This window comes from Lontra canadensis, unplaced genomic scaffold (assembly GCF_010015895.1).
Source record: "Lontra canadensis isolate GAN:19392208 unplaced genomic scaffold, GSC_riverotter_1.0 scaffold10, whole genome shotgun sequence".
Lineage (NCBI taxonomy): Eukaryota > Metazoa > Chordata > Mammalia > Carnivora > Mustelidae > Lontra > Lontra canadensis.
In genome coordinates, this window is record NW_022631004.1 from 12,544,377 (window position 1) to 12,832,734 (window position 288,358).

The window sequence follows — 288,358 nt, forward strand, 5'->3', positions numbered from 1 at the left end:
ATATCAACGTATCATAAACACTGGACTTTGCTTGACACAGCAACAACTCCACATTTTGGAAAAGTAAGCAGTGTAAGTAATACTTTAGAAATCACCATTATAAATAAAAATCTCAATTATATGTGGGCAGACGACAAATGACAGAAATTTTAGAAGAAATCTATCTAAGGGAAAGAGATAATGTCCTAAGGGGGGGAAATCAAATAAATGGAAAGAAAAGACCACTTAAGGATTATAAAAGTTATATTTATTCACGATGCTACATTTATTGCATTCCCTTAGAAAAATGGAGAACTGTTTATGTACCCAATTTGCACATATAAAACTTTATACAAATTATGTGTAGCACATAAAGGCCTCTGGTACAGCTAAAATCCTGACACTACAATTTGGGTAATCCTGCTTCAAGGTCTCCAGTTTATCAAGTCTGTTCATAGAAAATAAAAACTGGTTATTATACTCAATCTTGCCGTTCACACTTAAAAATTATTTTAAAATATAAAAATTTCAATTACTCTAAAAACTCAAAAAAGGTAAACTGGAAGGGGACACACATTCTGTTACCAATTTCAGTTTAACAGTATGACAAATCCATACCTTATTTTGGCTGAGTCTTTTTAAAAAACAAAAACCACCTTAGTTTTGACATTATCTTTCTAAGCTGTGGCTGCTTCGAGAAGGTAATTTGTCAAAACATTTACCAAACAATTAAAAATAATATTCCTTTTACAAAATAGTACAGTAACACTTTACGGAACCAGAAAATACTAAATGTCTTTGGCTATATAACTAAAAGGCCAGTCTTCCAACAGAAAAGGGCATATTCACACCTCAGAACCAACTACAGAAACAAAGCATTAACAGAAATATGCATAGAATTTAATGATAATTTGTCTTGCCTTTTGTTCCATCCTACCCATATAATAATCAAGGAGAATGCAATTTACATAATCTTCCCAGATGAGACTCTATATAGCACTACGAAGATACCCAAATTTCTGCAAAGGCAAAGTGAATTAAAACAATTACACAACTAAGTGAAGACCAAAGGGACAAATGTTATTTGCAATTTTTTTTTAGCTGTTGGCTTGTTTTTTAAGCTTTGAGTGTAGAAATTATAGCTGATAAACAAAGTCACAATCTTCACAAATGGAACTATAATAGAAAAATAAATCAAATGAAACATTTATTAATAAATGAAGCCTGTTTTATTACTTCAAGTGTTAATGATAAAAAAAAAATTTCAACACAGCTGCTGCATTTAAAAAAGTGGAACTACGTACTATGTTTCTAAGCTCAGTAAACAGATGAACCTGATGTCTTTGAATGACATAACAATTGAGCATTGTACAGTACATCTTATGAAGACCCGTAAATTAAAGAACTACTGGTTTAAAGTTAGTGATTATGGAACATATATATATTCATAGTTTCAGCTTCTTTTTTCTTCCTCGACCATCAGGTGCTCCATCCATTTTACGTTTCTGTGTCTACAAATGAACAGAAGGATTCCTTTTCGTCACAAGACTAATATTAAAGGTAAAATACATCGGCTCTTTACTAATAACTGCTACATAGTGACAAATATTAGACCTTCCTACCCAGAATAATCTTAATTCTCCAAGTTCTTATCTACTCCTTTTACAAACACAAAAAATTTTAATACCAATGAAATAATCTGCAATAGTAAATCAATACACCAAACAAGTATAACAGACCCTGATACCAAAAAAAAAAAAAACTATTAATTATTCTGAAGTTTCACATAAATACCAAACATTACGCAGGTATTCATTTATTCATGACTTTCTAAATTATTACTAAATAAAAAGAGATGACTTCTTCTTCCTCTTAAGATAACTGTTTTTACATTCCTAAGATACCACTGGGACAATAAACTAAATTTTAAAAGTTAGTAAAGGTTGTAAAGCCACTGCTTTCCTAGTATTTCTTTACATATTCTAAAATTATACCTTGCACTCCCAAGGTAAAATGTAGGGTCCTGGCATTCACAAGACATACCTTGCCAGATTTTCTTGAATCGCCAAAATTATGGAATACCATCCCATTATGTGATATTCCCCACATAATGCTGTCAAATATAATTTATACTTTTAAAAGCAACTCAAGGCTATATTTATAAAAAAGACTAACATGTCAATGATAGCCAAGTAATGTTCAAATTCTTACAAAGAAAAGTCTTCCAAGAAAATATTTACACTTTCATGAATACTTACTGAAGGTTTTGGTCCTCTCTTCTTTTTCTCTGCCTTCTCCTTTTCTTCTAGTTCCATGTTTTCTCTTTCAATCAAGGTAATTAAGGTGTTACACCTCCTCTGGAGCTCCTGAATTGTAAACATAAATTTATATGGTAAACATGTATTTTCCATCGACAAGTTTTCATGATACCTAGGTTTTAAAATTGTAACATTTTAACAGCGTACTACATAATTATACATTCCCCCAGATAAAATCTAAAACAGCCAAAAGAACTGATTTTCATATATAATCCATGCTATGAAGATAAAGATATCAATGTTTTTACTTCATTATTTAAAGTGATACTGTTATTTCTCTTAAATCCTTCCTTCCCTTAGAAATTCAAGCAGTAAAAATAATATATGCTATACTGCTACTTAATATCTATGCCTGAGAACTAGAATACATATCTAAAACTTTAAGTGCACCTATTTCAGGGTCAAAATCAACCAGAACTTAAGTGTACATCCTCTTTCCCTTAAAGGTACAGTTACTAGAATTATGGCAATCAGTGTATCAAATGCCAGCTTTCCCAATTTTGGAAAATTAGCCATAGAAGTCTATGATATCTACATCTCTCTCTAGCAATCTAAAATCCTTTGTGGAGGTTGTATAAAGTGTAGTGTAACTACTATATAACCCTGAAGAAAATGGAAGTCTATTTTCATTACTGCTGACTACTAGTAAGCAAAATGGTTTTCCTGTAAAAAGTGATACTACATAAACCACAACAAAATCATTTAAAAATATTAGCTTATAGAATATACAAGTTTTAGAAATATTTGCAATATAATCTAGAGACATAAGGTAATAAACTACATTAAAGTTCTGTATTTAACAGGTGAACTGTGGCACACATGACAGAATGTGGTACAGATGAGCTAAGGTCTCAGTACTCTTGGCTCTAAGGCAAGAGTATTTATCAGAAGGGTCCATACACATAGAATCATTTCTTATGTGTGCTCTAACATGAAACATGTTTGGAAATAAGTTTAAGACTATGGTATTATACTGATAAATCAACATGATACTGTATTTGTTTCACTCACTAAAAAAATCATTATTAACTATAAAAATTGTTCCCACTTAAAGACAGAAGACAGAGCTGTAAGCAACTGAATCAGTCTTTCCCCAAATTTTATTCATAATGCATTTTATAGTGCAACATTTCCCAAACAAGGATACAGAAATAGTAGTCAGCTGATATTTAGTGAAAAATAATCCTCCTGTGGTGAAACATGAAAAGACTGTGCACTGTCTCCTGTCTTGAAGACTGGTAATATACTTTAAATACACTGAGCGAAATCTCACTACATAAAATGTTTAAACTTTGCTTACACCAGTATATCCCAAACTTAAGACTACAGAGCATTTTGGGTATTATCATCCTAAAGAACACAAGATGGAAGTTACAAGCTTCAAAATGGCTAAATGCATAATAAAAAGGGCAATTTACTAAAGCTAAACTTTCCTGAATTATAACTTTAGGTCATTAGGAATCAACTTGCTTATGAGAAATACTCTAGTATTGAAAATAAAAGTGTTTTACTACCTTAAGCTATATTAAAATAATCCAGACAGGCAGACGCCTGAATGAGAGTTCCTTCCTCACAGAAATGTGTTCATTTATAAAACCAAAATTATCTGAAAAATACAAGTTTTAAATTAGGATCATCAAATTCAGAAGGTGAAATTGATGGTGGTATTTCCGTCTATTTAGAACCTGATTAAAATATAAAAAACTCCCTATCCTATGTAATGATGTTAAAAGGTATGTGATATTAAGAGGATGGAACCAAGAAATTTTTTAAGTTATCCATGATATTAGATTGTTAACTGTAGATGAGAACTATTTTCTAAGGAACTGATTTAACCCACGGTACTTACAGTATTGTAACAAAAATGTACTCCAAAGATGGGGTGAAACCACAATTTTCTCTTAGTTACCTTACCTTAAAGAATATTAATCAATACTTAATCTGAACTGTTTGCTACATTACACAGAAAGGCCCAGGGACTCACCATTGCAGTTCTGGACTTAAGAAACCAGTCAAATCTGAACTGAGGAGAGTTGCGAATACACTGTCGTAATTCATCATAAACGTTTTCTTTGTCAAATCCAAGTTTGTGAAGCATACAGATTAGGAAGCGATCCTCTTCTTCAGTGTAGTTTTTTCCTTTGTTAGTACCATATGATATTCTCAGCTGATGAAAAGGTGCTTTGTACCGTCCAATCTATCAAAGTCAAATTTTATATAAATCCTACATAATCTGTATTTCAAAATTAGCTTTAGTAAGATTAGCTAAAAATGTTCCATTCCAAATCAGAATTTTCTACCCAAAGCACTCAACTGCATTATACAACCTCTGCTATAAAACAACTTCAGAGTCTTTATTATTCTAAAGAGAAATACAGGATCAGACTTTGTAGGAAAAAGCTAATCACAGGGACTCTAACCCAGATGTATCAACTGAAGTACTAAGATAAACTCCTTTAAGAATATCTATAGCATGTGAATATTGTTCTTTGAAGAAAATCTTCATTTTAAACCACCATTTCATTTCATTATTAACATATAACATATTATTTGTTTCAGGGGTACAGCTCTGACTCATCAGTCTTACACAATACACAACGCTCATTTCCTTTTAAAAAGTTACTTTACCTCGCATATTCTCAACTAAGAGTTATATCACTAAGTACCATATTTATTAATACACAAAGTACCTTCGTATCAAGTGCTTTTTTGATACTAATTCTTCTTTGAATTCTTGCCTCTCCCCTTTCAATCTGAGCCATAATCTTCTCTATGTCCTGGAGTTCATTGCATCTTTCCCAGAATACAGCTGGTAAAACAGTAAACGGACAGATGGGACAGGTGCAGGAAGGGGGAAAATAGAAGTAATTTATCATAAATAATTTGCTAAGGATTAAGAAATGTGTTTCCATTTTTCTCACATCTAGTACTATAAATAAGTCAATTATTTGTTTCCTTAACTGTAAAAAAAAAATGAGATGAAATAGGCGATACAAGTATCTCCCAACTCTTAAATTTCTATTCTTGAATTCTAAGCACACTCACAGCACCACAACTGCACCTCCTCGCTTGAGAATCCAAGTGATTTTTTTTTTTTTATTTTATTTATTTGACAGAGATCACAAGCAGACAGAGAGGCAGGCAGGCGGGGTGGGGGTGAAGCAGGCTCCCCACTGAGCAGACTGCCTGATGCGGGGCTTGATTCCAGGACCCTGAGACCAAGACCTGAGCCGAAGGCAGAGGCTTAACCCACTGAGCCACCCAGGCGCCCTCAGAATCCAAGTGATTTAAGGAAACACAGGCACATAGTGCTTGAGAAGCATAAAATGAAAGCACATTACTCAGTAACCTATTCTTATTTTCTCAGCAGTACCCAGTTAGCTAGGGTAAAAAAGTAACTATGCCATTTTTAAAAAGAGGACATTTTCCAACTCAGTTTTTTAAAAACACAAAAAAAATAAGGCCCTAAAAGTGGGGGCAAAATTTAGCTTATCAAAACATAATTCAGAATTACAAAATCTGAACTCAATAGCTATCCAGAAATCTGAGAACATTCTTATATTAAAATATTTAAATTACCTGAGTACTCAATAACTTCTTCCGGAGTTTTTCCTTCTACTTCTCTTGCAATATTTTCAATATCATCACGACCCCACTTCTCATTAGCTTTGATAAACTGGTTAAAATCTCTCTTATTCCAATTGGTAAAGCCCTTCAAGGCAATGGAAACAAAACATTTAACAACAGCACACTGAACATGGACAAGATACTACTATACGTACCAACATTTCTAAAGTACTAAAACATTTTCAATTACTCCTAGGTTTTAAGTTCTTTTAAAGTGGTTAACTTTTCATACACTCAGCCATGCATTTTCAGCAATACATCACATACTGCTTACATAACCAAGGAATTAAATCTCAGTGAAAGAAAGGAAGGAATGCTGCATGAAAAAGTAACATTTTTTGCTGGACTCTGAAGGATTAGCAGGAGTCTGTAAACAGCAGTAAACATAGACTAAAGAGCTAAGATGTATAAAGTGAGAAAATGGAAGAAAAATCTTCAAAAATAGGTGAAGGCCAAATTCTAAAAGACCCTAATTAAACCATAAAGACTGTTAAACAAAAGAGTACCAAATAGAGACATGTAGTAGAGAACGGTAACTTAGTACTGTTCCAATGCAGAAGAGTCACAGAAAAGAAAATACAAAAGAAAGGTAATCAAAAGAGTATCTACTCTACCAAGGCTGGTGCAAATCTATAATCTTCTCAACTACCTCAACAACTATCAAAATGACAATCAAAGTGACAATCAAAATGTAGCATACATCCATATGCTCTTGCTTTATCATTTCCAATTATTCCATTTTTGGAAGAAAAAGCTTGTACTTCTCTGTATACCCCAACATGACCTAAGCACGGTACCGTACAAAGTGATGGTTACTAAATTTTATGTTGAATAAAGACTATATATATATATACCTGTGTTAGAAGCTTCTCCTTTTCCTCTAACTCTTCATCATTAAGGGGTTCAGCTTCATCAATTTTAAGCTGTTCTTCTTTTTGTGCCTGTGCTGCATTTGGTAGGTCAGGATTTCGAGGCACCTAAAAAAAATACTTTCTTAGGTCATCAGTCAGTAGATTTTAGAAAGTATGTGATGAACTAAATTCTTAGCCAACCAAATATTTTTTATGTTTTAATCCAACCATGAAAAAAAATACTGACATGTCCTCCATTTATTAAATTAAAAACAAACCAGATTAGTTTAGGAATAGTGTTATTTCCATTACCTTGTACCCAATAGTTTTTCTGTAATACAAAATTTCTTTTTCCAGTAACTCAAATAAACGTGGAGGAAAAAACTGGAAATCCTGAACATTAGGCTGTTTTGGAGGCCGAGGAGCCTAGAGAAAAAAGAGTATCATCCATAAAAAAAATTATTTTGCTTTAAATTAATTGTAATCTTCCTTTTTCCTGAAGTTATGATGGCCAATTCTCTAAGCAACTGAATCTATCATTAATAGTGAACTTTAAAAACTTTAAATGCATACATTTACAACTAATTTTTAGAGGAGTTAAGGAAATATACTATAAGAAGCCACAAAAGATTCTAATTCTCAATCTGATTTAACTGTAAGAATATAAGAAAAAAAGGGATGCCTGGGTGGCTCAGTTGGTTAAGTGTCTGCCTTCAGCACAGGTCATGATCCCAGGGTCCTGGCATTGAGTCCCATATCAGGCTCCTTGCTCAGGAGGGAGCCTGCTTCTCCCCCCTACTTACGCGCTTGCTCTCTCCCCCACCGACAAATAAGTTAAAAAAATAAAATACTTTAGAAAAAATTGTAAAAATTACATTTCCAATATTTTTGGATATTTTACTGCTCTATCAACTCACCTTGGGTGCTTTAGGTTCACTGACACGAAGAGCTTCCCTAAAATAGGCATCGACAGCATAGTTGGCTTTTCTTTCTCGTTTAGGTGGTTCAATCCACTCTGTGAATGCAATCTAGCATATGGGAAACAATTCGTATCACCAACTTTATTTACAGTCGCAAATCTCAGTTGAACACAACTCATACTGTGAACATCATTACAACTACTGTTTGTAAATAGTAAGATAGTCGTAAAATCCTGAACAATAAGCTTTACGAGAATAGGACTATGCTACTTTGCTCAAAACTATGTAATTAATTAATATAAAGAACAGTGTCTGGTGAATAGTATGGATATACAGTAAGTATTTCTTGCCCAAATGGAGAACATTCTAACCAGTGAGAGGGTAGGTAGGGAACCTACAGAATGTATGCTATAACTCAAACTAGGAGAAAAACGTAGATATGTATTTAGCTTAGAAAAAATTCAGAGGATATACAAGCCTAAATGTTAACAGAAAAAACACTGAGTAGAACTATTTTTTTTCTTCCAACTTGTAGGTATTTTCTAATTTCTGTACAAACTGACAAATATTACTTAAGAAATTAGGACTTTTTTCCCTTCATTACCAGTTAATTCTGTTAAAAAAAAAATCTAGTAAGGGTGTAACAATTTCATATTACATATAAAAATGTAAAAATGTATAAAAATATAAAAATGAAAATAATTTAGATATGAATATACAGAAATGACTGCTTTGAAACAAATTTACAAAGCATTACACCTAACACTTAAAATTCCAAGTTTCAAGTAAAATGAAGTCTTCAAGTAACCAAAATGTCTTTCAAAAATTACCTTTTGTTTTTCTCTATAATCCTCTCCTTCAAAGTTATAAACACTTGACTCTGTATCCATTGTAAAGTTTCTAAGTGAGCTTTCACCCATCTTGGAGAGCTTTTCATTCATCTCTGCAGTCTGCAGGGGACAAAAACAGCTTATCAGATTGAGAATAAAAAAAAAATTTTTCAGCATTATAGTTAAAAATAAGTTGGGCTTTACAGTACACAAAAGCTTCTTTTTCTGGTTCACATAACAAGTGTTTCCTCGGTTCTGATTTAAAACATTTTATATATTAAAAACATTATCATTTAACCTATTCCTCACCTTCTTTGCGCCTCTTTCCAAAATACCATCAATATCCTCATCAGTAATCTCACTTTCTTTTGAAGCAAATACATGTGTTGCCCCATGTCTAATCATTTGAAGCATTTCATCTTTCCCAATTTTGTTCAGATTCTGATCCACAAGCCTTCCTAGAAAAAAAAAATGTGTTGTATACTATTAATTGAACAAAGTTTGTTTTACTGAAAACTTGGAATTTTAAATGTTAGATGTAATATCATGTATTTTGCCTCAAGCATCAATTATTTCTTTTTATTTACTTCTGAGAATTTTCATTTTCACATAAAACAATGCCAGAATCTTAGCTGTAACCTTCGAAGTATTCTAAAGTTAATCTATTACATAATGAAGCCTAATGTATACCATCTCAAAAAAATGTATTATTATATGGGCTGAATAATATATTTGGGATATTTGAAAATAAAAATTAGCAAGATTTTTTTTAAAGATTATGATGAGATTTTTTAATCTTGCTAAAGATTATGATGAGATCATAAAGATAAGAAGTTTCTAATAAGCAGAAAGACATTAATACTAATACTCCATCCAGCTTTTTCTTAGGAAAGTATAAAAAAAAAATGAAGTACAAAAAACCCTTCATATTACCAAGCTTTAGCTAAAGACTAAAATATACAGCAATTTCTGAAAATTTCCAAAGCTAATTTTCATCAAAGAAGACATTCAACCTAAGAAAACTAAGATCATGATCTTCAATTGGGAGGAATTTGGCCAACCCTGTAATTTGTGTTTTTAAAAATACAGGAATCAAAACAAACCAAAATACCATACCATAAAGAATTATTTCTACCCTAAAGGGCCATTCACATACACTTACATAAAACTTCAATTTTTCTATTCTAACCAACTTGTAACAAATGAGTGGATAGAGACCCAAGTTGTTCTCTTGGATCGTCAATGCTTTTGTATCATGGCTTTGGATCCCTAACAGAATCCACTAACACCTGTGACTTTCAAAGTTAGGATTTATCTTTAGAACATGTTTCTTTGGTTTGAAAGCCATCTCACTGCTATCAAAATGTTCTCAGTCTTACTGAAACTACTTCCCCATTGGAGAGAGGGGAAGCTATTCAGACATAAAGAAGTTCTACGATTTCTCATTATTTTAATTACATCCCTTACACTACGAAGACACTAATACAAAGGTATACGCCTAAAGCTTGCTATTTGACTAATACAAAGCTACTAGCACAAAACTTTGCTCTAAAATTTGCCCCTCCAAAACCAAAAAACTAAGTAAAAAAACTCAGCTTTTCTAAGTTGGTTATAAATTAATTTTCCTTCTTTTTTAAAAAAGTGTTTCACAGATGAGAATAATTAAAAATACTACAAAGCAAATGTTTTTCTAAAAACATGGATGAAGAATGTGACGGGGAAAAGAACTAGCCATTACATTACCATGAGAAACCTTACTGTTTTGGCAGGCTCCAGAGACTTTCATAAGTAAATACTTCACTCTAATAGTTAATATAGCTCTTGGTGTTAGATGAGTCACTTCCTAGCTACATGAACGGTAAACAAGTGACCTGCCTCTACTTCCCATGCCAACCTTAAGCTGGCTAAAGGAAATAATGGATGCAAAGTATATAGCACATTGCTTGGCATGAAGTAAGCACTTGATAATAAAAACTAGTAAGCCTTCATTTACTGTTTTCATATATTCAGAGACGTGGCTAACACTACAGTTGGCATTAATAGAATATGAAAAAATATAACACTCCTTTACTTGGAAATTAAAAGCAGTTAACAAAATGAAGTCATATAATATGGAATCATCAGTGAACAATATTAACAGTGTTATCCCTCTATCTCTATATAACAGATAAAAAGCACATGCTCATAATGCAAATTTGAGAATGAAAGAAACCAGTATGAGCCTGAGGTTACTGAGGATTCCTACCCTCACCCTCTAGTCCTATTTACATAAATGTTTATTTTGATTCTCCCTCTTACTAAATTATAACTCCATGAGAGTAAGAACATTTGTTGCTTTCTTTCACCACTGTATTCTCAGCACTAAGAGCAATATCTGGCATCTGGTAGCTGTTCAGTAAACAGCTGCAGACTAGAAAAAAACAACAACATCAGATTCTCTGAGTTTCATTTTTACTTCTTCATTTTACCCCAGCATAATTAACAGAGTGTTTTTTAACAGGTAAATTATACTCACCACAGTTCTATTTAATATCTACCACACTGAATGCTGGGTATTTTATATATATTTTCCCCTTTAATCCTTAAAAATAAACTTTAATTCTCTTTATCCCCATTTAACAGATGAGGGGACAGGCTTAGATAGTATAAAAGAACTGCTAATTGGCAAAACAAATATGCAAACTTCAACCTTCGTGAGCCCATACCTATCCTCTTATTAAAACTAAAGCTTACTATTTTCTGGAATATAAATACTTGTTCAGGCTGCCAGCTTGATTCCATAGATCCTCAATAACAAGAACCTAATAAATCTAAGAAAAAAACATTTGTTTATCCAACCCAGTAAATTTCTTAGAAGTTCTAAGGCTCACCTTGCTGAATGACTATTGAATCCAATCTGAGTTTCATCTCAGCACGTTCCACTATTCTTTCTTCCACAGTGTTATCGGTTATAAAGCGGAACACTCTAACAGTCTTGGTTTGTCCAATTCTATGTGCTCGGTCCTAGGCAAATAACCATGTCATTTTGTTACAGTTAAAAATTACATAAACAGCATTTGACTGTGTATACTGAAAAGTAAAATTAAAATATTCTCAAGTGTAAAAGTTTTTAATATAACAAAACTATTCTAAAAATGAGTTTGTTAAAAAAAAATAAATGTTATTAGATTAATATTTCTTAGATTCTCAAAGTTTCTCCATGTCAATCAAATTAATTATCTCACAAGTAAAACTTTCAGGAGGTATGGAACACAACAGATGGCTGAATCCGTGAGAAACTATCCGGTTACTTTTACTAGGTAATACTGATACTGAATCCGTGAGAAACTATCCGGTTACTTTTACTAGGTAATATTGATACTTTTACTAGGTAAAATTCCATGTCTCCGGGGGCACCTGAGTGGCTCCGTTGAGCATCTAACTCTTGATTTCCACTCAGGTCATGATCTCAAGGTCCTGAGACCTTGAGTCAGACTCCACATGTGGAGTCTGCCTGTCCCTCTGTCTGCTGCTCCTCCCCTGCCCCCCATTCTCCCTCAGGTAAGTAAAATCTTGAAAATAAGTAAATAATAAATAAAATTCACATCTCCAAATAAGACAGACAAAATTATGATTAAGTTGGTTGATAACTTTTTTTCCTAAATCTGTTTTACTTAGGTTTAAATTCAAATTGTTTTTCTACCTAAATCATATATAAATTTTCACTGCTATCAGGGAAAAAAGTGACAAAAATAAAATAACTCCACATATATAAAAATCCTAGTCTTTACATGTCACCCACATAACTACATACAAATAGTCAATTAATCTGAATTCCATTTCTGTTTAACTTCTGTTAAGTTCACAAAACATATTCTTACAAAACATCCCTATTTCTAACTGATCAATTTTCCTCAACCACACTTTTAATATAGGATAGAAACAACCAACACCAGAGTTATAATCACCAATACCATGGGTCAAGTCATTAATAGTATCAAACTTAAGAATTTGTAAGTTTTCATATTAATCTACAGATCATACATTTTCTCAACCTAAGAATGATCTTCCTCTTCTAGCCAAAGAACTCCCACACAGGGGCATACATTTTAAGCATCCAACATGATAGGCAGGTTGGTAGCTCACCAACCTATCTCCCTTTTCTAAGGCACAACTATGCTGTAATTTACCAATTTCCTTGCACCCAGTTATGCTATGTGATTTGAGTGCTGGTCAATGACTGTGGGGACACTTTCAGATCTGACCCATAAAAAATTTCCTAGATAATCCTCAACTCTATCCCCCTTCTGCCATCAGAATACACAGGATATAGCTAGACTCCAAGGTCTTAAGATATGGCAAAGCTGTGAGATACAGATATCCTGCTTTGAATGAGAGATCACCTACAAAACACCTTCTCTGAATTATTACGTTCGGAGAAAAAATTCTGCTGGGTTAAGTCACTGATATTTGCACACCACTAGCTTGCTCTAATGAAAATATCAAGCTCTAAGAAAATATTAGAATATATTTACTGTTATCTCTTACCATAGCCTGGAGATCTACTTGGGGATTCCAATCTGAATCATACAAAATTACTACATCAGCAGTAGCAAGATTAATCCCAAGACCACCAGCACGTGTACTTAACATGAAAACAAACTTTGTGCTGTTTGGTTCATTGTATGCATTGATGGACTCCTACAGATATAAAATAAAACAAAATGTCAGGAAATTATTTTATCTGGTAATTTTTTTACCTTCCCTCCCTGGATTTTACTTACTTGTCTCTCATCGTGGGGTGTCTGCCCATCCAATCTACAGTATTCATAATTTCTCCACATGCAATAATCTTCCAAAATATCCAATACCCTTGTCATTTGACTGAAGATTAGGACTCGTGAACCTGTTAGCAAATAGAACAGCTCATTTTCAGAAGCTTCAAAAGTAAAAAAACTATTTAAAAATTTAAGGTTAATCAAAACTAAGAATAACCAGTTACCCCTTAATTCCAAGTTACCTAGTTGGTTGTAAGAAAAAAACTACACATTATTTATTTATCCTAGTCAGTTATTCTCCCCATTTTTCTCATCATGGCACAAACAAAAAAGGGTAGTATCTGTACAACACACTAAGATAAATGGAAAAGGGGATTTGTTCTGCCTAGGTCTGTCCCAAGGCTGAGAGAATTAGTCTTTTTATTCCAAATGCATTTAAAAATAACCTGCCTCCACCCCACCACAATTCTCCCATGTGCATGGCCCTGAACATCCCGTAACACATACCCAAAACCCATCTCATTGTGGTTCTGAAGACCCAATTCCAGACTGAAATATAACAACATAGATGTGGCCTCACATCTACATGGTCATCTTTCACTGATGCCATGATCCAAGTTATTCAACTGCCTTCCATTTCTTCAGCCAGCTGCACGATGTCTTCACAGCAGAATGTATGAAGACCAAGGAGTCATTATAAAAAAATAAAAATTGTGAAATTATCTCTTCTTGGAAGCTGAGGCTGATAATATGCTGTGTCTTACCTTCTTGTAACCAAGATGCCTAAGGATGCTCAACAGTCCCCATTTTCCTTGCAGAGTTTAATATAGCTTTCATTAATATCTCTGAGTATTTCTACCAAGTTCTTGCTATTCCCTTTACTACTTAGCTTTCAAGAAAAGCATTTTAGAAAATGTATTTCCACAAAAAGGTGTAAAAGCAAGAACCTTCTCTTAGAACCTTCTCTTAGAAGGCTGATCATCAATATCCTAAAGGTACAAGTCATTCTTACTAAAACACACAAGAGAAACGCAAATGGAAAAATCTGAAATCTAACTGTATTATTTCACATTACAGAATTAATAATTTGTGTATGAAAAGCTTTGATGTCTGGGACTTACTTCAAATTAATCTGGGAGAAGGAAAGCAGGTACGGTATAGATGTCAACAAGTTTTGCCATGAGTCTGTAATTATTGAAGCTGGCATCACACTAAATACATTCTACATTCATATATTTTAAACACATCTCTACACGTACTACATACTCACTTTCACGTAAGAAATCAGCATGTTATAAACAAAACTGCTTTGGGTCCATGGACATATTTAATAATTAAATTATTGCTTAATTTTATTGCTCAAATTTAAGTAATTTATCATTTAAATAAGTCCACATAAATAACTAAAAACAATACTACGAACACAACACTGTCTACCAAAGCATCTGGGAACTGTGTATGTGTGGAAAAAGCATTCACGGCACTTTATAACAAAAAGCTGACATATTCTGAGAAAGCATATATAAAATGAGAACTCTCCCCCAAAATCCAGGAGTGTATCAGCCCTAACTACTGATCCCTAAGAAGATTTATAACCTAAAATTTGGGGGAGAAATGAAGCTCAGATAACAGAAGTTTTTAAATGCCCCACACTTCAACTTTATAAAAGTGCCATGATTAGTAATTTCAAATTGTAGTGGTCCCTTATTTTACATCAGAATTTTACAAGTTTTCATCACTTCTCAATTTGTTACCAGTAACATAATTACCTTGTTCTTTTAATTTCGGGAGCAGCTTGTCTAACACCACCATTTTGCCACTGTTGGTAACTAGATGCATATCTGTTGTATAAGGTGGACCAGGTTCAGCTCCATCAAAGAGATATGGATGATTACAGCATTTCCTCAACTGCATCAGGATGTTCAATAACCTCATTTTGTCCATCTTCCCTGCAGAGTTTAGTATATCTATATCCTTCATTAAAATCCGAGTATACCTATTGAGAAGAAAAATATTTTAAAAGGGTTGATTGTGCCCTGACAAATCCCTGTTACTTTCCATCCTTAATTTCCTCCCCTACTCAACCCAAAAATACCTGTAAAGAACCCATTAACTTCTAAGATGTGGTTAGAAGTTTACCATGTATTGTAACATCTTTCTCTTTCCTTGTTTTTCTTTATTGCCCCCACTGTTCTAATGTTCACAATTATACTTTGGGCCTCCAGGTCCAAAACAGTATGTCTCCTTGGGATGAATTAAAGCAGTATAACATAACATTTTTAAATAATTAAGCAAAACTTAAAATATAAGTTTTATTTTTTTATTTTTAAGTAATCCCTACACACAACAAAGGGCTTGAACTTACAACCTCAAGATCAAGACCCACATGCTCTACTGACTGAGCCAGCCAGGCACCCCAAAACGTTAAGTTTTAAACATAATTTTAATTTGTAGTCTTTTTCAATGGAAGAATGTTACTATTCAATGTAGCTAGTATAGCATTTGGGTGAGAACAGGAAGACCTAAGGAAGAAGAATCCTGATAGAATAAGGCATGATGATGAAAATAAAATGCAATCAATGTAATTTAAATATAAATAAAAGTATATGGGGGTAGGGGGAGACAGGGCAGTAAAACTATGTATACGTGTGTGTCTCTATACAGACACACACACACATATATATAGGCACACGTGTGTGTGTGTGTGTGTGTGTGTGTGCGTGCGTGTGTGTATATAATAATTATATGTAGTAAAACCATAGCCACAGGCTGAAGATGGATTGTGAAAAGCCTTAAATGCGTTATCAAGAATGTAAACATCCTACAGGAAAGTGTAATCTATCTAAATACCAAAGTTTCAAGACCTTGAATCCTCTGAACAAAATAACTTCAATAACCTAAGCAATATATACATAACTCCAGTAATAAGGCATAAAGTATTATTCAAGGCAAACTTTCCATACAATTCTGACAAAAGTTCACCAATGTTAACCTAGAAGAGATTTCTCTTCCCTTAACACTGACTCACGACACAGCTCTGTTAACTTAGAGCCATACAACTGCTGCCTTATAAAAGCCTTCCAAAAGTTTTAAGGACACTTAGGATGGACCAGCATCTACAGAGGTCATCTCTTTCCTAGATAATGTGCCCATTTCTTTACATTCTATCCTTTCTGTCTTTTCACCAACAACTCTAGCCCCTTGCATATACTTATCAAGTATGGAATTAAATACACTGAAATGCAATATAACCAGTGAAGATTAAGTATGGCTATTTATTCTCTTTTTCGAACACTACACTTATGTTAATATATGCTAAGGTAACAATATCGTTTTCTACAGACATTTCACATTGTTGATTCATGATGACCTTTCTATCTATAAAAAAATTTAATACTAAGTGGTTTCTAGCCTTTTTGGATTTCATATACCCATAAAACCTTAAGAAAAAAAAGAAGAAACTTACAGTGTTTTCCACATTTTTATTATGCCCTAGAGAGGTATTTAAATCTATCTTGTATTACCACCATAAATTCACAAAGGGAATCCTGTCTAAAATAAAACATTCACTCAGAATGGAGTCTTTAAAATTAAATATATGCAAAAGCTTTATGGGCTAAAAGAAAGCACCTAAATTTTCTCATATCTCTACCATCTCCAACTTCATCAGATTAGCCCTAATCCACAATCCAGTATTTATGAACCACCAAGTTAACTGTATGTCTGCATCTGTGCCACCAGTTCCTTTTTAAAAAACCCAAGTAGAGAGGTTTATATATATATCCCTGTTTAATTAAATGCCAACTTTAAACCTTGGATTCATACACTTCCCATCCTGATTATAAGCTGTAAGTTTTATGACTCTGTATGATAAACTGGATTAGCAAGTCCTAAATTACATGATCAGAAAACTTTTTTTTTTTAAGTTTTTTTATTTATTTATTTGACAGATCACAAGTAGGCAGAGAGGCAGGCAGAGAGAGAAGGGGAAGCAGGCTCCCCGCTGAGCAGAGAGCCCAATGCGGGGCTTGATCCCAGGACCCTGAGATCATGACCTGAGCCAAAGGCAGAGGCTTAACCCACTGAGCCACCCAGGCGCCCCAGAAAACTCTTAAGGTTGAGTTCAGCAAAGCAAATGGCAATTCCTTGCAGACACAATTAAGGAAAACAATATAAATGAAAGTTGATTAGGAATCAATAGTGATTTTAAAATGTCCAAGAACACATACCATTCCCTTTGCATTTTGCTGAGACCCACATAGATTTTAACTTCCTTCTTTGGAGGCAAACTCTTTTCAACATCAGCTTTAATTCGACGAAGGAGAAATGGACGCAAAACCTTAATGATCAAAAAGAAACAGAAATGATCTTATCTATATTATTTCAGGATCTCAAATTGTTTAATAAATACATTGAAATTTATCTGTTTTTAGAATTTCACCCTTCCAAATATAACTTATTATTACTGAATTCCTGAAGGGTAATACAAGATCATTGCTTATTCAATACATGTAATGAATATACACTTGCTATACTGTTATAAGATACTAGAATTTTTTTTTTTTTAAGATTTTATTTATTTATTTGAAAGAGTGGAGGGTGGTCAGAAAGAGCAACAGATTCCCCACTGAGTGGGGAGCCTGATTGGGAGTTCAATCCCAGGACTCTAGGATCAGGACCTGAGCTGAAGGCAGCCACTTAACCGACTGAGCCACCCAGGCGCCCCTAAAAACAGTAAGTTTTGATGCTTTCAACATTCACTGTCTTTCCATTTAAAACTAGCTATCGCCCTTCCTTATCATATGGATTCAGTGACCTGCATCAACCAGAGTCTAGAAGCAGATGATCCTCCTCCTAATGTATCACAAGGTCAAGAGCAAACTAACATTCTTCATAATACCTACGTCACTGACTTCGCTTCATCTCATTGTGTAGGCATTTTATCATCTCACATAATCATAAGGGGGAGTACAGTATAATAAGATATGCTGAGAGACCATATTTATATAACTTATGTTATAAAACATTACAATCATTCTATTTTATAATTATTGCTGTTAATCTCTTACCTTGCCTAATTTATAAATTAAACTACCATAGATATGTATGTATAAGAAAAAAAGCGTATACAGAGTTCAGTATTATCCGTGATTTCTGGTTACCCACTGGCAATCTTGGAATGTTTCACCTGCAGAGAAGGGGCCAGGGGGCTAGGTGGGGGGGGGGTGCTACTGTGCTTTCATGTAGATTGTCCAACAGTACTTAAAGCTAGGTCCACATTAAAATGTTTTTATGGTTAGTTTTTAAATTTACTACTCTTTTGGTGGGTGGGGGGGATGAATGAAATGGGTGATGAGGATTAAGGGGCACACTTGTGATGAGCACAAGGTGATATATGGAACTGTTCAATCACTGATACAACACTGTATGGTAACTATATTGAAATTAATAAATAAAAAGAAAACTTAATGAAAATAAAAACAATAAAAATTTTACTACCCTTTTCTTATGGAAGTAGAACAAATCCCGACTATACAGTTCAATAAATTTCAATCAAGTAAACATGCCCACGTAATCAACTATCACCTAGATAAAAACAGAATACTGCAGAAACCCATCTTGGAACCTTCCTAGCCACCAACCACCCTTAAATTTTAACATCATAGATTAGTTCTGCCTATTATTTTTAACTTTACATAATAGAATTATACAATATACACCCATTTTATCTCATTTCTTTTATTCAACATGTTTGTAAAACCTACCCATGTAGTACGTAGTTCATTCCCATTAAATTTTAGAGTATCTACAAAACTAGAGATTCTCTATTTTTATCTCCCTATGTTTTATTTACACTAGCTTATAAAAATACGATCACAAAGAAATTTAAAAACTGGTGAGAAAAACAATCAGCAACACTTCTCTAATGTCATCACGTAAGGAAGCTAGCTAGTATGGATAATCTTAGCTGACAGCCAGCATCCACTGCCAGATATGTTACCAAAGACCTTCAGGTCTACTGGCCCTCTTCCAGAATTGTCCAGGTAAATGTAGCTGGATAAATCCCGGTAAAACCAGCAAAGAAACCACCCAGCCAATCCGTAAATTCTAGGATTACTAAAAATAGATACTATTAAGGGTTTTTGGTGGGAGAGGGGAGTATTTTGCAATAACAGATAACTGATATATTAAGTAAAAATGATCTCATTCCTAAGTATACCGATGGTAATTCTGAATACCCTTTTTCATCATGAAACCACAGGGAGGTAAGGTGGGAATTTCAAGACAGATACAGAAAGGTAACTACCAGACCTCTTCTCCCCGATTTGATAATCATTTTCATACTACTCTGAACAAAATAAAGGGCGATGCCAGAAGTGGCTGATTCTCTTATGTGGATTGTTTTAGTTTGCTTTACATACATGTACCTATTTAATAAAGCAAAGTCTACATACACACTCTATACTCTAAATCTAAATTGAATGCTTACATGCCTAAATGCCACCTAATTTGAAACAAAGATATCTAAGAGATTATCAGCTTCAAAGATTTAAAACAATAAAATTTCAGTACATGAGAATTTTAAAGTAGGTTATAATTAATTTACACAGAAACCAGTATTTAAACATTCAGGCTTAACTTTTCCCCTGTTCAAAGACCCACTATGAACCAGGCATTGTGCTAGAGATACAAATGTCTAAGACCAGTTTCCTGCCTTTGTGTTTACAACACAGCAGGAAAAAATCTGTAAATTAAACATTTCAACACCCAGTGCAAAGTCCTATGTTAGACTGCCTTGATAATTAAAAATGGGATACAAAGAAGCTTCTAAGTTGGATCCACCCAGTATATTCAGTGGAAAAGGTGACATTACCTATACCTATACCTATACCTAGTGTTGGACTAGGTATCAGTGAAGAGCAGGAAAGGGGATACCAGATGTGGCAGAAAGGATCAGCACAAAGACACTGAAATTAGTTCAATGTTTACAGAAAATTAATAGGGTCAGAAATTCTAATAAATTATATTGATATAAGAAGTGAAACAGAAGTTAGAGAATGTCAGAAAAGTTAAATCATGGGGGTTAGGGAAGAGACTGACACCCCAGTGGACAACTGCAATGCCCAGCAACATATCTGGTTGTCACGAACGGGACATATTACTGGCATGTAGTGGGTAGAGGTGTCAAGAATGCTGCTAAAAAGGAAAACCACCTTCCCTGTGCCCTTTAAAATTACCTAAACCGAAATGTCAAAAGTTAAGAACCTTTGCGTTAGGTCATGAAAAGCCTTATATGCCATGCTTACAAGAAGATCTGGATTTATTCTGCTAGTCAGACTGTCATATTCTGGATTCTGTTTGGGAATTATCTACCAACCAACTTTCACTTGTGAATCTTCATTAAGAAGTAAAAAAAGCTACGCATCACAGCAAGAACTTAGCAACTCTGCTCACAATGCACTACTACCAGTTGCTTATACACAGCTGCAGGATTTAAAAACAAAAAATGGACCTCTTTAGCCTTTGAGAACCAAATCTCTTAGATTTAGATTACTTTTTCCACTCGCTAAGTTAGGATTTCATCCTAGGTTCTAATACTAAAATCACACTCCACAACCCCTCAGCCCCCAATATAAGATTAATAATTAAGTAACAGGATTCAAAGAGATCTAATTCTAGTCAATGTTTTTTTTTATAACAGAAAAATAATTCACTAATTTAACCCTCTATCATTTTTCCCATTAGAAATATGTTTTAATCTTTTTTTTTTTTTTAAGATTTTATTTATTTGTCAGAGAGACAGCACAAGCAGGGGGAGCGTCAGGCAGAGGGAGAAGCAGGCTCCCCGCTGAGCAAGGAGCCTGATGTGGGACTTGATCCCAGAACCCTGGGATCATGACCCGAGCCAAAGGCAGACGCTTAACTGACTGAGCCACCCAGGGGTTCCTGCTTTAACCTTATTCAAAAACACTTACCATATGAAGCCTCTCAACTAGTTTTTGATCCCCAAGGCAATTGTTTGTATCAAACCATGAATCAAAGTCCTAGTTAAAAAAACAAGAAATAAAGATCAGAAATATTAACTACAGGCATTAAACATAAAAACCCTATTTATGTTAGATGTAACAATGAATTCTAGAATTAATATTTGAGCTGTGAACTTCAAAAATCATTTGATTCAATTCTTTATTTTTCATGTCATTGTTAAAAATTCATTAGAACTACCTTGAAAATTAGATTAAAAACATCAAGATGACAAGTTTCATAATGAATAGTTGGAAAGTTGTTCTATAGAATTTGAAAATTAATATTCTTGAAAAATCTTATTTTAGAAGAGCTGCAAAATTAAAATCACTTTAGTTTGTTCTCCAAGGCTACTCAGATTACTCAAACATGAAATTTCCAGAGCAGTGTCAATTTTAATTAAACTTACTAAATTACCAGCATTTCATTAGTATTTGGTAGGATCTGAACAAGGATAACTTCCATATACTTACCTCCTCAGCACATCTGGTTTGTATTTGTGCTTTGTTAGTAAACATAATCTTAGAATTATGTTAACTACAACAAAGCTTTCACAGATCACTAAACAAATTAGAGTGACAATGCAGTAAAAAAAAAAAAAAATCTCTAAAACAAAAACACTAAAATACACAAAAGCAGAACTAAAGTATTTTCCTGAGATTGACTGAATGTCTTCCAAAAACGCAAATTTCTCTATTCTTTTACAATGATTCTTAACACAACAACCCAAAATTAACCCTTTTGGAACTTACTGAGCTCTTCAAAAGCCACACACATGCACAGGCTCTTAAGTCTCTCTCTCTCTCCACCCATGGAAACAAAGTTCAAAAATGAACTCTGGTTCAGCAAAAAATTGTCATTACTGATAACAGACTTTAATATATATATTACGTGCTTAGGTATAACCAATAGTTTGAATATCTATTCAACCATTTTTATCAGGGCAAATAATCTATTAAAAGGTAAAGATTAGATTCTATGTTTGTTAGGCCATTAAAAAAATATGGCTAGACAGACGTTAGCAAATTTGAAGACCATCCTGGGGAAACACAGGCTATGTGAAGTTCACAACAAAGTCACTTGGGAAATAACTTGAGCAATACCTTAAGGACACAAGCAATCCACGTACAACTGCTGAAATTCAAGCCAATGTGACTACCTATTTGGTATGTGAATCTATGACATTCCAGAGACAGAAAACAACTGATTCATAAAATGATATTGAAATCAAAAGGCAAAAAAGTGAACTCTCAGGATACATAAAGAACTTGGCACATTACACCAGGATACTTATAGTAAAAAATTAACAATTATCTCAAGCGGTGCTAAAATTAACAATTATCTCAAGCAGTGCTGAAAGACCAATTTTATTACAAAAATGTATAGCATTAAACAAAAACATTAATATTCCAACCAGAAAACAGTAAGACATACTTACATCTGCTGAATTAAAGACATCTGGCAACAAAAAATTAAGAAGTGACCAGAGCTCATGCAAGTTGTTTTGAAGAGGTGTTCCAGTTAATAATAGTCGATTTGTAGTCTTGAATTCCCTCACTATTTCTGACAACTAAAAGAACCAAATTCATCATTAGAATATTCTACATAATGATCAAATTCTAAATGGAGGCACAAATTATTTTTACTTCCAAATACCAAATTACCTTCGATTTTTCATTTTTGATCCTGTGAGCTTCATCTATAACTAAGTACCTCCAATTAAATTTTTTGAAAACAGACTTCTCTTTTATAAGCATTTCATAAGATGTTACACATACATCCCATTCTCCTGGTAATAAAACATCTCTGACAAAAGCAGCCTGTGTAGGTAGCAAGAGAAAAAAATTACATCGTGCAGAAACGAATTACACATTAAACATTATTGATGACAAGTAATCTAACACAAGAAAGGGGATAGAAAATATTAAAAAGGGATACTCTTCTATACTATGTAAGCATCTAGAACCAACTCAAACTAATTTCATCAATCATTTCTAAGTGTCAAAGCCACTTAATAAAAAATAACCGACAAAACAGTGTACAGTTCAGTAAACTATCTCTTAAAGGTCTTCTCTTCATTTCTACCAGGTGCTGAAATTCTTAGGAACCAGGTTTAGAAAGAGAGGGTGGTTTCTGCCATAGAGTGAAAACTCAAAGATGGTTTGCAGTTAAGCATTTTCATTCCTTTCATGTTTACATATCAAACTTTGTTATTATTACTCTTAATTTACAAGTAAAGAAACTAAAGCAAAAAGTGGTTTAAATTGGGCTCAAAAACATAAAAAGCAACTTAGTAACTTAAAATACACAAATTATAAAAGGGGAAAAGCAATGAAACTAAATAAAAAAACAAAATTAAATACATTATTCTTCAATATAGTACACTTTAAAATCTGAACTTTGTATTTTCAATAGTATTATTATTTTTATTATTTCCTTCCCAAAAATGTCATGACCATCATTTTAATTTATTTCAATAAATACCATACCAACTCACCAAAATATTGTAACTGACCCAGTCCATCTTTAAAAATTACACTATTAATTAGCATTATGCAACATCAATCTAAAAAAATCTGGCTCCTCAATTTTCCAACCAATTCACACACTCAAAACTTCTTTTAAGAACAAAAATGCTGCTTCTAGAATGAGAATATAGCCTTTTGAGTTTATACAACCAATTCCAAAGTAAAAGAAACAAACTATACACTCATATGGCATCCTACAGTCTACAACTCCTTTCTCCAGAAGGATTCTTCACCACTAAGACAATATTACATTTGTAAATTACTAATATTTGTGAAAACAAAGTTTATTACTGGACTCCTCTTTTATCCCTCCTTAGCTGTCCCCCCCAAACCTAAATTCAAATTATTTAATATCAAAAATGTAACAAAACACGAAAAGCTTACTCTTTGTTCTTTATCTCCTATCAAACAAACAGATCTAAGTGTTGGTACCCATCTCTTGAATTCACTCATCCAGTTGTGTAATGTAGACTTAGGAACCAAAACCATATGAGGACCAGGAATGTTTCTATAGTGTTTCATGTACCCAAGAAGAGAAATTGTTTGAAGAGTCTTTCCCAGGCCCTGAAAGAAGAATCACAAAGCAATGAAAATCAAAACAAAATAGACACCCATATTTGTGTTTCCTCCTGATACATAAAAATATTTAAAAAAAAACACCTACATGGTTTATGATAGCTAACAAATGGCAAAAACTTGGTATGTTTCAAGTTTAGCTGTGTTATGCTTTTTAATCTTCCCAAGTCTACAAAGAGGTACTACTAACCACATCCATAAGGCCCAGAAGTTTGAATGTCCCAAAGTCATGCAGCAGAGCTACAATTAAGACCCATTTCTTTTGACTCTGTACTTTTTTCAAGCAACTAAGTATTTTAGCACTTCAGCTATATCGAAATTTGGAACACTGACTACATATCTATTGAATAGTAAACAAAGATAAGTATTTTGAGACAGAACTATAATCACTGATGAAAATCCATTAACCTCCCATCTTTTATAAAAGTGAAGGGAAATGGCCAAAACAGTGTATTATGAGAGTCTACCAAAAGTATGTTTCTCAAAATGTATTTACTTTTAAATTTATCACACTTTCATAAATAATAATTCCTCACAACTGAAGTACAGATTCTGCTTCCGTAACTAAACCAGGTTTGACAGAGGATTAGTTTGCTAACAGTTCTGGATTATAATCAAATCTTAACTTTTATAAATTTCATTGTACAAAATACTTTAAACTACAAAATATGGCCTTCTAAAAAACTACTAAACATACCATTTCATCTGCCAGGATACCATTGATGCCATTCTCATATAAAGAAATGAGCCAATTTAATCCTCGGACCTGATAATCTCTCAGTTTACCCCATTTAACATCTAAGAATAAAAGAGAAAACACAATGCACATTTTAAAGACATAAGAAATACAGAAAGGCAGTCCCCTTCGTTTGATAATTAGAGTTTTAACTTGGACCTACACAGGTTTACTCTGACTTTTCTGTCTTCAATTTCCAAGTCATTAGAGGCAACTACTGTGATCTGGAGCAGGGAAGGAGTGAACGGATAGGGACAATAACCAAGTGGAAGGGCAGGGGAAACCCACAATTATAAAGCATCAGACTACCCACCCCAATCACTCAGTTCCTATGTTACCTGTACACTGGTCCTAGAGACTCACCTCTTTATATCCTTTATTAATGTTATCACAAGTTTCTTTTTAAGACTGTAATTTACTGAGAGAGAGAATGAGAGCAGGAGCAGGGCAGAGGGAGAGAGAGTAGACTCGCCACTGAGCAGGGAGCCCAACATGGGGCTTCATCCCAGGACCCTGGGAGAATGACCTGAGCCAAAGGCAAACGCTTAACTGAGCCACCCAGCACCCCACAGGTGGTTCTAAACCAATTGTTTCCACCTTCCATGATAATCCAAAAAGACATTCTCTGGGGATTTAGTCTTCCTCCTAACAAAGGGGAAATAAGACAGGATATATAGAGACTGTTTTTCCATTACCTTCTCTAAGTTACTAAGAACTTGGTAGAACTAGAACTTACTGTTCTAAGTTCAACAGGTCCTGTAAAGAGAAACAGTATCTCTTTTGGGGTTTACTACACACTTCCCACCTCAGAATAATTACTAAGTATATACATCACAATCACCATATTTTTTTAACATGCACCCCTGTACCCCATCACCTTTCAAAAAACACTGCTTTAAAATGAAAAGGTAACCAATACCTGGAAAACTAGTTACAATGTAGGAAGGTGAGAAAGAGGTAATACAAACAATTCAAACTTCCTTCCTCCCTTGTACCACATACCTGGCTTTAGTCTCTAACTTCATGAAGAAAATGGAAAATGGGTATTCCATAACCAAAAAACATCTGAAGATAAATACTTTAAACTGCTGAATTTCTAACCAAGATACTGTCTTGCCTGAAGTTCAACTTGTTAAGAGTTAAAGTTAACAGTTAATTAAACAAGTCGAAATTATATGTCCTATATTGACCTTTCTAAATTTCTGTTGTTCACAACCACTTCGATCACACAAATCAATTACCAATTAAGAAAGAAAAAGATCAGGAAAAAAATGCTAGGCTGCAGTAAAGACAAATGTGCCGCCAGACTATCAAGATTATACAGAAGTAAAACTCAAAAACCTGGTTACCCAAGTTTTCCTTTGGAAAACCATTAATAACAAATATTTCAGAAAAAAAATTTAAAACAAACTAATACAAAATCTTGACATCAGTTAACAGAAGTCTTCATGCAGTGCTTTTTTTAAACATTACGTTTTTTTAATCAGGGGCAAATATAAGGCAGAAACTATTACTAGTTTTACATATACATTCAGGCAACAATAGAAACACAAAGGCATTTTATGCCCCTTTGAAATACAGCACCGCTATCATACAAATATACTACCATTTCCATAAAAAAAATCTGGTTTCACAATCAATAAATTTCAAAAGATTACTAAAAATTCCCTTTATAAATTACAGCCAAGACAAATAAAACTTTAACCAAAGGATGTCTCAAAAGGGCATCTTTAAAAAATCAAGTAGTTATAAATATGTATACAACATACATGATGGAGAATCTTCAAATCGAGTGCAAACATTGGTTGCTTTAGAGCTTTCTGTTAATAGTTCTTCATCTTCCTCTTGCTCTGTTCTACGATGTCGGTAGCTGTCAAGTTCAAAATGAAATCAATTGATTAGCACTTTAAACTTTAACTACAGTTACTATTTCAACAAAATAGTTAAGTGGCTGACCAAGATTCCACAATAATTTTTTTTTAAGATTTTATTTTTATTTTTATTTTTTTATTTTTTTTATAATTTTATTTTTTATAAACATATATATATATATTTTCCCCCAGGGGTACAGGTCTGTGAATCTCCACGTTTACAAACTTCACAGCACTCACCATAGCACATACCCTACCCAATGTCCATAACCCCCCCCCAACCCCCCTCTGCCCAGCAACCCTCAGTTTGTTTTGTGAGATTTCCACAATAATTTTTAAGAGGCATTTAAATTAAAGCTAGAAAAGTGGAACAGTACGAATTATTAATAAACTTAAACCTGAAACATTTTACATGGCTAAGATATACATACAATTGTTAAAAAAGAGTAACACCTGAGGTAATGGAATAACCTCATTTCAAGGAACTACAGTTAGAAAAATCTCATAATCTCTAATTTAAAGTCACCTTTTTAAGTATTTCTGCCAGAAAATAGCTCCAAAAATCACATTTTAAAAACCGAAACCTTTTTTTTATTTGAGAGCGAGTGAGTGCAGAGTGTAGGGGCAAAGGGAGAGAGAAGAAAAAAAGCAGACTCTACATTGAGCTCAGAGTCCAATGCAGGGCTCCATCTAAAAACCCTGAGATCACACTTGAACTGAAACACAAGAACAGGACACTCAACCCACTGCGCCACCTAGGCAACTCTTAAGAACTACAACTTTAAGAAGGATGAGACTGTGCCACTGGAGACAACATGGATGGACCTAGAGAGTATTACGCTAAGTGAAATAAGTCAGAATGAGAATGACAAATATATGACTTCACTCATATATGAAATGTAAAATAAAAAAGGAATTAACAAAAAGCAAAATCAGAACTATAAACACAGATAGCTGATGATTACGGTGGGGGGGGAAGACAGGTGGCGGAGGAGGGGGTAGGCACTGAGCAAATGGGGAGAGAGAGATACAACCCTCCAGTTATGGAATGAATAAGTCACAGGAATAAAAAGCAGAACACAGGAATACAATAATAATGTTGTAACAGCAATGTACTAGAACAGATGGTAGCTACACTTGTGATGAACATAGCAGAATGTATAAACTTGTAAAATCACACTAAGCTGTACACCTAAAACTAATGTAACACTTCACATCAACTATACTCAAAAATTAAAAAAAAAAAAAACTTTCACTATGATAAACATATAGCATAATATATAGAACTGTGGAATCACTGTTGTACCCCTGAAACTAATGTAACATTGAGTGTCAACCATGTTTCTATTAAGAATGTATTGTGTTTTAAAATGAGTAAAAACTACAACTTTCACCAAAAGCTGCAGAACATGCAAAATACTTAGTGCTCAAGCAATGACTCTTTTTTGTTTGTTTTGTTTTGTTTCGTTTTTAAGATTTTATTTGAGAGAGAGAGCATGAGCTGGGAAGAGAAGGAGAAGCAGGCTTCCCACAAGCAGGGAGCCCAATGTGGGGCTCCATCCCAGGACCCTGGAATCATGACCTGAGCCAAAAGTAGACGCTTAACTGATTGAGCCATCCAGGCGCCCCAAGAAATCAATTTACAAGCATCCTCAGATGTAGTTACCACAGACTTCCTAGGGCAGAATTTATTCCTTCAGGGAGTTTAGGCAGGATACTTTCTTAAGGGGCAGAAAATCCACTCAAGTCAGCTTACAGTTACATAAGAGGGGATGTATTGGTTCATGTTACTGGAAAGTCTAGGAATTCATAGCTTCAGGCACGGCTAGATCCAGGTGCTTAAACATGCTGCCCAGCTCCCCTACCTCAGATGTCCTCTGGACTGCTCTTCCTACAGAATGGCAGGACTGTCATCTTCAACCAATGACTCTTAAGCCAGAGATATATCAGAATTACTCAAAGCTTTTTGGAAATGCTCAGATTCTTCATCCCAAGAGAGCTGCTACATTCCCCCTTAAAAACTAATTTTCTGCAGTTCTAATATTGCCAAATTTCTTAATTTCTAAAGGGCTCAGGTTAGTAAAAAGTACTTACTCTCTAATTCTGAAGCTTCCAATTTTGTACCTTCATTACTTTCAACAAATATTTTCATTTAAATTAGAAAAGAGTACGTCTAATTTATAGCTTGATTTCTACCAAAACTACATGCTTGATGGAAGAGGATAATCAGTCTTCTCAAAAAAAGCATTCCTCAGAAACTCAGACCAAGACAGTAAATAAATGCAAGAATATTCTTGCTTGTTTTATATGCTTCAAATTAGAATGTCTTAGTATGTTATTTCTCATACTTCTCTACATTCTAACCATATGAAACTTAGTATAAACATGACCCTCAATTCTAATTTATTCTCCCCAAACTAGGAAAGAACTTTAACTTTTTTTAAAAATAAAATCTCACAGGCTATTATCAAGGTGGTATTATTATGGTTATAAAACTGAAGATAAAGGCTGGAGTGAGCTTATTGTTTCAAATTGAGGGTTCACTGAATGATAGAAGGAACAGAAAAACATATAGTTCTTATACTTAAGGACAGTACCATCACCCTAATTACTTTGCATAAGCTAACTTTCCACTTCAGATGGCTTGAAGGATAGAGAAAAAAATCTGTTAACCAAGACTCCTTTTCCCCCAATAACACCAGTAAGAACAAGCTGAACAATTTATTATATATTTACTACAGAATACCTTTATCTTACATAATCTTAAAGCTGTTTCTCCCCATGGAAACCTATTAACTACCTGTATAATAAAAATATCCACTATAGTACTTGGCATTTCTAGAGCAGGAGACCAGATGCCATTTAAATACCTGCAAGGGGTGCCCGGTGGCTCAGCTGACGCGATTTTGGTTCAGGTCATGATCTCGGGGTCTTGAGATAAGAGCCTTGCATCCAGCTCCCTACTGGGCATGGAACCTGATTGAGATTCTCTCTCTCTCCCTCCCTCTGCCCCTCCCCCTACTTCCACTCTCTCTCAAAAAAATTTTTAAATTTTTAAGTAAAAAATAAAAATACAAATAAATAGCGCCAAACTTCTCAAGTCTGAACAATTTAAATACATCTGAAGTGCAAATGTCCCTTTTAGGAATTCTCTAAGTATTAAAACAAAAGCACTCCGGTTATACACAATGGATAAGAGGTAAAATATATGAGTGGAATACCCCATATAAGATTACAGTATTATGGGACGCCTGAGTAGCTCAGTCAGTTAAGTGTCTACCTTCAGCTCAGGTCAGGATCCCAGGGTCCTGGGATAGAGTCCACATGGGACTCCCTGCTCAGCAGGGAGTCTGCTTCTCCCTCTGCCTGACACTACCCATTTGTGCTCTCTCTGACAAGTAAATAAAATCTTAAAAAAAAAAAAAAAAAAAATTAAGGTATGTTCATGCTTTCTGATGAAAACCCCTTCAAGGTATAGCTCGTGCCTCTGTGTTACCATAAACTGTATAGTAAATTTAACGTTGTTGAGAGCAGTTTGTAATAACCTCTTTTAGATAATCTAGCGGATTTAATTACTGATTATTTTCCATTTTTCGCTTTGGGAATTACATGGTCATTCCAGGGAATTGAAATTACCCTACAGCTATTAATATCAAATCTTTCAGTTATAACTAAACATCTTAATTACCCAACCAGCACAAAAATTCCAAAAAAGTATTTATAAACTGAACATGTAAGACTTATTTTATGTTTTAAACAACCACCTAAGGGCAGCATACAACTTGACACTTCAATTTGTAGAAGAACAATTAAGTAATAAAAATTTTAGGGACGCCTGGGTGGCTCAGTCGTTAAGCAGCTGCCTTCAGCTCAGGTCATGATCCCAGGGTCCTGGGATCCAGCCCCACTTCGGGCTCCCTGCTCGGCTGGAAGCCTGCTTCTCCTTCTCCCAAGCCCCCTCCTTGTGTTCCTTCCCTCACTGTGTCTCTGTGTCAAAGAAACAAAATCTTTTAAAAAAAATTTTAAACAAACTGCCATGGCATAAATCATTACAACATTCCATACACAAGCAGACTTCAGATAAAAGCAATCCCCTTGATGCATATTATGTGGTTTATGCCTACAGCATACCCCAAATCAGACCTGAAGTCAAGCTTGGATTATTCTGATTACTTCTGTGTGATATTAAACAGGCTGCTTCACCTCTACATTTGTTTCCTCTCCAAGGAATAGATAACACCTGAATTCCATAAACAGGATAATGCCATAAAGCTTAAGCATTACACATTATTCTTATTTATACACGTATGGCTACATCCTGTTAAGCCAACTGGGGCCAAATAAGTAACACCCCTAAAACGATATTTTTTAAGATTTTATTTATTTATTTGACAGACAGAGATCACAAGTAGGCAGAGAAGCAGGCAGAGAGAGAGGAAGGGAAGCAGGCTCCCTGCTTAGCAGAGAGCCCGATGAGGGGCTCAATCCAGGATCTTAGGATCATGACGTGAACCTAAGGCAGAGGCTTTAACTCACTGAGCCACCCAGGCGCCCCTAAAACGATTTTTTTAATGAAGTGATTTTATGCCTCTAATGAAGATTATCAAAAATAAATGTTTCAACTAGGAAGTATAAACTATTACTCACTCGCCAACCGATAACAAGTTTTGTTTTTCATCCTTTTTTATTCGTGGGCGCCCTGGTTTCATCTTCAAAGGTGAGGTTGGAGTCTTCTGAGCAGCAGGCTGGATGAAATGTGCAAACAGCTCTGTCTGCTTTAATAAATATTCAAATCTGTTTGCTCGGTCAGTTTGCTGCAAAAAAAGTTTTAAGACATGTTTTATCAGAATATTAATATAACTTCAGAAATCAAAGTTTCAACATGCCTCTATACAATGAACTCAGCAATAAAAAGGAACAAAATTACTGAGACATGCAACAACACAGATGAGCTGCAATAGCATTATACAAAAACAACAACACAGCATCATACTAAGTTAAAGAAGCCAGAGAAAGACTACATACTATGATTCCACTACACAAAATTATAGCTAGTGATAGAAAGCAGATCTGAAGTGTCAAGGGGATAAAAACAAGAGCAAACATTTTAGGGAATAACAGAACTGTCCTACATCATGACTGTAAGGTGGCTGACGGCATGAATCTGCCAAAACTCACTGTTTTAAAGTTGAAACTGTCATATGTCAATTATACATCAATATAGTGGGCCATAAAATATCAAAAAATTAAGACATTGTTCAATACAAGTGAAGTTATTCAGAAATGGGGAAATTGCACTGATCATTTATCAGTTCAGCTGTGCCAAATATTAAAAAGGTATCAAGTTAAAAAACATTTATTAAGGGGTACCTGGATGGCTCAGTGGTACAGCACATGACTCTCAATCTCAGAGCTGTGGAGTTCAAGATCCACATCAGACACTGGGCTTACTTTAAAAAAAGGGTGGGGGGGTCACCTGGGTGGCTCAGTTGGTTAAGCAACTGCCTTCGGCTCAGGTCATGATATCAGGGTCCTGGGACTGAGCCCCACATCAGAGTCTACTTCTACCTCTCCCTCCCCTCGTGCTTTCTCTAATAATAAAATCTTTAAAAAAATCTATTAAGTTCATGAAATATTCATTAACCCAATGCAGATAATACTATTCCTTCCTTTCACGTCTAACATCTGCCACTTTGAAATGTTCCCTATTATCACACTAAAAGAATGGAATATGAATCAAAAAAACCTTAAGATCCTTGAAATCAGCATGCTTCTCCACGATAATTTCCTGAAGACATGCTTCAGTTTTTTGTTTTTGAAGATTACAAACTTTTTAAAGTATTAAGATTACCTACGTGTATTTTGCAGTATTTGGTTTCTTAATGCATATATAATAAAAAAGCCAAGAACATACAACTGTAAGATATTGGGGCTGAAAAAGTCTATTCAATTATTATAATTATGTTTGGAATCAAAATAAGTAAGCTAGAAATTAACTCAGACAAGTCAGAGCTAGACATTTTAAGGCAAAACCTATTCTGCAGTATCAAAATTCACTAAGTATTCTTCACTTCTTTCAAAAGTTTCAATAAATATCTTCTTAAATAGCTGTTTAATTCAACAACTACTTTTGTGTACCTATCAGAAAAGGCACATTTTTTTCTATTATAGTCCAGTATCAAAAATAAACCTTAGGGATTATCTGAGATTGTGTCAAAGGTAATAAATGCTCAGAAGATAAAGCAGAGTAAAAGGAACTGGAATGGCACTAAAATTTTAATAGGGATGACCAGGAAAATCCCAAGACATGATGTTTCAACAGAAAAGGGGTGCCCCCCGGCCCCCATTGTTAGATCTTATCACATGTCTCTAATTTTCAAAAACCTTTAATGGCTCTTGATGTTCTAGGATTTTCAAACTGTGCTTCATGACCCATCAGAACAAAATATCCAAGACCTTCTACACAATTAAGTTTTGAACTACTGCCTTAAGGAATTAAGTATAATTTCACCACAGTTCTACACAACTGTCAATGATTTCAAAATTCTCACCAATGGTTCATCCAAGTGGTAGTGGGATTATAAACTAGTTGCAAAGAACCAAGGAGTTCAGAACATTTAAAGAATAAGCTTTCAGCAGAATTATGGCAAAGGTTGAAGAAAAAACAGGCAAAGCCCTGGTTTAGAATAAGAATATTAAAATAAAAATGATCTGAGATCTTAAAGAGAAAGGAGAAAACTAACAGACCCTTAAAAAGGAGAAACAACAGAATAAGATTAGGAACCTGAAGGACATAAATCATAAAATCAAATGAAAGATTAAAATCAATAGCTTAAAACCAGCTTCTTTCTCTGAGACAGGAGAAAATGACACAGGCCTGGTATAGGCCATACATATTCGGAAATAAGAAATAAAGTGAAGATAGGCCTATAATTATTTGTGGAAGAAGACTGAAAATAAGGGTGGCAGAAATGGAATAACAAGTTCATCCAGAGCAGTAACGTTTTTAAACAGCTAAATGGACTGTTGCAAAATAAATACTGAAAGCCTAAAAGAGTATAAAAACCATAAATTTATTCTGGTACCGATCAGCACTATTATTTAGTTTTCTCAAGTAGTACTCCGCATCCTTGGTTTAAGAATGAAGAGTGGATACTGAGACTTACCTATGGTTTGAAACTGGCAGATGATAAGGGAACTTGCTTAAAAGAAATCAAGATCATGACTGGTGAAAAAGGAAATAACTAGGAAACTGGAAAACTTGGAAGAGATATATGAAGAGATTTGGAAGAGGCCAGATCATTAAAAAGGAAACAAATATAGAAGCCAACAAAATAACCCATGCAATTAAAGAATACTGAATAGGGCAATGGGGGGCAGTGGGGGGAAGGAAGTATTTATGAGGTTGAACTTGCAAGACTACTACTATTATGAAGTAACATCATGGACAGCTCGGGTATATATTAACAATGACTGAGATAACACTAAGTACATATGTGAAGTAGAGAAAATAAATTCAATTTTGGATATTCCTAAGAAATACCAAAAGGACTTAAATGTACACCAAACAAATGTTAATAATACAATGGCTGGAAGCATCTGGGCTAGAGATAAATACTGAGAAGGCTTCAGTTTAAAGAAAACCAATGACAGAGTCACCTGGCTGGTTCAGCCAGTGGAGCATATGACTCTTGATCTTGGGGTTGAATCTGAGCCCCATGTTACTTAAAAATAAAATCTTTAAAAAAAAAAAAAAAGGAAAAAGAAAGCCAATGACAAGGATTGAACTATCTGAGAAGAAATGTTTAGGATATGATGAAGGAGAACAAAGGAACAGTCAAGTAAATAAGGTACCATCAAAGAAAAAAAGATCTCTCAAGGAAAGTGAAAATTCTGAGGAGTGGTCGACAATATTAGACACAAGTGAGATGAAGAATGAAAGTAAAATTAAGCTATAAATTGGAAATTAGATCTACTAATACAGTGTTAACAACAGAACATAAATTGTGAAGGGTATGAGGAAATGATGGGAAAAGTGGAGCTGGCAAATACATCTTTTTCTTAAGTCTGAGAGCAAAGAAAAGATATAGGACAATTACAGATATACACATATATAAAATATAACAGAAATCCTATATAATATCATTTAATGAAATCTTGCCATTCACAACATGGATGGGATCTAGAAAGTGTAATGCTAAGTGAAATAAATCCGTCAGAGAAAGACAAATACCCTATGATTTCACTTGTATGCAAATTTAAGAAACACAACAAAAGAAAAAAACAGACTCTTAAATATACAGAACTGGTGGTTACCAGAGGGAGTGAAATAGGTGATAAGAACTAAGTAACATACAGAATTAGTGAGTAACTGTATTGTACACCTGAAGCTAATATAACACTATACAGTAATTACACTGGAATTAAAATAAAAAATAAAAATAGTGACATTTATATTTTACGTATTACCATGTTTATCAGGCACATTACGTATGCATATACATATGTTCAAAAATGCATATATTTTTAGGATTTTGCAACTATGTAAGAGATTCAAAAATATCTACTGATCTTGAAGAGAAGATCAAAGGTTGAAGAGAAAGCAAGTTTCAAAAAATACTGGATAAAATATATTACATATCAGATATTGATCTAGATAAAGATACATAAAGACACTTTTTACTCTTAAAGAGCACAGCAGCTATATTGCATAGTGATATTATTATTTAACATGTTATTTTAACTTTTTAAGATTTCAGTACAATTAAATGAGTTTAATGCACATAAAGCACTCACAAAAGGGCCTAGTACACAGTAAGCATTTGCTATTAGCCATAATGATTACTGAATCTGATTTTAAGTTTACAGCTCTTCGTAGGTTATGGTTAAGTCATGCTAAAAAAAAGCTTCCTAAGGTATGAAATGTGAGCTGGGTCTTTGAGGATTTAAGTATAACACCATCATATGCTTTTTTTGAAAAGATCTCACCCATATTGTAAAAAAGCTGTGGGCAAGGAGCATATATTATTGTCTTTGTACCCAGTGGAATAGAAGAACAGAGGCAGAATACAACTTGAATAACTACCTCTGCGGTCTTTTACTCTCCTCACTCCCTGACACTAAATCTTAAAATAAAGGGGAGTAACATATCCCATACATTTCTATAATACTATTAGGTATGTTCATGTAATATTTCTCTATTTGCTTTACACAGGCAAGTAACAAAAATTATAGTATCCCATGTTACACATATTTCCGTTGGATATCTGTGACTCAACTATAAAAATTAAATGCAGAAGTTTGGTCCATTCAATCACCTAAATAAAAGTTATTACAGACTCTATTTATACCTAGAGCATACCATTTTTTCTTCATAGGTAGGATCTGGTTCTTGAATTTCTTTTTGCTTTCCAGGAGATGCGTCATCAAATACTTCCTGGTAGAAGGGAAAAATCATGGATTGTTCTTCAAAAGTAGTTAACACGCCATTATTAAACTAGCTTCTGCTCAAACCACATTCTAAGTAATGCATTTCTATCCCAAACTTGCTAGATACTTAAATGGCTATAATCTAATCTGACAGAGTATTTTGATAAAACTAAATGCCATGGTAACAACCTATTTAACCCAAATATATAAACTGCATGGCTTTGGCCAAGAGTAAAACACAAGACTATTATCTACATCATCCTAGAATAGAATAACTTTCAACAAATCTGTTTCTTTTTCTATTCAATAAATATTATGAAACCAAATTAAACAGTATATAATGTGAAAAAATCATGTTTCCTTTTAACTTCAGTATCTGCTGTGCTTCTACATAAATATACACCTAGAAATCACCATCATTAGTCACCCTGATTTCCATCTTCTGGAACAATACAAAAAATTTATCATGCGTCCTAAATCTAGTACTTCTTAACTACAAATTAGTAACAAATATCCTTTCTTGCAAATTTATTCACTCTGACATTCAAAATGCCACAAACGAAAACAGCAACAACTACTCCGCTAATTTCTATTCATCTGTAAAAAAAACAACTAAAGAACAGTTGGTAAAAGTTTAATTTTCATTAACAATGTACAAATCCATGCTTGGGCAATATGTACTATTAAAAAGTTATCTGAGATTTAAAAATTGGGGGACTGGAGTTGGTACAGTACCAGAACTGAGAGGTCAAATTACCTAAATTCTAATCTAACTTCATTGCTAAGATCTTTAGGCACCTGTGTCACCTTCGAGCTCATCGCGAATCTCTGGCGTTCACAAATAAAAATGATAAAGCCACCTACTAGCTTACTTCACAAAATGGTACCAGGTACCATAAAAGGTCAAAATATGCCATAATAAACAACAGTAGCCATTATTTCTTTCATAGTTAAAAAAAAAAAAGGATTTGGACTCCAGGACAGAGGTCCTATGATTATCTTGTATAGTGTGCCTATCAGTCTACTCTGTTGGCATATAGTCACCTATTAGTCTAATCAACAGTGAAAGACAAAAATTCAGGTTCCATCCACGTTGCTAAAAAAATCATAATAAACAAAAAATGAAATTACTCCCTTATCAGTACCAAGGAAAAAGGAAAATTTAACCAAATACATAGGAAAGCTAGCTAGTATCTCTGGGACAGTCTGCCCTGTCAGAAACAATTTGTGAATGCAGCTTTCATTTATTTTCTAATTTTCAAAATACCCAACTTAAATTCTACTTTCAAACAAGAAAATGAAAATTTAGCTGAACACATAGGAAAACTAACTAATATCTCTGGGAAGGTCTGTCCTGTCAGAAACAATTTGTGAATGCAAGCTTTCATTTATTTTCTAATTTTCAAAATACCTAACTCAAATTCAACTTTCAAACAAGAAAAAAGCATTTAAGATTGCCAGATATATTACATATACACTCTTAAACCTAGTATTTATCAATGAACCTCAATGATTTCCCAATTCAGTTACGAAAAAAGACTAAATGTACATTTACCTTAAAAATTTTTTTAAATCAACTAAAACATGAAGAAAAAACAATCGAAACGAAAACTGGTCAGTGAAGAAATTGATAAAAGATGAAATTACTCATGTTCCTATACCAAAAAGGTATAACTAAGTCATTCTTCAAGAAATAAAATTGTCAAACATCCTTCTTCTAAGTATATGACACGGTAGAAATGTGGGAAATGGGTCAGTTTCAGAGACAGACCTGGATCCTATCACAGATTCTACTTACCAAAAGACTCCATTTCTTCATCTGGCAAATAAATATGGCCCGAACTTCATTTGGTACTCGTTATTACATCAACATCCATACTTAAACTTTAATTCCACTTATATTTAAAAATAGCAACTGAAAGCCAGCTTAGGCTTTACTCTCTGATATTTAAATAACATCTCTACTGAGACAGTGGTTATTATTCCAAAATTTGAATGACAGACCCTTTTAAGAAGCTGATAAAAACTATGGACGGCATTTCGCAGAGAACTGTCCATTTACGCACAATTGCTTTCAGTGCCAAAGATTTTCAAAGCCCCTTAAACCAGGGAGCAGGAATCCAAGTTAAATAGCCCTGGTAATCCAAAAGAACCATTTAAAACCTTAAGAAAAATAGGCAACACTAGAGAAGAATGTGAAACAAAATCAGTACTGTTAAGTGTAACAGTACGGAATATCAATGTCCTATTGCACTAAAACCTACCATCACCAAAAAATTCTCTTATAAACTATTAGCATAATGTTAGGTCACGCTAGGTTAGACCTCTGGTGTCCAAGTAAAACTTTGGTGCGACAAACGCTTCAATGTTAAACTGCACTTCCATTTACTTATTGTGTTAATTCTGCATCAAGAATCCTTTTTTAGAGCAGTATTACCTTCACCCCTTCTAGCTAAGGATGGAAAAATCCCAGAAGTCTTTGGGCTGCGACTATAAAATATCTCAAAACAGATCGAAGGCCAAGAATAAAATTTGGAAGGAGCAAGCAATCACTTTGTTCCCAGACCTCGCAAAGTCTTGGAGCACACCCAAGAGACCCGCCTGGCAGCTCCCCAAACTTTCCACCCCCGCATCACTGTCACCATCCTCTGGCCAACCCCAGCCCTTGAAGGCAGGCTCGGCAAGCGAGCAGTACCAATTCTCACAAAAAAAAAAAAAAAAAAAAAAAAAAAAAAAAAAAGGCCAAGGCCCAAAAAGAGGAATTGCGCTAGACTTAAAGTCAACCGCCCCAGACTCACTAATTCATCCATTCACTCATCCATCCCCCTACCCAGATTAGATAGGGGCCCAAGACTAGACAGCTGCTGCTGCGTTGGTCGCTTTCCTCCCTAAGGAACAGTGCCTGGGAGGAGCCTCCTCTCCCTTCACAGGAGCAGCTGCGCCCCGCTTATCCCCACTGCGCATTCGGCCATCCAGCTCTAGCCATTGTTTCTGCCCAGAACAGATACCGCCCCCGCAAAGACGTGGATGAAGAAAAGGAGGCCCGAGTCCTCCGACGCGCAGCTTTTAAACGCCCTCCCCACCCCGCGCATCCTTCCCTCCCTACTAAGGGGCATCTCCTTCTCCCTTCCCTCAAGTTTAGTGGAAACTAAAAGCTAGATTCAGAGATGGGTGAAGGAATTATGGGAGTCTACCAGACACACACACACACACGCACACACACAAAACCGGGCCGGTCCCGCTCGGCCTCGGTAATCAATAGCATCTGTTTAATAACAGCGTTGGAAGATTTGGCAAGATTCGCCGAAGAGACAAATAATGTAAATGTGAAGTGCCAGAAATCCATGGGAGTCGGCGTGGGTAGGGATAAGCACAAGGGCGCAAGAGTGAATCATTCCGGATCCTAAGGGTCTGAGGCCGAGTTTGGATGCTGGAGGGGTAGAGTAGGGCTCTGCGTCTGAGCACTAAAATCCGGGCGAGGGAACCAGCTCCTCCTCCCCACTGCGCTCTCTGCCCGCGCCATAAGCCACCCTCACCTCCATCTCGGAGTCCGCGGGGCCGGAGCCAGCCGCAGAGGAAGCCGCCTGGGCCGCGACGCCCTCCGGGCCGCCTTTGTTGCTGCTGCTGCTCACGCTGCTGGCGGCCGAGGCTGCGGGCTTGGAAGGCGCGCTCTCGGGAGGCGGGGGTGGCGGAGGCTCGGCCGCGGACGACATGATGTTCCGTCTGCGTCACCCGCTGCTGCCTGAGGCCCGGCTCGGCAGAGATGAGGAGGCCTAGGCCTCGGTGGTTACGTCGCCACGAGCTGACGGAGGAGCGAGAGGACCACCCGAATGCCCCCCTGCGCTGCGGCTCCGCTACGAGCCTAAGCCGGGCCCAGCAGCCTCCCCCTTTCGTCAGCCTCCTCTTCCGCCGGGCTCGGGATTCGACCGGCGCTTACCTCACGGCGGGAATCACGTCGACGAGAGTGGGCGGGGCCACCTGGGTCACTGAGGTCAGGGAAGGCGGGTTGATTTACGGGAGGGCGGAGAGTTGGAGTTAGGGGAAAGGAAAGCGAAAGAGAGACCGACGCCGGGAACCAGCTTCGCCGCCTCCTTTTCTTCCTCTGGGAGAAATCACCTATCTCGCCAGCATCCAGGACAACCACCTACGCCACCGACTTTCAACCCTCGCGAGATTAATAGTTGGCTAATTGACTAGGTTCTGGTGCGCTTGCGCGTTCTCCTTGCCTCGCCCTTGGCCACGCCCCCCGGGCCCCCAGCGGGCTCTGGGGCGAGGAGTGGGCGGGGCCTCAGGGGAGTGCTTGGGAACGTAGTTTTGCGCGTCCGCTCTCAGGCGTGATGCGACCGCGGTTCCTAACGGCTGTGGTTGTTGGTCCTGTCTTCTGGGCCCGGAGGGTGTCGGTGGCACCACCTGGAAACTCGCCCAGGTTTTGCGCCGTCTACTGAAATATGGAGGCCTATGCTGACCTTAACACTTTACCGCCTCTGCTTATAGGGGTGATGCCATCAAGCTTTGACGTTATGGTTAGCCCAAGTGGCGTCTTTTTTTGGTCTTCTCAGGACAAGTTTCCGTTAGTGTGATTTTTTTTTTCTTTTGTCTTCCCATGTTAGCTGTATTAGTCGTTTCTAAATTTTTCTACTTCGATACAAAGCTAGACTGTATTTCTTCCAGATTAATACACTAAAAGTAAGCAAACTGCATCCGGCCATGGGAGTGAGAAACATGAGTAATCAAGGAAGAGACACGGTGGGTTGTATCTTTTCTCAACCACCAAATATCAAATAAAAAGTACTTTTCTCCGTAAGATATGTGGCAAGCAATCACTGTCTTGTACATTGCCTGGGGCTTTCTTCAACGCAGCCTAAGGGTCACGCGCATCCGTTTACTGCAGAATTTAAGCATATTGTTTTCTATTTGATAACAAATCTGAATATTACAGTCAGTTGTTATCTGCACTGCACAAGCTCTTATGCATCTTTGCATCCAGTGTCAGGTATTCTATCAATGTTTATTCAATAAAGGAGACACACTTTTCAAGAGCTAAGGTTTGAGCTAACTGGTTAATTACCTGCAATGACATTAACATGGTCTTCACATGTAACTCGAAAAGCTACCAATGGGCTGTAGCCAACATTGAGCTGTGATTTTAAAATTATTATACACCCACAAAATGAACTATTATTAACCCCTTAACAACCATTAATATAGAAGAATGTTAATTACATAGTGTTAATTGAAAAAATGTAACAGTTCAAAAATATACATAAAATTTGGAAGGATATTGGGGCGCCTGGGTAGCTCAGTCGGTGAAGCGTCTGCCTTCTGCTCAATCCTGGGATCAAGTCCCGGATTCCTCTTTCTCTGCCTGTTGCTCTGCGTGCTTGTGCTCTCTCTCTAGCTCTCTGTCAAATAAATAAGTAAAATCTTAAAAATCTTAAGAAAAAAATTGGAAGGATTCATAAAAGTATTGAAAGCCTTGCTAGTGTTTGTTCCCTAATTCTTTTTGTCTGTATTTTTAATTTTTCTAAAATGAATTTGTATATTATTATATGATAAAACTTATTTTTAATATTAAAAATATTATTTTACCTAAAAAATGTTTGGGTGGAAGGGTAAAAGGTAGTGTCTAGAGTGGTGTCTGACATATAGACACTCCAATAGTTATTTGATAAAAATTTATTTAATATTGACATTGTTAAATAGTATATAACATTTATTTAATATTCAGAATAATTCACCACTTTATAGTGATGGGTCCTGGTTTGGAAACCCTAAAAATATATGTAAGTATAGAAATGGAAAGGTCTTAAGTCTGAGAACTGTTTAAGGAAAGCAATAAATAGCAAAAGAAGCAAGAAATAAAATTGTCTTTAAAATGGCAATTGTCTCAACATATGCATTTATACTGTGAGTTTCTCATGTGAGTATATGAAACCTGTATGAGAATCTTAAAAATTGTAGAGGGAAGATACTTAGAAGAAAGGAGGAAGAGAAGATAGAATGTTTGAATCCTCTCATTGACATTAAGGATAGAAAAATTTTGATCAGGGTCTAGAAGCAGAGAGAAAGAGGAGAAACTACAGAAAACACAGGGTGCCTGGCAACTGAACTATAGGGATAGTAGCTAAGTTAGGCATATAAATACTTACGTGGTGGCCAGATCACAAAGACCTATTTTTCTTTAAAGACTAATAGGTTATAATAATAACTAGTTCTGGAATTGATAGTATAATTAGGATTAGTGTAGTTGTAGGAGAGTAACCCGAGATTCAGGCAAACATAGATTCCAGAGAAGGCTCAAGAACTTCTTTGAAATCCATTTTCTTGTCTTTTTATTATTATCTCAATTTTATTTTGGGCTAATATTCTTACAATGACATCAAAAAATCAAGGAGATGGGATGCCTGGGTGGCTCAGTTGGTTAAGCAGCTGCCTTCAGCTCGGGTCAAGATCCCGGTATCCTGGGATCGAGTCCCACATCGGGCTCCTTGCTTGGCAGGGAGCCTGCTTCTCCCTCTGCCTCTGCCTGCCACTCTGTCTGCCTGTGCTCACTCTCGCTCTTCTCTCTCTGACAAATAAATAAATAAAATCTTAAAAAAAAAATCAAGGAGATAATGCATGTAGTGTGTTTAATATAGTGTCTGACATGGAGTGAGCTCTGGGTTCAAGTATTAGGTATTCTATTCCTAAAGAATCATAAACCAGTTGGAGGAAGGATAATCAGTCCAGTTGGAGGAAGGATAATCTAATTTGTTGTTTTAATAAGGAGGAAGGTAAGGAGAATCATGTCAAGAAAATGCTAGAAAATGTATTAACCATGTTCCCAGAAATAGAATGTTACAAAGTAAAAACGTATTAGTATTCTATCTCAAATATGCAAATACATATTGGTTACACTTAAAATTTCCTGTTAGGTGTAGTGTGCCACAACAGCATATGCTGTGCTAGAGAGCAGATGGAACAGACATGGCCAGAGGTTGCCAGAGGACAAAAGTTGCCCAAGAGCAAGAACTCACAGCATTTTGGCCTGGAATGATAAGAGAAGGGAGTTAATTAAGTTTATCAAGAACATAGGAGGAATGTGGAGTCTCTCTTCATCACATATTTATTTTATTTTGTGAAAGCCTAGGAAAATAGTCTGTAACTGCATGACAATAATACAAAAGTATAGAGTTCGTAAGTATATGTGAATGGAGATTTCCAACAGTAGATACCAGTGATCACATCTTGTATGTATCATTTTCAGAATTCTCCTACATGGGTCATTTGCCATATAAGAGCACTCCGAGTAAACAAAATCATTAACCAAGCTCTTAATAAAAAAGAGGTTTAAAAATATTCCCCCTTATATTTGGTCACCAACTCACATCAGCATGTGACTTTGCATCTATTGGGTGTTTTGGGTTTTTTTAAGATTTTATTTATTTATTTGACAGAGATCACAAGTAGGCAGAGAGGCAGGCAGAGAGAGAGGAGGAAGCAGGCTTCCTGCTGAGCAGAGAGCCCGATGTGGGGCTTGATCCCAGGACACTGGGATCACGACCTGAGCCGAAGGCAGAGGCTTTAACCCCCTGAGCCACCCAGGCGCCCCATCTATTGGGTGTTTATACATGTTTTTATGTAATCATTTAAAGTTGCCTTTTCTTTAATATACACAAGTCAAAAATTCAAATTCTCTGTGCCTTTCCTTCCCACTCCTGAAAAACATTTTCTTCTTTATTGAATTGGTTCTAGGTAAAATACTCCTAGGAACCCAAACATTATAATCCAAATTTAAATTTTAACTACCACCACTCCTGGAATACTTTCAAAAGAGTTAGTTATGGCCAAAGCTATGGTGAAGAAATTTGGGGTTTCTTTGCTCAAGAGATTGAAAGTAAGAAGATGGAAAAATATATGCCTCAAACATAATTCAAAAGAAAGCAGGAGTGGCTCTGTCATTATCAGGGAAAGTAGACTTCAGAGTAAAAAAAATTACAAAGAGAGCATGTCAATTTACCAAGAAATGTCAATCTACCAAGAACAACCACTTACTTGGTAAAGAACATTGACAGTACTACAGCTAACATTACACTTAACGAGACAATGTTTTCCCTCTAAGATCAGAAATAGGCAAGAATTCTCACATCACTGATATTGGAGCTGGAAAGGAAAATAAAACTGTCCCTATTTGCAGATATCATGATTATTTACATAGAAAATCCCAAGAAATCTACATAAAACATCTTAATGCTTAATACGTGAATTATGCAAGGTTTAAGATACAAAATAAACATTCAAAAATCAACTGTATTTCTATAAATTAAGAATGAACTTGTGGACTCAATGCAAACAGGCTTTTCAACAAATGGTTCTGGAGAAACATGTATAGGCAAAAAAACAAAAACAAACAAGAAAAACAAAAAACCTTGAAGGAGGTTTTACAATTTGTACAAAAACCAGCTCAAAATGGATAATAAATTCAATGTAAAACAGAAAACTGTTAAACTTTTAGAAAAAAAATAGGTGAAAAATGTTAAGGATATAGAATGAAGCATAGAGTTCCTGACCTTTGAAACCAAACCATGATCAGTGAAAGGAAAAACTGACCAACTGAATCACAAAATTAAAAATATCTGCTCTTGTGAAAAACTGTGAAGAAGATGAGAAGACAGGCCACATAGTAGAAGAACGTATTTGCAAAACACATATCAGACAAAGGATGAGTATCTACAATATATAAAGAACTCTTAAAATTCAACAAGTAAAAATGCAGAGTCTATTTAGAACACAAGGGAAAAAATGAAGAGACAGTTCACTGAAAAAGATTGGCAAATCAGCACATGAGAAGATATTCAACATCATTGGGCACTAGAAAAATGCAAATTAAAACCACAGTGAGATATCACTTCACACCCAACAGAATGGCTAAAATAAAAAATAATGACAACGCCAAATGCTGGTGAGGATAGAGAGACACTGAATCAGACATCGCTGGTGGAAATGTATTACAGAGTTTATAGATTAAAAAACACTGAGAATGGCTGTTTTCAAAAAAGACTACACTTTTCCTCAAAAAGCAAAAGCATGTGCACAATTTTATTTCTCTGAAACTATTGCTCCTAAATATAGTATCAGTCATTTGTATTAATTGTAACCTTTAACCAAAGTAAATTTTATGTCACATAAAACTAGAGGGCAAGTAATTGTAAACTACATGTCATACACTGCCATTTTAGCAGACTAGCAAAACTCATCAATACACATAACACAATGTTTTACAGCCGAACACATCCTTTATATGATTTCTCAAAATAGTGAAAATAAGCACGTTTATTAATAGGCCCACAGTGATAGCCTCTTTGTAGCATTTAAAATACAAAATAAAAGCCTACAATCTGAAAATTATACTTAGTAATCAATGTTGCAGCACCATATCATACTTAGAAATGATTTCAACATCCAATGAATATCTGGAAATTAATTTAATGTAAGTTCAAGGTCACCTAAAGAAATTATCTTCAAGCCAACATACTGTAAAATGTAACTACTATTGAAAATGAAACTGATTCAATGAGGGTAAACACAAACTAATATTTTTAATAATTTTAAACATTAACTGGAAGTAATGTTAATTTATTTGATTAATAAACTAGTGTAAATTTAGGAAGAACATTCCCAACCAGAATAAGATATAAGCTTTCGTTACACTTAACACTGATAAAACAGACAAGACATAGCTAGTCTTATTAAACCAATAATATTGAACTAGTCTTGTTTGCTAAAGATTCACTTAAATGTTCTGAATTTGTCTTCAAAAGTTACCTGTTAGTTTTGCTAAGAATATTTTTCTTTCCTTTTAGATTCTAGCACATTGAAAGTATTAGTTCATTGTTTTCTGGGGATTTTAGGAATATTCAATCCAGGTTAGTGCTTATTTACCCTATCAGCCAATCAGAACAGGACTGCTTAAGAGTTTATAATCTAATATGACAGTAGCATCCTGAGATGGGAAAGAGCATTACATACTCACCCAATGAAAAGTAAAGATCTTTCTGAATTATAAATGTAAATAGAGAGCCCTTACAGTTTCAATTCTAAAATTTCAAGACAAGGAAAAGCAAGAGTAAACACAACATAAAAGTAAGTCTCTGGTCCAGATATCAAAGAACTATTTTTCCTACAGTAAATTCTTAATTGATTTGAGCTCAAAATAGATAAATGAACACTACAGATAAAATCCACTGTTTTATAGACAAAAATACAATAACAAAACTAATATTCTGTTGTCTTTCACCCAGCAGAGACTAGGTCTCTATAAAACCCTAATTCTTTAAGAGAAATCATCACATGATCAGACTATAAAACCAAATGGTCAGTCATTGCTGCCACCAATGGAAAATAACTGATCGGTATAGAAGAACCAAAAACAAAGCACAAAATTAATAGAGAGGAAAATTTAAAATAGAAAAAAACAACATCACAAATTTGCTGCTTTGGATTCACCTCTAGGGGCCAAGAAAAGATATATGGGCTTCAACTACCTATGACATGCACTTCTCTGGTTCTATTCTGTTCCATTAGACATCTGGGTGGAAAACTTCTGAAACTGTTAAAAACATTTAAAAATAAATAAAATCATGAACTCTCATGTAAAAGAATTTATGTTAGATGCATGCTTTGTTTAACTCATCAGTGAACAAATTAATAAGGTGTTTGAACCAGTTCATAGGAGAAGTCAAGAAAGCACAAATTTATATGGAGTAAAATAATGTTGAAAGGAACGTGCAAATGGAGTTTCCACAGTAGGGAAGGGAAGTCCGTTTACTCTCTACTGAATAGGACAACATTTGCATTTCTATAGACAAGAATTATTTCGTACTTGTATCAGTTATTTGTAATTTAGAATTGCAAATCAGTATACCAGAGTGGTGTGCTCTATGCTCTAGATAATTTCTAATTTGCACTGAAGCACATTTTCCCTACACACCATTGCCCTAGATTATTACAAATAATTTTCACTTGGACTATTAAGTAGCCTCCTTACTGGTTAATTCTTCTTTATTTTGCACTAAGTGGAAGAACTGAAATCCAAATCCATGCTGGTAACCACTCTAGTGTATATATTTTTTGTCATTCTTCATGTCTGTCTAGAATAGCTTTCTCTACTTTCTCTTGATTTCTCTGTCCCCAGTTAAAGTGCATTGTGTTTGGTCAACCCCAATTCCAACTGGTTATGCATTATAGTACCTCACAAATTACTATCCCTATTTGAATTTCAAATTCCTAGTGTTAGGATACAGATTAGTCCAGTTCAGAACAATGCCCATCTTAGATTCATAGGTGTTAAGATGGGGCAGGACCACTGGGTACAAACCTCTTGACCAGGAGCCAGGATGGTAAGCAATTTCTCTTAAAAAGAAGACTGGTGGACACAAAGCATTGACTAAACATATATTGACTAAATATATGTTTATGGTCAAAGCCACAGAAAGTAAATTATTTTTTATAGAAAAATCTATTAATTTTCCCAGCCTTGTAATCTTTTTTTTTACATAAACTCTTATTTATTTATTTTTCTTTTTTTTAGTTGAAGTATAATTAACACACAGTGTTGTATCAGTTTCAGGGGTACAATATAACAATTCAACAATTCTATACAGTACTCAGTGCTCATCATGATAAGTGTACTCTTTTATTTTTTTTTTAATTTATTTGACAGACAGAGGTCACAAGTAGGCAGAGAAGCAGGCAGAGAGAGAGGAGGAAGCAGGCTCCCCGCAGAGCAGAGAGCCAGATTCGGGGCTCAATCCCAGGACCCCGGGATCATGACCTGAGCCAAAGGCAGAGGCTTTAACCCACTGAGCCACCCAGGTGCCCGATAAGTGTACTCTTAATCTCCATCCCCCACCTGCCCCCCACCGACTCACCTCCCCTGTAGCAAACACCAGTTCGCTCTCTGTATTTAAGAATGTGTTTTTCTGTTTGTCTTTTTTTTTTTCTGTTTGTTATTTTGTTTTGTTCCCTAAATTCCACATATGAGTGAAATCATATGGTATTTGTCTTTCTCTGACTGACTTATTTCACTTGACATAATATCCTCTAGGTCCACCCATGTTGCTGCAAATGGCAAGATCTTATTTTTTTTTTATGGTTTAGTAATATTTCTGTGTGTGTGTGTGTGTGTGTGTGTGTGTACACTACATAGCACTTTTTAATTTTTATTCACAGTTTAAATTTCATCAAAAGTATCAATTCTAAGCTCAATTATACTTGAAATACATTCAGCTAAATTGTATTTGAAATACATTTTTGTGAGAGCTAGAGAGGATAATTTCACTCATTTGAAAATTTGATTCTTACCTTCTTCGGTATGAAGTTATTATTCTATAATAACTCATTATGAAAGAAGATAAGAACTTAGTATATTGTAAATTCTAAAAAAAAATCTGTCTGGTTTTTGACCCATCTCAAAATAAAAGCTCTTCGGGATGTCTAGGTGACTCAATCAGTTAAAGCATCTGCCTTTGGCTCTGGTCATGACCCCGGAGACCTGGGATCAAGTCCCACATCTCAGGCTCCTTGCTCAGCAGGGAACCTGTTTTCCCCCTCTGCCTCCTGCTCCCCCAGTTCATCTCTCTCTCTTTGATAAATAAATAAATAAAATCTTTACCAAAAAAAAAAAATAGAAGCTCTTCATAAGTGTTGAACTTCATCTTCTGTCTATAGTAAATGTTCCAGAACGCATGTAAGTGGAAATATTCTGTAAGTCTCTGTTATCAGCCAGGAGACCCACTGAGTTGCATTCTTAAGAAAATAGCACAACTTTAGGTCCTCCCCTAAGAAGATGGGGCCACCTCAGAGCCTAGCTAGTGGAAGGAAGTGCAGATTGTGTAAGTCCCACATTCAGAAATAAAAGAGAAGGAGGGAAGTCAAAGGAGGCTTCCACTGACTGTTTTGCAAGAGAGTCGGGAATTATAGAACAGGGACCTTGGCAGTAAGAACTTTGTAACTCTTTGTAATCTTTGTAGGATGCTCCTGCTTGTTACTTTAGTCACTCCTTTTGATGACCATTTAAAATCTAAATTCTTTTACCATTGACTTTTCTTCTCCCATATTCAGTACTCTGAACTGATGAGTCAGTATATTTGGAAATAGACTGAAGTTTAATTCTGGATTTTAGTTAAACTCACAAGAAAGTAGTTATTTATGATGCTGTAATTTCCTACTCTAAACCTACTCTAGGCATTTAGATTCCAAATCAGAATCTTAAGGTGGAAAGTGTGATAGCGATGGTATCTTATAGCTGGTTAGCATTTTGTTTACATATTGTGTCCATGTCCTCACAGAAGCAGATACCAGGACAGGGTCAAAAAAGCAAAAGATTTTTTGGTGAGGAAAAGCCTGCTAAGGATAACAGAAGGAAGTGGGAGCAGGCAGAGAGCTCCTTCAAGAGGAGATGTAGAGCTCCTCCTGAAGAGGAGGATAAAGAGGGTAAAGATGGAGGGCTGGGGGCTCCTGTGGGGCTCAGTTGGTTGTGCCTCCGACTCTTGGTATTGGCTCAGGTCATGATCTCAGGGTCTTGGGATCGAGCCCCACCTTGGGCTCTGTGCTCCGCATAGTCTGCTTCAGATTCTCTCTCCCTCTCCTTCCCCTTCTTCCCCTCCCCCTACTCCTGTGTGCACCCACACACACTCTCTCTCTCTCCACACACTCTCTCTCTCTCTGTAAAATAAGTAAATAAAAATAAAATCTTAAAAAAAAGAAAAGATGAAGGGCTGGGAAGGAGGAATTCCAATTTACAGCAGAGCTCTAAAAAAGCTATATACCTATGTGGAGACCTCCAGCCATTGTCTCCTGCAGATAAGTCCCTTGTCCTATGGTAATGTTCCTGTTCCGGTACCACTGTCTGCTGGGACACCCCAGAAGAAGTGTGCCCTAAGAAGAACACAGGGGAACACAGGAGTGATGTTCTTTTTTTTGGAGGGGAGCTGATGGTGAGCCAAGGATGGAGGGGTTGCAGATGGATCCACAGGGGCAGAGGCTGGAGTTACCATAGCAGAGCTGAGGTCACAGATTCATGGTGGTTTAGGGGGCCAGAATCTGTCACTCTGAAATATGCCACTTTGCCCTGAGGATTATTTTGAGCTAAAGGTAAATATGACCCAAGAGATGCAGAAAAAAGCCACTCTGGGGCTTCTCTTGTCTGACTAAAGCAGAAACTTCTGAAAAATGAGGAGTGCCACAAATCTCCTCTCCCAGGGAAAGTTTTCTGAATATAAATAAAACTGAAAGTCAGCGTCCAGATGCATCTGCACAAAACCTTCCTCCACTGATTTCCCCTGTATATTAACCTTCTCACAACTTACCACCCTTAAGGGCCTAAAAACCTTTTTCTTTGTCTTGTCACTTTCCACAAATACATTGTTCTTTTGTTAAGATGCTATATAAGCCCAAGTTCTAGCCACCCCTTCGAGTTACTCTTCATTGGGTTTCTCCTGCACTACGTGCACCATGCGTGTTGATAAATTATTTGGTTTTCTCTTGTCAATCTCTCTTTTGCAAGGCTCTATCCAGAGAACGTGGGAAATAGAAGGAAAAAGAACTTCTTCCTCCCTACAGTCACCAACAAATATATATGACATGTTTTGGAAAGGAAACAATATGTACTTTTAGTAAATTTGTCTCCCAATTTAGTGGACCTATTTCAACTGATTTTGTACACACACATACTACATATACACTACACACACACACTACACAATCTTCAGGGACCAAAAGTAAAACATAAACTTATCATTGAATCTGTATTTGGATTCATAAAGACCCAACATACTCAGAGTAAGAAAAAATTAAATGAAACAAGATTTGGACTTTGATGACGATGACGGGATGATGATGATAACAAACATAGCGCTCTGGGTGTTTTACATGCACTGGCTTATTTGGCCCTCACATTAATCCTTGTGAAATGGATAATATTTGTCACCATATTGCAGAAAGAGAAAGAGACAGAAGGTAGAGTGGCTTGCAGAGCATTATACCACCAGTGGTACAATGTGTGATATGGTATATTAATTGGACCAAATTTCATAAGAGAAAAAGATGAAACCTGTTGCTCAGGGCTGGTAGCTTATTATGAATGGGGACATAAATGAAGGCTGCCCAGATGAGAACCCCCGGAAGCTATCTATTCAGAGCTCACTCTACCAAGGGAGTTAGGTACCATCACTTGCTCTTGGCATGGTGGAAAATTGGCAGAGTGGGGAGTGGGAAAGCTTTACAATGGTATGTTTTGATCAGAAACTGTCGGTGTGGCAAAGCTGGAGGTGGACTAACTAGAAGCAGGACATCTTATATGATTGGTTTGGAGAGAATATTTGGTTTTCTCTGGTTGGTCCTGAGTTTGAGGCAAAAAAATAGGGAAGTTGTCAGTCATGGACCAAGTCCTGACCGTTCTGGGCAGATTGCTGTAGAAGTTGTGGTTTAGCTTCTCCAGCTGGTTGCTATAGACCTTGTGGGTCAGAATCCCAGTGTCGTATTTTATCAGTTTGTATACTTAGTCTCTTAAGAGGAAAAAGATGTCACCCAATTTATCTTAGTTCTGCTAATAGTAGTGCGCTTCTGTTTAATGGTAATGCTGACAAAATGTTATTTAGGTTATCATCCCATATATGTACAGCATGAGGTTTCTTGTAGTAAAAAGTGAAATAAATAGTATGAAAGATATTTTTTTTTCACAAGGGAAGGTTAATTCTAAGAGAAATGAAAAGGTTAGTACCTCTACTAGTTCCTATATTATTTTGACCTGAGAAAGTTCATTTCAAAATGTGTAGTTGAGAAAGACTCAGAATTTTCTCTAAAAACCATTCTCCAGTACTCTTATTTTAGCTGCTTATATGGTCATGCTAAGTGAAGACAGTATTTCCCATCCTCCCTTGCAGCCAGGGGTGGCCATGTAAATGAGCAATGAGTGCAGTTTTTCATGCTTCACTTACATAAGAGAGAAATAAACTTCTGTCTTGTGTAAGCCACTGTTATTTTGAGACCATGTTACACTCCACTAATCTATACTCAATAATACAATGTTTAATTTTTCTCTTGTGTAGAATTCTGGCCTTGAAACTATGGGTTTTTTTGGAAACTGTGATTTTTTTTAAACTAATTGAGATCAAGCAGAAAAATGTTACTTAGAGATAAATACTAAAAAATGAGTTTTCTCCATGGAGCTGATGGTGAGCATCATGGAAAATGGAAAACAAAAGGTACTTTTCAAATGTCCAAAATTCTTCTAAAAATTTATATATAAATATGTGCATGTCACCTGTCCAGAGAAAAGGGTAAATGTTTGGTGAAAATACTTCATAATTTTAAGTTTCACACATTCCCAGGGTGAGCCAGAGATCTTAAGTATATTGAAATAAAATTTTATTAAGATGCTATATCAAAATATTACATTATTTACTTTCTATATCAGATATGATTTTGTGTAAGTAAGGATTACTTTCGTAGGCAGAGAGAAACAGGAGCTAAGCACGTGGCTGGAAACCTCCAACCACCAAATTTTTAAATATCGCTTTAAAAAAAAGAAAATGAAAAAGGGGCACCTGGGTGGTTCACTGGGTTAAGCCTCTGCCTTCGGTTCAGGTCATGATCCCAGGGTCCTGGGATCGAGCCCCACATCAGGCTCTCTGCTCCGCAGGGAGCTTGCTTCCTCCTCTCTCTTTCTCTCTCTCTGCCTGCCTCCCTGCCTCTCTGCCTACTTGTGATCTCTATCAAGTAAATAAATAAAATCTTTTAAAAAAATAAATAAATAAAAGGAAAGGGGAAAAAAAAAAAAGCCTGTGAGCTTGCCCTGAGTCTGTGGCTTCTGTGGTTGCAGGGATAGGGAAGACTGATGGGTTAGAATTTGGGGCTGTCCCCTGACACCTCTTCAGTGAAAGAAGGATATTAAATGACTACTACTGAAGATGAAAAACCTTTTCCAGTTCCTCAACAAGCTGTTAGGAGCTCTCTTGTTGGCAGAAGAATGGGCCTCTGGAGCAAGCATGGGCTGCCCCACTGGAAAAGAGAGGTCTAATAAGGCTGAATGGTCCACGGCCCCAGCTCCACAGATTTAGAAAGAACTGATGAGGGGTGCCTGAGTGGCTCAGTCAGTTAAGCATCCAGTTCTTGGTTTCATCTCAGGTCATGAAGTCAGGGTCATGAGATCAAGTCCCGCATCAGGCTCTGCTCAGTGTAGAGTCTGCTTGAGTTTCTCTCTCCCTCTCTGCCCCTCCTGCTCGTGCTCTCTCTCAAATAAATTAATTAATAAATCTTAAAAAAAAATAAAAAAGAACTGATGAAGGAGAAGCTGTGTTCCCAGTACTGTGATAAGGAAAAAATTCAAGCACAAGAATAAGGAGGGGAAAAATATAGGTTCAGAAGAGAAATTCTCAAAACCAAGCATATCCCCCAAGGACATGTTGACTCTGCTCCAAGGAAGATATTAAGAAAGAGACTAAATATTCCAGTTAAAAAAAAAAGAGCATCAGGCTGGATAAAACAACAAAACTAGTCTATATGCTGCTTGTAAGAGATAAACCTTAAATATAAGGATACTCAAAGGTTGAAAATGAAGAGAAAAAGATAGTTCTTGCAAATATTGTCCAAAAGAAAATTGGTATCATTATAATAACAAGAAGCATTACTAGAGATAAAAAGGAACACTTCATAATGATAAGAGGGTCAATTTACCAGGAAAATATAAAAATTCTAAGTTGATATGTATCTAATAACAAAGCCTCAAAATATAAGGACCAAAAATTTACAGAATTATAAGGAGAACTAGGAAAATCTACAATCAAGTGGGATATTTCACATTATTTTCTTAGAAGCTGGTAGAACAAGCAGTTAAAAAAATATCAGTATGGAGCACCTGGGTGGCTCAGTTGGTTAAGTGACTGTCTTCTGGCTCAGGTCATGATCCTGGAGTCCTGGGATAGAGTCCCGCATTGGGCTGCATGCTTGGCAGGGAATCTACAACTCCCTTTGACCCTCCCCCTTCTTATGATCTCCCTTTCACTCACTCTCTGTCTCTCTCAAATAAATAAATAAAATCTTTTAAAAAGAATCAGTACAGATATGTAAGTGAATATGATTAACAAACTTGACCTAATTAATATATGAAGAAAATGGCATCTACCAACTGCAGATACACATTCTTTTCGAGAGCCATGAACATTTACCAAATTTAAAGCTATGCTGAGTCATTAAGCAAAGGTTAACAAATCTTTTTTTTTTTAAATAATTGAAACGAGACCATTTTTTCCAATCATAGAGAAATTGAGCTAGAAATCAGTAGCTAAGAAGTTACTATATATTTTTCATGTTTGGAAATTAATCAATACAACTGTGAAGAAATCAAAATGGAAATTAGAAAATATTTCAAACTAAATGATAATAAAAATATGACATTTCAAAATTGTGGGATATAGCTAAAGCTAAAATCAATAACCTAAGCATTCACCTCTATAAGTTATGAAAGGAACAACAAATTAAAGTCAACTAAAAGGAAGGGTATTATGAAGATAATATTAGGAATTAATGAAAGAGAAAAGATTGTTCAGTACATGTCAACACTACTAGAAGTTGGTTCTTTGAAGATTAATAAAATAGATAAATCCTCAGGAAGCCTGGGTGGCTCAGAGAGTTAAGTCTGCCTTCAGCTCAAGTCATGATCCCGCAGTCCTGGGATCGAGCCTTTATCAGACTCCCTGCTCAGTAGGAAGTCTGCTTCTCCCCTGCCTCTCCACTTGCTTGTGCTCTCTCTCTCTCTCTCTCTCTCTCTAACAAATGAATAAGTAAAATCTTTTAAAAAAATAGATAAATCCTTGAAAAGGTCAATCAAGAAAAGAAAAGAGGCACAAATAAAATATCAGGAATGAAAAAAGAACATCACTACAGAGCCACATGGCATTAAAATGATTAAAGCATATTATGAACATTTGACAATAAATTTGAAATTTTATTTGAAATGGACAAATTCTCAAAAAAATATGAAATCCAAAACCAACAAAAGGAGAGAAATAGAAGTAGAAATGTTGAATAAGTTTATGTGTATGTGAAGTCTCCCTGCTCCTACTGAAGTCTACTTGGGCTCTGGATTCCAACTGTAGCCATTTCAAGGAGGTTGTTCTGCTCCTACAGTTATTCTTCCTTTTTCCAATATCATAGATATCTTCCCCCTTTTTTGCTGGACCATTGCTATCAGCATGCAAACATGGGCTCATGTTAACAATTTTATCCTTTAGTCTTTTGTTTTACAGCTAGCACTTTTTTTTTTAAAGACTTCATTTTTAAGTAATTAAGTCCCAACATGGGGCTCAAACTCACAACCGCAAGATTAGGAGTCCCATGTTCTACCAGCTGAGCCAGCCACGTGCCCCTATGCCTAGCACTTCATGAGTTCTCTTGAAGCTATAAAAGCTCTCTGATATAGCATAGTCATTTTTCACCTGAGCAAATTAAGATTAACTTTCTAAAGTTATATGGGAAGTTACTGATCCACTCATCCTTTCAACCTTTTGGATTCCAAGTCTAGTGCTCTTCTCAAGAACACTATTATTTCCCTCCTCAAATATATTAATATAGATTTTTTTAAACTTCATTGGAAAATCACTAAAATTCTCCTATAGTGTCGCCAACATGAGTTGTGCTTATTTTTTGATGTTATTTAGTACAGTCAAAATGATTCATGTTCTACTAAGTATCATGTCTGACTTTATGGGGTTTGGGAATCACAAGGAAAATCTCATTGCGTAACTATAGAACAAGGGTAATGATAGTACAATATCACAGCTAGGATCTTGACATTGATATAGTCAGGGTATAGAAGGTTTCCATCACCACAGAGTCATCTGGTGTCTTTTTATATCCACACCCACTCTGTCCTCCCCCCCCCAACCTTACTGATGCCCTGGCAACCATGAATCTCTTCATTTCTGTACTTTGTTATTTTAAGAATGTTGTATTAAATGGAATCATACAGCATTTGGGGCTGAGTTATTTCACTCAGCATAATCCTCTGGAGAGTCATTCAGGTTATTATATGTACCAATAATTTGCTTTTTGTTTGTTTGTTTTCTTTGGGTAAATATCCAGTAATGGAATGACTAGATCATAGGGTAGTTCTATCTTTAAGTCCTTGAGGAAACTCCAAACTGTTTTCTGCAGTGTCTGTACCAGTTTACATTCCCACCAACAGTGTATGAGGGTTTTTATTCTCTCCACATCCTCACCAACACTTTTTCTTATGTTTTTGATCTTCACCATTCTGACGGGTGTGAGATGATATCTCAATGTGGTTTTAAGTTACATTTCCCTGATAATGACATTGAGCATCTTTTCATCAGTCCATTGGCTACCTGTATTGAAAAATGTCTGGTCAGGGGTGCCTGGGTGGCTCAGTGGGTTGAAGCCTCTGCCTTCAGCTTGGGTCATGATCTCAGGGTCCTAGGATCGAGTCCCGCATCGGGCTCTCTGCTCAGCGGGGAGCCTGCTTCCCCCTCTCTCTGCCTGCCTCTCTGCCTATTTGTGATCTCTCTCTCTCTGTCAAATAAATAAATAAAATCCTTTAAAAAAAAAGTCTGGTCAAGTCCTCTGTCCATTTTTAATAAGATTATTAGGTGGTTTTTTTTTTTTTTTTTGGTTTTGAGTTGTATAAGTTCTCTATATATTTTGGGTATTAACCCTTTGTCTGATATATCATTTGCAAATACATGCTCCCATCCAGTAGATTGTTTTTCTATTTTACTGATGGTTTCCTTTGCTATGCAAAAGGTTTTTATTTTGTTGTAGTCCCAGTAGTTTAATTTTGCTTTTGTTTCCCTTGCCTGAGGAGACATATCTAGAAAAATGTTTCTACAGCTGATGTCAAAGAAATTACTGCCCTTATGTTCTCTTCTAGGATTTTTATGGTTTCATGTCTCACATTTAGGTCTTTAATCCCTTTTGAGTTTATTTTTGTGTATGGTGTAAGAAAGTGGTCCTGTTTTCCCAGAGCCGTTTGTGAAGAGACCATCTTTTCCCCATTGTATATTCTTGCCTCCTTTGTCATACATTAATTTATCATTTAAGCCTAGGTTAATTTTTGGGCTCTCTATTCTGTCCTGTTAATCTGTGTGTCTACATTTGTACCGATGCCTACAGTTTGGTAGTAATTTGCTTTTTATTGCTAAGAACTCTCCTAATTATTTTGACATTGTAGGAACAGTGACAATTATCAATAGGTGTCACACTTGAAGGAATCACACAGCAGTGATTTAACAATACCATTTTTAACTTCTGTTTCATGTAAGTCTGAAAAGCAGTGTTGAAAAGTCATTTAGATTAAATTGAGATCACCTCCGTAGTGGAGGTGCACAACAGCAATGGAATCCCCTTGGTAACAGTCAGTTTATAATACTCCATATACAGGGTGCCTGGGTGGCTCAGTGGAGTAAGCCTCTGCCTTCAGCTCAGATCATGGTCTCAGAGTACTGGGATCGAGTCCCACATCAGGTTCTCTGCTCAGTGGGGAGCCTGCTTCCCCCTCTCTCTCTGTAAGCTGCTCTGCCTACTTGTGATCTCTCTCTCTCTGTCAAATAAATAAATAAAATCTTTAGAAAAAATAATGCTCCATATACATTTACAAAGTGGTAAATTTTAGAAAATACAGTTTTTATTTGATATAATTGTCTCATAATCTGAAAGCCCTCATAACCATAACAATTACCAAACACCCAGGCTCACTTGAAAGTCTGAGCTCTTGCAGTAGCCATGATGACATGGAGTGTTCTGCTGAGGAGATACATTGACTGTCATGTCTTCTAATCCCTTGGAGATTGTCTGCTTGCTCTTTTTTAAAATTCTTTATTTAAACTGAGTTTAGTTAACATATCCTGCATTATTAGTTTCGGGGTAAAATTTAGTAATTCATCAGTTGCAGATAACACCCAGTGCCCATTACGTCAAGTGTTCTCCTTCATGCCCATCACCTAATTATCACATCCTCCTTCCCCACCTCCACTCCAGTGACCTTCAGTTTGTTTCCTATAGTTAAGAGCCTCTATGGTTTGCTTCCCTCTCTATTTTCATCTTATTTTACTTTTCCTTCCCTTCCCCTACAGTCATCTATGCTGTTTCTTAAATTCCACATATGAGTGAAATCATATGGTATTTATCTTTCTCTGACTGACTTATTTCACTTAGCCTAATACACTCTAGCTCCATCCATGTCATTGCAAATGGCAAGATTTCATTCTTTTTGATGGCTGAGTAATATTCTACTGTATATTTATACTATATCTTCTTTATCCATTCATCTGTCAATGGACATCTGGGCTCTTTCCATAGTTTGACTGAGAATTGTATCCTGGAATTCTCTGGCTGCCTCAGATGCATATTTGGGGGCATTTCTTCTGTTTCTCTATGTGGTCTAAATCCCAGCCTCTAGACCAGGGTTTGGATGGGCATAGAATTCTTAGGACAGGAACAGCCTAGAGTTCTTTCCAGGAAGGGCCGAATAGCCCTAGATGGCCAGAAAAGCCAGGGACACCTGGCACTGTATTAAAGTAGAGGAAGAGAGAGGGACAAAAGCTTTTGGAGACATAAAAGAGAATGAGGGCAGAGAGTAAATATATACTTGCTTTCTATCGCTGCATAAAAAAATTACCACAAATTTATGGGCTTAAAACAGCATGTATTTATCGTCTCACAATTTTCATGAGTCAGGATTGTCGACAAAAATGAACAAACCTTTTGAAAAATTTTAAAGAAAATGGGAAAGAGTTTTATTGGAGCCCAAGTCAGGACAGCTGTCAAAGTTACACAATCATCACAAAGAAGAGAGCACTCCAAGGAAGGGACATTTGGTTCAGGCTTATATATGTTTTTCTATATAAAGAGTTACAAATTATCATGATGAAGAACGTTCCAGAAAGTTACAGACTTTCTCTTATGTTTTCAGTTATACAAGGCTGTATCACTTTAATCTGATGGGAACCATGGGAAACATATCTTTATATTCAGAATGCTCTTTTTTGGTTATTATGTATTTATTTTTTTAGCAAAGCAGATAAACAATGTGTGCTTGGGGAAGAAATAGAGCTCATGCTTTGAGGTTTTGCTGAGTCATTTTGACCTTGGTAAATGTTAAAGCATAGCTTCCCTGGAAGCCCAGGAGCAGGGCCCACAAATATTAAAAGTTGAAAATTTCCTTTAGCATTTTCCCCTTTTGATCAATAATCTTTCCTCAGAAAGAATGAATGATCAACTTTATGTTTTTATGTCCCTTTGTGCCAAGGTGACCTGCTTGTCTGTCCTGGATCCATCAAGCTCTCTTTGCTAGATATGAATATATATATATATATATTTTACCTAAGGGTTCTCTTATCATAACATAAATGGTGGGAAGCTTAAAGGTGATATATGTTCTCTATTAACATATTGACAAGCAAACATAGAATGTGTGCTTGACTTAGATTATCTGGTTTTTAATTTGGCAAAGCATTTTTATTTTTTATTTTTATTTATTTATTTTTTAAAAAGATTTTATTTATTTATTTGACAGATCACACATAGGCAGAGAGGCAGGCAGAAGGGTGGGGGAAGCAGGCTCTCTGCTGAGCAGAAAGCCCCATGCAGGGCTCAATCCCAGGACCCTGAGATCATGACCTGAGCAGAAGGTAGGCTCCCCTGGCAAAGCATTTTTAACAAAACACATGGATAGCAAAAGAATTTGAATAAGTACAATTTGAAGGAACCAATGCAATATTGGAATAGACTTGAATAGACAGGAGAAAAAAAAATCTAAAGAATTCTTTATATACATCTTGGTAAAGCGGTAGGGAAATTTATGATTATTTATGAGGAAAGATGGAACATATGCATCGAGCAAACACATAGGTAAAATATAAAATAAAATATAAAATATATAAAATATAAAATAAAATAGGGTTGAGACTTAACACCAGAGCAGGAGAAAATTCAGTCCCTGACGTCAGGAGGTTACCTTAGGTCAAGGAGAAGGGGCTATGCACATACTCCAACAGCTAGTATGACCGGGATGGGGTCTTAGGCTTGTCTCTGGAAAGGAATTGAGGACCTTGCTTGTTGCTAGGTTGGAACCTGGAGTCCAGGCTTCTGCAGAGACAGCTAATGAGTTTGTTACTGGAGTCTGAAAAGACACAATAGCTGATTGGGAGAGACAGTTCTCTGAAAAACAAGCTCTAGACTTTCTGCTAATTTAATCTCATTAACCCTATAGGGCACTGTTTCAATCCCCCCCTGAGTTATGGTCATTTTTCAGTCTTGAAGAATCAGAATGATGACCTCTCTGGCTACTTCTTTATCTCCTCAGATAAGCAAGTTTTGAGTGAAGAGCATTTTTTGTAAATCTTATCTGTAATGTGCCTATATGCCAAATTATTAAAAAGAAGACTGCATTTAGACTCTGAATTTCTGGGAAGTCTATTAAAATATAAAAATGAAAATTAAATTAAATTATAAATATAAATATATAAGCACCCTTATATATAGGGGCCTGTGACTAAGTTGGTTAAGCCTCCAACACTTGATTTGGGCTCAAGTCATGGTCTCAAGATCGTGAGATGGAGCTGTGTTGGGTTCTGTGCTGGGCGTGGAGCCTACTTAACATTCTCTCTCTCCCTCGGCCCCTCTCCCCTCTCTCCCTCTCTCATTCCCTCTCTCTTCCTCAATATATGTTTCATGGCACATGCCTAAATAGGACCACAGATTGTTATAAAACTTAAGAATTAATTATCTGTTTAACCAAGGTAGCCATAAGAGATTCTATAAAAGGATATACAGTTGTTAACAAAACAGCTCCTTTAATATTAGGAGTTTTAGTTTTCTTAAGTAATTAGAGACCTGATAAAAACAAATATAGAAATTTTGTTTTTCTGGGCAGATGGGGAAAAAAACTTTGTTTATAATTTCTTTTCTTTTTTTTTTTTTAAGATTTTATTTATTTATTTATTTATTTGACAGAAAGACATCACAAGTAGGCAGAAAGGCAGGCAGAGTGAGAGGGGGGAAGGAGGATCCCCGCTGAGCAGAGAGCCCGATGTGGGGCTCGATCCCAGGACCCTGGGATCATGACCTGAGCCGAAGGCAGAGGCTTTAATCCACTGAGCCACCCAGGCGCCCCTATAATTTCTCTTTGAGAGCAGATGAACAATCCAAAAAAATCTTATCTTTCTAACAGGGAAAAAAGCCAAATCTCAAACCTGTGTACTTTTATTTTTTTAAAGATTTTATTTTTAAGTAATCTTTACCTGTGGGGCTCAAACTCAATCCTGAGATCCAGTCGTATGTTCCACCAATCTGAGCCAACCAGGTGCCCCGATGCCAGTGTACTTTTAAAACTCTTTTATTCCAATCTTAGTCCTGACGGTGCGTAAAATTATTTTCCAAAGTTTCCCCTTCACAAACTTTCTACAGCCTTTTTTTTTTTTTAATACTGACTTTGTCCTAAGTTTTCACTTCCTAAATAAACAGTCTTATTTCAGGACAAAATTACTTTCTTCTCTCTTAACAAAAAATGTATTCCCATTCTTTACACCTTTCTTACATGTCTACTTTCCTACATACAGAGTTGTTTTCCTTATCATTTTCCAGCAGTCTTAATTATATTTAGCAGAATTTTAACTCTTACAAACCTGTCTCCAGTGAAAAGTGATAGTAACCAAATGTACCATTTTGAGACCAGAATTCTTTACATTGGCAAATTTATGAATATAGACCATCATTTTTTAGAAGCCTGTTTTTTTAATAGTGCAATTTTTAAGAATGCATAAAATATGTTTACTAACAGACCCAAATATCCTTAGTTTTTCTGATACAAGATAGAAAAATCTTATGGTTTAGTAATTAATGTTTCAGTGTTTAATCTTATTTTGAAAAGACTTAGATATTCAATGAATTCAACCCAATTTATCATTTAATTTAGCAAAACTTCAAAATTTGGGGTTACTAAAGATTTTGAAAGCTATTTTAAAGTTTATCAGTAAACCTTTTTATTTATTTAACCTATTGGCTCTTAACAATTACTCATGAAAACTTTATGAGACAGACAAAAATCAACCATCCTTTTAAGTCATTTTTTCTTGACAAATTACAATGGAGATAACACAAGCTTCTCTGGCTTGAATAAAACTTGGTAGTATAAAAATTTTATATTTAATGAGGGTAAGTCCAAAGACATGTCTATTTTATATTTTTAGAAACATGTCTGTTTTAATTGAGCAACGTCGGGTTCGCTTCGGTACTGAAAACGCTGCACCGCGCCCACGAAGTCATTCTGTAACGCACCGCCAGTTTTCCCTGGGGCTCCCGTGGGGAAATCCCAAGTGAGCGGTTTAGGTCGGGGCGGAGGTGGGGCACTAGGGCCCCTGCCTGCTGATTTGGGAGATGCTTCCGTTTGAACCTCATGAGGAGGTGGCCCAACATTTTGGGGTGCTCTTGGCTCCTTGGTAGTGAGGGTGGGATGAGCAGGAGCCCAGGGCGTGGAGGGGCTGAGGCCGGTACAGGGGCGGCTGTGCAAGCCACCGGAGACACGGTGCAGAAACAGAGGAAGGGAACGAGAGGCAGCAGGGGTGCTACTGGGCAAGACTGGAGGCAGATTTTAACTTTTGAACAGATATTCCCTATTTTTTAATCTCCATCTCCTGTCTTCTCCTCCTGCAAAACGGGCTTTTTCTCTGGTTGCGGTTCAGCGCTCTGGAAGAGGGTGCAGCGCGTTGGGCATTTGTTCTGGGACTTGTGCTTGGAGATGGGGTGCATTTGGGCTTTCTAGTGTCCGCCTATCTTCCTCCCTGTCTTCCTCATTACTCTGAGTATTGGGAAGGGAATGAGGTGTCTACAATTTTTGTTCATCTTTATCTCTTTTGAGCATCAGTTGGGTTTCTTCCTGGGATGTGTCTTTATTTCATTTAAAAAAAAAAAAAAAAGATTTTGTTTATTTGTTTGACAGAGAGAGAAAGAGAGCACAAGCCAGGGAAGCAGCAGGCAGAGGCAGAGGGCGAAGCAGACTCCTCACTGAGCGGGGAGCTGGACTCCAGGCTGGATCCCAGGATTCTGGACTCATGATGTGAGTCTAAGGCAGATGCTTAACCGACTGAGCCACCCAGGTGTGCCTTGTGATGAATCTTTGTTATGGAGTAACATAAAGACCTGAATGTAGAGAATTTTATCCCAGATCATGTGAACCTGAAAACATTTGGGTTAGTTTTTATCTCCTTGAGTTTTAGAATCCCCAATTTTAAAATGCACATGCTTTTAAATCCATTAAATAGAGCTCCATTCCAAATCAGTTTTAGCAGTACGTCTGGAGGTACAGAATATATCTCACATTTGTAACACACACAGACACATGGACACAGATAAGATGCAAACAAAATTTAGCCTTTGTTTCACTAACATTTGTGCAGAGGACATTCAAGACCCAATTTCCAACTAGCCCCCTTTTATTAAAGTAAAATGAATTATAAGACAGCATTATAATTTGTGGATCCATGAATTCATTATTTTGCATGACCGGTTTCGTGCAAAGATTCCACAAGCTGCGGCAACAGACAAAGCACATGAAGCCCAAAGCACCTCTCTTTGGGAAACCAAAGCTGGTCTCCCCACAGAAGGTGGCGGCTTTACGGACTGAACCAAATGGCTTCTTAGTTTCTGGTTACTTAATCTCGTAACCGGGTTTCTCTCACTGTGCATACCAGAAAACTAATAGAGACGTGTCGAAAGAGCCTGATTTGGGCCATCTGAGATACAGGTCATCCTGACATTTTCTCATTTAAATAAGCATTTGCAAGTATAGCTCCCTTGTATTGTACATTTAACCTGCTGGAATTTTCCATGGGTGGTTGTTGGTTTTCTGGGGGTAGTTCCAGCTTTTGAAGCACAGTTCCCCATTCCTTTCAGTTTCAGCTTTATTTTTAGAATAAGGCTTTAATAAAATCTAAGGATATGAAGTGCATTGGGTCCAGAGGGTACTGCTTGTGACAGTCACCTCCAAAGGGTCTTGATATATCTTTTTATGTGTCTCAGTTTCTCTCAGTGAGGTCTAAGACCATCTAGGGGGCTTAGAGCACTGGATGGTCAATCTTTTTGTGGGTATCCTCAGATGAGCCAATCATTAATTACCTTATGAGATGGGAAATTCCTGTGGGACAACTACTCTTTTCCAGGAATATCCTCAGACGCCTTCACTAGGCTTTCAGTCACCCAGAAGCACCGTTTGGCTGAAAGGAGCAAGTTTCCCTGCTCTTTGGAGCTGAGTGATTTAGTCGCTCATATTTCTAGCCAGAAAATTTATGCAAGCTTTATATTAATAACATTGGTATAATGCCAAAACAGAACAACCAACCCATCCACTCCAACCCCTCTAGTTATTCCCACCTTCGGAATATCACTGGTAACCCTCAATAGCTCAAAAAAAAGTCAGGATCATCAACTCAAATTGAAGAGGCACAGATAGCAGGAGACCTCACCTGGTATACCTGTGAGGAGCTCAGACATTGGACGGGCACAGAGTCTGTGCTGGTACCGAACACTGGGCTCCAGAGGACCTGCTGGGTGATCTCAGGAGACTTCCTCCGATTTCCTGGCTACTACACCAGGAAATGTTGACACAAAATAAGTCCTTTTTTTAAAATTTTAAGATTTTATTTATCTATCTATTTATTTAAGAGAGAATGAGAGGGAGGGAGAGAGAGAGAGAGAGCCTGAGATGGGGGAGGGTCAGGGGGAGAAGCAGGGGGCTTGATCCTGGGAGTCCAGGATCATGACCTGAGCTGAAGGCAGTCACTTAACCAACTTAGACACCCAGGCACCCAACACAAAACAAGTTTTATTTGAGGCCAAGTTAGGACAGCTACCGGGGATATACAATTTTCACAAAGAAGAGAATGTTGTAATTTTTACTCTTGTATAACTTCAGTAGAAAACGAAGAAGCAAATAAGTTAGAATTTATAAAGTTGCCAATTTAAATTCTTATCATGTGGGGTACTTGGGTGGCTCAGTGGGTTAAAGCCTCTGCCTTTGGCTCAGGTCGTGATCGCAGGGTCCTGGGATCGAGCCCCGCATCCAGCTCTCTGCCTAGCAGGGAACCTGCTTCCCTTCCTCTCTCTCTCTGCCTGCCTCTCTGCCTACCTGTGATCTCTGTCTGTCAAATAAATAAATAAAATCTTTAAAAAAAAATTCTTATCATGTGGAAACACATAAAACCACATAAAGCTGAATTCAAGAATCTATTGTACACATAAATATTCGATTTATGTGGCAGTCTCACTTTTGTGTTTATTAACTCAATCATGAGAGATCTCAAAATCCATGGGCCAGGGGACATACATATAGTACTTGTTGTCCACAGCCCTTTGTAGAACTGAAAAATCTTTTTTCACTGATTTCTGTTCTTATGTGATCTATCAGATTGCCTACAAGACAGACAAATTCCTTATCATTATTATTCCCTGTCAGTATTATGCCATATAATTTATGGTATATATCAGGATGCTTATGAGGGACAGAAAGCTTTTTAAAATTAGTCCATTTAAACAAGTATAAACCAGAAGGTAGACATCATCCTATGAAGAGATGTAGCCTGAATGTCATCTTAATCAGAGATGCAGGTAGAATTGATGGTTTTAGAAGACTTATTTAAGGGTAACTTTAAAATTATTCATTATTAAAGAAAATGAGGAGAAAAACTTTCTGATTGAGTGAAGTAGAAAGTCAAAAAGGGAAAATGGAGGAGAACTTAAAAAGAAAAAATATAAAGAAGAAACAAGATATATTAGAACCAAGAGGAAATAAATACAAATATTTATGAAGTCCATCTACTATATTATAAGATACAGAATCAGAAAAAGAACACATTAGGATAGGATAATATAGGGAAAAATATACAAATTAAATGAAAAAAAGTTAAGAAGAAAAACTTCAAAAGTTAGGAAGAAATTTTACTTATCAAACTAGTTTATTGCTCAGAGAGATAGAAAATGTCTTCTTTAAAAACACTGTATATTGTTTAATGTGACTGCTTATGGCTGACATGCATGGTTGTTCAAGTTGTACACTACACAAAGGTCCTACATCTGAATGAGTGCTGTTTATGTCATAGATATTGTGGTAGCCAGCATCTAAGATGGCCTCCAATAATCCTAGCCTGCTGGTACCTGTCCATGTGCAGTCTCCTCTACACTAAATGGGAATGACTGTAACTGATAGGATTTTGTGAAATTGATGGTGTGTGACTTCAGGAAATGAGTCTGAAACACATTGAGGCATACACCTTCTTCCTCAAATCACTTGCTTTGGGAGAAGCTAGATGTCAGGATCTTAGCATGCTCAAAAAGACCTACAGAGAGGGGTCCTGTGTGAGGAATTGGAACCTCCTGCGAGGGAGTCATGTTGGAAGCAAATTTTCCAGCTTCAGTGAAGGCTTTAGGTCCCTATAGCCTTGGCTGACATCTTGACTGTAATCCCAGACAGAATGAGACCTCCAGACAGAATGAGCCACCCAAAATGCTTTCAAGTTCCTGGTCCACAGAAACTGTGTGAGATGATAAATGTACATTGTTGCCTAAGGTCACTAAATTTTCAGGTAATTTGTTAGGCAGCAATAGATAACAAATGTAGATAACTTTATTACTTTGGATGAGTTGTGTAATTATAGTGATACTTGTCTAACCGACGGCACTGATGTATCTTATTCTAACAAAACCAGTGTATTATAATTTTCCAACAGATGAGATTAGGGGTCAATTACTTGCAGATTAGGGGTCAATTACTAACTTGACTGATATTTTGTGTTTCATTTTATGAAAAAGATAAGAATTTGATAACTGAAAAATCTTACTGATTTAATATCTAAAATAATATGTGCTTATAATAAAAAGTTGCTTTTCTGGCTGATATAATGATTATTATATATCTTGAAAATTTTAAAGAGAGCGAAAACTCCTGTTGGTACTGGTACACTGGCTAAATTTGACAATTTATGTGGCAGCTCAGATATTCTTCTATTTGTTTACTGTACCAAGTGTTATTGGTGATTCTCAATTTAAATCAACAAATATTTTCTTTATTTTAACATCTTAATTTTATTTTAATTTTTTCAGTGTTCCGAGATTCATTGTTTATGCACCACACCCAGTGCTCCATGCAAATATTTTCATTATATAACAAATCATCATTAATGAATAAAAAATCAACTGTAATAAAAATATGTATTTGTAATATAAATATTTTAACAATATATATTATATAGTTATCATATATATGTAGATAATTTTTTGTGTGAATATATAGTATACAGTGTGATTCTTTATTAATGTAAACTTACATAAATATAAAATTATACTATAAAATATACTATATGCTATATGTAGTATGTATATTATTCTTTCTAATCATACACTGTATTACATAAAATATTATATATAATATATGTATAATGTACTTATGTATTAACACATCTCATAAAAATAGATATTATAAAAATATATTTACAACATAGATATATATAACAAATAAATATTTGTATTTATAGATATATGGCATAAATACATATTGTATTACATAAATGTTTATAATATAAATACTTACTTAAAATGATAAAATATTTTCATAAATAAATATATTAGGGCACCTGGGTGGCTCAGTTGGTTGAGCAGCCACTGGGGTTCAGCTCAGGTAGTGATTTCAGGGTCATGGGATCAAGGCCCCAGATGGGCTCAGTGCTCAGCAGGGAGTCTGCTTGAGATTCTCTCCCTCTGCTCCTCCCCTACTTGTGTGCTCTTTCTCAAATAAATAAATACATCTTAAAAAAAAAAACTAATTCAGTTATTACACAGATATATTACTGTAAATAAATAACATAAAGATAGAAAGGAAAGATTGGTAACTAATTGTAAAAAGTGGGGTTTTTTGTCTTTATGAACATTTCTTCAATAAAAAATTAATTGCTATTAAAATTTCACTCGTATATTTTTATATATTATATTAAAATGCCATAATTCTAAGTTAAAATATTAAAATATGATATTACATTTCCATGATGTCAGAAGGAATTTTTTCAAATATACATACATACCAGAAAAGGAAAAACATACAGTCACTAGAAAAGACACTGAAAGACAATTATGTGTTTCATCAATTCTAAGAGACTTAGAATTGTCTCTTAGAATTTTTTAGAGTATTTATTCATGTGCTCATTGTTCATGGGCTCAGTCCTGCAACACTGTCCCCACCTCAGATGCCAGTTGCAAGTCCCAGGTTGTCATTCATACTTCGGACCAACCAGGTAGAAATCTATACATTGACGCTTCCCACAACCTTCTCCTCAGGGTTGGTAATTTGCTAACTGGCTCACAGAACTCAGGGAAACATATTTACTGGTTTATTATAAATGACATAATCAAAGGTAAAAATGGGGCATCTGGGTGGCTCAGTTGGTTAAGCAACTGCCTTCAGCTCAGGTCAGGATTCTGGAGTCCTGGGATTGAGTCCCACATCAGTCTCCCTGCTCAGTGGGGAGTCTGCTCCTCCCTCTGACCTCTCCCCTCTCATGCTCTCTCATTCTCTCTCTTTTTCTCAAATAAATAAATAAAATCTAAAAAAAAAAAAAAGACCTTCATGGTGAGCTAGAGGAAGAAATTAAATTAAAAAAAAAAAAAAAAAGGATACTGATGAACAGCCAGGTGAAGGTGTTCGTAAGCTGAGGTCTGGAAGGGACCCCAATACAGGCGCTTTTGTCCCCATGGAGTTGGGAGGCACCACCTTCCTCGCATGTGTATGTGATCCCCAGCCTGGAAGCTCTCCAAACCTCATAGTTTAGTTAGGGATTTTAGTTTAGTTTAGGGATTTTTATGATGCCTTCAATTATTAACTCTGTCTCCAGCCCCTCTCCGGTCCTGTGTGGATGGGGGTGGGGTGGAAAGATCCACACTTCTAATCAGGGCTTGGTGTTTCTGGTGTGATCATGTCAGGTGCATAACACAGATGATGCAGTTCATGGCAAGGCCATGTTTAGCATTCAGAGGATCAGCCAATAGATGTTGGAGTAAGATAATGAGAATTTTTTTTCATATCACAAACCACAGTAAAAATTAATAACATTATGGTATATATTTATGCAGAATACCGACACTGACAATGAATACAACACAATATATAGAGGGTGAAATACAAAAATAATTTAAATGATAGCAACTGTGAGTCACAGCATCACTATGAACAAAGTAAGACATGCTATTACCTAATTACTTTTCAGTTGTAATGAATGTAAATCATGTGAAATAGTTTCAAGTTATTGTTAGATTCATGGATTTCAAAGTGCCAATATTTCTATCTTGGATAGTTTTGAGGAATTTGTCCAGTAGAAGTTATAACTAAAGAAAGATTATACATATTTTTAGTAGCCTATTTAAACAAATTTCAATCTTGTCAAAAATAAATTGGGAGCTCAGGGATATGACAATGCCATACATCTGAGGCAAATATTAACACATTGAAAAAACATGCCCTCAAAAAACAGTCTAGGGCATTATGATCCTTGTTCTATTTACTCTTTAAACTTGGTAATGAATGAAGCAACAGAAGAATGTCTTTTACACGCTGATTTTTTAAAAATATCATCCACTAAATTTATAACTACTTTTTTCATTTCAACAACACATTGAAATGTACCCAAAATACATTTACTAAAGAGAAATTTGAAACTATTGTCAATACACTATGGAAAATTGAGATGATACCACCAGGCCATTAAAAACTCAATTATAGCATGCAATCCTTTTGTAAAATTTATTGATGTCATTAATAAAGATGTAGATTCTATAACTTGAGCTATAGGCATAAACTGAAAATCTCCACCTTAAATTTGTTTTCTTAGAATGAACTTGACATAATATTTTAAGTAAAAATAATAGTATAGTCAAAATGATATATGACTAAGCACAATGTAAATAATGACCTTGAAAACATCAAGGGAATTAATAAGTTCTACAAAGATTCCAAGCTGAGCACAAGTTCCCTGGGGCTCTCGATCCCACAACCATGAGATCACAACCTGTGCTGAAACCAAGGGTTGGCGCTCAACCAATTGTGCCATCCAGGCACCCCAATAAATTATTATTTTTTAAAACTGATTGTTACTCCATAGTTATTTAGAGTTCCTGATTGTTAAAATTAATTTTCTTTTTTTTTAAGTTTTCATGTACTTATTTATTTTAGAGAGAGAGAGAAAGCATGTGGCAGCAGTGAGTGGTTGGGGAGAAACAGAGGGGGAGGGAGAAGGATGGGGAAGGAATCTCAAGCAGACTCTGTGCTGGGCATGGAGCCCGATATGGGGCTCCATCCCATGACCCTGAGATCAGGACCTGAGCCAAAACCAAGAGTGGGACGCTCAACTGACTGAGCCATTCAGGTGCCCCCGATGATTAATTTTAAAAATCCTGATAATTTCATGATGACTCTGAGTTCTCAGTTATTTTAATTTCAATTTTAAATTTCTTTTAATTTCATGTTGAAATTTGATACATAAGTTTATTCAGATTTTGTATTGACTTTACAGATGACTCTTCTGTAATTGCTATTACTGAGAAGTGAATAATATACCACTTTAATTTTTACTCATAGTTTACAATAGCAGCTTTTACACCTGAGTGTAAGGGGTGAGGGAACCAGTGGTGAGCTGGACTTTATTCTGAAGTAGAGGGGCCCCCTGAGGGACATTAGGCCAGGAGTGATGTGATCAAATTGGAGATAAGAAAGATCCATTTAGCAGTAGGGCGGCGGTTCAGGTGAGAAAAGATGCAGGAGAAATCTACGGCAGTAGCAGGAGAAGAGAATAGATTTGAGAAAGAACTATTTATTATTTGAGCAGAGACAAAGGACTGAGGGTTGTAAAAATACAGTGATGAGAATTCTTCACAATTAAAATAGATCACAAAATGTGCGTTGATAAGCATGAATGTACTGGTAGTATATTTCTTTTCCTGAGAATATTTCCTGTCACCACAGTCCCTTGGGCCATCAGTCTCCATGGGTTGCCCAGCCCCCTCGCCAACTTTTCTCTATCTTCTTTCTGTTCCAGCCACAAAAATAGGGAGATAGAGCAGACTCTTTCCACCGTGGCCTTTGAGCTGTCATTTCAGCTTAGAAGTCTTCCATCTTTGCACCTGTAAAAGGAAAACAATTGAATGTTTGCAGCAGCACTATTCATAACAGTCGAAGAGTGGAAATAATCCAAATGTCCTTCGACTGACAAATGGATCATTAAAACTTGGTGCATCCCTGACATGGAATATTATTCAACTTTAAAAAGAATGAAGTGGGGATACATGCTTCGACACAGATGAACCTTGTACACATTAAGCTAAGTGAAAAAAGAAAGTAACAAAAAAACTACACAGCATATTGTTTGATTCCACGTATAGTAAATATCCAGGAAAGGGAAATCAACAAAGACAAAGTTACTAGCGGTTGCTTAGGGCTGGGTGGTAGGTTCAGGGAAATGGGTAGTAGCTGCTAATGGGTATGGAGTTTCTCTTTGGGGTGAAGAAAATATTCTAGAATTATCTATGTTATGATGATGGTTGCATAACTGAATATACTAAAAGACGTTAAATGGGTGAATTTTATGGTATGTGAATTACACATCAGTAGAAATTATTCCTGTTTTAGTCAAACAAAATATGGTTGGGAGAATACTTTGAAGACCAAAATACTTTGGCGCTAAATATGTATGAAATCACTAAATCAAGCACGGGGACACCCTCTTTGAGGGCTTAAAGAAAAGGTCTAATATTTTGAAGCTGGCCATAACTGAGTAAATGATGGTGTGGTGACACAGCATATGACTTCAAGGAACTTCTACAACTGTGAAAGAATTTCAAGTTTAGTCTTTTTTGTCAGGACTTGACATGCAGATTCAGTTTTATACACAAGAGGGCACTGTCCACCAAATGACAAACTCAAGGCTGCAGGAAAGTAAGCAAATACAATCTCAGGGAAAAAACAAAATATAAAAACAACTGATATTTACAAGTCCCATTAATATATACATGAGTTTGCTTATAAGTGCACAATAACTAGAAGGGCAAATAACATGGACATGGGTGGGAGGGGACTTTGGGGACTTTTAATTTTTATTACCTAAGTATAGTTGACATAAATGCTGTATTAGTTTCAGGTGCACAACCAACTGTTTTGACAATTCCATGCAACTCACCACAGTAAGTGTAATTACCATCTGTCACCATACAACTCCTATTACAATATTATTGACTATATCCCTATGCTGTAATTTTCAGCTCCTGACATTATTCATTTTTGGTTGGTTGTTCATTGCTTTTTAGATTCCACATATAAAAGTGAAATCATACAATATTTGTCTTTGCCTGTCTGGTTTATTTCACTTATTTCATAATATCCTCTATGTCCATCCATGTTGTCACAAATGGCAAGATCTCATTCCTTTTTTTTTTTTTTAAGATTTTATTTATTTATTTGACAGATCACAAGTAGGCAGAGAGGCAGGCAGAGTGAGAGGGGGGAAGCAGGCTCACCGCTGAGCAGAGAGCCCGATGTGGGGCTCAATCCCAGGACCCTGGGATCATGACCTGAGTCGAAGGCAGAGGCCTTAACCCACTGAGCCACCCAGGCGCCCCTCTCATTCCATTTTTAATGGCTGAGTAATATTCCATTGTATGTGTACTACATCTTTCTCTGTTCATCTGTTGATAGACATTCAGGCTGCTTCCATATCTTGGCTACTGGAAATAATGCTACATTGAACTCAGGGGCACATCTACCTTTTCAAGTTAGTGTTTTTTGCTCTCTTTGGGTAAATATCCGGTAGTGGAATTACTGGATCATAGGGTATTTCTATTCTTAATTTTTTGGCAATCCTCCATACTATTTTCCACAGAGACCACACCAGTTTGCATTCCCACCAACATTGCACAAGGGTTTACATTTCTTCTCCTGAGAAGATACTTTTTGTTGAATAATATTTTATGCTTTTTGTGTTCTGAACTACGTGATTGTATTGTTTATGCAAAATGTTATATAGATAAAATACTTTATAAAGAAAAATATTTTGTTCTTATTTAGACTATATGAATCTGATAAAAAAAGATGTGGAGAATATATACAAAATATAGAGATCATTTTAAAATGTTTTAATAAATGATTGCCAATTTATACTAATAGTTTTCTTTTTAAAATCCTTCTAATGAACTCAAGAATCTTCCCTTGTGTTATTTATTATTACCATTCTGTTTTCTTTCTTTCCCCTTCTTTCTTTCCTTCTTCCTTTTTTCTCTTTCTTTCTTTCTTTCAATATATAGGGAAGATCATTTAATTGTTTAATTATTTTTCAATTTTCTTCTACCAAACACTTCAATAGAAAGTTAAAAAAATATTACAGTAAGTACTCACCATTTTGACAATAATTTTTTGTATCATTCATTTGTTTTATTTCATTTGTTTAAATCTGTTTCTCTACATTTATGTGTAATGTGAGCATTTTTTCCCAGATTTTTTTCAAGTTTTATTTTCAGATGCTCTTAATACCTTAAGTATTTCAGTATGCAGCTATTTGATGAAAGATATTCAACTACATTGCCATAATACCATTATCACACGTGAGAAAATTAAGGGTAGTTTTTAATATAATTTATTATCCAGTCCATTTAAAATTTTCTATTTTGCCTAAAATGTCTTATATAGCTTCCCCCTGCCCCACCACATCAAAGTTTACACACAATATTGTGATTGTAATTCCTCTTCAGGCTCTTTTGTTTTAGAGCATTCCCTCATTTTTTAAATTAACATATAATGTACTATTTGCCCCAGGGTACAATTTGTTTGTGAATCATCAGGCTTACAAAATTCACAGCACTCACCATAGCAATACCCTCCCCAATATCTATATCCCAACCTTCCTATCCCGACCCCCCTACCCCTTGACAACCCTCAGTTTGTTTCATGAGATTAAGAGTCTCTTATGGTTTACCTCCCTCCCAGTCCCATCTTGTTTCATTTCCCCCCCATCCCCCATGACCCCCATCCCTGCCTTTCAAATTTCTAATATCAGAGAGATCACATGATAATTGTCTTTCTCTGATTGACCTATTTCACTTAGCATCCACTTAGGTGGAACCCTCTAGTTCCATTCATGTCATTGCAAATGGCAAGGTTTCATTTCTTTTGATGGTTGCATAGTATTCTATTGTATATATATATATACCACCTCTTCTTTATCCATTCATCTGTTGATGGACATTTAGGTTCTTTCCATAGTTTGGCTATTGTAGACATTGCTGCCATTAACATTTGGGTGCACGTGCCCCTTTGGATCACTACATTTGTACCTTTAGGGTAAAAACCCAGTAGTGCAATTGCTGGGTCATAGGGTAGCTCTATTTTCAACTTTTTGAGGAACCTCCATGCTGTTTTCCAGAGTGGTTGCACCAGCTGGCATTCCCACCAACAGAGTAGGAGGGTTCCCCTTTCTCCTCCCCAGCATCTGTTGTTTCCTGTCCTTGGGTCTAAAATGAGTTTCTAGTAGAGAGCATATCGATGGGTCTTGTTTTTTTTAATCCATTCTGATACTCTATGTCCTTTGATTGGGGCATTTAGTCCATTTACATTCAGTGTAACTATTGAAAGATAGGAATTTAGTACCATTGTCTTGACTATAAGGTGACGGTTACCTTATAGTGTCTCTGTTCCTTTCTGGTCTATGTTACTTTTAGGCCCTCTCTTTTATTAGAGGACCTCTTTCAATATTTCCTGTAGAGCTGATTTGATGTTCGCAAATTCTTTTAGTTTTTGTTTGTCCTGGAAGCTTTTTATCTCTCCTTCTATTTTCAGTGACAGCCTAGCAGGATATAGTATTCTTGGCTGCATATTTTTCTCGTTTAGTGCTCTGAATATATCATGCCAGTCCTTTCTGGCCTGCCAGGTCTTTGTGGATAGGTCTGCTGCCATTCTAACATTTCTACCATTGTATGTTACAGACTTATTGTCCCAAGCTGCTTTCAGGATTTTCTCTTTGTCACTAAGACTTGTAAGTTTTACTATTAGATGACAGGGTGTGGACCTATTCTTACTGATTTTGACGGGGGTTCTCTGTGCCTGTGGACTCTGATGCTTGTTCCCTTCACCTAATTATGAAAATTCTCTACTATAGTTTACTCCAATATACCTTCTGCCCCCCTCTCTCTTTCTTCTTCTTCTAAAATCCCAATTATTCTAATATTGTTTTGTTTTATGGTATCACTTATCTCTCGAATTCTCCCCTTGTGGTCCAGTAGTTGTTTGTCTCTCTTTTGCTCAGCTTCTTTATCTCTGTCATTTGATCTTCTGTATCACCAATTCTCTCTTCTGCCTCATTTATCCTAGCAGTAAGAGCCTCCATTTTTTATTGCACCTCATTAATAGCTTTTTAATTTCAACTTGATTAGATTTTAGTTCTTTTATTTCCTTGCAGGTCCAGAGACCACACTGTCCCCGCAAGGGTTCCACCCCCTGCTTATTCTCTGGAGCATCGTCCCTCCTGGGAGCAGACTTCTAAAAGTTCTGATTTTGTGCTCTGCTGCTCTCTTACTTGATGGGAGCCAGCCCCTCCCACCATGGTCTATCTTCCCATATGTTGCCTCAGATTCACTTCTCCCCACATCCTACCTTCTGGAAAGTCATTGATTTTCTATTCCTAGAATTGTTGCTCTTCTTCTCTTCTATCTCCTGTTGAGTTTGTAGGTATTCTGAATGGTTTGATAACTATCTAGCTGAACTCCTGGGACTTGATGATATCTTAGTCTTCTACTCCTCCACCATCTTGCTCCTCCTCCCCCTCATTTTTTTTAAATTAATGACTTTTTGTAAAGACCAGGCAAATTATGTTATATTCAATGTTTTACATTTGTCTGATTGTTTCCTAGTGGTATCATTTAAATTTTTCCTCTGTTATCTGAAAGTTAGAGTCTGGCAAAATTTTTTTGACAAGTTTATTTTTAACATTTTTATTGCACAAAAAAAAAAAACAAAACAAAAGCAGCATCATGAATTATTACAAAACACACTTTTACAGATGCTATCCAGACCAATAAATAGAACATTGTCAGCACTCCAGAAACCCCTATGTACCCGTTCGTAACTCTTTAACTCTCTCTCACCATCTAATATGATCACTATTTTAAATGATTTTATTTATTTGAAAGCGAGAGAATGAGAGGGAGAGAGAGCATGAGGAGCAGGGAGGAAAGGGAGAAGCAGACTCCCTGCTGAGCAGGGAGCCTGACTGTGGGACTCTATCCCAGGACTCCAGGATCATGATCTGAGTCAAAGGCAGTCACTTAACCAACTGAGCCACCCAGGCACCCAATCACTATTCTTTTTATGTAAACCGAGTCCTTACTTTCTTTATAATTTTACCATCCAGGCATGTATGATATGCCATGGTATAGTTTTCCCTGTTTTTGAATTTTATGAGTAATATCATAAAATAAGTATTCTTTCGTGTCTAGCTTTTTTAAGTCCATGTTGTCTTTGTGAGATCATCTGTGTGCATGTGAATAGCTGTAGTTAATTCACTTACGTAGCTTCATTGTAAGAATATGTCTTTTCCACTACTCATGGACATTCAGGTTATTTCTCATACTTACTTTTATAAATAAAGCTACCATGAACACTCTTGCATCTGTCTCTTGGTATACACGTGCTTGCATTTCATTGGACCTATACTCAGGAATATAATGATGGGACCAAATTTCATAAAAATGACAGTCTTCAGGGCACCTGAGTGGCTCAGTCAGTTAAGTGTCTGCCTTTGGCTCAGGTCATGATCCCAGGGTCCTGACCCTGGGATCGAGCCCTATTGGGCTCTGGCTCATTGGGGAAGCTTGTTTCTCCCTATCCCTTTGCCTGCTGCTGCCCCTGCATGTACTCTCTCTCTCTCCATCAAATAAATAAATAAATAAATAAATAAATAAATAAATAAAATCTTTTGAAAAATGACTTTCTTTAAAGTAGTTGTACCAGTTTGAACCCATTGACATTGTATGAGAATAACTGTTGCTGTACATCCTTGCTAACACTTGGTATTGGCAGGTTTTTTGTTGTTGTTGCTGTTGTTGTTTTAAGATTTTATTTATTTGACAGACAGAGATCACAAGTAGGCAGAGAGGCAGGCAGAGAGAGAGAGGAAGGGAAGCAGGCTCCCTGCTGAGCAGAGAGCACGACGCGGGGCTCAATCCCTGGACCCTGAGACCATGACCCGAGCTGAAGGCAGGGGCTTAACCCACTGAGCAACCCAGGCGCCCCGGTATTGGCAGTTTTAATTTTAATCACTCTGGTGGAGGTACAGTAATATGACATCCTAGTTTTAATTGCTTTTTCTCATTATTAGGAAGGTTGAACCATTCATGCTTGAGTCTTTTATAGTTTTTGTGAAAATTCTGTTTATTTCCCTTATCTTCTCCCTTCTCTTTTTGGATTACTGTATTTCTCTCACTGCTCTATAACTTAAATATATTTGGGTTATGAGTCCTTTGGTAATTATGTGGGTTACAAATACAATCCATAGTGTGTTTTGCCTTTGATTATCTTCATGGTGCGTATTGATGTTCTTAATTTTGATATAATCCAATTTATCAATCTTTTCTTTTTTGGTTATTCTTTTTTGTATTCTTTAAGAAATCTAAGCCACAATAAAATCATCCTCTATGAACTTTGCTATTGTTTTGCCTCTCACAATTTCTGTGGTTTGCTAGGAATTTGTTTATGATGTGAGTTACAAGTCAGTGTTCTTTTTTTTATATGGATATCCAATTTGTCCACCACAAGTTATTGAAAATAACATTATTTTTCCACTGCTCTGCAGAGTATCTCATCATAAATCAAGTATCCATTTTTTTGTGTTCTTCTGTTTTTGTGCTCTCTCGAGTTTTATTGATATATTTTTCTTCCTTGTACCAATATTATACTGTATTAATTGCTATGTCTTTATAATGACTCTCAAATTTTGGGTTGTATGTCTTTCACATTGTTTTTTTCCAGTGTTTTGGCTATTCTTTGTTTTTTGCACTTCTATAAATATTGAAGAATCAGGTTCTCATGTTCATTAAAAAACAAGCAAACAAACAAAATATCTCCTGGGATTTTGAATGAGGATGCTTTGAATTTAAAGATGAAATTTGTGGGACAACTGACATCTTTACAGTAATGATTGCTCAATTACCCAATAATCCATACACACAGCATACTCCTTCATTTGCTTTCATTTATCCTTAACCATGTTTTACAGTAGAGGTTTTGTACATTCTACTTTAAATGTATTTGTAAGTATTATTTTTTATGCTACCATAATCTTCATCTTTTACAAAAATTTTATTTTTGAATTGTTTGTTGTAGGTGCTACGAAAATAAAGTGAATTTTTACATATTGGCCTTGCCTTTAGCAGTCTTCAATCTGTGGGTATCTATTGGATTTTCTGCCTGCACAATCATACCATCTCTGAACAATAGCAGTTTTATTTACTATGTCCAAATCATATACTTTTCACTGGCTGGGCCCCTCAGTACAATAATGAAGGAGTCATGGTAACGGTGAACATCCTAGTCCTGTTTTGGGCTCAAAGATAAAGTTGTCAACATTTTATCGTTAAGTAAGTGTGAGGTTCACTGACGGATTTTTAAAAGCACATTCTTTTCTTTATAACAAATTTCCCTTTTACTTCATGCTGCTAAGAATTTTGTTTTTTACAAATCATGCATAGATGTTCAAATTTATCATTGTCTTTCTGCACCAACTGAGATGATTGTGTAACTCTTCCCCCTTTATTTTATTGATTTGATGTATTACCTTGCTTTCTTGAACTTGTGTATGGCTGGCATTATTTCTTAACTATTTGGTAAAATTCATTTTATTTCATGAGCCTGATTCAATTTGTCAAAAAAGTATTTAATAACAAATTCATTTTAGTTGATACAGAACTATTTAAATTTTCTTTTCTTTTTTTAAATTTTAGTAATTTGGTTTTTTTCCTAGTAATTTGTTCATTTTATATGATTTCCAAATTTATTAGCCTCAGGTTGTCCATCTTTTTTATCTTTTTAATGTCCATAGCATCTTCAGTAATATCCTGATGTTTTAATCTGACTAGTTACATGCAAACATAGGATTTACTATATTTAGCTATATAGCTTTAATTTTTACACAGCAATATATCTTGAAAAACCATTAATGACATCAAATATTTTTTCATTGCAACACCTTGAACTTTTTCATGCCATGGAACCAATTTTTCAAATAAAATCTTATTTTTATCTTTCAATGTAGAAACAGAAAAAGTGGAGGTACTCTGTTTAAAAGCAAAGTGAAGGGGGCGAGGTTTGGATCTCCCAAATACTTGGTCTCCCTTTTGTTTGAGGTCTTCCAAACTGAGAATTATTTGCTATATTATATGGTTACATATTTATGTATGTGCAATTTTACCCACCCTCTACTGTTTGATGCTACCAACCCCTTAAAGATAAATTTTTATGCACACCTTTTTTTTAAACTTAATTTTTATTTTTCTAGTGGTTTAAAAAAATGAACGTTCATTTAGCTAACAATTTTACAGATCATAATTTTTTTTATTATGTTCAATTAGCCAACATATAGTACATCATTCGTTTTTGATGTAGTGCTCAGTGACTCATTAGTTGCGTATACCATTCAACTGGGTAGGCTCCGTGTCCTCCCTGGGCTCAGGGCTCTCAGGTTGCAAGTGGGTGACAGCAGCAGCAAATGCCCACCCCCCACCATCCCTCTACCACGTGTGGTGGGCAAGATAGTGTGGAGGTGGGGGGAGACTCCAGACCCAGCGGGTGTGCCCTGGGAATGGTGGGTAGCCAGAAGACTAGAGGGGAGTGAGTACCCACCGCCTTGTCCTCGCCATGCTCTTCCCGTGCTCCAACTCACCTTGTGCACATTTTAGATTAGTGCTTTGGGGCTAATTTCTTGAAATGCAATTGCTGGGCAAAAGATTACGTGCAGTTTTAAGACTTTAAGACTGTATTGATCAAGTGCTGTTTAAAAATGTACCAACTTACGATCCTAGAGGTAGTATTGGGAGTGTTCTATTCTCCACACCCGTGTCTACATTGGATATTATTATTGAATATTTGAAAATATTGGAAGGAATATTATTCAGTCTCTCAAGATGATGATTCAGGTCCTTCACACCTGCAAAAATACTTATGACAGCAGTCAATGCAAAAAACCCCAGGGGCGCCTGGGTGGCTCAGTGGGTTAAAGCCTCTACCTTCAGCTCAGGTCATGATCCCAGGGTCCCGGGATCGAGCCCCGCATCGGGCTCTCTGCTCGGTAGGGAGCATGTTTCCTCCTCCTCTCTCTCTGCCTGCCTCTCTGCCTACTTGTGATCTGTGTCAAGTAAATGAATAAAATCTTTAAAAAAAAAACAAAACAAAACCCAGAGCCCAACCGAACATTCAGGCAAAGATAGTGAAGTAACATAGTTTGGGGCCATTTTTCCTGTTTCTCCCCCCAAATTTTCTTTAACTACACAGCTTTACAATGTGAAGGTAAGAGAAAAAAAATCCAGAATGCAAGAGTACTAGCTCCTGTGTCACTTTTCAACAGACTTAAATCACTCTAATAATTTTAAACAAAAAAGAATTCAAGATAGTGAATTAAGAGTTTACAATTGCTGCCAGGTGAAGGGTCTTTAGGGGTGATTCTTGGAACAATGCCACAGAACCACCAGATGTGTGAACCCTCAGGAATCTGGGTTTAGGAAACTACTGCCCCAACTTTTGAAATCCAGATCCCATAGCCAGAGTGCCATGAAGGTGCAGAATGGCCCACCTTAGCTGTGAACCAAAGATCAGGAACTCTGCTTATTTACTAGATGCAAGCTGCTAGATTTAATGATATTGAGGCCCCACCAAGTTCTGGCTGCCTCTGCACTGATTGAGTTTCTGAATTTAAGTGATTGTGACTAGCAGGGAGGTCAGAGATGGGCAAAACTCTAGCTGCAAGGAAGTCTGGGAAATGTACTTTTTATCTGTACAGATACTGAAGTATGGGATGGCACTCAAAAAAGAGGTTGGATAGCTATTAAGCAAGCCAGTCTTCTACAGACCCTTTATTTCCTTGATGATACGATGCAGTAATAATTATGAATATTGTTAAGGATTTTCTGTGCCCTGTCTGATCATGCCCTCTTCCCTTATCTGCCTTGACATGTGCCATGGGAGTTTGGCCCTTATATTCATCTCTTCGATTATTTCTGGCTGCTAGTCAGTTTTATCCATTGGCAAGTCAGAAGAGGCAACCTGACTCCCATCCTTCTTGTCTGCTTTTGGTAGTGGTTGGTGTTCTCCTACCTAAGATGAAAGCTTCTGCTGGTGCATAGCTCTTGCTGGACGTCAGTTAGAGTACCCTCCACTTGCCTTCTTAGTTCTAGAAATATTAATGACTTCTTACTGTTGCTAAGCATTTTTAACCACCCCTTGTTGGTTCCCTTAACCTCACCCACAGATTTGGAGTAGTTCCTTCACTTGACTCTCTTCAATTACTTCTTTGAATGTGCCATCTTTTCCTGCCAGGAATGTCACTGACATAATGATGAAGAAGACACAGTTTTTATTCCAAGCTGCTTTTGGCCAGGTAGATGAGATAAATATGGCCGTCTGTTAGGCAATGAACTCTGCCCCCCACCCCCAAATTAATGTTCATGTGCTAACCCTGAATACCTTTGAGTATGATTGCTTTCAGGGATAGGGCCTTTAAAGAGGCAATTAAGGTTGATTGATTAGGTGATAAAGTTGATTGATAAAGGTTGATTAAGGGTGATCCTACACTCTATTAACCATAACTTCTAATCCAGTGTCACTAGTGTCGTAAGAAGAGAAAGACACAAGAGCTTGCATGAATAGAGGATAGGTAGAGAGATGGCCATCTACAAGCCAAGGATAGAGGCCTCAGAAGAAGGAAAACCTGCCGATACCTTGATAATTGGACTTCCAGCCTCCAGAAAATAAGTTTCTGGTTTTAAATCCCCCAGTCTCTGATGACAGCCCTAGCAGACTAATAACACCATCATAAAAGCCAAATAAAAATCTATTAAGAGTTAAAAGTTGTATTACTCTCAGAGGAAGGAGCCATTACTTTTAGGGAGGAGAGGTGAGGGAAATACTAAGTTGTCTCAAACAGAACTTGAAAGTTGGAGAGAATAGTAGTACTTATCTCACAGTAATATGGGGATAAGAATAAATATAAAACACAATGTCTCAATAACTGTTGAATAGCTTTGGATGTTATGAGAACACACAGCTAAACTCCTAGACCTGGGTTTGGAATGGTTTCTTGATGTCCTTTGGCCTACCCTTTCTTATTTATTTATTTATTTATTTAAAATTTTTTAACTTTTTTTTTCAGTTATTATTTTTTAAATTTTTATTTAGTTTTTAAATTTCTTTTCAGTGTTCCAGAATTCATTGTTTATGCACCACACCCAGTGCTCCATGCAATATGTGTCCTCCATAATACCCACCACCAGGCTTACCCAACCTCCCACTCCCTGCCCCTTCAAAACCCTCAGATTGTTTTTCAGAGTCCACAGTCTCTCATGGTTCATCTTCCCCTCTAATTTCCCCCAACTCCTTTCTCCTCTCCATCTCCCCATGTCCTCTGTGTTATTCCTTATGCTCCACAAATAAGCGAAACCATATGATCATTGACTCTCTCTGTTTGACTTATTTTACTCAGCATAATCTCTTCCAGTCCCATCCATGTTGACACAAAAGTTGGGTATTCATCCTTTCTGATGGAGGCATAATACTCCGTAGTGTATATGGAGACCATATCCTCCTTATCCATTTGTCCGTTGAAGTGCATCTTGGTTCTTTCCACAGTTTGGCGACTGTGGCCATTGCTGCTATGAACACTGGGGTACGGGTAGCCCTTCTTTTCACTACATCTGTATGTTTGGGGTAAATACCGAGTAGTGCAATTGCAGGGTCATAGGGAAGCTCTATTTTTAATTTCTTAAGGACTCTCCACACTGTTTTCCAAAGTGGCTGCACCAACTTTCATTCCCACCCACAGTGTAATAGGGTTTCCCTTTCTCTACATCCTCGCCAACACATGTTGTTTACTGTCTTGTTAGTTTTGGCCATTCTAACTGGTGTAAGGTGCCATCTCAATGAGGTTTTGATTTGAATCTCCCTGATGGCTAGTGAGGATGAACACTTTTTCACGTGTCTGTTAGCCATTTTATGTCTTCACTGGAGAAGTGTCTGTTCATGTCTTCTGCCCATTTTTGACAATGCCCAAACAGTATCTGACCTGCCCTTTCAATGCTTGGGTTTGTTCTGATGTTTTAAAGTCCCAAATTCCCAATGCTCTTGAATTCCATTTGATTCTCAAGATCTCCCACCCTTGGCCTCATCTCTTAACACCCAACTCTGCCCTTGTGATAGCTAGCCTCTAAGAGGCTTGCAGCAATCCTTACTTCCAGGTACTCATGTCTTTGTAATTCTTTTTTAACAAGGAGTCCGCATGGACTGTTACAACCCAATGAAGTACAACAGAGAGGGCAGTGTGTGGCTTCCGAGCCCAGGTCATAAAAGACACTGAAGCCTATGGTGTTGGGGATCATTAGCTTTGGGGGAAGCCAGCCACCATGCCGTGAAGATACTCAAGGAGCTCTGTGAAGAAACTCACGTGAAGAGGGACACAGGCCTCCTACCAATTTACCAGTCACGTGTGTGAGCTGCCTCAGAAACAGATCCTTCAGCCCCAAGATGACTAGTCTCAGCTGACTTGACTGTCATCTTATTAAAGACCCTGAGCCAGAACTGCCCAGCCAAGACAATCCTAAATTTCTGATCACGGAATCCAAGAATAAATGACTTTTTTAAATGCCTGTAAGCCATTACATTTTGGTTTGTTATAGCATTAGATAACCATTATAGTATGTCTAACCTTCAACCTGATACACAGCTCTCCATATTTTGTCTCTTCTGACATTTTTACACTCCTCTTCTCAGAAAGCAATAGCAAACTAATAATAAATTGTTCATATTGTTGTCTTTTCAGATGCGCTTTTTCCTCCTTGCCAATCCTATAAGACCTAGCACAATCTCCATCTCTTTGAAGGTTTTCTTGATTACGATACTTTGAGTCTTCTTCAGTTTCTCATCATTGTGCCACAGAAGTAATTTGCTGTCTCATATAATTTGTTATTTCACACATTTGTAAAGATAAAGATGATGTAAATTTGTTTCCCACATCACCTAGCATAATGCCACACATGTAGAAGCTACTCCAGTGAAATGATTTTTTAATAAGCCACCATCCAGTAGAACTGAAATGTGAGACAACAGTACTTTCTTCTTAGTCTGAATTCCAGAATTATTGTTTTGTTTAAGGATTGGAGTGAGCAGCTTTTGGTCTCATTGTTTTTACAAAGTTTTTTACAGAACTACTGAAAAGTAGTTTAAGAGGTATGTAGGATATGTGCCTCACACACACAAGGGAAATTTAAAGCAGGGATAATTTAATAAACGTGTTAAGGTCCTAACATGTGACAACAGTCAAGATGACAGCCTGAGGATAGCAAATGTAATTCTGTTAATAAGATATATGCCTCACCCAGCAAGAATCTAATAAAATCTTTGTTTCTTTTAGCATACGGTCTCCCCCTCATGCCAATTTAATGGTTCCTGAAAGACAAAAGTTATGGCTAGCATAAGTAGAAACATGTTTCACTGTTAGTGAATGGCTTCAGAAATCCATCAACACTTTAATTTTATAAGAGAAGATAGTTTTGGAGTAGATACTGCCAATATATTTCAAGTTAAACCTCAAAATCATTGCTTGGTGTGTGTGTAACAGGCACTCAGATTAATGAATTAATACTGACATCAGTCGGGGTTTACCAAACAGACCAACAGAATCGACTGATCGTCTACCTGCTCATCCAACCATCTATCCACCTGTCTGCAGGAGAGATTTATTTTAAGGAATTGGGTCACACAATTGTGGGCACTGGCAAGTCTGAAATTTGTAGGTCAGGCTGGTAAGCTGGAAATCCAGGCAGGAATTCTATGCTACAGTCTTGAGGCAGGAATCCTTCTGTGGGAAACCTCAGCTTTTGCTCTTAAAACCTTCAGTACACTGGATGAGGCCTAGCCACATTACAGAGAGTGATATGCTTTAATCACATTTATGACATACTTCACAGCAACATCTAGACTAGTGTTTGAACAAACACATGGGCACCACAGCCTTGCCAACTTGATACAGCCACCACAATACTGTACTTGAGAAAGTGGGCCTTTTTGGGGATTTGCTTTGTTTTCTTTTCTGAACACTGTACATCCCTCACATTGAGTATTCCAAATGTTCTGGGCATCACATAGAATGCAAAATCAGAGAACAAGATGCTAAGAGTTAATCACCAACATAATCACTGTAATAGTAATAAAACCCTGTTCTCATGAAGTATAGAAACACATCTTAGAAACTTAGTTTCCTATACATGTTCACTTATTTTATTACAAAAATATTTTTTAATATTGAAAAAGGGAAATAAGGGAGGAATGTTACCCATCACAAGTTAATAAAATGCCTCCCATCACTGACAGCTTTTAAGTAAGCAATAACATATCCACAGAATTGCCAAGTTATTCTCTATAAAACTCTCCTAATAAAACTGTAACTCAAAAGTGTTTATCAGAGACAGCAGCTTTTTTCCCAAAGAAATAATATGCAAATAGAAGTGTCACCATCTACAAGGTGGCAGGAACACAGATGAGGAGTGAATGATCTCAAAAAAGATAACCTTACATTCCCCAAACGGCCCGAATATGATCTAATGAGTCAGTTGCAAAACGCTGGCATGAGTAGGCCAAAGGACGGAGATGGTCCTTAGCATTTGTGAAGTACTGGAGATGTCTGAAAACTCTCAACAGAAATGGAAAAGCCCAGCCAGTTACCACTTCCCAAGTCATGTTTTATATATTAAAAAGTATTTTCTGATGGAAAAAGCTGCATGCAGACCCTTCTTTATTGGCCTTTCTACTCAACAAAAGGCTGGAAGTACTTGGGCTAAATGAAGGCCTAACAAGGGCCTATGCACATGGTAACCATCTCAGAGGTTTTTCTTATTGAGTTAGAGTGTGATGACTGTATTTCAGCATGATCTAATGAGATCTTGGTGGCAGAAAAGGAGTGACCCTCTGGAAGTAGGGCTGGGAAAGTACAGCTGACCCTTGAACAAGACTTAGGGATGCTGACCCCTTCCTTGCACAATTAAAAGCCTACATTAACTTTTGATTTCCCTAACACTTAACTACTAGTAATCTGTGTTTTTAAAAAAAAATTTCATTTATTTATTTGTTAGAGAGAGAGAGAGAGGGAAAGCACATAAACAAGGGGAGTTGCAGGCAGAGGGAGAAGCAGGCTCCCAGCTGAGCAAGAAGCCCGATGTGGAACTCGATCCCAAGACCCTGAGATCATGATTTGAGCCAAAGGCAGACACTAACCGCATGATCCACCCAGGTGTCCCTAATCTACTGTTGACCAAATGCCTTACTGATCATATAAACCGTCAATTAACTCGTATTTGGTGTTATGTGCATTATATACTGTATTCTTACAATAAATAAAGCTAGAAAAATGCTATTAAGAAAATCATAAGGGGGGCACCTGGGTGGCTCAGTGGGTTAAAGCCTCTGCCTTCCACTGAGGTCATGTTCTCAGGGTCCTGGGATAGAGCCCCGCATCAGGCTCTCTGCTCAGCGGGGTGCCTGCTTCCCCCCACCCTTTCTCTGCCTGCCTCTCTACTTGTGATCTCTGCCTGTCAAATAAATAAAATCTTTAAAAAAAAACCCAAAATCATAAGGAAAATAGAGTACTGTTCCTATTTACTAAAAAGAATTTGTAAGTGGACCCACACAGGTCAAACCTATGTTGTTCAAGGGACAACGAATAGTAAATGGCAGAATTGTTTTTTTATTTTATTTAGGTAGACTCTAAAGAAGGGTTACAAATATACATTTATAGGTCTTCCTTAGTTCACAGTCTTGGTATCCAAACTGACTAGTTACAGTCTTGAAGCCAAATTGTTTGAAACGTTTTATTTGGTAGCAGAAAATACCTACAATTGGATCTTTACAAAAAAATTTGTGCGAAGGGGGGGGAAATAAACATACATAAGATTTTGCTGTCGAAATTTGGGATGATTACCAACAACTGATGCAGGTTACAACAACTTCCACAAAGCCACGTCTTTTTAGGGAAAGAAAGTAGAAGCCACGTTAATCCCTTGACTAAACAGTTTGTTCAAACTCGTAACAGACATTATAATGAACCTAAAGAAAGTTAAGTTTATGGAAAAGAAGACAAGCTAAATTATTTCAAGCTGTAGGAATACAGAAACATATTTAGTCAGAGTGAAAACCAATTATCTCCACAACCTGGCAATCAGCTTCTCATGCTATCAAGTCTATAAGGTCAACATTATTCATTTACACCATGGCTTTTCATTTCAGAGCTGTCAGTGTTTTAAATTATATACAGATTTACATATAACATGTCAGATGTTATTGACAGTCTTACCCTAAGGTATGTATGTATGTATGTATGTATGTATATATATATGGCTCTCTCCCTGTAGCCACTTGATTTGGTCATATGTACAATCCCTGCTATGGACCCAACTGCTTATTTGACAATAAAGGACAAGACCCACCAGAATGACCCAAAGACAGAGTTAGGAGAGACTTTGTTGTCTCTGAATTTCTAGAGGTTTTGTATTCATTCAAAATACTAAAACCAATACTTTCAGTGGACCAAAGAAAGAGGCACTAAGAGCGTTTGAAAGCATCCGAGAATTGAGATCACTGTCTATGGTACAGTGTACAGGCATAAAGTAGCTACTGTTTTAAAAAATATCAAAAATACTGTTTTCATTAAAAGGGGGTAAGCAGACAACTTCCTACTAGCAGAAAAAGAAATACAAACACTGTGTTCAATTTCCAGTTTAAATGCATTTATGAATATGAAGATTGTGACCCCCATTAGAGTCCACAAGAAATTGACTTATGACCTTAATGTGCAAGTATAGCAGTGTTTCTCTATCAAATTTAGTCTATGATTAAATACAACGCTATATACACACACACATTCATAGCAGTACCTTATGGAATTCTCTAAAATGCTCACAGTAGCTTATCTGGTATTGATGAAGATGTACAGAGTGTAGATAAAAACCATCTTTTATAGCTTACTAAGTGATACCTTCCATGGGTTAAGTAGCTTAAATTATTCAAGTTTAAATTTCAATTCTTAATAGCAGAACTGTGCTTTGGTATTCAAAACCTCATAAAATGTTACTGTTTTTCAAAGTAAGAAATAAAAAATACACAACATCAAACATGTGGGAGAAAAAGACTTCTGACTTATAACTCACATGATTAACCAGTGGTTTCCAAAGCTTGCCTGGCTAAAACTCAGCTTTTTGGAGGTGATTAGGGTTTAAAAAATTTTTGTTTTTATGAATGTGTATTTTTAAAACAATAAAAATGCACATTCTAATGTGTTACATACCCCCCGCTTTTTTTTAACCATACTGAAGACTGTGTATGTATTAACTTCCACTACAAGAATGGTTTTTTTAAACCGTGGAATACAACTTCAGCTATCTCTAATTAAAGAACATTCTGAGATGTGTGCTTAAACCTGCTATTATTTACTTACTTAAGTTTGTGTGAATCAAATCTTTCTTGATAATATGCAAATAAAACAAATTGGCTGCTGAAGTTTTTGGTCAACTCTATAATGTCAATTACACATTTGTGTTACTCGCAAATTTTATTCCTAGTAATGGATTAAGATAAATAAACTTAAATGTGAACCCAAAATATTTACATTGATAAAACGAACTTTTCAGACTTTATGTGTTGGCATTACACAAAATTTTATTGAAGATTCCACTGCTAAAAAATGTTTGGAAAATGATGCTCCATAAGAAACTGTCTTTTAATTTGTTAATACAATGTTTTAACGTGATTATGTTTTCTAAAACTAACTGCCCAATACATTTCAATTCTTAAATTATTCTGCACAGTGGGAAAACTTCTACAAATTAGAGTGCTGCAGGTCTTCAAAAATGATAACTTGTAAAAAATGGAGAACCTACACTAAAAAAGTCAGTCTATTTGCCTTAGACTCTTGATAGGCAGCTTTAAACAACATTTCCACCTTTGAATTGATAATATACTTATTGAATATATTTACTGTTGTGTTCTAAATCTGAAAATGCATTCATCTTCCATGTAACACAATTTAGCAATTTTACACATCAAGTGTGCTGTGTATTTTAATAGTTTAGGCACATTTCAGTAATTTTGGATTTTATTTTGTGGTTTTATTACAAAACAGCTTACGCACACCAAATTCAAACAGTCTTTTTATTTAAAGATCCACCTGAAAATTCACTCCTGGGTTTTAGTTTTCATTTAAAAAGACGCAAACATTTAAAAGCATCAAATGTTACTAGTCTACAATTCATCTTGTTATGAACATTTTTTAGTTCATGAATTGGGGAAATAAACCCATTACATTGATTAGGCACAGTACTATGGCCAAGAGACCAGATATCAGGGTACATCTATGTACTTAGGCAACAGTTAGAGGTTTGAATGGAAGGAATCATGCCTCAGCTGTGGGCACGCCTATCTCCGCCCCCTCCAAAAACTGTTAGTAAGTCTCAAATCAGTAAAAGATTGTATGTAACTTAGTTAAAAAAACAAGCAAACAACTATACCTGCTTTCTAAATTACACTGCAAAGCCAAAACAGATAAATACAACTATAGCCTCACTATAAAAAATTTGTGGTTTTGATATCCATGTCACAGGACCATGTTATAGGTGAGAAAGAATTATATAATTCCTTAGGTCGTTTCAGATATCTGGTTGGAAGAGGTCCATGACTTAAGATTTCACATTATAGCAATGCTTCAATATTTCTTGAATTAGGGCAGTGAATAGAAATCACAGTACAAAATCCTTAATTCTTTTACTGGAAAAGCAATAAGTGCTACATATGAGAATCACTTATACAACATCTATTTTTTTAAAATGTAGATATAAAATATTAATTGCATAGGGATTTAAATATAAGGCCAAGAAGAATATAAAGTAAAGTTAAAAAAATCATAGGGCACTACGGTGTCAAAAGATAGAATTTCATTCTTAAGAGTAATAAATCTGAATTACTGTCTAATTAAAAAAATCACAGTATGATGCTATAACTAACAGTGAATGTTTCATTAGGTCCAAACTGGAAACCAATATTAGGACTTACAAGAACACAACTAAAGCTCATTGTCTAAACCTGATCAGTGTATTAGCACATCGGTGCCTGGTACGTACCTGATTAGTTACATAACCTACATTTTGCAAATAATGTAAAGTTTAATACACGTTAACAAGTGTGAGAGCACATCATCACTGCATGCTGTAAGTGATCTACAGTCTTACTTGACAGTGTAATTATTCAGTCTTTCCAAGGTGCAAGACCCCACCTGGCAGAATCTTCACTCAATGAATCAAAAACACTGTAATAAACAAAATATAATAAAGTTCCACCACTGAAAACTAAACATACATGAACCAGAGAATTAGCTCCTGACACCAGTACATGATTATCTGCAGCATTCTGGAAGGCAGTGAATGATGAGTCCAACTGTACTCCGTAATTTAAGCTAATGGTTATCACCTGAAGTTTCGGGTAGAAAGGTAAATTGTGGATCTACTTCTCATTTTAATGTTGTTAGAGTGCACTTTAAAGAGCAATTTCCAAATCTAAAAGTAGCTTAGTTAACTTAGTATTGTTATATAGAGTAGTGTGAGGAAAAACAAGAACTCCCAAAGGAATTATGTTAAGGAACATTTTGGAATACCCAAACCAATGTTTTAAATGAAAAAGTACATAAATACAGTAATACTACTAGTGAGTTAACTATGGAAAAAATGTTTCTCTGGGAGCTAAACAACACTATTTTCCCATATTATTTACATGTTATGAATTGTTCAGATACCACAAAGCACCATTTACAGTTTAAATTGTTTGATTATGTCTGAAAGGTCCTTTGACTTCAATTCTACTCAGTTGAGGATCTATCTAGAAGTGTCAAGTCTTCTTCAGTTAAACAGGATTTATCTCTACAATTCAGTTCTCTTTTGTTCAGAATCAGCAAAGCAGTATTTTCATTTCACAATCTTGGCTGGTGTTTCCGATTCTGTGGACTGTCTCCCGTCTGTCCAGGCTTCCCGGGTGCTCTTTAGAGCCAAGGTCTTCTGTTGGTCAACCACAACATAATCTACTCTCTCATCAGCCACACTGCTGCCCGAGCCACTGCTCTTTTGCTAAAAAGCAAAGAACACCAAAAAGCCCCACATATAAAAGAGTTCTGAGTGAAATTTAGTCTTAAAATGCAAGACAGTCACATGCTGTGAATAACTCTTGAAATTCTATTGGGTCACACACACACATACACACAAAGTAACATTACCTCAATCTAAAAATGTTGTTTTTTTCCTAATTGTACATTGTTTTCCCCTTAAATTTAAAATTACTATATATAATAACACAGACTAATGCTCGCAACACAGATGGAACTCTTAGAAAACAGGGATTGCAGACCCCTGTTTCATGTTAAGATACACAGCTTACTTCTCCCTCTAGCTGAAGCTTCACTTTTTCAAGTCCTTAGAACATGTATCAGTGTTTACTTTTGGAGCTAAGAAATGTTTTTTGAAAAGCAGTATCTCAAGAATGGCAAACTACATGGGCTGACAGGATCTCTTACTTTTTTTTTAAAAGGTTTTATTTATTTATTTGAGGGAGAGAGAGACTGCACACAAGTAGGGTGAGTGGCAGAGGGAGAGGGAGAAGCAGGATGCCCGCTGAGCAGGGAGCAAGACCCTGGATCATGACCTGAACCCGAAGGTAGATGCTTAACTGACTAAGATACCCAGGTGCCCCAGGACCTTTTATTTCTAAAATACAACTAAATACTAACTAACTTAAGACACATACAATTTTTAATGCAGTGCTGGGCTCTCTGGAAAGTAACAGAAATACCCAAGGTGTGAGGGAAACAGAGAGGACAAAGAGCTGCTCACGGTAAACTTTACAGTTGTCTTTAGGATGAATGTCAATCTCAGCAATGCAATTAGGAGGCCCTGGATGGGATGGCATGCCCAATCTGAGACCATCCTGTTAAGCTAGGGACCCCTAAAGGGAACTGAAGTTGTCCCACAGTGCTTCCCAACAGAAGAAAATGCAAATCTATTTTGAAGGAAATTTAGGTCTGCAGGATTCCCACAGATATACTCAGGAAAATGAATTTGCAAAAAAAAAAAGGAATAAAACATGTAAGGAAATAAGATCAAGAGTGAGCAGAAAGAATAAACACAGATTTAGATGTCCAAGGTCTGATACGGAAATGACAATAAACAGTATAAAATATATATGCACAAAATCTTTAAAGGAATCAAGAAAACTAAATAAAAGGCATAAGAAACTATTCAAAACAGCTAGGTATATTTTAAAAAAACAAGCAAAATTTCATTTTAGAAATAAAAATAAAATAACTGAAATTAAAAATTAAACAATGGGTTAAACAGGATAATTGTGATAGTGAACTTAGTGACAGATCAAAAAAAATTATCCAGAGAAGCACAAAGAGATGAATAGAAAGAAAATATGAAAAGGTGAAGATGTATGGAAAATAGAGTAAGTTCTAACTAATCTGTAATAAGAAACCTCAAGTGAGAGGATAAGAGGAATAGCTGAAAAGCTGTATTTAAAGAAGTAATTACTGGAAAAAAAGAAAAGAGAAAATGACTAGGACTTTTCCAGAATTGATTAAAAAAATACAAACCCAGACATAAAAACAGTACAACTTCCATCAAGCATGATAAATAAAAAGGAATCTATGTCTAGATACATTAGAGTAAATCTGTAGAATACTAAAGATACAGAAAAGATCTTAACATCAGCCAGACAAAAAAGACAAATTATCTACAAAGGAACTATAGTTAGAATGACAGCATATTTTTCAACAGGAACAATGGAAGCCAGATGATAGTGAACAGTATCTTCTATGTGTTGAAAGAAATCTATTGCCAATCAAGAACTGTGAACTCAAAAAAACTTTTTCAAGAACGAGGACAAGAGGAACTTCTAAAAGATGAATTTCAGGAGGAAAAAAAATGATTAACCAGGGTTAAGCATCCAACTCTTCATTTCAGTTCAGGTCATGATCTCAAGGTTGTGAGATTGAGCTCTGAGTTGGGCTCTGTGCTGGGTGTGGAGCCTGCTTAAGATTCTCTTTCCTTCTCTCTCTGTTCTTCTCTTCACATGCCCTCCCCGCCCCTCCCCAGTCTACCTCTCTCAAGAAAAACAGAAAACAAGAAAGAAAAAATGAATATGGGAGGAAGGGCTAAAATACAACAAGAAATGGTAAGAAAGAGAAGTTTGCAAATATGAGGAAAATGTAAGTAAACACTGTCTATATTATAAGAATACTACTACTACTACTACTACTACTACTACTACTACTGTGTAATTTGTGGATTTAAGAAATGGAAAAAACCAAAACTCTGGTCAAAAATAGCTCATATGTCAGAAGGGGAGTAATGTGAGCTAACAATGGAAAGAGTATGAAGATAATGAATAACTTCAGATTTAGCTAAGCAAGCACTTCAAAAGTAACCACTAAAATAGAAATATATCATTTCTATAACATTAAAAAGGAAAAAAAGCAACTTATCTCCATAACTTTGTTAATTGTGATTTATGAAACAATATTAAATAACAGACTTTATTAAGTTTAAATTAAACATACTAATAAAATTTCCCCAGAGGAAACATGATTCTGTGGGTTTAAAAAAGGTGAGCAATAATTGTTTTTATAGAATGAGATTTCACTTACCTTACGTGGTGGTGTGGATTTCCCAGAATCTAAATCTAGATCTAGGTATTCCACTTGTTTGTCTCCTTTGGGCTTGACCATAGGACTGCTTCTTCCATCAAGACTATTACTGCCAAAAAGATTCTGAAAAGGGTAATACAACAAATCAACTGTTGGGCATCCATGAGACATACTGCTTATCTTGTTCGTCGTCATCTACTAAAGCCAAAGTATTTATTTCAAGAGGATATGGTTTAAAACAATGTCTGCTTAGAAAGTTAAATAACCTTTTAGGATTGGAGGAAAATAAGTAATATTAAGAAAATTAGTTACAACTTAGCTTAGAGCAAGTTAAACGTAGTTTCAAAAGTCAAACTGTTCAAACTAAGACTGAAACATCAAGCTACAGGTGCGAGAATGCCACCTGAACATTATTAAAATGGTATCTTTACTCAATTACATTTTTAAACTACCAGATCCTTTCACTCCTTGCTTCCTAATTAAAGTCTTTAAAAAGTCCTATATTTTACTGAAAAGCTTTCATGTTGGGGCACTTGGGTGGCTCAGTCAGTTGAGCGACTGACTCTTGGTTTCAGCTCAGGTCATGATGTCAGGGTCATGCAATCGGCTCTGTGCTCAGCAGGGAGTCTGCTGGAGTCTCCCTCTACCTCTGTCCCTCCTCCTGCTTGCCTGCGCTCTCTCTCTCTCTCTCTCTCTCTCGATCAAATAAATAAATTGGTAAATCTTAAAAAAAAAAAAAGCTCTCACACTGAAATTAGTTTAGCATATGTATATTAACTAAAGACTATAAACAATTATTGCACTGGCAAAGTCTGTTTTGTTTTAATCATCTGGAATTTTTACTTCATTTCTTCTGTCTTCTCTTTAGCCTTATTTCTTCTGTCCTAATAGGAATTGTACAATTGAAGAGCTACTCTCTAAAAAAAGATAAAGGAGAAAGAAGATAGAGGACACCAATAAATGATAAAAATTAAAAAGCCTGAGACAGCAAAATGCAAAAGAAACAAGCTGTTAGGAACCTGACGATCAATGCTGAACAGGAAGGAAAGGATGACATGAATTTATGCCCCAACATATACCCTCTATGCTAATTACAATAGTTCCAAATGTGTGCCAATAAATGCCTTGTTTCTCTGCCTTGCTGCTTCCAACCTCACCTAGAAATATTCTGGACTTCTTGTAGTCAAGACATTAGCAGCTTCCATCCTTGTGTCTTCTATCACGTACATACGAATATTCATATATTATTTTATACTTCTGAAGAAAACCATAATGATGTAATATATTTAAAAGTTATACTTGTTATAATAAACAAAGCAATTTGGAAACTCCATAAATCTAGTTTTGCTTTTTTTTTTTTATTTAAGAGAACACACACACCAGCAGGGGTGGGGTGGAGAGAGGGAAAGAGAGAATCTTAACCAGGCTCCACGTCCAGCCCACAGCCCCAGGCAGGGCTTGATCTCAGGACTCTGAGTTCATCACCTGAGCTGAAATTGAAATCAAGAGTTGGATGCTTGACCAAGCTACCCAGGTGCCCCCTCTTGATCCTTTTATATTGCTACTCCTTTTCTTCTAGCTCAAGTTAAACAGAGTAAACTGTGGTTCAGGCAAAGGAAATTGCTAGAAAAACACTGAATTCATTTCCTCTTTTGAAGCAGGGGTGCTAATAGCCCATGTGAAACATTTTTGTGAATTAGAGAAGGTACTCCTGTCTGTGGGTCTACACAGATCTGTGCCAGGGTCCATGGCCTGGTGAGCAGGACATGATCTGAACTGCATGTACCCACAGACGCAATACTGTGCAGTCTACCGTGTATATTACATACTGGACACAGTATACTTACGCAGGAGCAGCTGCATGACTGAATGTGAGGCCTCTATTTGTAGGAACAGATCTTTTGACCAAATCTATGAACTACGACTGATAAAGCATTAAAAAAATATTGAGAGTAACATGTAAGGCACTAAAACGTGTAAGCAAGTTTTGCCGCTCAATTATAGGTATTTCCCTCTCCCTTTTTTTCCTAATTCATAAAAAAATTGAATTTTTTTTCTGAATAACTCCATATTTCATTCGCACATAAAAAATCAAGCAGAAGTGTGTGTGTATAAAATTCTGTATTCAAATGTGACTCATGAAAGAACCCATACCCGGAATTCCCCTAGCTGGAAATACCTACAGTTGTTCATAGTATGGAAAGACTATCAAAGGAGCCTATGAGCTTATATGATGTACACATTTAAACTCAACAAGTTGTTCCTAAAGAGAATTTCTCAGAATTGCTAGTTAAACTGTTTTCTGTCTAGTTATTATTAGAATTGGAAATTTTTTCATCCCTGCAAGGTAGTCCATTTAGTCTTGTTCTAATCTCAACCGGGAACAGCCTGTCTCTGCTTTCTAGTCCTTAACCCACTGTTTTCCCAAAACAGTTTAGAAAAACCCTAAGATTCTAGGAGTGATCATAATGTTCTGTGAATTAAAAAACAAAAAACAAAAAACAGTAGTGCTTTGATTTTCTAAAGTTCTTTTTAAAGTATGGAAAATTGTTGAACATATTTTTGTTGTTATTGTTATGTAACAATATTTATATCTTTAGTAGTGATATACAGTCACACAAATTTCAAGTGTCATATTAAGGGTTCACTTCATGAATGCCTAACTTTGGATCTCTGTATAAATTAACAGGCAGCATCATGGTTTCATTAAACACCACCTGCTCTATGATCACCGTATGGAAATGTATCATGCTTTGAATCTTCAATGTACAGAATTTAATCTTCATTGTAGGCATAAGACAGATTTGATCTGATCTGATTTGATCTGATCCTGTCTCAGCTTCTCCAAGACAATCTTTTACTGACTTCATCTGTCCTAGCATAATGAGATCTTGTGAATTTCTATGGTATTCCATTAATGCACTAACTCCCAAGAGGTACGGAAAACACTGCTGTAACTATATCACATTCTTTTCTAAGGAAGAATTGTCCGGACTATGATGAACTCTTGCAGCTGGCAGCATGAGTAAATGGAAATGGTGGTTGGCTTTTCTTTTGTGAAGGTCAAGGGGCGTGTGTGTGTGTGTTTTCACCAGGAATATTTTTGCTTATTTCTAACACTTAGGACCTAAGTACTTTAGAAAATCATTGGCTGGCAGGCAAAAGTATCTTTCTGGCTTAATGTCACAAGCTATAAAAGAATAATTTTATTTTCTTTGACTTTCTGAATGTAATGTTTTTCTTTCTCATGTTTTCCTTTCACCTAACACTAAGTCATGACAAATCACATTTCCAAACTTGCCTATTACACGTCCTTTCTAAGATTTTTATGGTAATTTACTATTTTGGGCAAAAGGAAACTCTTAGTATCTCAGAAAATAATTGCTTTTGTAATTAAAAAAAAATCCATTCAACCAGGTAAAGATAAAAATTGATGACAGTATGTACTCTGATACTGCACTGAGGATTTATGTAGACTTTTACCAGTCTATTTACTATGATGAGAAAAAAATAAGTTAATAAAAGTAAAACCCCACTTATCAAATTAAAAAATTGTAAATGTAAAAGCAGAAACCAATTAGTAAAAACTGCCTTAAAAATCAGTGAAAGGATTATTGATATAGCTAGTTTGTATTCTAATCCAGGACTGATGTAAATATTTTAAATTATCTTATTCATTTTGAACATCGTATACATTTGATATTTTAAAGTTAATTAAAGCACCACATCAAGCTTTTCAAATCATTTCATTTTTATGAGGAACCTGTTTTTGCCTAAAGTACATTAAAGATGTAAAACAAATTTGTTGCTAGAAATGGACTTTTCTATTTGAACCTCTAGAGTATCACTCTAAAGAAAATAAAGCCACTAAAATATTACCCATTCCAAATTTTGATATGACATGTTTGCTTACCTTGGCAGATACTACCTGGTTGTGCCCTAGCTGCTGCCTTTCTTTCTCTCATGTGAATGGGTTTTTAGCCAGGCCCACTGTCCCTCAGAAGAAAGGATGTTTCCCAGCCCCTTTCATATTTATGTGGCCACATGGTGTGTACAGCAGTTTCTGGGAACCTTCTTTATAAGCAGATAGGCTGTGCTCTATCCTGAAGCTTAGAATGTGAACTGCTGGTGCAGCACGACCTTGTTCTATGAGCTTGTGAGCCACACCCAGAAGATGGCGGATGGGAGAGCTGGAAGGGGTCAGAGTCCCCGAGGACTCTGTAGAACAGGGCTCTGCCAGAACAACCATGGCTTGACTCTCTCTGGACTCTTACATGAGGAGAAATAAATGTGTTTTAAATCACTATTATTTGTTTATTTTTTGTTACTCAGAGGTGAATCTAATCATAACTGATATATTCATCTACTAAAATACAAGTAACAGAGCAAGGACTGAATCTGATTTGAGGGAAAATAAAAGTAAAATATTTTTAAACATTAAAATCAGATTTTATTCTTAAATATCTGAAGTATTTTCTGGCAACTTAAAATTTCTGCAGAACACAAGCTTGCTACAGTTATAAAATTCTTGTGCCTTACAGTAATACAGCCATTCTGAAACAAATCAGGTTTGTACAGCCAATCTGAAACAAATCAGGTCTGTAATCTTTAAGCCACACCTAAGGATATATTATTGAAAGATTGTCAAAGACCTCCTATATAAGATCATTTCACTCTAAGGGTACAGTGGGCCTGGAGAACTGCATTGTGCAATACTCCACTATATTTTTTTGAATAGTTTCAAAAATTAAATATATCTTAAAATAAATATAACTATAAAATTTTATGATTTTTAACTCATTCTAATCTACTTTATAGATGCTGATATTACACACTGACACTTTATTGATTTTAAACTTTATCATATTATTAAGAAGCTTATTATTTAAGAAGCATTTATTATTTAAGAAGCACTTTAAAAAAGTTGTCTTCTATCCTTTGTCCTTAAGTATATAAAGAAGGATGTAAGGGTAAGATGTAGAGATGGGAAGAAATGTCCTGGCCTGCAGGACCTGGAAGGGCTGCTTATAAAGACTTTACGTACTGAGTCCTCACTGGACAGGTTTGGGTTCATGGGAACATAATTCTCTTCACTGTCGTGGGAGTCACTGCTTGAAGTTGTGCTGTGCACTGAGTCCGGTCGGGGAGACAAGGGAAACCTAGAGGAGCTAATTACAGAAACCACTGTTACAAACCTAAACCAGGACAATTTCTAAAATCACTTCCAAAATAAAAATGAGTGATAGTTTACATTCTTTCAGAAATATTCACTGAAGTTTACAATCATTTATAATACACATTTATTTTAATGAAATTTATTGCATACATTCAAATGTACATAGTATATCTTCAGGCATCAAGTTCCTTGTGAAGAACAAAAAAATTACTGTTAGTGATTTGGGGGATAAGTAGAAAGTCACAGATACGAAAAGAAATATTGAAGAGTTCCTAGTTAAAAAGAACTAGCTATATGAACACATAAAACTCTAACACATATTTAATGCAGGTTTGTAACTTCACATATTCGTTCATTTCCCTACACATATTTTAAAAAATCTTGATTAAATAACCCCCACAAGAAACTGCCATATTTTCCAGATCAGTGGGTCTCAGAAATTTATAGTCTCATGAACCATTTACACCCTTAAGAATTATTGAGAACCCCAAAGAACATTTGTTTATTTGGGTTACACCTATTTACCATATTACAGATAATAGAACATTTTTTAAAAACACAAGAGTAATAGTCCAAGATAGCAGAGGAGTTGGAGACCTTAATTTTGTCTGGTCCCAGGAATTTAGCTAGATAGCTATCAAATAATTCTGAACACCTGAGAACTCAACTGGAGAGCTAAGAAAAGAATAGCTGCAACTCTACAAATAGAAAAGCAACCACTTTCTGCAAGAATGACAAGATGGAAAAACTCACCTCAAAAAAGAGAACAAGAGGCAGAACTCACTGCCAGAAACCTAATCAGGATGAACATAAGTTAAGATGTGGGAACTACAGTTCAGAATGACGATTATAAAGATACTAGCTGGGATTGAATACAAACATAGACTACACTAGAAAATCCCTTTCTGGAGAAATAAAAGAACTAAAATCTGACCAAGTTGAAATAAAAAAGGCTATTAATGAGATGGAATAAAAACAGAGGGTCTAACTGCTAGGATACGTGAGACAGAAGAGAGAATCAGTGATACAGAAGGTCAAATGATGGAGAACAAAGAAGCTGAGAAAAAGAGAAAGAAACAACTACTGGAACACAAGGGGAGAATTTGAGAGATAAGTGATATCATAAGACCAAACAATATTAGAATAATTGGGATCCCAGAAGAAGAAAGAGAGAGGGAGGCAGAAGATAGACTGGAACAAATTATAGCGGAGAACTTCCCTAATTTGTGGACGAAAACAGGCATCAAAATCCAGGAAGCACAGAGAACCCCCCTCAAAATCAATAAAATTTGGCAACACCTCAACATATAATAGTGAGACTTGCAAATCTCAGCAACAAAGAGAAAATGCTGAAAGTGACTTGGGACAAGAGGTCTATAACCTAAAAGGGCAGAACATTAGACTGGCAGCAGACCTATCCACAGACACCTAGAAGGCCAGAAAGGACTTGGCATGCTACATTCCAGGCACTAAACAAGAAAAATATGTAGCCAAGAATACTACAACCAGCTAGGCTGTCATTGAAAACAGAAGGAGAGATAAAAAGCTTCCAGGACAAACAAAAACTAAAAGAATTTGCAAACACCAAACCAGCCCTACAGGAAATACTGAAAGGGGTCCTCTAAGCAAAGAGAAAACCTAAAGGTAACATAGACCAGAAAGCAACAGAGACAATATTCAGAAGCAGTCACTTTACAAGCAATAGAGTGACACTAAATTCATATCTTTCAATAGTTACCCTGCAGGTAAATAGGCTAAATGCCCCCAATCAAAAGACACAGGGTATCAAACTGGATAAAAAAGCAAGAACTGTGGATATCTATCTGTAAAGACTCATTTTAGACCTGAAGACATCCCCAGATTGAAAGTGAAGGGGCTGAAAACCATTTATCATGCTAATGGACATCAAAAGAAAAATGGAGTAGCAATCCTTGTATCAGACAAATTAGATTTTAAACTAAAGACTGTAATAAAAGATGAAGAAAGGCACTATATCATAATTAAAGAGTCTATCCAACAAGAATATCTAAAAATTATAAATATGTATGCCCCTAACCTGGGAGCAGTCAATTATATAAACCAATTAATAACAAATTAAAGAAAAAGGTTGATAATTATAAAATAATATTGGGGACTTTAACTCCCTACTCACTGATATGGACAGATCATCTAAGCAAAAGATCAACAAGGAAATAAAGACTTTAAATGACACACTGGACCAGATGGACATCACAGATATATTCACAACATTCCATCCCAAAGCAACAGAACACACATTCTTCTCTAGTACACATGGAACATTCTCCAGAATAGATCATATCCTGGGTCAAAAATCAGGTCTCAATCAGTACCAAAAGACTGGGATCATTCCCTGCATATTTTCAAACCACAATGCTCTGAAACTAGAACTCAATCACAAGAGGAAAGTTGGAAAGAACTCAAATTCATGGAGGCTAAAGAGCATACTACTAAAGAATAAATGAGTCAATCAGGGAATTAAAGAAGAATTTGAAAAATGCATGGAAACAAATGAAAATGAAAACACAGCTGTTCAAAATCTCTGGGACACAGCAAAGGTGGTCCTAAGAGGAAAGTATATAGTAATACAAGCCTTTCTCAAGAAACAAGAAAGGTCTCAAATATACAACCTAACCTTACACCTAAGGAGCTGGAGAAAGAACAGCAAAAAAACCGTAAACCCAGCAGGAGAAGAGAAATCATAAAGAGCAAAGCAGAAATCAATGAAATAGAAACCAAAGAACAGTAGAACAAATCAACGAAACTAGGAGTTGGTTCTTTGAAAGAATTAATAAGATTGATAAATCCCTGGCCAGACTTACCAGAAAGAAAAGAGAAAGGACCCAAATAAATACAATCATGAGTGAAAGAGGAGAGATTACAGTCAACACTGAAGAAATAGAAACAATTATAAGAACACATTATGACCAATTATATGCCAACAAATCAGGCAATTCTGGAAGAAATGGATGTACTCCTCGAGATGTATAAACTACCAAAACTGAGCCAGGAAGAAATAGAAAACCTGAACAGACCAGTAACCAGCAAGGAAACTGAATAATAAAAAATCTCCCAACAAACAAGAGCCCAGGGCCAGATGGCTTCTCAGGGGAATTCTACCAAACACCAAAAGAAGAATTAATACTTATTCTGAAGTTGTTTCAAAAAAATAGTAATGGAAGGAAAGCTCCCAAACTCTTTTTATGAGGCCAGCATTATCTTGATCCCAAAACCAGACAAAGACCCCACCAAAAAGGAGAATTACAAACCAATATTACGGAAGAACATGGATGCAAAAATTATCACCAAAATACTAGCCAATAGGTCCAACAGTACATTAAAAGGATTATTCACTACGACCAAGTGGAATTTATTCCTGGGACGCAATGGTGGTTCAACATTCACAAATAAATCACTGTGATACACTACATTAATAAAAGAAGGGGCAAGAATCACATGACTCTCTCAACAGATGCAGAAAAAGCATTTGACAAAGTACAGCATTTTTTCTTGATCAAAACTCTCCACAGTGTAGGGATAGAGGGTACACACCTCAATATCATAAAACCTATCTATGAAAAACTCACAGCGAATATCATTCTCAATGCGGAAAAACTGAGAGCTTTCCCCCTAAAGTCAGGTACATGCTAGGGATGTCCACTCTCACCACTGTTGTTCAACATAGTATTAGAAGTTCTAACCCCAGCAAACACACAACAACAAGAAATAAAAGGCATCCAAATTGGCAAGGAAGTCAAACTCTCACTCTTTGCAGATGATGTGATACTCTATGTGGAAAACCCAAAAGACTCCACCCCAAAATTGCTAGAACTCATACAAGAATTCAGCAAAGTGGCAGGAAATAAAATCAATGCACAGAAATCGGTTGCATTTCTATACACTAGCAATGAGACAGAAGAAAGAGAAATTAAGGAGCTGATCCCATTTACAATTGCACCAAAACCCATAAGATACCTAGGAATGAACCTAACCAAAGAAGCAAAGATCTACAGAAAACTCTACAGAAAAACTCTGAAAACTATAGACCACTCATGGAAGAAATTGAGGACAACACAAAGAAATGGAAAAACATTCCGAGTCGTGAACTGGAAGAACAAATATTGTTAAAATGTCTACGCTACCTAGAGCAATTCATTGTAACCCCCTTCAAAATATCAACTTTTTTCACAGAATTGAACAAATAACCCTAAAATGTGTTAAGGAACCAGAAAAGACCCCAAATAGCCAAAGGAATGTTGAAAAAGAAAACCAAAGCTGGTAGCATCATACTCCCGGAATTCAAGCTCTATTACAAAGCTGTAATCATCAAGACAGTATGGTACTGGCACAAAAACAGACACATAGATCAATGCAACAGAATGGAGAGCCCAGATATGGACCCTCAATTCTTGGTCAACTAATCTTCGACAAAGGAGGAAAGAATGTCCAGTGGAAAAAAAGACAGTCTCTTCAACAAATGGTGTTCCAGACACTGGACAGCCACATGCAGAGCAATGAAACTTGACCACTTTATACCACCATATACACAAAAATAGACTCAAAATGGATGAAAGACCTAAATGTGAGACAGGACTCCATCAAATTCTTAGAGAACACTGGCAGCAACCTCTTCATCCTCAGACATAGCAAGTTCTTGCTAGACATATCTTCAAAGGCAAAAATGAACTACTGGGACTTTATCAAGACAAAAGCTTTTGCACAACAAAGGAAACAGGAAAAAAAAAACAAAAACCCCAAAAGACAACAGACAGAATGGGAGAAGATATTTGCAAATGTCTTATTAGATAAAGGGCTAGTACCCAAAATCTATAAAGAACTTCTCAAATTCAACACCCAAAGAACAAATCATCCAATCAAGAAATGGGCAGAAGACATGAACAGACATTTCTGCAAAAAAGACACCCAAATGGACAACAGGCACATGAAAAAGTGCTCCACATCTCTTGGCATCAGGGAAATACAAATCAAAACCTTAATGAGATACCACCTCACACCAGTCAGAATGGCTAAAATTAACAAGTCAGGAAATGACAGATGTTGGAGAGGATGTAGAGAGAGGCAAACCCTTTTACACTGCTGGTGGGAATGCAAGCTGGTACAGCCAGTCTGGAAAACAGTATGGAGGATCCTCAAAAATTTGAAAATAGAGCTACCCTATGACCCAGCAATTGCACTACTGGGTATTTACCCCAAAGATACAAATGTAGTGATCTGAAGGGGCAAGTGCACCTGGAATATTTATAGCAGCACTGTCCACAAGTCCACAATAGCCAAACTATGGAAAGAGGCTAGATGTCCATCAACAGATGAATGGATAAAGAAGATGTGGTATATATGTATATACAATGGAATATTACTCCACCATCCAAAAAAAAAAAAAATGAAATCTTGCCATTTGCTAGGATGTGGACAGAACTCAAACTAAGCTAAATAAGTCAATCAGAGACAGAATTATCATATGATCTCACTCATATGTAAAATTTACAGAGGATCATAGGGAAGAGAAGAAAAAATCATACAAGATGAAACCGGAGAGGGAGACAAACCATAAGAAACTCTTAATCATAGGTAACAAACTGAAGGCTGCTGAAGGGAAGGGAGGTGGGGGGATGGGGTAACTGGGTGGATGGACATTAAGGAAGGAATGTGATGTAATGAGCATTGGGTAACATATAAGACTGATGAATCACTGACCTCTACCTCTGAAACTAGTAAGACATTATATGTTAATTAACTGAATTTAAAAAAGACTTATACATAAAAACAAACAAAAAATACCACAAGAGTATACAAATATTTTCTATTTATTATCTGTCCCAGGGATATGACTAAACACTATGTAGCCTTTGGAAAACTCTGGCAAATACTCGTGAAAGAAAAAGAGTGGAAAAGGCAAAAGACATCGTGGCATCTTAATGAGAATTTGACTTCACAGAACCCCAAAAAGGCAGGTTTTCCAGACCATATTTTGGGAACCACTGTTCCAGTTATTTTCCATTACAGTGACCAATCAAGGTACATATTTTAAACAAACACTTACTCTCGAGCAAAACTCCTAGTGATGGGAGATCTAACTGGGGCTTGTAGCTCTTCCCATTCCGGCAAAGGTTTTATTTCTAAAGGTGCTGGCTTGACTGAAATGAAAGAGAGAAAAAGAGGCTTCAGTACACAGAAATTTGGAAAACAAAACAAGATCCTCACTCTATCGCTCTACTTATATGTTATAGCCAGAGTACACCTAAGACCAGCTGGTTTCACACATGAAATGAGCTGATGTTACAGGATTTGCCCAAGGTGACACCGCTAAATAATTAGCGACAAAAGCTAAATTCAATAATGTTTCATGGTTGTTGACTCACAGTCTAAAGCTCTATCATAACACGTTACTTCTTAATTTAATATTTTATGAAAATAAACTAAATGAGAAGAAAGGGTAATGTGACCCAATTCCTTTAGTTACTTGATGTATACATTTCATATTTCCTTTTTTTAAAAAAAGTATTTTGATCCCCAAGTATGGAGCTTTCATCTTCTATGTAAGAACATTTCTATTCTCCAACACTGAAGCATCAGTTATACAACTATATACATAAAATGATGTATCGAAGGTATTAAATACCAAACTCTGCTAAAATCAAAAATTGAAAAAAGAAGTGACCAACTCTTTTAAACTAATTCAAGCCCAGTCTGAAAACAAATAAAAGAAAGCAATAATATTATTTTGAGACTCAAACTCAGCTCTGAGAGACCATTATTAAAAATTACCTTGAATTTTTAGCTTATTTAACCAACAATATTCTTTACCAAATTAAATAATAATAAACACTAATATTCTTATTGGCTTCATTTATAAGTGGTCTTTGCTTATTTACCTCATTATTACAACAGATAATTACCATGCTAGTAAATACCACAGAGCTCTCAGCCCTTAAAGAATAAAACATTTTTCAGAAATTAACTAAATGAACTAAATAACTAAAACTATCTGTTAATATGAATTATATTTTGGGAGACTATTTAAACATATTAGGTAAATACTTTACCTTTCATCATGCCACTCCAAAGAAAAAAAATTCACTTTTCTAGGTTTTCTTCTTCTAGTTTTTGTCCATATATGGACATACTTTTTCTCACCTCATACTTTTAACCAACTATGTTATAACTACCATCAAACTATAAAATAGGTGGTCATTTAAAAGGACTATGTAGATTCACTGGGCTTAGAGTATTTTTGTCTATTTAAAACAAAAAACTCAATGTGATTTTTCTGAAGACTAGATTAAGTCTGAGTTTAAATTTTGCTCACCTATACACTTAAAATAGACATGCACAGAATACTGTGCTTAGTGAATGTAATTCTTTAACTCTTATGTTTCACTTTTTTTGAAACCCAAAGGCTACTGGCAATTTACCTGTCAAATTCTAAGTAATGGCATAAAGAATTAATCCATGGGAAGTGATTCTGTATTTTGTCTCAGGACAGAATACACAGCACGTTACATATAAATAAAGGAGGCATTTGGAACTCACAAGTAGATCACAAGCTTAAAGCAAACAATGTATTGATGTCCAAAAGGTTAAGAGAATAATGCAAAAGGACAAGACTAAATATTATCAAATTTAACATGCTGCTGTTAATGGCATAACAAGTAGACTTGTGTCTATGAAAAGACACAATAGGAAGACACACATTACAAGAAGCATTCACTTTAGAAATAACGTGCTAAGAAGCTTTATTCACAACAGCAGTCGTACTTAAGGCTCTTCTCCTTAACTTTTTTAAGAAAAAACCACCACAAAATAAATTCCCAATGCCCCATCCAGCATGCGGTGCTAATGTACATACCCTTTCTCCTTGTAGCAAAGTCACCTATGGTTTGTGAATCAGTTCGCTCTAAACCATGGGGTTTGGGTCTTAAAATTTTAGGACTTTGACCTAATTGGTAAAAAGAAGACTCTCTTAATATGTTATTTTTTAATTGGAAAATGGATTCTGTAAAAAAGCAACAGAGCCCTGAGCAGAAATGTTACATCTCAAAAGCATATACAAAAGATTGTTTGTGGAGAATATTTCAATCTTGCTACATATCAATCATGCTCAGTACAATGGAAAGGAAGAAGCTTCATGCAACAGTGTGACAAGCCAAGTGTTATAAAGGATGCTAAAGTTTTAGTGGGATAACCAGACTGTTTAGTGGTTACCTTTATTTGGAGGAAGGGAGGAAAGACATGTGCCATGTTAGTTATTCTTCTAACATGCCTTAGAAAACTGGATCAAACAAAAAATTATAAAATATCTCAGTCATACCTCAAAGTACATCTTTTCATTGAAGTCTGATAAGAAAGTACCAAGGCCTACTTCCCTATAATATTTCTTGCTTAATTTAATGGAGGTATTTAAAAAACCTTAATCTGACTACTCCTTGACCTCCTGACCAAAAGCCCTCCTAGGGAAGCAGGTTGGTGGTACAATGTTTGCTAATCCAAGATCAAAACCAAGACCACTGTTTGTTTCCCCTGGATACTGGTAGCTACCCAGGGATGTCATTTTGCAAGGATTAGATGTCTTAATTCTGGAACTACTGATTGTCTAGCCTTGATGTAAGTATTTGAAAACATAAATTCAGTTGCCTTCATTTTCTTTTCATTTATTCTCTGCCACAAAGAAGTGCTGCTGAAAAAAAGCCTTATGAAAAGTAAGGGGTTAACATCCAGCAGTGGCCTCCCTTTTTCCCACAGGAGCCTGGAAGCCAGAGTAGCAATATCATCTAAACCAGTAATTTAAGTTGCTCTTTTCTCAATGGCACCAAATTTTCATCATTTTTGGCATTTACAAAACTGAATCGACATCTATTAGATGGCAAGATTAGAATTTGCTGAATAAGTGCTAATATCTAGTACCTTATCTACCGAAGGTGTGAAGTTTCTTAAAATATGAATCTCTAGGTTATAACATGTGAGAATTCTCTAATGAACCAATTTTCTAAGTTAGGCAATTAATACATTGAGTTTATTGAGAAATGAGGCAGGTCTAGTTTAAAATGTGAGTGATAAGATTTGGGGCTGTAATCCTACCCCTAATGCTGAATACCTATCCTGGGCCCACGCTGGCAGGGCACTTTCCTAAAAACAACGGAGGTCAGCTTTTTTATAAAGTCCCCAATACAATGTACTTCCCTTCAAAAAGAGTAAGAGGCAGAAGGTAAGGGTTGCTACAGAAAAATACACTTATTTTACAGCTAAAAGGCTTTTACAGATCAAATCCAGCTTCTTCATTTTATGGATGAGATACCCCGAAGAACAAAAAAGGTTAAGTAATTTGCTTGGGTCACAGCATTGATTATAGAGGCCAAATGAAGGCTCCCCTAGACTCGCACCTGCTGGTGTATGCTCCTGTGCTGTCCACACTGTTTTATCTCTCTAGCTTTTTGGACAATCAAATATCCTAGGAAACCAGTGTTTAGAGGACAGTTTTGAACTGTTCAGTTCAGTTTGAGATCTTACATCTACTTGAATGCCACAGGTAGTTGATCCGTGAGTGACGTGAAGTTTAATAATTGCTTTTCTGGGTGACTTCTGGTTCGCTGGTATTCCCTCAATGTGTCTTCTGCCCTCCTCCTTTTCTGAAAGACCCACGTTCATTAACTCTGGGCTTCCTTCCGATTTATCACTGTTCTTCTCCCCCAGCAGTCACCCTCCACACTTCTCAGCTTTGTATACCTGGTATCTTCATCTTTGTTGGTGATTAAATACTCAAGATCCTGTGACTGCTAACTCCACCTGCCTGTGAACTAGTTCCATTCTTCCCTTGTCCCACAGCTCCCCACAGAGATCCTTTTACTACCTGACCCTGAACCGACCATCTTTTCTCTAAACCACTTCCATCTGTCAGGCACTCCCGAGGGTACTCCTTGGTTTTCCTAATAGAAAAATACTGTATCAAATGAGGTTTTAAAAGTGTTTTTACAAAATTTATATGTATTTTCCATTCCATGCAAGGCTCAAGGTTGGTTTTGGGATGAAAATCGAAATTTAGAAGTGTGGCACTGAATCATACTGAGTCAACTCAGACATTTTGTCAGCTTTATTTCTTTATATCCCTCCAAACTCAGTTTGACACTGATGTTCCAGATAGAAATGTAAGTTGTACCCAAATGATGGCTTGGTATTACTTGTGAGAGAAAAAAGGTGGAAAAAAGGCCCCAGGTGTTAGGACGCCTGTCTTGGGCCTGTCTTCCTCTCTACTATCTAATAGCAAATATTTGAATGTTTTCCTGACCAAGAAAAGGGTGAAAATAAAGAGTAAGAAATAAGCATAAGAAAGTAAAGGCAAAAATAAACCAACTCTGGGGATACACAGATTCTCAAATTCTGAGAGTAAACAGAGTAACTCATTTGAGCCTCAACTTTTAAATTCAAAGCAGATTACAACTTGGCTTTAGCTAGACTACCTTTGAACAAAGAAAAACATTACGTCATTTAGCAGAGAGCACTGACTAGGGGCGAAACTCCCCCTATGTTTTAATCCTTATGGGGGGGGCGCAATCTCTGGCTCAGTGACTTGCTCCCTAACATGGAGTACAAGTTGACACATCTTCATCCTGGTTCAGATCTTCCTCTGGAAATCTTAAGCTACACATTTACACAACCAACCTCTCTGGCTGTTCTGCAGGTGCTCACAATGCATGTTCAAAATGCAATTTCTCCTCTGACTCACCACAGACCTGCTGTTTCCTCGATTACTAGTTGCCACTGCAGATCTCTTAGAAGTCCTTCTAAATTCTACTTTCTCTAATCTTTATTTTATAAACTTTAATTTATATTTATAATGACAATATAATAGTCTGTTTTCATTTACCTAAGAAAATGAAAAATCTGCAAGTCTCAAGTCCTTTCTTAAAACTTTCCTGCTTCTAATGTGTACCTCACTTACCTGGTTTGTTTTTCTCAAAGTGAGGAGCTCACACTGTACGGCTAAATAACTGCCAGCTGTCCTCCAAATGCCTTCAGACCTTTAAAATCACTGTAAATCCCCAAGTTGAGGGACCAAATAAGAGCCAGGAAAGGGGCTCTGTTACGCCTTTCCTTATTTGATCATTTCTAAACCAAGGCTTTAAGAACCCTGGATTTGGAAAACCAAGCAAAGCACTCTTTGAGGAAGATGCTGAAAAAAAATGTGATTTTTTTTTAACATTTTACATAAGAGAACAGTCTTTTTTCCTATCAACTTAAATTTTATCCTACCCATCTTGTCCTATCTTAAATTTTAGAATGAGCTTTCTAGGGGCCAACCTGATTATGTTACTTGCCTGCATAAAACCCTTTAATGGTGTACTCAGAATAAAGCCCCAACTCATTAGCATGGCCTATAACACCCTCAGGATCAGGCACCTGCAAGGCATTTGGCATTCCTTCCTCCATTCATACTTTGCTCCCCTCCTCCCTCCCTATCTTATTCCCTCCCTCCCACTCACAACCCAGCCAGTCCCATCTGCCCTCTTTTAAAGGATCTGGGTATGCTGTTTATTCTGACTAAAAGGTCCTTTGCCATCCTCTCCTCCTCTACCATCATTTAATTGCCATTCACTCTCTCAGACTTTCCTCAGGGGAGCTTAGATAACAGTGCCAAAAGCTTACCTCAACCACAGCTCCTTCCACGCCAGTTATGATAATGTGTTTACTTTCTACCTCCTCCACTAGACAGTGAGCTTCTTCAGGGAAGCCACCTTTTCTTCCTGTGTTTGGAGACCAAGGACTAGCAAAGGATAGATCCTATAACTGGTAGGCACTTAAATCTATGTTGATGAACTGCAGGTCTCTTAAAGCTGGTGGTGTTTAATCTGATCAATATCATAATTTTTTGCTGGTCCTTTAAGTGGGAAAAAAGAGAGCAACTGAATGTGGTTTCAAAAGTTGATAATCCCAAGTATGCTCAAGGCAATCACATGAGGTCATGTTTCAAATAAGCAGATGCAATCTTTTTTGCAAAGTCCATACACTATCAAGTATTATTTTCATAGGTACTGCTTACATAAATTCAACACAAAGTGGAAAGTTTATGTTCTGTATTACTACAGGTTTAACTTAGCCTGAATTATTTACTCTTCCACAGTTTTATAGATTATACTATTTCCATTGAGCATCTCAAAAATCAAGAAAGAAGAACGATAATTCACAACATTAATATCCTCTGATAATTCCAAATACTAATCCAGGTAGTATATTGAAAAACTTTTACATTTGTTGTAATGGTCTGACTATATGAAGAACATAATAATGATACTTATATATTGGAAGGTAAAGAGTATTTAGGAGAAACAATCTGCATGTAAAGGCTATGATATAAAAATACACTCCATTCTGTTTTTTCAAAGTTTTTATTTATTTAAGTAATCTCTACACCCAACGTGGGCCTCAAACTCAAGACCCAGAGATCAAGAGTCACATGCTCCTCTGACTAAGCCAGACAGGCACCCCAAAAATGTATCCCATTTGTATTTCCTTTAAACTGCAACACCAAACCACAAATCTGACTTGAGATTCAAACTTAATACTTGTTTATTAAAATCTAGTTATATTTACTAGTGTCACTCATCCATCTCCCAAACACTTATTACAGTATAAAAGTAGTTTTTAAAAAGCATATTAATTTAAAAAAAGGAACAAAAAGCATGTTTATTTTTAATCACATTCAAAAACTTCAGAAGATCTCTCAAAAAAACGTCTAGAGCAAATAGGTCAACTTCGTCAAAAGGACCTATCTAGGGAAGCTTGTCCAGACTGGTCTTCTGGATGCTTCCTATACTGAAAGTGAAGATCATACCCAAAGATACTTTAAGCCAACTAATGTACAAAAACACCAGCAGTAAACCTGTACGGCTTTTCCACACTGCTTTTCACTGCTTTGTCACGATATAATTACTGCAGAAAGCCATGCTTGGACAAAGCTAAACAAAACAAAGTATGAAGATCGTGTCTGAGGCTCCAATGGCTGCCACATCATGTTAGAAGACTGGATGGGGGTAGAGGGCCTAGATAAGTGCAGCGGTTAAATATGGTAGATTCAGGTAATGACTTACTTTAAGAGAAGCCACTATAGATATCTTACAGAAGTTTCCAAAACTTTATAAACTTACTCTTCAATTAAAATGTAACTTTCGGCTGAAGCAATCAAAACATAATTTGTCCTGCATTTACAATGACTTATCTGCTTTCCTATATTTAATATATGCAAATTAAGCTTTTCTCCTCTATTAATATTACACAAAACTTGGTTTGTAACAAATACTGTTGTGACAGAAATAGTAGGGGTGAAAATATAGCTACCACAAGTTGGGTGATGGGGAAAAAGGTCCATGAAAATACATTAAACATAAGGGTTTAGAACATCTATGCATTTCTGAAGCTTCAATTACCCAAAAGTATTTGAAAAACTTATCTGTACTGCTAACTACAGCAGCTGACATCTATAATTGGGGGTATAAATAAGACTAGAATGTCACTCATTTATTGTAGACTCTTTCAAAGAAGACAATCACAGTAATTGGTTACACTGGGTATTGAACTAGTTATATTGGGCTCTGAAACTAATCAAGCTGTATTCGATAGAATCAGGTTTGCTAATTGTGAGGTATAGTTAATTAAGAGATAGTAGAACAGATTGAGTCATGTATCTGATGTCACAAAATCTAGAAGTAAAACAGACTCATCTGATGCTATGCATGTGAAGAATTTCAAGACCAAATAAGACATTTTACAGTTTAAGTTTTTATTTATTTATTTCAAAGATATATTTATTTATTTTAGCAAGGGAGAGTGGGAGAGCATTGGGCAGGGAGGCTTATGTTGGTGGAGAAGCAGAAGGAGAGGGAGAGAGAATCCCAACCAGACACCATGCTGAGTGTGGAACCAGACATGGGGTTCGATCCCATGATCCTGAGATAATGACTTGAGCCAAATCAAGAATTGGATACTTAACCGACTGAGCTACCCAGGTGCCCCTACAATTTAAGTTTTTTAAAGATAAACTGCTCCAAGATCTGAATTTGGGTTTTCAATGTGTTCTTCTTGAATAGTTATAACTTCCTAAAGTGAGTTGACAAAGATTGCTAAGTTAAATAGTCTCTCATGCTTTCTCTCTTATATTTATTTAAAAAGCAGAACAGTCCTAAAAGAAAAGCAAAACCTTTTTTTTTTAATTACTATGATTTTAGTAACCTCCCCTGTTTTGCTAAACCTATTCTCTTTGATTTTGCCAAAAACTATGTATTTTATTCCAGGTGCTTTCTCAGTTCATTCTGTGTCTAAGCATAGATACCAAATAAACAACCTGGCCAATGAGTTCAGGACTGTCTCTCAAGAGTTCACTTAATTTGGTAAAAGCCTAAATGCAACCTCCAGAAGTAACCAAGAACCTACTTCGTTCTGTTCTACTGTAAGGTCACTTTAGGTTGGTTTAGAAACCTCAGGCAATTAATCGCTACTGTACTAGAATATATAGTACTTTCACTATAACACAGGGAGGTATAATTATACATAAATGTAATAGAAATGATATATAGTATACATGCCATATGATGATATATACATAAAATGATATATATCATATGAGGCACATGAGCTCTATCAGACCTAGAGAACACTAAACACATATCATTATGATCGTAAAACTTCTCTAACATATAAATAGGGACGTTTTCTGAGTATTCCTTAGGTTTACCATGTGTAATCCCTAACTGTGAAATATATCGGGAATTTTCGAACTGTGTTCTGCGGAGCCTGAGGAAAGGAAGGGGCAGGCAGAGAAGCACAGCAGGTAGAACTCAGGGCCTTGCACACTTGCCCTAACAATATCACCTCCACATTTACGTAGGGCTTCCAGATATAAAACTTACATTTGGGGTTAAAAAGCAGAGATCTGCTGGGGCACCTGGGTGCTTAGTTGGTTAAGTGTCATGATTTAATGGGTCATAAGATCAGCCCTGGGTGGGCTCCGCGCTCAACAGGGGGTATTTGCTTGAAGTTTCTCACCCTCTACCCCTCCCTCCACCTGTGTTCACATGCTTGTTTGCGGTCTAAAATAAAAAAAAATAAATCTTAAAAAAAAAAGTAGAGATTTGCTGCTCACATGCACTAAGTAGTAAGTAAAGAACCAGTTTAGCATTAAAAATGAATATTTCAGTATTGCGGAGAGTTCATAACACTTGGACCTTAATCCTTCAGCAACCTGTGAACTCAGTTACAAATCTATGCATGTCTAAAGATACTTCTGCATTTTGTATGCAAGGAAAATGACTAATAATGCCTAAATAGATTTAAAGACAGATGTGGACAAAGAGAAGCAAAAGGAAAAGTTGTCAAATAAAAAGCCTGTGATGCTCATACCCTTTCTAAGATAACCACCCCTGATTACAGCCCCGCTGCTCGGGCTGTCTGGGTGGCTATGGGTGTTATGTGTGGCTATCTTTCTAGCCGTCAGACCAAAGGTGGGCAGCTGACCAGCGGCAGCCAATCTGTGGGCTGGCCTACAATCTGTCATATGGCCTGGTGTGAAAAGACAAGTAAGAGCAATCCAATTCGCTGTGAGCACTCTACAGTGAGTGAACAATGACGGAGGCAGCAGGTGCAGAAGGTGCACCCATGTAAAAAGGAGCCAGGAGGCAGAAGTGACGCCACAATGGGGAGTTGTCAGCCACAGCTCCTGGAAGGCAGAAACCAAGTAGAGGATACAGGACAGGAAACAGAAAAGAAGGACAGAATGTGAGACAGAACAAAGCAGATGTAAAGGCTTCCCACAAGACAGAAATGCAGACAACAGGACAAAGTGACGGTCCCTTGGGAGTGCTTCTGTTCTCAGTAAATTTTCTCATTTTAGCATAGGACCAGCCTTACTTACTTACTTACTTAAAGGCAAAACAAAACAAAACTCATTTTCTTCAGATACTCGGAAGAGGTCTCAGACTCTGTTCCGTACAATTGGAACTTAATTAGAAATATACTAATGATCTAAAAACCCAGATTAATGAGAAATTTACACTGATATTACGTGCCCTTAAAAAGCTATGTACAGCACAGGAGACTTCAAATGTGCTGAATTCCCCAGAAACGGCGCCAACTCATCACACAAGCCAATATACTAACTTATTTGGTTGTCAAGATTAAATCACACTAACGGCATGCTGCAACACAGCTAGTTGTCCGGGTTTTGACCACTCAAACCCAAAATACAAAAACCCGAGTCTATATTACCAGTTTGGAGTCTCTTTTATACTGAATTCTTAACAAACCATGCTACCCTAGAATTTAATGTTACTTATGAAGGCCAGTATGAAGGAACAGACTAGAAGCATTTATACCCCAGCAAAAGCAGAATCATTTTTAAGAAGCTGTTATACAGACAGACTGGAAAGATTGTACAAGCAGCCTCATTGTTCTTTAAGAATTACGTCAAATGCACTAATAATCTCTGTCTGATTTGATATTATATATTCTGGAGAAGAGGTTACAAAACAGCAGCCAAAGACTATATCCAGCCTCTACAAGTTGTTTGGTTTGGTCTGAGGTGTTTTTTGGTTTTTGTTTTTAAATTAAACTAGCAGATCACACTCAAAAATCAAAAGATAATACATATAAGAGATGAAATTTTTGCCTTCTCCTGATATATCAGATGATTTGGCCATATGGGCCCATATTATTTTCACAAGTCAACAAAGGATTACAGCCAAGGAGCAGTTAGTTACTCCATTTAGAATGGGCAAGTGGATTCCAGTTTCTCATTTTCTCCTGTTGCTTGCCAAACCTTGGGACTATTTTAGTTTGTAACCTCTGCTCTAGAGACAGGAGACAGAAACCTCACCTGGGCATCAACATATAACAACTCTTAATCTACAAATATCAATACCACACTTAAGACAAGTTGATAACTAAGGTAATATGAATTACTTTGGAACTTCTAGTCCCAAATCCATTTGGGATTTTATGACAGTTAAGTGCAGATCTAAGCAGGCACCCTCCCACCCCCCAACCCATTTGCTATGTCATGCCCTCCTTACCTTTTCTGTCAGGCTTGAGGTTCCTATCCACGGGGGGTGGTTCACAGTCTGCAACAGGAACTGGCCTTCGGGGAGGGGTCTTTGGGCTGGACCGGAAGCCCATATGAGCAGGAGGAGGAACTTGCATTCCAAATGAAGAAAAATCAAATGTTCCCGGAGTCATTGGCACATAATTTGCTTCCTGAATTGGTTCCGTAAAACTGCTGGAATGTTGTCGTGGAGGAGAATTGGGATTCATTGGGACGTAATTTTCATCTAGTTCTTCACTTGATACGCTTCCCACTGTCAATATATTTTTGATTTTCTAAAACACACATACATTTCTTTTAATAAACAGAAACTATTAACAAAAAGGAAGACAAAGTTATGTCACACATATTCATATAGATCATATGAAACGATCTCATTTAATTTCAGAGCACTGAATGTGAAGATCCTGAGAGCGAAATACACTTGATGACGCCAAGATCAGTTATACTTACAAAGTGGTTATGGAAGCCTTCAAGCGAACTAGATCTGTCACTTGGAAATGTTCGTGGAATATCATAGCAGTCTTGAGAACTAGCATCTAAAATAGAAAACAAATGATCAGCATTTCTTCCCATCTTTGCCAGTTCTCAGAATGGTCTGTTCTCTTTTTTTACACACGTGTGCAGGTATGCGCGCACACACAGATTTTTAAAAAGATCCTCACAGAATAATATCCCGAATGGGTACCTTAAATCACTAGGAAATGCAGACACTCACTAATATGCTAACCAGTACCAGCATTTGATTACGACAATGAATGAATGTCTAAGCCCAGGATGCTGGGTTATTTAAAGACAGAAAAGGGCCACCTGGGTGGCTCAGTCATTAAGCGTCTACCTTCAGCTCCGGCCATGATCCCAGGGTCCTGGGATCAAGCCGGCATCAGGCTCCCTGCTCTGCAGGAAGCCTGCTTCTCCCTCTCCTACTCCTCCTGCCTGTATTCCCTCTCTCGCTGTGTGTCTCTCTGTCAAATAAATAAATAAAATCTTAAAAAAAAAAAAAAAGACCGAGAAAAGAAATACTTTTTTTTTCCTCATCTTCTGTACCACCTTGGGCCCAACTTCTATCTCACTAACCGATAATCTGATTACAGAGCCACTTCATGAAGAGAATCAGAAATTGGTACTGAATGGCTAAATGAAGTCTCCCTATTAGTACTCTTTGTGATGCATTAAATCTTTATTTTCTTTAGGACAGGTGGGTAACTCTATCAACAAAATACAAAAACATTAGCACATAGTTTTTAGGGTATGTGCATCTTAAACACTGGCCTTCTATTTCTAGGACTTTAAGAACGTCAGAGTGTATGCCAGACCGAGTTTTTCTCCTCTCAAGGTCGTAACTTTCAGCAGACTCTAGGAGATGGTATAGGACTAAGTGAAGTGGCTAGGGTAAGGGGAGAGAAGATCACAAGCTTTAGAAATAAATAAAACCAAACAAAAGCAGAATGGCATGACTGGAAAGGAGTCTTCTTGTTAGACACAACGTATAAATTGCTTACTGAGGAAGGAAGGAAACGGAGCCCAGCAGATGTGACATAGAAGCAGCCATAATGGCACAAAAATACAGGAAAGGGATGATTCGGAGGGGCTTTGTGGCTGGTCCATTTCCTGCTCCTCTGCTCCAGTAGAGAGTCAACCCACCCAGGATACATGGAAAGCAGGAAAGAGGGGTGCACACTTCCTGAGGCAGGAAGGTATTACTAAGGCCATACTTCTTCAGGGGTGAAAAACTCCAAGTCTTTCTCCCTTCCAGCAGACCACGCACACAGGCACACGCTACATGCACCAACACCCTTCCAACGAGCTACAGAGACTCTGATATCTTCACTACATGAGTGGGTAACTGCAGAGCTGGAAAAAAAAAAAGGACTATCATTTAACATCATACTATGCTACAAAGAACAAATATTCAGATAAGCCGATTTTCTGTCATTAACCTCTAACACAGTAGAAGCCAGTTAGAGCTGACCTTTTCGCAATTTGTTCAAATCCACAGTGGAAATGGTATTACTACGTGATGGTGGCATCCCTGCTGTAGGGATACAGTAACTATTGTCAGTATCTGAGGCCGTGCGTGTGATACTGCACGTTTCCACAGGAGACCGGTCATGAGCTGGATGTGGTTTCGGTGGCCGCGGTGGAGGAGTATCTGGAATAGTGTCTAGCTTTGACGTCTGTCCCAAAGTTCCGTCTGGAAATGTTCGTGGAATCTGATAAGTATTACCAGGTGTTGGAGGAATGTCGTAACTAATAGATACATGCCTCATTTGAGTCTCTACACTCGATGTCCCAGATGGGGTATTAAAAACATAGAGTTCTCCATCTGCCTCAGTACTCGATGGAGACACCTTTGGTAAAACATCGTGGGAGTAACTCCTGGGCAGGTTATAAAGGCTGGAGTCTACAGAAACAGATGCAGCACGAGGCGGCGGAGAGTCATACATCATCTGCTGCTGAAAAAAGCCATTCACTCCATGTTTGTTCTGGGAGGAAGCAGGATTTTTATGAGAAGGGACGTTATCATTGCAGTCTGTTTCAGAAGAGGTGGATTTTGCAGAATCAGTGTGTGTTCTAAATAAAAATTGTTAATGACAGAAAACAAAACATGGTGAATACATACGGCTACATTTTAATAAATGTATCAATAGCATAACAATCAAAATACACGTTTTTCATTAGATTTTTTGGGCGACCCATAAGATTGAAAGCATGAATATTTCTTACTTTTTATGATTATACACCAGACAACAAAACCACCACCACAAGAACACCAAAAGCATTCTCCCTAATTCCTATCCTGTACCGGCCCACACCCCCAACTCCACCTATTAAATCCACACATAAAACCATGATCCCTGAGGCACTGGAATTAGAAAGATACAAAACTCTGAGAAAGGTAAATGATTAAGGCACAGACACAAGGAAAAGCATTTCCTCTGAAGAGCATGCAGAACCCTCGTGCCAATACAGTTTATCAAGTTGGTCCATTGCTCATCATTCAGCCTACCTCTGGAAACTGTTGTTCTAGAAGACTAACAGTCTAATGATTACCTGGTATGGCAGAAATCCAATGTGACCTCCAAGGAGGTGGCAACTTGAAAGATTCTGTTCTTTTTCTTAGCCAATACTATAAAGATGTTCAAAATACAAGCCACAAAGATGGCCAATTCTAAAAAGTAATTAACCTTGAAAACTCTTATTTGAGTATGTTTAATGTTTTGGGTACATTTCTAGTCTCTTTTGTGGTATCACAAAATTTGGGTAGAAGCCAAAGTGAAGCTGATGATACCAGCACGCTGCATGCACTTCCTTAATGGTTAACAAGGTACCTTTAACTACTGTGAGTGTTGTCCAAAGTCCTGTAGGAACTTGAACTCAATCTTCTGAAAAACAACTTATGATAGACTTTTTAAGGTCTGATCTTCCTTGATTTCTTAGTAACACCTGGCACTGTGTATCACATTTATCCACTCAAACTTTCTGCCTCTGGTGTCTTACTGCAACACCCTCATTTCCCTTCTTCACTGATCATTCCCTTCTTTCGCTGACTGGCTCCTTCTTCCTGGGTCTCTACCTGGGAACAGCCAACAGAATTCAGTCTTCTTATGCTTTACCACAGACACCATTTAAAGATCCTCCTTTCTTGTAACTTCACCTTCCATTCAAATGCCAACAACTCCCATCTTCTCACCTCGAGTCCCACATTTTCAGAGCATTAAAATATTATTCTGCTTGGTTATCTCAATGCTACCTTGCTTTTGTGTACCAAACCAAACTCAACTTACTTCTCAAATTGATTGTCCTTTCTGACTTGCCATTAAAAGAAATGTCTTTATCCAGAATCTTGAGGCTCAAAACACTATCAGCTTTGATTCATTCTCTTGGATGAATGAATCACCAATGAGGCACCAAGTCCTTCTAACCAAGTTAACTATACCCCTGCTCTATTCCCACTGTCACCACCTCACATTCAGATCCAGGTCTCTGCTAAGATTCACACCACTAAACCCTCCTAAGAATCCTAGTGGACTTCTTTCCTCCAGTTTCTCCTTCTTCCAATGAATCCAAGGGACCATACTGCTATATTGCTATAAGGTCAGTATATTCAGAACATGGTTTTCTCACTCATCTACTTGGAGAAAATCCTGTAAGGGTCCCAACAGGCTGTGGGAACTATAAGAAGCTCACAAGCACCTCCACTTGGTTCCAAGACTACCATCGCTGACTCCATCTGGCTTGCCGATCTTCTGTCCTACTCTCCTCCCATGGAACCCTCTAGTCCAGGCAAATTCCCCTCTTAATTCGTTTCCTCCCATGCCTCACTTTTACCTTGCCTTTCCCTCAAATAATTTTATGCAGATTGCAAATGACGGGGTCCTTTCCTCTCACCAACCAATGTAGTTCAAATCTTACTCTTCCTTTGAAGCATTTCACCCTCCATGTTAAAAATACTTGCACTGTCCCTTCTAAGAATTTCTAATGCAACTACACATATTCTAACATTTGCATTTCATTGAATTCAAACAAGTGAGTTAAGAAATGTTAGAAGTACAAGGAGTACTAAGTTCCCTGCCCTTGAGTAGCTTATATTTTAGTGAAGAATAAATTAAAATATCAAGCTATTTCCAACTCTGATAAAACACGGATAAGGAGGCATAACCAGGATGCTATGAAAACCCAGACAGGCATTTAGTCCAGCCCGGAAGTTTGGGGGAATGTTTTCTAGAGGAGTACATGCCTGAGCTGAGACCTGCAGGGTGAGTAAGAGTTTGCAAGGCAATTCTCCTGAATTCATGTACAAACACTTAACACTTCCATGTTCTGACTTCTTCAAAAGCTTCACTTAAAACTCTGAAGGGACTGTATCTGAGGGGGCTGTATCTTACGTAATTAGTCTGTACCTTCACAGCACCCAGCAAAAGAATGGGCACACAGTGGGTACTTCATAAATATTTCTCAATTATCTGTCATTTCTGCAAAATATAGATACAAAATATATCTGAGCAAGGACTCTGAGCATAATTTCTAGTGCAACAGGAAAGCTGTAAAACCAATGAGTTCAATGAAAGATACCATATAAAAAGAAAATGTACTGAAAACTGCCACTTAGCTGCTGGCTTTTAAAAAGCTGATATTGAAAGGTAGTTGTGAATCTCCATAAAATAAAATCTTAGTTAGTAGCACAAGTAACAAAGTTGCGAATGTGTAATTTAAAATACTCACAGCAAACAAGCAAAATCAAGTTAGAATTTGGTATTATTAACTAGTGTTGATTTATAAAAAGATTTCTTTTTTTTTTGCTCTTACAGGTAAAATCCCATTACAACAAATATGCAGAAACCCATCTTTGGAATATTTGTATTCCATTATCTCAGGGAATAATTCACGGCAACTAAACTGTGGTTCTTGATAAATTCTATATAAAAATTGAACAAGCACTTTGTATGATCTTAGCCCAGTAACAGTCACATTCTCCATGAAAACAACATCTTTTCTGATATAAAAAAATAATGCTTAATATCCAATCATTCTGTTTAAAAAAAATCTCTCACATCTGCTATGCAATTCATTCCCACTTTTATATATTGCAAATCAAGATGTAAATACCCCCAACATCACTAGTTGTCACACTGCTGCTAATGGCAGAAATGGGCTCCCTGATCTTCATTTTCTGGCTCCAATTCTCACCGTTACCTCAGGCCTTCCAATGACTCAACGGCAAAGACAAGAATGACCAAATTAAAATATCGTATAGCTTAGCAGAAAAGAAGGGAGCAGGAATGAAGATGATTTGGAAAGGCTTTATGATACCTTTGGGCAAACAGTGAAATCCACATCCGTCTTTCTACTTAAAAATGGGTAACGTCAGAGTAAGCTCTGCTTCATTTCTAGGTATGACGATCGGAAAGTTTTAGTTTTTAGCGATATATCTGATTTCATCAAATTTCACTAAAACCCAATTTGTATATCCCGTAGAATTTGCTATATTGGGATTTTACCTGAATAATTAATTTCTCACACAGATCCAAAGCAACCACAACACACTCACTGCAATGGAATCGTTTTGCTTTCAAAATCTTCTAGTAGTAGGTATTCCTCTCCTTCTTCAGAAACAAAAGATGACCCTTGGCTGGTTTACAATCACATAAGAAATGGAGCAAGATCACCATTTATAAATCAGTGAAATCTGTTAAGCAAGTAATACTGTGAGTCTGTAACAAAGACTGAAACAGGAGACAGATTTCCAAAAGAGCCTTGAAGGTACAAGTGTTCTTTGCCAAGACAGCAGAGAACATGTTTCTTCCATAAATCTCCTGAGTATCAGAAATGTTAGAGGAATATACCCTGAATATAGTAAGCCTAAAATACAAACCTATAGAGTTGGGATTCTTTTAAGACTTCGAATCAGAATTGAAGTTTAAAGGTAAGATTTCTAAGTGTACACACACACACACACACACACACACACACCACGCACACACAGGCATCTGTGGTTTACCTGGTGGGTTCAGGCTTCTTGCTTTGACAGTTGATTAGCAAGAGGTAGTCTTGAGGATCCTCCTGGATGCCGAGGGTTTCTAGGTGTGGTGGTAAGTTAATGAGCTGGTACGGAGGCGGTGCGACAGAGGAGGATGAATCCACCTGGGCGGACGGTGGCGCTGTATTTACAGCTAAAGGTAAATCAGCCGGCGCTTGTAGGGAGCCTCCAGGTGGCTTCACAGGATCTGCAACACCAAAACGTAACTATCATCGTCTATCCCATTTTAAGAATTTTTTTCTTAAATAAACTACTGGAAGGTGTGGAGATAAACTGTTTAAACACACAAAAGCATGATAAACCATGACAACGTCAGTTAAAACAAATACTACCTAAACGGCAACATTTATACAGGAAATAATTGGCTCTGGTCAAAGAGATCCAAAAAGTAGGGCTCTTTCTTCCAGATGCTGTAGTAAAGCCATGGTTAACTTTGCCTTGAACAGTCTTTAGTTTTAAGGCTACTGGCAATGACCATGTTCTACAATCTTAGCACAGGAGACAGATTTTTTTCCATGATAAAAAACAAAGTCAGGGGCCCTGAGTGGCTCGGTCAGTTAAGCATCTGACTCTTGGTTTCAGCTCAGGTCATGATCTCGGGCTCCTGGGATGGAGCCCTGTGTCGGGCTCTGTGCTCAGCAAGGAGTCTTCGTGAGGATTCTCTCTCTCTCCCTTCTGCCCCTTCCCATCGTTCACTCGTTCTATCTCTATCTCTCAAATAAATAAACCTTTAAAACAAAACAAAAAACCAAAGTGTTTCCCAAGCCAAGCCAACTATCCAAGAAAGCCCATCTTATTATGTGGTATCGACAGGCACAAGGATCACCTCTTTGTCTCATCTTTATTTTGCTGTTCATTCTTTTCTTTCTGCTCCTCAGCAGACTAAGGAGAAATTCTAATTGTGGGATTCATGTTCAGGGAAAGAGCCTTTCTTTAAGACATCTCCTCTTCCCTCAGCTCATAGCCTCAAGTACCACTTACTGGACTTCTGTAATATTTTCATGCAGAAGGGGCCAGCAAGTAAAGGAATAATTTTTTAAGCACTTAACAACGTTCTGAGAAGATAGATGAAACTAGCTAAATTGTTTAGAGTGAAGTAATTTGAAAACAAGTTGAAAACCAAGAGATAAAATCCCACCATAATCACTGACACAATCAAGTAAATTTTGAAAAGCCCAGAAGAAAAATTCCCTATTAGTCTGGTTAGGAATAGAAGGCTATACATCCAGAAAAAGATCAATGCTCAAATAGGAATAATCAAATTTGTTTACTGTCTATGTCAGAACAGAAAAGCCTGGGTTGAAACTGAGATTTTTTTACAACAAAACATTCCCTAAAAGACAATAAAAAGTGATAAAGGACTTAATATGTTCTACCAAATAAAATCAAGTGCAGGTCATCCGGCCTCTTAAATCACCAGGGAGGAGCTCTACATCAGCTCTAGCTTCCCCAGATACTACAGATTAAGTCCATAAGCTTTTGATAATGTCTTTATGTATTCAACTTTAATATCTGAATATACACCCCAGCGAAATTTATGTACTTTGTGTTTTATGACTCTTCTTCCTGGCACAGAAGCTCATAATTGCAAAGCTTGAATAATAATACATAAATATGGTTAAATATGTTTATCTTTATTTGTGGTTCCCCCAAACAAACAAAAGGGATCAGAACTGCTAAGCGTTAGTTTGCCCTACATGCTGTCGATGCTCAACATGGTTTCATTAACCCAGTGCACTCACCAAGCACCTTCTCTATGTCCTGTTGGAAGAGACCAGAGGCACTCCCAAATATTCAAGACCCATTCAATGGAATGTGCAGTGTGGAATTTGCTCCTTAAGAACTATGTGAGCCCATACGACTCACTAATTAAGTCTAAAGACTTCTTTCTTTTGGAGAGTCTGGTCTGAGTAAGTAGAAGTTGAGCTAATTTCTAATGTTTCTACCTCTGCCCTGCTGCAGGCAACATCAAGTCTGCACAAAAGCTCATCTAATAAAATCTAACACTTTATGCCAGGAGTTTATTAGTTAATTCTTTCATATTTAGGAAAGGTGAGAAAAGAAAAATATTTGGGGGGGGACATTTATATGACATAATGCCATAAGTTCAGTGGGAACTCATAAATATCTCACTGTGTCTAACAGATGATTATAAATAGTGCATATAACACACTCTATGAAATAATGATTTACTGTATGACTCAATTACAAATCTAAAAAATTTATTTAAGGGGATTTTTAAAGGCCATAGATTAACCAGTGAGTCAGTAAATCCTTGTGGATTATTTATCTTTTAAGGGAGAGCTTTCAGAAAAACATATATAACACTGAAGAGAAAAAAAAGAGCAGAGTGGTCAGAAAGCACTTACAGAATCCTACAGGCTGTACTCACAAATAGATTTTACATACGTCTCCTTTTTGTACCATACAGGTATGGTAAAATTATATAATCCCATTCAGTTTTTAGTTATGACCAAAACAAAATGAAATTCAACACTGGAAATACATTACTACATAAAACAGTATGAGATTTTTAATCTTCCAGTATAACTCCTAAAGTAAGTTTTCCAGGTGGCTGTTTTTATAGATACACTTTTCCTTTAAATTTTGTTTTTAAATTTGATAGCTGTACACTAAATGAACTAAGTGATTCATCTAGGTAGGAAAAGAATCACCCAGCCAGGCAATCACATTTGTCTGACCTTGTTTTATTAACACAACAGCACCATCTCATTTTTAACCTTCCATTTCTCCCACCTGTGAATGACTAAAGATTTTTTACCCTCTTTATAGATGCAAGATCTTCTCAATTTCTGGAAAAAAGAAAAAAACACTAGGAGTCAAAGGTTCCTTTTTTTTTTTTTTTGGCCTTTGTTAGTGATTTCTTGAAATTAAAATAGATATGTTATACAATATGCATTATTTTAAAAAATTCTTTTGTTTGTCCCTATTTCTGCTATTTGGAGCTCATTCCTCAAGAACACAGACGAATTCAGTTGCATTTAACACTGAGAGAGTGCTTTATGAATGAATATATTTTACAGTTTATTTTTCTATTTTGTGACTCATAGACGTTTATGCTATTTCCACTTTCATGCTATTACATGTCCTCACACAGTGAAGGCAGTGGGGCAGAGCTTCATCTATTTCTTTTAAATTTTAGTTAACATACAGTATAATATTGGTTTCTAGAGTACAATTCAGTGATTCATCATTTACATACAACAATAAATGCCCTCTTTAAAACCTACCACTCATTTAGCCCACCTCCAACCAACCTTCCTCCATCACCCCTCAGTTTGTTCTCTACCGTTAAGAGTCTCTTATGGTCTGTTTCCCTCTCTCCCTCCCCCCACCTTCCATATGTTCATCTGTTTTCTTCAAGTGAGATCATATGGTATTTGTCTTTCTCTGCGTGACTTGTTTCATTTAGTGTAATACACTCTAAGAGCTCCATACAAAAATATAATATCTTGATCACAATATGGGAAGGCTTACATCTACTTCTAGAGAGAACTTCCATTATGTTTACCAGCACGTTCCCAAAAGAAAAGACCTGCACACAGCCGTGAAAAGCAAGCCCAACCATTCCAAACAACATGGCATACAAAGGACTTTAAAAGAGAAGGGAACACTGCTCTACCACTTTGCCTCAGATAATGCCCTGCCTTCAAAGTTTTCATCTTTGGGGTTATTTTCTCATATTAATATTACTCCTATTACTCAGCTCTGCATATTTTTATGCGAGCACTGCAGTGTGTCTAAATATTCCTTAATATAAATTTTCTGGTGAAGATTAACCAACTGGTCTGAAAAAAGAAACTTCTATTCCACTATATAAAGATGCGATTTGCCTCATTCTACCTGACGAGTAGTGGAACAGCCACGTTTGCTGCTTTCTGCCTCACCTAGGTTTCTAACTTACTGCTCTAAGTAATGCTGGTATCAAGTTTCTGAGAACCAAATACCAGTTTAGGGTTTGCTTATGTGTGTAAAATTACTCCCTGTCTCTTAATTCAAAAGGCATGAAGAGTATAATCTGCATCCGTTAAAGGCCTAATAAGCTGCTGGAGCAAATTCTTAATTGAATTTTACTAAGAAAGCTAGTAAGTACTGGTAAAGTAAGTCTTAACCAGCTTTCAGTGAAGAGAAGCACATTATTATGTGAGGAGAACCACAAATAATAAGTTGGTCCTCAGGATCCCTGGCTTAATGCACAGTTTTATCCTATTTGGAACCATAATGCTGTGGTGTTAGTGTCCCTCACAGGAGTTGGGGTGTCTACCTAATGCCTCTAAAAATTCAAAATAATACATCTGCACACACATACCCATACATATACAAACACACCAAAAGGCATAAGCCCAGGGAAGCAACCTGATTCTTTCTCATTAGTAAGGAGACTATTTCAAGGTCAATGTGACAGGTTCTCTGATTTTATGACTACTGCCATACTGTATCTAGCATGTGGTGATAAAACTGAGGTGTTGCTCATGTCTTTGTCAGGAGACCAGATGAGATCCTTCTGTCTCGAGATGGGCTACATTTGCTGTTGGAATATTATTTGGTTTCTAACACAAAAATTTTACCTTTATGTTCACAATTAAAGAGGTCAGGGCTACTCTGTTTCTATTAATTACTAGTTTACCTGGTCTGTTATAGAATTTCTTTTTTGTCAAGAGAAACATTTTGACTGGTTATATGTCTAATTATTTTGATTGGATTGTATCTCTAGCAATACAGATACTTAGCAAATAAGAGTCTATGCATGAAGAGTATGCATTATCATCGATGCTCAAGTAACCATCTTCTCATTTCTGAGTACACCATTTCTCATAGAAGAACATTTTGTAAAGGTAAACCTAACAAATAGATACAAACAAGAAAGAGCAGTAGTTGCAATTTTCAGTGAAGCAACCTGCAATTTCTTCAATTTATTTAATTAAAAATTGAAGATCTTAAAAAAATTGAAGATCTTTAATCATAGTCCAATCTATTTAAAGTATTTCAACAGAAATTTTTTTTTTTTACTTGTCATGATTATCTCCTTAACAAATATCCTCAGGAGACTTTAAAAATAAACCCTTAGGAAGTACTGAAAATGCCTTAATTCTTATCCAGAAGTATCATGGCATCAGAATCACTTTTTTAGAGTTCTAGGTACCTGAGCCACATCTTAGGAGACTGAATGAATCAGTATCTCAATAGCTTGAAAATGTGTAAGAAAACAAAAACCGAGTAAACACTCTGGTTGAACTGGTCCTCAGGAGAATACAAATTAAAAACCAGAATGAGATACCACTACACATTCACTAGAATGGCTAAAAGCAATGATTGATGATACCAAATGTAGTGAGAAGGTAGTGTAACTGGAAGTCTCCTACACTGCTGATAGGAAAGCAACAAGTAGGGGAGCCTGGGTGGCTCAGTGGGTTGAAGCCTCTGCCTTTGGCTCGGGTCATGATCACAGGGTCCTGGGATAGAGCCCCACATCGGGCTCTCTGCTCCGTGGGGAGCCTGCTTCCTCTTCTTTCTCTGCCTGCCTCTTTGCCTACTTGTGATCTCTGTCAAATAAATAAATAAAATATTTTTATAAAAAAAAAAAAAAGGAAAGCAACAAGTACATGACCTAAGATGGAGCGATTCCGCCCATGGGTACACACCCACAAGAACCAAGGGTTCATGTCCATCAGAAGGTACACACACACACACGGCACAACTCACAGTAGCTTTATTTGTATTAAAACATAGAAACAACCCAAATGTCCATCAACATCCAGACAGGTCCATAATTTGTGATCCATTCATACAACGGAGTGCTACAGAAGAGGATGAAGGACTCCCACTACCATGCTACATGGATGAATCTCATGGACTTCTACTGGAAAAAAGCCAGATTCAACGGTTTTATTTATATGAAGTTAATGAATAGGCAGAACTAATCTATGGTTATAGAAGCAAAATCATAGTTATATTTGGGCTTTTTTCCTCAGTTTTTACTGGGAAAAAGAATGAAAAAGCTTTCCAGGTGGCCGGAAATGTTCCACCTCTGGATCTGAGCAGCAGTTACCCAGATTTCTATTTCTATATGTAAATACAGATAGATATATAAAACTATGAACTGTATACTTAAGATCTGTACCTTCCACAGTAGTAAGTTACACATGAGTAAACAAGTTAACAAAAAATGTAAAAGTTCTCTAAGAAGCACCGCTTTATAGGAAAGGGAGCGTATGTATATTCTTATGTTAGTTTTCTAAAGGGAAGAATATTAAATGGAGAATATCACTATTTTTTAAAGCTACTATTAGATCTGGGCATTTTGGAAAAGGAACTCAACTGACTGATAAAAGGCAACTTTCTGATCTTGCACCCTGAAATTAGACCAGGAGCCTTTGCGCCACGCTAGTAAGCTGTTTAGAGCCGTTAGGCTGTGTTTCCTGGTACTTGTGGAGCAGATTTAACAGCTTCCACCTTGGTGTAGAAACAAAAATAAATCTGCACATTTCCAAGAAAAACAAAAGAAATTCATCTCTACCCTCAAATCTGCTAAATAAAAGCATTCATAGGAACTGCACATAGTTCAATGAGCTAGAATTTAAAAACAGATTCAGCTTGCCAGCATTCTGAGTATTCAATAATAGCAGTGGTCACCTGGGGCAGCGGAAATAACATGGTAACGATATTTTGAGAGGTTCCTGGAATCAAAACATGGGTCAGATTTTTCCCCTTTCCCTTTGTTTTCAGCAAAAACTAGTTATTCTCATAGGGACCATGGATAGTTATTTTCTCAGGCTATAATATCCAAGCATAGGATATTTCTTCCCACATCTAGCCTGACACGAGTAGAGAGAAAAATAGTTTGGTGTCATTAGTTTTAAGCCAAGAGTGAGAGCATACTCAGCTCTGAAATGGGAAGAACACAGGACTCCAGGGACAGATCTAAGTAAAAACAAAAACACCTTTTATTTAGTGATTGGTGGTGAGATCTATTTAGAAGCAAGAAAATATAAAACAGTGGTAAAGTAAATGGAAGAACACAGACATTTTGATATTTATCTTGTCACAGTAAATTGTACGAACATGATCACAAAGGATAATAGCAGTTCGCTGCAGTTCAGGATTTGATACAAATCTTTAAATGTGTGGATTTTTTTTTTAAAAGGCATCCAGCAAAGTCAGCTACTACAAATGAATACAGAAATAGAGTGGTTAGCTTTAAAGCCTTTTTACAGTTTTGCTACTAGGCATGAAAAATCAAAATTACAGAGTAAGATATTTTTGTGGCTCCTTGATACTATACAATGAAGGACTGTTCATCTTTCACTGATTTATGGCTTACTGATTTATTTACAACTTTATGATTTATGAGTAGCTCAAGTCTTCAACATCAGAGTAAGACATTTCTAACTGTGGCTCTCTGGGAGAAGGCCAGGATGAACTTGTAAAAAATCTATATTGCAGAATTTAAAAAACAAATGCAGCCGCATTTAGATATAACTCATAAATTACATTTAGAAAGCACTAGCAAATTGAAGTCCTTAGTGGCTTTTTCTAATGAAGAGATTAAAAAATGAGTTATGATTAGCACAGCTGTTCTTGGTAACCAACTCATTATGTATAACAAATGTGACTAATAATACTATTAATTTTCTTACAACCTCCCCCTTTGTTGATATTGTGAAGATAAAATATTCACAAATTGAGAGTTTCATTCAAGGCAACTGTACTTTATCTGTTTTAAAAGGATTTGGGAGTTTGCCCCCCTCCCTATATCAGTTAAGTTTATTAAGTGAAAAACAGACATTGTGACTGATTCTGACTACTAATATCAATGAAAATTTTCCACGAAGTACAAAATAAAGTGCTTAGTATGTTATCAGCTACAGTCACAGAACTATCCACAGAACCATTTAAAACTACCTAGGCTTTTCCTGACCTTCTTAAGACAAAATTAGCTGTTATTTGTGCTTATTTATTTCCTCTTTACCAGGACACTTATCTACCAATATTACAATTCCTAGAGAATTAGCCTATCTCTATTAGATAGACTGTAAGCTCTATGAGGGCAAGGACTGTATTAACACAGTCCTATAGTATCATACTTTAATGTATGTATATAATAATACTTACATAGTAAAGTATGATTATACACTACACACACACAATGTATCTTGCACTCGTCAACTGTAATGAATTATTCTGATATGAATCCTTCCCCACTAGATGCTCACTCAGTTCTATGTTTGTAATGCTTGCCATCTCTCTCCCTAACTAGTCACCTAATAATGTGTAGGTTAAACAAATGTCCAAAGCCTAGCAGAGTGCTGGCAAAGGCAACAATTTGGTAAATTAATGAATTAATTTTCTAAAGCAGACAAAACTTTCCTTTTTCCCAGAGATGACTGGATGTTCATCAAACTCTCAGATGATAAGAATCATTCTAAGGTAGACAAATGGACCAGACTTCATGTCTTCAAACTCACAAAGTTAATCTCAGATACTTGTGCATTCGAAATTCTTATTGGGGGGGGGGTCTCAAATCCACCCATCCCTAAATGGGCTTCCAAAAATTAGACTTCTTTTTTTTTTTTTTAAGATTTTATTTATTTATTTGACAGAGAGAGAGATCACAAGTAAGCAGAGAGGCAGAGAGAGAGGAAGGGAAGCAGGTTCCCTGCTGAGCAGAGAGCCCGATGCGATGCGGGGCTCAATCCCAGGACCCTGGGACCATGACAGAGCCGAAGGCAGAGGCTTTAACTCACTGAACCACCCAGGCGCCCAGACCTATTTCTTGACAGAAGAATGTATCTCCTCTAGGAGGGTCTCTCATTTCCTTTGCTAATTATATTTAGGAGAATTATATAGAAAACAAAGAGAGACGGAAGAACACTTAACTAAAGTCTTTTAGATCAACTGAATCCATACAGGCAACTGATAAGGACAGAAGTCTACTTTTATGTCACTAAAAACAAAATATAAACTGAAAAGGTAGCAGGCAAAAGAACATCATCAACTCAAAGAGTATACAAAGACTTAAATTATTTTAACTGAAAATCCATCATATCATGAAACATTAAGATGTAGCATCTTAATCCAAAAATTATCATTACTGAGTGGTCATTAAGTAACCACTAGAGAGCTATCTCATTTGTGACTTCAACTTTAAAATCCTCCACTGTACTCAAACACAGACTATATATTCAAGAAGAAAGGAAAGGAGTTTAACTGGAGTTAGAAATAATACCCCCAAGCCCACTTAAAATGTGAACATATTTAGTACTTCACAAAAACCACTGAAGCCTTAATTCTACACATGAAACAATTTCTTGAGGCTTTTAATCACGAGAGCTCAACTGAAAGGCTCTAGCTCATTAGCCACCTCCTGTCTACACTGGATGCCTCCTTTCCTGTCTCAGTGCTGCCCCCTCAGGCTTCTGGATTCCCTCACCGAGGGGTTTCCCCACCCTGCAGGGCCAATCCCAGTCCTGGAAGGCGCCTTCTTGCAGGCTGCCCACTGGCCAGAAAGGAAGCAGCAGGCTGACCTGAGCTAATTAGAGATGATTGCTCTTGCACTTCATCCAAAATTTGATGTGGATTGTTGATGCAATTTTTCCAGCCCTCACCAAGCCTCCAGCAATCCTAAATATAGATCTATGGAAATGTACACTGTAATGTGAATATAACCATGAAGACGGTAAGGTCAAAGACCTCAGGCCACCTTTCTGATTTTTGGCTTTACGAACCTAAATGTGTGTTGGAGTCCCCTAGATAGGTGTTTCTTATAAAAGGAAGAGAAGCAGAGAAGTGGACAGGGAATAAGTGGTCAGGACAGCTATATAAAAGCACCTGAAGAGGAATTCCACCTGTAAGATTCTTCATGAGACTTCTACCCACTCACCTCTTCCCAGGACAGGCACTCCGAATCTCAGTTCCTCAAGGAACTCTCCCCCTGCCTTTATTATTCACAGCCCCCCGCTCCAGTCCTGTAGAATGGTTGTTCCACCTCTGGGTCCTTGCTCTCCCTTGCCCCTAAGTCTAGGGGGTTCTGTAGTTCTTTCTTCACTTACGTAGAAATACTACTTCCTTCAAAAGCCTACAGTTTACTTGAGAAGCTTTCCTTCACTACATCTTATCTAAACCTTGAGCTCCCTCTCCCTCCATGCTCTAAAAAGAGATACCTAAAAAGGAGATATCCTAAAAAGGATACCTCTGTGTTAAGCAAACTCATTTGTTACTTTTTCATGTTTTGTGACTGATTGTCACTTGTTTTTCATATGCACTGATAATCATCTTGACTCTTTCCTAACTTCATAATCCAACATAGTTTTTAAGATAACAACTAAAGTATAGAGTCACATGAAAATGATGCTTTTAATAGGTGAAAAATAGTCAAATGTCAGCAGTGCTATAAGGTTCACCTTATATATACAGAATCAAGGAATGCTCTTAAGTAAGTATGTTACCTTTTTCAAGGCATTTAGACACTGCCCCACAATGGTTAAGTCTCCCCTAAATCCTAGAAAAAATTTCTTCCCAAACTGATTCAAGACTTTAGTACTTTTTTTTTCACATGTTGTTTGTTAGCTATTATAAAAAAAACAAGCAATATTTTTTGTGTAATTGAAATAACAAAGAATTTCATAACAGTTCTAAAAATGCAGTAATAAAGGAGAACTCAGGTTGAATAATAAAATCTTGAGCTTACCTTCTTCTGTAGGATTAAACCCACAGATGTCACAAATACAACGAACCCACTTATTCATCTCTTCCTCACTGTCTGCTACCAAGTAGAATATTCGGTCAATGGTGTTGATATCAAAAATGTAGCTGTTTTCAAACTCTTTTTTATTAAATGTCAACCCAGCATCAACTTGCTGACATAAGTTTAAATCAATAATACGGATAGGCTTCTTGGCATGATCATTTTTGTAATATTCCAAGACATCTGGATCTCCAGTTAAGCGACCACTGCGTAACACAAACCATCTCCTCTTCCATGCCTAGGAACAAAACAAAAATATCCATCTAGTATTAATTTGACAGAAGTTTTTCAAGAGAGTGCACACTTATCAGACTAATTTTACAAATGCGTTGTCTAGAGAAAGTTACATACACGTTTTCTTTGTTTCGACAGAATAATCTACCACTCCAGCAAAATTTACTGATGCCTCAATTAACTTAATAATGTGTCTATATATACACATTTTATGTACTATTAGACCTTTTAATAGAAGACTGAAAGACACTGATTGATATCAGAAGATATTACATTGATATGTAATATCAAGTCAACGAGAAAGACTTAGTTTTTACTAAATATAAAAAAGCAATGGTTTCAACAAATGGAACCAAAGTGGATATCCACATGTAACAGAATTAAGTTGGACTCTTTACAACATACAAAAATTAACTGAAAATGGATCAAAGACTTAAAGGTAGGAGCTAAGACCATAAAACTCTTAGAAGAAAACAGGGAAAAGCTTCATGGATATGACACCAAGAGTGCAGAAGAAACACAAAGAAAAAAAATAGGTATACATCAGAATTTAAAACTTAACATATTGAAGGACTCGATCAAAGAGTGAAAAGCTAACTCACAGAATGAGAAAAAATATCTACAAATAATTTATTTGATAAAAGATTAACATCTAGAATATATAAAGAATTCCTACAACTCGGTAACAACAAAAATAAATAATCCAATTTAAAAATGGGCAAAGGATTTGAACAGATTCTCCAAAGATATATAAATGACCAAAAAGCACATGAAAAGATGCTCAACATCACTATCATTAGAGAAATGCAAATTGAAACCACAATGAGATGCAACTTCACATACGTTAGAAGGTCTGTTATCAAGAAAGCAGAAAATAACAAGTGTTGGCCACGGTGGCAGAAATTGGAACCATTGTGCATTGCTGATGGGAATGCAAAATGGTGTAACTGGTATGGAAAACGGTATGGCAGTTCCTCCAAAGATTTCAGTTGAAAGTAAATCTTTAAGAGAATTGAAAGTAAGGTCTCAAACAGGTATTTGTACACCCATGTTTATAGTAGCATTATTCACAACAGTCAAAAGGTAGAAGCAACCCAAGTGTCCACTGTTGAATGAAGAAATGAATAACATGTGGTATACACATATAATGGAATATTATTCAAGTCTTAAAAGGGAATAAAAATCCAATACATGCTGTAACATGGATGAATCTTGAGACGTGAAATAAGCCAGTCACTAAAGGACAAAAAACTGCACGAAAATAAGTGAAACATGTGATAAGTGAAATAAGCCTGTCACTAACAGACAAAAAACCATATATGACCACTTATATGAGGTACCTATTGGTAATCAAATTCATAGAGACAAAATGCAGAATGGTAGTTGCCAGTGGCTGGAAGGCAGGGATAAAGAGTTAGTGTTTAGTGGGTACAGTTTTAGGAGAATATACAGTTCTGGAGATGGACAGTGGTGATGGTTACACAACTTAGTGAATGTACTTCACGCCACTGAAACTGTACACTTGAAAATGGTAAAAATGGTTAAAATGTTAAATTTTAGATTACTTAGGTAAGATTAGGTATATCTTACCACATTAAAAAAAAAAGCAAAGTTTTTCATGCCTTAATATCATGCCATAAAGAATACGTAAAGATACTTTAAAAGACTCCTTCCTATTTTAAGCTATAGATTTCTCTCTCTCTCTTGTATGTGTGTATTTGGGGGTGGGTTTAAGGAGTAGAGGAGGGGGGAAAAGGGTTCAGAAGCTTCCCTGACTTTTCACCTGAAAAGCAAGCAAAGAAATGGACTGTGTCTTTCTTCCGGTCAGTCTACTGTTCAAAGACCACATGGAAAAGCTCTGTATTCTTTGAGTATAGATTGTAGTTTTCCTTCTCCTTTCTCTTTTTCCTTCTCATCCCAACAAACATATATTGGCAATCTGGATACGCACTCACAATGCATTCTCTCTAAAGCTTTGGTAAATTTTAAGTATGATGCTATGCCTGAAGAAATCTAAAATTCTTGTACTGTATCTCTCCTTGAAATCTACGTTGGTTAAATAATAAAAGCAGAGCCAAATGACTGAAACAGTCAGCTTCAGCAGTCTTTAAGCCAACAATTCTGCCCAGAAACAATACTAAACACTACTCCTCTCTGAAGGTCTTCCTCTTTAATAACGTGGACAACTGTACCCACAACTGAATTAAATTGGGTGCTAACTTCAGGTTTAACATTTCAATAGATTCTATTAAAAATTAAAAATTCTTTAAAATGTATTTTAATAGAAATGTAGATACACTAAAAGATAAATCAGCAAGTTAACTAGTCAGTAAGTTATTGATTATATTGTAAATACCTGCAGGAAGAAAATAAGAGTAGGTCGTTAATTCATGATTGCTACTCTCAAGGAGTTGTCTAATAACAAGACATTTACCATACATGAAAATATTTGAGAATATAGCAAACCCAGCAAAGTATCTGCAGAATTATTGCCAAATGGAGAGGCACTCCTTCTTGAAAACACTGGGTGCAATCTTTCAACAAGATTAGTAGAAATACCAAAGGCTTAAAAATACTACGGAGTTCTTTAATGTTATCAAGGTTTTAAATTAACATCTCAGTCTGACTAAAGCTCCAAGTAAAGAGCAAATGATTAACTGTGTCCAGAAAGAGAAGGCAGTGGGGAGTTCTTACACATGCTTTAGAAAACACTGAAAAATCATAACGTGTTAATTCACATGAATTTAGAACCGATTTCTGGATTACAAAAATCCACTCAGTTAACATATGACATCTACTTACTTCAGAATAAATAAATATCATCTCTCAGCAAAGTTATGCTTCTAAGGATACCTCCTTATCAAGCAGTAAGCTTGCAAAATAGAGAAGAAAAGAGAAAAGAAAATACACTAGGTATGTCATTTATCTAGGGCCATCAAGGAATCGTTATCTTTTAGTAAGTGATTTCTCCAGATAGTGAAAGTTCCGTCTTTAAATACAGAAATGACTTTCTAAAACTTTAATGTCTTACATGGAAATCTTTCTAAAATGCCTTCCTACATAATTCATTGAACATAATTCATCCATTCCCAAATGACTCACTTAGTATTACAGGCATCAATCTCTATTCTGCACTTTTAGGAAAGCTCTCAGAGGCTACTGAACTGTACGGAGGATCATTTGCCCCTATGCTAAAATACTGCCCGTACTGCTGTGCTCCTCTAGTTCATCTATAATCTTTTTCATACAGTTAGGCTTATCGATTGTCACTTCTCTCTTCTAATACAGTTAGTTATTAACAGGATGCCAAACTGTTTCCTGCCTCAAGAGACATTGTACATGCCATTTCGTGAGTCTGGTATGTTCTTTCCTTGTCTTAGCCAGGCCGACTCTGATGTTCTAGGCCTTCCCTTCCTAATAATGGCCCCCAGGGTAATATAGGGCACGATTTTAGGGACCTTATTACCTATGCAATATACTTTATTACCTTTGTGGTGATTATTGTCATTCTTCAATTTAAATTTCTTTGTGTTTATTTATTAAGCACCTAATTCCCTAAGCAGACTATAAAGTCCACAAAGACAGTGACCATTTGTCCTTACACACTCAATGCATAGCACTGTGTCTGGTACCTAGAAATACTTGTCCAATAAAGAGAATTCCCCTAAGACTCTACAGCTGTAAAATTCTGAGAATATTAGATTAGACAGATGGGCCATGTTGAATAGAAAGGTGTGCCTGGAAAAACTCTTCCACATGAGAAAAAAAGAGCTCCAGTACTGAACACATACATAATAAAATAAATATAACTAAGACAGCTTTACCAAAACACATGCACAAGACACCTTAGGAAAATGACAGAAAGAAAAGAATAGAACATGTCCTTCTGTTAAAGCTTATGTGTCCCTCTTTGCCTTCCGGGTAACTGTGGCTTCCCTGCCATTTCTTCGCTTCTCTGTTGAAATGATGAAACGTTCAAATTTAAAAGGCTCTTGGAAACTAAAATAAGTAGCCAAGAAATGAGTAGCAATCAATCAGGGCACAGTAGATAAGTTGCGCTCATGATTACAGAGGATAAGAGATGAACCCTTACAGCAGGAAATTACAACATTAAAACACAGACTTTAGCCAACAGCACCTGCCACTTATTTATTTATTTTTAACATAGTCCAAATGTGAATGTTTGTCTCAGTCACAAAATGAGTCACTCTCATTGAATCTGGCACAGATTAAACTGGAAAACAAAAGCAATTACATAAACTACACACTTTAATAAGGCAGATACAAAGGTTCTCTGGATTATGGTACAAAGCACAATTTAGCCACAGAATAAAGCTTGATGCTCGACAAGAGAACTGACATCAGCACCCTTGCTAATCACAGCACAAAAGCTTCTCTATGTTTTGTCAGAGTGCAAAATGGGCCCACATAAATCAGTCTTTGTTATCTGAAAATATCTGGGATTCTTAAAGTTTGCCCTATTTTTATCCTTGCTGCCTTGGTAGCCCCAGAGAAAGCTGTACATTGCCTTACCAATCCTGCAGCAATAACAGACAAAAAAAGGACAAGTTTTCTAGAAATCTTCAAAACCAAATATTCAAAGCAACTTTACATCAAATTCATGTAAAATATCATTTTCAGTACCGGACTTCCATTACAAGCAGCTTTGCTTGAGAGGAACTATGCAAATTTACTTCGTTGTCTTTTCTTACACGCAATACTCATTTTCAATTTTAAATTGAGTAAATGGTGCAGTAATAAGACTTCATCATCAGGTCTACATTTTGAAGTAGCTTAAAAGCACCCTACTCTAGTCCCAGTGTCTTGTCTCAGGGTTTTAAGAGTGACTTTGGCTACTATATTAACATCCAAACAGAAGTCTATATAGTCCATGGATCTCAATGGAAATATATTTAGATGAGATGCCAAACTAAATATCCATAATGCTTGGAGTATCTGCACTGCCACGTACCCATTCCCTGTGTTCAGGGGCTGCCTGCGGGATGAAGCTCAAACTCTCTGGCAGACAGGGTACACAGGGCCCTTCAGACCTCTCCCTGTCTCTCCAGCCTCATTCTTTCCTCTCTGCCTCCCAACCACATCGGAAATGACTGCAGTTCCCCTAACACTCTGCTTCTGCCCTGCCTATGGCCCTACCACACACTGCCCCATGACCCAAAATCTACCCCCATAGACCTAGCTCAGACCCCGTCAGGGCACCATCCCAAAATGGGCCCTTCCATGCTCCCCATTTCCACCTTGATGCTAGTTAATGATGTTTAACATTTCTACAAGTGAGTTTCTTGAGGGCTGGAGCTGTATTTTTTTTTTACCTTTTATCTTTCTTTTCCTGCTGCCCAGCCCCAAGGAGGTGCTCAGTCTCTGTGTGCTGAATATGCCAATCAAAGGAGGCAAGAATAAAAACATGGAAGATCTCACATTATCTTATGTGTTATGGGGATAATGACATAACTGCAATCTGCCCTACCCATTTGTAAATGGAGAACTGTCAGGCAAGTTAGAGGTTTTTAAGCCATAAATTAATTTGTTTTAAAAACTCTACAGATATAAGAGGTATTTTTAAACTTCATTTTAAAAAATTAATTAATTAATTGATTAAAGAGAGAGAGAGCACACAAGCAGACAGAGTAGCAGGCAGAGGGAAAGGGAGAACCAGGCTCCCCACTGAGTAAGGAGCCTGACAGGGGGCTCGATCCCAGGACCCTGGGATCATGACCTGAACCAAAGGCAGTTGCTTAACCAACTGAGCCACCCAGGTGGCCCTTAGACTTCATTTTAAAGGAATTTTTCTTTTTTTTTTTTTTTTTTAAAGATTATTTATTTATTTGACATAGAAAGAGAGACAGTGAAAAAGGGAACAGAAGCAGAGGGAGTGGGAGAGGGGTAAGCAGGCCTCCAGCCAAGCAGGGAGCCTGATGCGGGGCTCGATCCCAGCACTCTGGGATCATGACCTGAGCCGAAGGCTTAACGACTGAGCCACCGAGGCGCCCTGGAATTTTTCTTTTAAGTACTTTCTGTACTTAATCAAATTATGTAAGTTAAACGGAAAACAAGCTTGTCACATTGAGGTAAGGTCTTAAAATAGGTCTATCATTCACCCTACAGAGTATGGGTCTATACACACTGGCTAGAAAGTACAGGTGGGGCTCCATTATCTCCTGGGAAGAAAAACAATCTCAATCCAGGTTAGCCTCAAACCATCACCTGCAATAATATTAATAAATCCACAAAATATGCCTAACTGGCATAAAATGGCAAATGGGCTCTGTTTTAAAGAAAAACACTGCAACTGCTGCATTGCTGTTTTCTGACTTGTCTGTGGCATCACTGATAGACAACATGCCTGCTGTAATGCTCGCCAAGCCTCCCTAATTCCTTCCCTGAATCCTTTACTGGAAGAATTGATTACGAAAGAAATAACCAATTTATGGGTGGACAGAAAAAGAGGAGTTCAGGATAGTCCAGTGATTCTCAACTCTTAACTGCTCATAAGAAGTACCTGGAGAATTTTACTTAAAAAAAAAAAAAAAAAGATGCCTGGAGCTCCATCTCTGACAGTCGGTCTGGGGCATTAGGCCTGGCACGGCATAGATAGTTTTAAAAGCTCAACAGATGATTCTAATGTGACACCCTGACTGAGAAACCACTGGTCCAATCAATAGGCAGAATTAGGTTACTCAATGAAAACAGAATTTCAAAAACAATCAGAGATCCTTTGAAGCTTATATCTAATTCCTCATGCCTTCCTCTGTTGCCAGTGAGGTTAATTATATCTCCCTCTTTGTTTTTGTTCGTATTTATCCCACTGGCAAATGTTTGAACTCCTTTCTACTGTTGGAAACCTAATCCATTCTTCAAGATTCTGTCCAAACCTTCCCCTTTCCTCTCCACACCTTCCCTCTGGACTCTTGGCAATGCAGCAGTTACTGCTCTGAAATATCTCTTGCATTGCTATGGGACAGCATGGAACCATCTGTTATTTTACTACATACATTTCCAAATGTTCCAAGTGCTTACGAATTATTTCCCCAGCGAGACCTCAAGTTCCTTGAAAGCCAAGACCATTCCTTAAATTTTTCTGTATCTGCAACAGCACTTTACAGGTCGTGAAGCACTCAAAGCCCCGATGGGATGCTTTTAACGTTTTCTGTTCACTGGAATGACTGCGAGAGTCAGTGAACTGAGATGAGAAGATCTCAGGGAAAGAAAAAAGAAGTTCAAAGTTGTTATTAAGTTAAAGTTCAAACTCCTTTCACAGAATGGCATACAGGGTTCTCTAAAATCGTACTTATCTGCCGCTCATCTCTCTGATCTCTCATCTCCAGACGACCGCACCAAAAACCAAGGCTCTGTTGTTCTGAGTCTAACACACCCTAACTCTCTTGGCCAGTGAGCTCCTACTCATTCCTCAAGGCCTCTTCTTTGAAACTTTCCTCAACTCCCCCCAGTTAAGGCACCTCCCAGATACATTCCTCTGAACTCTCAACACACAGGGCCCAAGCAGCCCATTAACAAGCCCATTCCCTTAGAGCACTTCAAGAAAATTCTGATGAGATAGCGAGTGAGGTGAGCATGGGGGATGGGGTGGCACCAAGAGGGGGAAGCAGACTCCCCACTGAGCAGGGAGCCTAACTTGGGGCTGGATTCCAGGATCCTGGGATCACGACCTGAGCCAAAGGCAGAGGCTCAACCTACTGAGCCATCCAGGAGTCCCTAATAAGGCAGGTTTTAATCTAAATTTCTTCATCAGGCTAATGGTTAAATTAAATAAATGATGAGACACCTATACAGTAACAAATGGATGCAAAACATTTAAAACATGAGATAGGATCTATATACAAAAAATGCCCCCATGATAACTGGCAAATGACAAAAAAGAGCAACTTATAGAATTATATATACTGTACGATTCCCATTTGCCTGAAACGTATGTGTGTGTACACACAAACTGTTTAGATAACATGTCTGGAAGGAGACACACTAGAAGCCTTCACTGTGGTAATTCCAGAAATAGGGATGGGAAGGTCAGACAAGTTTCCTGGTTTTATTCCTAGTTTTATTTTATATACTTTTGTATAATCTGGCTTTTTTCAAGGAGCTTCCACTTATTACTTCTACAATTTAAAAAAATATTACATGCTTAAAAGGCTTATGTCTAAAAATGCTCTAAAAAAGAAAGTCTATTAATATTTAAAAATTCAGGAATGATATATACAAAATAAAGTTTATGTATGTATGGAAATGTATACTCTTCTTGCTCTGAAATTAGTGAATGAATTTAGCCTTTCTTTTAAATATAGAATTCCAGGATACATCTGGAAGGAGTCTTAGTCAGGAAATAGCTTAGACAAAGTATAACTACTTTGTTTTAAAGACTGGAAGGTATGGGGTTAAAAAAAAAAAAAAGGCAACTTGGGAGCACTTAAAAGACTTCCCATAAAGTTCGGTGGCTATAATATTCATATTATTTTAATTTTCTTTAAAAACCATGTCAGTTAATTGTAATATACTAAATATCTAAATATTAAATATCTAAAATGAGCACTTTGGGAACTACTTTACCTATTAAAAAATATTAAATTTCCAAAAAAAATATTACATTTCCATAATAGTACAACCAGGGTAAATGAAATAAAGAAAAACAAATTAGCCATGAAACCGGGACAAAAGAAAACCATTTGCTTTAAAGACTTGAGTTGTTTTCCAGGAAGCACCATCTTTTCTCATAGAGCAAAATAAGGAAAAAACAGGCTCGGTGGAAGTTTCCACTCCACTGGCTCTATCATTATGATCATCTGTTCCAAACACACACAAGCCTAAAATTTCCTGTTTTCAAACTATTGTCACCATTTTCTAGCCTGGTGCTATCTGTGCTAACTTTAGCTTAGTAATATAAACAAAAGAATACACCAAAAATAATGCAGAACAATGCCTAGATGTAGGCTAACAACTGACCCAAACCTTTTAATAGGAGTTTACATATATTGCCCAGACAAAAACAAATTAGCTGGACCTGAAACAACTTCATAATAGCAAAACTAAGCCAAAAAAAAAAAAAAATCAAATTTAACCCAGAATTAAATACTATAGTATCTGGTTTGGGGGGGAATCAGGGAATTTTAAGTTATTAATTAAAAGTGCATATAATTCACTTGTTGAAATCATTGTTAAACTGAAGCCTACCTCAAAGCCCTGGCATAAGTCCTACATAACAAACGAAAGAAGCAACAGCAGAAACTTCTGAGTATTTAATGTACACAAAGCAGTTCTTAGACCTTTTCTGGGTTGTAGACCACTTTGAGAATCTGATAAAAGCAATGGAATTTTTTCTTAGAAAGAGGCACATAAATAACATTGTATACAGTTTCAGGGGTTCATAGAACCCCTGGGGCACATGTTAAGAATGCCTGAAATAGAACAAAATTTTAATACTTCTTACTACAAAGAACAGTATGGTATGAGACCTTGCACCCCAACCAGGGAAATTTAGTTACTGAAGTTCCACAGGAAAGTGGGTCACCTCCTGGCATGAACTCTCGTGCTGCATCACGGAGCAGGTCAAATTTATCTTTACTTATGAATCCTCGTTCATGTTTCTCATCATATGCCCAACTGTCAGGGCTATGGGGACACACTCTAACTCTGGGGGTTTTCATGGCTTCCTTACCCTGAGCGAGAGGGGGCTGAAAGAGGCAAGAGCCTGGCTAGCAGTGGATCCAGAAGTCTGCAACATGCTGAATGACTGGGGCTGGAGGCCTGGGGTGACGTATAGCTGAACCTGGACTGGGAAGGAAGACCGCCAACTTTGGGTTTCTTCTGATCTCACTCCTTTCTTTCTACGCTGTGCCCCGAGAGTCAGGGAGCTCACACTGGGGTATGGTCGTAGGTGAATGGGATCAGGGAGTCCACTCGTTTTTGGAATGAGACTTCAGCCTTGCCTAGACAAAGGTAGTTGGATTGCCCTGGAACAATTAGTACTCTTGTGCTCTAACAGTGAATTGGGACAGTATCTTCTATTTACTTGATATTCTGTTATTTTTTTGTCCAGCATGAAAGTAAACACAGAGTAGGTAATAAATACTTCTTACATTTAACTGAATTTCAAGAAATAATTATGTGAAATGAAATGAGACAATGAAAGGTGATAAAAAAGGAAAGGTAGTCGGAGTCATATGTAATTTGGCCAGTTAGAGATTTAGAATGCGAGCCATAGCTAGTATGTGCCGGTCTCTTTTTTCTGCATATCTCCCTAGAACCTGTGGAGGCAGAGGTAGCGCAAAATGTCCAGGCAGAGTCTTACCAATCTGGCTGAAAATGGCTAAAATACAATAAAGGGCTGTAAGAGTTATCATGAGCTCCAAACATGCCCAGAGTACTGAGCCATTAATTCCATTTCTAGGAATCTCATCTAAGGAAATAATGCAAAAATGCAGCTAAATACGTAAGCATAGAAATATTCAACACAGTATTGTTTATATGAGTAAATAATTAAAATGATCTAGATATTCAACAATAGGTAAAGTGACCAACCATCCCAGTTTTTCCAGGATCATTCCAGTTTTAGAAAACTCGAAGTTCTGCATCTTGGGAAACCTCTCTGTCCTGAGCAGAGCGGTAAGGTTGGTGAGAGAAGGGAATCGAGTAAATAAGTTAGGATACATTTCATACAGCAGTCTTACAAAGTCATTAAAAGGACTGAAAGGCATTTTTAAAACTTTTTCCCCCACGGTTTATAAAATTTCCAAATAGTGAGAGAGTTGGGCAGGGAACTAATCTTTTCCACTTGGAATAACTGGAAACTGGTATGAAAGAATACTGGTAACACTTTCTATGGTTCTACCTGTCACCTGTGCCAGTAGAGCTGACTGCTCCAAGGTGTCCGCAACACTGTGGACAAACTTCTACCAAAGCACCCTTCTGTTGCATGTCAATCAGTCCTTTGTACAGCTGCTTTCCTCCCTCACATCCCGTCTCATTCCTCCTTAAGTGCTTGGCATAGTGCACAGCATGCAATGACTTGGTGGCCTAAAAGGTGAAAACTGTTAACCTGAACAAATGGACTAACGTCGCTCGGTGACCCCAGTGACGCTGTCTCTGTTGTCCATTGACTTAGTCTCCACATAAACGGATGATACACCAAAGGCAACAGTGGGCCTTCTTACTCCGGAAGAATAAATCGGCCATAAATCCTATCAAATCTCCTCCACGAGGTTTAGTCAACAAAAAGTGAAACTAACTTAATCAAGAAATAACTCAGTATGAGACCACACTAGAGTATGAAACTTAGGAAACTACAACTTCAAATACTGCCTGTGGGATTAGAACATCTACATATTTTAGTTATGAAATATTATTTGTGTTAGTATATTTAATTATATATATACATAGTTATATTCCCTACACAGACGCTCGCACACATACTTAAAATTGCTACACATGTGTATGCTTGTGTAAAATGATATTCCAGTGCCGGAGGGTAGAATGTAATGTCATAAGAGAGACTATGGGCAGACTGCCATGTACTATGAAGTATAATGTCAATGTACACGTTTAACTGAAGAGTACAATGTGAGAATTTCGCTTAAATGCTATTGTTTACGTGGGAGGAAGTTGGTATCACATCTTAAAGTCACAAGATTCTCCAGCACAGACGCAAATTCTAATTGCAGTCTAGAGCAGTGCTGTCCAACAGAACTTTCTGCAACTTGGGAAATGACTACGTTGGCCATCCCAGCAGCTACCAGCCACGTGCCACCATAGGAAACTTGGAGAGTGGCTGGTACAACTGAGGAACTGATTTTCTAATTTATTTAATTTAGTCACCTGGGGCTGGTAACTATTATATGGGCAGTGCAGTTTTAAAGTCCATTTCTTTGACTTGAGAGACAGGCAATACAAGTTTCTCAAAAGGCCTGCAGCTCTAAATAGTAAGACCCACTAAGAGTTGTGTAGCACTACTGTAAGCTGCTGTGCCTAGGATGGTAACAATGATGCGCACCCCTTTCTTGATTTCACTGTGTTTCACAAACTTACTTTGGCCTGCAACAGCATGCCATCTATGTGGTTGTTATTATTACTACTTGGAAAAGAACATTATTGCTTCAACAGAGATTTTTTTTTTTAAGATTTTATTTATTTATTGACAGAGAGAGACATAGCGAGAGAGGGAACACAAGCAGGGGGAGTGGGAGAGAGAGAAGCAGGCTTCCCGCTGAGCAGGGGGCCGGATATGGGGCTCGATCCCAGGATGCTGGGATCACGACCTGAGCCGAAGGCAGAGGCTTAACCCACTGAGCCACCCAGGCGCCCTTCAACAGAGATTTTTAAAAAAACAGAATGCCAATAATAATCTGGAATTTAAAAAAATTATCTTTCATAAAACTGACAAATTTCTAAACTCCACATTTCCTGTTCAGCTATCCAATCCAAAATAATTAATGCGGGAATAGAGCTAGTGTTTTGAGTTTCCAGCAAAACATACAAAAAATGTTCTCATTTTCTATTCTGTGTTTCTTATTGAACATTCACAATTCACAATAAAGTAAAACACAGATACACTGAGACTTGGATCATGGTTCAAAAACAACATTAAGAACTAGAGGAAAGCATTGAAGTGTTACAAAACAAATTTAAATTTTCCATAATTACATTTATATATAATAAACCAAAATAACACTTAGTACAATTTTATTCTAAACATAAAACTCACACCAAAGCTTCCAGAACAAAGGGAATGGGGCACTGAAAGTTTTCCTTAGAATGACACTTCCAAATAGATAAATTATGCATTCTAGAGTCGCTGACTATAAAACACATCAAGTTCAAGATGCAAGGAAGTATAACCTCATGCTAAGAGGGGAACTAACCACAAAGTTGAACATGTATAACAATTACTCCACAGATAACGAAATCAAGAAGATCTCTGCAAATGTGCAAGACTCAGCCCTGGTGCTGGGGCTGCTACTGACTCTCCCTCCCCCTTCCCCACCCCAACAGAGTGGGGTGTCACTCTTTCCTAAAGCAGCATTCTTGGGGTGAAATAACTTTTTCATTCATGTAACATACAGACAAGGATCTCATCATACAAGACAAGGTGTTGATCATTTATTACTTTTTGTTTTCAACAATCCAGTGCTGCCTTGCCCATTCTGTGGTGTGTCAGCCCTAAAATGAGCCCAGCTTTCTTTTTTCTGTCCACTGTCTATCTCGCCCTCTACACCACTCAAGCCTCATAACCTTTGAGCAGCAGGAAGTAGATACAATGGGTTGAAAATAACAGTGACTGTAAGGATTTGTGTATGATGATTTAATGCTTGAGAACGAGGAGAGAAAGGCTGGGAGAAGGGGAAAACGACGAGCTATTTCTGCCAGTTAACAGTGCCACTTGGCAGCACCCAACTGGTCTTGAACTCCAAGCAAAACTGTTACCCAAGTGATACAGTTCATAAAAGCTTAAAAATATGTACAGTATGCAGAATCATACATATATAGATATGCCACACACAGTTGACACAAGAGAACTTCTTACATTTATCTGCTTTAAATATGTTAGAAATCCTTTGAGACAATCGGAGTCATTCACAAAGTGCTGGCATCTGAGGTAACAGACGACAACTGACTGTGTCTGACTTGCCAACTTGAAAGTTCACTAAAGTCTGTAAAAACTAAAAATAACCACACAAACATGTTTACAGCATTCTGAAACTACAGGATCCACACTGTCTTCTAAATATAAACCTTGAGTTCGGAGTACAGGGACTGGCTTTGGGTTTTCAGGGACATCATCGGGACATCCCACACATCACCACAGAAATTCACATTAAGGTATTTTACTTTAAATATGCAATTGGTGGTATTTAACTAGAGTGAAGGAGGGGTGGACTTGGATTGGGGAAGATGAACAGAAGAGGAAAAGATTGTACCTCTTCCCCCATTTAATTAGAGAGCTGCAGAATCCCACAAACCCCCAACTGTTGATGGTGGGATGTGACCTTCTGAAAGAGGATATCCTGTCTGTATTTTTCCACTCAACCTATCTATTCTCCAATCCATCTCTTACCCCTTCCTCATTCCTGAGACTGTAGATGCTGCTGCAATAGATATATGTAGACAGGAAGTCAAGTAGAACATACACACATATGGAAAAGTCCCCCTATCCCAACCGCTACATGAATGCAGGCATGTTGATGGTATCAGTTTTAATTTTTATTCTATTCCTAAAAACTGAGATAATTCTAAATCACTAATCTTTAGGGAAATGCACATCAAAGCCACAGTGAGATAGATAATACCTCACACCGGTCAGAATGGCTGTTATTAAAAACACAAGAAACAAGTATTGGCAAGGATGTGGAGAAAACTGAACCCTTACGCACTGTTGGTGGGAAGACAAACTGATGCAGTCACTGTGGAAAACAGTATGGAGGTTCTTCAAAAAAAACTAAAAACAGAAGTACCGTATGATCCAATAATTTCATTGTTGGGTATTTACCTGAAATCAATGAAAACACTAACTGGGAAAGATATATGCATCCCTACATTTACTGCAGCATGATTTACAATAGTCAAAATAAGGAAATAACCCAACTGTCTATGGACAGGTGAGTAGATAAAGAAGATGTGGTATACACACAGACACACAGACACACACACACACACACACGGAATACTTCTTATCCATAAAAAAGGGTAAGATCTTGCCATTTGTGAACACGTGGATGACCTAGAGAGTATTACACGGAGTGAAATAAGCCACACAGAGAAAGATAGACACCAAGATTTCACTTATATGTGAAATCTGAAAACATTAAAACAAATAAACAACAACAACAACAACAGCAACAACAAAGAGAGAAGAGACTCATAAATACAGAGAACAAGCTGGTGGTTGCCAATGGGTGGGGGGGACAGATAGGCCAAATGGGTAAAGGGGATTAAGAGGCACAAACTTGCAGTTAAAAATAAATAAGTCACGGGTAGGAAAAGAGCAACATAGGGAATATAGTTAATAATACTGTATACACTTATTTCGTGAGCATTTTGTAATACATATAATTCTTAAATCACTATGCTGTACACCTGAAGTTACTTTAATACCGTAAGTCAACTATACTTCAATTAAAAATTTAAAATTAAAAAAAAGTAAGTCAAACACATGGAAAATTTTCCAACGAAACCAACTGGGATTGTCAGGGGACAGGGGTGTGGGTCAGTAATACTAAGACTATTCAAGATTCAAAGGAGCATTTATAGGTGTAGGGGAAAAAAAAGTCCGTTTGTTCTCTATGTTATGTAAAATTATTTTTTATATTAATTTTTGGATAGAATTTATTTAAATTTTATTCTCTGCCTTTAATTCTAAGACATCTTTAAAATGAAGTAGCTATTTAAAAAATAAGAGAAAGAAAAACCTACAGCAAAGGCTTAGCCGTACACTTCTATGTCATAAATGTCCATGTGACTGTACCTCTTAGTTTAAAGCACATGGTGGGATCTGTATTTCTGGAGGTTATCTAATTTCCAAGTCAAGTGCTCTCCAGAATAAAATCATGTAAGTTGTATGGGCAATTTCTTAATGAATTTATTATTAATAAACTACAACCAACAACAAATTCAACTGAATAATTAGGGAGAAGTTATATATAATCCCATTGACATAAAAAATTTTTTTCCACATTTCATCGAGTTTTTATTCATTTTTTTAATCTAGTTTTTATTCATATTTTTTTTGAAAATTTTATTTATTTACTTGACAAGTTGTAAATTTATTTACTGTCACATGTAGGCAGAGAGGCAGGCAGAGAGAGAGGAAGGGAAGCAGGCTCCCTGCTGAGCAGAGAGCCCTATGCAGGGCTCAATCCCAGAACCCTAGGACCATGACCTGATCCAAAAGCAGAGGCTTTAACCCACTGAGCCACCCAGGCGCCCCTATTCATATGTACTTCTTAAGCAGCTAAATTTTTAAATGAGATGAATGTATCTTTGGTTTCATGAGCTATGCTTAAAACTTTCAGAGGTTTAAAGTCCTCAGGTTTAAAATTTTAATTCACTAATATTTTACTTATTGTGACTTTCCCCAAGTCTTGTTTACCATGCTAGAATTATGGAAAATAAATATGAAGCCCTCACTAAAATGTCTTCTGAAACCCAATAAAGAGAAAATATATTTAGTGACTAAAAACACTGGACACTTATTTATGGTGGGCTTTCTTAGCAAAGCATTAGTCTAGTAATTAAGATATTTAATTATGAACTCAAAGAATGTCCTATCAGATCCTGTCCAATTTGCTACAGCATGATAATCATGCTATAAGCAAATAATAACTAAAACAAGTATGTATAATCCTCAGCAGAAATGTTACCACTTATTTTACCAATAACTGCTTTCTCATACTGCACAGAATGCTTTATTATTATCTAATAGATGAAGTATTTCACCCAAAAGATATTTTGATACTTCACTTGTGTTAGGCATTATAACCTGAAGACATTCTTGAAATAAACACCTCTACTTCTTACCCATTTAAATGATTATTCCTTAAAATTGAAAAGATTAGGAATCTATTTATAGATTGTCTACAATGAACAAAAGATAGTTTGTTCCCAAAACAGAGGGAAAGTTGAGGAGAAACAAAGTATCTCTCATAAACATCTGACTAGCTTTAAAAATGAAATAAAAACAAAAGCACCCTTCTGTATTTCGTTAAATTAGCTGACCATGACAAGGCAAACCAAAGAGATTTTCATTTAAAGATTCAGATTGTGTAGCCCTAGGCTGGCTGAAGTAAACGACTTTTTGGTAACTAAGATATAATTCTTGGTGGAGCAAAGACAAAGGAAGAATAAAAAACAGAATAAATAAAAAACAGAATAAAAAACAATCTTTAGCTGTCTTCCTAGACATGGTCCAGATTAAGAGGAGGGGTTTACGGTCTCCTTTAACAACTGAAGCCCCTACTCCAAACCCATATGGCATTCTAATTTTCACAAGCACTTTGAAAAAAGAAAGGAACCAGAAATAAAAAATTGTCCAGCAATGTAGCCATTAAGAAGCTCTTCTGGTTCCTCTAATCCCCAGTTCTTCCCTCAAACAGCGTAGAGGGCAACCATAACTTACCGTTTGTTTATTCTCAGTCTCCTAGATCTACCTTTTCACAGCTCCGTTCTCAAACCCAATACACAGAGTGCCTGACAAAAAGGAGGAACCTGAAAGTGTGGGGACTGAATACATGAGTGAAAGTCTTCATGTATAAGGTGAACTGCAGAGAGAGGATCATGATGGTCATCTAAAGATAATTAAGTGGTCTGATGGTGGAAACATCCTATAAAAGCAAAACAAACACTCCAACAATGAGTTGATATAAAAAGTATCATTAAACTTGTATAGATATGTTTACACTTTAAATGTAGAAACAAGTATACCAAAAAAACCACTTTAGATCCCACTATATGAAATACAACTAAACAGAAAAACTTTCCCCCGAGGTATCCAGGCGGAGCAAACACAGGGCTTTGAGGTCGTAGTGAACGCAGCGAACTGGGATGGGTTTCTTCTCCGTTCTTTCGTCTGCCCCCTAGTGGCGTCCCCGTGAGCAGAGAAAACATAAAAAAGGCAGGCAGGACAAAAATGAAAAACAAACACAAACAGTACGGAACAAAACAGAACAAAGTACGAGGCACTTCCTTTGCACTTGTACAAATCAGTTACTTGAGAACAGCGAGTTAACTTACGACTTCCTATTAAACTCCATGTTCTCAAGGCAACACTCTTTTATCAACCTAGGTAGGTTCACTATCTCCTTGAGCACCTTTGGACTTGTGATCATTGCCTTTTAAGGAGGAGTCTGCGTCTCTAAATTGAATCTGGGTAGTATATGGCTTTCTCAATATTTAAGAGGACACACAACTTACTAACTGCCAGTTCCTAAGGTGACATGGTCTGGCCACTACTCTTGGTTTTCAGGCGCCTCAGACATGAATAGCTAAAACAAAGTCCTTTCCAAAAGCAAAGATTCTAGAAAATTACAGATTTATGCCCCCAGGACTTCAAGTCAAGGAACAGGTAAAGTGAAAGAGACCATGGTTCAGTGATGGCGTGGCTGAGTGACTCCTCTCAAAAAGCATGCTTATCTCCACAGGATCTTTCCGTCTAGAGAGGAGTGTGGGTTTTGGTTATGATCTCATCATCGGCAACAGCACACTCTCCTCTAACCTGTCTGTCCATTTTATACCAGAGTTCTGCACTAACATGTACAGCTCTTTAAACATGAAGATGACAGACATAAATAATCCATCATGTGGCACGCCCCTCTACCCCTGGGACTGCGGACTCACATTTGCAAGACAACTAGCCAGGGTTATACAAACTATACTCCTTGCAGAAAACACCAGAAAATGATCCCTGAAGGGGAGATGCAAACGTTAGACCTAGTTTCTGGGCTACAGTGATCTTGTGGTTCCATTTCTTAATTTCTAAAGCAGTAAGAATGTGTAAATCATGATTATTAGAAACAAAATTATATCTAGAGAGGCAATTCTAGATTTTCTCCCATATTGAAGAAATTGAACATATAAAACTCCTCCTGCATTAGTAGGAATCCTGTTTCCTCAAACCGTATCAAAATCAAATGAGAGAATCCGTACCAAAAACATTCTGAGATGCATAAGGGCACAAAAACAAACAGAGTTTACTTAATTACCATTTTTAACAACCTTTGAAGAAATGCATTAGCATGATAATTCTGGCAGGTTCTAGAAGCAGCAAGCTTCCAGTGATTTATGACTATATTTTATAGGGATGCACTATCAGCTAAAACACCCTGGCCAGCTTTTTCATGAAGGAAACAGAGTAGCCTAAATTAGGAGAGATAAAATGTTCAAAGGTTTATTTTAACAAGCAAATGCTGAGGATAGGAATACAGGACTTAAAGTTTTTCTGTTCTCAGATGGCCATGAATGCTCTGAAAGGCGAGAGGAATGAGGAGACAGCTGACATCCATCTTCCTTGTTCATTTATCTTTCCCCTTTAGACAACACCCTCAGAGACAGGAAGTATCAAGGAAGACCGGATAAAACTCCTATGCTTTTAATGCTTTCCCCAATTTCTCCATTGTTGCTCAGATCTCTCCTAGAAAAGCAGGAAAGGGCAAATTCCAACCAAGGACCCCCAAAAGACTTATTCAAATCAGTAAGGTTCATATGTCAGGAAGCAGGAAGGTGGCAGGGAGGGGAATTTCCCCAAGTCTCTGTACATGGACATGGATCCAGGGGTTAATTTTTTTCTCTTCTCTATTTTACTACCAGATTATTTATAGACGGTAAAGCAGCTAAAATAATTGACTTTAAAAATTTACTGTATTTAGGCAATGATATCACTAAGTTTTAAATATAGTGACATTATGATACAATTCTTAAAGCATGCTTATACATCTAATTTAATGTTTTGAAGTCTGCTCAAATTATTCATTAAAATGAGTAACAAAGGAACAAAACAATGAAGAAGCAGCTGTTCAATTTGTGTATCTGATTTGCAGTATGCTGTGTATTTATTGTTAAAAAAAGCAAAATAAGCTACTCAAGAAAGAACTGTTTCCACTCTCTAGTAATTACATTTGTTTAAAATTAGGGCAGTACCACTGGTAAAGACTTAAGTTTATACAAGCAACACTAACTTTTTAGTGTGCTATGAAATTAAACTTTAGCATTAATCACAACTTGTAACATATTTATTATCTCTTCTTCTGGTTTGTTTGGCATTTTCTTTCTCCAAGTAGACTACATATAAGCAACTTAAAAGCCCAAGACTATCTGTCTGAGTCACTCCTGTCTACCAAGCTCACAGCACATTAGATGAAATAGTAATAATATAAATAAAAGTATTTATATTACAATGTCCTATTAAATTCATACCTCCAGGAGGTTAAACATCAACCCTACAGTATCAGACAACATAATAATCCCCATACCAGGCACCCCCCCCCCCACCCCAGTTCTATTTTAAAGAAAAGCATGTCCTGGTTTTGGCTTGTCTTGGTAGTTACTCTGGTTGGTTATTCTCAGTTTAAACCACAGCTGCCCCCCACAGCAGCCCCGCCCTGCTCCAACCCTAATCATTCTCTGCCCTTCTCTTGTGTTTGGGGAGGGGGCTAATGTGTTTACTCTCTTCTCTCCTGGCTTTAACTCCTTGTTTCCAGTGGTGGCTCCATAATTCTTTTTTTTTTTTTTTTTAAGATTTTATTTATTCATTTGACAGACAGAGATCACAAGTAGTCAGAGAAGCAGGCAGAGAGAGGAGGAAGCAGGCTCCCTGCCGAGCAGAGAGCCCGACTCAGGGCTCGATCCCAGGAGCATGGGACCATGACCTGAGCCGAAGGCAGAGGCCTAACCCGCTGATGGCTCCGTAATTCTTAAGCACAGTGCCCCTGGGTAGTTTCTTCTTGTTCCAGAACTCAAGGGTCTTATATATACACAGTTACTAAAATTAGTATTTATTATATCCTTCCCTGCCCCTCCAGCCCTAAAGGTACAAGGACCCTCCTCTCCTCTAAACCCAGCCCGCAGCATCATTAGTCCTTCAGTAAAGTCTGCATTTGAACCTTCTGAGCTGAATTCAAGTCTCTTACCAGGACACTAAAAGATACCTCACATTTCCAAATGCTATGCTTATATAAGACTTATTACTTTTACATTATCTACCCAGCCTCGCCAGCCAGCTTACTTTCCCCATGTTGCCTCTCTCCTCCTTCCTCCCAATGTAGAGAGACCACCAGTTCCAGTCCCTCAACCAGAGAACTTGAAGCCACACACTTAATAATGCCCGGTTTTCGTTATCAACACAGACAGAATGTAACTTTCTTGGAAGGATAAGTTTTCATCCCCTGCTTTCATCTTCTTCATGCCCTTTCCTAACTGTCCTCTGTTGTACATATACATCTACATTGTCAAGGCTGATACACTGATATTCTGCTCCAAAACCACCCCACTTTTCTGTGTTTTTTCACTCTAAGGTTGAGTCTGAGGGTTTAAAACCAATGAGGGGCACCGATACCATCATGACAACAGATGTGTTGTTTCCTCCAGTCCCAAGCTGGGGCTAGGGCTGCATTTGCCTCTATCCTTGTCCTGTGTCAGTGCCACTACCCCAGGCCACACAACAGAGAATGCTCCTATGGACAGAAAATGCTCCTATGGACAAAGTCTCATGGATTCTGTGTTCGCCTCACCAACTGTCTTTATTAACTTTCACTTCTTATCAGCCCCCTCCACTCTGCTGGAATCCCCGCTGCCACCTCCCCATCCTTCTCTTTCACCAGGATTGGGTGCCAAAGGGCCTGGTGTGTGGCTTTCATCTGCGAATTCCTGCACTGCTTCCCCAAGGTGGGTCCACCAACCCCTGCATGCCGTATCTTCCTCTTCCTTGGTTTATTCCTCATTTGTTACATCCAAATCCTGAGAAAGGGCACATGGAAGGCACGCTTACAGGAAACAGCACAGCACAGTGGTTACTGCTTCATAATTCACTTTTATTTGAAAGAACAGTTTTAAAAATTAGTATCAGTTATGCTATTCTCTTAGAATAAAGGGAACAATAATATTTTAAACATTTTTGGGGTTGAGTTGTAACTAAAGGCCTTAACTACCTAACTAATGTACATTTAATAATCTTACTCTTCATCATTTAAATTACAATAATATTATCCTGTGAAAACATGGATTTCATGTTCAATTTCCCTTTTATGTACTCAACTGCATATCTGTTGAACAGAATTAATTCAAAATAAAAAATATTCTTCTTAGCATAAAAACATATAAAATGATTTCAGCTGGTAACCCCATGTAAGTCTGGAGAGGATATTTCAGTGGAATAATGAGTAACTATACTCAATTTACTCATTCGCTCACTCATCCAAAAGTATTTATTGAGCATCTTTATGTGCCACTGTTCTGGCTACTGGAGGAATGGTTAAGAATTCAAGAAACAAAAATTCACCTATCTCAGCAAACTCAATTTCTAGTGGAGGAAGACAAAAACAAGCCAACAAGCAGAACTGGTTTGAGAAATCTCTAATTGTTAGAAAGGAAAACTGAAGTTGATCTGAAAGTCCCAATCTCATGTAAATAATCCAAAGGATGTGTGGAACTGTTATGACACTCTCACACAAAGTAGTTTAGTACACTAAGCCACCACTACTTTTAACACAGTCCCACCGGGCAGTGAAAATTATCAAGCTCTTAGGATCAGATCCTGGGAGTACGCTTGAAAGCTCTGCAATCTTGTCTTCTCAAAGGTCTCCATCAGCTAATAAGATGAGGTAATCAATGTGTGGCTTCACCGTGTAATCTCCACGCAAGGCCATTACTTCAGTCCCCTGACATCATCAAATACCAGTCCTGGAACACTTATCTCTCTAGTCCGAAACCCATAAACAGAATAAACAACTCGAGTGAAAAAAAGGAAAGAGAAAGAGTGAATTAACCTTCATTATATGTTTGTTTCTGTTTCTTTTAACAGTTTCCACATTTTATAAATAACAAAGTTTGCTCTTACCCTACCTGAGAGAGAGCAAGACAATGAATAAAGAAGTATCAGAGAAGACGAAGAAAAGTATTCAGAAACCCAACAAACGTTGTATGGTGGTAAGGCAAGTGGCTAAAGATAATAAAATTACTGGACCTAAAAATAAATATATAAAATATGATGATTTTTTTTATATATGACAGGTTTCCTGAGGGAACATATCTTACATACTGTGTATATTCAGTAAGCATTACTTGACCTGATGCTGCAAATTTATTTCTGCAAAGGAAACATAATCAAACAAAAGGAGACATATTTTCCTTCAAATGGGAGCAATGAAAGTGGGGTCCCCAGGGAAGTAGGAATGTTAACACTGGCCATCCTGCAGAAACCCCCACCTTCCTTTTCATCAAAACATTTCTCCTCTTCTGCTGACCACCTTTCTTATTCTTGTTTCTTTTTCTTTCTCTTTTTAACCATTATCCTCTCTTCCATGTCTCTCATCTACTTTATTTCTTCTTACACTTTGTCATATACACATCAAAAAATTTGTTTGCTTTTTTTTAAGTGTCTGTCATATTTAATGTCCTTTTCTTAACTTAAAAACAGGTATCTTTATTATTTTTATGCTTTCAATCATTTTTTTTATTTGAGTTTAGGTCATCTTTTTTTTTTTTTTTTTTAATTTTTATTTATTTGTCAGAGAGCGAGCACAAGCAGAGGGAGCAGCAGGCAGAGGGAGAAGCAAGCTTTCCCCTGAGCAGGGAGGCCAACGTGGGACTCAATCGCAGAACCCTGGGATCACAACCTGAGCCAACCGCAAATGCTTAACTGACTGAGCCACCCAGGCATCCCGAGCATAGGTCATCTTGATTTCTTTTTTCAGCAAAGCAGGCATTATTAAAAATAAAATGGCCCTTCATTCTTGATGCAGAGGACAGAAAATGATCTTTAATAATCTGGACACTTAACACTGGGAAGCTAGCACTACTTTGATCATCTCTAAAGACTTCCCACCACCACTACAGTAATAATAATCATTAACATTCATTGAATACTAAATACCAGGCATTGTTTTAAGCACTTTATACATTAACACAGTTCTCACCATAACCCTATGAGGTATGTACTGTAATTATTCCCATTTACAGATGAGAAAACAAGTCAGAGAGAGATTGAGTCACTTGCCCCAGGTCATACTAGAAGTAGTAAGGTTTAGAACTTGAACCAATGCAGCCTGGCCCCAGAGCCCAAATCCTTAACCACTGTTATACTACCTGTCTATGACAGGGGGCGGCAAACATTTTTGTAAAGGGCCAGCTAGTAAATATTGTAGACCTTGCAGGCTGTATGTGGCCTCTAATTGTTCTTTGCTTCTTCCTCTCTTTAAACAATCTTCCAAAAATGTAAAAAACCTTCTCACACATAATCAGGGCTACAGGCTGTAGAATGCTGACTCCCGGGCTATGATTTTATTATTTTCTGTGAGCCAGTCTCCTACTTTTTGTTTAGACAAATTCGGACAGAAGCAAAGGTGAAAGATTCCAGACAGGTAGCTTACAATCCACAGCCCATGAATGCACAAGAGCTATCAATTGTGGGCTGCCACTGAAACAGTAAAGGTAAAGAAAATGCAAACCTCAAAATCAAAAGATTGCACGTGGTTTGTGGACAAACACAAGGATGTATGAGCCAGGTACAATTATCCCTAGTGGGAATTAATGAAAAACAAAAATCTAAGTGAGCTTCAACACCCTAGTAGTTCACAAGTAGAAAACTCTGGATGGTTCTCTTCCTTACTTTATCTGCTGGACAAAACTATTATAATCTGTTCATCCATGTCTAAGAACAACATCTGCATGTTAAAGAAATTTCTTCTTTTTCCGAAGTCCCTCATAAATACGAATTCATTGTTGCATTATCAAAAGACTCATTATCTTCAATGTCAGAAACTAAAGAAGAGTAGCTAATCAACTATTAGTTCAAGACCCTGAAGAACTTGGATTATCATAAGGATATAAACTTCATCAACTACTATTTCTCCAGGATCCTCTGACAACGTCCCACTTACATGAAATACTAACATGTCATTATCACTTACCACTCTCTTTAAGATTTCAGAATTTTCTACATGTTTTCTTAGTCTCCATGCATTTTAACACAGATTTTCTTTAAAAAAAAAAAAAAAGGCAAAGCAAAAGCTCTATTTCAACAATGAAGTAATCATTTTGATAAATGCAATCAGAAAAAAGGAATTTAAGCACTTTATTTCGGCTTCTGACTCTACCAAGTCAAACAGGTAAATCTACAAATCCCACCTCTTAGAAAACTTATTCCTTAGAGGTAAACATTTAGAAAAATATGGTTCACAGTATTACTGTTAATTATTTTTGCCATTTTGGTGGGGGGAAAACAAAAACTGAAAAACAGATTCACTTCTTTCTTTCCTATCAGCTTTGGACCATCTGTTTAAAATGACTGAAACTATTTTTAGCAGTTAGGCAATGGGTTACTTACAAAAACAAAAACAGATGCCTGCTCCTTAAGATGACCGACCCTGTTATCAAACATATAAGGATTACTTGCAGACAAGAGTCCAAAGCAAGTTACCCAGCAAGGCTAAAACTGCAGATTAAAAAAAATATACTATGCAGCAACTCAGGACATGATTTCATTCCTTCTAATTGTTTCTTAGCAATTGCTAAATATACACAAATACATTAACTGGAGGAGGTCCCATTTATAGGGTTTAAAAACATTTGCTGTTATACTACATCTTTACCCCTAACTTGGCTGTCCTTAAGAATATGTACATTTCTTCTGTTGAGAAAACTTGCTTACTTAATAGTTAATTTTTACCTGAAGCACTTTCTACTAAATGCAGCAACTTGTGCATTTTACCTTTGCTTTTTCTTTGACAAGAGTAACAAGTCAGAGATAATTTCAATGAATATTTATGTAGGTGTTTGTTAACACAGTACAAAGTATACCTATTAAAGAGAAAAATCAAGGATGGGCTGTGCAAGTCCCCTTTTCCCTGCCCTCTTTTCCTGTGCTTTGAAATAGCTACCTTGCTCCTAAAAAAAGTTTCTTTAGAAGCTGATGTACTTTGTCCTTGCCAGGTCAGATAAAGGGTTAACTTTAATTTACACATCAGGCCTTTTTCCTAGTGGCTGGCTGGTAGAGAGGAAGGAGGAGCACAGCTAAATCAGCATTCACTCCTTTATCAGAGTTCCGCCCCTTTTGCTTTTTAATCCACCCTTTCTACCCTCAAGGCCTTGTGATTCACCCTCAAAGCTTATACCATGATTTGAAGTTAAAAACTTAAAGGACCCCCTCCCCGAAAAGAACAAACATCTTATGGGACAAAAAATCCTGCTGCAGCAGGTCTTTGATCCCTCTCCCCGGTTGAACAAGAATATTTAAACCCTTCCCTAAAATGTTATTTTTTAGTAAATAAACAATGGCTGCATTTATTAAGCACTGTGATGCAGACTCTGAGTTGCTCACCCAAAGCTGCTCTTCTATTCTTGCATGGCAAATGAGTTTTAACTGGGTACAGGGCTGTCCAGCTAGAAATGACACTTCTCAGCCTCCCCCACCACTGGATGTGACCAGGTGACAATTCTACCAGGGGCAGTGAATGGCAAGAATGTGTACCATTTCTGGGTCTGGGCTTAAATGCACTGAGCATGATGTCTCCACATTCCCCCACACCCTTCTCCCTTACCAACTTCAAGCTGGGACACAAAACATGCCCAGGACCATGCCCTAACCATGGAGATGGACTCTGTGACGTAGGGGGCAATGGAGTAGCAAGGCAAAAAGAACCTGGCTCCGTGCACTTCTATAAGGAGGATGACTGCCTGGCAAACAGCCTGGAAGGCTTACCTGGTTATGTGAGCAATAAATAAAGTCTTATCTCCTTTAATTTATTATATGTCGGGGTCTCTTTGTTCAAGCAGCACAGGCTTCGCCACAATTGGTGCAAACACTCTGTGAATGCTTAACGGAAATTATCTCATTAATGAGCCTCTGAGCAAAGCACTGTTATTATTCCCATTTTCCTGAAGAAATACAGACTCAGAGGGTTGAGTGACTTTTCCAAGGGCAAAGAGCAGGAAGAACGGTGCGGTGGTCAACTGCACATCTGTATGATACAAAGTTCAGATGCCCAACTGTATTTCTCAAAAGGAAACTGCTAATCACTGTGCCAGTATCTCACTCTGACTGAGATTCTTCTTCTGTTATCTCTTACATACCGAGAGTATAAATATTATGAGCTCAAAATTAAGGAATATAATTTATATTTGGCTTGTTCATAAATGCCTTTAATTTACTATATTGAATCTCTAAATTTGTATAAAACCCCAAGACTTCAAAGGATTCACACAGCAGGCAAGCTGAAAAAAGCTTACCGGTTGAAACTTTTTACTCTATTTCCAAAATCGTATCATGTTACACAGAAATCACAGCTCTGCACCTCAGTTCAGTGCTGTTGAGTCACAGGATTAGATCAAAACAAAATCTTTTTGGCTGTGTTTAATACTGTGTTTGTTATGAAAGGGCCCATGATATGCTTACACAACACTGGGGTTTTCCTTTCAGTAATATGAGGCCACACACCTTCAACCTTCACTCTGCCCAAACTTCGTAGACGAAAACCAGGAGAGTTACCAAGGATGTAAGTATTGGAGAGGTGTGATAGGGGGGAGGGACGAGGGGGATTTTGTCTTTATATTTCACCTCTTTAGAAAAATCATTTTTCCTAAGAATCCATTTAATCTTCTAAAAAGCTCTTACAATGAAGTGCCAGAGCCCGTTTATTTATTCATTCAATAAATATGCACTGAACACATATTGTTTGTCGAGTCTGCACCAGACAAAGGACACAGAACAGTAAAAGCAGAATCCTGGAAGACAGAGGTAAACTTTGGGACCTTCTCATAATGGTAATGGCTTTTTACCTTAACTTAAGCTGGTGTGAAAATTCTGGAATAAATTGTCTTACTTTCTAGTAACTGCAAAGTGCATACCCTGTATGCTGCCTCCATCAGAAAGCTGAGAGCACTGAGCATTTACGCTTCCAGTGCCCGCTCCTGCACTCGCGGAGGAAGCCTTGCCACTTTGTCTAGGTGGTATCCTTCCTCCCCATCCTTCACAAGGTCTGAAGACACACTGAAAATCCATCCTTATCCATCTGCTTCCCAACATGGTCGCCAACCTCACTAGGTTTTAATTAACAGGAGATGAGTGAACAACGTGAGTTCTTTGCCAGCATAAGCAAGTATTTCATTATTTAGATTGGTCTCCTCATTCTAGGTTTGGTTAAAAAGACAGAAGAAGAAAAGAGAGTTGCCAATCATTTCTATAAAAATAAAAGCTCTTTTACATTGGATTGCCAACTGTGGAAAGACAAACCTGTGAAAATACTACTTTCTGTGAGTATTACAGGGGTGATTTTAGCGGGATCTTCCATGTAGTCAGGTACGCCTCTAGCAGGAAGGCTGAGAAAATCCTCCACTGGGCGTGGCCTACTTGGCTTTCCTGCAGGTGACCCATCTCCTGCACTCAGGGGGTTCCGCACACATGCTCTTCCTTATGCCTCACAAAGGCACTGTCTGACTTCTGGCTCAGCCTTGGTTTTCCAAGGAACTGTTTAAAACTTCCAAATATGACTGCATTCAAATACTGCTTTAGGTCTTAAGAAAACACTACAAAAATAGTGTTCTTTCACTAAAAACTAGCTAAAAATGGCTCTGGGTTTTTAAGATCTTAAGTGGCACTCATTTTGAATGCAATTATCAGAGCTCTATTTTCATTTACACCTAAGTTCCTCCAGGTAGTAAGTGCCAGTTTTTAGTGAGGGGCATTAATTTGTATATGGCCCTGTTTGTAAACAGTATCGGTATAACACTGACCAACTGATGCTTCACATTGTGTCTGAGGGTTATGACTTGTGATGGCAGGGACCAAAGTCAGCCATATTCCTTGGGGGTTTTGGCCAAGGCTGAGAAGGGAAATCATCTGGGTCCAGGAGAGGCTGGGCTGGGAGTGAGGCAGGTGCTCTCTTCTCCCCTGCAAGCCTGCTGCTGCTGCCTGGGCTTCAAGGCCACCTCCCCCTGAGGCCTTCTCTGGTCTTCACACCTGGGGGCCTCTCCCTGCCCCAAGGTAGGGCTTGGGCCTCAATCCCAGGACCCTGGGGATCATGACCTGAGCTGAAGGCAGATTCTTAAATGACTGAGCCACCCAGTTGCCCCAATAATGCTCTAAAGATGGAATCTCACTTTAGTAACCAACCTTTTGTTTTCTCCCCCCTCACCTCCACAAAATCACTTAATGCTGAGGCTCTTTTAATCGTTCCTTAAACACTACTTCTTCAACAATCAGTTGCATACCAACTGATTGTGGGTCACTAGTCTTCATAAGAACCAAGTCCTGACTCTGAATGTCCAAGGCAGTAACTCACCCTGCTTACCAGGCCCCTTACTATGGTAAAGACTACCCGTTGCTCCCCTAATACCCATTTCCTCTTGTCAGCGAGCCCTCTTGCTCAGCTATAGACCCCAAGAGTTATTTCTTATGGCACTTTTTGAAGCACTGACAATTGATGGAACATTCCAATCCCGACAGTCCAGAAAAGCCCTGATAGCAATGGAATGCCTAGAAGACCACACCCCATGCAGTCCCTTCCCTGAACCTCTTCCTATAAAACTCTAGGTGTTCATCTTATGGGAGGAAAAGTCGATGAAAGCTTGAGCTTGCCACTTCTGGCTGCCGGCACCAGAAATAAATTTCTCCTTATTCTTTTCCAAACCCTCATCTTTTGAGTTATTGGCTTTTCTTGCTGACAAATTTATCCAAGTTTGTTCAACAAAAGTGTTGGTAAACCCAGCCAGATGCCACACTTTCAATCTTTCCAGCCCCCTTGGGACTGCCTGGGAATGAGCAGTTTGCTGGGGTAGTGTGCCAGGGCTTACCTGTTTCCTGAGTCAGTGGCTGTGATAGAACGCTCAGTAGCACCCTTTTTTGATAATAAGCCAGGAAACTTCTTCTATAAAGGGCCAGATAATAACTTCCTTAGGCTTTTCAGGGAATATGGTATCTGGCACAACTATTTACCTCTTCCAGTGCAGTGTGAAAGCAGCCACAAACAATTCATAAACAAATGGGAGTGCCTGTGTTCCAATATCATTTTATTTACGATGACAGTGGCTAGCTGAACGTGACACTCAGATTACTGTCTGCTGAACCCTGTTGTAGAGTAAGAGAAGCTTTCACAGAGTGGCTGACTTCCTAGAGACGATGTTTTCCAGTCTCCTTTACAGCGTGCTGTGGTCATGTGACTCGGTTGTGGCTAATAGAATATGAGTGAAAATGATCTGTATAACTTCTTGATTAGCCCCCTTCTCTCAGGCTGAAAAGAGATCATGGTGAGTCATCTTTGACTGTGAAGATGGGGATGGCAGAGAAACAAGGCAGAAGGGATTTGCCTAGTCAAGTACCATAAGTAGTCCTGGACCAGCATGGACCATCTGGACTATTCTAAGACAGAATGAGAAGGAAAAAGCCCCCCCAGACCTTTTAGCCTGTTAAGTCACCATATTCTGGTACATCTTTTTATAAAGCTTTGCATTTTTAGGTTTAGCTCAAGTGTATGAGGCTGTATTTTGAAGGGAAAATGTCTTTGTTGCAGGGCTATGGAATGATTACAAAACCACACATTGGTGAGATGACCCTGCATGGATCTGTCATCATCACAGGAACTAATATCAAGTGAAAGCTTATTCTGTGGCATGCACTTATACAAGCTCCCACTTATCTTGAAAGGAGTTATTATTATGATCATGTTTACAGATGAGGTTCAGAGACATTAACAAATATGCCCAAAGTCATACTGTTCCTAAGTAACTGCTCAGATATGTAAACTTGGGGACATGTGACTCTCAAACATACATTTTCCCACCAATCAACTCCCTTGTGTCAAGGACAAGCCACAGCAGTCAATTCTAGGGTGATATTTAGAGATGGCTCTGTGACTCCAGGTTTCAACTTTCAAACTGAAAAGCACCACTAAGATCCACTGAATGACAGCTCCATTTGGTTTAATTATTACTCCCCTTAAAGAGCCAAGTAAACCAAAATGGCACAAGTTTAAAGACTTACCCGGATTCCCTTGAAAGGCTCTAAGAATGTCAGAATGTGGATTTTATGAGACAGCCATGGGGGCTGCCAACTTGGTCTCAGCTACTGCCACCACCTCCTCCTCCACTGCCCACGAGAAACTAGCTGCCTGGACACCTGCTACACCAGGCTGAATGGAGCCTGCAAAGGAGTTTCAAACTATGCCAGCAGAGGGGAAGATTTTCTTTTCTCTCCAGGAAAGGGTGAGCAATGCCACTGACATTTGCTGTTGACCCTGCTCTGCCAGGTGTAGCATCCGTCTCTGCTGGGGGCTTGGCACCCATCACGGGGACCATCTGGCTCCATTTCCCTGACCACATGGCCTTTCCTGTTCTGTACAGCCTGGAGGCTCAAGGAAAGTCGAGTTCACCCAACATGAAAGCACAGCCAATGGCACCAGCTGTTCCTGGGAGATGAACCCAAAATTTAGTTGCAAAAAATCTTAAGCTTATTTCTTCAAATTTGAAGGGAGGAACTATTTCAAAACTAGCTGCATTTTTTTTTTAACAGAATAAGTTTATTTACTTGAAAACTTCACTTGTTTAAACAGCTATGAATAGCTAATTAAAAATTAATTATTAAAAGTAACTGTTACCATACCAAGGATTATGCAGTTAAAGAAAATGTTTTGTTACAGAAATGTAATGAAGAATAGATTGCCTATCTTGAGGAAAGGCACAAAATTAACAGGTTCTCAATTACTTTCTAAGCTAATTATTTTTAAAATAGGAAGTAAGACCTCACTCCCAAAGTGGACTTTTAAATCTGGTACATCTTTAAGCATTTCCAGAGCCAAATAGATGACAAATCATACAGCCATTGAAAATCATATTTCCCAAAAAATATTTTGGAATGTGGAAAATGTTCTCACATATACTGCTATGCCAAAAAAAAACAAACAAAAAACAAAAAAAAAAAAAAACAGGTTTCAAAAAGGCTTACAGACATTCTTATAAAGAATACTATGTATCTATATAAATATACATAGAAAGTTAGTCTGGAAGTAAATACCTTAACATTTTAACAGCAGTTTTTCTCTGCGTGGTAAATCTGCAAGTGGTTTTTATTTTCTTCTCAGCATTCTCAAAATCTTCTAGAACAGACCATAAAAGTATACATTTTTAAAAGAACTAGAAAGAATATCATGACACTAAAGGCCACAGATTTCTCCTGTGTTTTGTGAGGACGTAGAATGTGGTCTGGAGAATAGGGTAAGTTATTTTACGGCCAAATCTACAAAGTCTCAGAAACACAAATATTAAACAGCACACCAAGACTCGATGTTCCAATACTGGACATGTTGGGAAGAACAGAAGGGTACCGTAACATATGGCGTGAGCCGCTGGGGAAAGGGTCCAGACTCATTACAACGCACAGCTATTCTCCACATTTCATCCCCACTACTACATCGGCATTAAAAATCGAACAAGGAGGGACACCTGGGTGGCTCAGTGGGTTAAGCCTCTGCCTTCAGCTCAGGTCATGATCTCAGGGTCCTTGGATCGAGTCCCACATTGGGCTCTCTGCTCTGCAGGGAGCCTGCTTCCCCTCTCTCTGCCCATCTTTCTGCCTACTTGTGATCCCTCTCTCTGTCAAATGAATAAATGAAAATCTTTAAAAAAAAAAAAAAAGGAACAAGGAGTGTGTGTAGCACTCAAACATCTGTGACATATCATTACGGAAGAATATTTTTAGGAATTCTAATTCACAATTACTGCTTTCAATTTGAGAAAAATGACTGTCAAATTAAAAAGAAATACATGCATGTCACAACTGAGCAGTAGCTAAAATCAACTAGAAATCAGTTTCTATTTCACAGTGGGGGTTAACTAAAACCTTAGAAAATCCCCACCATTTAGGAACATTAGTTAGGATAAAGTCTAAAATCGGAAAATATATCTCCTCCCCCACGTCACAAGGCACAACAGGGTGTGAGGCAACCTCTCTGTCTGCTGATAACGAGAAAATTGAAAAACAAAAAAACCTGAAAGGCTCAAGCTCAGAAATCACTGCCCCAAGTTTCACACTAATGGTCATATGATCCTCCAAGTGCTGCTTCTCAGACAAACAGCCTCTTCTTTTGTAAAGCCAGCAAGATCCCCGAGAAGGCCTAAACCAACCAAACTCCTTTATTTTCTAAATGACGGAGCCTCTTAACAAAGGAAAACAGGACTTTGAAAGAAATAGTTCAGGAAAAGGTGAAGGTAGGGAGTTTCAGGAAAATGTCTGATAAAATGCCATTGCTTTTCTAAAACAAAAACACAGTCTCCCAAGCCTCAAATACAAAAGCAGAGCAGAAGATAAAAATGTGTTCCCAAATGACACCATTCCTGAGAAAAAACACACTTTCACTTGCTATTTCAATGAGTATTTCTTTTCCCCACAGGATTATTTTATTTAGAGGAAAAAAAGACAATATAGACTGTATAATCACCAAAGATCAAACATACCCTATGTAGGACATATATAATCCTACAGAAATATACAGCTTTATGGGGAAATTTTACCTGCCTTAAACAAATATTTAGTTAACTGAAGAGATTTTCAACAATGACACAACAATGGAGAAAGATACATAACAAAACAGCATTAGTCTTTCTAACCAGAGAACAAGCAAAATGACAGCTCAAAGAGACAGGATGTAGAGTAAAAGAAAAAAACATTACTAAGATACTAAATAAGATTCTGATCTATCAGCATCAACATGACAGAGACAGCAAACACACCTTTTCTGTGGGCTGCCTAAAAGGACAGCTTCCCCGTACCTCTGACTTCCATCATCCAGCTCCTGCCAGAGTCTCGGAAAGTAATATATGCCCACTAACACTGGCCTGGCCTGCACCCAAGTCAGTGACTTCAACTGCTCCACATTAATAACAAAAGCTGTACAGAGTGGACATGCAGGGAGAGAGGAAGAGATGAAAGCTGATGCAGACTTCTAAGAGCCAATCTATCTCCTGCTGAAGAAACTGGCTTAGCGCCGTTCAGAAATAACAGACTCCTCAGGAGAAAATACCAGTTATCCTCATAAAGCCTGTCATCATTCCACACAATGTTTTTAAAGTTTGCATTAAACTCAAAGATTTTCACTGCAACAGACTGCAGTAAACACAGACTGATCACGTGCCTGGGACCATTCTGAGCAGTGTACAGAGATTAACGCAGGGGCTCCCCCAACAACCTGATGAGATAAGTGCTATGAACCTCGGTTTATAGATCAAGCAACTGAGATGCTAAACAGGTCTGTGACTTTTCCAAGATCACAAAGCTAGTACAGTAGAACCCAGGCTTTCTGGCTCTGGAGGTTGAGGGTTTAATCACCACATGAGACTATCCCACCCTCACGGCTAGTACCAGCAGCTCTGCTTGCCTATACCTCACAGAGGCCTCAGAAACTGTTACTCCCAGGGCGACAATTTTGTTCCTGCTTTCAGGCTGCTCCCTAGATTGGAGGGGAAAGGCAGAGTGTCTACTTTATGCCAGCTTCTTCAGAAAGGATAAATGTTCTCATCTACCATGTCATATCAACATTATTAACATTATTATTACTGTCATTATTATTCCCATTTTACCAATGAAAAACAGATTCTGAAGAGTTAAGTGTCTTGCTTAATGCTAGTGAGAGGTAGGGCTGGCAAGTGATCCTAAAACTGTACATGGTCCGTGTTCCTGCCACTACATAAAGCATCCTACCTCCCCAGTCACAGGTTCATCTCCTAACTGGGCAACTCATCCAACAACCAGAGATGATCTCCCATAATTGAGCTCATCACTTCAGAAACAAATGCCTGAACAACTAGGAGCAACATGAAGGGTGAGGAAAGAAAGGTCTGTAATATTCCAACATAAAAGCAGAAAAGCCTCTCAAGCCATAGGAAATTCTCAGTTGGGTAACAGAAGGCATATTTGGTATGCACATGCCCAGCACTACCGCAGAGAACTATGCATTGTAAATGTAAACAATTATGTATTTCGAAGCACATAAACTAAGATTCTGCAAATCCTATTCTACTTCACTTGCACCAGAACTCACTACTGAAAAGAATTCAGTAGTTAAGTCCCTCTGTAAAGTCAAAAGCTCTTTATAATAATCATTCTCTACCTGCCAACTCTGTAAATATTCAAAAGTAGATATATCTATTTTATAATCCTAATGAGGTACACAATTTTACAGAGGTGTGCGATCTAGTTCTCCCTGAAAATTGAAGCTATGGACCATTGTAAATTACTAGACTCTCTCAAGCCTGTGGTTCAATAACCTGCTAAGTTGTCTATCACATTGGCAAAGAAATTAGCGCCTACATCTTGGCTAAGAATTTCTTAAAATAAATAATAGGGTTCAAAAACCTGATGATTAAAAAAAATATCATGAGACATGACTAAAAAAGTATAGATATAAGGACTTCAGAATTTATTTATTTATTTATTTTTTAAAGATTTTATTTATTTACTTGACAGAGAGAGATCACAAGCAGGCAGAGAGGCAGGCAGAGAGAGAGGAGAAACAGGCTCCCTGCTGAGCAGAGAGCCCGATGCGGGGCTCAATCCCAGGGCCCTGAGATCATGACCCAAGCGGAAGGCAGCGGCTTAACCCACTGAGCCACCCAGGCGCCCCAGGACTTCAGAATTTAATCTCCTCATTTCATGGATAAGAAAACTAAGGAAGGTGCCAGAACTTGGGAGTGCCTGGATACCTCAGTCAGTTGAGCATCCAACTCTTGATTTCAGCTCAGGTCACGATCTCAGGGTCCTAGGATTGAGCCCCATGTGGGGTTCTTGCTTAGCTTGAGGATTCTCTCCCTCTGCCCCTCCCCACTCATGTGTGCTCTCTCTCTCTCAAATAAATAAATAAATAGAAAAGAAAAGAAAAAAGAACTAAACAACCTTTTAAATCTTAACCAGAATCAGTGGAAGAAACAAAACTAGAACCCGGTGCAGTAATATCCAATTCAGTGGGTGTCGTATGGCCCAGAATTAGATCCCTCTAATGATGTAAGATAATATAATATTGTAAGCTCTGAAAGAGCAGGAACTGTGTCAGACTTCTTGTATCTACAACATTTACAAACTGCCTTGCTTAATAAATATTACTAATTCTCACTATGGTGAGAGAAGGGAATCAGAGGTGGTATACCTTCCCTTCTGGTCTTTGTAGACTATTACGCAGATCATAAGGTCCCAACACATAGCTGTGCAAAATCAGTACCAACCTTATACAGAAAACAAAGGGTTGGTGATGCCCAGACGTAGTCTTCATGATGTCCTATGAAACACTTCAAGACTGGAAGGCATGAGACACCTACAAATCAACTAACCTGTCTAGCTTAAGATTCTTCCACTGTAAAATAAGTAAGTTGCATTTCCTGATCTCTGAGACCTGTTCTAATATAAAACGTTATTTTGTTTAGCCTTAAACTTATAAATTTGACCCAAAAAATAATACTTTAGGGGCACCTGGGTGGCTCAGTCATTTGGGCTTCTGCCTTTGGCTCGAGTCATGACCCCAGGGTCCTGGGATAGAGCCCCGCATCAGGCTCCAGTGGGGAGCCTGCTTCTCCCTCTCCTCCCTGGTTGTACTCTCTCTCGTTATCTGTCTGTCTCTCTCTCTCTCTCTCTCAAGTAAATAAAATCTTTAAAAAAAATTAATAAACCCCCTTCAATTTGCCTCTTTGGTGTGTTATTGTAACTCTCACAAGGATACAGCACTCCTGATGCCCACCCTCCCCAGTGAATAAGGGAATGGGAAAGCTTTGCTCTGTGATGGCCAAAATCCCCGTTTTATTTTCTGACACCACTTCTACCAGAAAAGCTCCTTGGGTCTGTGAGATTAGGCCCAAGAACACCTAGCCTTACTCTTGGCTTCAGGGCCCAAGCCTGAGCCTGTCACACCAGCTGTACTGTAATAAGGCCGGGTTGCCCCCAGACTGGCTGCCTCTGTCCGATGTCCAGGAAGGCCCTGAGCAGAAGAGGGCCCCGACCTGGAGCTGGTCAACTGCAGGGTCTGCTAGCAGTGCGGGGCTGGTCTGAGGCCAGAGGCACAGGTCAGAGAGGCCAGGCCACCAGGAGGCCAGCCTGAAATGCAAACCCTAGTGTGAAACTTGAGAAGGTGATTAAGTAAGAGATATTCAGACAAGGGAAGGACAGGAGAGACCTGGAGTCTAGAAAAATGTGTGAGAGAGGTTACTCTGGGAGTTCCATCTATCTCAAAAAAGCAAATATTACTGTCTTCCAAGCAGGCTAAAATAATATGCATGTATTGTGTAGGTGAGCTAAAAGGGACCTTATTAATTATTGCTAAGCATAAAGGGTTTTGCTACCACTACACCTAGGTCAAGAAAAAGGAAGATTGGGTCACAGGATGTTCATAATTAAGGAAAGAACCAGAACTTACACTGTATATTTGCAAAGAGCTTTGCGGATAATAAATCACCGTCATATGCACTTTTTGCTCGGACCCTTACAACTACAACATTTGAAGAAACCAAGGCTCAAGGGGTTCCTTTACTTGTTCAATATGCACAAACTACTACTAAGTGTCTCATCTCCAGGTGGGCCTTGGGCTCTTCTACCATATCACCAAGTCTCTTTAAATTACTTTTCCTCAAACCCACCTTTTAGTAGAAATAACACTGATCTCTTCTTCATTTAAAAATTTTCAATTTTATTTAAGTTCTAGCATTGAAACAGGTTTCAGTTTAAATATCATTAAACAGTGTGTTGATAATAAGCTACATGTCTTTGTCCCTTGTACTGCAAAGCACACTAGTGTATGATGGGTTAAAAAAGCTTTGAAGCCTCATCTGGAAAATTTACCACCACATATACTATACTATTGTTTCTATGGGAAGTTCTGTTCCAAGTTCCAATCAACTGACTTAAAAGAGATCTTTTGGAACACATGAACAGAGCCTAAAAATAATCACCACTGCAAACTTAAGGAATTTCTTGGATTTCATTTTCCTTTTTCATTTCATTTAAATATATGCATACATACACAGAGCCTGTTCTCACTGAGCAGCATGTACGGTATGAAAAGCTAAGCATTTCAGTATAACGGAAGAAATTTCATAAAACTCCCACATACTATGATTGTGGATTACATAAGGAAGTGGGAAAGTCCCCTTCTGCCCCTAAACTGTGCCAAGACATCTGACATGTTCACATCTGCCAGGACTCTACAGTTATTCAAGTCCGAATCCACTCTTTACATAAATCAGCATACTATTATAATGATCCAAAGTTCAGAAAGGACCTCCTGCCAGAATAATGAACTTTCTGAGGTCTTCCAAACAATGTGTTTTGTGAAAAATGTCTCCCTGCCAAGGGATTTCAAGTACTAAAAGCAGAGTGGCAGGTTTTCGGTTTTGATTTTTCAACAAATCACCAACATACATGGTCGAAAGTGTTTTCCCTGAGAATCAAAGTGTCAGGTTTAAGAGTATTTTAAAACAACAACAATAAAACACCCCAGCTTATCTAAAGACAGAAATCAGAGCATGATTGTGATCCCTGTGTCTCTGAATGGAAACAGGGACCAGAACATTGGGATAAATTTAACTGGCGAGTTCTTCTGATACATTTTGATTTTTTAAAAATGGACTTACCTATGATTTTTTCAGAAACATTCTTATCATTTAAGATTGTGACTGTATTGTGCTTAAACCAAACCAAACAAAAACAGCAAGAAAGGACGATCGGAATCTAAATATGACACTTTCAACTGCAGGATCTGACAAAAGTCTGCCAACGGGATTTCACCCTACCTCAAACAGGAGTATTATGTGGCCCCGGTGCCTTAGTATCCTGCCATTTCCTCTTGTGTCCTCACTCAGGACAATCTTCCAGCAGAATCTTGAGAAAGACAGACTAAGAATGATAGGGATCAAAACAAAAGGCGGCTTACATGCATGAGAAACTCTGAATTGCCCAATTTCAGTCCCAAAGCGTCTCAGTCTGCAGATCCTCTATAACCTTTGATGAAGTACAACATAAACCTGTTTAAAGCTGTTTGTAATCAAAAGGTACAAAGTGTGAGAACCAAATTCTCTTGGTTATTGAGATGAGTCTTAAAATAACCACAAGCAGCTAATATTTAATTTGGAGTTCTTACCTCTATATGAGAATTCTTAGTAAGATACAAAATACCCTTATAATAAACAACTTAACCTATGGTAGAAATATCTCATCAGGCAGGCCACTACCATGATTATCTGGATGTAAAAAGCAAGTTATTTTGAAAAAGTCAAATTATTATTAAATACTCTTCCGTTTATTTTTAGATACACACACTTAAAATAGTCTAATATGAAGCACATACACCTCCACGTGGAAGCCTGTGCCAAAAATCTACAGCCATATCTTAGTTAGTTTGCTCTATTCTTTTTAATCTTAAAAAAAAATGTTCAATGTACATCTTTAATTCTTTTTTAGTGGTGCTAGACTTTAGCTTTTCTGTGATATGAATCATTATCCCCTTCTTACCTATTTCCATAAACTGATGTTTTCTTATTTTGAGTTGGTTGGAAAGAGATACTTTTCCCTCCACGGATCTGTGAACAAACTTAAGTACATCTACAATCTAAAATCAGTATTACTTCAAATACTTATGTGTTTTTCATTTTTATATTCACTAATTTCCCTGAGCCACAGTTTCTTCAGGTATAAAACAGTGGTATGTATTGCAGTGGGGATGGGGATGAGGAGAACCAGGAGGAACAACATATGAGATGATTTCTAAGTTCCCTTTTTATTTCCTGGTTTCTTTGGTCTGCATTTATTCCAGACAGGAGCTTCTGTAAAGCAGTGGTTCTCAAGAGGTAGGATGGGTCCCTATTTTGCCCCCTAGTCATCTGGCAATGTCTAGAGACATTTTTGATTGTCACAGCTGGGGGTTGGGTGTGCTACAGGCATCTAGTGGGTGGAGACCAAGGATGCTGCTAACTCAACATCCTACATTGCAAAGAGAGCCTGCCCTACAACAGACTCATCCAGGCCAGCCTGTCAATACTGCCAAGGTTGAGAAGTTCTGTGCAGAGTAACAACCCCAGGAAACTAAATGATGTGTCATATTCAGAAAATTGGGAAGGCCATTTCCTAAAATATTTACTACCTTTCAAATTCCTAGACATGCAGCTCAGGTACTTCAGTTTTGTTGTTGTTGTTGTTGTTGTTGTTGTTGTTTGTTTGTTTTTGGTTATTTATTTATTTGACAGACAGAGATCCCATGTAGGCAGAGGCAGGCAGTGATGGGGGTGGGATGGGAAGCAGGCTCCCTGCTGAGCAGAGAGCCCAATGTGGGGCTTGATCCCAGGACCCTGGCTGGGATCATGACCTGAGCCGAAGGCAGAGGCTTTAACCCACTGAGCCACCCAGGCGTGTTGGTACTTCAGTTCTTAAAAGGAAAGCAGAAAGCAGTAGGGCTTAGTCACAGCTTCCTTTCCCGTCAATCTCCCTCTTTCTCAGTCACACCTACTGAATGATCAGTGCTGCAAGGCAAGAGGAATAAGCTAGGGTCCCTGCCTTCCAGGTGCTACCACCTAGGGGAGACAGACAAATCAAGACAGTGGTATTTGGACAAAGCAAGACAACACAGCTTGAAAAAGTCCATGGGTTCTTTAAAAGATCTTGCATTTATTTTTTTAAAAGATTTTATTTATTTACTTATTTAGTTGAGAGACAGAGAGAGTGCAAGGTGGGGAGGAGCAGAGGGTGAGAGAGAGAGAGAATCTCAAGCAGACCCTGCCCTAAACTGTGGAACCCAATGTGGGTTCATTCCCACAGTCCTGAGATCATGACCTGAGCTGAAACCAAAAGTAGTATGCTCAACCAACGGAGCGACCCAGGTGCCCCTAAAAGATCCTGCATTTAAACAGCAGATATTATTAAGGAACCATCATTGGGAAGTTTTTAAACGGATCCATTCAGCAAGGAAAGTTCGGTTACATTAAGAAAATGTGTTTTCAATTTCCCTACATAATGAAAGTTTTTCCCCAGCCATGCATATCGGCTCTTTTCTTCTAAGGAAGCATGTAATCAAATGTCCCTTCAAGAAGATGAACAGTATTCCAAGGATCATTGGGGTTTTCTGGTCCTACAAGTCATTCTGGGTCCTTATAGGGAACGGTGAATAAGAATGGCCCAGAGGTCAGAGCAAGGGCTGCACAGTGGGAACCATATGCTTTCTGGGATACTCTGGGACGTATTCAAGGGAACCACACAGTTTTTCTTCCAAATCAAGACAATTCGGAGAGGGAGTTATGACAAAATACTGGTGTAAACCAGGGTAGGTGGTTCCCAGAGCATGACTGCTCTATCTGAGCTTGGGAAGCAACCTCAGGAGGACAGTGATCCCCACACAAGCCTGGTAACAGCTGCAGGTACTAATAAACACAAGTTCAACTTCTACTCCTTTAGTCAACTAAAATTCAGTTATAGTTAAGAGGAAAGAAATTTACACTTAGTATAAAATCAACACAGAACACACTCAGGCAAATGCCAAATCTAGAAAACCCGAACATACTGTTTATGAATCTAAAGTATAAGATTCCCACAATAGTGTGCACCAGATGGGATTTAGTCTTTTCTCTGCAGTATGTGAAAAGCAAGAAAAATTGTTAAATAGCTTCCGGCTTTAAACTTGGCTGATACACTGGTCTCCCAACCAGCACAGGCACATCTCCAGGACCTGCAGTCAAGTCGAACCCTGAGTTAGAAGCCGCCTGGCTTCACAGGTTTGGCCTCTTTAACCACAAAGTCCATGGACACTGGTGTACGAGGCAAGAGACAGCTTCAGTAACTCTCCCCTTTAAAGTCACTCTGCCAGCAGGATGTATGTGCTCTTAAGCATTTGAACAGAGTCAAGATGTTATATATTTCATCTAGAAAATCCAGGCAAACAGGATACCAAACACTTTGGAAAACAAAAACATTCCCATGAAGAGTAAGGTCAAGACTGTCTTTTTTTTCTAACCCATAAATATGGAGGCCTCTAAAAAATACTGTAGTCTTACAGGAAGCTCACAAATTAAAAACCAAACCAAAGACATATACTGAGGCTCTGGACACAGACCTAAGACTAAATGCAAGAGCTGACTCCCCGCAGGCACTTCAGGGGGGGTTGGGAGCCCAGAAAGACCTCAAGCACAGCCAAAAGGAGCAGCAACCAGGGTAACACATCCATTCCCCCACTTTCTTTTAAAATCCTAGCAAAAATGACACAACCTTCACAGAAGTGAGAAGGTATTACTATCCAGCTTCTATTTTGCCTCAAGGAAGAGACTTAAAACTAGAAATGGTAGTCCTCCCTTAAAAGAGGGAACAAAGGTCACTTTTAAATTTTAGCCTCATCTCATCTTCAAGAACCAAAGAATCACTCCTGGCAAGTTTCCTATACATGAAAGTAGAGTTCCAGAAAAGAAGAAGAGGGTACATACAAAAAAGAGGAAACCATAGACAGGCAGTTTGGTATCAATTCAAACAAAATTCTACCTTGGGTTTTCACGTATAGATAGATTATAAGACTTGGGTATGGGAGGGGCAGCAATGGCCTGTTGTATTTCCAGTGTCATGTCCAATTATCCTAATGTGTTTTTTGATAAGCCGCTATCAGAAATACTACAAACAAAATGTATCTTCATTTCTCCAAAAGGTCCAGGTAAAATAGAGAAATGTGAGATGGATGACATAATTAAGGGTGCTCACAGTTCTTTGAAACACCATCCTAAAAAAATATTCATTATTGAGCTGCTATAATCTGAAGGAATGATCTGGTGTCACTGTTTTTCTTCAATTGAACAGTTATATTAATCACATAGATGAAGTTTAAGAATATGCTTATTAATTTTGCAGATGACAAAAAGATGAAAGACAATATTCAAAAGAATCTTAATGCAGAATATTATATGGCCAGCAATGAGATGATATTTTAATAGAGATATACATTAAGTCCTATATTTAAGTAGAAACATAACTTGTACAAACAGAAATGCTGGAAACTTGGCTTAGCAGTACTTTACCGTTGAGAGTCAGATGTAACACAGCTGTTTAAAAAAACAACAACAACAGGAAATTCAATCCTCAGCTGCATTACTAAAATTAAATAACCAGATCAAGGGAAGAAACAGTTTACTAGGCATTACCTAAGTCGAAAACACATCTAGAGAACTGAGTTAAATTCTGAGAGCAGCACTGTGAGAGTAAATTAATTATCTGACAAAAATCAAGTAGGCTAAGAGTATAGAGATGATAACACATGAGAAACTGTTGACAAAACTGGGAAGGTTTGGCCTAAAGAATACTTTGTGGCCTTCCTCAATGATCTAAAAGGGTATAATGAAGACATCTCCTGAACAAGTCTCAGTTTGTCAATATCCCTCTAGAATATAAATGCAACATTCCAGGTCCAGCTGGACGATGAGAAAGTAGAGGAAACGTGACCTGTCCAGTGTTGGGCATTCTATTTACACAGACTAAAACGGAATTAGGCTTTTGGACAACTGCATTACACAGTTGACTCGTAACGAATTTAGACCCCAATCCGACCAGTTTTCTCATGCGAATGACGGTTAAGAGCCAATAGTCTCAGCAACCCTCGCTGCTGGACACCATGGTATACATTTGCTCAATGTCTATCCCTACCCACTAAAACAGAAGCTTCATGAATTCAGGAGTTTTGTCGTGTTTACTGCTGAATATCCAGCACCTCGACCAAGTCCTGGCCGACAGCAGACACTTGATAAGTACAGGCTGAATAAATGAATGACTGTTAAATGGCACAAAGCTAAAATGAGGATAAAAGATAAATGGCAACAGGGTAGCCTTCTTTCGTGTAACTCCAAAAGAGAGAACTGGCAACCACTACACGTTATAGGAAGGCAGGTTTCAATGCAAGAACAACCTTCCTATTGATTAGAGCTGTTTAACAAAAGAACAAGCTGGTTCTTGAAGTACGATTTTGTTCTCTGTAACTGCAAATGTTAGAATAGACATCGGATGAATAAAGTCGCCATTTTCTACATGCCTGAACCAGGTAACCTTAAGTATTTTTTTTTTAAAGATTTATTTGTTTATTTGACAGAGAGAAAGAGAGATCACAAGCAGGCAGAGGGGGAGGGGAAAGCAGGCTCCCTGCTGAGCTGAGAGCCCAATATGGGGCTGGATCCCAAGACCCTGGTATCAGGACCTGAGCCGAAGGCAGAGGCTTAATCCACTGAGCCACCCAGGCGCCCCAACCTTAAGTATTTTTGAGACTCAAAGACATAGAAGGGAGTTCCATATTATCAACAGGGAAGAGAGGGATATCCCAATCAATACAGGAATCTCTTACAACAACTGTGGCAGACAGAAAGTTGACATCTCTCCCCCCAGACCCACCTTCTATCTAGTTCCACAGCGCTCTGGGCCTGGAGTGCTGAACTATGAAGAACTGCATCAACTCGTTTGTTCTCTGGCTTTCCATCAGGTTTAGCCAATGGGGTTAACAGAGAGAGGGGCCTCAGGGCAGGGGGCTGATTCTCTGGCTGCATCCTTGTGTTCTCAAGGGACAGCTATGCCCTTTGACCGAAGATCTCAGCTCCAGCAAGGCAGCTATTTCTACGTAACCATCTTCTGCGGGGTTTGGTAACATCCCCTCCTCTTTCCCTTTCAGGCATAGGTACTAGCCCTTCCCACCCTATTTATGGGCCCTTGTATTCTCATTATACTGTGTATCTTAGTAAGCAGTTTTTTTCTTGAATGTTCCTCAAATTATGGAGTGTTGCCACCTGCTTCCCATTAGGTCCCTGACCAACCACCCCCTGAGCTCATCCAGTGTCTGTGTGAAGGCTTACAGGGACAGGGTGGGAGCACAGTAGGTTTTGGAGGCCTCATTGCTCCTTAGTTTTAGTGCTATTATAATGCTAACTAACTAGGGCTTTCCTGTATTTGAGGCTGGTTTTTAAAACCAGCCACAACAGTGGGAAGACGTGCAGCCGGTACAGTTTACAGTTGGGCTATGTCTCAGCACAACCGCTCAAGCAGCCTGAATTCCTGTGCATTCTGAAATAGCAGTTTCCTGGTTTAGCAAGCAGTTTGGCTTCACATCCACTCATCCCCTCAGAAACAGGAAGCAATGTCAGATTATCATGCAACAATATCAGATTTGGGACACAAAAGGCAGTTATCAGGAAATCGTGTATATATTATGTTCTTTCTCCAGATACGAGTTTGTGAAAGAAGAAACACTACCAAACTTCTCTTTTCATCCTTTATTATTGAGGCTGACCTTTTGTGGGAATTACTAGAGCAATGGGATATTTTCACCTTGCACTGATTTTTATCTTGTAAAGACTACCAAGTGGGAAAATACTACCTTTTCTCAGTGCCAACAGAGTGGTATAAAATGAATGAAAATGTTTAGTAAGGGTCAGTATTTCTTTATATGGCCTAGAGTCACAGCAAATATTAAGCAAATAAAAGGTCAGGTGGGGAAAAAAGAACAGATAAAACTGGATGAATTTAGACAAAGGAAAAGAAAGACAACTTCGTAACTTAAGTAAAGAGGAACAAAATTTTGAGAGCTGCACAAAATGTAAGGAAAAACCTCCACAGGAATCTATTACCAAGAACAACTGTTTATGTATCACATAATTAAAATATTTTAACTATAAAATTTGTTACAGAAATCTGATTATAGAAAATATAGAAATCTGGTTATATAAAATAGTTATATAAATTTGGCATATCTGTAGTAACTTAGAAGGGTAGGAATAGAGAAGATAAAAATGAAAACCATAAAGCTTTTATAATTCCTACTAAAACAAGTTTTCAAACTATTTAAGTAATCTAAGTTTTAGATAATCACAAAATGAAGAAGTACCATGATTTACTCCAAAAACAGCGCAGTTCTATTCTGAGGACAACTGTCATGGGAGAAAGAGAAACTAAGAGAATCCCAAGAGTCTGGTGCTTACCTCTTCTAATCCTGGGCCCTCTTTCTCTGATCTTTGACCACATAAAGTAATTAGCACTAAAATATAAGAAGTTATTTGCCATGCTGACAGGAACCCCTGTTTACTCTTTTTTTTCTTAAAAGACAGGACCTACCTGTCTTTCTTTCTTCCTTTTCAAAGCCCTGTGGATGTGGCTGAAAACACTAGCCCAGAATCAAGGTCCTTGCTGCACCCAAGAAGAGGTAAACTACCCCACTGTCAGAACTTACAGACCTTCATCTGAATTTACAATTCCACCTCTGACTTAAGGCTGGTTGAAACAGGACTTCAAAAAAGATCTAAGATGTACCCTTAGCCCTTGCACTTAGAGAACTTATTACAGTCTGTTTTATTAAGTCTTCAGTGGTAACTAGAACTTACTCTTCTGGAAAAGAAAAAAAGCAAACATTTACTGACATATCCAAATATGACACATCCAATATAAAAGTGAAAAGCAACTGCTCTGTGGCACTCCTGCAAAGAGGTTCTCCAAACCTTTTCCTCATTTAACCAACATAATGCTCTCACTTTCTTGCTCTCTTTTGAACTTGGGCCTCCTAAGTGTATTTATTAACAAATACAGAATTTCCTTGCTAGAGACATTGAAAATTTACCCACTCCTGCTACCAGATACGGGGTCCAATTCAACAACCATTTACTCAGTTCTAATTATGTACCAGACACTAAGTCACCGCACTAATAATGAGAAGACAGATTTTTCCAAAAACATAGTTATCTTCTTTAACTCCTGCGAGCGTTTTGGCATCCCAACTAGAAATTGTAACTATCAATGACAGCTTTATTTTATGATACCCAAGTGATCTTCAATGATCTCATTCAATATTTTAAAAACCATGTATTGATTTTTGGTTATTTACACAGTTATTTCTGATAGCAACAGAACTGTCCCTGGTCTTGTGCATTAAAATATGAAATGAGACACAAGTATATCAACAACCAAAGATCACGCTGAAACTATGGCAAAGGGGCGCCTGGGTGGCTCAGTCAGTTAAGCATGACCTGCCTTCAGCTCAGGTCATGATCTTGAGGTTCTGAGACTGAGCTCCGCATCAGGCTTCCTGCTTAGCAAGGAGCCTGTTCTCCCTCTGCCTCTCTCCCTGGCTCCTGTGCTTTCTGTCTCTCTCTCAAAGAAATAAATAAAATCTTAAAAGAAAAAAAAAAAAAAAAGAAAGAAAGAAAGAAAAGAAACAATGGCAATAGCAAAGATGAAGAACTGTAAAAATCTGGAAGGAAGAAAGATTACCTATTACTGAAGCAATTATGGAAAAAAAATTCAGAAAGGAAGTAGTATTTGAAATAGTCCTCAGACAAGGAAACACACAGTGAAAACCCAGTCATGAAAGGTGTGGGATGTGGACAGAGAGAGATATGAGAAAGAAGTCTGGGAAAATTACAGGGGGCTTTGGGAATTGTCAGGTTTTCAGTTCAAAAATAAATTTAATCCATTCTGGATACCTAAATTATGATATATCCATATAATCCCAGGGAATGAAGTTCTAATACATGTGACAAACATGGATCAACTTTAAAAACATTATGCCTAGTGAAAGAAGCCAGACACAAAAGACCACATATTATATAATTCTATTATATGAAATATTCAGAATAGACAAATCTATATGGACTGATCAATGATTGCCTAAGGTTAGTGGGGTGTAGTCTGGGGGCCTATGGGGAGCGACTGCTAATGGGAATGGGGTTTTTTTCCTGAAGTGATAAAAATGTTCTAGAATTAAACAGTGGTGATAGACACATAACTGTGAATATACTAAAAAACCACTGAATTATACACTATATAAGGGTACAGTTACACTTTCTAGTACATGATTCATATCGCAAAACTATTACAAAAAACAAAATCAATCTATTTGAATAGGTACGTTTATATAGAATTGAATACCTAGGCTAATGTCCTATATGTATAGTTCACTAGACGTACATATTAACTATATATACAAGATATCACGTATGCACAAAACATAAAACATAATAGCAGATTGAAATTTTTTAAGAGTAAGATTCACTGCCTTAGAACTTTTCTAGAAGAAAAAAAACTACCATCTTGTTAATCCTTCAAATCAGGTTCACTTCACGTATTAAAAAAAATAAGTGATAAAGTTTTATGAAGCTCAATATCCGAACACAAGGTAAAATTGTTAGAATAAGGTATTAGTGTCTTTTATATGGCATCAGGTGTATTTTCAAATGGCATTATTTTTGAAACCCAGGGGAGCTACATTCCATTGTATGTGTTTTCTAAGACCACATTAAAAAAAAGACCAATCATACATTTTCAGATGCTGGTTTTTACTTTGTATTGGTGGTTCATTTATTTGTTCTTAATTATACAAAGTGGGCTTCATATGCATATTTAATTTGTCTGCCTGAGAAAGACTCAAAGACTTTAGAAAGCTCCAAATTTCCTCTTCTGAATCATATTTACCATACATTTCTGACTGTGTACTTTGTTATACATAGTAAATTTAGAAAAACCTCAAGTATAAGTAAAACTTGACTCATGACAAGTAATAATTTACCTTAAGCAATAGTTCTTTTTTTTTTAAGATTTTATTTATTTATTTGACAGACAGAAATCACAGGTAGGCAGAGAGGCAGGCAGAGAGAAAGGGGGAAGCAGGCTCCCCCTTAGCAGAGAGCCCAGCCCAGGGCTCGATCCCAAGACCCTGAGATCATGACCTGAGCTGAAGGCAGAGGCCTGACTCACTGAGTCATCTAGGCGCCCCAAGCAATAGTTCATTTTAAGAGTAAAAGCAAATGAAAAGTTAAAAAATTATGGAAGTAAAAAAGTAGAACTGCATATAAAACAATAAAAAGCTTACCAATTTTGCACCATGTGCACAAACAGTAAGAAAATGCCTCATGATGTGTAGACCTGTGGACTGCTGAGATGACCCTAACTTCTAAATTTGAATGTTTATTTTCTTTGTCATAAATGAAACTATTACTTGTTGCATACCTATTATTTGCCAGTTATCAAGAAAAGCATTTCTCTCATTTTAAATTTAATGCATTACTTTGCAATGTGATTTCTCCTAAAACAGAAACTTTAATTACAATCTTCCAATGCACTCGTGCAAATGCTTCTACTTTCAATTTCCTTAATGATGAAACATTAATAAATACTGATTAAACCACATTAATATGCATCCAGTTTGTTTTAATAATCTGAGATTCTTGCCATCCAGATAATGATCTCTTTTTGTCAACAGATGCATGGTTGATGTACACCTGCATGAGTTAACGTTCTATATTAAATAAAATAGCAAAGCATACTTAAAGGACCAGAGAACCGAATTACTGAATATTTTATGAACTGTTCTTTTCCTAAAACTGAAATCCTCAAACGTGGGTTTTCAATCTCCCATAATTATGGTATTCTAGCCCAAGGCCGATTTTTACCTTAAAAGAAACTGCTGGGACAACTAGGCGACTGAGCTGGTTGAGCCTCCAACTCTTGGTTTCAGTTCAGGTCATGATCTGGGGATTGTGAGATGAAGCCCCACCTTGGGCTCCATCTTCCCGGTCAGTGGGGAGTCAGATTCTCTATCTCTCTGCCTCTCTCTCTCCCTCTGCCCCTCCCCCCTCTGTGTGATTGATCTCTCTCAAAAAAATAAATAAGTCTTTTTTAAAAGATTTTATTTATTTATTTGACAGAGAGAGAGATCACAAGTAGACAGAGAGACAGGCAGAGAGAGAGGGAGAAGCAGGATCCCCGCCAAGCAGAGAGCCCGATGTGGGGCTCGATCCCAGGACCCTGAGATCACGACCTGAGCCGAAGACATAGGCTCAACCCACTGAGCCACCCAGGCACCCTAAAATAAATAAGTCTTAATAAAAAAAAAGAAACTGCTAAAATGATGACTAGGAAACCAATAAGGCAATAAAATACGTAGTTTATTAGTATTACTATGGAGAAGAAAAATAACACTCTAAAATGTATTGGCAAATTTAACTCTAAATACTAATTCAGGGATTATCCTGATCACTACATGGGGGAATTCTTTTTTTTTTTTTAAAGACTTTATTTATTTATTTGACAGACAGAGATCACAAGTAGGCAGAGATAGAGAGGAGGAAGCAGGCTCCCCACTGAGCAGAGAGCCCGATGCAGGGCTCGATCCCAGGACCCTGGGATCATGACCTGAGCTGAAGACAGAGGCTTTAACCCACTGAGCCACCCAGGCGCCCCTATATGGGGGAATTCTAGAAGGTTAATACAGCACCTGTTTTTCTCCAGGTACTGGAGGAAACATTCATTTATCTACTTGTTAGAAATAATTATTATTTGAATTATAGACTTTTAATAAAAATCAGAACTCCACCAATAAGGAAGTTTGTGGTTCAAACATATTTGAAATTAACTACCAGGTAACTTTTCAGGTTCAGGGCAGAATAAGACTATTTCCACAGAACCCAAGTCACGAATGAGAGCGAGCTCAAGAAAGGCTTATTTTTTACTCCATAGAACTCTAAGTATATTTTATAAATAGCTGTAGAATTTTTTTATATAAACATTCAGATTTCCCACATTCCATCTCCCAAAACCTAGGTTTTGTTGATCAAGTATTAAGACACACGGGTAAATGATTTGGGGAAAGAAGCACACCTCACTAAAATATTTCAATTTATCTGAAGAAGTGCTGCCATGCAAATGTACACAGGAATATTGTGCAATGGTGGCAGTGGAGAAGTACATATACTTGCTATAAACTGTTCAAAAATTACAGAAAAGCATTCAGAAAAAAAACAAAAAATATTTGTTAATCCCAACACCTATATACATTATCCTTGCAGAATACTTACACTTTCAAGGTAAAGCCCCTGTCATTCAATATCTTTTTATGTTAGTTTCATGATGCATTTAGCTTCATTTTTTTACAATAAAAGCTAGAATAAAAGTAATTTTTCCCCTAGACTTCTCACTATTAATAATAAAAATACATTCAGAATTACTTAAAAGTTATAAAGGTGATAATTGCTACTATTAATTGCTACTCATGACTGTCAATGCTCTCTCTAGCATTATCTAAGAATATATCTTATAACAGAACCACATACGACAAGGAAAACAAGCCAATGAACAGAGCAATTCAAAACAAGAGGTACTGAATTTCAGAGCTGGAAGTAACCTTGTGGACTATATCAGTCTAATTCCTATTTAAATGGAAAGCTGATTGCGACCTTACCAGGATAGAGTCCCTATTTTATTCACGCATCAATTCTTTGTTCAAAGCCCAGTATGTGCCAAGCACTCTACAAAATACATTTGAAATAAACTGCCATGTTTGTTGGATGAATGAAATTCATTTTAATGTAATAGTTTATAATCTCAGAAGGAAAGACTTCTGGCTCTGGTCCTTCTACAAAGAAATGTCTTATTATTCATTTACATATTAGTAACGAATAAAAGCCTGAATGAAGATCATACAATGGCAGTCTCCCAACTAATGGAAAGGACAAAAATTTGTATGTAAGTAGATTCATGTAAAGTCACAAAGCATTTTCCCATAGAAACAATGTTGTACATAATGGCTTACTTCTCTGGCCAGCCCATAAGAGCTTCCTCAAGTATAAAGTTCCAACAGACTAATCACTATACAGAAAAATGTACCAGAGGAAAAAATGTGTCCAGCACCCCACTGTAAGAGTCATGTTCTTTCCAGGAGGCAGGTTTCCCTCAGGATTAGAGAACTGGGTGGGGGAGGGGGCTAAGAATAAGAAATCAGACCAGGGTAAACTTGTCAAGAATGATACTAACAGAAATAATGGTTTCTCCCATGACTTTCTCCCCTTGCTCACTGGCCGAGCAAGCACACATGTCTTCTATGCATCAGGCCCTGTGCTAGGCAATGAGGTGGGGAGTTAGGCAGAGACAGCAAAGACCAAAATTGACATGGTCTTTCTACCTTGGGAGCTTACATTCTAATGGGGAAGACAGATACTGAAGGGTTAGAAACAAGAATAGGGTCCAGGGGAGTGGGGAGAGTTTGATGAGCAGAAAAGGAAAAGAATATTAAAAATATGAGGTTCCATTTCCCTCTCCTTCTTCCTTCATCTGCATTCATTTCATCATGAGTGAAAGGAGATGAGGGACAGAAACAAACAACTAAAAAGTTGATGCAGGGCGAGCTTTCATTTCCATCACCATTGGGATTTTTACAAATCCCAATGCCAACTAGTGTAGGCTAGAGATGACCAGCATTGACAAAGGTGGGGGAGTAAACTAGCAAACACTAGGGCTGCAGCAGTAACCAGAAAAGGCTGCGGGGAGGGAACTTCCATCACTCCAGGACAAAGGAGAAATTGTGCAGTGATCAGAACAGACAAGATAAGGCTGCATCTCAATCAGGAAAAGGTCATCCTGCTCAGGGCCCAGCCAAGACGGACTCTGCTCTGGACATACAACCTTACAGATGTTAAAGTCCATTCCAACACCTCTCCATTTTCCCCATAATTTTCTGTAACCCGTTCAGGAATGCTTTTACTTTTACTCCTATGCCTGTGTACTCTCTAAAGAGGTTCTCTAGAGAGGGAAGAATTAAACTATACATAGCTAAATTTTAATTGCTCATCCTTCATCCTTTCTGAAGATTAATAAGAAGGATGTTTTAAGGTGACATGATGATCAGTTTATTTGCAAAAAGACAAACAAACAGCATAAGTGGTTGGAAGATTTCACAAAGCCGCATGAGTAGGAAGGAAAGTGGACGATTAGTTTCTACATGGGCAGACAAAAAATAACAGACTGATGGGGAGTCAATCCAAGTCATTCTTGAGGGACAACGGCCTCTAAATAAAACAAATGTGACTCCAGAATAGGGAACACGGAAAACTCTAGTCCATCTGGACTGTTCACTATACAGGTGTGGCCCCAACAAGTACCAAAGCATTATTTAAAAAAGGAATGAAAAAACAATTTTTTTTCAAGATTTTATTTATTCATTTGACAGATAGAGATGACAAGTAGGCAGAGAGGCAGGCAGAGAGAGAGGAGGAAGCAGGCTCCGGGCTAAGCAGAGAGCCCGATGCGGGGCTTGATCCCAGGACCCTGAGATCATGATCTGAGCCGAAGGCAGAGGCTTACCCCACTGAGCCACCCAGGCGCCCCAGGAATGAAAAATTTAAACACAAAATTGTACATGACTATTGAGTATGAAAACCTAAAATCCAGGGTGGTGTTTCCATCACTGCACTTCATGGTAGATTAACAGAGGTGGGTAAGATTCAGAGAATATTATTTCAAATTACAAAAGGCCACCATAACTTCCTGCTTGGCCAGTTCACCTCCATGGCTATCTTCCACCTCATCCTATTTTGATTCTCGAAGCACCTGACCGAACCACACCCTCCTTTTTAAACCAGGATCTCTGGCTTCCTTAACAAGTCCCTCTTCTGAAGCTTCTCCTACCAAGGGAAAATCACTGTATCTGTTCCTGGTTCCTCTCCTGATCCACTTGCCAAACCAGTGTTCTGTAAGTCTCATCACCCCTCCTCTCACTCAACAAACTCTTCCAGGATGACGGCATGGATTCCCAAAGCACCCAGGAACACTAACATTGTTATTGTTCCTGAATCTGCAGCTCTAGCCCCAGTCACTCTCCTGAGCTTAGCAGGTCTCCCAATTCATGATAAATGGTAAGTGCTGGATAGAGGGAAACAATGCAGAAGCACCCATAAAAATTTCTGGTTTAAACCAGGGAGGCCATATGGGCTCTTCCACAAAATTTCAGTGAGGGGGAAAGCTGGTACAATAGAAAGAACAGGGGTTCGGGAACAGGCACAAATGAGATTGAATTTCAGCACTGACATCCACTAGTTATGTAATTTTGGTTAATTTACTTTGGAATACCAGTTTCTTTATCTGTAAAAATGGGGGTAGTAATGTTTACTTTTCAAGGTGGTTGTATGGATTAGAGATAAAATTTTAAAACAAAAACAAAAACACCATCACCAAGAACGGAACAGCTGTTTAGTAAACAAAAGTGCTTTCTCTTATGTCTGTGGAGGCAGCTGATGTGAGAATACTAAGAAATTATGGGTTTTGTTATGACATTTTTTTCCTCAAACCTATTATTAGTAGACATTTTAAGTTCTGCAGGAGGGTAGCTGTCCTTCTACCTCTACCCCTAACATGCCTGGAACAGTAGGATTAAAGGATTCTTTTAGGATGTCCAGCATCTGAACTCCCCTCCCTATATTTGAAAAATCATTAACGCTAGTACTATAAAAGCAGAAAATTTCAGGTAATTGCTGTCTTAGCTTTCCTGCAACAGAGTGTAGGTACACAATCAGGTACGCTGGCTTCACCAAACAAATTTACTCCAGATTTCAAATCTCAAGAAATCTCAAGAAATAAGAAGCATACAAAATCTGAATCTGGGATTGGGGTAGCAAATGCAGCTTCCAGAGGTAGTAATGGCAATGTTCATTATCTAGTGTCACTGGTGCTGGCAGTATAAGATGCAGGGCCCATAGTCATGGCCTGTGAGGCAGTAATAACCTACTGCATCCTGAACCAGGTCAGTGATACTGTTCCTGACTGACCAGCTCCTAAGCTAGGTCCTCTGCTTTCCCAGAGAAAGTGTGTGCTACTAATACCGTTAATAAACTCCTTTTCTGACAAAATTAGGGTTTCTGTTGTTTACAGCTAAGAATCCTGACTGATATAGCAAGTCAGGTAATATTTCATCACTTTTGTTCAAAGGCCCCTGTACGATTTATAGAGCAAACAAATGGAGTGAGATCCTCCCAGTAAGTCCAGGAGTCGGAGTGAGCTGCTGAACAAGATGTTCTTGACCATTTCTGAAATCATTTCTTAAAAGGATTAACAGGATGAATACATCATATGCTGTTTTAATCGTAGTATCTAAAATATGATTTCTTTTTTCCTATCAGACAGAGATGCGAACACAGCCTATCCCCTTAAAAGCATTCAGTTACTTTCTTGTATGCTCTAAGGTATCACGTTGCTCAAGAAGTTCAATCATGCCTTCTAAAAAACTTGAATATTTTATCCTGCTTAATTATTCCCAAGGAAACCATGATGTCATTGCATTAATCTGGCTCAGTCAGTAGCATTACCTTGCATTAGCATGATAGAAAAAAATCTCAAAAATGCATCCTTGGGAGAAAAGACCAAGTAGCAAGTGAAAAATCTAATTTTTGAAACTGGAAATAAGCACTCTTACTTTATCTTCAGTTAGAATTGGTATTTCTCCTATAATAACTTCATTCACCCTGGGTAACACATTTAGTTCCCCCTAATCACTGTAACTAAATTGTACAGAAGTTCATATTATATTTTCCTTTTGGCTTACTATCACTAACTTTCACCACCGCACTTAAAAAAAATATTTTCAGTAAGACCCAAATGGCTGCAGAAATCACATGAAAAACAAAACTCTGGCACATGAAAAAAAAAATTCTTACTAACAGTAAGCAGCAGGATTCTGAGAAAAATCAACTTGCAGGAAAACTTTTTTTAGCTTGATGGCAAGAGTTTGGGAAAAAGGAACTTACAGGAAAAAGTGTTTGTGTTGCCAGTTATTCATTCACTTTTTTTTTCTATTTTTTGCAATATCCAAGTAGAATTCCTTGTCCTAGACCTAATTTTATTTTCCATTTTATCCTCTAAAGGTCTCAAACAATCTTCTGAATATAAACTTCAGTAATTAACCATTGAAAAGATGGTAATTCCACAGATGTAAGTTTTAAATATTCAGTTCAAAAATAAAAAGTTAGATTTAAAAATGTATTTCTGATCTCAATAAAAGCAAATTTAAAACAGCAAAAATAATGTTAAAAAATGTATATGCTATATATGTGATGATTCTGTCCCTCATTACTTCAGATTGGCGCAAAGAGCGGTGAATCCACCCACACAAATGCAGATTCTGTCTATAAGGCATGATTCGCGTGAAGCTAGATCATTTGCACAAGGCCACAGAGTTTTATGCAACATTCATAAAAGAGCCATTTCCTCTTCTGTGCTCTAAAGTCATTATTAACCAGAGATACTAAAAACTCAAGCAGGCTGCAACCTGCCTGACCTACAGAAATGAGAACCTCTCTCAGCATACTTCAAACTAAGCACTGACTCATGAGGAAAAAACAGGTTGCTGTTAAACTGAGATCTTCTAAGTTAGGGTCCCCAGTCTGTAGGCTCAAAGAGAAGCCCGAGATTGGAACAGGTGAGAGCATGAGAGGCTGAAGCATGTAGCATGGCAGGGGGAGGTCGTCAATACCACCACCACCATAAGTTTAACTAACATCCTGCAGCACTAGGAACCCCTGCAAATCTCAGAGAGGACCTGCATGGAGGAGAGAGGCATCCCGGGGAAGACTTCCACACCCACCATTAGATCCCAGTTTCCAGCTGGGGGCGTAATGGGAAGTGAACACAAGGAGGACATACACAACACTGAAGAGGGACGCACCAGAGGGTTTAGAACACTCACATGAACGCACAGCTTTCATAAAGTAAACAGATAAGGGCAGAGGATGCTTTAGAAAACCCAGGAGCCCTATAACTGGGGGTAAGTTAAGCACCATATGTCAGTTTAACCCAGTACTGTACAGCCATTAAGAAACGCTCATCACCAAGCTCATGGCAATGTTCTCTCATTATACCCTGAGGGAGGAGGGGAACAAAACTCATCTAGTTACCTTCCTCCTTCACTGTTTTCACACTGGGCACGGACAGATGGAAATGGTTCCACCAGTTTGGTTTGCTGGTTTCTGCCTATGTACAAAAGTCATTAGTGGACACAGGCAACATCTACTTTCAGTATCAGACATTTTCAGTATCAGGAGGGATGTCACCTGGAAAAAGGAGTGGTCCTCTGGTCAGGCATTACTACAGTTTCATGTTTATTTCCTGTTACCCACAAGAAAACGGAAATGGCTCGAAAGGAGGCTGACCCTGGGCCACCTGACAGCTGGGGCCCTGGGCTACATCACTCCACAAGTACTATTTAACTTGTAATGCCATTTAAAATGTTATCACACATTTACTTAGCTTTGCAGTTTATAACAAACCTACCAAACAGGACAAACCAGTCTGGATTATATAATATGTAAATATGCCAGCCAGCCAGGGAGCATGCAGTGGAGGATAAGCTAGAGCAATGGTTAAATGAGCTAAACTCTCACTATACCTGAAGGTAGCCTCTTCATTCACATTTCATGGTTAGGCTAGTACTTTGTAACTAAATTACGGAGAACACAACAACCAATGAAAATGTTATATGTCACTCCACAAATACCACCTAGAAGTCACTAAAATTAATTAAAAGGGACACAAAAGTCAATATTTACATTTTACCTAGTTTTTTTTTAAATTTGATGTACCTACTGAATAACTCATATTTAGACCTAAAAATATTAACACATTCTAAAGAGACTATCAGTGATTAGTATCATTCACACCCACACCCACACCCACACACACAATATCAGCTTAAATGTGGGCCTGGTGCCAGAACCAAATTTCACTAGTGTTGTTAGAGGACTTGAATAAATTGTTTGTTTCATGTAAGTACTTGTTTGAGAAAAGGATTTTATATCTACCACCCTCAGAGATGTTAAACATGTACTAAACAGTGAACTAGTAACATTCCATAAGTATTCCTATAAACAAGAAACGGACACAACAGAGAAGCTCCACAAACATGAAGTTAACATTCTATGACAAAAAATGTAAATATAGAAATGATCAAAGGTATTCATTAGGGACGCCTGGGTGGCTCAGTTGGTTAAGCGGCTGCCTTCGGCTCAGGTCATGATCCCAAAGTCCTGGGATCGAGTCCCACATTGGGCTCCTTGCTCAGCAGGGAGCCTGCTTCTCGCTCTGCCTCTGCCTGCCACTCTATCTGCCTGTGCTCACTCTCACGCTCTCTCTCTCTGACAAAAAAATAAAATCTTTAAAAAAAAAAAAAAAAGGTATTCATTAACCCTACACTGCTTCATGATTACAATCACCTATAAATTTTTTCTTTTAAGCAGGCTGTTATGAATCACTAAGGAAAAAAAGCTGTGAAGACTCAAAGATATATTGATGTAATTAGTTAAAAGTAGATAGTGATTATGTAAATATATAAATAACATACATTATTCACAAAATTACAAGTAAATCAACAAAATTCACCAAAAGCTAGCTGAAATTTAATAACTTGCATCTAGAAATATAAAAGCATATATATTTATAGATATATATAACATATATTTATATATACATTATTTGACTGGCATATAAAATATAAATAGATATGCTCATTACAATACCTGTTAAAAATTTAGGACTTAAAGGTACCAGGGTTCTTTCCTAGGTTCTCATTTTTTAAAATTTTTTTAAAATAGCTACACTATATTTGTGTGATTTTAATAAATTGGGTCTTAAGAACCAACTTTGAAGAAATAAAGGGGGGAAAAAAGCCCTAAGCAGGAAGAAAACCCTCTTGGGTAAGTCTATTAAGTACACATTTGACATATTACTTCAAAATCTTTCACAGGAGCAGTGAGACATGGTGTTATCAGGCTGTATCTTTCTATTCTGAAGAGTAAGCAAGAGGCAGGGTTGCAAACTGGCCTAAAAAATGGAAACTACCACACAATGGCAAGCACCCATGGTTTCAACAGGTTGTAGATTCAAATGCCTCCTCATTACCTTGTCATTCCACCCTTCAATGCAGTATGTGTGAAATGGAAAAAAAGCAATCATGGAGAATAGGTTCTATAAAAGCTGCCTGGTGGTTTTCATACTCCCTAACCTGGCCCCCAAAATAAGAACTACAGAGCTAAGCGTATTGTGCTGCCTCATCTTCTTACCCTTAAAATCTGCTACATCACAATATCCAAGAACCTGGTTTCAGCTATTATTTCCTTAACTAGTTTTAGGGCCCCAAGTTGTGGTTTCAGGCAGATGGTGTCAATGCAAAGTTAAAGAAGTATTTCTGGACACAGTTACAGGCCACAAAACTAGAACCTTGTAAAGACCATTTCTGTGCTCCACAGAGCTGGGCCAGGCTGGCCTCTTTATGATCTGAGCATCCACAGGACAGAAGTTGACTCCACAGACACCCCAGTTTATCCTGTCTGTCTTGTTCCAGCCATTTGTGTTCACACGATAAGCTTGCAGAAGAGGTTCTCCAGATCGGCCCACAGAAAGAGCTTTAGGACTAATGTTGCAAAAACCAAAGACAGGCTGAGTGGGAACTAAATCTAATCCGGGAGAGATTATCAAAGGTATTTCTGAAACAAGTCCCAAGGTACATTTCCCCCTCCCCCTCCAAAAATACACAAAGATGGTGGGAAGAGAAGACCTCAAATTTCTGCAGAATTAAAAAAAAAAAAAAAAAGTTGTTCTGTTGGGAGAATAAGGGAAATATCCTAAATAGCAACTTCTAAAACGTTTCCCCTCCAAGAAGCAAAAGTAAACATTTTACAGGCTCAAATCTCTATGCTCCTCTCAGAAGTTCCCATTGCTCATCTGGCAAGCATCCAAATAGCCTAGCTTCGCTGGCAAGGGTTCAAATACAGTTATTCAAAATATGTTAATAAGGCTAACACGGTGCTTCCACCATGTAACCCCACCCTCCCTTTCTTTGTGCGAAGTGAACCTGTGCAGGTTAAAACAGGCGTGCCAAACACTTGCTATGTGAGATACTGAGTGCTGGCTAAACCATTGCCAATTTAAAATAAGCATTTAGGGAGAATGGCTTGTTCAAATGTATGCTGTCTTAAAAAATGGGTATTGTGAAGCTCACTCCCACTGCCATATACCTCCACAGGTATGAAAATATAAACACTACTGATTTACATTCTTTAAGTACCACATTCAAAGTACCTTAAAGATCCCAAAGTACTTTGCAAGTATTCTTTATTTTTATAAAGATTTTATTTATTTGACAGAGATCACAAGCAGGCAAAGAGGCGGGGGGGGGGGGGGGAAGGGGAGCAGGCTCCCCGCTGAGCAGAGAGATGCAAGGCTCAATCCCAAGACCCTGGGATCATGACCTGAGCCGAAGGCAGAAGTTTTATTAACCCACTGAGCCACCCAGGCACCCCTGCAAGTATTCTTTTAAAAATAATTTCCCAGTGAAATATTTTTAGTGGTTACACATTGTTCAGATAATAGCAAATGGAATCAAAAGCAGAACTCATATTTTGTCAGCTAATACACCTACCTATTCAGCAATATCTCTTTAGCCGGATATCTAGTATTCCTTCTGTGTACACAAAGAAATCACAGAGCAACTAGCCAGTCATCTTTGGTTTATATATATTCTAAAAATCTCAAAATTGCTCCCACAAAAATCAGACTAGCTTAAAATTTTCATTCTTCTTTCCTCCTGCCTTCCCAAAAAGCATTTAACATGTTCCTTCATCCACACAGACATTCCACACATAGTCTGAATTTTAAAACTTAGGCCACACAGCTTCATTTTCAGTAGAACAGAAAGTGCTGTTCCAAAATAATCTCAACATCGCCCAGTCCCTAAGTTAGTCCCCCAATCACCAGACCCTACACAGGAAGTCAGGATCTAGTATCTTAAGTTTAAAAATTAAAGGGAGATTGGAAGGAAGGTATAAATGGGATTACACACTTACCCAGGGTGACTCATTCTTATATGCTCAAGATTAAACTGAACACTGACTCTAGATCACGAAAGAATTTTTCCTCAGGGGCAGACAGGGGCATGGGATTTCCAAATGTACACTAAAGTAGGATCTTCTGTGTGGCTCAGGTGAGCAAATCCCACATAATTAACTTCCTACAACAGAGAAGGAGTAAACACAGGTGAGGTGCACAACCTTTCCAAATGGCGCTGGAATAACGCCCCTTCAGATGTTTCCCATGCTATAAAGATTAGATGGAGAGGCAAGAGAGACTGGGGTGGCACAACACTGGGACTATAGTTAACATCACTGAACTGTGCACTTAAAAATGGGTAACAGCAAATTTTATTTATTTATTTATTTAAAAGGTTTTATTTATTTCCTTATCTATCAGAGAGAGAGAGCAGAAGCATGGAGAGCTGCAGGCAGAGCAGGCAGAGGGAGAAGCAGGGTCCCTGCTGAGCAAGGCGCCCTATGTGGGACTCGATCCCAAGACTGTGGGATCGGATCATGACCTGAGCCAGAGAGAGCCGCTTTAACCAACTGTGCCACCCTGGTGTCCCATTAGTAAATTTTATACTGTGTGGTTTTTTTACAATTAAAAATTTAAAAAAAAAAAAAAAAGAGGGATTGGGGTAAATTTACCATATTGCCACTGCTCTGAGAGACAATGAAAATACTCTTAAGAGTCTCCATCTGTTCAAATGTGATAAATCACAGCAGCCTACTGAAAGCAGAGGGGGAGAGCGCGTATTGGGAATGGCATCGCGCTGGGCTGGAGCTTGTGCTCCTGTCTATGTCTGCCTGCAGAACCCAGCTGGCCTTGTAGTCAGGGTATTTCCTAGGTCCAACTGCCTAGGACCTCATTTTTTCTCATTAGGAATAGGAAGAGCAGTAGAAATTTTTTACCTCCTTCATTACTTTAAGAAAACCTGGTCTTTATCTTTCTTAAGTCATTTTCTTCTCCCTAAGGTTTTCAATAAAAATCTCAAAGTTATGAAAATTTATTCTGCTTTGGAAATATATGGTTTAAAAACACAAGAGATTTCTACTGAAAACATACATGAATGTTTTCAAGGCTAGAACCTTATGTGAAAGATTAAAAATATTTTAATATCCATGTTCCAATTTCCCTCCATAAGAACATATACTGTTATATATATATATATGCATATATATATATATATAATATATTATATACTTAATATATACTATTTCTCCAACTTAGGAATAAAAGCCAATTTCCTCAAAAATTAAGTATGCACAAAACCTATCATAAAAGAATATTATTAATTGCTAAAGACCCATTAAAATTAGTAGGGAAATATTAAACATTTAAATATGTTTGAGTACTAAAATCTATACCTTAAAACATATAAATAACCAAAGCATCAACATACTAAAATTTTAAGTCAATCCATGTACTTTTCCTATTCAAATATAAGTAAATATAAAATTACCATAAGGCTAAATATATACATTAACTTTAATGATAAACCATATACAAGAAATACTTCTCTTTAGTAACTTATACAAAGGACAATAAATCTGCTTACCCAAGATTTTATAACTTATTTTCCAAGTTGAACCTAAACAAGAAAATTTTAAGTTAAAATACGCCCACTGAAATCTTATGAGCTATATATTTTTTCATGCTGCAATTGCAGGACTACTTAATGTTATGGTTCTCCCTAATAGCATTCATCCTTGTTTTCAGCAAATATAAATATTCACTGGAAACATCTATTGATACGTTAAACAACATATGGATTAGAATAAATTACAGAAAAAATCTGAAAAAATAGTCAAAAATATTAAGAGACTCCTAAGAAAAAACGTTTACCAAGTATATGATTTAAAAAGTACAGGAACGTTAGAAAATAAGGTCACCTGGAATGAAGAGAGCAAATAGTGAGCCCTGACTTCAATTCTCTGCATACAGTAGAAGTCACAGGAGTCTAGCCTTTCTTGGTTGCCAGAGTAAGTGGTAAAAGTTGGTTCTGGGTCTCCGCATCGAGCAACAGCTCTTCTCCTCACCTCAGGAGCCAAGTGATTTACTAACCAAACTTACTTGGACTCACAGTGCAATGAGAGGGTGTGGTAGACACTTCATATAATAACAGTAATGATACTCGACACTTATAAAGTAGATGTGGAGATTCTCTAAGATCTTGTGAGCAGATGGGAAGAGTATGTAAGAGGCTAAAGTATTTCTGGGCATTTAAATAAATGGAGAAGAGAGAGCATGAAGGATGGAAAAAAGAAGGGAGGGAGGAAAGATTAGCAAGCCAGTGAATACGAGACCATAATGGTGAAAAGTTTTACAAAACAGTCTGGGTTGCTAGCATGGAAAAATGAACCCTTTGACACAGGGATGGCCAGAGCTGGGTAAAGAATGATTTCACAAAAGCTGATAGCCATCCTTTTGAAAGTAACACTCCAAAATCCTTTTACTTTGGGTGGAGGGCGGTGTCAAGGGCTTTCTGCATTGTAACTGAATGGAATCATGAAGTTCCTTTAAGGAACTAATACGCCAAAAACAGACATAGCTTTCTAGAAATAGAGTAAGATCAGTAGGAAGTTGGAAATAAAGTACTTTACTTTATTCCTTTGCCAGGATTAAATAACCACTTCCACCAAGTCCACTTCTTGACTAGTTTTCTAAATAGAGTCTGTCTTGTCTCTCTTGCTCTCTTTCTCTAAAATGAACTTTAAAAATCAAATTTCAGGTTTAAAAAGTAGATTAGAATATATACATTAAACACAGATACAGAGACACACATAGACTGAAAAACAAAAGAACTTCTTTGGTGCTCTTTTATAAATCAACCACATCTCAACTAACCCTAATTAAAGTGAACCAGACATGAATAACAACGACAGTAGGAAAGAACACTTGAATTTAGAACTATTCAAGGAAATCTGGATTTTAATAATATGCTCTCAGATCCAATAACCAGAATAACCAGAACTTCTGGTGAAGGGCTAATCCTTCTTCATAGCTTTCCCCTTTGTCTTAAGCCATTCATAAACTCTTGATTCAGGAATGCACATTCTTTTTTAAATCAATAGTTACATAATACCTTCCTTGATTTAATAATGTCTTCCGAGCATCTCAGTTAGGCACTTTTTCACATTCTAACCTTTCTAAAAATTTCCTTTCACTCTGTCTTCCTCTAAGTATGTCCCCTTTATGGGACAGTTTGATCTAAATCACTGCTAGAAATAGTAAGCACATAGCAACACAGCATATTTCCCTTATATCTTAATAGAGAGGTTAAAGTTACTTTCTGAGTTTTGGATTTTGTCTTCCTAGCCCACTCTTCATACACATTTACTTCTACTGGATTTTCTTTCTTCTTCCTTTTTCCCTCCATGCCCAACTAAGGATTTCTCCAAGTATAATTTCAAAAATCACCTACATCAGAATCAGCAGGGATTTGAGGCAAAAAGTGTTTTGGACTTCAACCTCAATCTACTAAACAGCAGAAGATGGGTAGGGCTCAAGAATCCTCACTTTAGAAGTTGCCCAGGTGACTATAATACATAGGGAAGAAGTCTGAGAACCACTGCCTCAAAGCCTGGATTCTTCCCAAAGGACATAGGGACTAGACCAAATAATAAACAAGCACCATTAGAGTATCTGAAAAGAGAGCATGGTGGCAATTCTCTATTCACCTTCCTTTTAAAAAACAGAGGGAAGAGGCAAGAAAGCATGGAAAGTAGAACAGGAGCGGACTATGAGACATCAGCATAAATGCGGACTCGTCAGCCCTGCTCTGTGGCTACTGCCAATTACAGTAGCCAGACCTGCAAGAGGACTGATTAAATGTAATTTATAAAAAGTAAACAAGCTGGGCAGCTTGCGAACAATGAATGGTGATACTGAAGCCAAGAGGTAATAAAAATCATGAATAAACACTTCACATCCCCCTCCCCACCCAGACAACAATTGGTTGTACTCTGGCTAGGATTAGCAAGGGCAAAAATGAATATCTGGGTAATGATTTAAATGACAACAGACCCTTTGAGAGAGATTCTGTCTATCAAATAAACCCTAGTGAAAGTTACACAGCACCAACCTCTAGTGTTCATAAGCTCAGCCACTTTAATAACTATTCTTCTTAGCCTTACTGAGGTTAAAAAAAAAAAAAAAAGTTTGGTTCCAGTGCTACAATACAATCCTACAGTTGAAATATAGTTGGCCCTTGAATAACACAGGCGCTGGGGTGACAATCACCCATGCAATCAAAAATCTTGCATATAACTTCTGACTCCCCCAAAACTTAACTACTAATCCTGTTGACCAGAGAAGACTTATCTATAAAACGATCAATTAACACATACTTGATATGCTTTATGTATTATATACTGCATTCTTACAAGAGTACTTTTTTCTTAATTTTTCTGGTATTCTAGGTTTCTAGGTTACCTGGTTCATCTGTGAGCTTTTGTCTTTTTTTTTTAGGGTGGGAGGGGCAAAGAGAGAGGGAGAGAGAGAACCTCAAGCAGGCTCCATGCCCAACACAGAGCTTGCCTGAGGGCTCAATATCACAACCCTGACATCCTGACCTGAGCTGGAATCTAAAGTCAGACACTTAAAGGACTAAGCCACCCAGGTGCCCCCATCTCTGAGTTTTTCAAATTGTTGCAAATCTCCAAAACATTTTCCATTATATTTAATGAAAAAAGTCCACATCTAAGCGGACCCACCTGGTTCAAATCCGTGTTGTTCAGGGGTCAAGTATATAGCTTCTAATGGACACGTAGGGAAAGAAACTAAATAATATGCATGCAGAAACTAAGCTTTGTGAAGAATTTCTCTACATTAAGGTTTCTCAATGTCAGCACTACTGGGCTGGATAATTCTTTGTCGGAGGCGCTGTATTGTGCAACGCAGGATGTTTAGCAGCATCCCTGCCTCCACCGACTAGCAGCCCAAGTACCCCTGCTGTGACAGCTAAAAATGTCTCCAGACATTCTCGAATGTCCCCACAAAATTACCTCCCCACATCCACTAAAAACCACTGCTGGATACAGAAGCGTCATGAAGATAAGTTTGTATTAATAAAATAACTCATACAACATATTTCTGACATCATAAGAAAACTCACAGTTTCTTTTAAATATATGTATTCTTTTAAATATATATATATGTATAGTACATATGCATATTATATATACCTTTTGAGTATATCACCCTATTTTTCCATATATTTTTTCCATTACTAGAGGCTAAAATACAAAAATCTTAATATTGTTTAATAAGGTATCCAAGCCATCACAAAAGGGGCACATAATAAAATAACTGTGAGTACGCCCAAAGTCTTTATGCCCACTTAACAAAGCCAACATATCCATCAGGCACAGAAGGCACAATGCCCATGAGAAGTATTTTTATATTAATTTATTTTAAAGTCAGGATAAAAAATGAATATAACAATAACAATACCAGCTTGGAACTTACTCATCTTTATAGTGACACACTTGTAAAATACAACTTTTATTCTTCTTCTTTTTTTTTTTAATAGAGGAAGGGAAGCCCATGAAGGCAAAAGTAGCTGGGGTTCACTAGGCACCATATGGCCCCACGATCTGAATGGGTAGTAAGCAATTAAAACAAGCATGTTTGATCAGGTGTGACAGGCACCATGCTATGGAAATGGAAGAGTATCAAAGGAGGATTAAACAGATGCTGGCAGCCCACTGTGTCTATGTGTGAGAGTGGTGGGAGTTCAAAGGAGGCTTCAGGGGCAGAGAACTAGCAGAAGTTAGCCTGGTTGTGCCGGCAGATAGGAGGACCAAAAATTCTGGGAGAAGAAGAGAGCAGGGCAAAGGCCAGACTGACAGATCACAAGGCGTGTGGGATGTGGGAGTTCAGCAGAGCTTAAGCCGAGTGGGAAGGTGGCAACAAATACTACGGGAGGCACACGCAGGCACCCCATCACAACGGGCCTTGCAAACTGAGAAGAGGTTTGGGCAAACGCCAAAGGAACTGCTTAGAGTAGCTTCAAACTGGGAGCAGTATGCTCAGATTTGTGTTCCCGAAGGCCACTCTGGCTGCCTTAATGAAGACAGTTTGGAAGAATGGAAGGAGAGAGGCCACTGGCTACTGCCTCAATCCAAAAGAAAGGCAAAGGCACCTTAGGTAGCAGAAGTCGATTAACTCAAGAGATATTTATATGCTATCTTTTTCTTTAAGTGAGATTGAGAGAGATCATGCACATGCATGCAGGGGGATGAGGTAAGTAGTTGGGGCAGTGCAAGAGGACGAAAATATCTTAAGCAGGCTTCATGCCCAGCAGGGAGCTCCACAAGGGGGGCTGGATCTCACAACCCTGAGATCATGACCTGAACTGAAACCAAGAGTTGGACGCTTAACCAATTGAGCCATGCAGGGGCTCCTCAAAGAGATATTTGGGAGGTAAAACTGATAGGACTTGTCACTGGGTATGGAGAATGAAGGACGGATAACACGAAACACCTCTGCACAAGTGATGGTGGAGGCACTGACTGAGGGAACTGCGAGAGGACCAGGTAGAGGGAAAGGATAAGGCTGGCTGTGGATATGCTGAGGCTGGGTTGCTGTGGGGGGTCTATGTAGTTATGGATCTAAGCAGTTAGATGTGGACTGAGAAACAGACTGAGATAACACCCTTGAATCATCATCGTATGAGTCAAGGCCATTTAAGGTCCAGAGATGGGGGGCACCTGGGTGGCTCAGTGGGTTAAGCCTCTGCCTTCATCTCAGGTCATGATCTCAGGGTCCTAGGATGGAGCCCCACATCAGGCTCTCTGCTCAACAGGGAGCCTGCTTCCCCGACCCCCACCTCTCTCTGCCTGCCTCTTTGCCTACTTGCGATCTCTCTCTCTCTCTTTTTTTTATTTATCAAATAAAAAAGATTTATTTATCAAATAAATAAATAAAATCTTTATTAAAAAAAAAAAAGATCCAAAGAAGGGCTTTAAAGGTTAGGAAAAAATGCAAGGTTATAGTAACAATTATGTGTAAGTTTATAAGAATTCTGCAGAAACTGAGAGCCCAGACCTTTTATCAAATTTTCAAAGGGATTCCTGAACTCACATATTTTGAAGCAGCAACCAACAGCATGAAATGGGAGACAAGGCCCATGCACTGCTGGCACTAGAATGCTGAAGAACTCCCATACATAAGAAGACTAGAGCCCAGTATTAGGAAAGCATGGAAAGAAGATTTTGAAAAAAGGGACTGGTTGTTTCTCCATCAATGTAGTCAGGAGTTCCATGAAAAGTAAGAACTAAAAAGTTCAAATCTAGTTCTGCTATATCTGGCAACCAGGAGGTCATTGGGGACCTCAGAGCAAACCGTTTAGGAAAAGGACACAGACTCTATTCCATTAGGAAATGAGCAGCAGGTGGAAGCAGCCAAGTGTACAAAACGCACTCAAGAATCTGGCTGGGGGTGGGGCGCCTGGGTGGCTCAGTCGTTAAGCATCTGCCTTCGGCTCAGGTCATGATCCCAGGGTCCTAAGATCCCAGGGTCCTGAGATTGAGTCCCGCATCGGGCTCCCCACTCAGCGGGAGGCCTGCTTCTCCCCCTTCCCACTCCACCTGCTTGTGTTCCTTTTCTTGCTGTCTCTCTCCCTGTTAAATAAATAAATAAAATCTTTAAAAAAAAAAAAAAAAAAGAATCTGGCTGGGGGCACCTGGCTGGCTCAGTCAGCAGAGCATGCAACTCTTGATCTCAAAGTTGTGAGTTCAAGCCCCACACTGGGTACAGAGCCTACTTTAAAAAAAAAAAAAAAAAAAAAAAGTCTGTCTAGGGAAGGAGGAATAGAAAGAGTCTCATTCCAGCTCCTGCTTTGAAAACAGAATCCACTGTTTAAGATCCTGGTGAGAAATCTCTAACCACTTTCAGTAAGCCTTCTCAGAGTCCCTGAATTCACCTCCTTCTGCTAAATTCTTCTAGAATCTTATATCGAGTGTCACTGATCATAATATAATTTGCAATACTAAGTGCATCCTATGTAGCATATAAACGCCCAAAAAATAGAGACAGCCTTCTTGGTCCTCTTTTTTCTGAATTCTTCACAGTACTTTTTTCATAGCAGGCATTCCCTCAGTGACTGGAGAGATATGACCCAAGGGATGAGAGATCTGGCTCTGCCAGAACAGCTAGTTAACGTGTAGACCTGGGACAAATCAGTTAGTCTCCCAGAGGCTAATTTTCACTCCTTATAAAAAGTGGAGGTTGGATTCTTGACTAGGGAAGAAGGAGATCAGTGCAATTGGGAAAGATACTCAATATAGCTTGTTTTGGTAATGTAAATCATAGAAAGAAAATCTGGGTAAAAAGTCAAAAGACAGCCAAATGACACATGAAAGAGAAATGGGTTAGAAACATTGAAAAACACTGTACTAGACGATCTATAATTTTAGTTTTAAAATTGTATAATTATCTGGTCATGTTGTTTAAGAGATCATGCAAAGTATCACACCGTACCTTTAGACACAGAGAACAAATGCCATCTTTGTCCTCTGGAAACTAATATCCTATTACAAACACTAAAGAATGATAACTGAAGCCATAATTTTCTTTGTAAACAGATCGTGTGTATGTACCTTCTACTGTGTATACTGTGGGTCATTATGAAAATCACCTGGAAAAATACATCAAATACAAAAATATATTACGATTGCTTTTCCTTTTTTGACTACTTACTTAAGTGAAGAAAAAGGAAAAAAGGAATACTGTTCAAAAGCACCAGTTTAATTTTGCACCCTGTTCTTCAGAGATAAATGACCTATATACCCAGTGAAGATTACTCAGAAGGCTTTGGTTTTATGTAACAGCATCACTAGGATCAAATTACCTCCCCAAATACTTTGCATTCTTGTTCAGTATTTCCTTCTACCTTTTCTCAACACTTCAAACATTCAAATCTGAAACTGTCAAGGAGAACTTGTAAAATTTAATACTCCTACACAACTTTGGGGTCAATTATAACGATGCCGGAGGGAAGGGGGTTCAAATAATACCTCCTTAACTGAATGAGGTGATCATTCCTCTTCAAGATTTACCTAACGCCACTGGAATTCAAAACACTGGAGGGAGCATTTTACCAAGTGTTTCTCTTTCAAGAGTGGAAGATTAAAAGTTCTCTCCCGCTAATCAACTGGTCATCCCTCCAACTAGAAGCACTTTCATCTTGGCTGCTGTGACTCCGGCCAAGGCACTAATGGGAATATGTGATGGATCGGAATTGAGAAAGCACACCAGGTACTTAATTCTTTAATCAGGTAGTCATCTGGGGAGGAGTTCTGCTACTCGGAAAGTGGCCTGACCACATTTCCCAATACAGTAGTAACTAAAAACTGCATTTCAGAAGAGGAAAACAATCTACATGCTAGGTGGAACATTATTACTCCTAGTCTTGATTACCACATTACAGGGTCAGAAATAACTGCCCCCTTTTAGAGAAAAGATGAAAGAATGTGTGTGTAAAGATTCTAACACAAATACTCTGTGATACTGGTGGCTAGGCTTACATTACAGAGAGAGAAATGAAAACAAAAAGAGCAAGAGGGTAGACAGAGATCCACGGGACAAAGAGTGCTTTTACCTTTCTCCCACTTAAAAAAAAGTTAGCAAATAAAATGTTATAGCAACTAGGTAACTGATGTATTAAAAACAAAAAATAAAGGGGCGCCTGGCTGGTTCAGTCAGTAGAGCATGGGACTCTTGATCTTGGGGTTATGAGTTCGAGCCTCACACTGGGTTTGGAGATTACTAAAAAAAAAAAAAAAAGTAAGTAAACTAAAAACAAAACAAAAATAAAAACAAAAACAAGAACAATAGATTGAGTTCCCAACCTTCTCCTGAGAGCTAATGTCCTATGTCCTCATTTCACAAAAGCAAACCTTGACTAAAATTATATTTACCTGCTTCCTTCATGTATACTAACTAAATATCTGTAGGCAAACGACAAATATTCGACTCAACCAAGCAACAGGAAAGTAATGTACAAAGCCATGGCGTCAACTGACATTTTTCCCCTTCTTCAAACTATAGCTGCCCTCCTCTCACTTTTCTCTTGAAATGTAAAATGGAATGTTGATGTTTTCTTTTTTCATGTGTGGCGTTCTTAAAGAACGTATAAAACTGTTTTCAAAAAAAAATTTAAACCACACAAGTCAAAGAAAAATAAAAAAAGGAAAAGAAAAACAATGAACAGGATAGTTAAAGCAAAGTTTAATATTTTTCTTCCTTTAAAAAAAATGACCTAAGATTTTTACATTGAAAAGAAATATTTGGACTCTCCGTATATTGTTTTTAATTCATGGAACAATGTAGCTATTTGTTTTTTTCCTTTTAGGACTTTTTTTTTTTTTCCTTTTTGAACACAGGGAATTATTTAGGCCAAGTATGAATTCAAAGTAAAAAGTTGAGAGAAAAAAGAAATACCACCATAAGAAAAACTCATGGTGAATTTGGCATTCTTTCCAGTATATAAAAATAAAACTCAGTTTAGAAGTATGATAAAAATTTCTGAAATACACATAAAGGAGAGAACAGTTAAATGGTAGAAAAAATTTAAGATAACTCACATTTCCCCTTCTAGAAGCTCTATTTCTTGCAACTTACATCTTCATGTGCAGTTTGCATAGAGCAGCTCTGCTAAAAACAACCACATGGAAAATTTTTGTTCCAGATAATACTGCAGGACAGGGCTTGGCAGCTACAAGTTGTAATCAGAACGTTTCAAGAGCTAATGTAACAGAGATAACAACCAAACATGCGTTCGGTGCGCAGAGGTAACTACTTTTCACAAAGCAGGCTGCAAGAGGGTCAAAAGCTGTTAGGTTCTACTTCATGCACTTTCAGCAATGAGAATTATTCTCTTCAGTTAGAGAGTTTTGCGCCTATGAATAAAAGAACTGCTGAAAATATAAAAGATTCCCTTTTCCAGTTCAGGCATTCTTATATTATTTAAGGGGCTTACACATATAAGCCTGGAATGGTCAAAGTGACTAAAGTGACTTTTCCCAGTACTTCCACAGGCCTGAACTGCCACCTCCTATTCTGTAAGACTCCCTGCCATCTACTTAGCAACTGAAGAGGCTACTTATTTAATGGACATGGAAATCCACTGTACAAAGAACCACTTTTCCCCAGGAATAATCTAAAGAAGAAAAGAATGCTAATTTTATTTGTGCTTGTAGCCAAAGAGGAGAGAATAAAGAGACCTGTGACTTGATAAGTTTCCTGTACTCAAATCCCTAGACTGAGATAAAAGGACTCACAGAAATGTTGTGACTTCAAGCCAAAGTTCAAATGGCAAACTCAGATGAAGCTCTAACTTGGTGGAAATTAGCCACCATGTTAATTTGAGGAATGTGAAATGAGAGAAACCCCTCCATCAACAGTCAGAGGGGGTTTAATGAGACCCAATGGTGTTATTCTCTTTCCTCCAACACTAGCTGGCACTCACACAGCTGGGCTAAGATGGCTTCCAAAGTCCAAAATAAGACACTAGCCCAAGGGAGTGCTGGCCCTCCTGCTGGAACTCAGGAGCAAATGAATCAAAGGCTCTTTTATTCTCCCTCCCACCAGAACATGCTCCCTCTCTGTTGTAAACTAAATGCTTGCCAGAATGAATTATTTAGCTCAAAACAGACATAAAGAAATTCTTAAATAACACATGTCCCTTGGAATTTTAATAAGTTCAGGTGACCAAACAAGTTGTTTTGTTTGCTTGTTTCTTGTCTGACACATAATATTCACTTGTGGTCAGGATCCCATCAGGAGCATTAGGTCATGGCAGAAAGAGAAACTTCTCAAACCACACTTTACAGCTGACATCCAAACTCCATGCTTGAAACTTAGGTGTTCTGAAGCTGTTCTCTTCCCTAGGATGTCTAAACTCAACACAAAGTCTTTGTTCTTCCTTTAAAACCAGGTTTCCCTTTGGGATTTACTATTTCTGCCAGCAGGACCTCAGTTCTTCCAAGAACAGAGCCTGAAAAGTCATTTTTGAATCCTCCCCTGGCAGCCCCCTCCCATTCGCCTCTCAGTTTGAACTCTTAAGCAATTATAGTCTGAATCATTCATCTGGCAAGTAGTCATATATGGTCTTATAACATATGTCTTATAAAACGATTTAAATGTAGGTGCATTTACAGCTTGTCTTCACAGATAGATTAGAAACTCCTTGAGGGCAGGGAGCAGGCCTTTCCCTCCATTGTATTCCACACATGACACATTACAAAAGCTCCAGAAATACTAGTTGATTTATTCAGTCAACAGATACTTGCACTTCTATTCTGAGCCAGGGACAGCGCTGGGTACTGGAGACATGATGACGCAGGGCAGCAACTTCACAGCCTTGTACTCAGTGAGCCTGTGTTCTATTAAGGCAAATGCTAGAGAGTCCCCAAACTGCTTAAGCAGTTCCTCATACATTCACTAAACTATTTAAGATGAGCAAGAAATTAAAATTTATTTCCCAAAAAGGAGGCTTCTCAGTAAGAAGCTCCTCCCCTCTGCCTCTCACTTCCAAGGAAATATCTATGGAATGTTAAGCCACAAGAGAATTTATAATCTAGATCTGCATGCCCCTTCCCCATTTTAGAGATGAGGAAACTGAGGGTCAGAATGGTCAAAGAATCACCTAGATAAAGGCAAAGTCAATCTAATCCTGCATCCTGACACTCAATCCAGGATTCCTTTCACAGTAGCACAATTTACTCCAAATCCTTCACAAATAAAGTAGTAGTCTACCTGCTGTGATGTCCCTTCCCCTGTGTTAGTTTCTGTAAGAAAATTAGGAGTGATAGCACTCAATGTTTTGAATCTATCAGTCTTAAACTTCCTCTATCTGCAAATTATCAAGGCCTTATCTGCATATTTTTATGTTAACTACAAAATAAGGAATTCTACTGGGGCACCTGGCTGGCTCAGTTGGAAGAGCATACGACTCCTGATCTCAGGATCATGAGCTAGAGCCCCATGTTGGGTACAGAGATTACTGAAAATAAACTTTAAATACATACATACATATGGAATTTAGTCATAAAAAAGCTTTGATGCTTTATTTTTAAAGCAGGCTTAATAACTACACAACACACTGAGATAACCAATTCAGCTGTCAACAAAATTATCCAAGTATAACTCTTGTCATATTATTGTATCTTGCTCAAAGATGATCTTTTTAAAAAACTTAAAATCAAATTTTCAAAACAGCAGAATTCTAAAACTACCCTCCAAACTGATACAACTTTCTAATGGTAATTTTAAATCCCAAAGACAACAATCAGATTTAGGAATTCAGCAAGTTTTACATGGAGAGTTTTATACTCATCATTAAGTCCAGGCATAATGAAACAATTATCAACGATCAACCACCTATCATGAGGCTTAATGTAATTAGTAGTTGATGATCTTTGTTAACAGAAACAGTGTTCCTGCCACATGAGAAAAGGTAAAAAGAAAACATTAAGAATCTGAATGGACATTTACTATCCTGAGGTTTTCAAGAAAAAAATTACTTCAACAGACGAATTATGCTCCTTCAATCACTAAGTAAAAGCTTCAGAGAGTCCCTTTACTGCTACTAGTAATTGCAAAAAAAAAAAAAAAGAAAAGTACAGAAGAGCTTACAGACATCACATCACAATCCCATTTGCTGTAGTGGCACTACTGAGCAGTGAGTGACCTAAATGCTTACTTAGCACAGATCCTGGGCAGTCCCTGAACAAGGAGATGCTAACTCTGCCTGCTGGGTCCTCCATGTAAGATGTGAGGTGCCCACCCAGAGAAAGAGGCTATTTCTGTTTCTAGGCCCATTTCCAAAACCAGGGGCATGTTCTGGAAGTCCAGACAAGAACCATCCTATTAACTAACAGCTGAAGAGTGGAGCCCAAGCTGGGTGCAGATTCCACACCAGAGAACTGGCCAAGGTCTTGTTCCCAGACTGGCTGGCAGCTCACAGGCCACCTTGGTCAGGCCTCAGAAGCAGGTTCTCCTGCTGAGATTACACACCTGCCCAATGCTGACAGCTGGGCCATGGAGGAGCCTGAACCTGGTGTCCAGAGTTGAGGCAGGCCACAGGGAAGCATCTCCTGCAGAGATATGGTGATAACCAGCTGGCTTGAACCAATCCTTTGTTTTCAGACTTACATTTCATCTTGGCTGAAATTTCAAGTAGTGATGAAAATCTTACCATTATTTCAAATAGCTGATTTGTCTTTAAATAACTTCTTAAAAATCTGAGCACAACTGTTGAGCGCATACTACCAAGAATTTACTTGTTTTCTGCAACCCTAGTGATGGTGATCTGTGTATATTTCCACTGAGGTCCTTAAAGTAAAAAAGCAGCTGTTTAATATACAACATACGAAAAAACCAAAACACAGTGGTAGCAAAATTGAAAGAAAGCATGAAAATTTTCACCTCCACTTTAAGTAGAATACATAGAAGAGGCTCTTACCCTTTTGCAAATAGATATAGAAAAAAGTAAAAAGAGATGAACAGGCTAGGGAATATACACACTATTCCAGGCTTTCTCTTTTCATGTCCCTTTCACTCTCTCTAGGAAATTTAAGAAAAGCTTTCGTACCAGAGGAACACACTAGTGTCCAAAGAAAATGCTGTGTGAGTTGACTATGAAATAGTAAACATAAAAAGGAGTTGTAAATGGAATGCACTGAAGCCATAATGTGAGATGACTTTAAAGATAAAAACTAAAACAATTTCTTGTCATATAAAAGCCCTTAAGTACCATCTTAATTGTTTGGACTACCCTACAAATACTGTAAACAGTGAGACAACTGTTGAAATCCCATGGGCCAAATGCTCCCCAAAAGAATCAATCCCTAACATCTCATTAACAATCACAGTACCATTCATCCAAGATATCTTTTCACAGCAAAGCCATTCATTAAAAACCATTATCAAGCAACATTTTGTCTACTGGATGGCCAAAAATGTTTCCTTTTACCCTTTATTTTCATAAAGATTTTACATGAAAAGAAAACAAGAATCAGAAATGGGTGAATATATGCATGTCTTTGAGGGTCAAAGCTGCTTTAGCAAAAACAATCTGAATTGGACATCAAAGCCTAAAGATCGATAATCTGGAAATGTCAAAAACTTCTGGGCAACCAACTTGACAGCTAAACTATAAGATAGTCCTCATTCTAACTTACAATACTCTAGTCATCCTCTGGGACCCCTTAAATTCTGGTAGTCACCCTGCACACTGTTTTCCTGGTCCATATCCATGTATAAAGAAAACACTAGTACTCAGCCAGGCAAGAAGAACCCCACCTCCTCCAAGCTGTTGGGCATACTCCTCCCCCTGTGGAAAACAGTTTAGGGAGGCCTCTATCTCTCAAAAGTATCCCTATGGTTTCAGACTACAATGAGCTTATTCCTCAAAACATCTATTTAAAAAATAAATAACAGTCAGCTTCGGCACGCGATCTGAAACCACTTTATGCTGTTAGCTCATTTCACATATTGTCTCATTTCTCTGAAAACTCAGAAAGCCGCTTGAAGGGTCTTGTGTTTCTTTAACCTACGCATCTTATCCCCCAACTTGCTTCTTCCTTGCATTCTCAACTAATATTCACAGACTCCTAGAACGTTATAAAAACTGAAAGGAGCTTTAAAGATGACAGTCTGAGCTCCACTTGAACTAGATGAGTCATTAACCTTTTATAGCAGTTAGGCAGATCTGGGTTCAAATCCTATGGCACATTCTGGTTACCGAAACTGTTTTCTCATTTGTAAAACAGAGATAATACCCACCTCATAAAACTGTTGTAATGAGCAAATGAAATAATACATATTTGGGGGAGCACTTTTCATTTTCTTTGTCCTTGCTAAGACAATCTTTTTGGCTGATTTTCTTCTTAAATTATATAACATTAAATTGCAAGCCCACTAGGCAGGGCTTCTTTCCCACTATATTTTCTAATCTTATGATGCCTAGTCCAGTGGCAGGCATCTTTTGAGAGAGCCATAAACCAACCATGTGAAAGAATGTGTTACGTCTCTAAAATCACTACTTATTTAGGCAACTGTACTGTCCTTTAGTTTCCTCCTAGAACTTCGTCAGGTCCATGTGTTTTCTTAAACTGTGCCTCTCAAAACAAATTCACCTATCTCCCTACTTCCTCTTCTCACACACGTACAATCTTCTTTTTGGAACTAAAGAACTACGTAAAGCACGGCCCCCACAAATGTTGGAAGAAAGTTGTATCTCTACCAGAACATTCAGGAAACTCTGGTAAGTAAAGAGACGGGATCTGGAAGGGTTCAAGTTTCTTAGGATGTATGGCATCAAGTTCTTAAATGAGAATTACTTGTCTATAACAAATGCTGGCAGAAAGTGAACCAGAAACTCTCTGGTGAGTCGGTGCAGTTAAACACTGCACTTCACTCCACTATCCAAGCGGTGACTAATAAGATGAATTTGGGTCCTAATACTGGGTGTAGATATCGTTCAACAAGAATTAAGTTCCATTGGAAGTGCCGGCCCCTGACAGTAGATTTGTATTTAAGGAGGCACATATTTGGTTTTGAAAACACATTTTACTAGAAAAACATTGGTTCCATATGCCGGGACAAACGTCATTTCTTTCCTTTACAGAGGGAAGCGACGAAAGAACGAACGGGCGAGAAGGGGTAAGAATCTAGACCCCTGAAGAAGGCATAGATTTCCACCAAAGTAAGGTTGGTTCTTTCAAGGAATATTTTTCCTAACAGCTAAAAATGGTTTAACACATAATCAGCATCTTGTACCAATTACACCGATGCCATTTAAGTAACCCTGGTGGCCTGGGAAAGGACCGCAACACACACAAATCCTACGGGCCTCAGCTGTCCCCCCTCCTTCGAGGCTTGACAGCGCGTCCAAGGCGCCCAAATACCAGCCGCCAGGCTCCCCCCAGCGCCCTCCTCTCGCAGCAAACTGCCAAGGCTCTCGGGCCAAACCCCGCCGCCCCTCGATTCAAAACCGCGAAAATGCGAACCCTGCTAGGCAAACGGCAGGGCGCGTAGTTAACTTTTCTTTCCCTTTTGCACGGATTTGAGATGCTGGTTTCCAATACCAACTTCTCAGGTCCACAGTCCACTGTCGCCCGCACCTCGGTGAGGGGGGGGGCGGGGGCGGTGGTTAAGATGAGATGAGAGCGCCGACCGAAGAAAGAGCTGCTGAGTTCTAAAACCTCACTGGTTTCTCGGTTGCGGGAAATTCAGTGTTCAGCAGCCCCATGATGATCAAACGCAGACATAAAGAAAGACGAATGCTCTTCCCCTCACCTCTGCTACAAGGAGTAGTAAAAACAGGCAGCAGGCATTAGGTGGAAATCCAGGGCCCTCCCACGGGCCGATGAGGCCCGCACAGCAGGCCGTCTGGAAGCTGGAGGAAGAAAGTTAGCCGGCAAAGTGGAGAGAGGCCGGGGCGTGAGCTTTACAGCCTCGGTGCCGAGCCTGCCGGGGAAGGGGCCGAGGGGAAAGAGATGGGGGACTAAGTTGAAGAACGCGCCCCGCGCGCTGCCGGGGCAGCGGTGCGGGCGGGGAGGCCCAAGGAGAGGCGGCCGAAGCTCTACTTACATAACGCTTCAACTTCTTCTCCGGGGGGGACTTGCGGAGCCATCCGGAGCAGACCACTTCGCCGCCGCTCATGGTGCGCGCCTCTCCCGCTGTCCGCTGGGCAGCTGAGGGGCGGGCGGGCGCGCTCCCGACACAGCCGACGCCCGCCGGCAGCGAGCGGCCAGAGCCTCCCTCTTTCGAGGCGCAGCCGGGGCCGGACGGGACGCGCGGGCTACGCGGCGCGCTGGCTGTGCGCGTCCGAGCGTCTCCCACGCGGGTCCGCGGCCGGTGAACAGAAGCTGGCAGCGTCTCCAAGGCCGACACCTCGGAGCCGGGGCAGCTGTCGGGCCGAGGGCGCCCGGGCCTCCCTTCAGTGCGCCAGCCTAGCCGCCAGGCGCGCCGTCCCGCCGGCCGCCGCAGCAGCGCTCCGGCACAGCGAGACTCTGCCCCAGCACGGAGCCGAGCCTCGGTCCCCCGCGCTCCGCCCCCTAAGAACAGGACCTCCCCGGGCGCTTTCCGAAAGACACTACGTTGCACGCGCGCGCACACACACACTCTCACACACACACTCACTCACTCACTCACACAATGCCCCCGTGCGGCGCCCACTCCGGATCGCCCCTTGGTTTCGGTGCGCCCGGAGCGATCCTCCCCTTCCTCCTCCTCCTCCTCGGGAGAGGGTGGGTCACTTCTCCGCGGCGCCCGCGAAAGAGCGGGGGGTGGACAGAGGGAAAACGGAAACCGCGAGGGTCTCGTGCGGGCTCAGGGCAGGTCCTGGGCTACGCAGGGAGCCGCCGTAGTGGCGGCGAAACGCGGGGCGTCGCTGGGCGGCAGGAGCTGGGCAGGGCGCAAGTCCCGCGGGAGGGTGGGTCCGCTCTCGCCACCGCCGGAGAGGGCGGGGAGCGGCGGAGGAACCAGGCACTCGGCGCTTGGCTGCGGAGAACGACCCCACTGTCCCGTCCCTTCACGCTCCAGCGCCGCTTCCCCCGCTGCGGGGCGCGCGGTAGGCTCAGAGCGGCCAGGCCTCCCCGTTCCCTCTCCCTTTCCTCCTTCCCCTCCCCCGTTCGGGCCGGCTCCAGTTTCTGCCTAGACTTTCTCTGAAACTCCGGCGGAGCGCTTCCAGCCAAAACAAGGGCCGGGGGCGGAGGGAGGGAACGAGAGAGGGAGGGAGCGGGAGTCCGAGAGGCACCCTGGGATCTGTAGTTCGGGAAGCTGGAACGGGGTCCTCGGCCGCCCTGCCGCGCCGGCGGCGGCCGGAGCCCCCAGCCAGCACCTGGCGGGGGAAGGCGGACGAAGCCTTGGCGAGACCAGGGCCGCCGGGGCTCGGGCCCTGGGAGGACCGAGGAGTGTTCGAGTGTCAGTTTGTGGTTTGCCATGTTGGCTCTGCCTAGTATCAGTTCAGAGTTTGTAGTACTCACAAGATCAGGGGTTGTTGGGGGGGGGGGGGGTTCTCTACTTGACAGCCTGCAATCAAAACGGGAGACCGCGACCCCGCGGATCCGGGCGGGGAAGACTTAAGGCCCGGGACCAGAGGAGAGAGGGTGAGGGGGCGGCGCGCGCCGGCGACTAGCCTGGTGGGGAGGTCGGGGGACCCACCCGGAGGGGCGGGGACGGGTCTCCGGAGCAGGCCTGCCAGGGTGGTAGGAGCGCTTAGTGGGGCCAAAGCATTTGACTGAGTCTTTGTGTGGGACATTTTGAAGTCTCACATTCCCTCCGTTTGTTGCCAGTTTCTTCCACTTGACGTTGTATTTGTTTAAAATCTATCTTTGGAATGTTGGTCTAGAACAGGGAGAATTACTGGATGTCCTACTTCTATTTGCCTACTTGTGGGTGTTTTACAATTATGACTCCTGGTCCTGAGCTTACCATTGTCCTGTACTAGAAGTATCTTTCCCAATTTACTTATGAAAAACAAAGCCCCAAAACAATCTTCAGAAGGTAACATAAAGAATCAGATGAAAGTGCTAAAAATATTAGGAGGTAAGTTAACACGGGCATTTGCTTATTAACACGGCATTCATATTCAGGAGTTCCTCTCAGTTTGAAAATATGCAATTGCAGTTAGGTGCTGGGGTAGCGACAAAGATCCCTGCACTCAGGAGGTGACATTCCTGTAGTGGCATAGGATCTTAAAGAAAAGGTCAACAGAAGTACAGATTGTGATAACTGTTGTGCCCTGAGGCAAATATAGTAAAGTGAAAAAATAACTGGGGTGGGCTTAGTCAGATGGAGTGAGAGGTAAGACTCCCTTGAAGAGGCATTTATTTAGATGGAGATTTGTAAGATGTTGTGAAGAGAGACTCCCAAGACTTGTTTTATGAAAAGATAAAAGGGATAAGCTTGACCAGGGCAGAGGGAAAGAAAGAGCAAGAGAACTTGTTGTTTTTCTTAAATTTTAAGGCTTTTTTGAATGCCAGTGATTGTCATTTTTATAGCAACTAATAAACCAGAGCAATTCTTTTTAAGTGTGTGAATGCAGATTTTGTCGCAAGTCCAAAGGAAAATAAATCATTTAATTTGTTTTCCACTTCTCCCATAGGAAGTGTGTATGTACACTGAGTCAAAAGTATTTATAATTAACATTCATAAGATTAGTTCACTCTTGGCTTTAGAAAATTCATCACTGTCTCCACTCCAGTTAAAAAGCCTTTCTAATGGAAAATTATAATATATCTTGTACTATTTGGCTTTTGGAAGTTCCAGTAATCCTTTTGTTATTTCAAATAAGAGATTCAGTTATCTCATTTCTATGAGATAGAATATTTGAAGAAATCTTTAAGTATTTTTCCTATCTTCAACTGTGTTGTTTTAGATTTGTATTAGATTTGTTTTAGATTTGTATTAGATCAAATAAGGGTCAAAGAGAGGTTGAAGAGAGATATATCTTCGTGTATGTATTTTAGAAAGGAAATTTGCATTATTTTAACATTACATGCCCTTTTTAGATTATCTGTGCAATCACATTTTATATCTCTATACATTAAAATGTATGCCAGAAATACCTATCACACATAAGAATCTTAACTTTCTTTCACACAACAAATATTTATGTGCAAGTCCCTGAGGACCTGGGATATGATAAGGAGGAAAGCCAGACCTATTCTTCCATTCCTCTATCCTGGAGAAACACATTTTACAGATAATTAGCCCTGTAAATTCTACAATACAGTCAAATGTGGCGTGAAATGGTGTGAAAGAAATATAGATTGTTTTATTTGGGCATATAACAGGAGGAGCTACCCCTGAGAGGAGAACAGATAGGTTGGGATACACTTCCCTTAGGAAAAGACTTTAAGTGGAGATCCTCAGGTTGAGTGGGGTTAGCCTGGTAAAGTTAGCAAAGAGTATTCCAGACAGAGGAACTATTAGGTGTACAAGTCTTCAGTCTAGAAGGAGCTCTCAAGGACCTGGATGAAGGCAGCAGTGAGGCAAGTGAGAGGGACATTGGACTGGGTGAGGTTACAGGTAAAGGACAGGTTGCACAGATGCTTGCAGATTAGAGTTGAGACTTTTTCTTAGAGCAAATGATCCTATCATTTCCTGTGGTTCAAATCACTTCGAACAATCACTACTATGGACTTTGTCATTCACCTCCAGCATCCTCCTTTAACCACATGTCCTCCAGCTTGATCTTTTAAGATCTTCTTGTGTAATCTTCTTAACAGCTTTTCTAGCCTATTAACAGTTTGCCTTCTCATGATCCAGCAGAACTCTCCTTTCTCTGCTTCCCCCTTGTCCAATTTAAATTCTATTGTCCATATTTTTAATGACATGGTCCCAACTCATAAAACTCAATTCTGGATGAGCCCAACTCTACTTTCTTCTGCACCCAAGCAACCAAGTGCTTTTGGAGGGAATCACCCAACAGGATAAGTGGCATTGCCATAAATTAATGTTTAAAGCCTTCAAGTAGATCCTCATCTTTCTGCAGAGGACAGGTCTTAGTTTTCTGGGCCCTAAAGCTTATACAGTTTGGAGAGTACTTTTCAAAGAAAAGAATATATAATTACAAATATAAAATTAGGGTGAATATGTGTTTAGAATGAAGACATAAATGACAAACATATTTACTGGATCCATGGAGATATAGATGCCTTTCTTTTGAGATCTCGATGATGATTTACCAGAATCCTTACACAAGTATGCTTCCTGAGTGCATCCTGGCTTCCTGTTCCAACTAGGACTCTCCAACTCTCCCAGTGGCTCCCTACCCTCATGGGAGACCTGCGCTGAAGTTTCATTCACTTTATGGATGTCCCTGCTAGCTGGCAGTCATACTTCCTTTATCTGGACAGTGTACTAGCCTACCCTCTGCAATAGCTTGTCTTTAAAAAAAAAAAAAAAAGCTTTATTGAGATACAATTCACGTGCTATAAAATTCACATTTTTAAAGTGTGCAATTCAGTGATTTTTAGTATACTTACAAAACTCTTCAACCTCACTACTATTTAATTTCAGAATAGTTCATTGCCCCCAAAAGAAGCCCCATTAACAAAGAAATTCTCATTAACAGTCACTCCCCATCTCCCCCACCCGCTCTGCCTCTAACAACCACTTAATCTTTCTATTTGCCTCTTTTGGACATTTATATAAATGGAATTATACAATAAGTGACCTTTTGTGACTGGCTTCTTTCATTTTCTTTTTTTTTTTTTTTAGATTTTATTTATTTATTTGACAGAGAGAGATCACAAGTAAGCAGAGAGGCAAGCAGAGAGAGAGGAAGGGAAGCAGGCTCCCTCCCGAGCAGAGAGCCCAATGCGGAACTCGATCCCAGGACCCTGAGATCATGACCTGAGCAGAAGGCAGAGACTTTAACCCACTGAGCAGCCTAGGCGCCCAACTGGCTTCTTTCAATTAACATAATGGCTGCCCAACTGGCTTCTTTGAATTAACATAATGTTCTCAAGGTTTATCCATATTGTAGCATATATCAGTACTTCATTCCTTTCCATAGTTAAATAATGTTCCATTGCTTCTCCATTTGTTATTGTTTCTACTCTGGCTATTCGAAATAATGCTTGCAATAATTCTTAAACCTTCTCAGACTATGCAAATTTCTGCCTCTCCCACCATCCCCATCAACTGAAGATCTTTTTACAGCAACACTAGATTGCCAAAGTGCTCAGATGTAAACTCTTTCAAACTGTAGCCATCAAATATGCAAACCTACATACTATCTTCATTCCTCCCACTCTTCCTTCTTCCTATGGCAAATAGAAAACATTGCTTCCTTCCTATGAGAGGCCAATCCCTCCACTTATGCTTTGGATTTCATCCCAGTGCACCCTCTAAACGATCTCTTCTTTATCCAAATACTCTCAATGTAGTCCTTTCTGTTGCCATTTGTGTATGTATGTATTCTAATAAAACTTTATTTACAAAAGCAAATAGTGAGTCAGATTTGGCAAAAGGGCAATAGTTTGCCAAGTTTTATTTTATTCCATCATAATCTGAATGGGTTCACTTTAAAACACACACACACACACACACACACTATACTTTTTAAATATGGAAGTGAACCATTACTATAATACCTTTTAAAATAGCCATTGTGAGGGGAATCTTATATGAAATTGCTGATAACATGCAATTATAGATTATTCAATTCTTCCCTAATGCTAGCACTATTCTTCTGAATAAACTACCATATAATTAAAATGAAATTGGCTACATTGTAGTTGACAAAAGGGTTAGAGGCAATAGATTACACTTCTCTTTCATTTTAATTGAAAAATGAATTAAATTATCCATCATGTTTTAAACATACATCTCTTCTGTTAAAACAAAATGATGTGAAAAACCCTCTACATCTTATATTTCTTTTCAGGTACCAACTCCTCTCTTCTCTCACTGCCAGACCTCTCTTAAGTACTGCTATAGTTTCTATCTCTAATTTATCTTCCATCATTCTTCAACCTGCTTTCATCCTGGCAACCATCCCAATTTCTCTCTTGTACTTGCCAAGGTCACCAGTAGACGCCGCATCAGTAAATGAGACCAGAATTTTCAGTCTTCATATTTCTTGATCGCTCCTTCCTAAAACTTAGTACCGCTGTTCTCTGAGACCCCACATCTTTGAACCTCCGTGTCTCATTGCTCCATCTCAGATCTCTTTCCAGACTCTTCTACTCGCCCTTGGCATTCTAAAGTCCAGCCACCTCTCTTCTCATTCTGTGCTTTTCTCCTGTGTGGTGGTATCTGTGACTTTATCTCCACACAGACACTTTACAGGTTTCTCGCCCAGCTGAGTTCTCTCTTCTGAAAGACCATCCTGTAAATCTAACTGCCTTCTTTATATGCCATTTGGCTTTACAACATCAACAAAATCAAAATCCTGATCTCCCAGTTCTCACCAAATCTAGTCCCACTCTGATTCTTTCCTCTTGGAGTCATTCTTTACGTCTTCTCTCATCTTCTGTTACCAGCCCACTACCAAATTTAGAGGAGCTTGCCTACAGAATTGTTTCCTATCATCCATTTCTGTACTACCACTCTTTTTGTAGCTACTTTATCTCTCACTTGGATTTTTGGTTATAGTCTTCATGTATCTACATTTTATTTCCCCTGATCAGTAGATTCTCCGCTTCTCAGCCAGAGTAATCATAAAAAAAAACACAAACATTATCACTTCAATGGCTGCCCATTGATCCTAGGATAAAACTGAAATCCTTAATATGGCCTACATAGTGCTAAGTCACTCAGCCTTCTTCCAATTCTGCAAACACATGCTTTTCCCTTCCTACTACAAGGCCTGTGTTCTTGCTGTTCCCATGCCTGGCATGCTGCCATCCCCCTTGTGTGACTTTCATTTAGTTTTATTGGGACTGGTTAATTCTTGCCCACCCTTCAGATCTGGGGTCACCCATTTCTCCCACAGGAAAACTTCCTCATACCTTGGTTGATATATATCCCTGTTCTACCCTCTTACCATGTTATTTATTATCCTCTCCTTCAGAATATGTATCATAGTTGTCATTTTACATCTGTTTCTGAGGTTATTTTATTGATATTTACTTCTCTCACTACACAATGGACTCTACAGAGGGAAAGGACCATATCTATTTTGTTCATTCAGTTTATTGGTATCCCTGCTACCTGGCAGGGTACCTGGCATATAACAGGTACAGAGCACATACTTGTTGAATGAGGTAATGAATAGATGAAGTGAAGGGCTTTGATCAGGAGACTGAGTGACCAAGATGTTTGCTTACTACTGACATGGTAACAAGAAATGGTGTGGGCATCAAGGTGCAGTGCTATGGTCTGACTGTTTATGTGCCCTCAAAATTCATATAGGAAAATCCTAGCACTCAAGCCATTGGTATTAGGAGGTAGGGCTTTGGGGAGGTGATTAGGTTATAAGAGCAAAACCCTCATGATTAGGATTAGTAACTTTATTAAAAGGCCAGAAAAAGTTCCGTTACCCCCTTTCTATGAGCCAGAAAAAGTTCCGTTACCCCCTATCTATGAGCCAGAAAGAGGGCTCTTGCTAGACACTGAATCTGCTGGTACCTGAGATATTGCACTCCCCAGCCTCTAGGACTGTGAGAAATAAATTTCTGAATTTCTGTTTTTTATAAGGTACCCAGTTTAAGTTACTTTTATTATAGCAGTCCAAATGGACTAAGACAGGTAGACATTGTCTCCTGAATAATCACACTCCAAAAAGTGGCAAACCATACTCTATTATTACCTAAATGTGGAATTTTTTTTAAAGCTTTTCCATGTATCTTATATATATTTGACCTTTTCTCTATAACAAAAATACATTACTTTTATAATAGGAATTTTTTCAAGTTAAAAAAGACATGTAATATTTTAAAATTAACAAATAACTTAAATGTACACTTTACAAATTGTAATTTTCATATATCTAAGCATTTCTGAGGAAGTTCTGTTTAAATAATCTTGGAATGAAAATATCCTTGGAATAAGATTTACACAGATACAATGAGAAAATGGTCTCTTGAGAAAGGGATAGTATATTGTTTGTCTTTAGAATATTTCGATTATAATTATTAGGGGCCATGAAAAATTAAACAGATTATGATAACACTGTCTGGATTGCATAATTTCATTTCTAACCTAATGCTTCAAAATGTAGGTTATTACTGAGCTAAGAGAGAGTATTCAGTTTTTAACCAAAATACCTTTGTGATTGTAACATAAAAAAATTTATATAATGGTATTAGAGTTATTTAATATAATAATTACCTTTTCACACTTCTTGAGTTCAAATTGTATTTTGGATGAACAACATTATTCTACTAAGTCAACATTATATATACTTAAGAAAACTCAGTTTCCTTTTATTTCTTCTTCTTCATTTTTTTATTTTAAGTAGGCTCCATACCCAATGTAGGGCTCAAACTCATGACCCTGAAAGCAAGAGTCTCATACTCTACCAACTAAGCCAGCCAGATGCCCTGACTCAGTTTTCTTTTAAACTGAAAATTATGAAATGACTGCTTCAGACCAGTGTTATTCATCAGACTAAGATAAAAACTATATGTACAGAGAAGCAAGAAACAGACCAATACATCTATAATCATTAATTTGAGGACAAAGTTGATAGTACAGTACAGAGGGGAAATGATAGACTTTTCAGTAAGTGGTCCTGGGTCAGTTGGACATTCATATGAAAAAAAAAATCTTGATTCTTATCTTATAACATACACAAAAATCAATGCCCAATGATTTGTAGATTTAAAAATTAAAGTGAAAAAGTGCATCTGGATGGTACAGTCAGTTAAGTAGGTTAAGTGTCTGACTCTTGGTTTTGGTTCAGGTCATGACCTCAGGATCCTGGTGTTGAGCCTCCCTTTGGGCTCTGTCCTCAACGCAGAGCCTGCTTGAGATTCTCTCTCCCTCTCCCTCTGCCCCTCCCAGTCATGCTCTCTCTAAAGTAAATAAATAAGTCTTTAAAAAAAATTAAGTGATGGGCCACCTGGGTGGCTCAGTGGGGTAAGCCTCGGCCTTCGGCTCAGGTCATGATCTCAGGGTCCTGGGATTGAGCCCTGTGTGGGGCTCTCTGATCAGTGGGGAGCCTACTCCCGCCCGCCCCCCCTCACCGCCTACTGCTCTGCCCACTTGTGATTTCTCTCTTTGTCAAATAAATAAATAAATAAAATCTTTTTTTAAAAAATGAAGTGAAAAAACTAGAACTTTTCTAAACAAAAACATACCAAACTATCTTTTGATTTTGGAAAATATCAACAGAAACAGAAGGCACTAACCCTAAAATTAAAAAAAGTTATATATTGGGCAACATTAAAACTGAGAATATCTCTTCATCAAAATCATGTTGAAAAGAATACAAAAACAAGTGACAGAATGGAAGAAGATATTTGCTTACCTCTATTTGCACAGGGCTTATAATTAGAATATATGAAATGTCTGAATCAGTGAGAAGATGATAGGCAATTAAAAATTCAGCTTCCAACCAAGACTGAGTAAAGGAGACTAGATTTACCTACCTTTACTGAAACATCAATTTTCATGACATTAGGCCTCAGGCATTGAAGGACAGTAATACCTGGAGGCAGAAACAAAGAAGGTGAACATTACAATTGTCCTAGCTTACTGTCTGCAAGAGACTTTCTAGTTTATAGAACAGGGAGCTTACACTCTCTCTGAGTTGAGAAGATGGATCTGGGGATGTGGGAAGGGAAATGCAGTTAGAACTTATGGCACAGAGTACTAGACTGGAGAGAGCTACAGAGAGAGAGAGTCCTGGAGATTCCCCACTCAAGGATCCCCTCAAGTTTTCAGCTGAACACGAATCAGGAGGTCCAGGTGAAGAAATTACTTGACACTAGGGAAAGAACTACTGAAAAGGATTACAGGGAAAAAAAATCACCAGAGTAGGAGTAGGAATAATTTCCATTCTCCCAACCAGAGTGAAAAACATCATAATTCGTAGGGCACTGCAGGGTACTCTGAAGGATTTTTGTCTCAATAGTGGGGCAAAAGGGTATCTGGATGGCTCAGTTCGTTAAGTGTCCAACTCTTGATTTTGGCTCAGGTCATGATCTCAGGGTCATGAGATAGAGCCCTGCTTGAGATTCTTTCTCCCTCTCCCTCTGCTCATCCCTTTGCTCGTTCTCTTTCTATATAAATCAATAGATAAAATATTTTTTAAAATGGTGGGGCAAAATTAGCCCTAGACTAAATGTTGCTGTGGTCTTGCCTAAGACACTTAATAGTAAGTCTCTTAAGATCAAACTGTTTACAAGTAACTTAACTATGTCCTAAATAAGAGCTCAATAGATTCATAAGTAAGCAAAAATATCCAATACCCAACCAGATATAATTTGCAATATTTGACATCTAATCAGAAATTGCAAATAAGCAGGTAAATGTGACCCAAAATGAGAAAAATCAACTGACGCCAACCTGGAAACAACACAGATGATAAAATTATTTGACAAAATTAGATGTTATTGTAACTATTATAACTATACTATATCCTATATGGTCAAGAAGCTAGAGAGATGACCTTATATTAAGTAGAGACATGGAAGATATTACAAGATGTAAATAAATCTTCTGGAGATGAGAAATACAATAACATGAAAAATAAACTGCATGTAATTAACAGCAAATTAGACATTACAGAAGATTAGTGAATTGGAACACCTAGCAGGATGAAACACAGAGAAAAAAATTAAAACTAATAAACAGAGCATCAATAAAAATGTGACCACTTCTATTGGGTTAATGTACATAGACTTGGAGTCTCCAGAGGAGGGGTGAGGTACAGAAAAGTATCTGAACAGATAATGGCCAAAAATTATCCAAATTTGTTGCAACTATAAACCCATAGATTAAAGACCCAACATTGGTGGGAGAAATTAAAGACCCAAGTAAGAAATATTGAGTGAGTTCATGAATCACAAGATGATATTATTAAAGTGTCAGTTTTTCTCCAGATTGATCTATAAATTCAACACAATCAATATTTTGGTAATGTTTTTGTTTACTTGTTTGTTTGAAAAATTGATAAACTAATTCTAAAATTCATTTGGAAATGCAAAGGACCTAGAACAGCTGAAACAACTTTGGAAAAGAACAAAGTTAGAGAATTTATACTGACTTCAAGACTTATATAAAGCCACAATAACAAAGATAGTGTAGTATTGGCATCAACATAGACAGATGGATTAATGGAATAGAATGTAGTCCAGAAATAGACATACACATATATATATATGGTCAATTGATTTTTGACAAAGGTGCATAGGCATTTCAAAGAAGAAAGAATAGTCTTGTCAATAATTGATATTGAAGCAATGGGATAGCAAAATGTAAAAAAAAAAATCAACAAAAACAAAAACAGAAAACAAAACCAACTTTAATACATAACTTTCAGCACATGCACAAATGTACTCACGACAGATTATAGAGCTAAATATAAAACCAATTAACAATAAAACCTCTGAAAGAAAATATAGGAGATAAATCTGTGTGAGGTTGAGTGAGGGAACGATCTCTGAGCTATGATACCCAAAGTAGGACCCATGAAAGAAAAAAATGATAAATTGAACTTTATCAAAATTTAAAATCTTGGCTCTTTGAAAGACACAGCTAAGAAAATGAAAAGACAAGTCACAGACTGGGAGAAGTTATTTGCATATCACATATTTGATAAAGGATTTGTATCCTGATAACATAAATAACTGTTAGAACTCAATAGTAATAAAACAAACAACCTAATTAAAACATGAGCAGAAGAGAGGTGCCTGGGTGTCACAGTCTGTTAAGTGTCCAATTCTTGGTTTCAGCTCAGGTCATGATCTTGAGGTCCTGGGATGAGACCCTGTCAGGCTCTGCACTAAGAGTCCACTTCAGATTCTCTCTCTCACCCTACCCTTCACCCACTTGCTCACCTGAATTCTCTCTCTCTCTCAAATAAATAAATAAATCTTAAAAAAAAAGAAAAAAAACATGAGCAGAAGATTTGTACAACACTTAACCAGAACAGGCATATAGATAACAAAAAAGCACACCAAAAGCTATCTCAAAATCTTTAATCTTTAGGGAATACAAATTAAAATAACAATGAGATAGCACTATACACCTGTTAGAATGTCTAAAATTTAAAAAGATTGATCACATCAACTGTTAATGAGAGACTGAACAACTGAAACTCTCCTATGCTGCTTGTGAGAGTATAAAATGGAAGACATTTTGGTAGTTTTTTGTGTTAAACATACACATAACATAGGACCCAGACATTCCACTCCTACACATCTACCCAAGATAAATGAAAAGATATGTTAATTCAAATACTTGTCCGAAAATATTCTTACTAGTTTTATTTTAAGTAGCCCCAAACTGGAAACAACTCGAATGCCCATTAATAGGTTTTATTAACCACGTGTGGCATATTCATACAATGGGATACTACTTGGCAATAAAAAGGAATGAACTAGGAATGATCCATGTAATGATGTGGGTGAATCTTAAAATTATGCTGAGTGAAGGAATCCTGGCAGAAATAAGGACATACTGCCTGATTCCACTTATTAAAAATTCTAGAAAATACAAATGAATGGATAATGAAAAAAATCCTAGTGGTTAGCTGGGATTGGGAGGGATGGGTATGTTCACTATCTTGATTATGGTATATAAATTTATCAAATTGTACATTTTATTTTATTTATTTTATTTTTTTTAAAGATTTTATTTATTTATTTGACAGACCGAGATCACAAGTAGGCAGAGAGGCAGGCAGAGAGAGAGGGAAGCAGTCACTGGCTGAGCAGAGAGTCTGACATGGGGCTCGATCGCAGGACCCCGGGATCATGTCCTGAGCTGCAGGCAGAGGCTTTAACCCACTGAGCCACCCAGGCGGCCCTCAAATTTGTATATTTTAAATACATGAATTTTACTGCATATCAACTATACCTCCATGAAGCTGCTTAAAAAAGCAAACAAACAAGAAACAACAAACACAACATAGGTAACTCACTAGGAAAAAAGGGCCGAACATTTGAACTGCAAAGCTAATCTATGGAAGTCGGGAGAATGGTTACCTTTGCTATGTGTTGGGGCGGGGGAGAAATTGCTTCCGGTATGGTGGTAATGTTAGTTTCTTGATCTGGTTGCTGGTTACACTGAGTGTGTTACCCTTTCAGAATTCATCAAGCTGAATATGATTGGTGTACATGTCTTTATTCATGTTATACTTCAATTTTAAAAGTTTATTATAAAAACGTTATATATACATCTGTGATGATGGTGTGGAATTTTGCAATAGGTTGAAGTTCCCTTTCAGGGTAAATTCTCTGCTGCTCTTATCCTAGGAGATAAACTCTCTCACTGTGCTTTTCCAGGTGGTAAAAAAATTTCCTCAGAAGTTTCTCAAAAAGCTGTTTATTATTTTTACAAGTGAGGGATGTGCCTATTTTAGCTTCAAAGAAATCAGCAACCTCTTCCAGACAGGAAATTGCTGGGGAAATGTAATTAGATTGTTCAGAATGTTAATGCAGTTAGATTCCAGAGGGGCGGTGCCTTGGCATGTTAGCCAGTTTGCCTCTTCAGCTCATGTGCTTCTTCTCTGAGAGCTGCCTCCCTTCCCAAGCCCACCATGGTGGCTTCTTTTGGTCATGGTTGCACTCTCTAATGTTTTTGTCTTTGGTGTCAGCTGATGGTACCATTGGACATATGGGAAAACAATTGATAAGCTGTGCCAAGCCAATCAGATATACTCCTGAAGAATTTGGATTAGAGACAGAGACTCTAATTAGTTAGTGATGGGCCCTAGAGCTGGGAGGTCTTGCAGCTCTCCATTAAGGAGAAATGAGATGTCCCTGAGGGACAGAGAGATGAAGTACCAGAAAGGCAAAGAGATGATCCTGGTTTCAGCCTCTCAAGGGGCCACCCTGTAGTTCTTGCCCTTGGAATCCACGAGAGTCCATGTGTAAAAATAAAACTTCCCTTTTCATTTCATATAACCTGGGTGGTTTCTCTTCCTTGTAACCAAATGCTTCCTGTCTGAGAAATTTGGCAAGTAATAAATCTAAGTAAGTAAAAATCTGGGTTATGGTGGAAGAAGAGGAATCCTATCACATAGAAACTTAAGATTTGTAAGAAACTTTCAAGCTTCCAAGCCAAACTTCTCTCTCATTTCAGGAATTCCTCCTGTGAGAGAACCGCTCTGTCTCCACATAACCACTTCAAGTCTTTTTCCCCTCCTTCCCTCCTTCCTTTCCTTTAACAAATGTCTACTCGGTGTCCACTATTAGCTGGGCACTGTTCTGGGTGCTTGGGATTGAACAAACCAAACAAAAAAAATTTAAAAGACAAGATCCACTGCCTTTTTGGCACTGACATTCATATGAGGAGAATTAGATGATAAACAAGAATGTATAGCAATTGACGTAGTATGTTAGAAGGAGATAAATCTTATGAGAAAAAGAAAGTGAGTAGGATAAGGGGCATGGAGAGTAACAGCAATAAGGGGGTAGAAGAATGCAGTTTAAAACAGAGTGCGCCCTCCTGAAAACATGGCATTTGAAGAGACTTAAGGAAGTGATGGAATTTGAGGAATAGAAGAACCAGAATAAGCTGGAGGAACAGTTGTAGGGGATGCGGTGGGAGACAGAACAGGGGACAGGTCATATGGAGCCTTGTAGGCAAATTCAAGAATTGTGACTCTTGTTCTGAGTGAGTTGGGGAGCTATTGTGGAGTTCTGAGCAGAAAGACCTACTCTGACTTGTTTTAACACAGCTGGCTTCTGTTTGAGAATAGATTATAGGAGGGCAGGGATAGATTTAGGGACATGGTGATTATTCCAAGATAATCAGTGCCGCTGAGTAAAAAAACAAACAAACAAAGAAAAACTATGTTCTTATCAGTTTCATCCATTAGTCTCAATTCTGTCTGAAGTATGTGAAAATTTAATTATTTTTCTTCTTAAAAAGTGCTTTATCTCATTATAAAACTAACCATATATGTCCTTGGTAGGCTACTTGGGAAACAAAAAAGTAAGAGCTAGGGGCACCTGGATGGCTCAGTGGGTTAGGCCTCTGCCTGCAGCTCAGGTCATGATCTCGGGGTCCTGGAATCGAGCCCCACATGGGGGCTCTCTGCTCAGCAAGGATCCTGCTTCTCCCTCTCTCTCTGCCTGCCTCTCTGCCTACTTGTGGTCTCTGTGAAATAAATAAATAAATAATCTTTAAAAAAAAATAAGAGCTATCCATTTATACTATCCCCAAAGAGAACCACATTTTCATTTTTTATATAGCTTTCTAGTCTTCCTATATATACATTTACATATTTTAATCCCCTTCTCCAATAATTCTTCAGCTGTTTGAAGGCAGATATTCATATTTTCCCTCCTCAATGTTTCACTGTCTGGGCCAGAGTTTCTTTTCTTTTCTTTTCTTCTTCTAATTTTTTTTTTTTTTAGATTTTATTTATTTATTTGACAGGCAGAGATCACAAGGAGGCAGAGAAGCAAGCATAGAGAGAGGAAGGGAAGCAGGCTCCCTGCTGAGCAGAGAGCCCAATTGCGGGGCTCGATCCCTGGACGCTGGGATCATGACCTGAGCTGAAGGCAGAGGCCTTAACTCGCTGAGCCACCCGGGCGCCCCTGGGCCAGGGTTTCTTATTCTGGGATCTGTGGATATATTTCAAGATTTTAGGAACTTCCTGCAAACATAAAGTCGTGGGTGTTTCTACGTAGAGGAAAACGTAAGTTACTTCAACTGTTCAAGGGGGCATGTGACATCAAAGAAAGTTAAGAAACTGATACAAAACATTTGGATATTTATCTGCCACAGAACGGTTCATTGATCATCCCCATCTAAATTCATATGGGTGAGTTTCTAGCTGCCATGTTTGTCTAATGGACACCATCCACAAGGCCACACTGACAGGGATAGGGCTAGGTACTTGACCCATGCTACACCAAACAGAATCCCTTCTATTGGGAACTTGGAGCTGGGATCAAGAGAAAGCCAGTTTGGGGCAAGTAGACTAGGAATTGGAAAAAGTTGTCTCACAGACAAAGAATAATGAAGCAGAGGGGAGGAGTAGAGAGTCAATATTGCCAGCCTTCCCAGTGACATTCCATTTCCTGGCTCTAGCCCTTCCCAAAGCTCAGCTATATTCCTCCCCTTGGATTCTATGAGGCACTCCTGTTTCTAGGGGTGATATTCAAAATATTTAAAGCTGCTCCTCTATGGGAACCAATGAATCAGATCAGATGCTAGAGATAAACAACTAGCTCTTCCGTACCTATGTATCTCATCTGAATGGCAGCCGGGTCTATTGCATTAGGATTCATGATCTCCACTTTGCCTAAACCAGCTAAGTTTTTTTGTTGAATCAAAAGAGTTTGAATCAACAGTTGTCCCAACAATCCCCTATGCAGTGCACAGCTCATACTTCTCTGTCCTGGTCTGCTTCCCCTGAATTGTCTATGGTTGTTGATGACCTTCTTGGAGAATGGAGGTCACAGCTGAGTAGTCAGCTGTTGCCTGACTAGTTGAAGGTGAGTCTGCTGAGATTATTGCCTTGCGTGATTTGGACACAATCCTATTAATGCAGCCTACAAGGGGATTAGCTTTTAGAGCAGCTAAGTCACATCACACTGAGCTTATGATCAACAAAAACACCCCAGTCTTTTCACATAAAATAGTCTAGCCGTTTTTTCCAACATCTGTATTTATGAGATGGTATTTGGAACCCAAACTCAAGGCTATTAAATCTCATTCTGTTGCTTTTGAACCAGCCTTCCAATCTCTCAAGAGCTTTTAAACATCTTCATCATATTAGCCATCTCTCCTAGCTTTGTGAGGTCCACAGATTTAGAAACTTTGCTCTGTGCCATCCTAGCCTGATTAATCTGACCCAGTCTGGGGGCATACTCAGTCACAACTGGAGTGTTGATGGGGTATCAGATGTTGCCCAGTATCTAGATGGCTGGAATACGGTCAGATGGCTGAGATGGCAACACTTATTCTCATGAGAGGCACTGAGCCAGGTTCTGGGAGGTGTCAAAATCTGTAGCCAGGGGCAAAGCTGAATTGCAAACCATATAGAATAGCAATTATTGGGAATTGGATATATAAATTCCAGTAACTTAGGAGGGAAGCATGGGGAACCCAGTTGTACGGTTCAAGAGCTCAGCCCAGAAATGCTCTTGCATGTGTGAATGAATGATCTTTGCTGCTTCATTGGCCTCACTGACCTGGTCGCTGGGAGCAGCCCTCTCCCTCACCTCAGCCTTCCTCCAAGTGGTCTGATTAAAAACACAGATCTGGAAACTATCCGGGGCAAAACCACTAAAGACTGGGATATTGCTAGAACTGTAAAACTACAAAAAGCTGAGGTCAGGAAACCTGAGAGAAAAGGACATGCTGAATCCAAGGACGAATGAGAATCAAGTGCAAGTCTGACAAGTACCCTGACCGTGTTTTGCTGGAGCGGGGATGCCTGCAAGTGCTAGCTCTTCCATCTGGGACTTCCAACACCCCCCCCTCCACCCGCAGTTGAATAAGTATGTTTCCCTGAACCCAAGGGCCAACTGTTTTCCTTATAAAGGTGATTTCGCCCCAATTATAATGGTTTAGTCTCATATTCTCCTGTAGATTCTCTTTCCTTTTTTATCTTTTTACAAAATGTTAAGTCAGAGATTTCCTCACTGATGTATTTTATCTGGAAATAGTTACATCTTTAAATTCCTGGGTAAGTGATTAATGATTTTCAGATTGTTAGTTGCACGACAAAAAGTTGCAGCTGGCAATGAGCAAAGAGTAAAACAAAACCATAGTTATTATCTTATTACAATTGTGAGCTATTTGGGCCCAATAAAAAGGAAATTAACATGTTTAAAATGTGTATACTACTAGTGATTTCCAAAAATGGCATTGCTTTCTACTTAAGTTTTTATATTATTCTATTTTTTTAGGACCTTAGGATTTTTCATGCAGTTACTACACAAATAAATGCTATTTTACAGTGGAGAATAAAACTATTACAACCTGTCCATACTTTCTCAGGATTTATATTGATAGTTTTGTCCAAGATCATTTGAACTTAAGCACTAATGCATTCCTTTTTTTTTTTTTTCAAATAAACATATAATGTATTATTAGCCCCAGGGGTACAGGTCTGTGAATCGCCAGGTTTACACACTTCACAGCACTCACCATAGCACATCCCCTCCCCAATGTCCATAACCCCACCACCCTCTCCCTCCCCCCGCTCCCCCCAGCAACCCTCAGTTTGTTTTGTGAGATTAAGAGTCTCTTATGGTTTGTCTCCCTCCCGATCCCATCTTGTTTCATTTATTCTTTTCCTAACCCCCAAACCCCCCAGGTTGCATCTCCACTTCCTCATATCAGGGAGATCATATGATAGTTGTCTTTCTCTGATTGACTTATTTCACTAAGCATAATACCCTCTAGTTCCATCCATGTCATCACAAATGGCAAGATTTCATTTCTTTTGATGGCTGCATAATATTCCATTGTATATATATACCACATCTTTATCCATTCATCTGTTGATGGACATCTAGGTTCTTTCCATAGTTTGGCTATTGTGGACATTGCTGCTATAAACATTTGGGTGCACGTGCCCCTTCGGATCACTATGTTTGTATCTTTAGGGTAAATACCCAGTAGTGCAATTGCTGGGTCGTAGGGTAGCTCTATTTTCAACTTTTTGAGGAACCTCCATGCTGTTGTCCAGAGTGGTTTCACCAGCTTGCATTCCCACCAGTGCACTAATGCATTCTAACAAAAACCCTACTTTTATCCCCTTTTCTTTTATCTCTGCATTTAGATACCTAAATAAAAAAAAACTTCAGTAAGTTGATGGAAACTCATATGTTACTAACAGTATAGAAAGAGTACCTTCAGTAAAGATATTTGATCCAATTCCTCTGGGGTTTGTGAGAAAAGTAGGAACTCTGAGGCCTACTTGAAATGGCCATCTCTGCAAAATGCTCCATGACCTATCATCTGTAATGAAGGCACAATCATGGTAAGGTGAGGTGTGTGGCCCCCAGATACCCATTCACCAGTCCCTGTTCTATAGTGACCAGTGGGCCTTCTCTGTGCTCACATACCCTTTTCTTTCCACCATGGGATGAGGTAGTCTTTCCCCTGAGTTCCTATGTTCAACGTTCAGTCACCTAGACTTCACAGCACTACTGAGTTGGCTTAGTAATATATTCCTCTTGGAGACTCTAATTAGAGAACTGGAATTTTCTTCAAGGGAACACGATTTATTCACTTACTCATTTGCCTTTTTGGTAAAAGGCACCACTTTGTGAGGAGACACTAAAAGGAAATTTTATGAAATCTCTGCTATCAAGAAGCTGATAGTTTAGCAAGGTTAATTTCCAGGTTGTCTAAATTCTAGAGGGTGTAAATAGTGCCAGGATGTTGGGAAATGAGCCATCTATCCTTGAATCATTTGTCCATGAGGGATCCACTGTTCTAGTTGTTCTTGCATACGATTGTCACTAAGATGTCCTTCATTCCAAAAGAGTCTGTATGGCTTTTTAGGCCTTACAAACCTCTCAGATACTCTCATGTTATGCCTAAAAGACCCAGGAGTTATTCTGCTTCCTTCTTGCCCAGCTAAGGTGAAGTGTATTTGTGATGTTCATGTCTTTATCTGTTCAGACACATCTCACAGACAGATTTCTGGAGGCTTATTGTCTCCCTGGAGCTCTGTGCAGTAAGCATCCTGCAGGTGCCTCTTGCGTCCAGTCCCCACACCTTTCAGAGGTCTTGCTTCCTTCCCAGGCTTCTGCCCTGAAGCGGGTAGAAAAACACTCTCTCTGGGATGCACTAATGTCTCTTGGCTTAGTGCCTCTCCATCTTTATTGTTCCCTCTACCTGGTCTGGGGGAATCTTTGGTTCATCTCTTCTCTTTGATATGATTTTTAAAATCAATCTGGAAATTTACTTTTTTGGGTCACAAAACCCAGAGATTTATTTTCTCCTGCTTCCTTCCCTGTGGCCAGAACTTGGGTCTGACTATGTGCTTAAGTGAGTCAGGCAAAGGAAAGAATTGGGAAAGTCCAGGGAGAAAATAGTGGTTAATATATGAAAAACACAAGGGTAAAACATGAAGACCATGAACACTATATGCAGAATTACTAGTCCAGACTTTTAGTGCTCTTGGGAGTACTCAGAGGAGGGAGAAATTAGTGCTAATTAACTGTAGAGACAGATTGAATTATATGGAGGAGGTTGACGGGTGGCTACATTTTGGGCAGGTAAGAGGCCAGAATCTTGCATTCCAGATGAGAGAATAATATCCTTATGGCCCAGATGCAAGAAGGTAAGAATAGGGAGCATTGATAAGGAAGGTGGAAAGATTCTGAAGAGCCATGGATCCCAGGTAAGGAGGTTAGTTTTAAAGAGTCAAACAGTATTTCCTAAAATGGATTAGGTTAATGAAATAAATACAAGAAAGTACATCTACGGTCCAATTCATTGAAATAATTCATGAATTCTTACAAGTGTTTCATAAGTGCCTAGGATATGTTGGACTTTTTACTGGAAATGAAGACTATAGCAGTAAGCGGGGGTTAGTTCCTATTCTAGTGAGGTAAATGGGTAGTCAAAAGACATTTCTAGGAATGAATGCCATGGTCGAAGTACAGGGATGTATAGCCAGAAACATAACCTGGTTTCCAGTTCAGGGAGGGCCCTGGTTGGAAGAAGAGAATTTTCAGTTGGGACTTAATGAATAGGTTGGAATTCACCAGATGAGGACGTGGAAGAGTGTCAAGCAAGGGAAAAATACTTACAAAAGTGGGGAGGAGAGAAAGGGCAGAATATTTGAAGAACTGAAAAGATTTCCACAAGACTAGAGTGTAGCATTGCCAAGGGTTTTAAGCCAGAGAAAAGACTGGATCAATTTAGGGATTTTAGATCTTGTCTTAAGAGTTTGCATAGTGAAAGATGATTTACATTTTTTAAGACTATACTTGCTATGGTTGGGAGGATGGCTTAGAGGGGTGAGACTGGAAACAGGTAAATCCAATTAGGTGACTGCTACAGAAGGTCAATAGTGACTTAAGTCAGGATGGTGGCAAATGAAGATGTAGAGATGACTAGAAAAATGTGGAGGGAGGGCAGTTTTGGGGGGACTGGTGCGTCTGACAGTTTCTCATATGGATAATTGGATGGAAAGTTCACTGCTCTGAGGAACTCTAACTGGACACACCCAGGGGAGGCCTGGCAAGAGCAGATGTGTTGGTGTTCCATAGGCGAGGAGCAGAGCTTTGAGTGTGTATTGGTTTTCGAAGGCTACTGTGACAAAGTACCACAAACCAAATGGCTTAGAACAACAGAAATGTATTGTCTCACAGTTATGGAGCCAAGAAGTCCAAAATTAAGGTGTCAGAAGGGCTCTTCTCCTTCTGAAGACACTAGGGAAGGCACTATACTAGCCTCCAGTAGCTTTAGGCATTCCTTGTCTTATGATGGCTATCTTCTCCTATGTCTCTTGACTTCATTGGCTCTTTTCTGCAAGTCTATCCCTGTGTCCAAATTTTCGCCTTTTAGAAAGGCTTCAGTCATACTGGATCAAAGCCCACCTTTATGACTTCATCTTAACTTTGCTCCATCTGCAAAGACCTTATGTCCAAAGAAAATCACATTCTTAGGTTCTGGGGGGACATATCTTTCTTGGGAGATGTAATTCAACTCATATTGAAGATGAGATTCAGATTATAGAAACGGATGTAGGAGCAAAGATAGAGGGAACCAGAAGGTTAAAAGGCCAGGAGTGCTTGGGGAAAAATTAGGAGGCTCTGGGCTCATACAAGCTGTAACTCTGGGTGTTCAAGCCAAGTCTGTCTAAATCTCTAAGGGTTAGGGAGGCTTTCCTATGAGATCTGGGCCATGGAAGAACAGGAAAAGGCAAGGACACTGCCTCCGGAAGGGAACACCCTCTTGGATGGAGCTGTAATGATCCTTGCACTGTGGGGTGGATTCACAGTCTACAGGAAGCCCATCTTACAATGCAATTTCCAAGTATTTTTTTAATATTGATGTTAAGGTGTCTTTCCAGCTGCCACCAGGAAACATTAACCTAAAATATAATCTCGCAACATGTTACAACAACATCATTAGAGTACAGAGTGGGGAAGTGGGATATAGCTGCTGTTATACTTAAACAAATAGAAGGGAATCTTGAAAAAAGAATGTGGGAAAATAATTGTTTTTCTTTTAGTGCTATCTAATATAGAGGATGGTGATTCTAGACCAATAGTTTCAAGTAATTACTTCCAAGGGAAATAGGTCTATTCCAGCCACCTAGGGTACCTGCCTGTGGTGCCCCCAGTGACTCTCAGATGAGCTGCTGGTCTCTTGCCATCTGGCTCCATTCTGGCCACTTCCCAGAACAATTCTGACTTGAGACAGGAATCATTTCAATAGATCCAGATTCCCCCCAACCAGTGAAGGATTACTACTTAGTTCTCTTGTAGGTTTATCCCAAACATAATATCCAAGCACTGGCTTCTGTGCTGCAAATCTCACTAACCATGAGTTTCCTGATTTATAGCTTGTTCATCTGTGGGGTTCTAACCCTAATTATAGGGTTGTTGCCTTCAATTTTTTGAATTTACACACACACACACACACACACACACACACACACACACACACACCCTGGTGCACAAACCCATTTGGAAGAGCCATGCATCGACTTTGGCTTTCATTTTAAATTCCCACCCAAGTCATCTGCTTAATCCTGCAGTCCTACAGTGAGTTCTGGGATCAAGCTATGCCTTCTTCCAAGTTCCCACATGCCTATGGCCTTATGCCCAGATCTTAGGACATTTAACCTAGATTCCCTTTTGCCATGCAGCTCATCTATTGTGATCCCTATTAATTCCTCTGGGACCCTTTGTTGATCTGAGAATGGAGAATGTTGTCTTACAGTTGTTCTCTTATTACCTTCCTTTGGCGAGTTGATCTAACTCAGGGACCAGCAAACTTTTTTTCTGTAAAGGACTACATTGCAAATGCTTAGGCTTTGCTGGCCATGTGGTCTCTGATACAAAGATTCAACTCTACTGTTGTAGCACACAAGCAACCGTAGGTCATGTGTAAACCAATGAGCATGATTGTGTAGCTATGCATCTTCATTTATAAAACAGGCAATGGGTTGAATTTGGCTCAGCAGCCAAAATTTGCTGACCCCCTGGTCTAGTCTATAACTTGTGTCTTTATGGCTTTGTTTTTTACTCCCTGACTTTATCTCTTCCACCTTTATCCCCTCCCCTTATATTGCTGAAATTAAAACACCATCCCTTAGGGTCAAATCCTAAGACAGGGCATTAATTACCATGGGTTATACCAATCTGTATACCTGAGTAACAAGTCTGAGGGGCGTCTTAAAAGCACAGAAATGAGGGTCCCAGGTGGCTAATGCTTTAATCGGACGCCAATTTGGCCATTTCTGCTGTTCCTTCCCTAGGAACCAGGACCTGCCTTGACTGTCTGATAAAATCTGGGTGGTTGTCACCATTAGTTACTTTAGCCAACTCTATTCCTTCCTTAGTCCTTGAATAAGGACCCAGACTTCTTTGTTCAGCTATGGCTGCCATGTGATCAGGAAGTGCAGGGAATGAATTCTTGTCTGGAATTCATATTCAAATATATTTCAGGCCCAGTTCTGCACAATAGCATTTAGGGAAAGTCTCTTTGGAGGCTTCTAGGAAAGAATTTTTCTCCACAATAAGAAAGAGACCTGAGGAGAAACCCATGTCCCTGTCCCCCAGCTCTTAAATATCATTGTATGAGAACAATATTCTCGTAGTTATTGTAACCATCTTGGGACCATGAGGGGGACCTTGACCAATACTTTAATGTTCGAAGAAGGGGGAAATGGAGTCTGTTTAATTATGAGGAGCTGCCCCATTCTCTCTGAAGAGAAGAGTATATGTTCCATATTCACCTTTAAAAAAATCTGAAAGATTCAAAATTCTGAAACACGTCTGACCCCAAGAGTTTCAAATAAATGGATCCTGGCCTATACTATAATTTGTACCCTGCATGGAGTCATACTATCCTATTTCTAGAGCGGATAGTACCACGACACTCCAGAAAAGCCCATTTTCCATATGCTAACAAAAAAGCAGCCTTTCCGCAGGAGTCTTCCCTGCACTGAATTCAAATCTACAAATGAAAAGAAATCGCTGGCTACCACCGGTGAGAATCCAGGGAGGGGCAGCTTCTCCCTTGGTACATTTGTTTTTACGAAGAAAACCCCATATAGGTGTACATCTAGCTGGAAGTCTCCTTCCTTCTTCAAGGTACAGTGGTGGAATGCAGCAAAGCCATGCGGAGTCAGAGATCAATTTTCTCTCCTGACCTTGTGTGCAAATCAGACTGAAATATGCAGTGATAACATATGACTTATCATTCTCACTGGAGCTTCTCATTTCAACAAATTTCTTCCCTTTTATCATAAGAATCGCTGTATCTGCTTGGCTGTTAAAAGCCCATTTTAATAAGGACTATGTACTTTGGGTGGCCTAGAGCAAACCTCTAAGGGCAGTAAATTGCATCTTGAAAATGCAGGCTTTTTGGAAATGTGTCTACATCAGGACTCTGGGGAATTTAAATGCAGAGGGATTTGCAAGGTTTGCATTTTTCATTCATTAAGACTGTGTTGCTGCCAAACTTCTCTTCCTGTTAGTCATGCGGGGAGGAGGGCTCAACACAACGGGCGGGTCGTAAATTATTGTGCGGCTCAAGGCAGCCCAAATGTAATACCAAGGGGGCCATAGATTTTGGCACAGGTTTTGTGAATAATTTCTGAGAAATCCAAATGTATTGAAAAATCACATGTTTACAGAAGAATGAAAGACTCAGACTATCTTTAAATTCAGCAGGCCAAGAATTAAGCTTGTCCTTTATCTAAACCAGTGTGAGAAACCCAGAATTAGATGGCAAGAAGTAGTCTATTTTTGTAGCATTCCATAGAAAAATCACTACAATTAAATGATTCTTGAGTCTTAATCTGTGGTTCTTAATCCTTTCTTCTCCTTCCTCCTCCTCCTCCTCCTCCTCCTCCTCCTCCTCCTCCTCCTCCTCCTCCTCCTCTTCTTCTTCTTCTTCTTCTTCTTCTTCTCCTCCTCCTCCTCCTCTTCCTCCTCCTCCTCCTTCTCCTCCTCTTCCTCCTCCTTCTTCTTCTTCTTCTTTTTTTAATTTCTTTGAGAATAGGAAGAAAACCCTGGACCTTCTGACTGAGATTGCCCACAAATACACACCCAATTGTGTATACAACTTCAGGAGGCTCATGGGTCCTCTGAGGCTCAACCAGGACCCCCAGGTTAAGAAGCCCTGCTCTTTACACTGGAAGCTCCTTGATGATAGCGATTATGCCTAATTGTTATGTCTAATTATGTCTAATCTGCATAATATTCCTCCTGTTCTTGCCTAATACCCCATTACATCTCAGAAATTTAGTGTTTCCTGACATGCACTTAGAGTAAAATAAAGTTCCTTTCTATTTTTAAGTGCTCTTTTGAAAAGTCCAAGGTGTTTATTTGATTAAAAATGCAAGATTTTCCTTTAAGAAGTTCTACAAGGTATCATTCTTCCCTTGATACAGAAAAATTAGTAAAAGGGTTTACTTCCTCCAGAGCTCCAGAATTGCCCCGACCAAATTTATACTTAGGCAGAATTGAAAGCATTATTGCTTCTGCTGAGAATTTGCCCAATAGCTATCCAACTTCTGCTTCACGTGGACTATGAAAGGTTCTCCTTTTTACTTACATCTTCCCAGAGCTACAGGGTAAAATGTCCTTTCAGGCATGGGGCTAAGCAATTCCAGGAAACGTCATTCCTGCCTGTGGCCCTGTGGACCCTCACTCAGTACTGGTAATACCTGCCATGGTTGAGTCCTCACTGAGCTAAGGGTGTGTATTATCTTCCTGGCATCTGGCAAGTGAGATGTTATCTCCATTATTCAATTAAGAAAAGAACGGCCAAGAAAGCTAAAGTAATCTGCTCCAAGCCATAAAACTCATGAAATACAGAGTCACAATATGAAACCAGAGTTTTTGGACTTCAAGACCCTTGCTTTTAACTACTATACTTCGTTCTTAGTACTCCTCTGCCCTTGCGAATATGCCAAAGAAAGTCAAATTTCAGGAAACAAAATGAGGGTTGGTGGAGAGGAGGAAGGTGAGAGGGATAGGGTGGCCAGGTGATGGACATTGGGGAGGGTATGTGCTATGGTGAGTGCTGTGAATTGTGTATGACTGATGAATCACAGACCTGTATCCCTGAAACAAATAATACATTATATGTTAAAAAAAAAAAAAAGGGAAAGGAAAAGTCAAATTGGAAAAATGGTGAGGGAGCGAGAAGTTATCCATTTTCCAATCCCTGGGGAAGTTCCCAAGAGATGGTGTCTGAGGAGATTCAAGGCATTGACACTTCCATGCACCCTAGCCAGTGTTCCCACTGGAGTGTGATGGGATAGAATTCCTGTGAACAGCTTTTGTTACTGGAAAGAATTGAAGATAAATTGTTGAGGATTATTAGGGAATAAGAAAAACTATAAAGAAGATGGACATTGTCTACGGCCCCTCAACTTCTCTCTCATCGTTCTATACTTGGTAAGGCCACTCTTTTCACGGGTAAAAGTGTGCTGATACTGGGGCGTTGGGTGTTTTCTCACTGACCTGTAGGAAAATGGCAGCAATTTGCTATATAGACTTTTGTTGCCAGGCAACAAAGGGGGGGCATATTGCGTCTGGGAAGTTCAGAACCTGATACAGGTGTTGGGGGAGCAGGGGTTGGGGGGTTTGCAGGAGAGGCACATGCCAAAGCTAGCTTAAAAAAATTGACTTCTCCCCCTGGGGATAAAAATATATGTTTATAAAAAATAAAATTAAAAAAAAAAAAGGAAGTACCTGGGACCCTGTCCCATGGGTGCCCAGGAAAAAAAAAAAAAAAGTTGATTTCTCGGGATGCCTGGTGGTTAAGCCGCTGCCTTAGGCTCAGGTCATGATCCCAGGGTCCTGGGATTGAGTCCCGCATTGGGCTCCTTGCTCGATGGGGAGGCTGCTTCTCTCTCTGCCTCTGCCTGCCATTGTGCCTGCTGTGGTCTGGTATCTCTCTCTCTCTCTCTCTCTGTCTGATAAATAAATAAATAAGGTCTTCCCCCAAAAATCTATTTCTCTTTTCTCAGGTCTGACTTGTCTAAGAGGGGCTCCTGGGGTCCCTTGGTTATAGAAAGATTCATCCTCTAGTCCAAGAACACTAACTGTATCATTGAGCTCTCCCAGCACTGCTCCCTAAGCCTCTGATTGGCTCGTTTTCTGGGAAAACCAAGAGATTGTGGCCAATAACAAAATCTGGACTGGTTAGTGGAAAAGCTGAAGAGGAAACGTACTTTTCTGCTCTGTACTCCCAAGCTTGACCTAAGATAATGGAAATACATGACCCTGGAGTTTATGCCTTAATGAAGGGGGACTAGATGACAGCTATCTGGCTGGAGCCAAGGTTGACAGAACGTGCAGATTGGAGGGGAAGGAAGAAGAAGGAGGCCGAATTGGCACACACTGTGTGTCAACGTCCAGGATGGAAGTATGGGAGCCAAGGGCAAGCCTCTCCTTAACCTGATACTACCCCTGGACAGGGGCCACGGTCGCCTGGAAATTGTGCACATTGCCCCTCCTTTGGTTGGGGCTCTTTGGGGGGGAACCAGCCCTCTGTGGACAGAAGGCTGGCGCTGACCCCTGGCGGGCAGCTGTGGTGTGGGAGGAAAAGCCTCAGCACAGAGCTTGGTGGAGGCTGGCTGGTGGGGAAGTCCACTCATGCTGTAGTGTGAATAATTACGTTACTTACTAAGAGTAAGATGTCTCAGGGCTTATGGGGCAAAATTTAAGAACTTCACCTGGAGAGTCTTTCCTGATTGCCACCTCATCTGACATTTTAACTGGGCTTTAAAAAATCAGGCTGATACTATCCTATTGCCTGGAGGGGATTACAAAGGCACAGGACAACACACCCTGTTGTTGGAGGTCCCCAGGTGTGACAAAAGTCACTAAGTGTAATTTTTTTCAGACCAGATATAAAGCCTTATTATAGGGGTTGACCTACAAGGCCATGGAGCAAGTCAGTGTGGGAGATGAATAAACAATCCTGGTTATCCAAATTCTAGTCTCCCGTTACTTCTTTCTCTGCATGGGCAAGCGATAGCCTCTTCCTGCTCTTATCCCTCTAGGTGAGCATTCTCATCTCTGGGCAAGATCACAACTAATTGATGGGAAGTACAAACACAATAACCTGAATTTCGTATTCAAAACAAGGTAGGGCAAGAGTCATGGAAGATGGGAACATTTTAAAAATTATCCTTCTTTCCCTTTTCCAAGGGAATATTCTAGAGTATTTCGCTTCCTTACCCCACTACTATTTTCTTCTCACTTCCATTGAAAAACACATTTACTGAGCGTCTTTCGTATTCTAGACATTGTGACAAGCATCACTAAAAGGACAAGGCTGGACAGGCTTTCGTTCTCCTTCTGGTGGGGGAGCTCTGTTACTACGTGGCACTAGGAAACATCGAGAACTAGACAGCAGAGGCCCATTTGGTAAATATGAAGATGGCACTTAAGAGGCTCAAACAGGGAGAACTGTGCCTCTGTTGGGAGGGATGGGGAAAGGCATCCTGAAGAAAGTCACATGTGACTTTGGGCCTTAGGAAATGACTAATATTTAATTATTAGGAGGAAGATTGAGGGCTGGGTGAGCGTGTGCTTAGAGGAGGAAACGGTTTGAGCAAAGGCCAAGGACAGATGGGCATGAGGTATGTGTGAGAAATAGATAGGAGGCCAGTGGGACTGAGATATATGTTGTGCACAGAAGAGGACCTCAAGGGCCATAGTCTGCAGCACCCTGCTCCTCAGAGGTCACTAGCCGTCAGCTTCGAGCAGTGGCATAAGAACCAGTGATTGGGAGGAATCCAGAGTAGGGGAGAGAAAACAGACGGTGGGGTTTTCTGTGGTCTCACCTGCTTTTCATCTCCTCACTATTTGTATTTACCCCTCCTACTTCCAACTACTGTAGGAAGCGAGTTCGGCTTTTTACCACCAATAAGGGACTCCACATCCATTCTGCTTTAAAAAATATACCATTGGGGTTTTAAATACACAGGGAATTTTTCTTTACTAGTAAGTAAAAGACAAGCATATGCAACTTTTGCTCTGAATGTAAATATCAACGTTTCAGTTTCTTAAAATCGCAGTGATAATCACTCTAAGATAAGACTTACCAGCTATTCAACAATCCTCAGCAAGCAGCATGTCTGAACAAAGAAGATTTTGACTACTTTACATATAAAGTTTTGTGACATATACTATTCAATGAAATATTTTTGGGGGGAATCTTTACCATTTAGTTCTGGAATTTGGGGAAGTCTCACGACTGTCTTAACTCTAATGGGTTTTCTTGGCATTGTTCCATTTCTAGGCAGAACATTGTTCATGGAAAAATTAAATTTCTTTATGTGGAAGAAATCGCAGCAGCAAAAAGGCTCACCAATTCCAAACTTAATAATGTTAGAGCAGACTTTAACAAATTTTCATGTGGGGGACTCTATATGCTCCCCTGACTACTTGGGGAATGAGAGGGAAAATTGATAGAGACAAGAAGGAATGTGTTTAGAAAAACCTCCCAGCTCATAAAATTCTCCACATAGCATCACCAATTAATTAAAAGCTCTAAAATACAGATATCTCTTTGAAGAATTGAACCTACTTGTCACTCAAATGGTGCAAACTACTTTACTCAAATATAGTTTACTCTCATCTCACAAGAGGTCAGCTACATGGAGGCATTAGAAGGATAGCTAAGAGGTTAGCGGTGGAGAGTGAAGAGTTCATTTTAGGGTGGGGGTGGGGGTGGTGGCTGCCTCCCTACTATTATGAGGCAGGTTTCTTCTTGCATAGAGGAGTGGACGCTAGTACAACTGCATGGTCTGGAAAACTCCAGGAGTTGGAGAGGATCTTTGATAGAGGGAACAATGTAGGGCCTTGGGAGTAGGAGAGGGAGATTGGGAAATGGGAAGGTTTTGTTTCTTTTCCTTTTCCTTTTTTTTTTTTTTAATGTAAAACGCTGTGCATGGAGCCCAATGTGGGGCTCAAACTCAGGATCCTGAGATCAAGACCCGAACCAAGATCAAGAGTCTGACACTCAACTGACTGAGCTACCCAGGCATCCGGGGAGATGGAAAGTTTGTAAACCCAGCACTACCTACTTTGCAGTATTGCCCAGGGACATGTTGGTGGGACTCACTCCTGACATTGAGGAAAACCTGCAGATTTCTTGCTCCCCATTCAATGTCTGAGTGGCTTAAAATATTGTAGAGTAGTTTAAAATTTTTCCCTTTCCTGTAGTTAGAAGAATCTGACAAAGAAGACTGTTGTTTTGGAGTGAAACACGCTCTGGTCCTTAACCTGGTTCTGTCACTGATGTGCTGTGTGAGGCTGGGCATATTATTTCACTTCTTTGAACGCCCTTTCGTTTTTTCCATGCATAATAGAAGAGGCAAGAATCCTGTCCTGCAAGGTTAATGTTAGAACTAAATAAAATAATGCATGTTTAAAAAGCTCAGCAGGATACTTTGAATATAAATACTCTGTTTCTCTCCCATAATGCTTCATTTCATTTTGGAATTCTGGAAGGACAATCTTGCAATGAAGCGCAGGGCTTTAGGGTTATTCTTTATATGTCCTGCAGGTCTCCTCAGTGGCAGCCCACACCTCTAGGACCCTGAAGCTGACTCATTCTCTCAGGGGACCTGGGAGCAGCATAAATGGACTTTGGTTCACCGCCAACTAGAGCAGATCTTTTCCAGAACTGTCCCAAGCCCAAGGCGTTTCCTTGGAATTGGACCAGCCATGAATGGAAGAGTCCTGGCTTCACTGTGTTTAGCTTGTGTTGTAGTTTCCAAAGAATTCAGCCAGGGTCCTGCCAGACCTGAGATGCTGTTCCTTTTTTCCTCAGAGCTATTTATGTTAATTAATCAAGGCATTTTGGAGCAGAAATTCCTCATGTAGAAGATATTTCCCACAAACATTCCAGCCTGTAACGCATCTTCCAAGCTAAAATTACCTTGTACATTCTAACCCCTAAACCTTTATAAATTACCATTCAAGCTGGAAGCAGTGAGGATTTATTTGCACATGTTCCTTAATTGAATGTCTTTTGAGGTGGAAAAAAAAAAATCAATAGTTATCTCAGCAACCATCTAATACATTATAGAATTAACTCCAGCTTCTCTAATTTGCATGGGTAAAAGCACTTTCAGAGACCATAGGTCTAAAGAGAAAAAATAATTGGGGAGTTACTACGTGTTGATGTGTAGATTCATTTTGGTGCATGTTCCTTGAAATGGCCAAGACATGATATTTTTAGTAGATGTGTCAATTCCTTTATAGTAAATGTGTTTGCAAAGTAAAGGTCACCTGATACAGTGTGAGGCCATAAACCTTGTTAATGGCAGGTCTAAGCTTAACCCTTCTCCCCCATGAAAAAGGAGATCAATAATTGGGTCATCTTGATATAGAGTGGCATTCCTGGGGGAGGTTAATCTTTTTTCCTATTCCTTGGAGTACCCTCTGGAAGGGCAGGGGGACTTATTTTGCTCTTCAAATTGTCCTTTTAATTTTTTCTTTTCTTTTCTCTTTTTTTGCATGTGACCAGTTCAAAGAGAGGTGAACTGAGGTAGCTTGTCATTTGGCAGGGCCTTTGGAAGTCCCAGGAGGAACTGAATGGAGCTCTGAGAAAGGAAGGGATTGGTCAGCTGTTCTTGCCCTGGTGTGGAAGAGCTCTTTCCTTGAATTTGTCTTGTCTCTTCCTGCTTCTGGAGACATAGAACCCTGGGGTCGAGGTCTGAGTGTGGGTCTGTAACAGTGATTCTCAGAATGTGGTCCCCAGACCAGCTGCATCAGCATCACCAAAGGTCTAGTAAAAATTGCACATTCTTAGGGCTCATTCCAGATGTACTGAATCAAAAACTCTGTGGGTGGAGCCCAGCAGGTCATATGTTAACAAGCTTACAAGATGATGCTAAAGCAGGTTAAAACTGGAGATCCACTGTCCTCAGAATGGTCAGCCTACTCTAAGCTTTAGTTGAGCTAGAGGGGCCATGCCTATCCAGCTCAACAGAGGCAGAGGGATGGGTGGGGGTGAGAAGCTCAGCAAGTGAGAAAGTACATGAGTATGGGATGACTCTGTAGATATCCTTCTGGAACCTGCAACAGTGGTGAACATCTGGTTGAGGAATCAGGATTTTCACCCAACTTGCTTCTTGAAAACACAATTTAGACACTAGCTCTGTCTTCTAAATACATTTTTTTGTCCTGGCAGCTGGGCATTCTGGGTCTCATCATTGGTTTAACCACTGCTTTGCGGATGGATCTCATAGAAGCCCTTCTCCACGTGGCAGATGAGTAGTGCTTCTAGCCAAGGCAAGCCTGGGTCTAATGGTTGGGATGATCCTTGCAGCTGAGGCCATTTTTTACTTCACCTGGGTGTTTCATGCCCCCATGTTGTCACGTGTATCCTGAGAACTCTTTGCTTTTAGTGTCTCTCGTTTTTTTTCCCCCAAGTTAATCTGTTGTCATGCTTGCCATTCCAGCCTCTTCTTTTAGTCTGATGACTAAAGTATAAAAATTTTGAGCTGTAAGTCAGCCCGGTGGTGAAGGGTTCTGGGCACTAGATCCATTCAGATTTCTCAGTCTTGTGACTTTCCATTCTCTAATATTTATGACAGGCTGAGAGGTCATCACAGGAAGGGTTGCAGATACAAACAGCTCTTTGTTACAGGTGTCAATGCAGTAAGAAGAAAGGAGTCTTATAAAGACCTAGGTTTGAATCCGGGTTCTAGCACCTACTCGGCCAGTGGCCTTGAGCAAGTGGCTTAGTTCTAGTTTTGTCAACTTGGTATAGGAATAAACTTCTACTTTCTAGAAAGAGCTGACACGATCAATGCTTAATGGTAACTTTTATTAAATGGTATTAATAAAATGATCCAATAATTAATAAAATTATTAAAATAATCCAATTAATAAAAAGATCCAAACTTTGTTCTAGTGAAAGTCTTTTCCATTTGACTGGGAATGAATCCAATATCTTGAAGGTGTTTTCCCAATATGGTTTTATTTTTGCAGTTTTGGGGTTTTGGGGTTAATATTAATATTATTCTTCTGTCAATGAGCACTTACATTGACACGGTCCTGAAGGTTACTAAATATAAGGAAAAGGCCAAAAATAAAATGTAACATTTACGGTAAGTAGCTGACTAGATAAAAGGCTGGATAATTGAGCCAAAGTTTTAACTATTTTTAATCACGCTTTGAAAAGAGAAGGAGTGCTTCCCCTTCATTTCACTCTGATGTTAGTTTCACTGGGGAGGGAGTGCCTTACCAAAGGTAAGTGTGGTTTAAGAGCCTCACTTTCGGCACCTGCCAGCTGTACGGCCTCGGGCAACTTGCTTAACATTTGAGACATATTTTCATCATCTATAAAAATAGACTAATACCTAGTTCAGCACTGGTGTAAGGTTAGAGATTCAGGTGACCCCAATTATCCGCCTTAATGGAGGAGAGCAATAGATAATCTTAAGAGAATGAGTTTCTTCTTGGCTTGGGAGGCATCGTGGGGTTCCTCTTGCCTATAGACTTATCTTCCTACTTCTTTGCTCATGCCAAAATGAAAAATCCCTTACACGATGGGACTTATCCTCTTATATCGTGGGAATACAGCCAAGTGGCAGGAGTTTGCCAAGGAGATGTGCAAGCCTTTTGCAGATAATTGAGAGTTGGCTGTCAAAAGTTTTTCAGTTCATAAGTCACTGATGAACTGGCTACTGGAAACACCTTCAGTGCTCATTTATGTGCCAACTAGAGTCTCTTGGTGTGCCAGATGGAGGGTGAGCAGAACAGAGAAAATGAGTGGAAGTACGTCTGTGCTTAGGGAACAGAGCAGGCCTGGTGGTGAGAGCGGATACACTTTCCTGTTGAAGGTGGCTGATCCTCACAAAGCAACACAAATGATTGTTCCTGAGACACCTTGAGAAAAATACAAGGGTCACTGAACCTCAATTTTTTCGTCTGCGAAACAGTGACATGGCAAACGTACTTTACATTCGTGTCCCAAGGATGCAGGGAGATAGCTGCATGAAGCCAGCTCATGACAGATCACTTTATAAAGGAGTTTCTGTAAGTCCTTATTGGCCTTGAGTACTTGTCATGATTCGATGTTTCTCCTTCTTTCCCAGAAAAACAACATTTTTTAATTTGTGAAGCATAAAAATAGATTATTTCCCCCTGATATGTCAGACTGTGGCCAAAAAAGAAAATGTCTTCATTTCTGGAGGCAAGCTAGTTAATTATTTTTGTTTCTCATGCCGCAGAATACAACCCCAGCCTGCTGCAGGTAGGGGAGGTGTTGCGGGGGCCTGAGTTCACACACGCACTCTCAAAAACTCCCAAGATTCTCAGGGTCTCATTCTGCCCCAGTGTTGGAGGAAAGAGACAATAGGACCTCCGTGAGCATCCTCACACCTGCTTTTTGTCTCAAGTTCTCTATTACCTTGTCTCATTTTCTAAGAATCCTGTTCAGAGTAACTTGTATTTGTTCTCTCCTTTTTTTTTTTTTCTTAAGATATGGTAAATCAATGTTTCCCTTGATGGTTATTTTATCAATCCCTGTATTTCAGTGAGTCCCATATTAACCTGTTTATTCATACCTTTTATTCTAATATGCAAAACAGAGATATAGGGACAAGGCAGCATGATGATGTGGAAATGACACAAGCTTTCAAGATCAATAGGCCTAGGTTCCAGAGACTCAGCAGAGTCTGTTGAAGGCAGCCATATGGCTTCAGACAAATCACTTAACCTCTCCGGCCTTGAATTTCTTTACCTATGGAAGGAAGATAATGATGCGTATTTCATAGGAGTATTGTGTAAGTTAGAGATACTATCTTAAGAGGCTTTGCAGAGATAAGCAATAAACCAAGTAGAACTATGTTTGATTCTTAACACTAGGAATTATAACATTTATCTGACAATTTAATAATGTTACCCTCTTCACAATTACCTGTTCAGACACTGCTGTTCTCTTTTTGTAGATGAGGGAATGAGACTGGAAGCTAAATGAAATGCTCGAAGGTATGCAACTAGGAAACAGAAGAACCAGGATTCAACCCAGAGTTTTGACTCTAAATTCAGGGAAATTCAGCCCATCTCTTACTCCACACCAACTCTTATTATGAAAATTTAATTATTTGCGGATTCATGGAATACCAAAGACACACACTTTGCCTGTTCCTCTTTAGTTATTTATTTTTTAAAAGATTTTATTTATTTACAGAGAGAGACACAGCAAGAGAGGGAACACAAACAGGGGAAGTGGGAAAGGGAGAAGCAGGCTTCCTGCAGAGCAGGGAGCCCGATGTGGGGCTCGATCCCAGGACCCTGGGATCATGACCTGACCCAAAGGCAGACAGTTAACAATTAAGCCACCCAAGTGCCCCTGCCTGTTCCTCTTTAAAGTCCTATTTAAAGTACTGATTACCTTCTGCCTCATAGTATGATTACTTATACATACATAATAGTTTTCCTATTAACCTATGCAAAACACACACACACACACACAGAATATACACACACACACACACACACACACACACACACATATATATATATATATATATATATGTGTGTGTGTGTGTGTGTGTATATATATGTATATATATATGTCCCAAGCAGAAGCTGACTCTGGGCATTCTCATATTCTCTAGCACAGAACCTTGGAGCCAGTGAGTACTCAATATATGTTCACCGAATACATATAGAGCCAAGTGATACAAGTTTATATCCAGTTTTGCCTAATGGTTACACTAGCATGCCACCCCATTCTTCTTTTGTGTCTCCCAGACTTATGTTTTAAAAATTATTTTTTACACCTGTCTGTATCCCAAAATGCTTGAGGTGGTGCATTGCTCGAATTAATCTGTACCTGATTTCACCGACTCACTTGGAAAGATCAACAAGTTCACACACTGATGTGAATAAAGTAGAGGGAGGGCATAGGCATTTTATAATTTGTTAAGACACAAGCACTGACATATCAAAAATTTTGTATGAAAATGAAATGTCTTTTAAATAAATCAATTAACAAAAGTATATGTTGCAATCATTTCCAAGCAATGTTCTTAAAAAAAAAAATTAATGTAGTTGAGGGACTTACTAGATAAAATCTAAAAGCATTCATCTGCTTGGTTAAGTCATCCAGTGAGCTCCTCATCCCACCCCATTCTGCCCACAAGCAGCTCTGCTCTTAGTACAATCTTTACATTTTCACTGATTCTGCATGTACAACTAGGGGGTTGTTGCTGGTCCATTTGGCTATACAGACTCGCCCCCTATGAGAGGCGTTAGTCTCAGAAGTCACTTAGTGACACCCAGGAGAATAACACCGGTCACATGTACTCAACACAGCCAACCATCCAGTATGTCATGAGGGAAAATTTACATTGACTACTGAGTCCTAGTGGATGTGTTTTCAGAACTAACCAACCCAAGTAATAAATTAGGGACTCAGATGAGTTTCCATGGAAGTAGGCAGAAGTGGTAGTAAGAGTCACATGCTTGGGACTTAAGAATCATCTCTTTCTTCTTCCAGTTTGGCCACTGCTTTCTGGTTGGCACTGTTGTACAAGTTTACTAACCGCTTTGTGCCTAGGCTTGTTCATTTAGAATAGTGCTTCCCAACTGGGCACCATTTTCCCCCCAAAGGGTACACAGCAATGTCTGGAGACATTTTTGGTAGTCATGACCAACAAAGGGAAAGTGACACTAATGGCAACTAGTGGGTTGAGGTCAGGGATGCTACTAAACACCCTACACTGCACTGGATGCCCCCCCCCCCCCCCCCCCCCCCCCCCCCCCCGCCAACAAAGCATTATCAAGCTGCAAACACCAAGAATGCCGAGGTTAAGAAACTGATTTAGAAGGATCATGGTAATTTCCCAAACCTACCCCCTCCATGGAATGGTAGACGATTTTACTTTTGAAACATACTTTGAGATCCTTGAATAAAAGTTGTTGTGTAAGTTTTTTGTGTTTTTGTTTTTGTGTGTGTGTGTGTGTGTGTGTGTGTGTTTAGATCATGTTGCTACAAGTCCCCAGGCTTCAGTGAAGCTTGCTGACAGGGTCTGACTCAGCTCCTTCCCACATTTAAAGGGTTATCTTTGCTCTCATTGGAATTAGACATTTTTAAATCTTGTTTTTCTCCCTAAAATATTTTTATTTTAAAATGTTGGTCTTAAACCACCTAGTTATCTAAGTCATTTCTGGTGTAGTTAGCAGGGTTCTTAAAGAGAACTTTTCAAACTGGTCTTAGTTTGAGGACTAAAGGATACTTATTTTCCTGAAGTCAAAGAACCAGGTGAGCTCTTAACAATAATCCCATTGCTGGCTGACCAATAGCTCAGCCACAAGTATGAAAGAGTTACGTTAGTAAGAGCAAGTTGAGTCTTCTATTGGTTCTTCTCTTCCTTTTGCTCCTGGAAAATTCTCTTCAGCAGCCCCTTGGAATTCACACAGAGAATGACAAAGAAGGGAAGAAAACAAATTCCAAAGTAGACACTCACAAAGAATTGTATTTGTTTTTTCTGGAACCATCTAGGAAAAACAAAAACAAAAACAAAAAACCACACAGACAAGACAATTTTAAACCAAGTCTGCTTCTGATTTAAGTCATTTCCTTTCTGCTAGCCTGTCAAAACTCAACTGCATCATATTACGTAGGTCTAAAAACCAGATTGGTGCATGAGGTATTTGTGGAACTCCTTTGACTTTAGCAGACTCTAGAAAAACTCATGTCAGAAATCTGGGAGGTCAGGGGAATGGAGAAATAGAGTTTATTTTCATGGAAGTTTGTTGTATACCTTGGGTGCTGGGAACATTTTCCCTATGAAAAGATGATTTAACGAAGGCCAAAGAATGGGAGGGGAAATTAAGCCACTGAGGACTGGACAAAAAAAATAGAATTTCTACTAAGAAAATATCTTTTGGCATAGACACCTCAACCTCATTATCTAAGGAAGAGCTTTCTACTAGCCCTATTAATAATAGTTCATTTTTGTTCAATGAATTCCTTTAGTGGATAGCAAGAGTCATAAATACGATAGCTGGAGGGTACCACTGGAAACCATTGAGGGCAGGTTGAAGGAGGCAGCTCTGAGAAGCAAGGGCTGGAGAAATCTGGTTGTTGTGAAGACAGGACTGGTCTCAGCCTTATCTTTTAAGTCCCTGGGAGAGACAGTTCTCTCCTTTTCTTCCTTCCACTGCTTGAAGGGGATTATGGGAATACAATTGGCTCATGGTGATGACATTAGCATTATGAATAATGCTCAGGGGCTAGAAGGAGGGTGCTAAGAACTGACTGTTGGATTCCCAGAACATTTGCACAATGATGTCTGGGATGCCAGGTCAGCAGAGTGACTGTCAGAGGAAATGCAGGCAGCAGAGCCCTATTGGAAGAAGACTAGATATTTAAATAGAATTTTGCAACAGCTCTTCTGTTTTGTTTGCATTGTGGCATGGTGGTATTTACCTTGCCATAATTTTGTTATTCTTTATTCGTAGGATTATGTAGCTTGAAAAAATATTCTTTTGCTGCTACTTAAGTGTGAGCTCTCTCCTGGCTTGGTAAGATTCCTATAACCAGTCATGGGATTGGCAGAAATCCGTGATTTATCAAGAAACCAGCAGTCATGTCTACATGCTTGGGTAGGTTTTTCTCTTCCATATGGACTGGAATTAAATTAAAGAAGAAAGTCGGTCAATCTGATTGGTAGAACAGTAAGTAGGAATGAGATTTCTCTTGCAGGCGGGAGGTGGCAAGTGGGGAGATTTAACTCTTGTAGAAAACCAAAGAGATGTGGTTCAGGAATATTGGTTGTATCTACAGTGAGGAAAGAAAGTCTGCTAATGCTGGCATTATTATTTTTTTAAATGGTGTTTTAAAAAAATTGCTACTACTAAATTAGGATGCAATGTGACATGGAGCAGGGTCAGCAAATGTTATCACACTTAATGAGCCAGATAGTAAATATTTTAGGCTGTGGGCTGTGTGGTCTCTGCCATTGTAGTGGGGATGCCACACAGATTAGTAAGGAAACGAATGGGTGTGGCCGTGTTCCAGTAAAGTTTCATTTATGGACACTGGTGATTTTCACATGTCACAAAATAATATTCTTCTTTGGGTTTTTTGCAATCATTTAAAGGTATAAAAACCATCTTAGTTTGCGGACTGTGAGGTGACACAGCAGACTTGGCAAGTGGTCTGTAGTCTGCAGAGTCCTGGTTTAGAGGAAAGCACGGTGACTTTGGAATAAGATAGACTCAAGTTAAACATACAGCCCCCTAATTAACAAGCTGCTTTATTTGGCCAAGGACAGATCACTTTTACTTCTTTTCTTCTTTGATTTTTTTTTTAAGATTTTATTTATTTATTTGTCAGAAAGAGAGAGAGAGAGAACCAGAAGGGGGAACAGCAGGGAGAGGGAGAAACAGGGTCCCCACGGAGCAAGGAGCCCCTGTGGGACTTGATCCCAGGACCCTGGGATCATGACCTGAGCCAAAGGCAGATACTTAACATACTGAGCCACCCAGGTGTTCCTACAAATCACTTTTCTAATCTTCAGTTTCTTTCTATGAAAAATGGAGAATAGTAAAATCCTCCATTCATGGTTATTATGTGGATTAATAAAGATGACATAAGTAAAATACCTAGAACTCTGTCAGCTCTCCCTTAACACTTGGTAGCAATTTAGTAAAAACTATTATTGTGAACTTCATGTACCAAATTTTCACACACATTTGCAATGGGAAAGTACCGTTGTACATTTCTTTGAATGGTAGTGTAACATCAGATTTTCTCAGGTCAGTCACTTTAGTTTTATTCCACAAGGATTTTCGTCATCTGAATGCATTTCTGTGGTCTCCTGCCAGAGTCTACAGATTCAGAATTAATATGTATGAAGCCGGATCTATATATCTTTTCCCACACGAACAGATAAATTAACATCCAAAGCATGTTTTTTTCTGAACCTTCCAACATTGCTCCAGGGAGAAGTCTGTCAGGTTCAAACTGCAGATCAAACCTGCGAGTTGCTGTCTTCCTGGTTTGTCCTTCTCATCAGACTTGGCAGGACAAGAATCTTCAGTTTCATATTAGGGCCTTAGGTCTCTGACAGAGCAAGAGAGAACCAGGAGGCAACTGTTTGCCTGGCTTTGGCTAGATGACGTCAACGAGCACTTGGAGGAAACTTTATTCAGAATAAGTCTTCATATCTAATTCTTCAGGTACAAGCATGTCTCTAACCCCATAATCTGTGAAAATAGCTTCTTGAGAGAGTTTCCAGTCTCAAAATCTATGTTCAGCTGAACTCACTTAGACTTTCCATTCTAGAGAAATGTGTTTCTCCATCTCACTTTCTGACAGCACCAAACTGACTTTTGAAGGGAAGCCTGATCTAGGGAGCCAGGACTAGAGTGAGGCAAGAGAGGACCCGCCCTGAGTGCAGAATTCAGTAATCAAGGTGAATAATGTTAAAAAAATTTTTAAAAATCCATAATGAACAAAATTTTAAAATTAAAAAAAAAAAAAGGCAGGATCTATAACAGTGCTGGCCAGACCATGTTGGAACTTAAGACAAAAGCAAAAATCAGTCCTCCCAATCCAGACAGACCTTATTTATACTCCTTTGTAACATTTTTTCCCTTGAAAGCTGGACCTAAAGTGATCACTGTGATTATTAATAAGCACTGACTTAGAAATGAAGTTGATTCTGTTGGACTGTTTTTCCCTCTTCATTGCTTACTCTTTTCTTCCACATTCTCTTCTTTGACTATTGCTTTCTCTCCTCTTGATCATTCCCTCATATTTCTTCTCACTGTTTTTTCACATCAGCTATGACCTATCTACTCTCCTTCAGATTTTGCAAGAAAAATGGTCAAAGAGCTCTTTCATTTATAGTAACTGAGTGACTTCCTATAAGTCAATACTAACTCTAAGGCTGAAAAGCCTTTCGTTAATGGCGGTTTATGTCCTTTTGGCTTGAAGCCAAAATGGTGACCTCTTTAACAATTCTCATGATTCCCTGGAGTAGGGAAGTCTCCAATCTGGGAAACATTCTGCTATGTGAAAACTGATAAACCACAATACGGTCCAGGGATTTCCCTTTATTCTGTCAGTGGCAATCTTAGAGTAAGTGTTTGTGAAAGTAGTGTAGGGATCACTCCTCTATGATTCCTGACAGTTACCAGCACATTTTTTAAGAGGGGTGGGTTTGAAAACCAAATGTTTGAAGTAAGCGGCATTGGGATGCGCAGGACGATTAATGTGGCAGCATCTGGCATTTATAATCTGAACAAAAGCTCCTTCCCTCTTTCTTAATATTTATCCCAGATGGGAGCATGGCTCAGTACCAAGAAAGTATCCAGTTTTTCTTCCCAGGAAAGCTAAGCCAGAAGCATAGAATGCCACGGGGAAGTGGCCATGGGAACAGGGGTCAGAGTTTTCATATATTCCATGCAGTAGCTAGAGCACGGTAGGGACATAACCTCGGAGGAACAATCTTAAATGCAAGCAATTACGTGAACACTGATTAAATCCAGTCCTGCGATTCTACAGCAGATAATCGGGCAGAATCATGATTTGGGAGTATTTTTACAATTATACAGTGTTTAAAAATATATTTGGCTCCTCCGTTGCCCAAGAGTTATATATTATATGTGTTATAGTTCCTTTGGTCCGGAAGTTTAAATTCTAAAACAGTAAAATAAACACATCCCATGTTTATTCACATATCGTCCAAACATACACCAAGTGCTTTCTGTGGTTGGTTTGAAGTTTTGATTCTGGTTTTCTGTATTTATTTATTTTTCTTTCAAGAAACAATTTGAATATCCTCTGCTAGGTTAGGGTGGAAGCTGCAGGAGGCGACTCTTTCCTGATGATGGGAGAAGCTGAATTTAGTTCCTCCAGGCTTGGAAAGCTTCCCGCATTTAGTAGCATTAGAGATGAGCTTGAAAAAAAACAAAAAGACAGAGAGAGAGAGAGAGAAGAGAGGGAGGGAATTCTCTGAAGGGAAGAGGGGAAGGCTTTTTTGGTCAGATGAGAACCAGTGACTTTCTGAGGTAAATCGAAGGGCAGTATGGAGATGTCTCTTCAAACGCCGCATACCTCCGAATCACCCAAAGAATTGGTGAAAGTGGGAGTCACTGGACCTCACCCTCAGAGTCTGATTCAGCAGGTCCAGATGAGGCTTGAGCACTGGTGCTTTTTTTTTTTTTGTTTTTTTTTCAGTAGGCTCCATGCCTATAGTGGGACTTGAACTCAAGACACCAAGGTCAAGAGTCACTAGTTCCACCAACTGAGCCAGCCAGGCTCCCCAAGCACTGGAGTTTTTAACAAGGTCCCAGGTGTTGCTAATGTTGCTGGTCCAGAGACCACACTTTGAGAACTACAAGTTTTGAGGAAGAGTTTCTTATTTTTACTCCTTTGGGAGTCCAAAGAATGCTCTTAGACTCCTCCTGGAAAACTACACAAGCAAAAACATGAAATTTGGGGGCCATCTGTATGGCTTAGTCAGTTAAATGGCTGCTTTGGCTCAGATCATGATCCCAGGGTCCTGGGCTGAGTCCACATGGGGGTCCCTGCTGAGCAAGGAGTCTGCTTCCCCCTCTCCTGCCACACCCCTTCTTGTGCTCTCTCTGGCTTTCTCTCTCTCAAATAAATAAATAAAATCTTTAAAAATCTTGGATCTACTTTCAGGGTTCTAGTGACCCAGATTAATCCAGACCTTCTGTGTTGTTCAATTGGAGATGGTGCATACCATCCCTAAATCTGATTCTTCAGTTAGGGATTTTATTCTTTCATTCCACTAAACCTTGTAGGATATCATGTGATGCCAACTTCAGGGATGACTTAATTAAGGTACCTGGATTTTACTAACATTCTTGAAGATGGAAAAGCTTTTGTAGACAAAATAAATCACTTTAAAAATAGCTTCAAATAGCTAAAACTCTGTGTAAATATTTTTGCAGTTTATTCTGGTGCACCATAAGTAGTCAGTTCATTTTTAAGTAAGACATGTAAAACCATAACCCTTCTTTCAAAGATGGTTGACCTTGAATTAAAATATGAAGGAAAGCAGGATGCCTGGGTGACTCAAGTCGGTGAAGCCTGTGGGTCTTGATCTTAGAGTTGTGAGTTCAAGCCCAGCTTGCAGTTCAAGCCATGTTGGGCTACACGTGGAGTATACTTAAAAAAAAAAAAAAAAAAAAAAAAGGTATGGAGCCTACTTAAAAAAAAAATCGATGAAGGAAATTTATAGCATTCATAAAATATGTTGCATACATACATTTTTAGTGTTTTGTGCAATTTTCAAACACTTGTTTGTTAAGAAAGGGAGATCTCCACCAAATAAGAAAGAAGAGCAAATCAATTCTCTTGGAATTTTGTCAATCACAGGCTGCTGTAAAAGGAGAGAGAACACATTAAATTGCAAAAGATGTGTGGTTTTGGTCAGAAGACTTAATCTTGAATCTGGGTCCTGACATTTTCTAGCTGCGTAGCCCTGCAAAAACTATTACCCTCTATCTATCTTACAGGTAATTGTGAAGATGAGAGATGCATGTTAACTTGCTTCGCATATAGGAGTCACTCAGTAAATAACCTACGGCATAACTTCCTGTGGCTCAGGACTATCCCCTTTGATCCTTTCAGGGTTTTTTTTTTTTTCCCCAAACTTGGATGACTTCCTCACTTGCATGTGTTCATCAGAATTTTGCTACATTCTCAAAGAGGACTCCCTGCAGATCTCTGGCGTTCTTTCTCCAAGCAGCTGCTTTCTTTCTGGTACTCAGTGCTGTGACCTCTAGTCACATGGTTCCACATCACCACTGGGAGTCTCCCAGGCTCTGCGTGAGATCCCCTTCTGTTCCTTGCACTAGAAACTCTCTCAAAGCAGTAAGCCGGGCCATTTGTTGGGTCCACTTTATTTGTTTCCTGTCTCTCAGGAACCGTTATCCTTCAAAGGCTGATGTTCATTGTTTTGAAACCGTTGTTTTATATGTTTCGTATAGTTTTTTGGGTTTTGTTGTTTTAAGTAGTAGAATAATTCTGGTCCCTGTTACTCTATTTTGGCTGAAGTGAAGAGTCATTATTTTTTCACTTTTTTTTCCTTTTTTATTGTGAACTCTATCCCACATACGTAAGAGCATTTAAAATATATATGTATGTTTTTAATAATAAAACAACTACCCTTTTATACATCAACTAAGTTGTAAGTGAGAACACGGAGAGTTTATTAGAATTTCCCTTTATACCTCTCCCCAATTCCATTCTCTTCTTTCCTCTCCAGAAAAAAATAATTCCCCTGAATCTTACCATTCAGTTTATGTCTTTATATTTTTGCCACATGTTTGCATGTTTAAAGAATGTATTTTTTAGGTTTGCTTGGCTTTGCATTTCCTATACATACAACCATTGGTTATGTGTACTTTTATGACTTGCTTATTTTATTCTATGTTGTGTGTGTGATATTCATCTATGTAGATGCAGTTCCTTCCTCTTCATTGCTGGTTAGTATCTGCATTTTATTTATCTGTTCTGCTGCTGATAGGCTTTCAGGTTGTTTTGAGTTTCGGGCTATTGTGAACAATCCTGCTTCGCTTGTCCTTACACTCGTCCCCAGCTGCTCATGTGCATGAACTGATCTATACGTTGGGGTGAAATTACTGACACTGCAGTGTGTGTATAAGTTGGTATTTACTAACGATGAAAAGTTAGTTTCAAAACAGTCATACCGATTTCTACCCCCAAAGTGCATGAGAATCCCTACTGATTCGCTTCTTCTTCTGCATTTGGTTCTGCCAGATTTTTAAAATTATGCAGACTCGAAGGGTATGTAATGGTGTCTCATGGTTTTCATTGGCATTTCCCTAATTATTAATAAAGTTGAGTATTTTTATTATGTTTGTCATTGGAGTTTCTTCTTTAATGATACACACATGCGTATCTTTTGCCAAATGTTATCTTTTTTCTTTTATTTATAAACTCAGTAGCGTTCATTATATATTCTTACCCTCCCTCCAGTGGCAGCAGACCCATAATTTATACCAGTACACCAATCTGAGCCCAAGAGGTTTTCCTATCTTTTTCTCAGGAGCAGAGCTTTTATTTCTACCCTTCCTTCCAGAATTGGATCTTTCACAAGAGTTTACTTCCCCTACCCAAGTGGTATAGAGCTTGTGCTTCATAGGAAAGAAGGGTCCAGGGAAGCAGCTTCTCGCCTTTTCCTCTACCATCAGTCCATTACCACTGCAGACTTGTTTTACCAATAGGGACTCTGTTGACTCTTCTGCCCTATGCCCCATCTCTCCTGTGAACACCTAGAGGAAGCCTGCAGGAAGGACCTTGAAAGTGAGTGTAGATTCTCTTTGTGTCTGGGGCGCCCAATTATTCTCAGCTGCTACACTAGCCTTCAAGAATTTGTCAGTCTGGGATGCCTCCCAGGTTAACGTCATGATCCCAGTGTCCTGGGATCAAGCCCCGTGTCAGGTTCTGCTCCTCAGGGAGTCTGCTTCTCTCCCTCTCCCTCTCTCCCTGTCCCTCCCGTTACTGTGCTCTCGCCCTCTCTCAAATAAATAAATAAAATCTTAAACAAAAGATTTTGTTACTCTCAGCCAATTTCTTCTTATTCACCTTTATGGCAGTCAGTTCTGCATATGTCCTCTCAAAAGCAAAACAATTCTGCTTCCCTGTAGAGGGGATTGTCACTTTTTAGAATTCAGTTTACTTGGTTGTCTTGTGACCTCACCTCTCTGATGAGTTTAAGAGAAGTTCTAATTTTATTTTTTAAAGATTTTATTTATTTGACAGACAGAGATCACAAGTAGGCAGAGAAGCAAGCAGAGAGAGAGGAGGAAGCAGGCTCCCCACTGAACAGAGAGCCCAATGCAGGGCTCTATCCCAGGATCCTGGGATCATGACCCGAGCCGAAGGCAGAGGCTTTAACCCACTGAGCCACCCAGGTGCCCCGAGAAGTTCTAATTTTATTAATTACCTGATTTTCTCTTTCCTGTTAGAATGGGAGCATCTGTCTCTAGCAGCTTTTTACATCCAACGCAGAAGCACAACACCCTCCTGTTTCTTTAAACAGATGAAACATGGTCATTTTATAATCTGTGTCTGATAACGTGATAGTCAAGTTTCCAATAGCAGCATAAATCCTTCACTAGGACACACACACACACACACACACACACACACACATTTTTTTTTTTTAAACAGGGAATTGGCTCATGCAGATTGGAGAGCTGATTAAATACTCTCTGCAGAGCTGCTCTCCGCTTCTGAATCTGGAGAAGTCTATGGGGCAGCAAAGGAAGATCGCAATCAGGCGGGAGCTCACCAGTGGGAACTGGACTTCCATGAGGTGGATTGAAACACATGGGCATTCTTGCTGTCTCTGCTCTTGGTGACAAGGGTATTTTGCAGAAGCAGGGTTCTTTTGTTTGTTTTGGTTTTGGTTTTGGTTTTTGGGTTTTGGTTTTTGTCACAGAACTATGTACACATGCTTTTCCCAGGAGTCAGAGAAACAACTGAAGGATGGGAGGGAAGACAAGAGCCATTGCATGTTCACTTAATGCTTCACCTCAAGAGGTGAGTCGGCAAAGCAACATTGCATACACACAGCAGTATGGTTGCTGTTTGCCTCTGGCTTTCCAAACCCCAAGGACTTCCCTTGTCAGGCTACAGGAAACATTAACCGGAAACATTCAAGAAAGGGAATTCTGGGAAAAGTACTTCAACCTAGTGAAGCTGACACATTACAAATCCATTAAAGATAACCGCACAGTCTGAATTTATTATAGGACTCTTGAGGGCCATAGTGTTGTACTGGTTTTCATTCTTGGTGCCTTTTTTTTTTTTTTTTTAAAGATTGTACTTATTTATTTATTTGTCAGAGAGCGAGCGAGGGCAAGCAGGGGGAGCAGCAAACGGAGGGAGAGGAAGAAGCAGACTCCTGCTGAGCAAGGAGCCCATCATGGGACTCGATCCCAGGACCCCTGGATCATGACCTGAGCTGAAGGCAGACATTCAACCGACTGAGGCACTGAAGCGTCCCTGTTGGTATTTTTTTTTTAAAATGTACTTTGTTATTTTTGATTGTGACCGCTCACTTTCCTTAGAATTTTGTTTGTGAGGATTCTTTTTTTTGTAAATATTTTATTTATTTATTTGACAGAGAGAGACCACAAGTAGGCAGAGAGACCGACAGAGAGAGAGAGAGAGGGAAGCAGACTCCCTGCTGAGCAGAGAACCCGATGTGGGGCTTGATCCCAGGACCCTGAGATCATGACCCTAGCCAAAGGCAGTGTGCCCTGTTTGTGAGGATTCTTATTGGCTTGGTTGGAAGTTGAATTTCTGCAGAGTGTATTTCCATCTGCCTCTTTCAGGAACCTGGGGTATTACCAGTAAAGGATTATGTTGAATTCTCAGCTTGAGATTTTTGCACTGCACATATGTGATCTCAGATACAAACCCACAATGAGAACTGAGCTGTGGATCCAAATTCTTAGAATCATTTCCCCCCTTTTATCAGTGTCACATTGGACAGAATTGATTTTTCTTGCAATTCTTGGGTCGAGAATAGATTTACTTCAGGCTTACATTTATAGTGAGAATATAGCCCTCTAGGTCCCAGAGTTGGCTTGGAGAAGGGAAAGAATATATATTGTTAGGTTTATACATTAGCTTGTCCCCAGGTTTTATTTTAATTTTCCATTGTGGGATTAAGAGAAAGAAATACCTTGAAAGGAATATTTTTAAAAGCATAATTGAATTTGAACATTAAAGTTAAAATTATTTTAAGTGAAAATATTTCTAAAATATTTCCTTGTCAATGTTTAATAGAGAATATCAAGAGTAATTTAACTTGTTTTTGCTTACCCAGAATAATCATTGTAACTTCTTGAACTTCTAATCAAAGCAACAACCCTACAAGGCAGATATTATTAAAATTATTCACTTAAAAAAACATAAAACACTAAACTGAAGTTCTGAGATCACCAGGGAGTAAGAAATGATAAAAAGAGTCCCAGATGATAATTTTTATTATTGGTGAGATACACAATTATTACATTTTAAAAGATGTGTCCCCTCATTGGTATTTTTTATTCAGTCTTGCCTTAAGAGATGGCCAAGGCCCCTTCATAGATTCAACTGACAATTATTGACTGCTTGATATTCACCAGCATCGCTCTACATGTTTAATTCTCACAAAAATTTTATGTGGTTGGTGCTATTTTTATCCCCATTTTATAGTTGGGGAAACCGAGGCACAAGGAAGTTAAATAATTGGTTCAAAGCCACCCATTTACTATGTTAAAAAAGTTGCAACAGGAGGGCAGGAAGTTTTGCTCCCTAGCTTATTCCTTTAACACCACACCACATGGCCCTTCACCAGGCTGTTGGTTTTTTTTTTAATTTAAATTCAATTAATTAACATAAAATGTGTTATTAGTTTCAGAGGTAGAGGTCAGTGATTCATCAGTCGTATATAACATCCAATATTCATCACATCACATGCCCTCCTTAATGTCTATCACCCTGTTACTCCATCCCTCCACCCCTATCCCCTCCAGCAACCCTCAGTTTGTTTCCTATGATTAAGAGTCTCTTATAGTTTGTCATCCTCTCTGATTTTGTCTTGTTTTTCACAGAGAGTGGATGTAGAGAGCTGTTCTCCACTTCTGGAGAATAAATACTAAATAAATAAAGGAAATATATCTCCACTTCAGGAGGCAGAGTCTTTGCACTGTCTTCTTTTCATCTCATTCCTATTTTGAAAGATTTCAAACCCACAGAAAATTTGCAAGATGAGGATAATGAGCAACTATATATTCTTTATCTAGACTTGCTCATTTTAAATCTTTTGCTTCTCTGTTTCTATCTTTCTGAGCTGTTTGCAAACATCATAATCTATCAGCCCTCAGGAGGTACAAGCAGTTTGTATATGAAGCTATTCTCTTACGTTAGGGTCTCTAACCCAAATCCTAACCCTAACACATTACCAAATTTCTGTAATTATTTGAGTAGTCCAGTTTATAGGTTTATTCATTTTTTAAAAAAAATCCAGGATCTAAAAAAGGATAACTCATTGCAATTAGCTGTTGTACTTCTTTAGTACCTAATCCAGAGAAGTTTCCCAACCTCCTTTTTTTTTTTAAACTCACATTGACACTTTTTTTGGGGGGGGGGGTCCAGGACAGTTATTATTGCAGATTGCTCCTCAGTTTAATTTTATTTGATTACTTTCTCATGATTTGATGCCGGAAAAACATTTTGGAAAGGAGTACTATAGGCAATGTGGGACCTTCTCCATGAATCACATCATGGGCAAACAGGGTGAGGTTGTGTCATTATGGATAATGTTGAATCTGGTCATTTGGTTAAGGTAGTTTCTGCTAGATTTCTCTATGGTAAAAGCAACATTTCCTTTTCAAATTAGTAACTAATACTAGGATGAAATCTGGCGACCATGTAAATATTTTTCTCACATAATATTTTACCCAGTAGGTTTGGTACCCATTTATGACTCTTGGTGAATCAGTTATTTTGTAAACATGTAAATTTCCTACTTCCATCATGCCTTTGCATTCAGTAGTTGGCATTTTTTGGCAAAGAACTCTTCCTCCACCTGGACTTTCTAAAAAAAATTTTTTTTATCAGCGTCAGTTAAACTTCATGGATCCTTTCTCTTCAGTGTGTAATATCCATTCCAGTGGTTTTCTTTTTTTTTTCCCCCCTAGATTTTATTTATTTATTTGACAGAGATCACAAGTAGGCAGAGAGGCAGGCAGAGAGAAAGGGGGAAGCAAGCTCCCTGCTGAGCAGAGAGCCTGATGCAGGGCTCGATCCCAGGACCCTGAGATCATGACCTGAGCTGAAGGCAGAGGCTTAACCCCCTGAGCCACCCAGGCACCCCCGAATGGTTTTCATTTTGATGAAAGCACTGTCTGGAATATTGCCAGTAGTTGCCCCTTCATGCTGACTCCTATAATATTTTAAAATGTTCTCATTTGTTTTGAGCACTACTTTACTTTCTGGCACTTCCTTAATTTTCTACAATAAGATGTCCTAGGTCATGGAAGTCCTATTTAGGGTCTTCTATCTCTGCTCGTGATATAATGTCCATTCATAGATTCAGATCTTTCTCAATTTCTTCTCTCTTCCTCCATTCTCCTATTCACTTCAGCCATTGTTCTCACATAATGGTTCTTTCACACATATTATAGGAAATCAAAAGGCATCATGCCATAAAACTTTGTCTAATCTGTAATCTGAAATAGTCTCCTAACTTGTCCCCTGCTTCTCTCTTGCTTCCTACAGTTCATTCTTCTGAAAGCAATCATTTAAAAACATAAATAAGATACTAATTACTTTTGTGCTTATGATCTTCCAGTGGCATCCCATCTACACAGACCAGAAACAAAACTTCTTTGTGTGGTTACTACGTTCTTCTCCAATCTTATGTCCTACTACTATCTTTCTTGTTCCCATGCTTCATCCTTTGCCCATCAGCACACTAACCTAATTTTTACCTTAGAGCCCTTGTTCTTGGGATTTTCGCTGCCTGGGATGTATGTCTTTGGAAGTCATATGGCAGTGTCATCTCCAAGTCTTAGCTTGAAGGCTTTCCCTGTTCACTCATTCACATAAGCACTCTCACTCTCCATAATATCTTTCTGTCCTAGTTTCTTAATGGCCTTATCATCAGTCTTCCCCAGCACCACTGGGACATGGTCTACGTAAGAACAGAGACCTTGTCTGTCTTATATACTGCCATCCACTCACCTCCTTGACTAGAACACATTATATAGAGTAAAAATGTAGTTGTTCCAATAATTCTAAAATTTGTATGGAACCATAAAAGACCTCGAATAGCCAGAGGAATATTGAAAAAGAAAGCCAAAGTTGGTGGCATCACAATTCCAGACTTCAAGCTCTATTACAAAGCTGTCATCATCAAAACAGTATGGTACTGGCACAAAAATAGGCACATAGATCAATGGAACAGAACAGAGAGCCCAGAAATAGACCCTCAACTCTATGGTCAACTAATCTTTGACAAAGCAGGAAAGAATGTCCGATGGAATAAAAACAGTCTCTTCAACAAATGGTGTTGGGAAAATTGGACTGCCACATGCAGAAAAATGAAACAGAACCATTTCCCTACACAACACATGAAAATAGACTCAAAATGGATGAAGGACCTCAATGTGAGAAAGGAATCTATCAAAATCCTTGAGGAGAACACATGCAGCACAACCTCTTCTACCTCAGCCGCAGCAACTTCTTAGGAACATCACCAAAGACAAGGGAAGCAAGGGCAAAAATGAACTATTGGGACTTCATCAAGATCAAAAGTTTTTGCACAGCAAAGGAAACAGTTAACAAAACCAAAAGACAACTGACAGAATGGGAGAAGATATTTGCAAATGACATATCAGATAAAAGGGCTTGTATCCAATATCTATAAAGAACTTATCAAACTCAATACCCAAAGAACAAATAATCCAATCAAAAAATGGGCAGAAGACATGAACAAACATTTCTGCAAAGAAGACATCCAGATGGCCAACAGACACATGAAAAAGGGATCCACATCACTCAGCATCGGGGAAATACAAATCAAAACCGTAATGAGATACCACCTCACACCAGTCAGAATGGCTAAAATTAACAAGTCAGGAAATGACAGATGCAGGCAAGGATGTGGAGAAAGGGGAACCCTCCTACACTGTTGGTGGAAATGCAAGCTGGTGAAACCACTCTGGAAAACAGCATGGAGGTTCCTCAAAAAGTTGAAAATAGAGCTACCCTACGACCCAGCAATTGCACTACTGGGTATTTACCCTAAAGATACAAATGTAGTGATCTGAAGGGGCACGTGCACCTGAATGTTTATGGCAGCAATGTCCACAACAGCCAAACTATGGAAAGAACCTAGATGTCCATCAACAGATGAATGGATAAAGAAGAGGTGCTATATATGTACAATGGAATACTATGCAGCCATCAAAAGAAATGAAATCTTGCCATTTGTGACGACATGAATGGAACTAGAGGGTATTATGCTTAGTGAAATAAGTCAATCGGAGAAAGACAACCATCATATGATCTCCCTGATATGAGGAAAAATGAAACTGTCACTCTTTACAGGTGACATAACATTATATGAGAAAAACCCTAAAGATTCTGCCAAAAAATTATAGAACTGATAAGCAAATTCAGCAAAGTTGCATGATACAAAATCAATATATAAAAATCTATTGTATTTCTATATGCTAATAATGAATTATCAGAAAGAGAAATTAAGAAAATAATCCCATTTATAATGGCATCAAAAAGAAAAAAATAACAAGGAATAAATTTAACTAAGAAGGTAAAAAACCTGTATATTGAAAACTAGAAGACATTAATGAAAGAAATTGAACAGTACACAAACAAATGGAAAGATATTTTGTGTTCATGCATTGGTAGAATTAACACTGTTAAAAGGTACATACTACTCAGAGCAATCTACAGATTCAGTGCAAATCCTATCAAGATACTGGTGGTATTTTTACAGAAACAGAACAAACAGTACTAATATTTGTATAGAACCATAAAAGACCTTGAATAATCAAAACAATCTTAAGAAAGAAGAACAAAGCTGGAGGCATCACCACCCCCTGATTTCAAATGTTTACTGATAGATGTATAGATAAAGAAATTGTGAAACAGACACGCAATGGAATATTATTCAGCTACAAAAATGAGGAAATTCCAGCATTATGACAACATAGATGGACCACAAGGACATCATGCTAAGTGAAATAAGTCAGCCAGAGAGAGACAAATACTGTATGATCTCTTTTATGTGTGGAATCTATATATATACTTATATATTAATATATTTAAGATAATATAATTAATATTAATGATTTATATATTTGCAACAACAATGTATATATCATTAATAATAATTTATATTTGTTTATATAATTATATTATTTATATATAGTATATATTAAATCTCATAGATACAGAGGCAGATGGATTGGTTTCCAGAGGCAAAGGGTAGAAGGTGGGAGAAAAATGGGTGAATTGTTTTTGTTTTTGTTTTAGTTTAAATAAATTGATATATAACTAAATTAAATTAAAATTTTTAAAAAGGCATCAAGAAATGCCAGGCTGAGAATAGAGAATTTAGACCTATTCTAGAATTTAGACATACTTCCTCAAAGTACAGGTGCTAGACCACCCACATCAGGGATATTTTTAAAATACAGATTCCAGGGATGCCTGGGTGGCTCAGTCAGTTAAGTGTCTGCCTTTGGCTCAGGTCATGATCCCAGGGTCCTGGGATTGAGCCCTGCATTGGGCTCCCTGGTCAGTGGGGAGCCTGCTTCTCCCTCTCCCACTCCCCCTGCTTATGTTTCCTCTCTCACTGTGTCTTTCTCTGTCAAATAAATAAATAAAATCCTTAATAAAATAAAATACAGATTCCTGAGCCCTCCTGGATTCTGAGGATTAAAGAATAAGATGGAGAAGAAGAAAAGAAAAATCCAGTCCCTAAGCTCTAAAGTAACTACAGATCTCATAGTTGTAAAATAACATACATGTAACAGACCATCAATAATTATAAGTTGAGGGGCACCTGGGTGGCTCAGTGGGTTAAGCCTCTGCCTTCGGCTCTAGGTCATGATCTCAGGGTTCTGGGATCGAGCCCCACATCGGGCTCTCTGCTCGGCAGGGAGCCTGCTTCCTCCTCTCTCTCTCTCTGCCTGCCTCTCTGCCTACTGTGATCTCTATCTGTCAAATAAATAAATAAAGTCTTTAAAAAATTTAAAAAATAATAATAATAATTATAAGTTGAGTGAATAATTCATACTTTCCATATCCATCTTAACTTTCTTATTGTTATCTGAATGCTGTTTTTCTCAAGCTTTGGTAATCATTTACTCAATACAAATGAATGTATGTTGAAACTAAGTTGTACGTTCTGTGTGTGTTTCCAGTTTCCTGTACTTTCCTTCATGCAAGGGATATCTACCAGCCCAGTTTGCTGAGCTCCTCGTGAAAGGTAGGGCTTGCACATGTGTTAGCACAAGCAAACACTGGATTTTAGGAATATTTAGAAAGACATTCATTAAAAGGAACAATCAGCAAGGCTGGGGCATTGGAAGCTAAAGGACCTTTCTCCCCACCCCAAAGCCTCAGGATGGCTGCAGGGACCCTTTTCATTTTAGTGCATATATAGTCTGTGTATGAGGCTCACATGATCCTTATCAGACTCAAAGACTAGGAACTGACATCTGAACTCCCTCAGCTTCCCATGAATTTATATTCAACTTTATGTGGAATTCCACTGAACGAACTACACTTCAGGTATTCATACCCTTGAGGTATTCACAATGTAGGCATGCCATGGAAATGAACTGTCACTGAACACCTCAAATTCTATCCCAGGATGCACCGGCATTTTGTTGTTATTGCTGACTCAGTTATATCTCTTATGCATTCTGGACTTGAAGCAATGGGCAAAGGGAACTGTGCTGATTTTGTTACCCATTTTCTGTCTGGTAGCTAACACAATGCCTGACACACAGTAGGAGTTATTATTAACTATTCCAGACACTGCGGGGGTAAGGAGACAGCACAAATGTGAAAGAACTGGTTGTTTCCCCCAAGAACTTGTAACTTTGGTAAGGAAGATTGATGGGAAAATAACTAACAGTAGTGTAAGTCATTAATATAAATGGTAGGAAGAGATTTAAATGATCAGCTCTAGTAGTCTCCAAAACAGGGGAAGTTAATTGCTAATTTATGGGCTCAAGGAAGACTTTACAAAGGAAGTGTTTTACAGCTGCATCTGGAAATAATGCAGTCTAATATATGGTAGATTCCTTCTGTAGCATGCATTCCCCTTTTCCTGACTTCTAGTCTTTTTCCTGAAAGGAGAAATTTTTAGAAAGTCTTCCTGTTACTAAGGATCTGCTTCCTGCGGAAAATCCTGAATAGTATTCAGTGATTTAAAAACAAGAACTTCTGTGTGGTAATAATGGATGCAGATCTGGGTGCTTCAGTCTGGAAGGAAAATATTAACCAAATTTTCAACCCAGATATTAGTCCAGGGCCTTTATGTGTCTCTCTGCTTTGGTTTAAGCAATTGGTTTTTGGCTCACAAATAATCTCAGATAATAGCAGCATTTCTAATTAGATCTTAGTCCTGCTTACTATAATTCATTCAAGGGTATGAACATTTTTTTAAACTGGATTCATTGTGTTTCTGAATGTTCTGATGACTAAGAGAAAATATATAGATTTCTGTAATTGGATTTTCCAACTGAAGGGCTATTATCTCTCTCAAAAGAGAGAGAATATATAAGAAATCCATTTGAACTCTGGTATTTTCTTATAAAAGGTTTACACACTTACATAAAATGTTTTGCTAAAATACTACAAGTTTTGGTAGGCTATGTCACTGGTTTACATGAGGAACCTGGCTGAAAAAGTCAAAGAGAGACAAATCATACTATTTTTCTTTAAATGATTTCTTCAGCACAGAAAGTTTAAAAGACCTGCTCTTTATCACACAGCAGAATCATTAACTGTATGCTATATTATGTGCTTGCTTTGTGGCTATAAAAGAATTAAAAGACTTTGCCCTTAATAATAGAGTTTTCACTAACCACTCAAAAAATGAGGGTGTGACATTGAGATACCACCTTACATGAGTTAGAATGGCCAAAATTAACAAGACAGTAAACAATGTGTATTGGAGAGGATGTGGAGAAGGGGGAACCCTCTTACACTATTGGTGGGAATGCAAGCTGGTGCAGCCACTTTGGAAAACAGTGTGGAGATTCCTTAAGAAATTAAAAATAGGGCACCTGTGTGGCTCAGTGGGTTAAGCCTCTGCCTTCGGCTCAGGTCATGATCTCAGGGTCCTGGGATCGAGGCCCGCATCGGGCTCTCTGCTCAGCGGGGAGCCTGCTTTCTCCTCTCTCTCTCTATGCCTGCCTCGCTGCATACTTGTGATCTCTCTCTCTGTTTCAAATAAATAAAATCTTTAAAAAAAAAAAAAGAAATTAAAAATAGAGCTAACCTATGACCCTGCAATTGCACTACTGCGTATTTACCCCAAAGATATAGATGTAGTGAAAAGAAGCGCCATCTGTACCCCAATGTTCATAGAAGCAATGACCACAGTCGCCAAATTGTGGAAAGAACCAAGATGCCCTTCAATGGACGAATGGGTAAGGAAGATGTGATCCATATACACTATGGAGTATTATGCCTCCATCAGAAAGGATGAATACCCAACTTTTATATCAACATAGATGGGACTGGAAGAGATTATGCTGAGTGAAATAAGTCAAGCAGAGGGAGTCAATAATCATATGGTTTCACTTATTTGTGGAGCATAGGAAATAACACGGAGGACATGGGGAGATGGAGAGGAGAAGGGAGTTGGGGGAAATTGGAGGGAGAGATGAACCATGAGAGACCACGGACTCTGAAAAACAATCTGAGGGTTTTGAAGGGGTGAGGGGTGGGAGGTTGGGTGAGCCTGGTGGTAGATATTATGGAGGGCACATATTGCATGGAACACTAGGCTTGGTATATAAACAGTGAATTCTGGTACACTGAAAAGAAATTTAAAAAATTAAAATATAAATAAATAATTATAAAGCAAAAAAAAAACATATATGAGTGTGTGAGGTGGGAGATAAAGAAGTTAAAATGAATGTCCTAGGTTCTTTCCATAGTTTGGCAACTGTGGCTATTGCTGCTATGAACATTGGGGTGCATATAACCCTTCTTTTCACTACATCTGTATCTTTGGGGTAAATACCCAGTAGTGCAATTGCAGGGTCATAGGGTAGCTCTATTTTTTAATTTCTTAAGGAATCTCCACAATTGGTTTCCAAAGTGGCTGCACCAACTTGCATTCCCACCAAGAGTGTAAGAGGGTTCCCCTTTCTCCACATCCTCTCCGACACATGTTGTTTACTGTCTTGTTAATTTTGGCCATTCTAACTGGTGTAAGGTGGTATCTCAATGTGGTTTTGGTTTGAATCTCTCTGATGGCTAGTGATGATGAACATTTTTTCATGTGTCTGTTAGCCATTTGTATGTCTTCATTGGAGAAGTGTCTGTTCATGTCTTCTGCCCATTTTAAAGAGGATGTGGTCCATATATACTATGGAGTACTATGCCTCCATCAGAAAGCATGAATACTTAACTTTTGTATCAACATGGACGGGACTGGAAGAGATTATGTTGAGTGAAATAAGTCAAGCAGAGAGAGTCAATTATCATATGGTCTCACTTACTTGTGGAGGACATGGGAAGACAGAGAGAAGGAAGTTGGGGGAAATTGGAGGGGGAGATGAACCATGAGAGACTGTGGACTCTGAGGAATTAACTGAGGGTTTTGGAGGGGAGGGGCGTGGGAGGTTGTGTGAGCGTGGTGGTGGGTATTGTGGAGGGCACGTATTGCATGGAGCAATGGGTGTGGTGCATAAAAAATGAATTCTGGAACACTGAAAGGAAATTAAAAAATAAATTAAAAAATTGAAAAGAAAAGAATGTCTTAAAAAAGGCAAGAGAAGGTGGAAAGATGAAGGGTTCCTGAAGGAAGCAGAATTGCTTGAAGCAATGTCTAAGGACACACCATTGGCCCATGACACCAAAATGGTGGGCTATATAGTATCAGAAGAGGCTGAGACCCTCAGTGATGAGTAACAAAGAAAGAGCTGTGGCATAGCTGACTACATGAGGGTTGGTTGAATGCATTAAACATTTCCAAGCCTTTTCTTCTTCCACCTGAAACAGCTTATGTGCCATTCTCTTCAACAAAGTTTGTTACGGTCAAAGCATTTATTGTCTGTATCTCAGAATTAGCTCTCATCTATTCCCTGTGCTATTTACACTGGCTTCTCTTCAAATAGGTTGTAGTTGCTTTAGGAAAAAGAGCAAGGGGATACAGATTGCATCCCCACAGGATCTGGTACAATTTCTTTTGCAAGTTAGGAATAAATAAATAAATAAATTTTGATGGTATTTTGTTTAATTTAGATGTAAGGGATGTCCATTATGCTTATCACCTGTTCACGACAATTCCCATGTTTTTAAAATAAAGATTTTTGTTTATTTATTTCTCAGAGACAGAGAGACAGAGACAGAGAGCACAGCAGGGGGAGTGGCAGGCAGAGGGAAAAGCAGGCTTCTGCTGAGCATGGAGCCTGATGCGGAACTTGATCCCAGGATCCTGGGATTATGACCTGAGCAGAAGGCAGATGTTAAACCAACTGAGCCACCCAGGAATTCCCTTTTTTTTTTTTTTTTTTTTAGGGCTGATTCACTCCCCTTTCCCACCTGTGAATCACCAGATGAGGCACCAGAAACTATACCTTCACTTTGAGGTTCTCTCCAAACCTCACATGGAACTAATAAGATTTCTTTTCTTAGATACTTGTAGTTTGACCCAGGGAAAATAAATATTTGAGTTCCTTGCCAATGGGTACCCATTTATAGAAGAAAGGAAGGTCCACAAAATCCCTGGTTCCCAAATGTAACACAGGCTCTGGCTGTGTACCTAAAAGCATATCTTCTGTTTTAATCCACTATCAAACATCACAATTTCCTTCCAGCATTAGCTGAAGATTCCTTGATCTCATGGAAAATGGGTAGAACTTCTGGTCTAGGGATGGTCATGAACCTATAACCAAATTCATTCCAATAATAATCATAAACTCAGCTCTATCTAATGAGACATAATAGAAAGTCTGCTAAGTGTCTTCTGAGAAATACGTGTTATTCCTTGAGAAAAAGAGAAAGAATAATAAGTTTCTCTCTGCCTTAACCATCATCCTCACCCTCTGATTTCTGCCTTTGAATGGAGTGCCCAGTGTCAAGGCAGCCATCTTGTACCATGAGACAAATAAGCACAAAAATGGCTGGCACCTGAGGCTGGTGAAGTAAAAGGATAGAAAGAGTCTGGCTGCCTGATGACATTGTCAAGTCCCAGAACCAGCCCTGGAAAATTTGGAATGTTGTTTTGCCAAATAATTAAATCTCTTTATATCTAAAGCCACTCTTAAATTTTCAGTTACATGCAATAAAATGTATCCTAAATGATAGACCATAGTGACCCAGATCTTCCTTGTAGCCTATTAGATTCACTAGTATACTTCCTACACATTCTTTTTCCTCCTTGGTTAACTAAAGTAAATTTATATTTTATGTAGTGAAAGAAACATTAATTTATTACATAGGCTTATTAATTCAGTATGTAGGCTTTTCACAAAATATTTGAGGCTTCTTTATACATCATGGAAGAAAGTCAGGAAAAGGTTAATCAGAAAACAAAGAATAAAAGATATTTTGTCTGTCTCCTTCGAGTGTTTTCCTCTGCAATTTGACTTAACTCTGGATGAAAGCAACACAAGCTCATCAACTGTTGTTGCCATGATACTCTCCACTTTGAGAAAGAATTGCAAATGAGCAAGGTGATATTTTGAGCATAGCTTAATCAAAGGTAGGTGCTCTTGCTAGTAACCAAAGAAAGGCAATTCAGAGTTATCATTTTATGTCATATGAGTTGAAGATAAAGTTTAGATACAAATATGCGACAAAGAATATTTCAAATTGACATATTTCCCTTTAAAATGTATAAGATAACACTGAGTAAAAGCTACAAAGATATTCATGTACTTTGACCAAGTAATTCTACACTAGAGAATTTTTCCTAAGGAAATATTTTGACAGATACAGGACAGGTGTTTCTATCTGTAAGAGAAAAAAAAGAAAAAGAAAAATATTAAATATCCAACAATAAGGAAATAGTGTAGTTAATTACAGATTGTAAACAAGAGGGACTCCAGTACAACGATTAAATATAATTTATGTAAGCTAGGAAGAATACAGAAAATGTATTTTTTAAAAGCACAATACATAAAATGACATGTAGACTGCGTAATTATAGATAGGATCTGGAAGTTACATGAAAAAATAAAAATAGTTTTTGGAGCAAGGTGGAATTGAGGGTGATCTCTTTCATTTGTTCCATCTTATTCCAAAATGTTTTACTATTTGGGCCAAGCATTGTGTCATGCCAAGATCACTACCTATGCGTAGAAATAAATGTTTTCCCTCTCTCCAAACATCATGCAGACTTAAGAATTTGCTTGTTTTATGTTCTTATGTTAAATAATCTGAATGATGGAGAACTCTTTATGAGTACAGGACCACCAACACAAAGGACAGAAATGTTCAACACAAAGTTCTTCAAGGCCTTAGCAAGATTGATGATATAGTGTCCAATAGTATCAGAGTGGCCTACTTTCTTCATAATCCATAATTTCTCTTTGTTGTTTATCAGGCAGCTACTTGTCTCTTAACCTTGGGGAAGTTCCTGAGATTAAAAAGGCCTGCTGTAGTTCACTCACATGGAGGTTGTGTTCAAGACACACCATATATGTTGCTAGGAAAAGACCTCAGTGAATAAAAGTAGTTCCTCTTACTAGAACTGAGAGTCTTTTCTTGAAAAGAACGCAGCTGGTGCAATAATATCTAGAAAGCACTTTCATTTGCCTTTTCAGATGAGGAAGTGCTGGACCATGGTGAATGTAGGCAGAGCTGGGCTAAGACAGCTTGAGAGGGTGAAGCAAATACATACACTTTTTCTTCCACATTGCTCCGAGTCTCCATATAAGATTAGAAAACCCTAAATAACAACAATCATGTGTCAAGTTCAGAATGGGACCATGTTCAGTAGGAACCACACCTTCAGCAGAGAGGAATACACCTCTGGAGAGAAACCTCTGCCTTAGGAGTAAGAAATCTTGTGTCCCAGTCACAAGAAATATAAATTGTGAGAGACAGTAGTTGTCCATAAAGAAGCATACATTAGAGGTATAGTGGTTCTCAATCACATTAGTACGACCTCTTGGTAGGCATTTGGAAATGTGGGGAGAATGTGTGATGTCAGAAGAACGAGGAGATGTTGCTCAATGCAGTGAGTTAGGAATACTAATGTGTCCTACAATGTCGTAGACTGTCTTGAACAGTGAAGAATCATCCCCCATAAAATTCCATTATGGCCCTACAGAAAACACTAGAAGATCGAAGCTGGGAAAAATCATGAAATTATCATCAAAAATGGAAAAAGGAAGGGGGATGCAAACGAAAAACATAATTCTCTGAATAGTGAGTTTTGTTTTGATGGTAATGATTCAACAATGTAGCATTTACTGAGAATGTTAAGAAAAGCTTTATTAAAGACTCTTATGTAACATTGTCCGAGGAAAAACCAGTTGCTTTGGAATTCCCCAGTTAGATACATTCTGAAAGTGGTCACATTGAGAGATTTAAATAATTAATTTATTTTAAAAATTTTATTTATTTATTTGAGAGAGGGAGAGAGTGAGGAGGGCAGAGAGAGAGAGAATACTAAGCAGACTCCCTGCTAAGAGTGGAGCCCAACACAGGACTCAATCCCGTGACTCCAAGATCATGACCTGAGCCAAAATCAAGGGTCAAACGCTTAACTGACTGATCCACCCCAAAGCCCTGAAAGATTTATTTTAGAGCGAAGCTTACAAAAATCAGGTTTCAAAAATATACCTGCTAGAGTTTTTATTGACTTTATAATTTTTCTAGGCTTTACAATTTTACCTAGACTTTTGGGATGGAGAATTTGTACACAGAGAATACCAAACAGACAAAGAACACTTTTCATTTACATTTTTATTTTGAGCCAATTCTTACTTAAAACAATCCAATACATAAAGAATATCTAATGCATAGCCATCAAAAGAAATGAAATCTTGCCATTTGCAATGACATGGATGGAACTAGAGGGTATTAGACTGAGCGAAATAAGTCAATCAGAGAACGACAATTATCATATAATCTCCCTGATATGAAGAATTTGAGAGGCAAAGTGGGGGGTTTGGGGGGTAGGGAAGGAAAAAATGAAACAAGATGGGATCAGGAGGGAGACAAACCATGAGAGATTCTTAATCTCACAAAACAAACTGAGGGTTGCCGGGGGGAAGAGGGTATGGAGAGGGTGGTTGGGTTATGGACATTGGGGAAGGTATGTGCTATGGTGAGTGCTATGAAGTGTGTAAGCCTGATGATTCACAGACCTGTACCCTGGGGCAAATAGTACATTGTATGTTAATTTAAAAAAATGTTAGGGGCACCTGGGTGGCTCAGTGGGTTAAAGCCTCTGCCTTCGAAGCTCAGGTTATGGTCTCAGGATACTGGGATCGAGCCCCGCATCGGTTTCTCTGCTCAGCAGGGCCCTGCTTCCTCCTCTCTCTCTCTGCCTGCCTCTCTGATTACTTGTAATCTCTATCAAAAAAATAAATAAAATCTTAAAAAAAAAGAAAATGTTAAAAAAAAAAAAGAATATCCCATGCATAAAGAGGTGATATATACACACGATGGAAGATTATACAGCCATGAAAAAGAATGAAATCTTGCCATTGTGATAACATGGATGGACCTAGAAGGTATTATGCTAGACGAAATAAGTCAGACAGAGAAAGACAAATATGGTAGGATTTCACTTACATGTGGAATCTAAAGAAACAAAACAAATGAACCAACAAAACAGAAACAGACTAATAGATACAGAGACCACTCTGGTGGTTTCCAAAGGAGAGGACCACCTTGGGATGGGTGAAATAAAGGAATGGGATTAAAAGGTACAGACTTGGGGCACCTGGCTGGCTCAGTGGGTTAAAGCCTCTGCCTTCGGCTCAGGTCATGATCTCAGGGTCCTGGGATCGGGCCCCATGTCAGGCTCTCTGCTCCACGGGGAGCCTGCTTCCTCGTCTCTCTCTCTCTGCCTGCCTCTCTGCCTACTTGTGATCTCTGTCTGTCAAATAAATAAATAAAATCTTTTTTTAAAAAGGTGCAAATTTGTAGCTATAAATAAGTCACAGGGATATAGTTTACAGTATAGGGAATATAGTTAATAATATTTTTAGAACTTAAGTAATAGATGGTAGTCAAATTTATCTTAGTGATCATTTCCAAATGTATATAAATGCTCAGTATGTGGACCTTTATACCTATGTTTACACCTGAAATTAGTATAATATTGTATGTTGATTATACTTCAGAAAAAAAGTCTAATAGTCTTTTGGCCTCACATTCTTTTTTTGTCCAATTTGGGGATAGTTGGGTTGTACCAATGTGTTTATCCATGCAGCATGATAGACTTTTAATTAAAACTATTCTCAGTAACGAACTTACTGAGCATAAGGATGTCTCCATAACACATATTCTTCATTTGTTAGCTTCATGCAAAGGCATTCTGGCAACCATAGAGCTGCAGCTCTGTGTTCAACCTGTAGTTTTAGGGTTTGACTAAGCCTTTTAATTTTAATCTTCTTTTCCCTATGACTGATTATTCTTTATTACAGAGGATTAATATAAGGGAAGGATTAGTCTAGTAATGACCATTCCCTAATTGCATTTTATACTATCAATAAGGAAGAAAACCATAATTGAAGTACACCACCCATCAAATTAAGGGCAAGTAAACACACTGAAAAGAGATATATTATCAACTTTTTTTCAGTCTCTTCCAGATGCTACTAATGTATTTGAAAGTATTTGCAACTTGGGAGGTGGGTGTGGGATGGGCAAGATGGGTGATGGGCATTAAAGAGGGCACTTGTTCTGATGAGCACTCGGTGTTGTATGTTAGTGATGAACCACTGAATTCTATTCCTGAAACCAATATTGTACTGCATGTTAACTAAATAGAATTTAAATTAAAAAAAGAAGTATTTGTAATCCTAAATCTAGGTTTCCTCATAGAAGAGACTTTAGTTTCCCTTAAAGAAAAATTAAAATCTTTCACTCACTCACTTTCACTCTGTCCCTTCCTTTTCTCCTCCTCCTTTTATGAAGAGGATTCTATAGTGCTTTGGCTACTTCTCAATGTATTTTTGTTCTCCAAGTGCTTTATTTTTACCCATCTTGAATAATGGAACCCAGTGAAGAAGAAGTACCTTTAAAATCTTATCACACCTTCTCACCCCTTCACTGTTCTCCTTGTACAACTCCTGCCATGTTGATTTTGGCTAAGTCCTCTGGTACATTTACTGCTGGGTCTTCTGGAGAAAAGGGGTATGGGTCTTGAGCTGGCTATGGGTCAGCTTCCTAGGTGGATTTTTGGAGCCTGAACTTCTGCACTGACAGGAGAAAAACTCTCTAGAGATTGGAGAGAAAAGATAAAAGACTGTTTTTCTTAGTTTATAGATCAAAATAGGAACCTGATACTTGAGCTTGGATTTTCAGTGCTCCCTAACCCAAAGAAGCCAGTCAGAAGACGGAGGGCAGGGAGTTTCTCTCCACTTAGGAGGTCATAACTCCATTCCCAGAGGCATTCTCTCCAGAGCAAAATATTGCTCACAGCCTGGGTGGCCCTGAAGTTCCCTCCTGGAGAGATGAACTGAGAGTAAGGGAGTGGCCCGAGCAGTGGGTAGGTGAGCTGTTTGTGCTAATAATTCTTCCCTACACTGCCCAGGGGGGCTTCTGTTGGGAGCTCAAGTTGGGAGGGCTGATGGAAACAATTTCTATTTTGAGTTGTTTTAAGCGAGAGAAATATGACTGTATCATTCCATTCTGTATCTTCTCTTCAGCCCTACTTCTAGAGTATACATTTTTTTCTCTCTTCAGTTGATAGCACTAACTTTAAAACAGTTTGTAATGATGGTTTCTTGAGTGTATATAAGACAACACACAAGGTAGTCCGAAGAGACACATTTCCCTCCTGATAAATTCTGGTAGAGGCAGAGCACCTGGATGGCTCAGTCAGTTAAGCGTCTGACTCTTAGTTTTGGTTCAGGTCGTGATCTCAGTGCTGTGAGATCAAGTCCCTCCTTGGGCTCCACGCTCAGCAGGGAGTATGCTTGAGTTCTCTTTCTTTCCTTCTGCACTCTCCCCCTGACACTGCACACATGTGTGGCTCAGAGGGTTAAAGCCTCTGCCTTCAGCTCAGGTTATGGTCTCAGGGTCCTGGAATCAAGCCCCGCATGAGGCTCTCTGCTTAGCGGGAAGCCTGCTTCCCCCTGCCTCTCTGCCTGCCTCTCTGCCTGCTTGTGATCTCGCTCTCTGTGTCAAATAGATAAATAAAATCTTAAAAAAACAAAAAACAAAGCAGCATTCTCTAAGCAGCCCACAGGCAAGCTTCTTGGGATTTTGTCCCCTCTGGGACAACAGATCAAGTAGTCAGTTGGACCCAACCAGTCCCCATAGCTTTCTGGGTTGACACCTATAGAGGGGGTCTTGAACTTGAGATTTTCAGAAAGGCAACAGCAACAAATCTACAGAAGAAAGATGACTGAATCTACAGGATGAATGAAAACAATTTACATCTGGCTATAGTATTAACTTAAATCATTGTGCTGGATTTTCTGTTGGGATCCAGTTCCAATTCTACAATATTAATCTCCCCTCCAACCCAGCCCCGTATTCCATATTGTAGGGTTTGGAGGCCTGGAAACTACTTTTTCCAAACTGTTTTGCCATCAGGCTTACAGTACAGGTTCCAGAAATGCGAAGCACTCCATGAGTTTTAGGACATAACAGGAAGAAAAAAGAGAAGTAGAAGTTATCATTGACTCAGCTGCTGTGGATAAGCATGTAAATTCTAGCAACGGGCAGACATAAGGCTTTGCCTGAAGTTTCTAAATATTCTTCTGGAAATCACTCACTCTGGTACTGTGGAAAGTTGAGATCATTGGCAGAGGTTTCCTCTGAACCCTGAACTTCCTGATTTCTAAATGCTGAGAGGAGCTTCCCTGACCTTTATTCTCTTTATCCTTCCAGTGGTTTTGTGTAAGAGCTCTGATTCTCTGTGTTAAATTCCTCACTGCTTGAAATACCTAGAGTGGTTTCTGTTTTTTTGACCAGTTTCTGACCGACACAATCTATATAATCACATAGGGGGCGCCTGGGTGGCTTAGTGGGTTAAGCCTCTGCCTTTGGCTCAGGTCATGATCCCAGAGTCCTGGGATCCAGTCCCACATTGGGCTCTCTGCTCAGCAGGGAGCTTGCTTCCCTTCCTCTCTCTCTGCCTGCCTCTCTGCCTACTTGTGATCTCTCCCTCTAGTCAAATAAATAAAATCTAAAGAAAAAAAAAAAAGAGAGAGACATTAAGGGTGAAAGGGTGGATTTCTTGATACGAGATTTTGGTTACTGCTCATTAAGGCTCAAGTGATTAAAGTAAGAGTCATGTTTTTTCTGATGCTGTCAACTCTGCTCATCCTCTTTCGTGTGTTCCACTCCTGTTTTGTTTCATACTTGCATTGTGATTCGCTTTTCATGTAACAGCTCTTACTCTTATACAGTACAATGCTCTGCACATAGTAGGACCACAATACTTATTTGCTGAATTTAAAAATATGCTTATGTTCTTGCTTTAAATTCATTACAGCTTTAATATTTGGTAACTGATTAGCAAGTAAAGGAGGCTGCTCTAATTCCAAAATGTTTTACAAAATGTCTCGTGGTAATACACACCAGGAAATAGTTTATAATTCAATGTAAATGGAGTTGAATCATTGCTTATTTGTTCTTCCATATTTTACTCTCTCAGTAAATATTTATCGATCACCTACTAGGTGTCAGGAATCACTATAAGTAGTTGGGATGTCTCAGGGAACAAAACTCACTGCTTTAGTCATCCCACTGCTTTGATCTGATTTTGAAACCTGAGACTGAATGCTATTTTCTTTGGTTCTTTGTTAAATACCTCATTGTGACTAAGGCAATCACTCTTGGTGGGATAGCCAAGTGTTCTGATTGCCAGTACAAATGGAAAACAGAGTCTCCTTATTTAGAAGCAGAGTCCAAAGCCCTGTCTGTGAACCTCATATTCCTGGGATGCTTAATACAGGGGTGGCACTTTCTATCTTCCTTGCTATTCAATGTCACATACATATATGGACAAATTTTTTTTTCCTGTGTGAAAATCCAAACCTCTTCTTCTTTATTTGTAGAAGAGTAAGGCATAGTTTCTCCCCAAGTCTTAGCAAGTTGTTCTACAGAAATGGATAATATGCAATAGCACTCATTCAAGTTTTTTCTTGTCTATGGTTTATAATACAGCTCTTATTGTTTATATTTAGACATAAAATAGTCTGGAGTGGTTTCTTATTCTGTATCTTGTTTTTGGTGTATTTCCATGAAAACGTCCTCCTTATCTTTGCTCATATACAACTTCTGAGTGATTTCTGGGATGAGGCTGACTCATTGCTTAGGACTATGTTTGGTAGATTTTCTTTGGAAAGGATTACAGTTAGCCTTAATACATAACAATTCTGAAATACTGAGTAATTTAATTATGGGTAAATGATGGAAAGGTACTGACTTCATGTATATATGTGGTCCTTTTTAGTAGGAGGACATGAGGAGGAGAATTCACCCAAGCATAATTTAGGTTAATTTTACTTCTATTCATTAATAAAGGAGGCTGAAGTAGTCACTGTACTCCTGGTGGTCTCAAAGAGTGGCCAGAAGGAACCCAGGGACTGTTAGTGTTTCTGTTTGATAAAGTCCCAGAGATAATATCTTCGCCTTTATTTCCTTCTTCAGTCTATGGCTCCACCAAGGGGGTGATCCCCTGAACAGGGCTGAGAAGGGCAGGGCGAGGTGAGATCTGCTGATCTGGGCCAGAAGAGCAATGGGGAGTCAGGCAATAGCATTACTTATTTCCAGCCTTTAAGATGTTTGGTTTGGGCAGCTGGGATTTGGCTCTATTCAAAGGAACCTGTGATTAAAGTCATAACATAGGCCAACTGAATTTGGATTTTGACAATTTAGGCCAATTAGTACAGCATGGATTTTTTTTTTTCCCCCAGAAGATGGGAAACACTTGTTTTTTCCAGATTTTTACTCTCTGTCCAGACATAAAGGTAGAAAACAGCAAGTCAGGACAACTGTATTTTACAGTGTGTATATCATGTTGCCTGGTTGCATATTGAAACATTCTGACCGAGGTGGAAGAAAGACCAAAAAATTATGAATGGAGTAGGTAGAGAAAAAAAGAGCAAGGTAGTGGGGAAGACTTATAAATCAGTTATCGAAAACAAAAAATACAAGGGTGGGGCGCCTAGGTGGCTCAGTTGGTTAAGTATCCAACTCTTGATTTTGGCTTCAGTCATGACCTCAGGCTCCTGAGATCTAGCGAGAATAGGGCTCTGTGTTCAGCAGGGAGTCTGCTTGAGATTCAGTCTCTCCCTCTGCCCTCCCCGCTGCTCTCCCTCAAATAAAGAAATAAATCCTTAAAAAATGACAAGGAGGGGCGCCTGGGTGGCTCAGTGGGGTAAGCCTCTGCCTTCTGCTCAGGTCATGATCCCGGGGTCCTGGGATCAAGCCCTGCATTGGCCTCTCTGCTCAGCAGGGAGCCTGCTTCTCTTCCTCTCTCTCTGACTGCCTCTCTGCCTACTTGTGATCTCTCTCTGTCAAATAAATAAATAAAAATCTTTAAAAACAATGACAAGGAAAGGAAATACTAGAGGCTTACTTTTAAAAACACTTATGAATTGTCTTAAAGCAACAAAGGAACCTGAGCCAAAAACAAATGAGCAGAACACCTCAAACAAACTTTGTAGGGCAGTATACCAACTGAGAAATTAATTTTACTCTGTCATATAAATAAAATCATAATAAAGGGTTTTAACTCTCAGGAAAAAACTGTTCTAAGCCTGAGGCAGAGATGGAAGGAGAAAGATGAGGCTTAACAATTGTTCTCCCTTTTGTAGTGTAGTTCCACTTTAATCCGGTCTATTAACATTCTGCATGTTATTTATTCAAACCGAGGAAGGTATATAAATACACTAAATATAGGAAGGCGTAGCTGGAGATGTTCCAGCTTTGAAAACGTGGGTAGGTAAAATGGCAGTGGAGCTCTCCTGGCCAGCACATTCCAGTTCCCTTGGCTAACCTAAAGGCGGTAGTACAAAGAAATCCTAAGCAAATATTTTTTCAGTTAATGGGAACAATTATTGAAACTTCACACAACACTTCCATCTTGCTCTGCAGTTCAATTTTCCTTCCATACTTAATATCCAACCTTTAAAAATAACCATTTACAGAGCTAAATTTACTTCAGTAAGTTTCAAAAAGTCCTATGAAATGGGTGAGAACATGCTTTGGCTTGTTTTAGGCTGTGAATTTCTTCTCTTTCCCACCTTTTTTTTTTTTTTTAACTCCAGATTTTCTTGTCCTAATATAGGGGATGTGTTAAAGCAGGGAAGCAGGTGGGGTCTGGAGGCAAGAATAGGGAAGGGAGATTCCTTTGTACTAGCTGGGGTATCTTTTCTTAGGATGAACTCTCCTTAGTCAGCATCCACAACTTTTTACGTATCAGCCAACATATCTTTAATATCTTCTTTATTTCTACCAAGATTATTTCTACAAAGAAAGATGTGAGATTATAATTAAAACCATATACAATGAATGGAATAATAAGAAAGTAAATTTAAAGGTCATATAGTGCAGGAAATGAAAATATAATGGACTTCTGCTGATATTTAGATCTTTAGAGTAACCAAAACAAGAAATACATGCATGTATTTATTGAGATTTTTGCAATGTGCCCCGCTCTGTATTTGAACACAGAAAAGCACTCATATAATACATAATAATGTCCAATTACATCATCTTTGGTATCTTCACCCTGAAGAAAATTTGGTGATAATTAGCTTTATTCTGACTATAGTTAACTGTGATAGTCAAAATACACATTAAGCAGTAGTCATACCTAGGGAGGTAGAGACCTTTTGTAACCATGTCTAAGGACATGAAAAGGTGTTGTTAGCATGGGTAATTGAGGAGTCTGGCTCCAGACCAAAATTCTATGTGTGATCTTTCAAGCCCAATTATAGGCAATTAGAAAGGTTTTATCTGGTAGACCTCTTGGGAGAAAGCTGCCTTTGCCACTGTTGATGCTGTCTGGAGGGTGTTTCAGACACTTGGTTCCCCCACAGGCCAGCTGTGCTGTTGCACATATCTATATTCCTAGTCCAAATGCCTTCATTCAGTGGCCTTGTTTTCAAGCAGACTTCAAGACCTTTTTCTACACTCTGCCTCAGTGTTTAGTACTTTTCCACTCTTGTCCTCCTCCCCATCCAGAGCTTCCCAGATAGTGAGACAATCTCCTCATCTATGTTAATACATCTAAATCTCACCTAGAGCTGACCTATGAGACAAAAATAGAACACTGAGGGAGCCAATGCTTTTTATTATTTTTCCTCTTTATTATACTATTGTGACAAGTCAATGTAGGCTAATATGCCCTGCTCTGTAATTTGAGCATAAAATATCAACCAAATTTTTTGGGTTCCAGCTTACTCAACTATAAAATGGAGACTTTGGACAAGTGGATACCTAAGATGACTTTCACTCTATGATTTTATGAAGAGAGTGATTGCCTGGCTCATCACCTCTTCATTCTTGGATGTAGATCATATCTATAAATAACTTTACTAGGATGTGAGAGAGGTGAAGAAAGTAGATTGGGGGAGAGGGCATAGTCTTTGGTGTCTTCAAGAACACTTCTGGTCCTAGATCATTCAAGGGGGAGCTCTAGGATTTTGGTAAGAATTTGTGTTTCTCCAAGGACAAGAGTAATTTGGCTTGGGAATTTTACAACTTTATATATATTTTCCAGAGCAGACAAGCCCATGGTTTCATTTTAGGGCATCCCCAGGTTAGTTTCTAGACATTTGGTAAATAATACTTTTCTCTATTTATGGACATGGGGATTACTTATTCTAGTATTTACTAAATGTGTAGATTTTGAAAAAACATGGCTGTTTTGGATTGGATTGTATCCTTCCAAAATTCATACACTGAAACTCTAATCCCCAAGGTAACTCTGCTTAGAAATGGGACCTTTAGGAAGATAATGAATGTTAAATGAGGTCATAAAAGTAGGGCCATATATATATATATATATATATATATATATATATATATATATATATAGGGCTAGTGTCTGCATAAGAAGAAAAAGATCTCCAGTGATAAGGCCAAATGAGTACACAGTGAGAAAGTGGCCATCTACAAACCAGGAAGAGAGATCTCATCAGAAACCAACTCTGTTAACAACCTGGTCTTGAGCTTCCAGAACTATAAGAAAATAAATATGTTGTTTAAGTCACCTAGTCTGTGGTGTTTTGTTGTGGAAGCCTGGGCTGATTAACACAGTGGGAGAAAACAATCATCTGTATAAAACTCATTGTCTGAATATGAAGCAAACAAAAAATGTAGCATGATAATGATTGATGGAATATATGAAAAGAATGTTCATTTCATCTCAACATTGGAAAATTTCCTTCAAGTAGCACATGTTTATTGACATAAGCTTCTGTTCCACTCTTTCATTTGTTCTGCTGAGAATAGCATTTCCTTAATCATATTTTAAATGTTTGTAATTGTTTTTTCGTTTTCATAATTTGACTTTTAGACAAAGTTTAGAACATTGAATTATAATTGCATGTATGTAAATCCACATAAAGTAAAAATACCATAAGCTTCAATAATGTACACATTAAATGTAGAGCTGATAAGCTGGAAGATGACGTAGAAGGAAAGTTAGAGCAAGAATGTAGGGAACTAATTCTTCATTTTATAAATTTTCATTTTATAAATTTGGTAGTTGAGAAATACTATCTGAAGGGGGGGAATAGAGAAATAGGAGATACAGTTCTTTAACATTACAAAGATTACAAAGATTATGAATAGTAGAGTCATAAGTAAGTGGTGTTGGAGCCTCTGAAGAGAACTAGTCAATGGAACTCCTCTTTCCCAACCAGTTTCTGAACAAATTGGTGGGTAAGGCAAGGGTAGGGTTGATGGGAGATTCCAGTGTAACTCTACTATTTATAAAAGCTAAGCTGGAGTATATGATGGTTGTGAGAGCTAAAAGGCTCATTCACTGCCTGTCAGTCAGAGGAACTTGATCCACGCAGTCATAAAAGTGCTGGATCAGGGTAGCCCTTCCTGAAGTGCAGGCAGAGCCCACATTTGGATGAGCAGCAGAGCACAGCTTCCCCCTGAAGGTCCAGCCCCCAGTTTCTTTTTCTCAAATTCTCAGATTAAGCCATTTATTTATTTTCATTTTTACTTATTTATTTGTTTTTTAAAGATTTTATTTATTTATTTGTGAGAGAGAGTGAGAGAGAGACAGAGAGCATGAGAGGGGAAAAGGTCAGAGGGAGAAGCAGACTCCTCGTGGAGCTGGGAGCCAATGCTGGACTCCATCCTGGGACTCCAGGATCATGACCTGAGCCAAAGGCAGTTGCTTAACTAACTGAGCCACCCAGGCACCCAGATTAAGCCATTTAAAAAACAAATTCCATGGTGGAACGGAGACAGGCCAGGACTGACACATCCCCATGTGGAAGGAAAAATCAGGGATAGGAAGTATTTCCCTTAATAATTGTCTCTGGGGAGCTGAACCTGTGTAGGGTGTGGGGTGAGGGCAGGAGAATTTTACTTTTCACTATATACTCCTTTGTACTCTTTATAGTGACTCATAATAATATAATGATTTAAGAATAACGTAGAAAGACTAACAGTAGAGGGAAAGAGGTGAGTGAGGGCCTGGTCTGTGCCTCACCTTCACTATGGCTTATTTTTGTTCTTATTTTACCACTTCTTAATCCCCCTGGATTTAGGTTGAGCCAAATGAGAGGAGGAGATGATGAAAGATTAAAGTAAGAAGAGAGGAACAAGTGCCAGTTCAATACTGTAAGTCATTCTCCTCAATATTTATCTCCAACCCACATCACCTCTAATGTAGAAGCCACACCTCCATCTCCTTCTACAAACTTACCTTTATTTTGTTCGCTGAGACATGGGCCTGAGGAGCTACCTCAGCCACAGTGACCTGTTTTGGGGATTTTCAACAGCCTTGCTTTCTTTTCTTACATGTCAATAAATTCTAACAAAGAATGAGAATCAAGGGAAGACCCTCAGGCCCTGTGAACAGACTGAGATGGGCTACTCCCAACAATACAGATCTCTCTTGACTTAAGATGGGGTTATGTCCTGCTAAAACCATCAAAAGTTGAGAATATCTTAAGGTAAAAATGCATTCAATACACCCAACCTACCAAACATTATAGCTTAGCCTAGCCTACCTTAAACGTGCTCAGAACACTTACATTAGTCTACAGTTGGGCAAAATCCTCTAACATACAGCCCATTTTATAATAGTGTTGAATATCTCATGTAACTTATTAAAATACTGTACTAGAGTGAAAAACAGAATGGGCTGCATGCACAGAATAATTGTATCTGTTGTTCATCCCTGGGAGGCTGTGGCTGACTGGGAGCGGCAGTTCGCTGTTCCCGCTCAGCATCGTGAGAGAAGATCACACTGCATAGAGTGTTGGGCAGCTGTGGCTAGAAATGTTTGACATGAGAATGTTCAATGGTTTATATTCTTAGAAGCCAGAAGTGCTGGACATAAGAGTTTAATTTTTTGAGGAGTGTTTCTTTCTAGTGATGCCGCCCACAATCCCCTTATTTTATCAAAATAACAAGATTTCGGAAGGAAAGTAAAGACCTCCTTCAACTTTCCACCAAGAAAGAAAAGAGAAGAAAAGATGAGATTCTTGAGAATGTTGCAGAGTACAGATGTGTCCTGTCTCCCCCTGCCCACCAAGTGGAGGTGAAGATGTTGCGGGAAAATAGGAAATGGTAGTTGAGAAAAGAGATGACGTAAAAGCCTCTCCTAAATAGAGTAAGGAGAAAGATGAGAAATGGAGGGCATCTAAGAGGGAATGACAGGAGTCAAAAGAACTGCCATTTGTTCTTTGTGGTAAGGTGGTGGGGCCTTGAACCTTCTGCAGTCGTTATGAGCACAAGGAGTTAACACTTCAAAAAGAGGATAGCAGGCAAACAACCCAATGTCCATCAATGAGGACTAGTCTAATGAACCATTGTCTATCCACCTGATTCTAGTTCCAAAAGGGAGGGAACATTATGTCTCTCTACTATTATAGAGTGATCTCTGGGATATGCTTCTTAAAAAGTAAGGAGGATAAAATCATGGATAGTGAACTACCATTTATTTAAGTGTGTATCTATCTAACTATCATCTCTCATCTATCTATCTTTATCTAATGTATACACAGATTTGCTTTAAAAAAGCAGGAGGATCAACTATAAAATTAAACAAAATGGATTATAAATGAGGAGACAGTGGAATGGGGAAAGGGAAAAGGACAGTGGAATGGGGAAAGTTAATCTTTGAATATTCTTTGTTCTATAGTTTTGATTTTGGAATAATATATGTTTTACATAATTGTAAAATAAGAGAACAAATTAAAAATCAATTCCCCAAAATATAAATTAAGAAAAAGACAAGTGAAATCTAACTCTGAATCAAGTTAGAGGCATAACCATTTAGTAAGTAGCTATTCTAAATGACTCTTTATAGCAGCAATTTGAAATCCTAGAGGGATGTTTTCTATGGGAAACTATAAAACAGAGAAACTGTTTCATCCAACAATGACAACAACAAAAAATTTCCAAGGAAAGTAAAACGAAGAGAGATGGAGAGGGAAACCTATAGACTTAAGAAGTCTGAGGGGGCATATCCAAATCCATTGCAATGTATGGCTCGCATGTAGATTCTGATTCAAATTAAAACAAACATTCTAAGACAAAACATTTCTAAATAATGTAAAAAACAAAGCATTCTAAGACAATAGGGAAAATGATGGACTGGAAATTTCATGATGTTAAGAAACAATTGTTAATTTTTAAGATAGGAAACCTTTATTGGTTAAATTTTATTTTGAAAAGAATTCTTAGGACGTAGTGATATAAATAGAAATAGTTAAAGACAAAATGAAGCCTGGGATGGCTTCAAAATAATCCTGGGAGAGGGGAAGTGGTGATAAGTACATGGAGGCTCATTATACATCTTTTTATATCTTTGAAATTTTCCAGTCTAAAAAATAAGTTATATATAGGCCAGCAGGAGAGAAAATTCTCATTGAATAGTACATTTGCAAGTTTTATGAGTAAAGTTTTCTTCACACAATTGAGGTCTTTAGTTAGATTTGGGTATGTGTTCCCTCCGTGAGATTCAAAGCTCTAGAGATAACGTACTTTTTCAGACCACAAGAGAATAATGAAGGCTTTAGGAGATCAGAATTCAGAGGTTCATGAGGTTTGCCAATTTTCAAATGGCCCTTCAATTTGTTTCACTCATTCATCTTTTTTTTTTTTTCCTATTGCCACCAGCCTAATTCCAACCTTTTACTAATTCATGCTTACACTATTATAGTCACTACCTTATTATTTTCTCCTATAGCATAAGGCTAATAGAATAGTATCATCTCTATAATAAACACACTTGAGACCTCCCTAAATCTTAGTTTAAAAAGGGTTTAACCAAAAAATCATATATTGAAGAGGCACTATTGACTAAAGACATTTTGTACCAATGATCAGAATTTATTTAGGCTTATTGTCTAGTCAGGAAAATGGTGATTTTTAAAGAACAAATTGAAAAAATGGAATTACATACACATGATAGAAAATTCAAAAAGTACAAAAAAATATACTGTAAAAACAAGTCTCCTTTCTACATCTAGTCCCCCAGTTCTCTCCTTGGAAGCATTAATACTAGCAGTTTATTTTGTATTTCTCCAGAGATATTCTAAATATATTTGCAGAAAATATAATTATATATCATAATGGTAGAAAATTAAATTATTGAATAGTTTTTAACTTTTCCCAATCTGTGATTTATTTTAGTGCTTCTTTTTATTTCTGGACTATCATTTACACAGCCAGCTCAGAAAAAAACAATTCTAAAAAAATATTTACCTCACATTTATATTTTTCTTTTGTTTTGAAAAACCCACTGAATGTCAGGAATATTGTAGA

General features: G+C 38.2%; 2 protein-coding genes across 9 annotated transcripts; both read right to left on the minus strand.

Moving 5' to 3' along the window:
• Positions 1 to 225: 225 nt before the first annotated feature.
• On the minus strand, positions 226 to 40,612 carry SMARCA5 (SWI/SNF related, matrix associated, actin dependent regulator of chromatin, subfamily a, member 5). 3 transcript variants are annotated; one of them, XM_032855617.1, is made up of 25 exons: positions 40,385 to 40,612; positions 39,984 to 40,249; positions 36,380 to 36,454; positions 31,666 to 31,832; positions 26,917 to 27,017; positions 25,109 to 25,209; positions 24,220 to 24,399; positions 22,972 to 23,127; positions 22,746 to 22,877; positions 21,259 to 21,327; positions 17,512 to 17,621; positions 15,052 to 15,278; positions 13,289 to 13,410; positions 13,053 to 13,205; positions 11,396 to 11,528; positions 8,835 to 8,983; positions 8,526 to 8,645; positions 7,693 to 7,803; positions 7,088 to 7,201; positions 6,779 to 6,901; positions 5,877 to 6,009; positions 4,988 to 5,106; positions 4,282 to 4,494; positions 2,238 to 2,345; positions 226 to 1,490 (listed from the first exon to the last, which is right to left on the minus strand). In XM_032855617.1, the coding sequence occupies exons 2-25, from the start codon at positions 40,158 to 40,160 to the stop codon at positions 1,425 to 1,427; spliced, it is 3,159 nt and encodes a 1,052-aa protein (XP_032711508.1). In that variant the 5' UTR covers positions 40,161 to 40,249; positions 40,385 to 40,612; the 3' UTR covers positions 226 to 1,424. The 3 variants fall into 3 exon arrangements, with proteins under 3 accessions (XP_032711508.1, XP_032711507.1, XP_032711509.1); XM_032855616.1 differs by lacking the exon at positions 40,385 to 40,612 and having other exon boundaries at positions 39,984 to 40,378; XM_032855618.1 differs by lacking the exons at positions 36,380 to 36,454; positions 39,984 to 40,249; positions 40,385 to 40,612 and adding an exon at positions 25,311 to 25,371 and having other exon boundaries at positions 31,666 to 31,779.
• A 49,285-nt stretch (positions 40,613 to 89,897) lies between these two features.
• Positions 89,898 to 212,531, minus strand: GAB1 (GRB2 associated binding protein 1). 6 transcript variants are annotated; one of them, XM_032855619.1, is made up of 12 exons: positions 212,285 to 212,531; positions 134,050 to 134,344; positions 123,303 to 123,528; positions 122,853 to 122,933; positions 118,773 to 119,374; positions 117,254 to 117,339; positions 116,772 to 117,075; positions 107,567 to 107,656; positions 105,761 to 105,854; positions 99,550 to 99,673; positions 94,506 to 94,628; positions 89,898 to 91,932 (listed from the first exon to the last, which is right to left on the minus strand). In XM_032855619.1, the coding sequence occupies exons 1-12, from the start codon at positions 212,354 to 212,356 to the stop codon at positions 91,774 to 91,776; spliced, it is 2,256 nt and encodes a 751-aa protein (XP_032711510.1). In that variant the 5' UTR covers positions 212,357 to 212,531; the 3' UTR covers positions 89,898 to 91,773. The 6 variants fall into 6 exon arrangements, with proteins under 6 accessions (XP_032711510.1, XP_032711516.1, XP_032711515.1 ...); XM_032855625.1 differs by lacking the exon at positions 212,285 to 212,531 and adding an exon at positions 205,273 to 205,389; XM_032855624.1 differs by lacking the exon at positions 212,285 to 212,531 and adding an exon at positions 167,788 to 167,878.
• Positions 212,532 to 288,358: the final 75,827 nt, after the last annotated feature.

Bases quoted from the DNA above. Each gene is read 5' to 3' on its own strand.
- SMARCA5 (XM_032855617.1), bottom strand. From the start codon at position 40,160: ATGTCGTCCGCGGCCGAGCCTCCGCCACCCCCGCCTCCCGAGAGCGCG. The intron at 23,128-24,219 runs GTAAGCTTTTCG...CTACCTACACAG, and splicing joins TAGGAGATAAAGAACAAAGA to GCTGCTTTTGTCAGAGATGT. The intron at 22,878-22,971 runs GTAATTTGGTAT...TGGTTCTTTTAG, and splicing joins TCAAAAATGAAAAATCGAAG to TTGTCAGAAATAGTGAGGGA.
- GAB1 (XM_032855619.1), bottom strand. From the start codon at position 212,356: ATGAGCGGCGGCGAAGTGGTCTGCTCCGGATGGCTCCGCAAGTCCCCC. The intron at 117,076-117,253 runs GTAAGTATAACT...TGTGTGTTTTAG, and splicing joins AAGGCTTCCATAACCACTTT to AAAATCAAAAATATATTGAC. The intron at 105,855-107,566 runs GTATGTACATTA...CTTTCATTTCAG, and splicing joins CTTTGCTACAAGGAGAAAGG to TCAAGCCAGCACCTTTAGAA.